The sequence below is a fragment of the Anolis carolinensis genome, chromosome 1 (assembly GCF_035594765.1).
Source record: "Anolis carolinensis isolate JA03-04 chromosome 1, rAnoCar3.1.pri, whole genome shotgun sequence".
Lineage (NCBI taxonomy): Eukaryota > Metazoa > Chordata > Lepidosauria > Squamata > Dactyloidae > Anolis > Anolis carolinensis.
Window position 1 is genome coordinate 54,706,141 of NC_085841.1, and position 265,621 is coordinate 54,971,761.

At 40.9% G+C, this 265,621-nt stretch overlaps 4 protein-coding genes across 7 annotated transcripts; 3 read left to right on the forward strand and 1 right to left on the reverse strand.

The window, feature by feature from the left end:
• The first annotated feature begins 51,263 nt into the window (after window positions 1-51,263).
• Window positions 51,264-93,494, forward strand: srd5a2 (steroid 5 alpha-reductase 2). The gene is made up of 5 exons (XM_003215965.4): window positions 51,264-51,701; window positions 83,995-84,158; window positions 87,044-87,145; window positions 87,405-87,555; window positions 90,452-93,494. Exons 1-5 carry the CDS (start codon window positions 51,361-51,363, stop codon window positions 90,516-90,518), a joined length of 825 nt encoding a protein of 274 aa, XP_003216013.1. The 5' UTR covers window positions 51,264-51,360; the 3' UTR covers window positions 90,519-93,494.
• A 13,153-nt stretch (window positions 93,495-106,647) lies between these two features.
• On the forward strand, window positions 106,648-174,863 carry ahctf1 (AT-hook containing transcription factor 1). 4 transcript variants are annotated; one of them, XM_062968953.1, is made up of 36 exons: window positions 106,648-106,995; window positions 125,182-125,308; window positions 125,918-126,171; window positions 127,386-127,566; window positions 129,589-129,796; window positions 130,372-130,488; window positions 132,296-132,380; window positions 134,478-134,628; window positions 137,920-138,052; window positions 138,142-138,323; window positions 139,078-139,139; window positions 143,596-143,724; window positions 144,459-144,549; window positions 144,634-144,723; window positions 144,852-144,992; window positions 145,649-145,753; window positions 148,430-148,523; window positions 149,100-149,223; window positions 149,295-149,351; window positions 151,846-151,992; window positions 152,923-153,107; window positions 153,333-153,477; window positions 153,635-153,766; window positions 154,160-154,307; window positions 154,409-154,559; window positions 154,882-154,980; window positions 155,689-155,878; window positions 155,987-156,187; window positions 157,455-157,881; window positions 158,503-158,611; window positions 159,166-159,269; window positions 161,831-162,000; window positions 162,432-164,523; window positions 165,801-165,934; window positions 173,729-173,831; window positions 174,041-174,182. In XM_062968953.1, exons 2-36 carry the CDS (start codon window positions 125,188-125,190, stop codon window positions 174,046-174,048), a joined length of 6,870 nt encoding a protein of 2,289 aa, XP_062825023.1. In that variant the 5' UTR covers window positions 106,648-106,995; window positions 125,182-125,187; the 3' UTR covers window positions 174,049-174,182. The 4 variants fall into 4 exon arrangements, with proteins under 4 accessions (XP_062825023.1, XP_062825019.1, XP_062825022.1 ...); XM_062968949.1 differs by having other exon boundaries at window positions 106,653-106,995; window positions 173,729-173,835; window positions 174,041-174,863; XM_062968952.1 differs by having other exon boundaries at window positions 106,653-106,807; window positions 173,729-173,835; window positions 174,041-174,863.
• A 590-nt stretch (window positions 174,864-175,453) lies between these two features.
• On the forward strand, window positions 175,454-223,913 carry kif28 (Kinesin-like protein KIF28P). The gene is made up of 24 exons (XM_062968774.1): window positions 175,454-175,489; window positions 182,324-182,670; window positions 187,610-187,832; window positions 188,893-189,096; window positions 190,314-190,349; window positions 192,034-192,258; window positions 194,815-194,969; window positions 195,372-195,483; window positions 197,240-197,307; window positions 198,890-199,032; window positions 201,003-201,124; window positions 203,499-203,589; window positions 207,201-207,255; window positions 208,504-208,627; window positions 209,091-209,235; window positions 211,545-211,663; window positions 212,865-212,972; window positions 217,174-217,448; window positions 218,118-218,252; window positions 218,948-219,114; window positions 220,389-220,495; window positions 221,623-221,773; window positions 223,059-223,249; window positions 223,702-223,913. The coding sequence occupies exons 1-24, from the start codon at window positions 175,454-175,456 to the stop codon at window positions 223,861-223,863; spliced, it is 3,501 nt and encodes a 1,166-aa protein (XP_062824844.1). The 3' UTR covers window positions 223,864-223,913.
• A 4,986-nt stretch (window positions 223,914-228,899) lies between these two features.
• On the reverse strand, window positions 228,900-242,940 carry sccpdh (saccharopine dehydrogenase (putative)). The gene is made up of 12 exons (XM_003215941.4): window positions 242,650-242,940; window positions 239,747-239,859; window positions 239,160-239,240; window positions 238,178-238,307; window positions 237,465-237,514; window positions 236,569-236,699; window positions 236,049-236,166; window positions 234,099-234,218; window positions 233,961-234,017; window positions 232,943-233,054; window positions 230,751-230,832; window positions 228,900-230,016 (listed from the first exon to the last, which is right to left on the reverse strand). The coding sequence occupies exons 1-12, from the start codon at window positions 242,837-242,839 to the stop codon at window positions 229,911-229,913; spliced, it is 1,290 nt and encodes a 429-aa protein (XP_003215989.1). The 5' UTR covers window positions 242,840-242,940; the 3' UTR covers window positions 228,900-229,910.
• Window positions 242,941-265,621: the final 22,681 nt, after the last annotated feature.

Below are 265,621 nucleotides of genomic sequence, written 5' to 3' on the forward strand. Positions count from 1 at the left end.
GGTGGAGAACTAAATTCCAAGGCATCTAGAATTGCCCTCACCTTATTTTCTTTCTCATTAGTGTCAGCTAAGACACTCACTATTTCTAACTCTGAATCCTTGGCGTTAATGCGCTCGAGGACCTGGACTATCTTAGACACCAAACCCCTCCAGAGACCGAAGGTCTCTTCAAGGTCGGTCTGTAATATGGATGGCACCCTTGTAATACCCAAGCTCTCAATTCTGTCCATCAATGTTACAATTCGCTCCCATGCCGAACCTAACCTCACATGGAGGAGCTCCTTTTCATCTATTAGATGGGCTAGCATCTTGGCTGAAGGGTGCTTTATCCTTTGGGGCCTTTCATTCCTACTTTCAGCCTCAGAAGGAGGTATACCATCTGTATCATCTTGAAACTGCATAGACATTATGTATTCTTAATAGCAAGTAAATTTACAACAAAAGCAAATACAACATACCAGCAAGTAAATTTACAATAAAAGCAAATGCAATATATAATACAATGCACAACACTTAACCATAGCAATATATATCACTAAGTAACTATACTTTACAAAGATTGTGACCTTTGGCGCCAGATTTTAGTGGGCAAGCTGCAAAATGCCAACTGACAGCAACTTGCCACTTGATACCTCCCTTGCCCGAGTGACGTAAACTGCCAAAATGGCGACTTCGCCAAATTTTCAAGCACCTCGTGCTCTGCGGCTCGAGGCCTGCCGCCGAAGGAGCACCGAGGCTGGCTTTGGAAAGGAGGAGAGAAAAGACGCCTCCTCCCCGCTGTGAAGGGAGGTCACCACCGCAGGACGATGAAGCAGGTCACCACCGCAGGACGATGAGGCAGGTCACCACCGCAGGACGATGAGGCAGGTCACCACCGCAGGACGATGAGGCAGGTCACCACCGCCAGGCGATGAGGCAGGTCGAAGCCGGCCGAGTGCTCCGGCCGAACTCGCAGCAGCGTTGCCAGGCCTGTCCAGGTTCTAGCCTGGTTCTGGTGGGCTTCACGCCTCAGAGCCAGCCAAAGAACTGTCGCTGGTGCTCCGCGGCTCGAGGTCTACCGCCGAGGGAGCCCTGGACGTTGCTGGGAACTGCACAGCCTGTGCAAACCCAGAAAGCCACTGGGCCACGTGCGCACACGCGAGCCAAATAGCAAGGAAATAGAGCCCCACTATTTGACTCCTTCAGGTCTGAGAGCGGGCTCCACTGCCTCAGACGCTGGTAGAGTCTTTAGGTATGCAGACTGAGCTCAGGCGGAAAAGCCGCGGCCTAAACTAAACTTCCTAAACTATAAAAAACTATAAGCCGTGCAAGCTAGCTCAAGCGGAAAAACCGCTGATCTACCTCAAAACTGTGCCGTCCGCCGGACAATAAAAAACTATAAAACTGAAACGTGCTGTCCTTTATCCGGGCGAACTGCAAATCCCTATAAGCTGTCCTATAGATATTGAACGACTGAGTCTGGATAACTTCAAAAAAGGATGTTTATTCATACAAGGTTGTAAACCTGGCACAGATCTTAAAGTTGCAGAAAATGAAACAAATTTCTATAGGTTTTAGGTACAGAATTATCCCTGGTTCCAGAAAGCAAAGGTGATTATAAAACCACTATACCCTAATCACGCTGCCTATATTAGAAGGAGAAACTCTTTCCTTCCCTATCTTTACAGCAAAGATTAGTTCTAGAAGCGACAGAATAACCCTGCTCCTATAACTAGATTTCCTATTCCAGATCAATATAATTCAATACTTATCTAATTTGGATAGGCTTAGATTGGCCTGGTTTTGAGGATGATTTGTCCCAGTTAGCCTTGCACAGCTCCAGCACGTTGGAAGACTATAGCCAGAATGAAGCTCCAAAATGGAGACTAGACCCTGGTAAAAAGGGCGGTCCTAAGATGTTGCATTCTTTGACCAATCACTGCAAAGAAAACTGCAGCCAGCTCTTGCAGACTCCAAGCCATTTTTCCTAGACTTTTGCAGCCAGAGGCTCAAACAAAATGTAAAGGAGGGAAAACAAACAAACGACCAATAGGTAAGGCAAACCATCGTCCTGGGGGACGGAACAATAATAATAATACCTTTATTCTTATACCCCGCCCCATCTCCCCGAAGGGACTCAGGGCGGCTTACATGGGGCCAAACCCAGAACAACAATATAAAAGCAACGCAAACAATAAAACAGATCTATCAGCAATAAAACATAATCTGAAGTAGTTTCTGCTACAACAAATGCTTACACCGTTATTCTTGGTCACAGTTATTGCTTCAGCCTCATGCAAATGTGCAGTTGCTTAACTGAAGCTCATTTGATTTATCACTGACTTAGCTTTCTTTGAAGGGTGAAACAGCCCTGCTACAAACACATGTATCAATTATAGAAAGCAAAGGCACTATAATTCTTGTGGAAAATTTAGAATGCACAGCAAAACTCAAAACAGTTCAATGCAGGACAGATCTTATCTATAGTGTCTTGTCTTTTGTCTGTGAAAACTAGGCAATTGTTAATTGTCTAGTTAATTAATAGGATAAATCTTTCTAAGGGATCTTTTAAAAAAAAAGATAAGCTGGAAAGCCAGTAACTTCATTAAAAAATACCACAGATTCAATCTATTGTTCAAAAACTGAGTTGTTTCCACAGAATAATGCTAAACTAAAGTTATCCAAGCCAAATTTGCACTCTGAAACAGTATGAACAGCATTCAGTCTTCTCAGCAGTCTTAGCTTGTTACAAACAAGCTGTTTAGTTTAGGAAGGTGCCAAAGGAAAGATCAGCTGTTATGGAGAAGAAGGCGGCCAGAGACAGGACTGTCATCTTCAAGCATTGTCTTTACTATCAGAAATCGGAGAAATGTACTATCCTAAGAGGCCTAAAACTTGACCTAGGCTGGATCTACACCATATACCATATAATCCAGTTTCTGATCCCAGGTTATCTGCTTTGAACTGGATTATATGGCAGTGTAGTCTCATATTCAGTAGAATCTCTCTTATTTGAATGATAGTCTCCCAGAGTTATAGTCCAACTGTCAAAACAACATTGCATTTTGTTACTTCATATCTATAAAAATGATGGCTTCAATGAAGCATATTTACTCCAATCTTTCACCTGAACTTTAAAGGGGTGATCCAAAGGGTTGAATTTATTTTTTAAAGTAGAGTTCAACACCTTGAATAGCTCTTTAAAAGTTTGGACTAAAAACCTGAGAACATTTATTACTCTACTGACGTATCTCACTATCCACTACTACTCATATGAAATTATAGCTCAGAAGGCCCATATAAGATTTTTACTGATGTTCCTAATATAGAAATACAATACGTTAAATAACTTTCCTTATTTAAGTCAAACCAGATTCTCCAGGAAACACACAGGATCCCAGTAAAACAGCCTAGAACACTGAATCCAAAGGTAGGCAACCCAAGGAAATGCACAAGTCACAAAATACTACAGTAGTTGTGACTGATGAAACGGGTAAATAAAATTCTAAAAAATCAACAGTGCAAATCTGCACTAGATTATGAACATTATCGCAGAAAACTATCCCAAATCCCAGGAAGACAAATAAATGAAATCAGTGGAATTCAAGACTTGACTAATGGGAAAGAACTAATAAAGCATAACTATCCTAAAGAGTCCATTATCTTTTCCAGAACAGCTTCCCAGCTATGAAGACCAACCATGTTTTCTAGTTACAGTAAGCCAGATATTCAAAAACATCCACAACTTTTACATTCTGTTTATTGCCAGAATCCAATATTGGACTATGGATTTCATGGAAATCTTGTTATTTGCTATGTTGTACCCATCTTTCTCAATACAGTATATGGAATATAAGAAGAGATCTTATACTTACTGTAGGACCCAGAATACATACCTACTTAAGTGAGACTAGAAACTGCATTCCTGTTCTGTGCCTTCAAGTTGCTTTCAACTTATGGTGACTCTAAGATGGGCTTTTCTTGGCAAAAGCTGCTTTTGATTTCCTCTAAGGCTGAGAGAGTATATTGTGTAAATATTTGTAAATACAGTAATTACTACATAGCATTACTGTGCATGGAACTACTTTTTCTGTCAAATTTGTTGTATAACATGATGTTTTGGTGCTTAATTTGTATAATCATAACCTAATTTGATGTTTAATAGGCTTTTCCAGAATCCCTCCTTATTATCCAACATATTCACTTATCCAATGTTCTGCTGGGGTGTTTATGTTGGATAAGTGAGACTCTACTGTATATTGATAATCTTATATTATCTGCTTAGAACTGGATTATATGAGGCCCCTTCTACACAGCTGGATAAAATGCACACAAGTGGATTATATGGCAGTGTGGAGTCAAGATAATCCAGTTCAAAGCAGATACAGTAGAGTCTCACTTATCCAACATTCGCTTATCCAACGTTCTGGATTATCCAACGCATTTTTGTAGTCAATGTTTTCAATACATCGTGATATTTTGGTGCTAAATTTGTAAATACAGTAATTACTACATAGCATTACCGCATATTGAACTACTTTTTCTGCCAAATTTGTTGTATAACATGATGTTTTGGTGCTTAATTTGTAAAATCATAACCTAATTTGGTGTTTAATAGGCTTCTCCTTAATCTCTCCTTATTATCCAACATATTCGCTTATCCAACGTTCTGCCGGCCCAGTCATGTTGGATAAGTGAGACTCTACTGTAATATAAGATTCTAAATGGGTTATATAGCTGTGTGGAAGGGCCTTGAGTCTACACTGCCATATAATCCAGTTAAAATCTGATAATCTGTGGAAGAGGCCTAAGTGAGGCCTAACAGTGCCTGTCCCCTGGGCTGAGTAGGTTGCTAGGAGACCAAGTGGGCAGAGCTTAGCCTTCTAAATGGCAGCAATTGGATAAAAAGTATTATTCATCTCCCTCTAATTAGGACTTTATTTTTCTTTTCTTTTTGTTGTATCAACCTAGAGCCGTGGATGATGGGTTGTGTTGTCAAATTTCAAGGTTGGGGTGCCTGTAGTTTTGTTGTTTTGTCCGCTGCCCTGATGCCATCACTCCTTTATATATATAGATATGTTGCACATATATATCTATAGGTATCACAGTAAATAACAGTTTAGAAATCCAGCCAGTACTCAAAATCCTACTGGTTCCCTTACACATCTTTGGTTTTGTGAGCATTACGCAACTGATATGTTCAGCTTCTTTTTTGTGTAAGAGGAACTGCACAGGTGTAATCATTTCACATTGTTGTCAAGCCATGGCACCGCCCTCCCCAAAGATTTGTGATCAAAAAGAAGACTTCAAGCAAGAGATATGATTTTTTTAAAAAAAACATTTTCAAGGTTTTACAATGTTGAAGTCGCTGGAGACTCCGGAAGAACCCAGACTACATCAAAGCTAAACTTTTAAATAAATGTATAAAATTGATATTCCTTGTGTAACTTGTATTGCTTGTGTACTGTATCAATTTCTAAATGTATAAATTTGTATCAAATATATCCTGAAGGCAGTTGCTTCCCCAGTGCTCCCCGTTTGCATAAGCTCCTGGGAACAAAGATTGCTGTAAAATTAAAGAAAAGTCCCTTCAACCATCTCCCAAGCTAGATAATATCAGATGCTTTTGTGTATGCATGTGAGACAAATGATTCTTTTGTCACCAAGAAGAGCTTAAGATGTTTACCTTTTTGACGAACCACCTCATCAGACAGGGTGATTTTAGCATCCTAATGCTTCCACCCCGTCTGGAGGACTGATGGGCTCGCTGCCCATCAGACGGCTCATGTGATTGGGAAAACGTCACTGAGAAGGAGCTGCGTGTGGAGCTCCCTCTTTCCTCCCCAGAAGCCTGGCGAAGTGGGACACTTTGCCAGGGCTTTATGATGAGGCCATAATGTTGGAGACTTGTCATTCCCACAGAAGAGAAGGCTAAACAGATATGAATATCCCAATTTTCTGAATAGGCAGCCAAGCCCCTAGTGATTTGGGATTGTCATCTTTTGTCTTTTGGGTATTGCACCTTTGTCTCTACTGAACTGGACATTTAAGTCAATCAAGGAATCATCTGCATACTCATGTAATTACCCCCTTCTGTTTTGCGACCTCCACGTGGGCATCTCTGTAATGGACTGGATCTTTAAACTGACCAGTGATTAGCTGTCTTTCTTCCTGCCATGGGGCTCACTTCCTCCTGTCAGTGACATCAGAGAAACCTCCGGCCAATTTCTGCGTGGATCCTAGTTGGCCTGGTTTCTCAGCCAATCAGGAGGAGGTGCAGGGAGTCTGAATAACTGTCAGAACTGTATAAAATGTCTTGCATTTTTCTATGGAGTTATGCTCGTACATTTTGAGTATTGGATGGTACTTGCATCCCTTTTGGCTAAACTGTAATAAATCTCTGTATTTTGCATTCTACCCAGAGTGCTTGTTCTTGTCCTGGCTGATTTGGCTTAGTGGAAGCTCAACAGACATGGACCTCTTTATCCGTGGTCCTAGCTGAAATCTCATCAATGTGAGTGAAAATCCTATTGTAATCCTGATAATAATAAAGCAGTTGAATCAATTGGACTTCCTTAAGCATGACTCAAAATTCAGCAATTGATTTAATGGGTCTACTGTAGTTAAGGTTAACCAACAGGGTTCCATCTATGCAGTCGCATCTGCTAGAATATTGCATAACGATTCATTGGTGCCATCGGTGCATTACTTGTTCACTAACATTGCTAAAACAGTCACTGTGCATTCTCCATTGCACAACGGAACAACAACCAGGCACGCTGTCATAAACACAATATTGACATTCAGCAGAAGCATGTTTTGTATCACCACTGTGTACCTTTTACACCTTAAAAGCACTTCTTGGCTTTTATATATCATTCATTTCATCATACATTTAGAAAAGCACAATTCCTTTTGAGATCCATCAATAAAATGTGCAACTAGAAAATATGATATTAATTATTTCCTCATGAACTGATTGCATCCCTCTATTATGTATTTGTAGAAAAAGGGGGAAATTCATATATTTTACACATCTGTAAAAATTATACATTCTTTCTGCTTTGGTCATTCATATGTTCACCATATGTGAACATCAAATACGAAGCAGAAAGTACAATTCAATATACTCTTGTTTAATACAACACTTCATTTAATTTGATTAATAATCCCCTGACTTTATCTAGAAAGTGTTTGTTGCTGCTGGCAGTCCAGAATTCCTGGAAGACAGTTTATGAATTATTGAAACTCACAATTTGGCTAGAGAATACAATCATTAATCTTTTAATTATGGTATAATAAAATAATGAAATGCCATGGATTCAAGGGCAGAAAGAGCCCACAGAAGAATTAATGAGTTGAATTACATCTTTTTTTTCTATATTTAATTGTTCCAGGTCTATTGAATGTTTTGATTGAACAAAAAACTTTGAACGGGCCTGGAGTTCCTAACTAGAACACTTTTGGTTGGTCCTTGATAGAGTATCATTTGTTAACTAGCAACTTGACACATAGATAAATACAATTACTTCAATTATTCTACTCTAGTCAGACTCATAATAGGTTTTATGTTACTATGTTATACAGAAATTTTAAAAATAAATAAAAAGTACCTAATTTCTGAGAGAAGTAGACTTGGCCCAGAGACACCCACATTCAAATCCCTGCCGGGGCATGCAATTTATCATGTGATCTAGTGTCATCTTTCCCAATTGGCAAATCTGACTTCCAGGATTCTTGTGAGAGTAAATAGCAAGATTGAAACCATGAAAATTGATCATGTACATTTTTAGAATGTTCACAATCATCAGGATATTCTCTATACATAGTCATTTTCCTTCCATTTTCTCCCTTGGGTTTACCATGCTTACCATTACATTTGCTTTTTCAGATGTGTCCCATTCTTCTTCCATTGGATTACTTGTGATTGGGCTTTCAGCAACTCCATCTTCATGAAATCTGACCCATGCTGTGTGTCTTTTTCCTTTAGTATCTCTAGAGGTGAGATTCAGCCCAGTAGTTCCCTGAACAGATTTGATTAAAATCTTCTCTTCGGGAATCTCTAGATACTCCAGTGTGACTCTAGATTTAACTTCCTCTGCTTTGCTGGATCAACTTCTAAAAGTCAACTATAGAATCAGACTGGAAGACTTAGACATGTCTAGAGAAATTTTCTCCCAGATTACGCATTTCTATATTTTTGGTTTTTCACTTTCCTGGGGGTCTTGTGCCCCTAACCCTGGTGAAAAAGGAGGAGGGTTAGCTGTATAATATTGCGAGCCATTTCAGCACAATCTATGGAAATCTCCACAATTCAAAGCAGATAATGTGAGATTTGGTGGGGGAAATGGTCATAGCAACTAAGAATCCTGCTGTTGTGCTTGTCTGAAGTAAGCAGCTGTGTTCCCCTAAATCTGTGCCACTGGTAGAGAAAAAAAATTCCAAATGTTAAAACTCGAATTATTTATGATAGGAATGATTTGATTTATATATTGGGCACTCCAACAGTTGAGACTTTATGTAATACTATAAAATGTAATTTATGGCTTCTGTGCAATCATAAAAATATAATTTCATAAAGCGTAACTTCACATGAGGACATGTGGGGCGAAAGAAAAGGACGATGTATGAAAAAAGAAAACCTACAGCTGATCCCACCAAGAGCATCTGGTCAATAAACCTATGGCTCCACTTGCCCTTGGAAAAGGACTTGCTGGGAGGCAGAGTCAATTGGGGACCAATCATAACTGCACCTGCCTGAGGCTCTCTTCCAGGCAGCAAAACATTTCAAAGCAAAAAGTATAATTTGCAGGTCTCATCTAAGCTAATTTGCAGGCCTCATTTATATTTTATAGTACGTACTCTGGATTCCAAGGGATTGTTGTACCATCTTGGGGAAAAAGTTTTCCACTGAAAAAGTTCCACAGTATACCTGAACAAGGATGTGGCTGAGACAAGGCTAGGAGATGACATAGATAAAGGCTGAGATCCTGCACTGGAAATAGGGCTACCAGATCTTAGGGACTCAATGCTGGAGACACAAATAAAACATTGTCTAGTGGCTGTTTTAGACATTTACATAAATCTGTTGTGTCATGTTTACTGTCGACTCTCCTGAAGATGCTCAGCATCTTCTATATCTCTCTCTCTCTATATATAAAAGGGTAATGAAATTTCGGCCTAGGACAAAACAACAAAACTACACATCTCAGAAACACTAAATTTGGCAGCACAACCCCTCATCCATGCCTCTACGTTCATACAACAAAAAGCTCCAGCTACTCCAGAAAATGGCCAGGCTTTGAGACTGCAAGGCTATTCACTGCTATTCCACCTGGCCAACAAAGGATTCCCATAAGCCACAGCAACGCGTGGCCGGGCAAAGCTAGTATATATATAAAAGGGTAATGAAATTTTGGCCTAGGACAAAACAACAAATCTAAACACCTCACAATCTTGAAAATTGACAGCACAACCCCTCATCCATGCCTCCACGTTCATACAACAAAAAGAAAAGAAAAACAAAGTCCTAATTAGAGGGAGAGGAATAATTGTTTTTATCCAATTGCTGCCAGTTAGAAGGCTAAGCTCCGCCCACTTGGTCTCCTAGCAACCCACTCAGTCCAGGGGACAGGCAGAGTTAGGCCTCACTTAGGCCTCTTCCCCACTGCCTATAAAATACAGATTATCAGATTTTAACTAGATTATATGGCAGTGTAGACTCAAGGCCCTTCCACGTAGCTATATAACCCATTTATAATCTATATTATCTGCTTTGAAATTGATTATCTTGACTCCACACTGCCATATAATTCACTTCAGTGTCATTTTATCCAGCTGTGTAGAAGGGGCCTCATATAATCCAGTTCTAAGCAGATAATATAAGATTATAAATATACAGTACAGTCTCACTTATCCAACATAAACACCCCGGCAGAATGTTGGATAAGTGAAAATGTTGGATAATAAGGAGGGATTTGGGAAAAGCCTATTACACATCAAATTAGGTAATGATTATACAAATTAAGCACCAAAACATCATGTTATACAACAAATTTGTCAGAAAAAGTAGTTCCATGTGCAGTAATGCTATGTAGTAATTACTGTATTTACAAATTTACCACCAAAATATCACAATGAATTTAAAACACTGACTACAAAAACATTGAATATTAAAGGGAAATTGTGTTGGATAATCCAGAATATTGGATAAGCGAATGTTGGATAAGTGAGATTGTACTGTAATATGAAATAATTACTGTGGTATAATAATACATAACAATATAATCTCTAAAACCAGGACAGTAAATAAAGAGCAACACTCTGAAAGCAGGGAAGCTGGGAATTCTAGAAAGGAAACAATCAGACCTCCCAAGAAAGGATTCTTCCAGAAAGGAAGCTGAGAAGGGAGTGAAGCAGTGTGTATTACCAAAGTCGTTATGTCAAGGACAGAACGCCACAAGATAAGATATAACAAAGTTTATTGGAGTAACAGAACCAAAAATGCCCGTAAAAGACAAGGGCTAGGCAAACGTTGGCCTTAAAAGTAAAAAGACACAAGGAAAACGTTCAAAAGATAAACCGGATTAAACCGGAGTTTAATCCGGGTTAAACCAAAAAAGCTTACTTCAGCCTGGGACTTTAACAAACAAAAGCTGGTGAACAAAAGGTTCAAAGAAATGCAAATAACTGGCAGCAGATACTTCTCTGCTGCCAAAAGCTATGTTTGAGTAACCAAGAGGCAAGCAATTTCCAGATACAAACGCAGCAGACAAGGGCAGAAGCGGTCAGCAAAGTTCCAATCTGGTCCGAAGGTCGTAAGGTACAGACGTTTGTAGTTCACCAGTTCCAACGATAATCACAGGAAGGGGAGTCCGAGGCCGTAGTCAGTTAGTCAGTCAGTCAGTCCAGAGTAAACAGATGGCGTCCGTCAAGAAGACGACGGAGGTCCAAGCTATTAAGATTAAGCACAGGTTGCACAACAAAAGCCCACACAGTTCCTCCCGCCATCTATGCCCAGTGTCCTTGGTAACTTACGTAGTCAGCAAACGAATCACACCTGTCTTCAGGAACTTCCCACACAGAGCCCAAGCGTTCGTCCAGATTACCTTGCCCAACGCAATTAGCCATTGCTTCCAAACCCCATTTTATGCCAGTTTACAGCTCCTCATCGCTATCAGCTGTTCCCCTAATTCCGGGCGTCTCCTCATCACTTTCCTCATCAGAACTGAAACACCTTTGACTACGCCCCACAGCATCCCCAGCTGTGGATCCCGTCCCATCCCTCCAGCTTGTCCACGGGTCTAATCCTGAAGGTCCCCAATCGCCTTCCATACTATCATTGCCAGTGGCACCCAAATCCTCCCTCACACGAGTCCATTCCATGTCATCCTCCTCTGAACCAACCATCTCTTCCTCCATTCTCTCAATAAAACCCTCAAAGGAATCCTCGTCAGATGGTTCTGCAAATAAGTCCCGCAGCCGCTTCCTTTCTCGCTCCTCGAGAGTATCTGACTCCCGAGGAGTCTTACGACCACGTCTCCCAGTATCAGAGCCATAAGGCTCAACCATAACATGTTGTTGTTGTTATTATTATTATTATTATTATTATTATTATTATTATTATTATTATTATGTTGCTGTGAACCATGAAAACGAATACAATCTGGCTCCAAGTATTCAAAAACACTACAATCAGAATATATAAAAATTACTGTGGTATAATAAAACAGAACAATACAATCTCTAAAATCAGAACACTAAATAAAGAACAACATTCTGAAAACATTGGTGGTTGTTTGATATTATTACTGTTATATAAACCTTTGTTTTAACTTCTGATTTATCATCTTCTTGTGTTTTAAACTGTGTATATTGTTTAATGTATTTGTGCTGTTACTTTTGTAACGTTGTGAGCCGCCCCGAGTCCCCATGGGGAGATGGTGGAAGGGTATAAATAAAGTTTTATTATTATTATTATTATTATTATTATTATTATTATTATTATTATTAAAACAGGGGAATTCCACACAGGAAACAATCAGGGCCAGCTAACACCTTCCAACAAAGTATTCCCATCACCAAAATCTGGCAAATCCTCTGTTTTCTGAGGGCCACAGACAGTAGAAGCACATAAAATATCGCAAAGAACACCACTTTGAAAACAAGGGAATTCCAGACAGGAAACAATCAGGGCCAGCTGACACCTCCCAACAAAAAATTCACTCAGGGAGGAATCAGCCAGGCTTTAAAGCTGCAAGGCCATTACATGCTAATCATTTTTCCCAATTGCAGCATTCATACTTGTCTCCAACAGACAAGAAAACAATCAAAAATATTGTATATTCACAAACTTTAGAAACTAATATCCCCTGATGGCGCAGCGTGTTAAAGCGCTGAGCTGCTGAACTTGTGGACTGAAAGGTCGCAGGTTTGAATTGGGGGAGCGGAGAGAGCCCCCACTGTTAGCCCCAGTTTCTGCCAACCCTAAAGTTCAAAACATGCAAATGAGAGTAGATGAATAGGTACTGCTCTGGCTGGAAGTTAACGGCGCTCCATGCAGTCATGCCACATGACTTTGGGGAAGTCTACAGACAACGCCAGCTCTTTGGGTAGAAATGGAGATGAGCACCAGAGTCAGACACGACTAGACTTAATGTCAGGGGAAAACCTTTACCCTTTACCTTAACTACCACCAATTCCTCAATACTTTATTTCCCATACCACCATATTTCTCCACAGCAACGTGTGGCCGGGCACAGATAGTTACTTCATAAAAAGGAAAATCAGTGTGTTTAGCAAGGCTTGCAAATGCTGATTTGTTATCAGTAAATGTTTGATTTTTATATCTATTTTCTATACACACATACCCGGGGTTACATAGATGTTTCTCGGGTAGAAAGGGGTAATTACTGAAAAAAATGTAAAAGGACCTACCTATTCATCACATTGCCCAAATTCCACTTAAAATTCGGGAAGCCCCGGTTCCCATCACATTAGTTCGTCCTCAATTGTAGTTTTAAGCGTGGAGTCTTTTACAACGTTTCAGGAGGTGGTGGGAAAATGGATTTTTTGAAATCATCTGGAATTTTGGCCTTTCCTGTAATGTAATGGCATTTGTTGCTCCCAGTTTAAAATGTGGGAGGGGAAGTTGTGGGAGTATCCAGATTTTTGGGATTCAGAAACCGGATTATATGGCAGTGTAGAAGGGCCCCCCCACTTATCAGAGGCAAGTGAGAATAATGCAACTAGCCACCTTGATTAGCATTGAATAGTCTTGCAACATCAAGGTCTGGCTGTAATTCTGCAATGATGCAAGTATCCAGATCTTTGGGATTCGGAAGCTGGATTATATGGCAGTGTAGATGGGGTGCCCTTGTATCAGAGGCAAGTGGGAATAATGCAATTGGACTTTAAGAGAGCTGACTTCCAAAAAATGAAGGAATTACTGAGCGGCATTCCATGGACGCCGATATTAAAAAACAAGGGAGTTAAGGATGGATGGGAGTTTTTCAAAAGTGAAATACTCAAGGCGCAAATGCAAACAGTGCCAACAAAGAAGAAAAATAAGACAAGTGCAAAGAAGCCAGAATGGATGTCCAAAGAACTTCTAACTGAGCTAAAGCTCAAAAGTGACATGCACAAGAAGTGGAAAAGGGGAGAAATCACCAAAGAAGAATTCAAACGTATAGCCAACTCCTGTAGGGAAAAGGTTCGCAAGGCTAAAGCGCAAAATGAGCTCAGGCTTGCCAGGGACATAAAAAACAACAAAAAAGGTTTTTTTTGTTTACGTTGGTAGAAAAAGGAAGAAAAAGGAGGCGATAGGGCCACTGCAAGGAGAAGATGGGGTGATGGTGACAGGGGATAGGGAAAAGGCAGAACTGCTTAATGCCTTCTTTGCCTCGGTCTTCTCACAAAAAGAAAGCCATCTTCAACCTCAGCAACATGGAATGGACGAAGGATTGGGGGAAATCCAACCCCAAATAGGGAAACAAGTTGTCCAGGAACACCTGGCCACTCTAAACGAATTCAAGTCGCCAGGGCCAGATCAACTACATCCAAGAGTACTGAAGGAACTAGCGGAAGTTATTTCAGAACCACTGGCAATCATCTTCGAGAGTTCTTGGAGAACAGGAGAAGTCCCAGCAGATTGGAGGAGGGCGAATGTGGTCCCTATCTTCAAGAAGGGAAAAAAGAACGACCCAAACAATTACCGTCCGGTCAGCCTCACATCAATACCAGGCAAGATTCTGGAAAAGATCATTAAGGAAGTGGTCTGCAAACACTTAGAAACAAATGCGGTCATTGCTAATAGTCAACACGGATTTACCAAAAACAAGTCATGCCAGACTAATCTGATCTCTTTTTTCGATAGAGTTACGAGTTGGGTCGATACAGGGAATGCCGTGGATGTAGCATATCTAGATTTCAGTAAGGCCTTCGACAAAGTCCCCCACGACCTTCTGGCAAACAAACTAGTAAAATGTGGGCTAGACAAAACTACGGTTAGGTGGATCTGTAATTGGCTAAGCGAACGAACCCAAAGGGTGCTCACCAATGCGTCGTCTTCATCATGGAAAGAAGTGACAAGTGGAGTGCCGCAGGGCTCCGTCCTGGGCCCGGTTCTGTTCAACATCTTTATTAACGACTTAGACGAAGGGTTAGAAGGCACGATCATCAAGTTTGCAGATGACACCAAACTCGGAGGGATAGCTAACACTCCAGAAGACAGGAGCAGAATTCAAAACGATCTTGACAGACTAGAGAGATGGGCCGAAACTAACAAAATGAAGTTCAACAGGGACAAATGCAAGATACTTCACTTCGGCAGAAAAAATGGAAATCAAAGATACAGAATGGGGGACGCCTGGCTTGACAGCAGTGTGTGCGAAAAAGATCTTGGAGTCCTCGTGGACAACAAGTTAAACATGAGCCTACAATGTGATGCGGCAGCTAAAAAAGCCAATGGGATTTTGGCCTGCATCAATAGGGGAATAACGTCTAGATCCAGGGAAGTCATGCTCCCCCTCTATTCTGCCTTGGTCAGACCACACCTGGAATACTGTGTCCAGTTTTGGGCACCGCAGATGAAGGGAGATGCTGACAAGCTGGAAAGCGTCCAGAGGAGGGCGACTAAAATGATTAAGGGTCTGGAGAACAAGCCCTATGAGGAGAGGCTTAAAGAGCTGGGCATGTTTAGCCTGCAGAAGAGAAGGCTGAGAGGAGACATGATAGCCATGTACAAATATGTGAGGGGAAGTCATAGGGAGGAGGGAGCAAGCTTATTTTCTGCTGCCCTGCAGACTAGGACACGGAACAATGGCTTCAAACTACAGGAAAGGAGATTCCACCTGAACATCAGGAAGAACTTCCTCACTGTGAGGGCTGTTCGGCAGTGGAACTCTCTCCCCCGGAATGTGGTGGAGGCTCCTTCCTTGGAGGCTTTTAAGCAGAGGCTGGATGGCCATCTGTCGGGGGTGCTTTGAATGCGATTTCCTGCTTCTTAGCGGGGGGTTGGACTAGATGGCCCTTGAGGTCTCTTCCAACTCTACTATTCTATGATTCTATGATTCTATGAATTGTCCACTTTGATTAGCATTGAATAGCCTTGCAACATCAAAGCCTGACTGCAATTCTGCAATGATGCAAGTATCCAGATCTTTGGGATTCAGAAGCTGGATTATATGGCAGTGTAGATGGGGCCCCGAAGTATCAGAGGCAAGTGGGAATAATGCAATTGTCCACCTTGATTAGCATTGAATAATCTTGCAATGTCAAAGCCTGGCTGCAATTATGTAATGATGCAAGCATCCCCTAGTCATTTGTTTGTATATGATTATGGAAGTATTATACAGTGTATATTACCTTTGTTCCCAGAGCACAAAGAGCTAAGTTGCAGAGTTTGTCCCCCTTCCCCCATGCCAGAAATACCACTGAAATACCTAATCCCTCCTTCTTCCTCTCTCCCTCCTCTCTTCTTGGCAGCATTCCAAAGGGACAAACTGAGCATGCTCAGAAACTTTTCAGATCTCTCGTTAATACGGAGGGAGGCTGAGATTTCAAAGAGAGAAGGATTTCTTTCAAAAAATAATGTGGGGGAGGGATGGTGGGCGGGGCCTCAGAAATGTAATGTGATGAGAAATTAATTCAAAGAATGCTGATACATACTGAGTTGAATGGACATGTGATGAGGGTAAGCAATTCTTCCATTTCATAGGAAAATGGAGCTCTACTCAGCCAAACGTTATCATCTGTTTAAATGCCTTAATGCGATGAAGTCCTTGGTCTAGTTCAAAAAGAACATTTCAAATTTTTACCATCCATCATCTATTTCTGTTTTATTGACTATTCTAAAGCATTTGACTGTGTGGATTATAATAAATTGTAGCAAATTCTTGGTGGTATGAGGATACCAAGTCACCTGTTTGTCTCCTGAGGAATCTGTACAGCGACCAAGTAGCAACAGTAAGAACAGACCAAGGAACAACAGACTGGTTCAAGATTGAGAAAGGAGTACGGCAGGGCTGTATACTCTCACCCTACCTATTCAAGCTGTATGCAGAACACATCATGCGATGTACAGGGCTTGAGGAATCCAAGGCTGGAGTTAAAATTGCTGGAAGAAACATTAACAACCCTAGATGTGCAGACGATACCACTTTGACGGCTGAAAGTGAGGAGGAGCTTAGAAGCCTTATAACCAAGGTGAAAGAAGAAAGTGCAATAACTGGGTTGCAGTTAAACATTTTTAAAAATCCAAAATTATGGCAACCAGACAGATAGCTAACTAGCAAATAGAGGGAGAAAACAAGTAGTGATAAACTTTGTATTTCTAGGTGCGAAGATTACAGCAGCCACAGACTGCAACCAAGAAATCAGAAGATGTTTACTTCTTGGGAGGAGAGCAATGACCAACCTCAACAAATAGTGAAGAATAGAGACATCACTCTGGCAATTAAGGTCCGCATAGTTAAAGCAACGGTATTCCCTGTAGTAACTTATGGATGTGAGAGCTGGACCATAAGGAAGGCTGAGCAAAGAAAGATAGACATTTTTGAAATTTGGTGCTGAAGGAAAATTCTGAGAGTGCCTTGGACTGCAAGAAGATCCAACCAGTCCATACTCCAGGAAATAAAGCCCAACTGCTCACTGGAGGGAAGGATATTAGAGGTAAAGATGAAGTACTTTGGTCACATAGTGAGAAGACAGGAAAGCTTGGAGAAGATCATGATGCTGGGGAGAATGGAAGGAAAAAGGAAGAGGGTTCAACTAAGGGTAAGATGGATGGATGCTATCCTTGAAGTGACTGGTCTGACCTTGAAGGAGCTAGGGATCACGGCGAGTTCTGGCGTGGGCTAATCCATGAGATCATGAAGAGTCAAAAACGACTGAACGAATAAACAACAATGTAGCTTTAGGAAGTCAACTACTGGTGGGTCTGTAGAAGGACTGCTCCTGAAGATGCCCATACTAATGAGATTCATGCAGGAGAAGGTAATTTTTCAATTACCCTGGCTCAAGTTCATAGGAGAATTTCAAGTCTTAACCAAGGCTTTGAATTATGCTCCAAAACAGCCTGACATCCAGTAACTAGCCCATTTCTGTATTGATTGCAGCACTCAGAGCCAACTGAAATTCCTGAATTTCAAAGACAACCTTCTGCAGCGCATGTAGCAATAATTCAAATCAGACACAACCAAGACATATATCTGGACCACTTCCCAAATATTCTTCTTTTTCAAGCTGAGAATTTCCATGCTGGAACAATACACTACTGATTATGAAATATTATGTGAAATAAATATACTACTGATTGTGAAATGTCATGTGAAAGCTTATGTCTTGGAAACATTAGTTACTGTGCAATGTTGGATGTGATAGCAAAAGTGTATTTCTCACTTTTGACTGACTATTTCAAGGGAATTGTCAACATCAAATGTTATGGAATTGGTTGCTTTTGGATCTTACATTATGCAAATTCAATGGATTATGTTTGAAATGAGTTAAAGGAGTAGTAAAGATGCTCATGCAAAAGTAACTGCTAAAATACTAACAAAATGAAGAAAGATAAGAGTAAGAAGACAGCTGTGATTTCAGTGACTCTGTCAGCAATTACAGACAAACTTAAAATACATCTGAATGAAATTGCTATAAGATAGGATCACAACAGTGCAATAACATAAAACGCAGCACTATGCACGAACATGCTACATTAACCAGTCCTCCCACACTGCTTCATATATTTGTGGGTAGAATCCATATTATTGATGGTTCAAAATTCCAGGCAGTGAATAGCCTTGAGAAAATGCACTCTCAGCCTCAGAAGAAGCCAGTGGCAAACTCTCACTGAACCAATCTTGCCAAGGAAACTCGATTATAATATCACCTTACCATCACCATAGGTTGGAAATTACTTGAAAGCATAAAACAAGGACAACATATGTAAACTGTAAAGCTCAAAATTAGTTATTGTTACTGTGGCTGTTGTTTTGATTACAAAAACACTCAAAAATAAAATTGTGGGGGAGACAGGTATCAAGCATATTATATTATTAAGTAAGGCTTTATAACATTTTGTAACAAAAAAACTGGATGAGAGTAATGCTCAAAATAATGTGTGGAAATATCCTATATAATATATACGGTTTAGCTAGTTTTTGTCCATGTGAGAATTGCACCTGTTGTGTAATGCACTCCAATTCTGCAAAAGACTGAGAGACACCTTTGGGACTTCACTGTTATCACCTCCTGCTCTATTCCTGAGCAAAACTGGGTGGTCTCAGGGTTGGTGTTAGCGTCTCCACAAACTGTACTGCTGGAGGACTTGAACATCCATGCTGAGTCTGCCCTGTTGGGAGCAGGGGCGGTTCAACCATTAGGAGAACTATGCTGTTGCTGAAGGCACTGTCCTCTAGGGGGCACTGTTCTGCCTCCATGCTGAACTAAATGAACTGGAAGGAACCATAGCACGAAGGACAGATCAGAGACTGTATTTAGTAAAATGAAATATTTTATTAATAGACAAAATTGATCTCTTTTCCTCTTGTCACCACTATAAAGTCTCTTGTGAGGAAAGAAATCTTTAAGTCTATGCAGTTCTGGATAGATATTGCCACAGAGTATAAAGTCTTGTTATGACTGGATTCTTTGTATCTTTGAGGTGACTTCAATACAATGTTGACATGACTTTCTCTATTGCTGCAGTCTATGGCTTCTTAATCTAATTTGAATACAGTTCTGATGTGACGTGAATTTCTGTGCTCCTTTTGTTTCCTACACTTCCTTCCAGTGCCTCACCAACTGACAAAATCTAACTGACAAAAATAACTGCCATTTTAGGCTGGCAGGAGCCAAGGCTAAGCTCCGGCCCTTTAGAATCTTAAAGGAACAGGGCAGCAGGTGATATTCTGCCTCCTCGTGGCATGACAGGCACCGTTGAGGCACCTCCGCCCTATATCCCAGTTCAATGTTTGGTGCTAAATTCGCTAATATAGTAATTCCTTCGTAACATTACCATGTATTGAACTGCTTTTTCTGTTGATTTGTTGTGAAACACGATGTTTTGGTGCTTAATTTGTAAAATCATAATGTAATTTGGTGTTTAATAAGTTTTTCTTTAATCCCTCCTTATTATCCAACATTTTTGCTTATCCAACGCTTTTATTTTTCAGTGATTGGTTTGGGGGGGGGGTGCCAAAATTCTGTTCACTTCCACTTGAAAATTACATAGGGTGGGCCCTGGTTGGGAGTGGCCCAGCACATTGTGGTCTCCAAAACAATAATGGGTCTGCCCCAAGTGCAAAGTATCTAGTCCTTCTCATGCTGCTGAGAACACTCCGGCCATCATTTTTGACACTGAATGGGATAATGGTGATAGTAGTGTGGAGGAACTCTCAGTAGTTCCGTTATCATTGACAGATCATTGACTGGTCAGGTGTAGACTCAGTGAGACTTGGAACCTTTGCAGGAGATACAGACTAGTTAGGATAATGTGTTGTCGAAGGCTTTCATGGCTGGAATCACTGGGTTGCTGTGAGTTTTCCAGGCTGTATGGTCACGTTCCAGAAGCATTCTCTCCAGACATTTCACCCACATCTATGGCAGGCATCCTCAGAGGTCTGTTGGACACTAGGCAAGTAGGGTTTTTATATCTGTGGAAAGTCCAGGTTGTGAGAAAGAACTCCTGTCTGTTTGAGGCAAGTGTGAATGTTGCAATTGATCACTTTGATTAGCATTTAATGGCCTTGCAGATCCAAAGCCTGGGTGCTTCCTGTCTGAGGGACTCCTTTGTTGGGAGGTGTTAGCTGGACCTGATTGTTTCATGTCTGGAATACCTCTGTTTTCTGAGTGGTTTTTTTATTTACTATCCTAATTTTAGAGTTTTTTAAATATTTGGTAGCCAGTTTTGTTCATTTTCATGGTTTCCTTCTTTCTGTTGAAATTGTCCACATGCTTGCCATGGCAGTGACATCTCTGGCACATCCCCTGTTCAGATATCAGCCAGCACACCAACGTCTTAAATAAAGAAATAGTTTTTTAAAGATCTACAGAGATACCTGCAGGAACACCTCAGCAAGTGAGAGTCCAAAAGTGGCAGGCTAAAACCCAGAATCTCAATCAGTGGCTCACGCCAGATGAGAGACTCCCTCCTGGGCACACAGGAGACTGGGCAACTTGGAAGGCGCAGAACAGTCTGCGAGATGGGACCACGAGATGCAGAGCCAATCTTCAGAAATGGGCTACAAAGTGGAGTCTGCCACATGCGAGTGTGGGGAAGAGCAAACCACAGACCGCTTACTACAATGCGGTCTGAGCCTTGTCATATGCACAATGGAGGACCTTCTTGTAGAGACACCAGAGGCACTCCAAGTGGCCAGATTCTGGTCAAAGGACATTTAGTATAATGCCAAGTTTTTAATATTGTGTTTCTAAATACATTACAACTGTATCCTCGGTTTCGCTTCTGATATGATAAATAAATGCCCTAATGATACATCCCCGTACCACATGCATCACTTTCTCTCCTTTCCCTTCAGTCTGAAAGGCAGGAGCAACCTTGTTCCTTCCAAAACAGTTTCACAGAAGAATACCTTGACATTTCTTCCTATATCTTGACTCCTACAAAGACTTATATTTGTTTGTTTGATTGATAGGATTTATACCTTGCCTTTCTCCTACACTTGCTTTATAAAGAGAGAACGTTTAGAATTTGGGGTAAACCAGGACTCTGGGTAAAGTCCATGAAAGTTATTTCAGAGCTAGTCAAAGCTTACTCGCTAATGTTAGACAGTGCAACCAGACTCCAGCGGCCATCTGTTTCTCACAACAGTACAAATCTGTTTTTTTAAAATATGTTTTTATTGTAAATACCCGTGGAACAACAACAAAATCCATCAACATACACATCCAATCGCATATTCTCAGTAACATTACACTTGCTAATTCCACTTTTATCTCCCATTTATGTCAAGTAGTTTTTCACCCCTGCCCCCTCCCCCCACCCTCTGGGAACAGTACTTTCTTTCATTCAGATATTATTTTAATTGATCAATCGTAAGTAGAGAATGATTCAATTCTTTATATTTTCTTTGTCCTTTGACTTTATCTATCAATCTTCCCCATTTCAGATTCCAATTCTTTTTGATTTGGCCTGATATATATTTAGTTCTCCTTTAAAGGATATAATTCTGAAGCATAAAATCAGCTATTTATTTATTTATTTATTTATTTATTTACAGCATTTATATTCCGCCCTTCTCACCCTGAAGGGGACTCAGGGCGGATCACATTATGTACATATAGGGTAAACATTCAATGCCCATAAACACATTGAGACAGAGACAACAGACAGATAGACGCAGAGGCAATTTAACCTTCTCCTGAGGGGATGTTCGATTCTGGCCACAGAGGGGAGCAGCTGCTTCATCATCCACTCTGATGGCACTTCCTCACTTCCTCATTCCAACGTTGTAAATTAGTTAAACTTGCCTCCCCACTTTTTTTATAGGTGGTACCTTATTTCCTACTTGATAGATGCAACTATCTTTCGGGTTGCTAGGTCAGCAATGAGCAGGGGCTATATTTTATTTTTAATTGATGGGTGCTCACTCTACCACGGGCTGGCCTCGAACTCATGACCTCATGGTCAGAGTGATTTATTGCAGCAGCTGTTTACCAGCCTGCGCCACAGCCCAGCCCCTAGGTATTCATATCATTTTTTAACTTCCCACTTTGTTTGCTCTTTCCAACCCAAGGCAACTGTTGCTTGAGCGGCAACTATCATGTATTTTATAATTTCCCCCCAGTCCTTAGTAATTTTGTTCTTATCTAATTTCTGGATGAAGAATTCTTTATTTTTCAAAATCAATTTATGTCCTGTTAAATCTTCAATTTCCTTCTTTACCTTGTTATAAAATTTTTGTACTTTATCACATTCCCACCACATATGAATGTATGAGCCAGTTTTCCCACATCAACACAATTTTGTGATTGTTTTAGTTATATAAGCTAATTGGATTGGGGGTTCTATACCATTTAGTCAATATTTTCCTTTGGGTTTCTCTTATTCTTATCTGCTTGATTTTTTAAATTGAATTGATCCAGTATCCGATGTCAGAGTCGTTAATGTTCATGTCCTCTTTCCATATCTCGGCCAATGTTTATTTCAATTTATATTGTTTTCAATTAATTTCTTATAAATAAAACCCAACAGGCCTTTTTCATTTTCTAATTTCCATTTTAAAATTTGGTCAAAATCTGTTTCTGGACCTTCCTTGTTCTTCCAATTCATAATCCTTTGTTTAGTCCACTTCTTTTATAGATTCCACTGGTGATCCCATTAAAACCATGGCATCATCCGCAAATAAATTAATTTTGATTAATTCCCTTGCAATTTTGAAACCTTTAATTTTGTCATCCTCCCTAATAAAATTTGCTAAAGGTTCTATTGCCAAAACAAATAGAAAAGGGGAGAGTGGTCAGCCTTGTTTAGTTCCACTATTAATCTTGATTATTCTTGTCCTGGTTCCATTGATAAGTAATTGTGCTTGGTTATCTTTGTAAAGTTCCTTAATTACAAATCTGTTAAGAACTTCTTAAAAATAGTTTGCCAGTGAAATATTTCTTCTAATGCAAGTGGCATGGTCATGTTTGTATCTGAGAGTTGGACAAATTCCTAAAATTAAATAAATAAATAGAAATTACAAAACTTTCTCACCAGTCTGGTTGCTCATTTCTTGTGTCCCAAGATGCTGGAGTGGGTTTCATGCAACCAAAACATGTAAAGCCAACATGTGAGCTGAATGTCAAGTAAACATACCTTATCAGCTATTGTTCTTTTCATACATCCCGTCTTGAAAGTACAAGGCATTTGGAGGGGGACGGTTGAGAAGTTGTAATACTTTCTGCAAGTACAAGGCAAATATTATGAGTTCAACACATTTCTCTGGCTTGAGTTAAAATCTGAGTCAGCAGAGGAGAATTTCTTTCCAACTACTTTCATTGTAGAAAAATAGCAGCAACCGTAAATAATCCTCAGAATATATCTTCCTATATATCAAGCAGAAGGAAACTGACCCTATAATATTTGCAGCTGGAGGATTTAAGCAAATAAGGTGTTTGTTTATATTTTTAATTTTAATCCTGCAATTATGTCATAAAATGGCATAGAAAAGTAAATATTGTTAAAATACAAAAGCAATTTAAAAATACTTGAATAAAACAGAAGCAAATGTTTGGTATTATTAACATAATGATAACAACAAACCTCTGACAACCCCTACCACCAATTTCATGTACTGCATGTGATAAAACTGTACAGAGGAACAAGATAAAAACTAGACAAAGAGTGAATGACCAAATGTAATTTTGTAAAGCGGATGTTCTTCAGCATCATCCTCTAAACCAGACATGGGCAAACTTTCTAACTTGGGGGTCAGATTGATAGCGCGGACCCCCCCCCTTTTTTTAAATTCATCTGACTTGCAGCGAGGGGTTCCACAAATCCGGATCACCTGCAAAGTGGGAGAACGTTCAGACCGCAACAAATTATTATTATTAAATTCTTTTCATTGCTTTCCCCAGCCTTAACATTGTAACTAATCCTTAAATAAAAAGTATCCTTTCCTTTTAACTTGAAATCCTCTCCAGTGGTTTTTTTGTATCCTTTTTGACTCCCTTGCATGAAATCCCCCCCCCCCCCCTTCCTCCATTAACCTCGCCACGTTCTCCTTGCCATTGGAACGGAACAAATTGGACCATAACTTCATCAAAAACACTCCAAGCATGCCTATCTCTTATATTTAACACTCTTTGAGGCTCCTGGTTCCGGCACCACCAACAGCGCCCGAATGGGTCCAGTTTGAAGCTCCAAATCAGCTGACTGTCAAAAAAGCCGGTTCTGTTTGCCTCTTTCTCCGCAACAGCCGCTTCTCGGCTCTCACGGCTGGCGGGCTGTTTTCAGGGAACCTGGGCTTCTCTCCAAGGCTGCTGCTGCTGGACTGCCACCCTCCCAGAGAGAGAGAGAAATATAGTTTCTTCAAGGACCAGCGGCGATCCTTGCAATGACAAGAACTCCCGGACGGACTTCTTTCATTCATTCCTTCATCTACATTATTATGAATGACCGGACTTCTCATTCATATGTTTGCCTTCAGTTCTATGAATCGCCAGGCTGCCAAGAACTGAAATCAACATGAATCCCTTCGCATTATTATTGCCTGAACTGCTTATGAACTTTCCATGAATTGCATGCTTATATGTTTATGAAATATTGGGATCAATTCTTTATTAGCTGATTAACCAAAGGTAACTTAGTCTATGGGTTCCCTGGAAAACCCCCAAACCCACATATTTCCCTTTTATATATAATATATTACAGAAAAAACCTGGGTTCCTTCCTTCGCTTTAAAACCGGAGGGAATCTGAATCTCCTCCCGGTTCTCAGGAAACCCGCGATATCCCCCCCCCCCCCAGCCTATACTTCCACTCAGAACTCACTCAATTTCGCACCAAGAATCACCCTAATTCATATTTATGTCTAAAATCGCCTAACCTTTAAAAGACAACCAACAGAGATCATTTTTTACCATTTCTTCTCCGATCATCAGCTGACTGTCAAACTGCGTTCTTTGCCTAAATCGCCTCCCGCCGTGCGCTATTAGCGCAGGAAAGGAAAATAAGCTATAAACGCTAATATTCAGTATATTTTTCGGCAATTTTGGGTGGAAATTGATAAGATATTATTTTCTATATCCCCTAGTATATTTTAATCAAGGAAGGCACAGTCTGAACTCTAGCTGACCTTCACCATAAAGATTTAATCTATGTTGCATCTGCATGGCCCATAGCGAGAGATTGAGTCACTCAGATCGGAGCAGCCCCACGGGTGATAAGATCTCATATGGTAATGTTGACCACAATCCCATCCTGGGCCCCTGGGCCAAAAGGAAGACTCCCCACTGGTCCTCTGTCTCCATAATCCCATAGTGTCAATATAAACTGACATCTCCGCCATACCTCAAGGTATTCATGAACTGTGTACGTGCGTAAAGGACCCCGGACATCCCAAATGACCCTATTCAAAAACAGCAATAATCTTAAGATTATCTTGCAAGGCGCTAGCCTCAGGTGGTCGCTTTTGCATAAGATAACTCCAATGATTCATTCACCAGAACCCATTGTCTAGCTGATTCCCGCCTTCCCCAACCTGATTGGCCCCGATAGAGGCGAAGGTTGTCTCTCATTGGCTGAGACGCAGAGCGGGAATCCTAGCTCCCGCCTAGTGTGACACTCTCGACCTATCAGCAGCCAGATGAGCGAAGGGACGGGGCGGGAAGTTCAAATAGACTTCAAACTTGAAAAATGTATAAAATGCCTTTATTTCCAATGTATCGTTACATCTTGCATGTCGATCTATCGCTGCTCGATGTCCGTTCAGCTGAATCGCTAAATAAACACTTTGGCAGTTTTTTCCTTCAACTTGGCAGAGTCTTTTCCTTTCGGTCTCAGGTAAATTTATATTCCGGGTTATTTTCTGCCTCCCTGACGGCTCGCCAAGGCTCGTTCCCTCCTCCTCGGGGCGGTCGGATCTCCCTCACAGGGCAGATCTGGGCTAATTGCGGTCTCGATAACAAGATGGTGGGCTGGAGGAGGGTGAGCGGGCCAGGAGGGGGGTTCTCCCCAAGTCCCCTCCCTGCCCGTTCCTCCCCTTCCTCTTTTCTTTCAGAGGCAGGGTTGGTCAGGATGGGATGGTGGATGGAAGAGAAAAATGTGTATCCATTAGACCTCATATTGCCTACTCCTGATATATAATCCTAGAATCCTAGGACTGGAAGAGACCCCCATGGGCCATCCAGTCCAAACCCCTGCCATGCAGGAAGGTACCATCAAAGCACGCCTGATAGTCTGCCTCCACAGAAAAGCCTCCAGAGAAGGAGACTCCACCACCTTCCCAGGCAGCCTGTGCCACTCTCCAACAGCCCTTACTCTCAGGAAGTTCTTCCTAATTCTTTCAGTTGAATTTCTTTCCCTGCCATTTGAAACCATTGTTCCCTTGTATCCTGGTCTTTAGAGCAGCAGAAAATCAGATTTCTCCCTCTTCAATGGGACACCCCTTTGAAATCTTAAAACATGGTTCTAATGTTTCCTTTCTACCTTCTCTTCTCCCAGCTAAACATCCCATAGGAGGAAAGGAGTAGGAAAAAGAGGAGGGAGGGAGGGAGGGAGGAAAGACAAAAGGGAAGGAAGGAAGAGAGGGAGGGAGAAAGGAAGGAAGGAGAAAGAGAGAGAGGGAAGGAGGGAGGAAAGAGGGATGGAAGGAAGGGTAAAGGGGTGAAAGGGAAGGAGGGAGGGAGGGAAAAAGAGGGAGGTAAGGGGGGAGGAAGGAAGGAAAGAGAGAAGGAAGGATGGGATAGACAGTGAGAGAGTGGAGGGCCTGAGAAAAGAGTCCAAGGGGGCGCATCTGGCCCAAGGACCTGGGTTTGCCCATACCTGCTCTAAACCATTCCCAGGAAGATCAGAAGTCACCATGTCACATCCTAGAAGGATATCAGAACTAATATATGGAAATACCTTTAGTGGTGAAGAATACCATTCCTCTGTCCATTTCTCAGTGTAGCTTTTCCATCATGGTGACCAAATCTGCTCAGTCCCTTAATCAGGCCTAAAGCTAAATGTATTTGAATCAAGATGATCTATCTGCTTCAAATCCCCTGAAGTTGAGGCATCAGCTCATGTTTTGGAAGCATATCCAAAAACAGAACTGGAAATTGTCCAGTAAAATGGGGTTAAGGGTGGGTTTATTTTTACGAGACTATTACTTCTTGTTATGGTTGAGCCTTCTGGCTCCGGTACTAGGAGACGGGGTCGTAAGACTCCTCGAGAGTCAGACTCTTTTGAGGAGCGTGAAAGGAAACGGCTCCGGGACTTATTTGCAGAACCAACAGATGAAGACTCATTTGAGGGTTTTACCGAGGGAATGGAGGAAGAGATGGTTAGCTCAGAGGAGGATGACATGGAGTGGACTCGTGTGAGGGAGGATTTGGGTGTCACCGGCAATGATAGCATGGGATGCAATTGGCGGGTTGCAGGATCAGACCCATGGACGGGCTGGAGGGATGGAGCGGGATCCACAGCTGGGGATGCTGTGGGGCGTAGTCAAAGGTGTTTTAGCTCTGATGAGGATGATGATGAGGAGGCACCTGGAATTAGGATAGCAGCTGACAGCGATGAGGAGTTATGAACTGGGATAAAATGGGGTTTAGGATCAATGGCTAATTGCGTTGGGCAAGGTAATCTGGACGAACGCTTGGGCTCTTGTTGGGGAACTTCCTGAAGACGGGTGTGATTCGTTGCTGGATACGTAAGTTACCAAGGACACTGGGCATAGACAGCGGGAGGAACTGTGTGGGGTTTTTCTGTGCAACTTGTGTTTAATCTTGATAGCTTGGACCTCCGTCGTCTTTTTGACGGACATTAATTGCCTACTCTGGATTGACGCTGGACTGACTGACTGACTACGACCTTGGACTATCCCTTCTGTGGCTATCGGTGGAACTTGTGGAACTTTAGACGTCTGCGCTTGGCTTTCGACCTTGGACCGGATTGGGACCTATGCTGACCGTCGTTACCCTGATTGATGTGCCTGGACCTGGATTTCGCTCATTGCACGGAGGAGTAAACAGCCTGAGTTACTCATCTGTAGCTTTTGAGTAGCAGAGAGGAATCTGCTGTCAGTTTTTTGTGTTCATTTTGACCTCTGTTTACCAACTTTTGTTTGTTTAAATTGCCAGGCTGAAGTAAGCACTTTTGATGTAACCCGGATTAAACTCCTGTTTAATCCGGTTTATTCTTTCGAACCGCTTTAATTCAAACGAAGCTGTTTCTGTTACTTTTCACACTGAAGACAAGTGTTTGCCTAGTCCTTTGTTTCCTACGGGCAATTTTTAGTTCTGTAACCTCAATAAACTGTGTTGTACTCTATTTGGTGGCGTTCTGTCTTTGACACTTCTTTTAGGCATGATTATTATAATTCAGCCACTTGGTAAGGTCCATTGTTCATTTTTCCAAGTCAGAAAAGACAGGTACCAAACACATACGTGGTAGTGAGGCCTACAGAATCATTTGTAGGCTTCACTACCACGTATGTGTTTGGTACCTGTCTTTTCTGACTTGGAAAAATGAACAATGGACCTTACCAAGGGGCTGAATTCTGCTTGATGGCTGTGTGCAGATGTAATGATGGCAGAAAAGAATGGTTTATTGGCACCAGATTAAGCCTTGAGATAGGTTCTAGCTTGTGTTTGGCCTGCCTTAATCCTAATTGCTTATTCTACTAATTTGACTCTCAGACGGAGATTAGCTTTTCAGTAAAATTATTGTATTATTAGTTTATTTTCTTCATGTAAAACTGATAGAACTAACCAGGAATTAGAGAGCAAAAGCTAATATTGAATGGGTGTAGAAGAAGCCTACGGCCTCAGAAACTGGCACCAAAGATTGCTTATTCTTGCATGGCAGGCCTTGGACAGAATGACCCTCATGGTCTCCACAAGCTCTATGATTCTATGAATGATTAAAGGTCATAGGCATTTCGATGATACAATATGGATATAGAAGATTGCCGGATACATTTAGTGTGCCAATAACAAATTATTCCCCACTGTGTTTAGAGGATACAGTTGAACATTTTGACCCTCTGAATAAGGAAAATCCCCAGAACCTAAAACAAATCCAATAAGGAGTAGTCTGGGAAGGAAATTAGCAGACAAAAATATAAAAAATTTAGTTGATGGGAACTCCTTGGAACTGAGTTTATGAGACTAATGTAGTTAATAACAGCAGCTGTTTGACAGACCCCTTCTCAATTAAATGCTATCAGTTTAAAGTTGGAACTCTTGGTAACAAGCTGTAAGCGATCAGGGGAGACATGGCAGTCTCCTGAAATTATGACTGGAGATAAGAAAATCACAACACTAAATGCCCCCTTTTTCTTCTTAATGTTTTATTGTAAACACAGATATAATAATGTCAATTCATAACACAAACAGAATGTTATTCTCTTAATTTTCTTAACATTGCTCATTCCACATTTATCTCCCACCTATGTCTATCAATATTTCTCCCCTCCCTCCTCTCCCCCCATCCTCCAGGAGCAGTATTTTCCTTCATTCAAATATTATTTTAATTGATCATTTATGGAGAGAGTATGGGTTAGTTCTTTGTAGTTTCCTTTTCCTTTTACTCTGCCTATCAGTCTTCCCCATCTCAGATCCCACTTCTCCTTGATTCGGCCTGTTGTGTATTTGGTTCTCCTTTCAAGGATGTAATCCTGGAGCATGAAATCCACTAAATATTTAAACCATTTTTAACTTCCCACTTTCTATGCTCTTTGCTTGGGTGGCAACTGTCATATATTTTCTGCCCAGTCTTTAATGTTTTCCTTCCTATATACTTTCTGGATGAAGATTTTTTTTTTTATTCAACTCCTATTTAGGCCCTAGTAATTCTTCCATTTCTTTCTTTACCTTGTTATAATTGTTTTGTATTGTCGCATTCCCACCACTTATGCATATAGGAATGAATTTCTCTGCATCTGTTCCTATACAATTTTGTGGTTGATTTGGCTATGTGAGCTAATTTAATTGGGGTTCTATACCATTTGGTCGATATTTTCCTTTGTGTTTCTCTGGTCCTTATGTATTTAATTGAATTGATCCAGTGTTCAATGTCTAACTCATTACTATTCAGGTCCTTTTTCCATATCTTGGACAACGTTTGTTTCAATTTATATTGTTTTCCAACTAATTTCTTGTATATGAAACCCATCAGGCCTTTTGCCTTTTCTAATTTCCACTTTAAAATTTGATTAATTTTTTGTAATATTCTTTTTATTGTCTAAGAGTTCTATTGGGAGTATATCTACTTTATTTATTGGAAATGTACCTTGTCATTTTTTCCAACACTCCATAGATGAGATCATTTTAATCTCTTTTAATGCTTTATTGTCGACCCATTATTTTAAACACAGGCAGTGATTCCATCCATTTATTGTTTTTTTCAATTCTGGTCCATCTTTTTGAATCATCAAAGTCTAATTCTAACAGTCTTGTTAATTGGAAGGCCTCAAAATAACCCTGTACATTGGGTGCCCCCATCCCCCATTTCTTTCTGGGGAGTAAAATATTGAGTTGGTGATTCTATTTTTGTTTGTTCATGCTTTTTATTTTTATTTTTATTTTTTATTGGGTTGTCCCATTTCTTGATCATTTTGATGGAGATACTATATGGTAGAACTTGAAACAGAAATATAAATTTGAGGAGAGCCATCATTTTGACTATCTTAATTTTGCTTGACAAATCTCAGTTCTGGTTTTTCCAATTGTGGATTTGATTGTTTACTTTTTTTCATAGGTGATTATAGTTCAATTGTATTATATTGTTTAAATTTTTGGGAATATATACCCCTAAATATTTGACTTCTTCTCGCCCAATTTTATCCCTGAGATAGCCAGTATTCCTTTTAACTCTTTCCAAGTCAGATTTTTATGTCGAATTTCTGATTTTTGAACGTTAATGGCTGACCCTGATAACTTTTCAGATTTCTTTTTTTTTTGTCAAATATTTTTTTTATTGAAAATTTTATATTAAGGAATATGAGAAAGAGAAAAAAAAATTGCACATCGAAAGTGGTAGAACATTGTTTGTTTATAGTAAAGTAAACTTTTCAGATTTCTTGATGATGTTAATTCCTTCTTTTATAGAGTCCTCGGGTGATTCCAATATAACCATGGCATCGTTAGCATATAAATTGACTTAAAATAAATCTTTCCAGATTTTAAATCCTTTAATTTTGTTATCATTTCTATTGAAATTAGCTAATGGTTCTATTGCCAATGCAAAGAGAATGGGGGAGAGGGGGCAGCCTTGATTTGTCCCACTTTTAAACTTAATTGTTCTTCTTCTGGTCCCATTGATAAGTAATTGTGCCTGGTTATCTTTAGAAAGTTCCTTAATTACTTCACAGAATTCCTTCCCCAAATCAGAATCTTCACAGACTTAAGAGAGATATTGGTAATTTGCTGTGACAAACAATTTGTAAACATCCAATTTTAATAACAGGAGTTTCTTTCTTTTTTTCTCTTGTGGCTTGGTTAACATTAAGTATATTTCTGATTGGATCTACTAGTCTCTTTTCAATAAAACTGCATTGGTCCTCCCCTATTAACTTTGGGATTATGTCTATCAATCTATTAGCAAGGATTTTTGTAAAGATTTGATAATCTACATTGCATATTGTAATTGATGTATAAGAATTGGGGTTGGTCTCCTATTTATTGGGTTTTAAAATTGTAGTTATTTCAGATCTTTTCCATGTTTCGGGAATGCTTCTGTTCTTTAATATCTCACTAAATAAAATTTCTAAATTAGGGATGATTTCAGATTGTAATATTTTATAAAAGCTAGCCTCCCATTCTCATTCCAGTTCGAAGCCCAGTCGGGGTGAGCACTCGACTGGCAAGCCCAGCTCACTGTTTACCTAAGCAGTTCGAAAGCATTGGGGGAGGTATTTTACAACACCATAAAGAACAAGACCAGAAATTCGATGACCAAAAAGGATGGTGGAAGGAGGAAGTCCTGATGGCTCTTCGTCATAGAGAATGGAGCAAGAGCACCCCTTGGTGATTGATTCCGAGCTCAAAATCCAAGGCATCGAAACTAGACTTTGAGACAACATACCTCCTTTCTGTCTGTTCTGTACTATCCTGTCTGTCCAAACAACTTTGAATGTTTGCCATGTATGTGTACTGTGATTTGCCCTGCATCCCCTTGGGAAGATAGGGCAGAATATAAATAAAGTGTTGTTGTTGTTGTTGTTGTTGTTGTTGTTGTTGTTGTTGTTATTATTAATGAAACTTATTTGATTCTGGTTGGGGGCATAAACACTAATTCGTGAAACTTTGCAAGTATGCTTTCCCACTAAATGCTTTTGCATTAAGCACATGTTTAGTTCAACAGAAGGTAGTTCTTCACAGAAACAGGCCTAATATTGAAAAGTAAAATTTTAATCCAATGATATGGAATTTCAAACTGAAATCCTTACGCTCAGATTTGAAACCCCATGGTGCTCAAGTTGATCTCTACAATATAGTTGGATATGTAGTAGGCCACCTATCAAGCAGTTTAGATTGGCTGTCATTTTGGTGGTGAATTATGATGGTCACACTCAAACTATATTGACAGAGTTTTGTTATTATTGCAAATACTGGAATTCTCTACCAACTGTTCAACAATCAAAACCTCCCCCCAACTTTTCCCAGCTGCAGCCCTGCCGCAAACCCAGCTGTTTCCAAATCCCACTATCCTACTTCCTAATCCTACTCTCCTACACACTACTATTTTCCTATAGCTGGATGTATAGTAATGGCACTATCCGTGTGACATCTGGAGGACTCACATATATTATCTTGGATGCTTTGCTGTTCTTCTAGCTATAGGACCTCATCACCTCATGCTTTGGAACCATATCCAAAAACAGAACTGGAAATTGTCCAGTAAAATGGGGTTCAGGGTGACTTTCTTTTTACAAGACCATTACTTCTTTTAAGCATGATGTTACAATTCAGCCACTTGGTAAGGTCTGTTGTTCATTTTTCTGTGTGCAGATGTGATGATGGCAGCATCCTTGCAGACGGCCAATTCTCTCACGCCAGAAGCGACTTGCAGTTTCTCAAGTTGCTCCTGACACGAAAAAAAAATGATGGCAGAAAAAAATGGTTTTATTGGCACCATCACTGCCACAGATTAATCCTTGAGATAGGTTCTAGCTTGTGTTTGGCCTACCTTAATCCAAATTGCATATTCTACTAATTTGACTCTGAGACGAAGATGAGCTTTTCAGTAAAACTCTTACTTTATTAGTTTGTTTTCTTCATGTATAACTGATGGAATTTACCAGAGGTTAGAGAGCGGAAGCTAATGTTGAATGGGTGTATGAGAAGCCTACAGACTCAGAAACTGGCACCAGCCATTGTTTGTTCCTGCATGGCAGACGTTGGACAGAATGACTCTCGTGGTGTCCTCCAGCTCTATGACTCTATGAATTAGCAAAGGTCATAGGCATTTCAAAGAAATAATATGGATATGGAAGATTGCCAGATATACTTAGTGTGCCAATAACAAATTATTCCGCACTACATTTAGACTGGATACAATTGAACATTTTGACCCCCTGAATGAGAAAGATTCTCAAAAGCTAAAGCAAATCCAATCAGGAGTGGTCTGGGAAGGAAATTAGCAGTTGATGGGAACTCCTTGGAACAGAGTTTATGAGACTAATGTAGTCAATAGCAGTAACTGTTAGGCAGGCCCCTTCTCAATTAAATGCTATCAGTTTAAAGTTGGAACTCTTGGTAACAAGCTGTAAGCAATTGGGAGACACGGCGGTCTCCTGAAATTATGACTGGAGATACAATATAGGTTGGATATGTAGTAGGCCACCTATCAAGCAGTTTAGATTGACTGTCATTTTGGTGGTGAATTATGATGGTCACACTCAAACTATATTGACAGAGTTTTGTTATTATTGCAAAGACTGGAATTCTCTACCACTGTTCAATAATCAAAACCTCCCCCAACCTTTCCCAGCTGCAGCCCTGCTGCAAACCCAGTTTCCTAATCCTACTATCCTACTTCCTAATCCTACTATCCTCTATGCTACTATTTTCCTATAAGTGGATGTATAGTAATATCCGTGTGGCATCTAGGGGACCCCCAGAAATTATTGTGGATGCTTTGCTAGCTATAAGGAAAAATACTGAAAAGCTACTGTTCCTCTTGTTTTCCACTGATCAGGAAATGGGTGGATTCAGGAGTCTGCAATTGTGAAAAGATGGGTTGCGGAGTAGGTGGACATGAGATTATGAACTTTATCGCACGAGGGTGATAAAGTGCCATTACAGCAGCGGCATGTCTCTCCCACAACTATATTGTGTTTAAATCATGATTCGAATAATTTCTTTTCATGAACAGGAAAGAGCCTTTTAATGGATCCAATATCCTGACAGTCTTTATGTGACACTTTCCTTACACTACAGTCCTGATACTGTGAAGTAGAAGGAAGTTCTCACCAAAACTGAGAACGTCAACATTTCATCTGCACAGTTGCAGCAAAACAGGAGAGAAAGAGAAAATCGCTCTAGGTAGAGAAAAACAGGTAGGAAGCAAGGGTACATCTACACTGACAAATTATTGCAGTTTGATACCACTTTAACTATCATTGCCCAATGCCGTGGAATCATGGGAGTTGGAGTTATGTGAGGCACTAGCATTATCTGACAAAGAAGACTAAAACCTTTTTAAAACTTCAGAATTCCATAGTATTGAGCCATGACAGTTAGTGGTGTCAAACTGCATTATTTCTACAGTGTAGATGTACCCTGAGGCTCTGTTGACATCTGATCTAAGGATTTTGCTTCAATGATGTACCACTATTGAATAACTGTGGCAAGGTATGAAAGTATGCTTCTATTTGTTTAAAGAACACAAATGTAGTAAGACAAAAAGCTGATGTGAAAAAGTCCTATGTTTCATTTCTATGTCTTCCAACTACGAGCCTAAGAAAGTACACAATGTTCACTCGATTCTGAATTTGAAATTGTACTTTTTCCTGTCCTGAAAACTAAAAGCTAAACAGTTTTTAAAAACCTGATAAGATATGAATGCACTACCAAATAGAAAAATAAATGGTTGCAAACCACACCTGAACTCTCCTAGAAGCCAAGAATACTATGCAGTCATACGTTGGACCTTTCATGAGGAGACAAGATTCGCCAGAAAAGACAATAATGCTTAGTAAGGTAAAAGGCAGATGAATTCTAATATATGACTCTAAAACACAGGGCACTTCATATTAAGTGGGCAACAGTGAAGGAGAAATTGAAACCATTGAAGGCAAAAGACTATAACCTTGTCTTAAGAAATGAAGCTCACAACTGCTGTTTCATTCGGAGTGCATGTCTATGCCAGGACCTCATATGGCTTGCAGACCAAGGAAAAATAAGTAAGTGGCCAGTTTATATGTATTGTCATAAGAACTGTGGTCTGAGTCTAATAAAGTTAAAAGAAACTATGAAGACAAACCTGAAATATTGCTGGCAACATTATTGAAGGGTAGCTTTCCAATGCCTAGAGCAGGAGATATAGATATAAACATTCAAGCTAATTAACTGTTCTCCATTGCATATTTTTAGACCAGCCAAAAAACTAGATTTGAAATGTTGCAGGCTGGAGCAATAAATCAGAACGGTCCAAACTTAGTTCTTAAAAATGTATTATTTTGTAAGTCCAAGAACCATGGGCTTTGTATGTCATCATTTGACACAGTATTAGAGCTGGAATAGGAATAGTTTTGCCCACTTCCAGATGCAACCTCCAGCACTTACCAACACATCCAAATAGTAAGGCGTATTAGGTGCTGTAGTTCAACCACACTTGGAGGGACTGAATTCCTGGTCTAATTTTTAAATGGCTATTTTAACAACCAACGGGGTGAGATAGAGGTATCCCTTTGTTGGCCATTTTAAACAGCTTGGAAAGTGAGAAAAATGTTATTATGTGTCTACAAAGGGCTCCAACACCTGTGTCTTTCACATTTACCTTCATACTGAATTGTTTGCAGTTGGACATTTCAATGATCATTTTATTATCGAACCTAAAAACATTTATTGCTGCTTTCAGAACCTGAGATTCTGGGAGTTGTAATCAAAAAGGTAGCCATTCAGTTTTATCTTCTCTGATCGGTAGTGCAGTGAACAAAAGCAAAGTAGGTAGACTTCATTCATTTACAGATGCATTTTTATTTACATATTCATTTTGTTCTCTATTTCTGGTTACAGAATTTACAGTTTTGTTTTAATCTGAAACCAAGATTTTCACAAAAACTGTTTGTTCTTCATGGACTTTTCTCTTCGATACTGCCTCACATTTACACATAAATGGTTAAAGTCAGCATACAGTATATGTCCCTTTTTGTCCACAGGGCTTTTATATGCTTCTAAAACTGCCAGACAGCATTCTGAGTGTGGCTAAGATTGCATTATATACATATAATATTAGCATTGCTTGTTACATTACCTAAAGCAAAGAAATCTGAAATTTGGGGGGAAATGGCTACTCTTTTCAGGATTTTTAGGATGCAAGATTACTGGACAGCATGTTATGTTCCATCACAAAATGCCTACCAATGTGGTATCGAAGCCAAAGCAGAAAGAAAAATGAGACTAATTAAATCAAGCCAAAAACATAGTTCAGTGGGGGGGGGGGGGTACATTCAGCAAGAGAAGAAACCGAGTAGTCATTTAAATGCCTTTCAATGGCCATATTAATAGCACAACCAAATAACCTATGTGCCTCTTGCAAGTCTGCTTTAGTGCCATTAGTACTTCCGAAATAATGTTTTATTCTGTAATCAAGCTTCTTTTTTATCTGTCTGTTACAGACAACCCTACTTTTGTTAGTATTAATTAAAAACGTTAAAACAAATACAATGTAAAGCAGTTACAAAAAGGGAAGTACAGGCACCCTCCAGACTGTGGGCCATGCACAAGCTTTGCGGACGCACTGTCCAGCCATTGGCAGCTCTTAAAGACATCTCCCAGTGAACAACCAAAATTAAAATGTGTTGTTTTAATTGGAAATATACTTCAGGAGGACCCATTCCAAACTAGTTTCAAGAGCATCCAGGAGGTCCCATTCCAAACCAGCAAGAAAACCAACCAAAAAATGACAGATACTATACAATTACAATGCTATGATCCGACTTTAACTGCTATGCCCACATAGTATGGAATGTTGGGGTTTTCCGTCTACATAGGGGCACTCAGAATTCCCAGCTGGAGAGTTGTAGTGTCTCACTGATCTACAAGCCCTAGGATCCCATGAGAATGCAACCATACGTAGTAGTTAAATTGGAATCAGAGTGTTGTAATTGTGAAGCATGAAAGGGTACCAGGTCATTACTGCATACAATGGCACACCCCACTGTAAGAGCAGGGTATCTGAATCTTTGTGGTTTTACTGTATATACACACGAGGAAGCATGGTTAAAACACAATTTTGCAAACACCCTTGCCTTTGAAGATAGGCAAAGGTAAAGGTTTTCCCCTGACCAGGGCCGGCCGGAGATAATTTTCGATGTTAAGCGGGGGTGCTGAAAAGCGCCCCTGCCACCGGCCCCGCCTCCCGCGCCCCGGCCCCGCCTCCCGCCCAGCGTGCCCTGGCCCCGCCTCCCACGCTGCGTGGGAGGCGGTGCCAGGGCGAATAGTGCGGGAGGTGGGGCCAGAGTTGGCCCCGCCCCTGCCCAGCGTTCCCCGGCCCCGCCTCCCACGCTGCGTGGGAGGCGGGGCCAGGGCACGCTGGGGGGGGCGGGGCCAGAGTTGGCCCCGCCTCCCGCGTTACTCCCGCTCGCCCGTCTGGCCTTTTCTAGCTGGCCAGACTGCAGCGGAGGTCCCTCCAGGCCGCAATCGCGGCCTGGAGGGACCTCCGCTGCAGTCTAGCCAGCTAGAAAAGGCCAGATGGGCGAGGGCGAACTGGGCGGGAGGCGGGGCACCGTCAGGGCGGTGCCACGCCTCCCGCCCAGCCTGACGGCGCCCCCCCGGACCTGCGCCCGAGGCGGCGGCCTCACGTGGCCTCCATAGTGGGGCCGGCCCTGCCCCTGACATTAAGGCTAGTTGTGTCCGACTCTGGGGGTTGGTGCTCATCTCCATTTCTAAGCTGAAGAGCCGACATCGCCCGTAGACACCTCCAAGGTTATGTGACCGGCATGACTGCATGGAGTGCCATTATCTTCCTGCCGGAGCAGTACCTATTGATCTAGTCATACTTACATGTTTTCAAACTGCTAGGTTGGCAGAAGCTGGAGCTAACAGCGGGTGCTCACTCCGCTCCCTGGATTCGAACCTGTGACCTTTCGGTCCACAAGTTCAGCAGCTCAGCGCTTTACTACGCTGCGCTATCGGGGGCTCTTTGAAGAGTAAATATGTCATAAGTAAATATTTCCTAGAGTGTCAATAGAACCATAAATAAAGATTGATTATAAAACTGAAAAAATTGCAATGCATCAGAACTTTAAAGCTGATCCAATTATATGATGGACAACACTGTTTTCTAACATATTGTCTGATGTTTGCCTGTTGCGTTTTGGTCAGAATTCAAATGTGGAGAGGGGATATTCAACAAAACATCTGAAAACAGTTTGGATTACATTCTTGACTCTATGAAGAATGAAACCCACATGATTTTAATTTAGGCCTGTGGAACAGATCCTAAAAGTGGCACATTTCCTATGTGTACCACAAGTCAAACCAATGTGCATGGGTTTTTTATTGTTCTGGTCTCATAGGAAAAAGCATTGCACAATGTTAGCATTACTTGTAATATTAAGATTAATCCTGTTAATTATTTTGATGTACAGCCATTAGTTTCTGCACATTTTTCTTAACAGAGAATGTCCAAATTTTCTGTACCATTGTTTAAATCATGTTGCCTTTTATTTGGCTGAAATCCTTTTTTTTTTTTGGTCAAGACCCAGTTATGTTCCCACAGTAATTCAAGTCTGTGTAACAACTTCTGGGCAGATTGTCCATGCTTCTTATATCTGTACATTGGCTTATAGGCGTTACTTTTCTATTTAATACCACACATGTATGGACTAGCAATAATAATAATAATAATAATAATAATAATAATAATAATAATAATAATAATAATAATTTCAATGGATCATTTGGGCCACACAGTTGTGCCTTTGTTTGTAGTCTGTCTGTGCGATTTTCTTACAGCAGCTGAGGATATGATCAATGGTTTCATCAGCTTCCTTGCACAGTCTGCATTTTGGGTCATCAGCTGATTTTTCGATCTTGGCCTTAATTGCATTTGTTCTGATGGCTTGCTCCTGGGCTGCAAGGATTAGGCCTTCTGTTTCCTTCTTCAGGGTCCCATTCGTGAGCCAAAGCCAGGTCTTCTCCTTATCAGCTTTTCCTTCAATTTTGTCAAGGAACTTTCCATGCAATGTTTTGTTGTGCCGAAAATACATCACACAGTCCTAGACACTTGGGAAGTGTTCGACTTGTGATTTTGTGATATGAAATCCAGCATATCTATCTTGTTTGCTGTGTCATACAACGTCGTTGTGTCAATAATAATAATAATAATAATAATAATAATAATAAATCTGAAAATACATCACACAGTCCTAAACACTTGGGAAGTGTCTGACTTATGATTTTGTGATATGAAATCCAGCATATAGATCTCGTTTCCTGTGTCATACTATGTCTTTGTGTCAATAATAATAATAATAATAATAATAATAATTTATTTCTAACCCACTCTCTCTCCCTGGGCAGCTTCCAGAGCAAAAAGCAAGCATTCAATGCCACATAATCATAAAAACACAACACTCTAGAAATAATAACAAATAAATAGTAAATTAAAAACACAAATAAAATAGACCTCACAGGGAAGATGGACAATCAGGCCTCATAAAATGCATAAGCAGTAAATACTATTTAGATACGAGATATAAAATATAAGATATTGATATGACAGTGGCTCTCAAATTGTACAAAATGTACAAACCCTTAACAAGGACTTGAGTCAGAGAGGGATCACATTACTCATCAAACTCTCCATAAGCTATGGAGCATAAAACCGTTTCTTACTATTTTTTGAAAGAGGGGAGGGAAGGGGCTGTTCTAAGTTCAAAGGGGAAGGAGCAACCATGGAGAAGGCCCTCTCTCTCGTGCCCACCAACCGCACTTGAGATGGGGGTGGGACCGAGAGGAGGCTCCTCCAATGATCACAGTGGCCAGGTGGGCTTATAGCAGGCATGGGTAAACCAAGGCCCAGGGGCTGGATGTAGCCCCCTGGGCACCTACCTCAGGCTCTCCTCATTTTCCCTGTCCTCTTGGCATAAAGATGTGGTGGTCCACCACATCCTTATGCAGAAAGGACGGGGGAGGAAGGCATGCAGCAGATGAGAACCCTCTGGAACACTCTCAGCCACCACGTATCTCGCTCTCCTACCGGCATAAGGACGGTGCAATGGTCCTGTACTTATGCTGGGAGGATGGCTCGAGGGAGGCATGCAGCGGTTGAGAGCCCTCCGGAGCACTCTCAGACATCGCTTGTCTCGCCCTCCTTCCAGCATAATGCTGATAGAACAGCTCGAAGATTGGGGGAGGATTACTGGGGAGGAGGATCGGGGCAGTTGCCGCATGTCTCGTTTTCCTCCCGGCATTAAAATGGGGCAAGCATCCCCATTGTTATGCCAGGAAGACAGCCTGAGGATAACCTGGGCCCTGCCCTGTTTCCTCCTGGCCCCGCCCTCTCCCAAGCCTTCTCCCTCCCAGGCTCGTCCCACCCAGCGTGTGCCCGGCCACCCTCCCTCTTGGCTGGGCCCTCAATGCAGCCCCAAGTCAAAAAAAATTTGCTCATGCCTGGTTTATATAGACTGGGACCAAACCGTTTAGAGCTTTATAGATAACTAACGTGTGTACCTGGCAATGCCTGGGTTATTTGAAAAGACCCTTGTTTGTTTTTGGATGTTTGGTATTCTCAGTTTGGTCATATGTTGCTCTATTTCTGAGAAAAAAACCTCAATCTTTGCTTTTGTTTTTATGAAGGCTCCCATTAGAAAATGCTTAAGTATGTGGGTGAACTACAATTCCCAAAAATCTTGGGTTAATCCTCCCAAAACTCCCCTAGTATTCACAGTTGGTTGCCTTGGGTCTGTGTGCCAAATTTGGTCCAGATCCGTCATCTGCTGGATTCAGTGTTCTCTGAATACAGGTGAACTATAACTCCCTGATGCCAATGTCAATAATCCCCAAACCCCAGCAGTATGCATAGTTGGTTGTGTTGGGCCTGTGTGCCAAGTGTGGCACAGATCCATCATTAGCTGGGTTCAGTGCTCACTGGATGCAGGTGAACTACAACTCCCATATGTCAAGGACAATCACTGCCGAACCCCACCTGTATTCCCAGTTGGCTATTTTAATTTTGAGTGCCAAGTTTGGTCCAGATTCATCATTGTTGGGATTCAGAGGGCTCATAGAATACAGGTGAGCCATAACTCCCAGAGGTAAAGGTCAATCACCCCCAAAGTCCACAAGTATTCCCAGTTGGTCATGTTGAATTTGTATGCCAAGTTTAGTCTAGATGCATCATCAAATGGGTTCAGTGTTCTCTAAATATGGGTGAACTATAATTCCTATGGCACTCCTATGGCACTAGGCACTATGATGTGTTGAGTTGACTGGAAAGGGCATGTGTCGACAGCTGATTGGCTGAGCCAGTCAGGAGCCAGAATTTCAATTGGCTACTGTCTCTAGCATGGTGCTGAAACAAATGGTTTTAACTGCCACTTTCACCTCAGAGAGGGAAGAGAGCAGCTGTCTGAAAATGGCCAGAGAGGAAATGGCTGCCAACTCTCCAAAGCCTGATTATTTATAAGGCAAATAGGCATACTGTATTTAAAGACTGTTTAAAGGGACTGTTTATTCCCTATGTTTTTTGTGTGGATTCAGAAATATGGCTATATATATTTATGCCGTTTGATCTTTTGAACTGAAGTAAAGATACTGTTACTTGTTACACAAGCCTGAGTGACATTTTATTATACTGCAGGGTTTATCTTGATTTAGAAACTGTGGTAAAGCTTCTATTTATTTATATACAACCTTCAACAAAGGTCAATCACTCCTAAACCCCATCAGTATGCAAAGTTGGCCATGTTGGGTTTAAGTGCCAAGTTAGTTCCAGGTCCATTGTTGGTGGGGTTCAGAGTGTAGTTGAGCTATACATCCCAGTCCCTACCACTCCTATAAATCATGGTGAATTCTCCCCAAAACTCTCTCTCTAATATGTTCAATTGCTGATCAATTTCTCTGCTTAATGTGTGCCATAGCAAAGGGTAGGAAAGGGTTAAGGGAGAGGCAGTGTCGGGTCATGGAAATGGACAGGAATAGGAACACTGAGATCTGTTCACTGTAACCTGCAATGTCCTGGGAGAGAGTGACTTGGTGGCTCCTCAGCACTGGGAACTATAGCCTGTTTGTGGAGGCTGGAGGCTGTCTGTGTGAATGGACACTGTGCCACATACACACATACAGATTTTCACTTTTATTATGTGTATAGATAATCAGCTCTTTGTATTTAGCCCAGAAACAGACCGGCAGCCAGTGAAGCTGCCGTAATAAGGGAGTTGTCCACTCCTTAAATGGTGCTCCAGTTAGCAACCTGACTGCTGATCTCTGGACCACTTGAAGATTCCAAACTATCTTCAAAGACTGTCCCATGTAGACAGCGTTGCAGTAGTCCAATTAGGATGTGACTGAAGTGTGGACTACAAATTTTTGTGGCAATATCATTCTATTTAATAATTACTTCTGAGTCTGATGCTCTCACCAGTACCTCCTGTAATTATTTGGTTTGAGACACACCCATGCATACATCTTTATCTCTATCTCTCTATATTAATTAAATAGGGCCTTTCGCCTCCAGTGGCTCAGTGTGTTAAAGCACTGAGCTGCTGAACTTGCAGACCAAAAGGTCCCAGGTTCAAATCCGGGGAGTGGAGTGAGCGCCCACTGTTAGCTCCAGCTTCTGCCAACCTAGCAGTTCGAAAACATGCAAATGTGAGTAGATCAATAGGTACCGCTCCGGCAGGAAGGTAACAGCGTTCAATGCAGTCATGCTGGCCACATGACCTTGGAGGTGTCTACGGACAACGCCGGCTCTTCAGCTTAGAAATGGAGATGAGCACCAACCCCAGAGTCGGACACGACTGGACTTAACGTCAGGGGAAACCTTTACCTTTACCTTTACCTTTACCTTTACCTTTACCGTTACCTTTCGCAATATTGAGTAATAGCAGTGTAATTCCACTTTAGTTGTAATCCAACATCTTATTAAATTCTGAGATTTGTAGTTCGGGAAGGCACTAGATTTCTCTGCCTGAGAGTTCTGGACAAACTCCAGCATTCCATAGGGAGCTTCCATGGCAGTTCAATGAATATAATGCTTCGCTGTGAAAAGCCCTATAACAGAAGACATCTGAACAAGTGACCAGTGCAGGATAAGGCTGCCACAAAATGTGCAGGAGCCAGATCCAAATGTAATTTAGAGACTGGATATTATTTAAAAAATATTTTGCCAACATTGTGTCAGAAAATTGACATGAATTGATTCCATCAATGTGCAGCCCAATATGCACACTTGATTTGGAGGGAGAATAGCAAAGACATCTTGACATGGTTTTGCTCCCATTTGAGCAGTCTTTGTTACTGTCTCACTATGATCTCTTAGGGATCGAATGAGTCAGTAGATACCAATTTGCAAATGTCGGACCATAATTAAAGACAAACACGGGCTAACAGCAATAAAGCAAGTACATTCAACAAACCAGTGGTACTAAAAATTCAATAATAAAGTAAGGCATAGTTCTTTTCTCAACCATAGACACTGCTTTCTTCATCCAAATCTGAGAGGCCACACCCAGAGAGAGCATGAAGAAATCTCAAGAGAACCACATTGCATATTGACTTATTGCAATGATTTCAATGGAGAAGTCTTTTCAAAGTCTGAATTCTAAAGTACATGTATCAAACTCAAGGCCCAGGAGCCAGATCTGGTCCGCCACGTCATTTTAGCTAATCCTCCAGATGCTGGACTATAACTCCTATATTCCTCATCATTAGACATAATGACTAGAGCTGATGGGAGTTGTGAAGGCTGATGTTTGTTCTGTTTAGGCAAGAGAGTTGGATTTGACTTTATATGCAAGGCTTATGGATATGATGTCTGACTTTAAAATATCCAGCCTTTCCCCAACCTCAGAGCTACAAGAGCTGTTGGGTTGCAATTCCCATTGTCCCCATTCGGCACGGTACATAATCAAACGTGATGGGAGTAGTCATTCAACAACATCTGGGCACCCAAATTGGGTAAGAACTAAAGAACACCAACTATTATGTAATAGAATTATGTAAATAAAAATTATATATATTAAACTTATAGTTGGCCCTCAGTATCTATGGATTCTCCATCCATGGATTCAGCGGCCGCTTGAAGGCAACCATAAGGTTGATGTGGCCCTTGATGAAAATGAAGTTGACACTCCTGACCAAGTGCTCCTTTTCTCCTACACTGTTCTTTCTACACTGAAAATGAATGCACATGTGCTACTAGTGTGAGGGGAAAGCCATGAGATTATGGGTGTTCCAACTTGTTTATTACATTTTCTCTTACATGCAGTCAACATTACTTGACCTGGTTGTTTTGGAGCTGGCATCCTTGAAGATAAACTTTGTGAAGAAAGAAGAATTCCATAGTTAAACTTCAAATTCAGAGAGATCAATTTTTCTCTCTCCTTCATCCCAGGTTGTTATATCTTTCTTTCTCTCAATATCTTTCAGCATCCAGGGTATGAATCCATAGCTTATGTATACACTTATGTATCCTCATTCACTCCTGCAGACCCACATCAGCATTTCAAAGATCGCATGGAATGAGCTTTGCAGATCCAGACTATTTACAGGATGTTAGGGAAAAAAACATTCATTACATTGCTTTGAAAATCTGACATACAAATAATTTTGTGAACACTATCTAAAGTCACGTGTATTCTAAGTTACAGATCATGTTCCTTTTTTTAAAACGTTGATTTGTTTAAGTATGGATCGAATGCATTTGAATCAGATTTGTTTATACAAATTTAAAAGAGACATTAATATAAGGATATAATATAAGGATATAATGTAATGTTGAATCTATCGCAACAGTCTGTTTTGTAATCATCATGTGCTGAAAGACAGAGTAAATTCCTTTGATTCCTGCTCCTTGTCAATAGGTTGAACTGTGGATGAAGTCCTTTTTGTGAAGAGTGTTTGGAAACTGGCAAGAGCGAATTATTCAATTTTGTGCTGTTCTATTCTATGAGTTACTTTGATGCACACACATTATTATTATTATTATTACTAATATTAATATCACTCTTTATCTTTCCCAGGAGCCCCTGGTGGTGCAGTGAGTTAAACCACTGAGCTGCTGAACTTGCGGACCAAAAGGTTGGCGGTTCGAATCCAGAGAGCGGGGTGAGCTCCCGCTATTAGCCCCAGCCTCTGCCAACCTAGCAGTTTGAAAACATGCAAAAGTGGGTAGATCAATAGTACTGCTCCAGCAGGAAGGTAACAGTGCTCCATACAGTCATGCCAGCCACATGACCTTGGAGGTGTCTATGGACAACGCCGGCTCTTTGGCTTAGAAATGGAGATGAGCACCACCCCCCAGAGTCAGACACGACCACTAGACTTAATGTCAAGGGAAAATCTTTACATTTACCTTTTTTTCTCTTTCCCAAAGGAGACTCACATTGCTAGTTAAATCATATTATCTAATGCAGAGGACTAGCATTATTTTTCCTTAATGTTCCAGGGCCCGGTATCATATTTGTACTCATGGATTATTACTGTTTTCTTCCTGGTAACATTTTGCAGACCATCAGCCAATACCTTGCCAAGCAGCACGAATCCACAAACACCCCTTTCAGTACCACTGATTCAAATAATGCACGTGATGCTGTTGAGCTAACAACCATCGTCTTTCTATTCAGAAAACAGCCAGCTGTTGCTTGTGCTGGGAGTGAGAGTGATGGTGGTGATTTCAAATGATTCCCTCTCCTAACATCCAGTTAGCCTGGGGTCCCCAGATGTTTTTGGCCTAGAACTCCCAGAAATCTCATCCAGTTTACCAGCTGTTAAGATTTCTGGGCGTTGAAGGCCAAAAACATCTGGGGACCCCAAGTTGAGAACCACTGAGTTAAGGCGAGTCAAATGAGAGGCATGCTGTATGATGCATTATATACCAGCTTTTCTTTACCCCTCCTGCTCTCTCTCTCTGGAAACAACACATGTAACTTACTCTAATTCCCCAAAGATTAAAGTATCATGAACTTTTATATTTATACACACACTTTAATATAATGCAACTGAGTGGATAATGTAGCATTTAGAGAAGTGAGGGGAAATGTTATGTAATTTTGATTAAGGACAACAATTGTGTTGATTTCAAAAAACACACCTTGCAGCTCAGCAAAGTGGAGAGTTTGATTTGAGGAGCAGAAATAGGTGGGCAGACAGATTGTAATGCACATGAATGTCCACATATACATATGTTCTGCTGCTCTCACACGTACAGATCTGTGAACATACCCTACTCTTTTCTCCTGCATAATACAATAAATGCCAAATAAACAAGCGAAGTTAAGCCATGCATATTAAGGAACAAGATGAGAACACCAAATATTAACTCTAGGGGAGAGGGAGATTATTTCAATCAATAGGAACTCTGAAGGTGAGGAAACCAAACTAGTGGCCTGAGAAAAATCTGAGGGATTATTTTGCCTTTAAAAACTTGGACTGCTGGCAGAAATTTTTCCATTCTTTGAGCAAAAAGTGAATGATTGCTCCCATATTTTGTTTTTCCTCTACCCTCCAACTTTAGTTTCATGAAATTGCATATCCACATGTTTGTTTTAATCAATGGCTTCAATTCAGTGTTTCTCTCCAAACCAGGGAAAATCAAATTTTCTACTTAGCAGAGAATTTTTGAGTAACTAACTGTTAAGAATATGATCGCAGCACACTATAAAGCCATTCAGTAGCCTCTTAACACCTAAAGGCGTCTGAGAAATCAGAATAGCATTATAATCCTTAAAAAGGATTAAAGACTTCTGGTCAAACAATATGGGGTGGATGAGATGGTAATGGCTCGAAAGACTAGGAAACCTCTGCCAAATATAAATTAAATAAACTGGAGGCAAGAACACAACATTTTGCAAATTCCACAAATGCACTTCACTTAAAAATATACAGAGAGAGACAGAACGTGGGTGAGTATACCAACTTGCTAGTGTGTTACTGAGTTTCTTTTCTCATGTGCACATTCATATGGACACAAGGGAAACAACATAGTATTTGCACTGATATAAGTGATTCCATTTCCTCTCCTAAAATCCTGTAATCGAGGCCAGAAATGTCCTTGGAGGAAAGAATCAGAACTGCCTGAACATTTCCTTCGTTAAATTTAAATGTCAGTATTATATTCATAATATGGAACAGACCTGAATATTTATTGCTTGTGCTACACACAGTTATGTAATATGGATGATATATTAACATTGTGCCGGGTCAGGTTTTAACATACTCTTTTCATTTAACCGCATTGAGAATCTTTTCTGCTTCTCGGATGCCAAAATCTGGGCAAGTTTCTGTTATTCGATACAGCCTCTCCATCTGCAGTCTGTATCCCATCACTTATTTGGAGGGCAGACTCCTCTTTACTACTGAATAATTCAAAACTAACTACTGTTACTAGCCCACTCTTTTAGGGCACTCCAAGATGAAGACCGGGCTAGACAGACATCACTGAAAGTTCGGTTGTGTGTCTGGTTTACCCCAGAAGTCTTCCCCTGCCTTCCTCCCACTAGAGATGGGGAATCAAACAAGTGCACAGAACAGGCAAGATGCAAATGAGAATTGAAAGAAGAATTTAGAAGGAGAAAGTGTTTATTTTAGTTTCCAACGAGGTAGTGATATTTCTTTTTTATGTCAGGAGCGACTTGAGAAACTGCAAGTCGCTTCTGGTGTGAGAGAATTGGCTATCTGCAAGGATGTTGCCTGAGGTCACCCAAATGTTTTTGATGTTTTTTCCATTCGTGTGGGAGGCTTCTCTCATGTCGCCACATGAAGCTGGAGCTGATAGAGGAAGCTCACCCATGCCCTCCCCGGGTTGGATTCAAACCAACAACCTTCAGGCCAACAACCCAACCTTCAAGTCATCAGTCCTGTTGGCACAAGAGTTTAACCCACTGTGCCACAGAGGGTCCTAGGTAGTAAGATATACACCTTGGAGCACTCTTCCAAAGCATTTGAAAAGTCACAGAGCTGCAAAAACAGGTTACATTTTAAAAACTCTGTTGGAATTGAGTTGCTGTGAGTTTGTTGGACTGTATGGACATGTTCCAGAAGCATTTTCTCCTGACATTTCACCCACATCTATGGCAGGCATCCTCAGAGGTTGTGAGATTTGTTGGATACTAAGTAAGGGAGGTTTATATAACTGTGGAAGGTCCAGGGTGGGAGAAAGAACTCTTGTTTGTTTGAGGCAAGCGTAAATGTTGCACTTGTCCACCTTATTAGCATTACCTTGCAGTTTCAAAGCCTGGCTGTTTCCTGCCTGGGGGAATCCCTTGTTGGGAGGTGCTAGTTGGTCTTTATTGTTTCTAGTCTGGAATTCCCGTTTTCTGAGTGTTGTTCTTTATTTACTGTCCTAATTTTAGAGTTTTTTAAATACTGGTAGCCTGATTTGTTCATTTTCATGGTTTCCTCTTTTCTGTTGAAATTATCCACATGCTTGTGGATTTCAATGGCATCTCTGTGTAGTCTGACATGGTAGTTGTTACAGTGGTCCAGCATTTCTGTGCTCTCAAATAATATGCTGTGTCAAGTGCTCTGCTATGGCTGACTTCTCTGGCTGGATTAGTCTGCAGTGCCTTTCATGTTCCTTGATTCATGTTTGGGCAATGCTGTGTTTGATGTAGACTTGTCCACAGCTGCATGGTATACGGTTGACTCCTGCAGAGGTGAGAGGATCCTTCTTGTCCTTCGCTGAACGTAGCATTTGTTGGATTTTTTTAATGGGTCTGTAGATAGTTTGTAGGTTGTGTTTCTTCATCAGCTTCCCTATGTTCCCTTGATGTATGGTAAGAACACTTTTCCTCTGGGTCATCTTTGTCTTTACTTTCATGGCTTGTTCTTGGTTTTGCAGCTCTTCTGATGCCTGCGGTGGAGACTCCATTGGCCTGTAGAGCCTGGTTGCAGTGGTTCAGTTCACCTTGGAGGAGGTGAGATTCACATATTCTTTTTGCACAGTCTGCAAAAGCACAGTTGTGCTTTTTTTAAAAAAACTTGGGCGATGGTTGGAGTTTTTATATAGGTATCTGTCAGTATGTGTAGGTTTTCTGTAAACTGTGTGGTCCAATTGTTGATTTGGTTTGCGGATGACTAGGACATCTAGATAAGGCAGTTTTCTGTCATTTTCTTTTTCCATGGTGAATTGGATGTTTGGGTGGATGCCACTGAGGTGGTCCAGGAACTTGTTTAGTTCATCTTCCCCATGGTTCCAAATGGTGGTGTCATCCACAAATCTGAACTATATAGTGGGGTTTTTTGGTGCTGTCTCCAGGGCTTGTTTATCAAAATCATTGAAATCCACAAGCATGTGGACAATTTCAACAGAAAGGAGGAAACCATGAAAATGAACAAAATCTGGTTACCAGTATTTAAAAAACTCTAAAATCAGGACAGTAAATAAGGAGCCACACTCAGAAAACAGAGGAATTCCAAACATGAATCAATCAGGGGCAGCTAACACCTCCCAACAAAGGATTCCCCCAGGCAGGAAGCAGCCAGGCTTTGAAGCTGCAAGGCTTTTCAAAGCTATTTTTTGTGTCAGGGGGGACTGGAGAAACCACAAGTTGCTTCTGGTGTCAGAGAATTGGCCATCTGCAAGGAAGCAGCCAGGCTTTGAATCTGCAAGGCCATTAATCCTAATCAAGGTGATTAATTACAAGATAAATACCTTCCTCCAACAGACAAGAGTTCCTTCTCCCACCCTGGACCTTCCACAGATATATCAATCCCACTTGCTTAGCTTCCAACAAACCTCATAATCTTTGTGTAGCATTTATTCCTGACGTTTTGCCCACATCTATGGCAGGCATCCTCAGGGGTTGTGAGGTCTGTTGGAAAACTAGGCAAGGGAAGTTTATATATCTGTGGAAGGTCCAGGGTGGGAGAAAGAAATCTTGTCTGTTGGAGGCCAGTGTGAATGTTGTAATTAATCACCTTGATACCTCACAACCTCTGAGGATGCCTAGCCATAGATGTGGTGGAAACGTCAGAAGAGAATGCTTCTGGAACATAGTCAGCCATCCCGGAAAATGCACAGCATGAAAGCCTTCTGCAACACATTCTCCAGTATGTTCTGTGGGTCGTGGGGAGTCGATGTGGTCGAAACGTCAGAAGAGAATGCTTCTGGAACATAGTCAGGCATCCCGGAAAATGCACAGCATGAAAGCCTTCTGCAACACATTCTCCAGTATGTTCTGTGGGTCGTGGGGAGTCGATGTGGTCGAAACGTCAGAAGAGAATGCTTCTGGAACATAGTCAGGCATCCCGGAAAATGCACAGCATGAAAGCCTTCTGCAACACATTCTCCAGTATGTTCTGTGGGTCGTGGGGAGTCGATGTGGTCGAAACGTCAGAAGAGAATGCTTCTGGAACATAGTCAGGCATCCCGGAAAATGCACAGCAACCCAGTGCTTCCGGCCATGAAAGCCTTCTGCAACACATTCTCCAGTGTGGTCTGTCGGTCGTGGGGAGTCGGTGTGCCAAGTCTGGTCCAGTTTCCTCACTGGTGGGCGACTCAGTGGTCCGTGGGAGCCGAAGGGATTGAAAGCACTGCAAATCCCATCATCCGTGGGCAAACTGCAGCCGGCCGTAAAGTGGATCATGGGGGTGATGTGTGCCAAGTTTGGGTCGGGAAATCTCACAGCAAGCCATGAAAGCCCTCGATAACACAAGAGGAGGAGGAAACGAGAGGGGACCCTTGAGGGAGGAGGAGGGGGGTGGATGGGAGGAGGCTGGGCTGGGGGCGGGGGTGGGGCTGGGCGCCCTCCTCTTCTCTCCTCGCCTCCTCTTCCTCAGCTCCTATTAATGGCCGGCCCGTGGCTCCCGCCTTCGCCTTGCCCACCCACGGCGGACCATGCCCTGCTCGCCCATCCTGGTGGACGCCTTGAGCGCCTTCCTGGCCGCGCTGGGGCTCCTGCACCTGCGTCGGAACAGCCGGCGCCCCATTCGCTACGGGAAGCATGAGCAGGAGGAGGAGGAGGAGGAAAGGGAGGAGGAAGGCAAGCCGAAGCGGCGGCGAGAGGGTCCGGCGTCGGGGCAGGGCGCCCACTTGCCTGCCCGCTGCGCTTGGTTCCTGCAGGAGTTGCCCGCCTTCCTGGTGCCGTCGCTGCTGCTGGCTTCCCGCGCCTCCCCGCGCCTGGCGCCCCTCGGGTGCAGGATGCTGCTGGGCATGTTCTGCGGGCACTACTTCTACAGGTAACGCCGAGGAAGAGCAGGTGTGGGCAAACTTCCCTTCAGAGGGTTTGGGCTCCCACTCCCGCCATTCCTCACAGCCTCAGGCCCCTTCCTTTTCCCCCTCAGCCGCTTAAGCGGCTGAGGGGGAAAAGGAAAGGGCCTGAGGCTGTGAGGAATGGCGGAAGTGCAATAATAATAATAATAAAACTTTATTTATACCCCGCCACCATCTCCCCAATGGGGACTCGGGGCGGCTTACATGGGGAGAACAGGGTCATAAGGGAGTGGGGTATTCTGGAGGATAGATATTAGGGGGAGCAACGGAAAAGAAATATAAAATGGTTACTCTCCAAAAGCGCAGCGAAAGAGCCATGTTTTCAAGTCTTTCTTGAAGGCTGGGGCTGGCCTAATCTCCGCGGGCAGAGAATTCCACAATCGGGGGGCCACAGCAGAAAAGACCCTCTCCCTTGTTCCCACAAGGCGGGTCTGGGATATCGGGAGTGGGGACAGGAGAGCTTCCCCTGATGAGCGAAGGGATCGTGTAGGCTTGTGGAAGGAGATACGGTCACGAAGGTAGGTGGATCCCAAACCGTTTAGGGCTTTATAGGTGATGGTATACACCTTGAATTGGGACCGGAAAATAAAAGGCAGCCAGTGGAGCTCCTTGAACAGGGGAGTAGATCTCTCCCTGTAACTCGCCCCCGTAATTAACCTGGCAGCCGAGTGCTGGACCAATTGTAGTTTCCGGGCCGTCTTCAAGGGAAGCCCCATGTAGAGCGCATTACAGTAGTCCAGTCTAGAGGTAACTAAGGCATGCACCACCGTGGTCGAGTCAGACTTCACGAGGTATGGTCGCAGTTGGCGCACAAGTTTGAGTTGTGCGAAGGCCCTCCCGGCCACCACCGACACCTGAGCCTCAAGCGTCAGCGCTGAGTCCAGGAGGACCCCCAAACTGCGGACCTGTGATTTCAGGGGGAGTGCGACCCCGTCCAGCACAGGTTGCCACCCAATACCCCGATCCGACGCGCGACTGACCAGGAGGGCCTCTGTCTTGTCAGGATTGATCCTCAGCATGTTCCTCCTCATCCAGTCCGCCACAGCGGACTCATCCGAGGGGCTTCCTTGGAGTCAGATGGGAACGAGTAGTGGATTTGCGTGTCATCTGCGTAGAGATGGCAACACCCTCCAAAACTCCGGATGACCTCTCCCAGCGGTTTCATGTAGATGTTAAATAGCATGGGGGATAGAATAGACCCTTGCGGGACCCCACAGGTCAATGGCCAGGGGTCCGAGCAGGTGTCCCCCAGCTTCACCATCTGGGAACGGCCCTTCAGGAAGGACTGGAGCCACAGCAGAACCGTGCCACCGAGCCCCATCCCAGAGAGCCTCCCCAGAAGGATACCATGGTCGATGGTATCGAAAGCCGCTGAGATGTCCAAGAGAACCAGCAGGGTCACACTCCCCCTGTCCAGTTCCCTGCGGAGGTCATCCACCAAGGCGACCAAGCCGTCTCTGGCCTGAAGCCAGACTGCGAGCGGTCCAGAAAATCAGTGTCATCGAGGAACTCCTGGAGCTGCATGGCAACCACCCGCTCCAGAACCTTGCCCAAAAATGGGAGGTTGGAAATTGGTCTGTAGTTGTTACATACAGATGGGTCTAAAGAGGTCTTTTTTAGTAATGGTTTTACTACTGCCTGCTTAAAGCAGGATGGAACTGACCCCTGACCCAAGGAGGCATTTATAATAGCCACAAACCAATCCAACAACCCATCTTTGGCCAGCTTAACCAGCCAAGAAGGACAAGGATCCAGAGCGCAAGTGGTCGCCCTCACAGACCCAAGAATCCCCTCCAAGTGCAAGTGCAAGCCCAAACCCCCTGAAGAAAAGTTTGCCCAACTTTGCCCAAGCCAGGACTTCTCATCAACTTTCCCTTTTCCATACACAAGGTACAGAAATGCTCCTTGTGTTGTCGAAGGCTTTTTGCTTTGAGTTTTCTGAGCTGTATGGATATCTTTCTCCTGATATTTCACCCACACCTATGGCAGGCATCCTCAGAGGTTGTGAGATCTGTTGGAAACTAAGCCAATTTTGAGGTTTATATATCTGTGGAAGGGATCCAGGGTGGGAGAAAGAACTCTTGTCTGTTGGAAGCAAGTGTGAAGGTTGCAATTAATCACCTTGATTCATTGAAAAGCCTTTCAGCTTCAAAGCCTGGCTGATTCCTGCCTGGGGGAGGAGGGGAAATTATCAGAGGTTGTGGGTTCTGTTGAAAACTAAGCAAGTGAAGCAGGGTTGTTGTATGTCTTTCAGGCTGTGTGGCCATGTTCCAGAAGTATTCTCTCCTGACGTTTCGCCCACATCTATGGCAGGCATCCTCAGAGGTTGTGAGGCATGGATAAACTAGGCAAGGAAGGAAAAAATATATATCTGTGGAGAGTCCAGGGTGTGACAAGAGTCCTTTGTCAGTTGGAAGCCAGCGTTAATGTTTCAGTTCATCGCCCTAATTAGCATTGGAAAGGTTTGTCTCTTGCCTGGGGGGTGAAGCAAGTGAAGTTCCGTGGAAGGTCCAGGGTGGGAGCAAGGATTCTTGTCTGTTTCAGGCAAGTGCTGAGGATTGTAATTAATCCCCTTGATTAGCATTGAAGGAGCCCCCCCCCCCTCCGTGGTTCAACCACAGTGGCACAGTGGGTTAAACCCTTGTGCCAGCAGGACTGGTGACTTGAAGGTTGGGTTGCTGACCTGAAGGTTGCCGGTTCAAATCCATCTTGGGGAGAGCGCGGAGGAGCTCCCTCTATGGCAGGGGTCTTCAAACTTTTTAAGCAGAGGGCCGGTCCCCTTCAGACTGTTGAGGGGCTGAATTTTCATTTGAAAAAAAAAAAACCGAACAAATTCCTATGCACACTGCACATGTCTTATTTGTAGTGCAAAAAAAAAAAGCGAAAGAACAATACAATATTTTAAAATAACAATTTTAAGCAACATAAACCTTCCAGGATTTCAATGGGAAGTGTGGGCCTCTTCTTGCTGATGAGATAGTCAAGTTAATTAGGATTGTTGTTGTTGTTGTTTTTGTGTGCCTTCAAGTCATTTCAGACTTAGGGCGAGCTTAAGTATAAAACGGAGGGCGGGGGCCAGATAAATGACCTTGGAGGGACACATCGGGCCCATGGGCCTCAGTTTAGGGACCCCTGCTAAAGACAGATAAACTTCAGTGGACACTCATGGGGATTTGGTTAACCAGTTAAAATTCATGAGTAAACCAGATTTTTTAAAAAAACCCTGTAAAAGTTTTTTTTTGGGGGGGGGGGTTAACCCCTAATTCCCCCCCTCCCCCCGCTACAGCTCTGGTTAATCCCATTGAAGGAGCCCCCGTGATGCAGTGGGTTAAAGCCTTGTGCCAACAGGACTGATGACTTGAAGGGTGGGTTGCTGACCTGAAGGTTGCTGGTTCGAATCCAGAGAGCGCGGATGAGCTCCTTGTATCAGCTCCAGCTCCATGAGTTTTACAAGGATGGTAAAACATCCAAACATCTGTGTGTCCCCTGGGCAACATCATTGCAGACGATAAATTCTCTCACACCAGAAGTGACTTGCAGTTTCTCAAGTCACTCCTCACACAAAAAGGAGTGGCTTCCTGCCTGGGGGAATCCTTTGTTGGAAGGTGTTACATGGCCCTGATTGTTTCCTGTCTGGAATCCCCCTGTTTGCAGAGTGTTGTTCTTTATTCACTGTCCTGATTTTAAAGTTTTTTTTTAAATACTGGTAGCCAGATTTTGTTCATCTTTATGGTTTCCTCCATTCTTTTGAAATTGCTTGAAGTGGCTTCTCTGTGTACTCGACATGGTGGTTGTTAGAGTGGTCCAGCATTTCTGTTGGTTTGTCAAGTGCTTTGCTATGACTGACTTCTCTGGTTGAGTTAGTCTGCAGTGTCTTTCATGTTCCTTGAAAGCATATGATTTGAGAATGCAGAAATTTGACCACTCTAACAACCACCATGTCAGACTACAAAGAGAAACCATTGAAGTCCACAAGCATGTGGAATATTTCCAAAGAAAGGAGGAAACCACGAAAATGAACAAAATCTGGCTACCAGTATTTTTAAAAAACTCTAAAATTAGGACAGTAAATCCTTATTGACTGTCCTGAGCCACACTCAGAAAACAAAGGAATTCCAGACAGGAAACAATCAGGACCAGCTAAGACCTCCTAACAATGGATTCCCTCAGATGGGAATCAGCCAAGCTTTGAAACTGCAGGTCTATTCAATGCTAATCAAAGTGATTAATTGCCACATTCACACTTACCTCCAACAGACGAGTTCTTTCTCCCACCCTGGACCTTCCAGAGATATATCAACCTCACTTGCATAGTATCCAAGAAACCTCACAACCTCTGAGGATGCCTGCCATAGATGTGGGTGAAATATCAGGAGCAAATGCTTCTAGAACATGACTATATATGCTAGAAAACTCATAGCAACTCACTTACAATCATTTCTCCCTGGTTTCTCCCTCCCTTCTACAGTTTAAACACTGCAAAAATTAATTGACTGTAACTAAAATTTTCATTCATCTTATACATATCAATCAGCCTAAGGTTCCCAAAAGTGAGTGAGAGGGGACATTATTACTCACTAGCTGTGCCCAGCCACGCATTGCTGTGGCAAAGTGGTGGTGGTATTGGTTAAAAGTTGTTGTGGAATTTTTATTTGACATTATTTGTATTTTTTAATTAATTTTATTGTAACTTATCTTTTTTATTTATTATATTTTATTATTTTGTTGTATTATTTTTAGTTATTTTGTTATACTATTTTATTGTATTAATTTTTTAGTGTTTTTAATTATTTTATTGTATTATTTGTATTTATTTTATTTTTTATTCTTTTATTAACACTGGGCTGAGTGGGTTGCTAGGAGACCAAGTGGGCGGAGCTTAGCCTTCTAAGTGGCAGCAATTGGATAAAAACAATTATTGCTCTCCTTCTAAGTAGGACTTTTTCTTTTCTTTTCTTTTTGTTGTATCAACCTAGAGGCATGGATGATGGGTTGTGTTGTCAAATTTCGAGGTTGGGGGGCCTGTAGTTTTGTTGTTTTGTGGGTTGCCGTGATGCCATCACTCATTTTTATATATATAGATTTTGTTTTCTTCATCATCCTGTACTCAGTTTTACATCATTTTCCCCTTTTCTCCCTCCTCCCTCTCCCCAGGAACAGTTTACTAATTTTGCTATGCTTATTATGATTATTTGATCATAAGGATAATCTGGTTTATTTCGTTATATGTATCTTTCCCCTTTGTTCTAGAAATAAGACCTTTCCATTTTGCCTCCTGGGTCTTTCTGATTTGGGCCTTGTAATAATTTTTCTTTTTGCTAATATAGTCTTGGAGGGGGCAGTTAGCTAAATATTTGTACCAAGCCTTTATGTCCAATTTCTTTTGGTCCTTTCAACCTAGGGCGACGGAAGCTTTAATTGCATCTAACATATGGGAACTTTTCCTACAAAAAAGTGAACTTTCTGTTTCAAGCTGGGCTGAACTTCGAACTGCTTAATCAATCATCTCTCCAAACTGGAAGTTTGAAAGCTTATAGGAATATGAACTGGCAACTATTCCTAGTGTTCTTTTGGTGTTGTTTTTTCAATGAGAGGCTCTTCTGCCTTATTGCTAAATCACAGCAACCTAAACCAGGGTTTCTTAAAACTTTCTGCTCATGACTCTTTCCTACCCGGTACGTTTTTAAGTGAAGGGTAGCTGAAGCATTTTCTACAGTGTCCACTGTAATTTCTGCACCCTGTCGTTAACGGCTGTATGGAAATGTGGGGTGGAGGAGTAAAAACCTTTTACTGCTGCCAATTTTTTGTGAGCTAAGGGGACCCCATTTGAGTTCAGGAACCAGTTTAAGAAGCAGTGGTCTCAATAAAGTTGGCTTCTTAGGAAGAAGCTGTAGCATTTAAAGGGAAATCATATTGCTGTAACTGTGTAGTTTGAATTACAGCACTTGTTTCACTGTGCATTTACATTGTTGAATGAATGCAACCTGACACTTCTCTCACCTCCACAGCACTGTAGTTTGACAAAGTCTTCATCCCTCTCTGTCAAAGAGTGCTGGTGCCTCACCAAACTACAATTCCCAGGAATCCATAGCACTGAGCCATGGCAGTTGAAGTGGTGTACAAATGCATTTATTCTACAGTGTAGAGAAGCATCCTTAAATCTCCTGGATAGATAAATACATTTTGAGTATTCTGGAATTCCAAACTATTACAAAAAATAAAAACAACAACAACAACTTTATTTATATTCTGCCCTATCTCTTTGAAGGGAAAATGGTCCTGATAGGTGGCTGAAGCAGAGACACATTTGCTTTTCTGCTGGTGCAAAGGTGTCTCTACTTTTCTGAATTAGAGACACTTTTGTTCCATGTACAACCTCATTATAAATATTGTATAAATTTACCTTCACGGTATGTATATAAGGTATGTATGAAACATCAGTGAATGTCATGTTTAGACTTGGGTCCCATCTCCAAGATAGGTCATTATATGTGTATATGCAAATGCAAATACGCCAAAACCTGAAAAAAATCCAAAATGCTTTTGGTCCCAAGCATTTTGGATAAGAGATATTCCACCTGTACTACTTTTAACCACCACAGCTTCATTTTCCAGTACATTCATGATGTTTTGAGGATATTGTTCCAGAGATCTCTTCTGCGATAGTTCCAAGGAGTGTACTAGAGTTTTCTCTTGCCAAACAACCAAAACGAAAAATCCCAGAAAACCTAAGGATGGAACTGTAGGTCTGATTGTTATTAGCCTTAGTTTCTTTCCAGTGGCAAGCCAAACATAGCTTTTCATTAAAGCATTTGAATGGTCACACACATATTGTAAACGATTCTAAATGGTTGTAGGCTCTTTAACGTATTTTCTTCCTCTGATATGAAACATGAATGAATTTCATGTTTAGGCTTGGGTCCCATCTCCAAGATCTTTCATTATGTACATTATATACAAATATTGTCCCAAAATCCCAAATACTTCTGGTCCCAAGATTTTCAGATAGGGATGCTCAACCTGTACTGTACTTTTAGGCTTGAATATCAAGAAGGCGCTGTAATGGAAGCCTTCCTGATTATGGTTTTCAAACTCTAGTCTTTCTGATGTTTTGGGTTTCAAGGCTTAGAAGCTTCAGCTGCCTTGGCCAATGGTCAGGGAATAGGGGAACTGAGGTCCAAAACATTTGGAAGACCTGAGTTTGGAAAAAGGTGCTCTAAAGTAATTCCCATTGTTCTCTGTGGGCTTTAGTCACAAGCAAGTATAATCCGGTACCATCAGATGCATCTTTCCTCCAGATTAATTTCTCACTGAGATCTTTAAGGCTTACATGTTTCATGCATGCTCACCTAGGACTGTATCTATAAGCATGCTTATATATATTGTTGAAGGCTTTCATGGCCGGAATCACTGGGTGCTGTGTAGCTTCCGGGCTGTATGGCCATGTTCTAGCATGTTTTCTCCTGACATTTCACCTGCATCTGTGACTGGCATTCTCTGAAGATCCTCTGAAGATGCAAGACATAGATTCAGGTGAAACATCGGGAGAAAATGCTGCTATAACACGGCCACACAGCCCAGAAACCACACAGCACTCCATGCTTATATAGTTTCATCCCACTGAACCGAAGCGATCTATGGGAAAATACACATATGACTGATCAAGTAAGGAACCAAGAAGCAAGTCTGTCTTGAACTGGAGGCAGACCTTACGCACTAGGCTAGAACTAATGGTGTTGTCTATCTGAGATCAACTCAGAAGTAAGCCCATTGAATTAAATGGGACCTACTCTCAGGAAGTCTGAGTGCATTGGTTTGCACCTGAAGTCTCACTGACCTGATAGACTGCCTTCTAAAAACATGCATGAGACCTGCATACAGACTTTAATAAAGCGAAGTGCTTGTAATTACTCACCCTTAATTCTCATGCTTCCCATGGTAGCTCCTTGTGCAACAATTTATATTCTACTAACTTGGGGACCCGGCGGTGCCCGGGTCTTTTGAGAAACCTGTGTGGCAAGTTTGGTCCAGATGTGAAGTTGGCTGGGTTCAGTGCTATCTGTATAAGGGTGAACTACAACTCTCAGAGCCAAAGGACAATCACCCTGAAACCCTGCCTGTATGCTCAGTCGGGCATGATCAGGCAGTGTACCAAGTTTGGTCCAGATCCGAAGTCGGCTGGGTTCAGTGCTGTCTGTTTAAGGGTGAACTACAACTCTCAGAGGAAGAAGTGAGTGAAGCTACTTGGTCCATCCTCCCCCAATCTACCCCTGACGGAAAGGGGTTCATGGGGGTTCATGGGGGTTGTGTGGGCCAAATTTGGTTCAGTTCCGTCACTGCTGGGCGTCGTAGTGGCCTGTGGGAGTTGTAGCGATTGAAAGTACTACAAATCCCATCACCAATGGGCCATCGTCCCGCCAACGGCACCAGGCCGTAAAGTGCATCATGGGGGTTAAGCGTGCCAAGTTTGGTCCATGTCAGTGATTCCTGGCGGTCACAGTGGCCTGTGAAAGTGCCGGCCAATCAGAAAGCTGCCACATACAAACATACAAACATTCATTTTATATAGATAAGAATGTCAATCTCTGTATTAACACAGATGGGGCAGTGCATTTAAAATCCTTTGGAAGAGCCCATGTTGCTGATTGCTACAGTTAGAAATACAATTTTCCTCCCTTAACCTTTCTCTTTCAGCTTCACACTGACGTGTTGGCTTTTCTTTCATACGACATAGTATAAAACATCAGCACTTAATACAAAATGAATGCTGTCAGATTTCTTCAAGGACTGTAGCAGATTTCCTAGATAGTTTTCTTATAGCCTGTAGTTTTAAACTTAGGGCCAAATTAAGCATTACATCACAGATGCAGAAACGGGTCTCCCAGCATGTTTCTTTTTAATGTAAAATAATAACAATGAACTACAGATGTCAGCAGTGTCACTTTCGTGGTGGAAAGACTGTCTTTTTTTCCAACCCTAAAATATCACACTCGTGAAGAAACCTTTGGGCGTGTGGGAGAGAAAGAGAGAGAGAGATTGATGAGGAGAAAGTACTCCATTCATTTGTACTGTGTTTAAATGGCACATACCTAGGAATATCTGGACAAACATTTGTAGCTGTTTCACACTACTCTGTCCTTACTTCATCTTATAAGTTGGAGCCCCTGGTAGCGCAATGGGTTGAACTCTTGTGCCAGAAGTCCTGCTGGCACAAGAATCTGAGAAGAGTGGGTGAGCTCCCTTTGTCAGCTCCAGCTCCCCATGTGGGGACATGAGAGAAGCTTCCCACAAGGATGGTAAAACATCAGACATCCAGGGGTCTCCTGAGCAATGTTCTTGCAGATGGCCAATTCTCTCACACCAGAAGCATCTTGCAGTTTCTCAAGTTGCTCCTGACACACACAAAAAAATCTTATAAGTCCTGGGCTTTCTTTGGGAAGTTTGAGTAGTTTGGTGAAACACTAACATACTCTGAGTAGAAAGGATAGTTATTGTTACTATGTGCCTTCAAGTTCACATAATAACAATACGTTTATAGGAGTTTTTGGGCAAGATTTGTTTAAAGGAGGTTTGCCATTGCCTTCCTCTAAAACAGAGTGCGTGACTTACTCAGGGTCACCCATTGGGTTTCCATGGCTAAGTGGGGATTCAAACAGTTGTTTCCCAGAATCCTGTTCTGTCCCTCAAACCGCTCTTACCACCCTGGTTGAGATGATTTGTTCAGTTTAATTCTGTGGTGTAGACCAGTGTTTCTCAAACTCTGCTCCACCAGATGTTATAGCCTTCAGCTTCCAGAAATCCCAGCCAGTTTAACAGCTGTTAGAAATTGTGGGAGCTGAAGTCCAAAACATCTGGGGAGCACAGTTTGAGAAACTGGGGTAGACAATCATTTAGGCTGCTTCAGGAGATGTAGTTATTGGGAGCAGACTAGCTCAGTGGTTCTCAGTCTTTGATCATTGATTCCCAAACTCCATTCCTCCAGATGTTTTGGACTTCAGCTCTCAGAAACATCAGCTGCCATGGCCAATGATAAGGGATTCTGGGAACTAGAGTCCAAAACTCCTGTAAGACTAGAGTTTGTGAAACATTGCTCTAAAACAGGGGTCCTCAAACTTTTTAAGCAGAGGGCCGGTCCACAATCCTTCAGACTGTTGAGGGACTGAATTATCATTTGAAAAAGAAATATGAACAAATCCCATATCTTATTTGTAGTGCAAAACAACAATGAAAGAACAATAAAATATTTTAAAATGAAAACAATTTTAACCAACATAAACCTATCAGGCCAATGAGATAGTCAAGTTAATTAGGATTGTTGTTGTTGTTGTGTGCCTTCAAGTCAAGTGGGCAAGCTTAAGTCTAAAATTATTTATTTATTCATTTACTACATTTATTTACTACATTTATATCCCACCCTTCTCACCCCGAAGGGAACTCAGAGCAGCTGTATGTACATACAATATATTATATTATCAGCATAGCACAATATTAGCATTATATATTACTATATTGAACTATACCACTATACTGTAATATTATATGTAATATATAACATGTAATTAATATTATTATATGGTATTATTAATACATTGTATAATATGATATTATCAATATCATATGTATATATAATATATTATTAAAACTGATATAAAATATTATATTATAAATGAGGGCGGGGACCAGGTAAATGACCTTGGAGGGCCGCATCCGGCCCCCGGGCCTTAGTTTGGGGACCCCTGCTCTAAGTATTTGGGACTTCAATTCCTAGAATCCCTGGCAAACGTACATGGGCAGATGTTTCTGGGAAGTGAAGTCCAAAGCATCTGGGAGTCCAAACACTGGTGAACTGAGAACAGCTGGAGTAGAGGGCTTCAGAAGAAAATTCTGTTCACTTCATTTTGTCCCAGGATTCCTTAGCATGGGAACACAACAAAGAATTATGGATCTTGTCGTACTATTTCGTGCAGGTATACTTGCACAGCATCAAATGAAACTTTCAAAGAGCAGCAACATGTGAATCCTTTCAATACTTTAACTGCTCTCTGTAAATGTCATATTAAGTGTGATTTCATTAAAATTGGCATTAAAACAAGTTTTAATCTCATTATCACTTCACAGTGGACAAGAAAAAAGATGAATATTCCTAATGATTATTGTTTTATGTGTTTTAGATTATGGAGCCAAGAGCATTTTGTGGTATAAAGATGTGACATTTGTGTTTGGCTTCTTAAGATTGAAACCAAACATAGAATTGGAAGACTCTTTGAATTGAGTGGAATAATAATGTTATTTCAAAGACAAATTCAGTAAAATTGGTTCATTGTGGGAAGGGATAAAAATCTATGAAGCTAGACTCAAAGATGGCTAAAATATCATATTTTGGTGATAGAACTGTGATCTATCAAGCACCTCATTGCTCTGAGATTATAGGCAGTCCCCGAGTTACAGATAAGATTTATTATCATGTCAGAAGTGACTTGAGAACATACTGCAAATCGCTTCTGGTGTGAGAGAATTGACCGTCTACAGAGACGTTGCCCAGGGGATGCCGGGATGTGTTAGCTGGGAGGCTTCTCTCATCTCCCCCCAAGTTAGAGCTGACAGACGGGAGCTCACCCTGTCTCGTGAATTCGAACCAGCAACCTTTAGGTCAGCAACCCAACCTTCAGGTCAGCAGTTCAGCCGGCACAAGGGTTTAACCCATTGCGCCACTGCGGCTCCTACAAACAAGTTAGGTTCTGTAGCTTACTTCTTAAGTTGAATTTTTATGTAAGTGGGAACACATACATTTAAAAGTGTCTTCTTCTTCATTCACACAGTTGTTTCCGACTCTTTGTGACCTCCTGAACCAGTCCATGCAGAGCTCCCTGTCAGCCGTCGCCGCCCCCAGTTCCCTCAAGGTCAAGCCAGTCGCTTCAAGGATACCATCCATCTATCTCACCCTTGGTCTGCATCCCTTCCTTTTTCCTTCCATTTTCCCCAGCATCATGATCTTTTCCAAGCTTTCCTGTCTTCTCATGAAGTGGCCAAAATACTTCATCTTTGTCTCTAGTATCCTTCCCTCCAGTGAGAGTTGGGCATTATTTCCTGGAGGATGGACTGGTTGGATCTCCTTGCAGTCCAAGGCACACTCAGGATTTTCCTCCAGCACCAAAGTTCAAAGGCATCTATCTTCCTTCAACTTGGCCTTCCTTATGGTCCAGCTCTTGCATCCATAGGTTACTATGGGAAATACCATTGCTTTAACTATGCAAGCCTTCGTTGCCAGTGTGGTGTCTCTGCTTTTCACTATTTTATTGAGGTTGGCCATTGCTCTCCTCCCAAGAAGTACACGTCTTCTGATTTCCTGTCTGCAGTCTGCATCTGCAGTGATCTTCGTGCCTAGAAATATAAAGTCTGTCACTGCCTCCACGATTTCTCCCTCTATTTGCCAGCTATCAATCGGTCTGGTTGCCATAATCTTGGTTTTCTTGATGTTTAACTGCAGCCCAGCTTTTGCACTTTCTTCTTTCACCTTGGTGATAAGGCTCCTCAGCTCCTCCTCACTTTCAGCCATCAGAGTGGTATCATCTGCATACCTAAGGTTGTTAATGTTTCTTCCAGCAATTTTAACTCCAGCCTTGGATTTGTCAAGCCCCGCACGCCGCATGATGTGTTCTGTGTACAAGTTGAATAGGTAGGGTGAGAGTATACAGCCCTGCCGTACTCCTTTCCCAATCTTGAACCAATCTGTTGTCCCGTGATCTGTTCTTACTGTGGCCACTTGGTCTTTATACAGATTTCTCAGGAGACAGACAGGGTGACTTGGTATCCCCGTACCACCAAGCACATGCCACAGTTTATTATGATCCACACAGTTGAGATCTTTAAAATAGTAAATAAAGCAGAAATAGATGTTTTTCTGAAACTTTCTGGTGTCCTCCATTATCCAGCGGATATTGGCAATTTGGTCTCTCGTTCCTCTGCCTTTTCTGAACCCAGCTTGGAAATCTGGCAACTCTCGCTCTATGTATTGCTGGAGTCTGCCTTGCAGGATCTTGGCATTACCTTACTGGCATGGGAAATAAGTGCCACTGTATGAACATTTGAGTATTCTTTAGCATTTCCCTTTTTGGGTATGGGAATATAAATTGATTTTTTCCAGTCTGATGGCCATTCTTGTGTTTTCCATATTTGCTGGCATATGACATGCATCACCTTGACAGCATCATCAAGATTTTAAACAACTCAGCTGAGATCCTGTTGTCTCCTGTGGCCTTGTTATTAGCAATGCTTCTTAAGGCCCATTCAACCTCACTCCTCAGAATGTTTGGTTCTAATTCACTCACCACACCATCAAAGCTATCCTCTATATTATTATCCTTCCTATACAGATCTTCTGTATATTCTCACCACCTTTTCTTGATCTCTTCAAAGTGTAGCACCAGACACATGTGTGTTTGTGTCTATGTGTATGTATTCAATGATGTGCTGTCAAAAGCTTTCATGGTTAGAATCACTGGGTTGCTGTGAGTTTTCCAGACTGCATGGCCATGTTCCAGAAGCATTCTCCCCTGACGTTTCACCCACATCTATGGTAGGCATCCTCAGAGGTTGTGAGGTCTGGTGGAAACTACACAAGTGGGGTTTATATATCTGTGGAAAGTCCAGGTTGGGAGAAAAAACTCGTGTTTGAGCCAAGTGTGAATGTTGCAATTTATCACCTTGGTTACCATTTAATGGCATTGCAGATTCAAAGCCTGGCTGCTTTCCATCTGAGGGAATCCTTTGTTGGGAGGTGTTAGCTGGCCCTGATTGTTTCGTGTCTGGAATTCCCCTGTTTTCAGAGTGTTGTTCTTTATTTACTGTCCTGATTTTAGAGTTTTGTTTTTTTAAAAATACCAGTGACCAGATTTTGTTAATTTTCATGGTTTCCTCCTTTCTGTTGAAATTGTCTACATACTTGTGGATTTCAATGGCTCACAACCTCACAACCTCTGAGGACGCCTGCCATAGATATGGGTGAAATGTCAAGAGAGAATGCTTCTGAAACATGGCCATACAGCTGGAAAAACGCACAGCAACCCAGTATATATATTCACTTTTGATAACACAGGGAAGGGTTAAGACCCCTGTGACATTTCTTTTTCTGTCTGTGCTTAGAAGTTTTCTTCTCACTTGCTGTCCCTGTAACAATTGGATTATGAAGAATTTGGCTTGTTGTGAAAGCAAGGATTGGTGATGAATTTCCCTTCCTAGGAACAGATTTCCTCTCACTTCCTCTTGTCTTATCCCCCTTTCTTAACTATGAGTCAGATGTAAGTCAGATGTCAGTAACTCCAGGACTGCCTGTAATGGAAAGCTAACAAGGGCTGAAGATATTTCTGAGATTTTTGTCCTTCCTGAGGCACACAATAGGTTGTTCCTAGATTCTGTTAACTTTGTTTTGACATGAACTTATTTCTTTGTAGGATTTTTCTTACTATTTTAACTGTGAATCTAAGTTGGTGTGAAAACTACCAGTCATGAAGAGCTTCAGCAATTGTTCCCACATCACTAGGGCTATGAATCCTCTCTGGGTTTTAGCTTGAACTTTAAAGGAACTGTCTGATGTGCCCAGCCTATTTTGGCAATAGGTTTCAACACTTTGAAGAGCTCCTTAAAAGTTCAGGCTCAAATCTAGAGTAGGTTTACTCTCCTACTGACATGTATACCATTACTAAAGTCCTTGTTGTCTCACAGTCTCACAAAGAAGGGGGTTACTGCGCATCAAATGGATATCTATTAACAAAATGTTGCTGAACTTGCCTGGAAGAATATAAGATGCGATGACTCAATAGGTACAACCATGGAATGCCATAAATGTTAGTAATGCTGGAGCTTGAAGGACAGGGTAAGTTTCAAAGACTGACAAGTTCATACTTGGTTAGGGCTCTGCTATGACTGTTCTACCTCCTGTACGTAGGGTCTCATTACACTCCCAACTTGGCACCTCTGTGGTTCGTTTATACAAATCCCCAAAAGTGCAGATTGCCAGAAGTGAGGTGGGAAAAAGTAGAACGAAATCAGGTAAAATAAAACAAAATATGCGCCAGTTATTATCTCTTGGGGCACCTCCATACCACAATTACTTTAAAAGTTCCCTCCAAAGAAGAATTTTTTATTGGGGCAACCTGTTGAGAACTGGAGTGTGTCACTTCTGCATTGTCATAACACGTGTCATTTCTTTTTTTAAATTACATTTTCTGAGCCTACATGTTATATTGGCTGGTTACATCAGGCAGTTTAGCCCAGTGTAAATGTGCCCCAAATAGCCTTGGATCTGACACATTCATGCTGAATCTAAGGCTGTTGTTTACACAGTCCAAGAGCACAACCCTTCCTTTGGGTGGTGCACACTTTACTTCCACCATATGGCTGCAGCTGCTAGCTGGCCACAGAACTCCATGACAGCTCCTGCACATTACAGATGCCTCTATTGACATCAAAATGGGGCATCTGTGTATCCAGGAAGAAGAAGGGAGATGAGCCGCCATCCTTCCTGGGTGTGCAGGATCCCTTTCTGATAAGTTTATGCAAAACTAACAAAGTGTTGTCGAAGGCTTTCTAACTAACAAAATTAATTTCAACAAGAAGAAATGTAAGATACTACACTTAGACAGAAAAAATGAAATGCACAGACACAGGATGGATGACACCTGGCTTAACAACAGTCCATGTGAAAAAAATCTTGGGAGCCTTGGTAGACAACAAATTGAATATGAGCCAGCATGTGATGCAGCAGCAAAAAAAGCCAATGGGATTTTGGGCTGCATCAAAAGGAGTATAGTGTCTAGATCAGGGGTCCTCAAACTTTGTAAGTGGAGGGCCGGTTCACTGTCCCTCAGACTGTTGGGGGGCCGGACTAGGATGAAATAGTCCAAAATTAGGATTGTTGTTGTGTGCCTTCAAGTCATTTCAGACTTAAGTCAACCCTATGTCTAAAGTTTAGGACAGGGGCCAGGTCAATGACCTTCTAGGGCCTCATCTGGCCCACGGGCCTTAGTTTGGTCTTATGAGTTCTAGACGATCTCATAAGACCATAGGTAAGCAAAGAGACCTCCAAAGACCATCTAGATGATCTCATCAGGCCATCAGAAGACCATAGATAGGGAAAGGGACCTCAAAGATCATCTAGATGGTTTCATAAGACCATAGAGAAGGAAAGGGACCCTCAAAGGCCATCTATAGGATCTCATAGGACCATAGGTAAGGAAAGTGACCTCCAAAAGCCATCTAGATGGTCTCATAAGGCTGTAGCTAAGCAAAGAGACCTTCAAAGACCATCTAGGTGATCTGATAAGGCCATCAGAAGAAGACCATAGATCGGGAGAGGGACCTCAAAGACCATCTAAATGGTTTCATAAGACCATAGGTAAGGAAAGGGACCCTCAAAGGCCTTCTAGATGGTCTCATAGGACCATAGATAAGGAACGTGACCTCCAAAAGCCATCTAGATGGTCTCATAAGGCCGTAGCTAAGCAAAGACACCTTCAAAGACCATCTAGATGGTTTCAGAAGGCCGTAGCTAAGCAAAGAGACCTTCAAAGACCATCTAGATGATCTCATAAGACCACACGTAAGTAAAGAGACCTCCAAAGACCAGGTAGACTTAGGTCAACCCTAAGTCTACAGTTTAGGACAGGGGCCAGGTAAATGACCTTGGAGGGCCGCATTCGGCCCACGGGCCTTAGTTTGGGGACCCCTGGTCTAGATCAAGGGAAGTAATTGTGCCTCTCTATTCTGCTTTGGTTAGACCTCAACTGGAATACTGTGTCCCATTCTGGGCACCACAGTTTAAGAGAGATATTGACAAGCTGAAAGAATGTTTAGAGGAAGGCAACTAAAATGATCAAAGGTCTAGAGACCATGCCCTATGAGGAGTGTCTTAAAGAGCTGGATATGTTTAGCCTGCAGAAGTGAAGGTTGAGAGGAGACATGATAGCCACATAGAAGTATTTGAAAGAATGTCATAAGGAAGAGGGAACAGGCTTGTTTTCTGCTGCCCTAGAGTCTAGAACTCGGAGTAATGACCTGACAATTAGGAAGAACTTTCTGACTGTAAGAGATATTCGGCAGTGGAATTCACTGCCTCAAAGTGTGATGGAAGCTCCTTCCTTAGAAGCTTTTAAAAATAGGCTGGATGGCCATCTGTCAGGAATACTTTGATTGTGCTTTTCCTGCATGGTAAGAGGTTGGACTAGATGGCCCATGTGGTCTCTTCCAACTCGATGATTCTATGACCAGAAGAAAGGAGGGGAGATCAGCTGGTAGTGTGGGCACCTCTGCCAATGTCAGAACTGGTACTTATGTGACCATGAAGAAGACTAGATCACCCCTTATTCCTCCTGGCCATATTAGTAGATGTAATTGCAATATTTAGGATCTCTCATAGGGATTGTGCTGTCGAAGGCTTTCACGGCCGGGATCACAGGGTTGTTGTATGTCTTTCGGGCTGTGTGGCCATGTTCCAGAAGTATTCTCTCCTGACGTTTCACCCACATCTATGGCAGGCATCCTCAGAGGCTGTGTGGCTGAAATCTGTACACATTGTTTACAAGTGTGCAGGTAACTCTGCCAAACTATGTTACATTGTTAACTTAACTGCAACAACCTAATATAACTTTGTGGGACTAAACCTCTATGTCCCATATTATTGGCTAAGTGTTGTTGTTTTTCAAATACTGTTCTAAATTTGGAAATGAGAATTATGATTGAATTCACTTATTCTTCCTGGGCATATACTTCATATTTGCAAATACTACAAAGCCTTCAGTGACACCCTAGTTGGAAGTATGATTTAAGATCTATTAGAACCTAACAAGTATCTGCTGGTTAATTGAATGCCTATAAGAAGCAAAAAAAGACATTGCTTACACCATTTGTCTTAGAAATGGCCTGTCATCAAAATATTAGTAAGAGACAATATTCATTTATTTGTATGGTTTATATCTTCCAAATGCAAATTCAACACTTAAAGGTAAAAGAATTCATAATATAGATACATGGATAGCTATCACAAACCCACTAATAAGAAGCCTCCTTGCAAGGGATTCCATATTTAATTCTGTTTAAACAAAAAGATGGTTGCTTGCCAATAGAAGGAGAGCAGAGAGGGGGCCATACTAGCCTTCTTAGACCTTAAGATTGGCATGTTAAATAATATCAATTGCTTGTCAACATGTTGACTCAAACATTAAATACATTTTGAGAACATCCACAATTAAACCATTTTTGAGAAGTCTGTCACATCTCTGTTTAAAACCATCAGTGAAGAAGAATCTACAACCTCCCACAGTAGAATAAGATGTACAGTGTTCCCTCACTTATCACGGGGGTTATGTTCCACGACCACCTGCGAAAAGTGAAAATCTGCAAAGTAGGGATGCTATATTTGTGTTGTTTGCAAATAGGGTCTGTCCCCTCCTCGCCTCTCAAGCATTTGCATGCGTGCCTTGTGAGGCAAAAACAAAGCTGCTTCAGCCTTCTTTTCTCTCCCTTCCTTAGGCTTCTCCTTAGGAAGGAAGTAGAAAGAGGGATTCATAAGGGACTTATAATATTATTTTAGGATTTATACTATTATTTAGTGTAATTTGCATGCATTGCTTTGGAACATATTATTTTGAAGCAGCAGGAAAAAAATTTTTACTCCATCTTCCATCTGAGAGCCATCCAGATGCTTAATGATGATAACAGCATTCTTGCCAAATCAGTTTGGGATTTTTTTTTTTTGGTAAGCCATAGCTTCTGTTTCCTTTTCCTTTTCCTTTTATGATCAATTGGGGTAGCAGCCCCAAAAGTTTACCCAAGTCTTTGTTTTCTTGTCATTTTACATGTTGTACATACTTGTTACAAACTGTTGTGATATTTTCTACTACATGGGGAAATAAAACCTGACTTTCATGTAGCTGTAGTAATTATATTCCACTTTTAATATGCAAAACATTATTTTTCTTCTCCCCACATTTAAGATCACATAATAAATTTTGGGGGTTTCTAAATAATAAAAGCAACTAACTTTTTGAAGTTTGTAGTCTGGTTCAGTCATTCTGGCAGATCTTTCCTTATTTTGGCAGATATATGACACACATATTAGCAGTGGGAACAAACTGGTCTCTCTTTACAAAATATCAGATGGCAAGTTTCCTGAAGAATAGCAAGGGATATTTCACTGAAATATTATTACAATGTATTTAGTATTTTCCACCTACAGGAATCACTGCTACACCATGTCCTAAAAATTGATCTAGCCCAGACATGGGCAACGTTTGACCCTCCAGGTGTTTTGTACTACAACTCTCACAATTCCTAACAGCTGGTAAGCTGGCTGGGATTTATGTGAGTTGAAGTTTGCCCATGCCTGATCTAGCTGATAGTCAAAGAGAAGTGTACATGACAGAAGTGCTAGGTCAAAATCCTACATGATAATCATAAAAATATTCCCCACCAACCCTCCAGCACTAATGAAACATTTCTCCTTGGGCTTTCTTGCTTTCTGGAGCAAATTTTAGCTATGATTGCAGGATGGAAGAGAGCTAACATCCCATCTTATGCTGGATCCCCTACATCACTTGGGCAAAAATATATTTCTGCGGTGTAACCTCACAAGATATATACAATGGTTTGGAATGGCTTGAAACCATTTTAGTTTCCCCTTCCTAATCAACTCTGAAAAGTATTGTTGAGAATTTAAGAACCATGCTGGATCTCAGCAAAGGCTGGTCAGAACCAACATTCTTTTCAAATAAGGGAGATTTTATTGATTAATTCATTAAAATATTTATATTCCACTCTAATGAGGTATGGTATTGTTTAGTGTTGGACTAGGAGTGTGAGTGACTAAGGGGTGAATCCCCACTTATCCATGAAAACCAACTGGGTGGCCTTGGGCAAGTTATACACTCACAAAGGGGAAGGCTAAAGTATTTATTTTAACAAATTTGCTTTTACTATATGTAATTGTAAAATTTTCAATCTTATTTTGTAAAACTCTGGTAACAGGCAGTTTGGTACACCTGAATCATACTGGAATTGAAAGAACTAAGAAACACTAGGTGGCACCAGAAGCCTTTCTCTTCCTTTTAGTTTTAACTCTTTCATGCATTCAGGAAATGTAAAGATTTTGTTTCAAAAGGCAACATTCACACACAACTTTAGAAATGAAATGTAGATGGGTTTGCATTACAGTCAGGTTTCATCTTCTAAAATTCCATAGTTAAGCAATACTTTGACTAGGATCAATCTAAATGTCACAGACGAATGAGCAGGCTTTTGTGTTCTCCAGAACTCTTCATGCAGATTGTTGCGCAGAGTGGGATGGAAGGGGGGAAATGTAGCATTTGACCTTTCAATACTTATCTGTGCTTTCCGTAGCATTCAGTGTTCAGATCTTTAATATTGATTTGTCTTTTTTGTCTTTCTGAAAGTAGTGCCACAGATTTAGAAAATGATGTCACAATGATGCTTAAGTTAAATTGCATTCAGACACCAGTATCATCTTGGATGATAAGGCCATTTTTAACCAATGACCACTAAGGAGTGGAGACACTAAGGAATGATACCTGCCTTCCATCAGTTATTTTTAATTAGATTTTAACTGTTTTAATGTTTTAATTGGATTTTAACTGTGACTTTTTCATACTGTTTATATTTAATTCTGTTTCAATGTTTGCGTATTTGTATATTTTAAATTGTATGCTAATGCTTTTATGTGAAGCCACTTCGAGTTTCCTTTGGGAGAGATAAAACAGAGTAGGAATAAATAGAGTTGTTGTTGTTGTTGTTGTTGTTGTTATTGCCAGGATTGCAATAACTAGACTGGGCACATTTGTTATGTATGCTTAATTTAGCATAGCATGGTTGTCACTTGCTTTTCTAACATGCCTTTGAGGTGGCATAGTAACTCAGACACCCACACAATCCACTTTCCACTTTTTCTCTTTCTATCCATAGACCATCTTGGATTATCTCATGTTGGCAGCACATAAAAACAGCATACATTTGATAAAATTCTCTATTCTGCTAAAAGAAAATCAGCAAAACAGTGGCCTCTATGTTATTGTTAAGTAAGAGGCCTGGCTGTAAGTTGGCATAATTTCTCAGGCCAAACATAGTCAACCAATGTTTGTGATAGGGAAAGTGGGATACTCCACAATCTGTCCTTTGTTTTTCTAATGTTGGTGAATGGTGATAATTTCTGCTACATCTAATCACGAGGAAAAAAATGAATTCCATAGAAATTAACAGAACTGGCATATGTTTGGGTTGTGAAGTATGGGTTTCAGCATGCACCTACACAGTTTCTGAGCAGCAATTAACAATAGTAAAATGCTTCTAATTCTGAACCAGGAGTAATTTTAAATAGTTCCTGTGTTGTTACTTGCTGTTGCTTCACCTTGGAGTTATGGTGATTTTGTGAATAAGAGCCCTCCAGGAGACCCTAATATTACACTTCAAACTATATACGTATAGCTAAATTGGAATACTCTTGTTGTGGTTGCAAAAACTTGGATCACATTGTGGTTTGAGTATCAGGCTAAGATTCTGAATTCCCACTTGGCCATGGAAACTGAATATGGAAGCTGGTCACTAGGAGTGCCTTTGGTGTGGCTTTGAGAAAGTCCTCCATTGTGCATGTGGCAGGGCTCAGACTGCATTGTAGTAGGTGGTCTGTGGTTTGCTCTTCTCCACACTCACATGTCATGGACTCCACTTTGTAGCCCCATTTCTTAAGGTTGACTCTGCATCTTGTGGTGCCAGAGTGCAGTCTGTCCAGCGCCTTCCAAGTCGCCCAGTCTTCTGTGTACCCGGGGGGAATTTCTCATCTGATATCAGCCACTGATTGAGGTTCCAGGTTTTAGCCTGCTACTTTTGGACTCTCGTTTGCTGAGGTGTTCCTGTGAGTATATCTGTAGATCAGTTGTTCTCAACCTGTGGGACCCCAGATGTTTTGGCCTTCAGCTCCCAGAAATAATAACAGCTGATAAACTGGCTGGGATTACTGGGAGTTGTAGGCCAAAACACGTGGGGACCCATAGGTTGAAAACCACTGCTGTAGATCTTAGAAAGCTATTTCTTGATTTAAGGTGTTGGCTTTCTGGCTGATATCCAAACAGAGGATGGGCCAGAGATATCAATGCCTTGGTCCTTTCATTATTGGCTGCTACTTCCTGGCGGATGTCAGGTAGCTAAACAGTATAATTTCTCCAGTGGTGTGGGGCGTGATAATGCAGCATGTCTCATTAAGAGCCACATCCACTGTTTTAACATGGTGAGATGTATTCCACACTGGGCATGTGTATTCAGCAACAGAGTAGCACAGCACAAGGGCAGATGTCTTCACTGTATCTGGTTGTGATCCCCAAATTGTGCCAGTCAGCTTTAATAGCACCCACTTTTTGCTTGATATTCAAGCAGTGCTTCTTGTAACTTTGGTACCTATCAAAGTGAACCACTGGGTGTCCTTGGGAAAGTCATATTCTCTTAGCCTCAGAGAAAAGTAATGGCAAACTCCTTCTGAACATATTTTTCCAAGAAAAACCTATGATCTCCCATAGGAACTTGGGGCGACTTACAAAATAGCACACAACGATGCCATACATAAAATAAAGAATATATAAAATACATCAACATGAAGACAATAATAACATTATCATAATAACCAGGTATATAAATTGGATAAAATCTCTATCAAAGTAGAATCAGTTAAAAGAGCCATATAACCATATTAAACTTTAGATTTGTTAAGTGAGGACTTATAATTCATCTGTACTGTTCTGTACTGAAGTTCATCCAAGCTATAGGGGCCAAATACTTTTATTATATAAAAATATGACCAGCATCAGTTGACTTTCCAATCCTAAATTACTTTCTAGACCCATATAAAACCTAATTTCTAAAGTGTGTATGTTAAAGAACAACTGTTAACTATACTTTCCAAGTTTTTTTAGTTAACTAGAAAAAATGAGGCGTTTTTTGCTATCATCAAATACATATACTCTCTGTACTAGAAGATGAAATTGGTAGTAACATTTTTATATTATTCTCTCCTGAGTGTACTTTGAGGGAGAAAAATTGTACTTTGGTGTTTTTGATGTGCTCTTTGGAAGCATTTGGTACTTCCTCTGCGCTTCAAATCCTCTCATAATTGCCTGAAACTTGGCTCACAACACCAGTTTGTAAATAGATGAAAACATCATGTACTTGCTTGATTTATTGCGTAATATGAACAGCAAGATAAAAGCTACATTTGTGGGTCTACAGCATGAACTTTCTGTAATATTTTTACTACATCTTCTAATTGGGTTTCTTCAGGACAGAATGGTGTTGTGAGTTTGGGATGCCAAATACTATTAATGACTGTCTTTTTGCACAAAATGTCACTTGATGTCAGTCAGTGATTTGACAAAATAACCTTTACTGCTCAAGTCTTCAAAACGTGATGCGACTCAGAAATGGTTTGAGGAAGGCAGGGAAATACTTTAGCTATTATCTGCCATTGTAACTATAAGTAGAAACTCAGAAAAGATCAGTTTATTTTACTGAACAAGAAGCATCTTGAAGTCCCTTCCCTTGGGATTTGATTTAGGATTTTTAGATATGTTGCCTGCTGCAAGGGTATTCCTTTGCTTGTATATCTGTTTATTTGTAAATAATACAATTATTAAAGACATCCCAGTTTATGCAATTCCCTCCCATGGGAGGTTTGGTAGATCTCCTCTCTTCCTTCTTTTCCTTGGCAGGCAAAGACATTTTCATTCAGGCAAAACTGTGGCTTATAATTTATGTGGAAATAATAGTTCATAATGAGGCTGCGTTTTAAATCTAAAAATAGTCCTTTGCATACTGAATGTTAGTGGTTCTGAGCATCCTGGTAATCCTGGAAAGTGAGTAGTCTGGATATACTAGCATACTTTAAAACCCAGATCCCAAATATAATAATAATAATAATAATAATAATAATAATAATAATAATAATAATAATAATAATAATTTGTATCCCACTTTTCTCCCTAAATGGGACTCAAGGCGGCTCATAACATTTTAAAAATAATACAAATGAACCATACATGTAACAACAACCTATAAAACCAGCATTAAAATAAAACATAAATAAACCTTCTAAAGCCCAGAAACATATTGGCAGCCAGTGCAGGTGCTTTAGTAGGGGGTAGTACCCTCCCTGGGTCTGGCACCTGTCAATAACCCGGCTGCATATCTCTGAACTAATTGACACTCTTCAGAGACAGCCCCATGTTGAGCCCGTTACAGAAGTCTAAATGGAATGTAACCAAGGCATAACCATAATGGCCAAGTCCAGCTTCTCAAAATATGGCCGCAATTGGCTCACAAGTTCAAAAGCCCTCCTGGCCACTTCTGACACCTGGGCCTCCAGGCTTAGCAATGAGTCCAGGAGGAACCCCAGACTGCGGACCTGTGTCTTCAGGGAGAGTGTGACTCCGTCCAGCACAGGTTGAAGTCCAAAACACCTGGAGGGCTGAAGTTTGCCCATACCTAGTGTATACTCAACTGATTAAAAGGATGAAAACTCTTTTGGAGTAGAAAATCTTTGGCAATTTCTCTGTTAAAAATACGTTGGTTGTTGGAATTTCCAGTTGCCTGATAAACATGATCTGTGCATTTGAAATTAGGCAAAATGAAATTACATTTTCTGTGTTAGCTACCCAACTGTTTTTCGCTAGCTGTGTGAGGAATACCTTGACTGTTTGAATCTAGTTCCAATACAGAAGAACAGCTTGAGGAGAGAAGCTTCTACAAAATATGGCAGTTTTCCAGATGGATAGATTCCGGGATTTGGTTTACAGACTAGAGGCATTCTAGACTCTGGAAGAAATAAACACTTGTTACAGCAATCCAGCTTGGTGAACTGTAATATAGGTTGGCTGATCCACGGACCAACTATCTCAGAATCTTAAACTTCCACAAGGCACTGAACTAGTTGGCTGGGGAATTCTAAGAGCCACAGCCCTGTCCTCCAAAATAACTTTATCTGAAGCCCGTTTGGCTTTCTGCTGACCAGGCTTTTCCTTTCTGTTTTAGTGAAATGTTGATTCTAAAATTGTATCAGCATGGTTTGCTAATGGAAATAAAAATCTTCTAAATGCTTTTTGGCTCACCATATCTTATTTTCAGATGATACTAGCTGTGCCCGGCCATGCATTGCTGTGGCTATAGGAATGTTTTGTTGGGCAGAGAATTGGCCATCTGGAAGGACGTTGCCGGGGGACGTTGCTCGGATGTTTTGATGGTTTTTTACCATCCTTGTGGGAGGGTTTTCTCTTGTCCCCGCATGGAGGTGGAGGTGACAGCAGGAGCTTATCTGTGGTCTTCTCGGGTTGGATTTGTGGGAAGAGGAACCCAACCTTGAAGTCATAAGGGTTTAAGCCATTACGCCATGGGGGGGTTCCATAGGGGCAGGCTACATCTCCCAACAAAGGATTTCCCAGGGTTTGAAGGTGCAAGGGTATTCAATGTTAATCAAGTGGATCAATTACAACATTCAAGAGAAAAGTCCTTTCCTCCACCCTGGACATTATTGCACATATATATAAACCCCATTTGCCTAGTTTCCAAGATATTTCAGAACCTCTGGATACCTGACATAGATGTGGGTGAAACGTGAGGAGAGAGTCATAGGGCCAGCTTATATTTCCCCACAAAGGATTTCCCAGGCAGGATGCAGCCAGGGTTTGAAGGGTATTTAATATTAATGTTAAGCCCTGAGTCTGCCGGTTTTGGACTCTTGTTTGCTTGCTTGATTGTTGGGTCCTGTGGGATGAAGGCAGGTGCGAGGAGGAGGAGCAGGCCGGGTCTGTGAGGGTTAACCTGGTAGTGGGGAGGGAGGGAGGGCGGGCAGGGTCAGGTAATGCGAGGTGGGTGGGGTCGGCCAGGTGGGCGGCGTGGGCGGGGCGCACAGTGGGTGGGTGGGGACAGTCCTCATGAAAGTGAGGAGGCAGTGGTGGGGTCGGTCGGCATTTTCCTCCTTTCCTGTGCCGCTTGTCTGTGGCGGCCAGTCGGCCTGAATGCCTGCCTGCCTCTCCTTCCGTCCCTCGTGGAGGCTCAGGTCGAGGCAGAGTCCTCCGAGGGAGGAAGGGAGTCTCAGGGGTGGTTCGCTCGGTCGGTCCCCAAAGGCCCATCTACGGCCCAGCCGTCAGCCTCCTTCCGGGAGTCCTCCCTCCGCCCGGGGAAGCAGGTACCCCCCCACCGGGGCCCAGGAGGGAGGGAGGGAGGGAGAGGGTGAGGGGCCTGGCAGAGGCTTCTGGGCAAGGGGTATGTGATGAATTTTTTTCAAAGATGGCGGCGGTGGAGGTGGGGTGAGAGGGTGAGGGAGGGGGTGACCATTGTGTGTGTGCGCACGCATGGCAAGGGTTTGGAGGATTGTGTTTGTGCGCATGCGTATATCGTCTGTTGTGGTTTTTGGCTTTTTGTTGGTCTTGTGATAGTGTTTTTAGTGTAATTGTGTTGTGTCTTACTTGATGTGAGGATGATGGATTGTGTTGATAATTTTCGAGTTTGGGGGGTTTTGGGTTTTGTTGTTTTGGGCGTCGCCATGATGTCAAAAGCCTTTTATATACATAGAAGATTTAGTGCTGCAGTGGTTTGTTTGGCCATTAATGTGCAGAATCTGTTAGATTATAATAGTTCATTTACAAAATTGTACTGTACTTGGTTTTCTAGACAGAGGGGAAGCATCTGGAAAAACTGGCTGGGTAAGCTGAAACAGAAAATTTATTAGCATTCTAGACAGCCTGCTGTGTCCTGCTATTATTGCTCTTATTTGGAAGAGAAATTGGATGTAAATACTTGTTCTGCGGCTTAAAATTGCCAAAGATCACATCCTATCTTAGCTATCATATAGTGATTTTAATCTGTAATTTTGGGAGGCAGGGATCCTCTTTTCATTGTAAATCCATTTAGAAAGTTGGGGAAAGGAAGTTAATCCAGTAAGTCCATTATTAAATCATCCATCTGCAGGGGTTCATGAATCTGTGTAGATTTATTCCACATAGCAAATTAAACTTCAGTATGAATATGCATACTTAAAAAAAAAGACCACAAAGGGATGTGGCAATACTTATTACTGAGAGGAAATTAAAGTTTAAGTAAACAATAGAGAGGTAAGTATTCAATATCTCAGAACACTTTGTACCCCTTAGGCCTTCTTCATGAGAACATTGTTTGCAAAAGTAGCTACATACACTGCATTAATTAGGCGTAATTATTTTAAATTTGTGAGTCATTGTGAGTTGTTTTGAGTTGAAGGTAGTTCTGCCAAATGAAACTTTATTGCAGAGTTACATCTGTCAACTAAGGCTATACTTTTGTAGCCTAACACCATATAAAAAAGTTCACAGCTATACAAATCCAAATTTGAAGCCCATTTCTCTCCACAATTACTTGGAAATATCCTTCATTCTGGAAATTGTGTCCTATAAATGAATATTGAGGGTGTTTATAGTCTTGGAAAAAGCAACATGGATGCTGAGTCAAAACAGTAAAGCCAGCTATTTGAAGCTAAAATCCATTCCTAGTATTAAGAAGAGCAGCTGTTTTATAAGGATCTAGTGCAGAGCGAGGCTAAGCCTGGGATAATTCTTTTTCTTTTACTGCAGCTCTGGTAGTTGGGTGATTCTAGGAATTGTAGATCAATAGGAGCTTTGTGGGTGGGGTGGCACTGTGAATGAAAGTAAAAGTTTTGCGTTATCAACCGCTGCAAGAGATCGGTGCAAGGGGCCAGTCCAAAATTGTCCCATGCCTTCAGGTTTCCAGGCCAAAATAAATAAAAAAACTTACAACAGCCCTTGGTAATGTCATCACGTATTGAAACCAGTTACTCATAATTTGTTGTTCAAACATAGAGATAGAATCTTAATTTGGAATTTAAGGACATTATCCCACCCTAAATTTCTCCCATTTTCCCATCATCTTCATGTACTGGTGTAACGGAGGCCAATATATGTCTTCCCACGACTTTCAGTGGCTGTGCGTTGAAATCCATCTCACCAGCATGAAAATATGGAGAGAAAAGTCTGTTTTCAGGAGTGGGGTGTTCCCCTAACTCCTAATCGAAGGCAACAGCAGGAAGCAGAGGAAAGTGGGGAAGTGTCATGGGAGGGCAGACCATCTCCGAAGATGGATCTTGCCAGAGTAGATTAAGGATGCTTTTCCCTGCTTTCCTCCATTCCCTCCCTTCCCTGCCACCCATGGGATAACATCTCATGACAGAAATCTTAATGAAAAGGCCTGTTTCCAGATCAAGGTGAAATTGAGGGAATTATTCTTTCTCTCTCACATAGAGAGGTGAGATAATGAATTAACTTGCTTCTATCCAGAAGATGGATGCAAGGCAGAATAGGTTGGGGAGTGTGTGTGAGAGGGCCTTGGTACCACAGCGACTGCAAAAGAAAGTGGAAGCTAAATAAGAAATTGTGTAGATTCCTGGAGAATCTTTACAGGCAGGGCCGTAGCCAGAAAAAAATTTCGGGAGGGGTTTTGAAAATTTCGGGGGGGGGGGGTTGAACCCCTAGCATCCCCCCCTCCCGCTACAAACCTGTCAATATCTGCTTGAGATAGTGACTGGAGGGACTCTTAATGTTTTGCGTCTCATAGACTTGGCATGGGGATTTGGTTAACCAGTTAAAATTCATGAGTAAACCAGGTTTTTTTTACAACCTGAAACATTTGGGGTGGGTGGGTGAACCCCTAACCCCCCCCCCCCCTCGCTATAGGCCTGTTTACAGGTTCTAGAAACTAACCAAAACTGTTGCTTTACTAGTTGAGCTGGATATTTCCGTTTGTCTGGAACTGAGCTTGCCAAACTGAAGAATTTGCAACTTAATTACCTGTGAAATGTGGAGGTCTTACTGCTAAAGAAGGCCCAATTGTGATTCATATATTAGTAGGAAATGTTCATTCCAAATGCCCAAGCACATTTTGTGATATGCCAATAATACACCCTCCCATAACTTCCTTTGACAAGAAAACAAACCAAGGCAATTGCTAGTTTCTGGAAACTATTCAATCCTCTAAGAACTGGGGTGCACAAAATGCCCTAGTGAGATTTACATGAAGCTCTGTGATGGTGGATAGTTGCGATAATCTTCCAAGCATTTAGTTCTACAAACCAATTAGTTCTTTATTAGGATGTCTACTGAGTTACTGTTGTTTTGGCAGAGATCCTGGTCTGTTTGGTCTGGGAACTGATTGGCTTTCATTTTGAAAGTCTGCCAAGTTATTTCCCTTCTTAAACCTTATGTTTCCTCCTCTATTGCATAAATTGTTAAGTTTTGCATCTTTTGACTATGCTAATATTTCTACAGTCCCATCACCTCCGTACATTTGAAAGTGTGTAAAATTGCACACTTCAAACAGTTATTGTGCCATGTTCAAACAATCTCTATTTTCTGTGCTTTAGCTTAATAATGGCCTATTTTTTCTCCTAATTTTAAAGGCAATGTGTGTATGTGTATGAGAGAGAGGGAGAGAGAGAGGGAGAGAGAGGGGGGGAGAGAGCTTTGGACAGCATAGAGAAGAGTTAACACTTCTGTGGTATTTGTTTTGCTGTCTGTGTCCCAAATAAACCTTGAAGATCTGTGATAATTCATCCTGACACAGATCACAACTATTCCATTGAAGTCAAGTGTTAAAGAATGGTTTGTTATATACGGCCCAATCTGGCAAACTCTGTATGTATTGGACTGGATATTGTGCTATGAGAGCTGTGATCCATTATTTCTAGAAGATGGCGGGTTGAGACTGCTGTATATAATCTGGTCATACATGAAATACAGCAATTTAAGACAGCTGCAGATAGTGAGATCCGGGCTGCAGATAGCAACACCTAAAGCATGGATACAGAGTCCCAATAAGCAGATACCGGCACTGGCTACAGGCTGCCTGTGGATCCATGCGCCTGGCGAGATGAAGAAGCTAACCCAATGTTCCCAAATGAAAAAATCTCACCAAGTTGAAGAGGAAGCCACCAAGGTATTTTATTCAAGTTAGCTGAAGTGATGCCAGTTTGCAGTAATCTGCCAAAGTAAGCTGAGATGCCATAACAGTGAGAAACAGACATTTTTCTACAGTTTAGTCTTTTGAAATTCCTGCTCCCACCTCAGCTGGAGTTGGCTTCACCATGATTGATTGAACTCTGCTGACATCATGAACAGCTGAGGGAGAATTCCCTGCAGAGGTGGGACTGCATCACTTGCTGGCCAATAGGAGAATGTTCCCCGCTTCCAATGCAGAGTTCCACTCTCCAATGGTTGACGGGGGCAGGATGGCAACTCCAGACAAAGAAGACATAGTTTTATGATTGGATTACATCCAGGACAAACAAAGCGGGACCAACAGGTCCCATGCAGGTTATTGACTTGGTGATTGTTTTAATGAGCCCCGACTGAGAAGATCGGGTGACTCTGCACCAATATTTATTGTGTTTCAAAGCAGCATATTGTCCATGATGATTGGATTAAGAGTCTGTTCCTGGGAAAGGGGGAAATGGCATCGTGGAAAATGGGGCAAGCCATCCCAATGCCAGGGAAGAGAATGCCGGGTGATAAATGTTCATTGCTATGTCCAAGTGGCTGCACAGAGGTCCAACTCCTGTTGTCCTAGGTCAGTGGTTCTCAGCCTGGAGTCCCCAGATATTTTTGGCCTTCAACTCCCAGAAATCCTAACAACTGGTAAACTGGCTAGGATTTCTGGGAGTTGTAGGCCAAAAAACATCTGGGAATCCCAGGCTGAGAACCACTGTCCTAGGTGCAGCTGGGTCTATGAGGCCAGTCAAGATGGACTGGCCCGAAGATGATGGGTGATTGAAGCCTTTATGATCGAAATGATGCCCAGGAAAATGGCTGGAGGGGATTTCCTGAGTCAGGAGGTGCTGACAAAAGGTCACCAAAAGGTCTTGAATGGTGGAAGACTTCTTCAAAGATGTTTTTTACATAGGTAAGGTAAAGGTTTTCCCCTGACGTTAAGTCCAGTCGTGACCAACTCTGGGGTTTGGTGCTCATCTCCATTTCTAAGCCGAAGAGCTGGCATTGTCCGTAGATACTTCCATGGTCATGTGGCCGGCATGACTGCATGGAGCGCCGTTACCTTCCCGACGGAGCAGTACCTGGGACCTTTTGGTCTTTAAGTTCAGCAGCTCAGCGCTTGAACACACTGCGCCACCACCAGGGGCCTTAGCAATATAAAATATACACATTAAATAGGAAAAATAAGGATCCATGGATACCGGGAGCTCCCACCAAGGGAACCGGGGCACCCACAGGGGAGGGGAGATGATGAAGGGGTTTGGGGAGACAAAGGGGTGGTTAGTGTGGAGAAGAGAGAATAAGCCCCTCTCCGAAGGCTGTGGGGCCATGAGAGCCATGTGACCCAGTGGCCACCAGGGCCAGCTGTGGAAGGCAGAAATAGAAGGAATAAACTCAGGGAGGCAGAAAGAGATACAAAGTAGTCAAAAGTAGAGGATAACGCACCAAGGTTCACATTTATTGAAGTGTTAGGGAACAATATCACTGAAAAGGAAATATTGTTTCAAAAGGACATCCCAGGGGCCAGTGACTGCTGCCGAGCTTCTTCAGACCTTCGAATGTACACAAAGTGGGAATTCAAAAATAAAAAGGTTTTTGCCTTCCACAGCTTGTCTCTGCTGCGGTCCTAGTGAGAAAATTAAATATAATTGGGGGGGGGGGGGGGGGGAGGAGTGCTGTGTTTGACACCACACAGAAGGTCTTTGCAAAAAGGCATTGGTTTCTGAAGCATTATATTCCAAGCTCAGAAGTCATGTCTTGCCATTTCAGGGCAAAGCTTACACTAAGGCAGCCCTGCTATGAAATCTGTCCAGACATGTATTTGAGTTCCTACTAACTCCTGTTAGCTCATTTTACTATTGATAGTCGATGCATGCTGATTAGAAATGCATACATCATAAAACACATATTCAGCCTGTGCTTATCTCATTAGTAGAAGTGAAGCTGAAGTTGGATAAAGTCTGTAGTAGGTGTTAATCCTTAAATAACATGAAATCATTGCAAGGTAATTGTGATCTGCCTGAAATGAAAATGGGGATTCCAGGTGGCATCTGCTGTCACTGGAACAGTTACTATGTTCTTCTCGTTATGTTGCATTGTTATGTTATTACAGAATGACAGTAATAATTGGTATTTCCAGATGTTTAATATGTGTCTATGCATATGTGTCTTTTTTTAACCTCAGGACATTCATTTATTCATTCCTTACAAGAGGAAGGCCTTTCCCACTGAAGACGCTGTATTTTGGTATCCTGTTCTGTACCTACAATGGCTTCCTGCAAGGTTACTACATGATTTACTGTGCTGAATACCCTGATGACTGGTGCAACAGCCTAAGATTTACATCAGGTAGTTACAGTTCCATGATGTCAAGCTTCTTGCCATTTTGAGCTCTGCCAAATGTAGAAGTGTGTAATCACAAAGGGCCCACCACAATATTTGTCTAAATGTCAAGGCTATAAAAATGTAATTTGAATACCAAAAGGAAAGAACATTTTGTAAAATTGCTTCACTTTTATGATGCCCCCAAATTTTTGTTTATTCTGAAACATACTTAAATAAAATATGTAAAAACACATGTAGAGGATAAAATGTATGCATTGTGTATTGGTAAAATCCAACCATTAGAGGGAGTTATTTCCATTTCAAACAGTTGTTATTTAGGAGGCAGCTTCTGGATTTCTTCAGTGTTACCTTTCTCCTCACCCATCCTGATACACTCCTACAAAATATGCTCTAGGAATTGACTCAAATGAAGGACTGATGCTTCCTGAATGACACAATTTATTTTATAAACTTCATTCCATAGTTACAACCATGTTCACTTATACCTGATGTTTTGGTGTTGTATTCCATCAGTATAACTGAGGAAGAGGAATGTGAAATAGACTTACAAATGCCACAAGACTTCTATTGCTATCTTCCTTCCCTTCTTTTTATCCCAAAAAGACTAGCTATCTTTCCATGCAAGAGCAAAAACAAATACTGTATATGTATTATTGTTATGTGCCTTCCAATGGACTGTTAGATAAAACCTCTCCTAAGATTTTTCATAAGATATACTCTGAACAGATTTGCCATTGCAGCTACCTTCCAATTAAAATAAGTAAGACTGATTTGCTGAGTGTCACTCAGTACATTTCCGTGAGTGACCAGATATATATTTCCTATGTTTTATTAATATTTAGTGGGCCACACCCTGTCTGGTTAGTACTTGGCTGGGAGATCACCAATTAATACCAAGTGCTATAGGCTATATTTCAGAGGCAAGAAATAGTAAACTCACCTCTGAGTATTGCTTGCGTAAGAAAATCCTATGAAATTCTTAGGGTCACCATAAGTCTACAGGTGACTTGAAGGTGCATGCCCACACACATTTATTAGCATTTATTTAGTAGGTAAGGTAAAGGTTTTCCCCTGACATAAAGTCTAGTTGTGTCTGATTCTGAGGGTTGGTGCTCATCTCAATTTCTAAGCTGAAGAGTCAGTGTTGTCCATAGACATTTCCAAGGTGGGAGATATAATTATTCATGTTTTAATACACAAACAGTTGTTTTGATTTTGTTCATGTTGGCGTTGTGTTTGTGTGTTTAAATGGTTCACACCTTGTCAACTTTGCTTGCTCCCTCTTGCATCTCACACTATATATATTACATGCATACATAGGTTTTTATTTACTTTCACTTGTGTTTCTGATTCAAAATGCAAAAACTCAAACATTAGTGCCACAGGCATCTCTTTGTGCACAAGTTCAGTTAAGCATCCAGGTTTTGTTAGTTTATTTATTTGAAAACTGTGCCTAAGGTGGCTAAAAATAAAATATAATCAGCACAACAAAAGCTATACTCAAAATACCAAAATTCCTCAATTACAAACATGTCCTATTAAAAATGCAACCTTAGCCTCATGTGTCATATACTGTTTAACAACAACAACAACAACAACAACAACAACTTTATTTTTGTATCTCTCCTCCCATCTCCCCAAAGGGACTCGGGATGGCTTACATGGGGACAAGCCCGATCAGACATAGATCAATAACTCAACAAAATTTAAAATAACATCATAACAACATAAAACACTATCATCAAACAACCAGGGGCCGGGCTGTGGCGCAGGCTGTTGAGCAGCTGCAATAAATCACTCTGACCATGAGGTCATGAGTTCGAGGCCAGCCCGTGGGGGGGTGAGCACCTGTCAATTAAAAATTAAAAATAGCTCCTGCTCGTTGCTGACCTAGCAACCCGAAAGATAGTTGCATCTATCAAGTAGGAAATAAAGTACCACTGGGTGGGGAGGCAAGTTTAACTAATTTACGACCTGGAATGAGGAAGTGCCGTCAGAGTGGATGATGAAGCAGCTGCTCCCCCCTGTGGCCAGAATTGAACATCCCCTCAGAAGAAGGTTAAATTGCCTCTGCGTCTGTCTGTCTCAGTCTCTGTTTGATGTGTTTATGGGCATTGAATGTTTGCCCTGTGTGTGTATAATGTGATCCGCCCTGAGTCCCCTTCGGGGTGAGAAGGGCGGAATATAAATACTGTAAATAAAATAAATAAATAAATAGCCTGAACAGTAATAAATACTGGAACCCGGAGTGTAGGAGCTTATGCAATAGAGTTTCAAGACAAGGTTGGTGAAAATGTGCAAGCTTAGGAGTAGCACCAAGAAAGCTCCTTCTGAAATCCCTGACAATGGCACGTTTATGGTGACATGAAAGGCAATAATAATCTGTGAATTGAAAATTCAGGCAGGATTACAGCAGGCACACACTCCATTGTGGGTTTCTGCTGTCTATTATTTACATCTGTGGAGCAATGCCACTACACTTCATATGTGGCTGTGATGGATGGTATTTCTCATACAAAATTCCTAAATTCTACTTAAGCCCTGGAAAGATGTTGAATGATAAGTTAGCACCTCAGCAGAGCATTCAACCTAACCAACACATTTCAAAAGGAGAAGAAAAAGGAAAATAATAGCAACTTTTTTCATCAAAGGATAGATCCAGACTATGTCTTTTCCCAGAGGTGAATTATGAAGCAACACCTTGTTGCTGTTCTTTCTCTGGATGAAGTACAATGCCTCATTTGTGTCTTCCTGAGAGGCCATTCATCAGCCTGCCTGATGAATGTGGCCAGGATATTCTAATTGTGGTTAACAAAATTAATTGTTTAAACATAGGTGTTAAAGCAAGAAGCCACCCAAAGTATACACACTTCATTTTCTTTTTCTAGGTCTCTTGTTGTTTCTGTCTGGCATAGGAATCAATATCCACAGTGATCACATTCTGCGCCAGCTAAGGAAACCTGGAGAGCTCACATACAAAATTCCACAAGGTATGTTCTTCTTTTCCAAACATCCCAGAGATACACCCTGATTTCAGCTTATTGTTCAGAGGAGTTGAATCAGCCTTTGGGAATATATGGTTCAGCAGCAATTCATTGTTTCAGGGACTATTACAGCTTGAAACATGTAGCATGGTGCTCTCCTGGCTCCAGTCATTCATTAGCCATAATCCTTGCATGTGCAACTGATAAACTTTAAAAAACAGCTTTTACTGTTCAAATGTGTTCATAATAGCTGTCTTTTATGCAGGAGGACTCTTTGCATACATATCAGGAGCAAATTTCTTCGGTGAGATACTAGAATGGTTTGGCTATGCTGTAGCAACCTGGTCGTTTCCTGCCTTTGCCTTTGCCCTTTTCACACTCTGCTGCATTGGGCCACGTGCTTACCACCACCACAGGTATTTCAATGATTTCTGTCTTTTATTATTTACATACTGCCTGGCTAGGGAACCAGTTATTACTTAGAACTGATTCAGCATTCATTATTTGGTTACTTTGGCATCAAGAGCTGAATATACAGTACATGGATGCATTATTTGTCACATATCGTATTACAAAGAGAAAATTTTCAAATTGCTTCGTATTGCAGGTATACTTACAGTTAATAAGGTGGAGGCATTACAGTAAAGAAAGACTCTGTTTCATCAGCGCTCCTTCACCATCCTCCCAAAGTCAGTCCTGATTTAATACACACACACACACACACACACAGAGAGAGAGAGAGAGAGAGAGAGAGAGAGAGAGAGAGGGCTAGACAAAGAGGAACATGGGTCTGAAGCTTTAAAAGACTTTGTAAAAGAAACTTCTTGTCTGAGGCTTTGTTAACCAAGGTGTGCCTATATCTCGAAAGAAACTGTATAAAAGAAGTCCCAGGATTATGAACAAAATGAGTTCTGTAAGTTTGTTCTTAAGTTGAATTTATATGTAAGTTGGAACAGGTACATTTGTAAAGTGTAACTCTGGTTGATTTTTTAAAATTATTTTTCCCATTTTGGATCACATAGGGAAGGGTTAAAACCACTGTAATGTTTGTTTAGCTGTCTGTGCCCCTGGTCAGAAGATTTCACCTCATTTTCTGTCCCTGTGATAATTGGATTTTGAAAATGTTGGCTTGTTGTGGAAACAAGGATTGGCAATAAAGCTTTAGTGGAGACACCATTTTCCCATGATAATTCTTTCAGGAGTGAATTTCCCTTCCTGGGAGCAGATTTCTCACTTCCTGTTGTCTCACTCCCATTTTTACTAGGAGTTGTATGTAAGTTGGATGTTTGTAATTTGGGAACTACTGGTATAGTGACTGCTATTTGCAATAAACAAATGAGAGTGACTGAACTTTCATGACACTTTGAAAAAGTTAATTGCTGTTTCAGAAATGGAAAATATGGAATAGCTGTGGGAGTATGCATCCTTTAATTATTTCCCAGTCAGATGAAAGCACAGCACTAGGGGTTGCTCTATTGAAATTGCTCCTCCTCACTTTCATTTCTTGCCTTTAGCACAAAACATAGATTTATATATGTTCTTGTGTGTGTTGCTTTTGGGGCCAATATCAGGTATGTATAGGTAGCATGATTTAAGATTTCCTGAATGTAACAAGAAATGGTAAGTCCTGTGTGCATTATCAAAACTCAGTCCTGACTCGTATATCCCACACTGCATTTGGGATTCCAAAATTTACACAATATTCAGATTCAGATTTTTCACATGTTTTATGTTTTCACCCTGAATCATGTACATTTAAGCTACCCACATTGGTGCATTCATAATGCTTCCTATTGGGATCAGGCTGCAGGGAGATTATTTCTGGATATATCTAAGATTTCCACATCCCTTACATTCTTTCTCCTGCACCTTCCTCTGATCAAATGTCACATCTTGACATAGGCAGTGTTTCAGAAATTGCTTTCCCTTAATTTCTACTGAGACCAAGGGCTGGTCTACATAGGATGTATTGCCAGCACTGAATGAAAAGTTACTCCTTAACAGGGAGTTAAACCAGGCTAAGGAAAGTTGGAGGATACTCTGGAGTTTAAGCAAAGCCCTGCACTTCAGTGTGGACAGCCCAACGGTATCTTATGCAGAATGGTTCACTGTCCATATTCGTCTCTGCTATCATCCTGATTTCCCTACCCTCATCAGTGCAATGAAAGGAAATTGATTTGGTCAATGTTGCTGTCACTACAGATAGCTGTAGAGCTCCAGGAGAGTTTCTGGCCATCCCTGGTGACATGGGCACCTCTCTTGATGTTAGCATGGGATGCCCACTAACAGCTAGGAGCTCTCGCAAAGCTCTGCACCTGTCTAGCAGTGGTGACAGGGAAAGGAAGGCAGCAGTCCAACTGGGTAGAATCAGTTTTTGCCCAGCAGGACTCTGTAGACCAGTGGTTCCCAATTTTTGGTTCTCCAGGTGATTTGGATCTTAATTCCCAAAAATCCCAAGCAGTTTACCAGCTGTTAGGAATTTTGGGAGTTGAAGTCCAAAACACTGGAGGACCAAAGGTTGGGAACCACTGCTGTAGACTCTGTCTTGCCACCAGCTGGGCATGGAGTGTGTGGATAATTTGGATTACAACTCCCATCTGCCTCAGCTAACACAATCAAGGGTGAAGGCTCATGGGTGTTGAAGAAACAAGCCCAAAACTGTTGAGAGGAACACTGAGTTAAGGAAAACAGATTTAGAGGTACTTAACCTATTAGCTTGCTAATGTACATTCTAATTTAGCCAAAGATAAAACTGCAACTGAGAAATGTAAGGCTATATCTAGACAGGGGGAAAAATCCTTGGAAGTATAAAGACTTCCCAGGTATTTTTAGAGCTGCTTGTCTGTATTTGTTTTGTCTTCTCTGCACTCAGTTTAAGTTCTTGAATTCACTCCCATGTCTAGTGCAGCAACCTTCTGAGATGAAGTAAGTTTTCAAATCTACTTCTGTTAAAACTGTGATTTCGGTTTCTGATTAGACAGTAAGAAATTATGGTTCAATGCATCTGGAAGACATCAGATTGAAGGAAGCTACACTAGACCACAGTTAATCATTCTTTCTCATGGTTTAGTGTGATCTCTAATGTGATGTTCTCCTAATATGCACCATCTGCTCATGTAATTTGAAAACCTACTGAAGGTTTCCAGTCCTAAACCATTTTTGAATATATTTTTTTAAAATGGCAATAAGAAATATTCTTAATTTTTATTTTAAAAATCCTGATATTCAGTTTTCTTAAAACATTTATGCAAAGATATTATATGATGTAATATAGACTATTTGTATTTTTATGTTTTATCCCTTTTCTTTCAGGTACTATGTTAGGACATTCAGCAGCTACCCAAGATCAAGAAAAGCCTTGATTCCATTCATATTCTAAAAGGCAGTTCTCTGGATTTTTTTTTCCTCTGTGTTTGTCCATTTACTATCTAACTTATGTATTAGTAAGTGCAAAATGCCATTGTATATTTCAAAAGAAATATGTTATTGTGTTATATTATCCTGCATTGGTTGTTGGTTCTGTACATAGATAATATATGCTTAAGACAAATGGATGTCAAGACCAAATTACAGGCCACAGACGGTTCTGTGACTTTGTTTCTAATGTTGTTTGAACAAACTGTACTCTTCAAAGCTGTAATCTTGTACACAGCAACAGTGTGGTTAAGTATGTAAACATTTTCCACTGCACTATTTTTCTTCATAATGGCTCGCCTGCTGTTTTCCTTGCTACAAGAGAAAGAGATTATATCTTTGCATCTTTTCTCTGGTAGATGGAAAATATCTGGAGGATTTGTCCTGTGCAGACTGCAAAGAAGAAATCATGGGGCTGCTAGGATGCACTTGAGGCAAAGCAGATCTAGCCTCAGCAGGCTGAGCTAGAATTACAAGACCTTGGATGGGTTCTCATCCAGTTTTTGCATCAGCAGTCACTTAAAAGCCTTTTATTCTCCTCCCTGTCTATGACCATTCTTCAATAATTGGAAGCCTCAAAGTCTGAAGCCTATGACCCTGTAATCTCCCACACTGGTGAGCAGGCCATGGGGAATCAGGGCCTCTTGTGTAAAGGGAATAACAAAAAAATCATTTTTGAATTACAACTCATAAAATTCTCCAGCCAGTCTGGCTCCTTCCCAGGTGTTGCAATCCAAAAAATATATTTTTCAAGCTCTGGGTCTTCAGGGGTAGAGCTCTCTTTTCAGGAGAGTCACCATTCAAGGTTCTTTAATGGAAGGTGCCTGAGATCAATTGGCACATGCTCTGGAGACAGGAGGTAGTAGACATACCTCTGTTATTTGCAGCACTGGTTCGTCTGATCTAATAGGATATTACTCCTTTTTGTCAGGTGTTGTCTGGCAGTGAATCCAATCCAGGTGTTTACCTGTATTTTATATGAATTCTCTAAGATGCTGAACTCTATAGGTTCAGCACAGCAGATCACTTATTTGGACTGAAACCCAGAATAGACTCATGATTCCATGAGCCATTCATAGTCATTGCCCAGGATCACATCAAGAGGGTGGAGAACTTTCATAGGACAGGAAAAAGGTTGAGAAGGCCTCTCTAACACTTCCTTCACTCCAGTTGCCTGATCTCTCCATGATTCTTGAAGATGTACTTTTCATTAGAAATCACAATGATGGCAAACCTGAAAGGAGAAAAAAATCATTACAAACATGCAGTTTGCCCCTTCATTATGCAAAGAATAACTGTCTATGAGCATGTTTTTTTCCAAATCTTTGTTGCTAAGACTGATGGTCAGGACTGCTGCTTTTGAGATGGAAGAATAACTGGATTTTTATCAATTCCTGTCTCCAGGTGCTTCAGGAGGCATTGTATTTAAGAATCTTCCATTAGGAAACAAATCTGTTGCTGGGACATATGTTTACTCATAGCCCTTTAATCATGCTCCTGTGTTCCCTTCCATAAAGACCAAGATATAATTCCAAAACTGCTATTTAATTCCAAGACCTCTTGATGATGTGAATAATTTTTCAGACAGACTGGAACTAACTACATTTGAGAAAGAGTGTAGTGTTCCAAAAGCACACACATCATTTAATTGGATCTGTCATTCCCTTGTAAAACATAGTTCATGAACTGAATAGGAAGTCAAATAAATAACAAAACAGTGATTGAAAGTATTACAAACTCAGACTTCAGTTATGCTAAAAAGTTTGTTCAGCACTGTTTTAGCAGAACCCTGTCGTAGTATGTGTGATGCCCCATGGGCCTTGTAGTCCTGTTCCTAGTACTTGTTTTTATTGCTTTTATACATTTCCTTAATAAAGATATTAGATAGAGACTGGCCTCCGTGTATGGTGCCCAGCTGCCTGGGGTCTGACAGTATTCTAGATCATCCCATGTGTGAGTTTGTTTGTGGTGTGTTTCTGTTTATTCGTGATCTCTTCAGGATAGCCTCTGTTTCAGATGATATGCGTTTCTTGTATTTGAAACATATGTTTTTGTTTATATTGAAAGTCAAAGCAAATTATGTGCTCAACCAAAATAAAATATAATAAATCATCTAAAAATCACTTAGCACTTTGTAAAATAAAGCAAGTCTTGCCTTGTAGGCATGCATTCTAAGATTTATGGCAAACATATTTGGAAAAAAGTAGAGGAAAAAATTTAATTAGGTTAAGAAATATTAGCATATCAAGCTGTTGATCTTATGCAATGGTTCTCAACCTGGGGTCCCCAGATGATTTTGGCCTACAATTCCCAGAAATCCCAGCCAATTTACCAGCTGTTAGGATTTCTGGGAGTTGAAGGCCAAAAACATCTGGGGACCCCAGGTTGAGAACCACTGCTAACAGATCATTCTGTAGGTTGCCTTCTGCTTCTTATTCACAAAACTGAAAAAGAGCTATTGGTCTGCACTTTCAATTTGGGAAATGGAGGAGGGACACTGACTTAAGTGTCGGGGAATATATATATATGTTGGAAGTAATGGCAGCTGGTGTCTGTGAATCTGCTCTGGGTTTTAGTCCAGGTTTTAGCTGAGGCATTCAGGATCCTGGATTTATTCTGGATACAAGGTGTAACACTTTTGTAGCTCCCCAGATGGAAACCTGGAGTAGATTCATTGCCCCACCAGTAGCCGTCAGCTATTACCACCTGGAAACATATTTCTGTATATGCCAGATTTCTGTAACCTGGGATTGATACTTCAAAAAGCAATGTATCCCTCATTGGACGTTTTTACAAGCAAGATGTTAATAGTGATTAACATATAACAATGCATTACTAACATATTGTTGTCAGTATTTGTTTGTTTGTTTGTTTGTTTAATACTGCAACTTACAGAACTTTGCAAAAATATAATTTCTGCAATAAAGAGTGTGACACATTATGCAATAAAAGCCTACTATTTACCATTTCTTCAGTAAAACATGTTAATATTGCATTTTTGTAATCCTGATTACAAAAATGCAATGATTTTCATCACTTGACTTCAAAGCTCTGAAGACCTTTAATTGGGACAAGATACTATTGGAGGTATCAAACATATAGTCCACATTGCCACCGCTTTGTAAACTGTTAATTCCAATTATTTTCCTATTTTTTACACATGTATCTGATCTTGAATCTTTATCAAAAAAAATAGCTTTGTATGATAATACACAGTTGCATTTAAGATGAAGACAACCTACTGTCATGGGATACGGAAACAGCGACTGTAACAAATGCAATGATACTATGGGCAAGAAACATAGAAAGACCTATTCAGATGTATGAATGGGAATCCATTTGGAATAAAAAAATTAAATACACATACTCTGTAGACCTGAAGGAGAACTGGCTTAAACTCATACATAGGTGGTATTTAACACCAAAAAAGATTGGCCTAATGTATAAAAATATAAATAATAAATGTTGGAGATGTAAAACCCATACAGGCTCCTACTTCCACATGTGGTGGAAGTGTAGGAAATTAGAAAAATTTTGGACTGTAATCTTGGAGGAGAGTAATATAATATTGAAAACTAAATTTGTTAAAAAACCAGAACTGCTCTTATTAGGTCTATACGACCCTAGGGATAAGATTGACCCCAATACAGACAAACTCTTTACCCTTTTTATTACCGCAGCAAGACTCGTGATCGCAAGACTCTGGAAATCCACACAAACGCCAACAAAAGAATTATGGTTAGAAAAACTACTGGAAATCAAAAATATGGACCAACTATCCTTTCTGATCAAAAGAACGAATGGAACATTAGTGAAAGCTACCGACTGGACCAACTTTGAGGACTATTTAAGGAATAAAATACAAATAAGTAAAGACTGATTAAAAGATTTAAGAAGAATTATAAATGGAAGTTAACTCACGCACCCACCCACCACCCCCCTTGCCCCCCCCCTCCGCGCCCTTCCCCCTCCTCCCTCACACAGTTATTGTGGTACTGTTATACTGTCTTATGGTCAATGTATATTTGTTTATTTGTTTGTTTGTCTGTTGAGAAAAACTCACAATAAAAATCATTTGCAAAAAAAAAAAAAAGATGAAGACAACCCACTGAGTAATTTTTTGTAAGTTTGACTTCACATGAATTTTCTAAATATCTCCTTAGTACTAAGTGGTAAAAACTGGGAGAAAACATACATCTCCATGGCTAAGCTAAAACACCAATTGTTCTTTTTTTTGGCAGAGCTCTTGTCTCCATTACTAAACCTAAGCTTATAGGCTGATGTTCAGCAGTGTAGCATTCCCCTGGCATCAGAATGCATTGACAAGTGAAGCTATAGATATCTGCTTGATATGCAGATCATGCCTATACAGGAGTCTTTCTTTAAAAAATGGCACAATATATTGTTTGAAGTTGGTGAGTGCCTCTGACATAGTTGGACAGGGATGAAAGCATGCCTTCATGAGCACAGTCCTCCAGAGTTCATGTTGGAAGTGCAATGACTCTGTTCTTCTCAGAGTAGATCAGGCATGGACAACAAGTGGGCTACTCATACGAACATATCCAGTCATAGACTTCCCTACATCCAACTCGTTATATTCCCACTGGGAATCAGGATGCAAGGGGTGCATGTCTCTTATTATAATCACACTGCTGGTAAGGTACTGGTAGATCTATTCTGCTGGGGAATAAGATCTTCAAAAACCTTGCTTTTCAAAGTTCATAGCCACAGATCCCTTAAATTAAAATAGCCAGAAATGAACTTCTGTGTTCTTTAATATTCAGTATTTTCTCATTTTTGAAGATTTCTGAGCTTTGTTCAACCAACTGTAGGTGCTGATAGTAAAAAATTGGATCATGCAGCCTCTCAATTTCTACACTGATTTACACACTGGCTGTGCAGGATCTAGATTAGAAGTTGTTCACTGTCCTACTTAGGGTGCCAAATATTGAGCCTGGGCCTTTTATGCATGCAGAGCATGCCTCTGTTGCTTAGATCAATGTGCCCAGGCTGGCCCAAGTAATGATTGTAGTCTTCAACAGCCTTACAATTTCGATCTCCTTTCATTATGTTCATTTTCTGTTTCTCTTTACATAAATCCTCAGGCATCATTCCTACCTAAGGATTAAAAAATATGCATCTCGAGCCTCCAAACTATGGCCTACTGTAAGGTGAGAAAATATGTGGACCTTGAGATAGGTTGAACTTAGCTCCTTGGATGCATCATTCAGAGGAATGAGACTATACATACTATTTGGGAAGACACAATAGTTGGTCCAGAATAGATATGGTTTGGACTACGACAGACATCGCAACTCAAATTGACACAATTAAAATGTTACTCAGAAGAAACACAGACCATTGCACTATAGAGACGACCATAAACAAAAGAATGAAAACAAAGAGATGGAGATTAAATGAAAATTTACTTTATTGAGAAGAAGATGTGGAAAAAAAAAATAAAAAGTTGCTCAAAGAGTGCTTCAAACTAAACAATACCCCAGAAGTGAATATCCAGACAATCTGGGATACAAGTAAAGTGGTTATGCTTGGAAACTTCATCCAACAAAATTCAAAATGAAACAGAGAAAGAAATAGCAAAATGCAAAAGATTCAACAGGATATCCAAACAACAGAAGGAAAACTCAAGAAAAACTCTGGGGACAAAAAGCTAAACTGTGAATTTGAGATATTGATTAAACAGAGAAGTAACTTGGAATTAGAATTAAGAGTGAGAGAAATGAAAATTTTAAAACAACGTAATTTCTAAAGCGCAAACAAGCCAGGAAAATGGCAAACAAGAAGACTAAGACAGAAAAAACAAGTACAATGGATTTCACAGATAACAGTAGACAATAAAACTTATACGAAGGACAAAGAGAGTCTAATACAATTTAACAAATTCTACAAGACATTATATAAGACAGAAAATATAAAGAAAGAAGATATAATTGAATATCTTGAAAAACAAAAGATACAAAAAATATCTGAAAAGGACAGAGAGATGCTAAACATCTCTTTACAGAAGAGGAAATTGAAGAAGCAATACAAAAACTGAACACATTGAAAGCTCCAGAAACGGACGGTCTAACTGCAATTTACTACAAAAAACTGAAGGAAGACTAATCCCAATGCTAAAATTGATAATGAATCAAATTCTTCATGCAAAGAGGATGCCTAAATTGTGAAAAACGGCAAATATTCCAATGATCTACAAAGAAAATTCGGACCCATCCAATGTGAAAAACTACCATCCTATTTCACTATTAAATATTGATTATAAATTTTTTGCTAATATTATGGCTGACAGACTGAAAAACGTCCTGACGTCATGGATTAAAGAAGAACAAACAGGCTTTTTGCCAAACAGAAATATGAAAGACAATGTAAGAAACATTATAGATGTACTAGAGTATTATGAACACCATAACCAAAAAGAATTAGCAATCATGACAATAGACACAGAAAAAGCATTTGATAATTTAAATTGGAATTTTTAAAACAAATTTTAAAAGAAATGGATGCAGGATATTATTTTATCAACGCAATTGAAAAAATATATGATGAACAGGAGCAAACATCTGGATAAATGGTCAAGAAGGAGAAAAAATAAAGGTGGGAAAAGGTATGAGACAAGGATGTCTGCTTTCACCACTTATTTTCATACTAGCATTGGAACTTCTACTAAATAACATCAGAGAGGATGAGAATTTGAGAGGATTAAAGATAGGTAAAGAATCCTACAAAGTAAGAGTTTTTGCCGATGACCTCATTTGCACAATAGAAGACACAATTAGTAATATCAAATTTTGGTTGCAAAAATTTGAAGAATTTGGGAAAGTATCAGGATTCAGAATAAACAAGGAGAAATCAAAAATTTTAACTAAAAATATGACAAAAATGAAACAGGAAAGACTACAGGAACTTACAGGTTTACAGATAACTAAGAAAATCCACTACCTAGGGATAAATATAACAGCAAAAAATCTACAACTTTTACAAAATAACTATACTAATATATGGAAAGAAATTAGTAGAGATTTAAAGAATTGGTCCTTCTTAAAACTATCACTCTTAGGTAGAATATCAGTAATCAAAACAAATGTATTACCAAAGTTAATGTTTTTATTTCAAAACTTACCAATCTTAAGAGGTAACAAATTGTTCAAAGAATGGAATAAGGAGATAATAAAGTTCATCTGGATGGGAAAGAAACCGAGAATTAAGTACACAAATTTGACAGATGATAAAAAGAGAGGAAGTTTCGGACTTCCAAATCTGAATCTATACACGGAAGCATGTGCCCTAGAATGGGTAAAAGACTGGGCTTTACTTACCAAAAAGAATATATTAATACTAGCTGTGCCCGGCCACGCGTTGCTGTGGCGAAGTATGGTGGTATGGGAAATAAAGTATTGAGGAATTGGTGGTAGTTAAGGTCAAGGGTAAAGGTTTTCCCCAGACATTAAGTCCAGTCGTGTCTTACTCTGGAGGTTGGTGCTCATCTCCATTTCTAAGTCGAAGAGCCGGCGTTGTCCGTAGACTCCTCCAAGGTCATGTGGGATGACTACATGGAGCGGCGTTACCTTCCCGCCGGAGCAGTACCTATTGATGCACTCACATTTGCATGTCTTCGAACTTCTGGGTTGGCAGAAGCTGGAGCTAACAGTGGGGGCTCTCTCCGCTCCCCCAATTCAAACCTGTGGCCTTTCAGTCCAGAAGTACAGCAGCTCAGCGCTTTAACACGCTGCACCATCAGGGGATATTATTTCCTAAAGGTTGTGAATATACAATATTTCTGATTGGTTTTTTTGTTTGTTGGAGGCAAGTGTGAATGCTGCAATTAGGAAAAATGATTAGGATGTAATGGCCTTGCAGCTTTAAAGCCTGGCTGTTTCCTCCCTGAGTGAATTTTTTGTTGGGAGGTGTTAGCTGGCCCTGATTGTTTCCTGTCTGGAATTCCCTTGTTTTCAGAGTGGTGTTGTTTGCGATAGTTTATGTGCTTCTACTGTCTGTGGCCCTGAGAAAACAGAGGATTTTCCAGACTTTGATGATGGGAATACTTTGTTGGGAGGTGTTAGCTGGCCCTGATTGTTTCCTGCCTGGAATACCCTTGTTTTCAGAGTGATGTTGTTTGCGATATTTTATGTGCTTCTACTGTCTGTGGCCCTGAGTAAACAGATTTTGCCAGACTTTGATGATGGGAATACTTTGTTGGGAGGTGTTAGCTGGCCCTGATTGTTTCCTGTGTGGAATTCCCCTGTTTATTTACTGTCCTGGTTTTAGAGATTATATTGTTCTGCATTATTCTATCTCAGTAATTATTTCATATTAAAGAAGAATCTCACTTATCCAACATTCGCTTATACAATGTTCTGGATTATCCAACGCAGTCTGCCTTTTCATAATCAATGCTTTTGTAGTCAGTGTTTTAAATTCATTGTGATATTTTAGTGGTAAATTTGTAAATACAGTACAGTAGAGTCTCACTTATCCAACATAAACGGGCCGGCAGAACGTTGGATAAGCGAATATGTTGGATAATGAGGAATTAAGGATAACCCTATTAAACATCAAATTAAGTTATGATTTTACAAATTAAGCACCAAAACATCATGTTAGACAACAAATTTGTCAGAAAAAGTAGTTCAGTACACAGTAATGCTATATAGTAATTACTGTATTTATGAATTTAGCACCAAAATATCACGATATATTGAAAGCATTGACTACAAAAATGCGTTGGATAATCCAGAACGTTGGATAAGCGAGTCTTGGATAAGTGAGACTCTACTGTATATGTATTCGTCGGTTCGTTGATCTAGGCCAGTGGTTCCCAAACTTATTTGGCCTGCCGCCCCCTTTCCAGAAACAATATGACTCAGCGCCCCCTGGAAAGGGGGTGTGTGGCTTAGAGGGGTGGGCGTGGCTCCTGTTCAAGGGGGTGGGGCTGAGCCTCTCCCCTAGTCCAAGATGCAGGGCTGGGAGGGGAGGTGAGCAGGGCCACAAATGGGCAGCCAGGACTGGGATGGGCGGAGTTACGAGCTCTGAGGAAGAGTTGAGCTTCTATCCCTGTCCTGCGGCATCTGCCAGGACACAGAGGGGGCGGGGCCTCTTCCCAAGTCCCTGACGGGCCTGAAGCTCTATACCCCGCCCCCGTGTTCTAACAAGCACCTCAGGAGAGGTATAGAGGCTCAGGCCTGTCTTGCGCTCTTGGAAGGAGTCCCCGCCCCCTTCCCTAGCTCCGCCCTCTGTGTCCCAACAAGCACTTCAGGAAAGGTATAGATTATCAGCCCTGTCTTGGGCTCTTGGGAAGAAGCCATACCCACTCCTCTAGCTCCACCCCCTGTGTGTCCTAACAGGCGTCTCAGGTGCTCAGCCCTGTCTCCGGCACTTGGGAAGAGGCCCCGCCCCTCCTCTGGCCCTGCCCCCTGTGTCCTAATAGGTGCCATAATCGCCCCCTGGGTTGCTCCAGCGCCCACTGGGGGACGGTAGTGTAACACCCCTAGGCTGCGTGAGCACTGGAACCCAACACGGAGGCCAATAAACAATCTAATATCTTTATTAATGCAATAAAAGAATAAAACAAAAGTATGCAGAGTATATAGTCAAGCAATTGTCCTTTTAGGAAAGATCAAAAATAGTCCAAATAAATGAAGTTATATGTCCAGTATTAGAGTCCAAAGTCTATAATCCAATAACCGAAACACACTCAAACTCTCTGGAAGTTTGAGTGGGGAAAGAGCAAGGATTCACAGGGAGATTCTTGAAGTAAAGTCCAGACAAGGATTCGAGGCTAGGCAAGGTAATTCGTGGTGGATCTGAAACTTGAACAGGAGTGAAAACGCAACTCCCAGTCTACTCGTGAGTAAGCGCACTGGAGCTCGGAAACAAGGGACGATGTTCTTCTTTGAATAGTCTTGCTGACACCGTGATAGGGAAAGCTCAGTGCAGAACTTTTATGGAAGTTCAAGAGCTTCCCCCAACAGATGTTTAACTCCCCAATTCTTCCCAGAGAACGTAACTGTTTCAACATGCCTGCCTCCCCGAAACTTCCCAAGGGAAACGGTTTAATTACAATCGTCTCTCTCCGCTAATCTCGCGCTTCGTCTTAGAAACTGCTTATGGGAGCGATGTGTTTTGAGAAAGGTCTTCCTATCAAACACAACACTTTCCGGGGAACCAGGCTCTGTTTCAAGGGCGTCCGTAATTGGCTTTGGCACAAAAATGGTCAGTGGGACATCTGGAATGGAACAGAATCTTGCTGAGATGGGAAAAAGCCCAAATCCTCTTCAGTTTGATCTATGATGGCTGCAGGGTCATGGGCCAAAGGTCCCTGAGACATTACAGGTAGCGCCCACTTTGGGAATCACTGATCTAGGCTATCATTCATGAATAGTGCCAATGTCTAAATATTTGCCTGATCTTTCTAAGAAATAGCATCACCACACCTGTAACAATAAATTCCTCATATTAATTGTGCATAATTATGCACAGCAAAAAGTAATAAACCCTCCTTTGGAAAATAAATTCTCAGTTTTCCTTTCAATGGCTTTGCACACTCCTTTAGGCAGCTAGTTCTGCACCAATTAGGTTTCTGTTTTTTCTAGATTTTGCTGGGCCCTTTTCAATTTCTATTAAATTATTCCTACTCTACTAGAGAACAGTAGAATTCCTATTATGCAATTTCTGGCTCATTAAGCCTGTAATTAGTTTGGATTTGATGTCAGTAACCATTTATCAGTGACTGAACATTTAATAAACAAATGGGCAGAGCTTTTAAACAAAACATATAGGCATTGATAACACATTACAAAGGACATATATTATTGATCATTATGGCTGAATGACTGCCAGGAAGAAGAATCAGTACAGAGAAATATCATGCATTTGACAATCTTCTGAAGACATAAAGGCTGTGCTGTATGTCCATTATAAGACTGGTTATATTTTTACATGAACTGAACAAGCCATCATACATGCTAGTTGAGTGTGGTGGAAGCTATAGCGCAATACCTCTGGAGGGTACTGCATCGGGAACAGCATCATTTTACAAAATAATTTATAAAATGCCCTATATGCTCCACTCCCTTTTTTCCTGTAAAAAGTAAAACACATAGAGGAAACACCAGCGTACATCTAGCATTGGGAATGAATGCTATCCGGATGATGTTATCCAAATGCCTCCAGATGAACTTTCCCAGCAGTTTCATGTTAAAAAGCATACTTCGCATTTCTAAGTCAACCCCATTTCCAGGCAAACATTCTTTTAAATCTAGCCTGAGTATACAAACATATCATTGGTAATTCCAAATCCTGAAGTGAGTTGATGCATTGACATGTGCTGAGGGAGAGCTAAAATAATAACAGGGTGACATTTGGAGAGACGGATCTAGGAGCACTTCCAAGCTTCGGACAGAGTTTTTCAGGAAGAGTGCAACCTTGTTCAGAGCTGGTTGACACACCTCCACCCCCAGATTAGTACCCTTGATGTCAAGCACCTCTGTCTTGTCTGGATTAAATTTTAATTTGTTTTTCTTCATTGAGTCCATTACCTCCTTTTAGCATTCATTCAGATGAGACACATTATCTGTGGCCAAAGCTGTTTATGAAGGCATGGAGAAATATATTTGGGTGTCATCAGCATACTGATAGCACCTCGCTCCCATGCCTCTGGATGATCTTTCCCAGCAGTTTCATGCTAAAAAGCATTGGCAATAGAATAGCAATGTAAAGGTAAAGGTTTCCCCTGACGTTAAGTCCAGTCATGACTGACTCTGGGGGTTGGTGCTCATCTCCATTTCTAAGCCGAAGAGCCGGTGTTATCCATAGACATCTCCAAGGTCATGTGGCTGGCATGACTGCATGGAGCGCCATTACCTTCCCGCAGGAGCGGTACCTATTGATCTACTCACATTTGCAAGTTTTCGAACTGCTAGGTTGGCAGGAGCTGGGGCTAATAGCGGGCGCTCATTCCACTCCCGGGATTTGAACCTGGGACCTTTTGGTCCGCAAGTTCAGCAGCTCAGTGCTTTAACACACTGTGCCACATTATATAGCAATGTATGTAATTTTATAATTCATATTTTGGGAAGTAGGATTTCTCTATAACACTGTCACAATCTGATATGAGAACTGTAGTATTTCACAGTGGGTGGGTGGAAAAATGTGATTCTCCTGAATCAGTTTTTGAACTGTAGCATCCTGTCAAGAGCTGATTTTGTTGTCCTGAAAACCACCATAAATCTTTTCATCAGCTTTATCAATGGTTAAGGGTGACAGGATCTACAGTACAACATGTTTCCTACTTCTGGCTCAACCAATATTGAGGTACAATTGCATAATTGTAAGTAAATGCTAATATACATCAATATGCTTCCAGTGATTATCTTCCAAAGTAGTTCAGACCTGGGCAACCAAGTACTAAAATCTTATTAAGATGGGGCCAACGTAATATTTTATACTTTCAAAATAACTTTCTGAATCTGAAAGACAGAGCCCAGGTCTAGATATAGAGTACAGGTCTGGGAAGGCTTATTATTTGTTTGTGTTTGTCATTTCTAATGTGTCATTTTATGTGATGGGCATACAGGGTGGTTTACTAATAAAAAAAATACCCCCAAATTATTGTTAACAGTGCTAAAGTCTCAACAAGGAACTTGAGTGTACTCAACTGTGGTATGGTTTGTACCAGTAAGCTTTACAATATGAGATCTATATGAGCTACAATATGAGATGTAGCTCATATCATACTAAACCCTCGTAATTAACAATATCCACAAGATAATAGCATTTGTGTATCTTTTCCTTTTTTCTTTTTTTTGCATATTAATGTAACACTAGGGTTAAAAAAAAACCTAGAAAAAGATATGCCAGATAGTGATATTGAAAGGTAAGGAAGGATATGCTAAAACTAATGGGGCAACGGACCTCCTTTTATGTTCAGGCCTGCATTACATTTTAATCGGCATATGTATTTTAATTTCAAATGGGTTACATAACACAGTTTATTACCTCCTCTCCAACAGTGGAAGTGAAAACACTGGAACAAAAGGCTCCCGGATAATGGATTCATGGCTGTCAAACTTACTTTATACAAAGAATGCAGAGGCAGCATTTCTGTTCCGCTGTGCAATGTCTCATAAGTGTTCTTTGTTTCAGCGGAAAGCCTAAAGGTTACGACCACTGTCAGGGAGCTGGCACTGTATTAGGGAAGTGTATTGTAACATGGGGGCCAAGTTGGGTGGGGGGGCATACAAGGTCATATGTCCAATGAATGCTAGCCATATACTGTATCTCCAAGGTGGAAGTATACAAATCTGTTCTTGATCAAAGTGTTCATCACATATAATAGTGACACCTCAAAATATTTGACTCACTGTCATTGAAGGTGTGTAGTTCTATATGCAAATCTATAGACTATAGTTCAGAACTTCCAAATATTTCATGTTGGTGAGTGACACATCTTTTAGATATGCATCCTTTTACTGACACAGTAATTCAGTTTTGCTAGCAAACCAGAGATTAAAGCAATCCCTTATAAGAGATACAGATACATACTTAATAACAAAATGTATGTGGATAAAACATTTCTCATTAAATATTATATATATATATATATATATATATATATATATATATATATATATGAGAATGATTTATTGCTTATTTCATATAGACTCAGAGATGTCTTATGTTCGAGCAACATACCTACAAACTGCGGCCAACACACTGTTGTGACACACAGGACTTCATCAGACAGAGCTCGGGAAAACAAGGGAAACTGTCTTCTTGTTTGTGGAATTGTCTGTATGAGATTGTATCTTTAAAGACGATGAATTTACTTATCCCCATCACACAGGATCGCTTCCTCCCGCCTCAACCAAGAGACCCGAGACACTGTTCTTAAGGCAGACATCACTTCTGGGATACTTGACATTCCCCCTCCTTGCCCTCACTCTAGAGGAGACATGAGACACTGTTCTTAAGACAGACACAATTTCCCTCCATGGGCTCCTCTGTTCTCCCTCCCAATCCCCTTATTCTTGAGACAGAAGGCATCATTCTTAAGGCAGACGCCCCTTCTCTAGGTTCCTCTCCTTTCCACCCAATCTCATTACTCTCAGTCATGAAAGTCCAAACCTTTAAAAGCTAGCAGTAGTGCAATTTTGAAAGCCAAGTTTACTATAAAAGAGAAATGACAGGAAAAACAAACTGGTGATATCTTGAAATTTTGGTATTTTTAAAATTAATTTTAGAAATTATTATGCCAGGTTCATGAAGCAGGATGTTGGGAAAGAAATGTCAATGCTTGGTAGGAGACCGCCCATAGGAACACCCATTACACTAAGTCACCGAAGTGAATCAACATGGACAAATCTGACAGATTCCACCGCGCATGTCCCCCCCCCCCCCACACACACACACTTTCTCCCATTTCCACTTCGATCATGAACTTAGGGTTGTGAACTTCAAGTGTGTAGAACAGCCATGTCCATTGCCTTGAGCTTGCTAGAAAAGTGAGAGATGCCAAAATAAATATAAAAGTATCTCAGGGTTGTTGTAAGTTTTCCGGGCTGTATGGCCATACTTCAGAAGCATTCTCTCCTGATGTTTCACTCACATCTATGGCAGGCATCCTCAGAGGTCTGAGGTCTGTTGGAAACTAGGCAAGTGGGGTTTATATATCTGTGGAAGGTCCAGGTTAGGAGCTGCATCCAAACACGGCATCCAAACACGAGTCAAGGAACATGAAAGACACTGCAGACTAACTCAATCAGGGCCAGCTAACACCTCCCAACAAAGGATTCCCTCAGGCAGGAAGCAGCCAGGCTTTCAAGCTGCAAGGCCATTCAATGCTAATCAAGCTGGCCAATTGAAACATTCACACCTTCCTCAAACAGACAAGAGTTCCTTCTCCCACCCTGAACATTCCACAGATATATAAACCCCACTGGCCAAGTTTCCAACATACCTCAAAGCCTCTGAGGATGCCTACCACAGATGCAGGTGAAATGTCAGGAGAGAATACTTTGAATGTTATTTTCCTGCTTCTTGGCAGGAGGTTGGACTGGATTGCTCACGAGGTCTCTTCCAACTATGATTCTATGAATACTTCTGGAACATAACCATACAGCCTGGAAAATTCACAGCAACCCATTGATTCTGGCCATGAAAGCCTTCAAGAACACAAAAGAATCTCAAATTGTGAGGAGTTAAAAAAAGGCTCACAGCATTGGATCTTTTGGCTTTTCCAGCTTCCCACTATCCTTGAAGCACCTTCCAGATGAAACTGAGCATCATCTGATGCGCTGTGAAAGGGAGACAAAAGTGACTTGTAGTATGGTATCTAAAGTATCTACACTGTAGCATTAATGCAGTTTGGCCTCACTTTAACTGCCATGGCTCTCGATGCTATGGAATCCTGGGAGTTGTACTTTGGTGAGGCGCTAGCACTCCTTGGCAGAAAAATGGTTAAAGACCTTGTAAAGTGACAACTCCTCTGATTCCATAGTATTGAGCCATTGTAATATGGTGGTGTGCCGCAGAGTTCCGTCCTGGGCCCGGTTCTGTTCAACGTATTTTATTAATGACTTAGATGAAGATGGGCGAGATGGATGGACGGTATCCTTGAAGTGACTGGCTTGGCCTTGAAGGAACTGGGGGCGGTGACGGCAGACAGGGAGCTCTGGCGTGGACTGGTCCATGAGGTCACGAAAAGTCGGAGTCGACTAAACGACTGAGCAGCAGCAGCTAGATGAAGAGTTAGAAGGCATGATCATAAAGTTTGCAGATGACACCTGAAGCGGCAGAGGGGGGGAAAGCAAAGGGCCCGAGGCTGTGAGGAATGGTGGGAGTTGAAATCCAAAACCCCTGGAGGGGCTCATGCCTGCCAGGTTGGCCCACGCCTGCTATATTGTGTCATTGCTGCTACTGTCCCAATCCAATGCGCGTACGGATAGGCCTCGTTTCCCTACTGACATGCGCAGAAGCGACCTTTTCCTGGGAGAGGCGCGCCTGCTCGCGCCAGCCACGCCCCCTTCGACTCCCGAAGGCGCAACTCGACGCGACGCACGCTGGGACTCGTAGTTTCAGTACATCTGGGTATTTCCCTTTCCCCGCCTCCAAGCCAAAGAGCGAGACGAGAGAAAACTCCAAAAGGATTGGGAAGGATTTGAAAATCCCCGCGACGGCTTGGGGCTCGTTCTCGCGAGATCTCCGCCTTGCTCGCAGTTCTCCCCTTTCTGCCTGCCGGTGAGGGCTCTCGCGAGGGGGTTGGTTGGGTCGAGGGGTGGGAGGAATCCAGCCAGCCAGCGGGGGACGGACCAGGCCCGGCTTCGCAGAGCCCTCCTTTCCTTTGGCGGAAAAATATGCCGCTCTCCTGACCCGAAGGCCGGCGTCGTGAGGGCAGCAGAGGCGCTGACAGCCCGCTTCGGGAGCAGGTAGGTGCTACTAGGCCTCAGCCGAAACGGCTAGGCCCCACTGGGCCAGCGCGAGGCCTACCTCAAAGGGAGGCGCCGCAGAGGTGGTTATGTAAGCGCCTGCTGCTGCGCCTACTGCTGCGGAGGGCCCCACATGGCTCTGCCAGGCCTGCCTGATTTCTCCGCCTCTTCCTTCCACAGAATGGGGGGAGCGGGTTACCTTTTGCCCTTTCCTTCCGTCTCCAGAAAAGGCAGGGTCTCCAAGGCAAGGGGGCGTCGGGCTCAGAGCGCGGGAAGGAAGGCAGGCAGCGTGGGCCCCGCCTCATGCTGTGCAGATGATTCCATAGGAACTCCTGGAACCAGACAGGGATTACACAAAGCACCGGTGCAGACTCAAGGCTGCCTTTCGCGCGCTTCGGTGGGAGTTTGTTGCCGCCTGGCAGCCACCGTGGTTTGGAGCCTGCTTCAAACCGCATTCCATGGTCAGTGCAGACGGGGCAGATGTGGTCCTGGCAAGTGGGGGCCTTTCCACACAGCCGCATAACCCAGAATATCAAGACGGGAGAGCCCACAATATCTGCTTTGAACTGGAATATATGGCATTGTGGACTCAGATAACTGAGTTCAAAGCAGATATTGTGGGATTGCCTGTCTTGATATTCTGGGTTATATAGCTGTATGTAAGGGCTCTGGGAAGATCCAATCCAATCTAGCATGTTCTACCAAGGTAGTAACTGGGGCCCCTTTCTCACAGCTGAATAAAATCCCACATTATCTGCTTTGAACTGGAATATATGGCAGTGTGGAACACAGGGTCCTTTACTTCCACACAGCCATATAACCCAGAATATCAAGGTAGGAAAGCCCACAATATCTGCTTTGAACTGGGTTATCTGCCATATATTCCAGTTCAAAGCAGATATTGTGGGATTTCCTACCTTGATATTCTGGGTTATATGGCTGTGTGGGAGGGCCCTGAAAGTATGGTCACAAACACATGCAGTTTTTACTTGTAGGATTAGATTCTGAAGGCCTTTTTATTCTGGCTTATATGACTGTGGAAGGGCCTACCACAGGAGAAGACAATCTCAGGGCCCTTCCATATAATCCAGTTCAATGTAGATTTTATACAAAATCACTCAAAGTTGAAGAGTATACTCTGGAACTTACTAGGTTCCTTATTTCTATCATATTTCAACAACAACAACAACAATACATTTGTATTTATTACCAGCACAACATAGTTAAAGCACATCCCCAAAAGCACATATTAAAATACACTTAGTAAAATACATGAAACAAAAGTTAGAACACAATAAACACAGAATGTGATTTTAGAATTCATAGTTGAAACTGACTGGGCAGCCCCAAAGCTGGTCTGGGGTTGGGCAGCAAAGATGCCCTGATTTCTTTTTGCTCATGGTCTTGGTGGGTGGGACTTGGGGCTCCTATTAACCAGGAAGTCAATGGTGATTTTGCAGCTTTCCCACCTTTTCCCTTGAACACGTGACGTTTGTCTTGGTAAACAGAGAAATACAGTGAGGAAATAGCCATCTTTGAGAGTCTGCAAGACATATTTGTGTCATGCTCAGGCTTATTGGAAAGTCTGGCTCTCTGAAAAGCAGGGAGAGTTCCTTGTTCAAGGGTGGCAGGGACTTGCTTCAAAGCAAGGGTTCATAGGTTATTTTGGCCTCACTGCTGTGCATTCGGAAGTAAATATCATACACCCATGATGGGATTAAGATTCACTAAACATCAGGGGAAGGGCCTAAAATACCCTAAGGGTACCAGATTCCATGTGATCTTGGAAGCTAGGCAGACTCAGGCTTGAGACATATTTGTATAGGATGTCATCAATAATTACCAGGTGTTGTAGGCCATTGCTTCTTAAACTGTGGGTCTTGAGCCCAAATTGCCCCCCCCCCTTAGCTCAGTATTGGGGTCATGAAAAATTTGGCCATAGTAAGAAGTTTCTGAATGCCAGAGTTTACATTCTGCAGAAAATGTTTCAGGTGTACTCCACAAAAAGCAAAATCATCCTGTTTAATAATCTTTGCAAATGCTGTTTTATTTTCCATAAATGTTTTATTTGTACACTATCCACATCCACAGAAGCTAGCACACTAGTTAGGTTAACAGTAATAGTTTATTATTGTTGCCTTTTTTGTTTATATGAGCTACTTTGAGTGTTACTCAAGAAAGAAAAGCTGTGTATATTTAATTATTATTATTATTTGGTGGGAAAATGTGTTTGGAAATGAATTTCTTCTACCTGCATTGTGTGCACATCTGGATAATGTTTCAGGTGCACACCTGCAACTATGCCCCAAGAAACTGACTCAATTATGAGTTGATTATATCGTCTACTTTACAAAATATATTTCAGATTACTAAAATTTGTGTGGCTTTCTTGGAGCAGTGTCATTCCACACCTCATGTTTATTAATCCAGATTTCCCATTTTGTTTAAACTAAGAAGCTCATTAGAATAACCAAGGCTCTTGAATCAAAATGAAAACTTGATTTAATATCCCTGTCCAAATCAGGAAACAGTCATAGGTGAGCAGGAAATGTTGAGCTGCATGAAGTTGAAAAGGGAGAACAAGGATTGGTGTGAGGATGGAGCATGTGGGAGTTAGGCATGTGTATATCTCAGCTACTAAATTTTCATCTGTAATAAGGAATAATGCATGTTTCTAGTATGCTGGTTTGCTAGGCTTATAGGTATCATGCATGTGGAGAGATTTAAGCAACTGGGGAAAGTGTTCAATAGTAAGCATTACAGTCTTTTAAATGGCATTAACTACAATCCAATGAGGGTCTACCCAGAAATAAGTCTTACTATGTACATTGGGACTTGCTTCCATATAAAAATAAATGCAGTTTTAGTGTGTTGTTTGCCTTTTAGGGTAGTTGTTGAGAAATAAATGTTGCATTCTTGTGTTTGTGGTTGGGGAAACAAAGCTATAAAGTGATTTTTCTTTAAAACATTATTACAGCCACCAATGTAGACAGCTAATATGGCAGTTTGAGTATTGGAACACCAGGGTTCAAATCCCCACCTGGGCATGGAAACCATTGGGTCAGTGGTTCTTAACCTGTGGGTCCCCAAGTGTTTTGATCTACAACTCCCAGAAATCCCAGCCAGTTTACCAGCTATTAAGATTTCTGGTTTCGTCGGTTTCCTTGCACAGTCTGCATTTTGGGTCATCAGCTGATTTTTCGATCTTGCCCTTAATTGCATTTGTTCTGATAGCTTGCTCCTGGGCTGCAAGGATCAGGCCTTCTGTCTCCTTCTTCAGGGTCCCATTTGTGAGCCAGAGCCAGGTCTTCTACTTATCAGCTTTTCCTTCAATTTTGTCAAGGAACTTTCCATGCAATGTTTTGTTGTGCCAGCTGTCTTAGTTCTTGCTAATGTGTTTAACTCACTAAATTTAAGATACTTATTATTATTATTATTATTATTATTATTTATTTTATTTTTATACCCCGCCCCATCTCCCCGAAGGGACTCGGGGCAGCCCAGACATCAGACAATATAAAAACATAGCAATAAAACAAATCAATCAACAATAAAACAAATCATAAAACAAATGAGGTCACATACAATAAATATACTGATAAAATCCTGGGTTGGCTCCAAAAAGAACTGGGCCAAAAGTGCAAATAGTGTCAGTACCATCAGGGAGAAGTAGATACCAGAGTTATCGTTCCCATAAAGTGCTGGGGAAGGCGTACATAAGGGACTATTGCTGGCTAAAAATTGGAATGCAATAAAGATAAAATAGGCAACAGGTTGATCCTTTACTATGGAGATCAGTCGCCAAAGGCCTGTTGGATGAGCCAAGTTTTCAGGCTCTTCCAAAAAGTAAGGAGGGTAGGGGCCTGCCCGATCTCCCTGGGGAGAGAGTTCCAGAGCCGGGGGGCCACGACGGAGAAGGCCCTCTCCCTCGTCCCCACCAATTGCAACTGTGAGGGTGGTGGGAGCGAGAGGAGGGCTTCCCCCGACGAGCGAAGAGACCGCTCAGAAAGTTGTGACGAGTGGAATTATCTTTCCATTTCAGTGGAAGGATAATTCCACCCTTACAGATCTATGCTTCCTGCTGAGTGCGTAGCTTGTGAGCAAGCATATTTGTTATCTCTTTTTATTTGTTTTGCTGTTAAAGCATGCTCAGGAATGCATTCTGGAGGCATTTGTAGACATGGACACTTATCTACAATGGCGTCTTTCCCAGCTTAAACTTTATTGCATTATTACTGCTGATAGGATGTTTCAAATCAACATTGAAAGTCTGCATTTTTTCATCCCTTTATCATCTTTTCAATTTGAATGCAATTAGAAATCTTCCAGCTAAACAGACGGTGAGGAGAAAAGGGAGTCTGATTTTGTAAAAGGGAGCTTTTCTCTCAGAGGCTAAAGCAAGTATTAGTGAACATAAGCTCTCCAGGTGTTTTAAACTCCCATAATTCCTAACAGAGGTCCCTGGTGGTGGTGCAGTGTGTTAAAGTGCTGAGCTGCTGAACTTGCAGACCGAAAGGTCCCAGGTTCAAATCCCAGGAGCGGAATGAGCGCCCGCTGTTAGCCCCAGCTTCTGCCAACCTAGCAATTCGAAAACATGCAAATGTGAGTAGATCAATAGGTACCGCTCCGGCGGAATGGTAGCAGCGCTCCATGCAGTCATGCCGGCCGCATGACCTTGGAGGTGTCTACGGACAACGCTGGCTCTTCGGCTTAGAAATGGAAATGAGTACCAACCCCCAGAGTCGGTCACGACTGGAGTTAACGTCAGGGGAAAACCTTTACCTTTTACCTAATTCCTAACAGCTGGTAAACTGGCTGGGATTTCTGGGAGTTGAAGTCCAAAACACCTGAAGGGCCGAAATTTACCCATGCCTGTGCTGATGGATATCATACAAATAGTGTAATAAAACGGAAGATTGTGCATTACTGATTTGTTAGCATATATAAGTGGTGGACTTCTAATTGTTTACAGTATTTTGTAAGATTCAGAGCTTGCTGAGGGTGGAAGGAGATGCCAATGTATTATTGATTAGAATTCCTCCAGTTTTGTTTGTTTTTAATCTATCTGGGTAACATAGTTTTGCTTGTTTTTAATCTATCTGGGTAACATAGTTTTGCTTGTTTTTATTCTATCTTTTTCCTGACATAGGAATTCAAGGTGCGTAACAGTGGACATGATACAATGCAATATGTATTAAAATAAATTAAACGCATAAACATATTAATTTAAAAATTGAGAAACCATCAAATCTTTGTGTCATGAAACAAAATTAGAATACAATAATATACAATTAAATACAGTTTACAGTTAAAAACTATACGTCCCAACAACAATTTATTTATTTATTTATTTATTACATCATTGCTACCCTGCACTTCTCACCCATCAGGGGACTCAGGGCGGCTTACAGTATAAATATATATATAATCCATCGAGATTAAAAATTACAATAAAATTAAGAATATACATTAAAATATACATAATTATACATTTAAACACACATTTAAGGCGCTTTCCATGTCCAGGTGGGGTCTGTCAGTAGGTCATATATTCATACCTCATTTTTGCTGCTACTCATGCTCAAATGCCTGGTCCCATTACCACATTTTTGTTCTCTTTCGGAAAGACAGGAGGGAAGGAGCCTGCCTGACTTCAATGGGAAGGGCGTTCCACAGGCGGGGAGCCACTACTGAAAAGGCCCTGTCTCTCGTCCCCGCCAGCCGCACCTGTGAGGCTGACTGGACTGCGAACATGGCCTCACCTGACGATCTTAAGCTTCGAGGTGGGTCGTAGCGGGAGACACGTTCGAACAGATAAGCTGGGCCAAAACCGTTTAGAGCTTTATAGGCTAAAGCCAGCACCTTGAATTGTGCTCGGTAGCTAATCGGCAACCAGTGGAGCTGGCGTAACAGAGGAGTGGTACGCTCCCTGTACGCCGCTCCAGTTATTAACCTGGCAGCCTCCCTTTGGACTAATTCAAGCTTCCGAACAGTCTTCAAAGGCAGCCCCATGTAGAGTGTGTTGCAGAAGTCTAAACAGGATGTAACAAGAGCATGGACCATCGTGGCCAAGTCCAGCTTCCCAAGGTATGGTCGCAGCTGGCACACAAGTTTTAACTGTGTGAAGGCTCCCCTAGCCACCACTGAGACCTGGGGTTCCAGGCTCAACAATGAGTCTAGGATCACCCCCAGACTGCGAACCTGTGTCTTCAGGAGGAGTGTGACCCCATCCAGCACAGGCAGTAACCCTATACCCTGTTCGGCGTTCCGACTGACCAGGAGGACCTCTGTCTTGTCTGGATTCAATTTCAGTTTGTTGGCCCTCATCCAGTCCGACACAGCGGCCGAGCACCAGTTCAGGACCTGAACAGCCTTCTTAGTGACAGGTGGGAAGGAGTGACAGAGCTGGACATCATCTGCGTACAGATGACACCGGACCCTGAAACTCCTGATGATCTCTCCCAGCGGCTTCATGTAGATGTTAAACAACATGGGAGACAATACAGAGCCCTGCGGGACCCCTCAAGTCAATGGTTGTGGGGCCGAGCAGGCGTCCCCCAATGACACCATCTGGGACTGACCCTCCAGGAATGAGTGGAGCCACTGCAGAACAGTACCTCCAAATCCCATTCCTGCGAGGCGTCCCAGAAGGATACCGTGAACGACGGTATCAAAGGCCGCTGAGAGGTCCAGCAGAACTAGCAGGGACACACTCCCCCTGTCCTGTTCCTGGCGAAGATCATCGACTAAGGCGACCAAGGCTGTCTTGGTACCATGCCCCGACCTAAAGCCAGACTGTGCCAGATCCAGAAAGTCAGTGTAAACCAAGAATCCCTGGAGCTGCGAGGCAACCACATGTTCCAATACCTTGCCCAAGTAGGGGAGATTGGAAATAGGCCGAAAGTTTCCAAATTGAGTGGGATCCAATGATGACTTTTTCAGCAGCGGCTTGATCACAGCCATTTTTAGGCTCGCTGGAAACTTGCCCTCCCGAAGGGAGGCATTCATCACCACCTTCACCCACTAGGCCAAACCCCCTCTGGCTTCTCTCACCAGCCAGGATGGGCAGGGGTCCAGGATGCATGTGGTCGGTCTCACCTCTCCAAGGATTTTGTCCACATCCTTGAGCTCAACCAATTGAAATGAATCCAACAAAACTGGACAAGCAGGTACACTCATTTCATCCTCAGAGACTGCCATTAATATGGTGTCAAAGTCGGAGTGGATCAGAGCGACTTTGTCCGCAAAGAACCGAGCAAATGCTTCACAGTGGGCTGCCGAGTTATCTGGGCTCCCACCTTGACTGGTGGGAGTTAACAACCCTCTGATGACACGGAACAGCGCCGCCGGACGGTTCTGTGCGGACGCAATATTGGCCGCAAGGTGGACTCTCCTTGCGGCTTTGATTGCCGCGGCATATGCCCTAAGATAGGAGCCTAGCCGTATTCGGTCTGACTCGTTATACTCTGATCGCCACACGCCCTCTAGTTCCCTCTTCTTTCGCTTCATCACTGCCAGCTCCTCAGTAAACCAAGGAGCTGGTTTAGCTCGGTTACTCAAGAAGGGACGCTCCGGAGTGATCGTGTCTATTGCCCTAGTCATCTCTCCATTCCATAGAGAGACCAGAGCATCAACAGGATCACCTGCCAAGGAGGCGGGAAATTCCCCAAGAGCCATCAGGAATCCTTCTGGATCCACAAGTCTCCTGGGGTGGACCATTTTAATAGGTCCACCAGCCCTGCAGAGGTTGGGGCGCGCGCAGTAAGTCTAAACCTGATCAGGTGATAATCGGACCATGGCAACGGAGCAATGGTGAGCTCCTCCACACCGCCACCTTCCTCCCATCCCTGACAGAAGACCAAGTCCAGTGTGTGTCCCACACTGTGGGTGGGGCCTGTTACTAATTGGGACAGCCCCATGGTTGCCATGGCGGCCATGAAGTCCTGAGCTGCACCTGAGAGGCTGGTCTCAGCATGGACATTAAAGTCCCCCAGCACTATGAGCCGCCGGGACTCCAACGCCAGGCCCAAGACCACCTCAGCTAGCTCAGGAAGGGAGACTGTAGTGCAGCGGGGTGGTCAGTACACTAACAGAATCCCTAATCTGTCCCGGTCTCCCACCCTCAGGTGGACACATTCAAACATGGTCGACTGCGGGACGGGGCACCTGGTCAGGGGGATGGAATCCTTATAGACCACCGCGACTTCACCTCCCCTCCTTCCAGATCTCGGCTGGTGCTGTACGGAGTAACCACGCGGGCAGAACTGGGTGAGATCAACTCCTCCAGCCAGGTCTCCGTAATACATGCCAGGTCTACGTGCTCATCCAAGATAATAATAAATCTTTATATCCTGCTTTTCTCCCTTACGGGACCCAAAGCGGCTTACAGCACATTAAAATCACATAAACAGCAATCAGAATACATCAATAATAAATGTGAGCATCATATAATAAACAATTTAAGAAAAACAACTACAATGTACATTCACATTCCTGTGGCATATCGAGGCATATATTACACTGCTCCAGTCCATAACATATGATATTAAAAATCTCACTCAAAGCATCTCTAGCAGCCTGCCCCTCAATATTCACTAAATGCCTGGTGACAGAGGTATGTTTTCATCTGCCTGGGAAAAGCAAGCAGGGATGGGCCACTCTGGACTCTCTAGGGAAGGAATTATAGAGTGCTGGAGCAGCGACTGAAAAGGCCCTCTTTCTTGAAAGAAGGCCCTGTCCAGAAACTTCTTAGTGTTCTCACAGGCTCATACTGAGAAACACAGTCCTTCAAATAACCTGGACCCAAGCCGTTTAGGAGTCTGTAGATCAAACCCAGAAATTTGAAATGTTCCTGGGAACAGGTTGGCAGCCAGTGGAGCTATTGCAATAGGAGACTTACAGCTTAACGTTTTACAGCCCAATCCTGCGTTTTTGTACTCCAAACCTGAGTTATTTGAGCCTTACTGTCATTTAAGTATTTGTAAGATTTCAGTCTTGGTAATAATCAAATGCGCATGCACAGCCTCAGTGTGTGGTTGATCTGTCTATATGGCAAGATTTTAGATAATCTTTTACCTAATCGAATCACAAATATAGATAGCATGAACAGATGCTTTATGACATCATAAAGAGATATTCTATTTCAAAATGTATCTTCAGAATGTATATACTTGTGATTTATAGTATAAGGTTTTAAGGGAAAATGCTCATGAAAGGAATTAGGGTTACTTTTGCCATTTTTCATTGATTTGCATGAACAAGCCCATATTCCCAATATGATTACCAGTTTGTTTCCCTTTGAAGTGTTTGATGCATGTACTGTTGTGAATGTGCTTTGTACTAAAAGATATTACAATTTAGTAAGTGTTCTTCCATTGTTGTTGTGTGTCTTTCATGTCATTTCTGACTTATAATGATCCCAAGGCAGGAATGTAGCCCCTCAAGCCCCCCCCCCCCCCCCCCGAAATTCTCAGGGTGGTCCGTGAGAAAGCCTTACTGGTATTATTTAAACTGTTATGTTTATTCATATCATGATATGATCACCATGCTCAATATATCCCATATGCATGGGGTTATTGGGATAACGGTTTGCTGGGGTAGATCCTCTCTCACTCATACTCAGCCCCCCCCCCCCCCCCCCCAAAAATCAAAATCCTGGCTAGGGGCCTGCCCCAAGGTGAACCTACTCTTGGCAGAATTTGTTCAGAGCTTTGTCCTTGCCTTTCTTTGAAGCTGAGAAAGTCTGACTTGCCCAAGGTCACTCAGTGAGTCTCAATAACCAAGCAAGTCTCCCAGGTCTCCTAGTCTGATACTCAATCTACTACATTATCTTGGCTCTAATATTGCTATAAGACACAGATCCAAAATATTATTATTATGTTTATTATTATTATTATTATTATTATTATTATTATTATTATTATGTTTACAGTAGAGTCTCACTTATCCAACACTCGCTTATCCAACGTTCTGGATTATCCAACGCATTTTTGTAGTCAATGTTTTCAATACATTGTGATATTTTGGTGCTAAATTCATAAATACAGTAATTACTACATAGCATTACTGCGTATTGAACTACGTTTTCTGCCAAATTTGTTGTCTAACATGATGTTTTGGTGCTTCATTTGTAAAATTATAACCTAATTTGATGTTTAAGAGGCTTTTCCTTAATGCCTCCTTATTATCCAACATATTTGCTTATCCAACATTCGGCCGGCCCGTTTATGTTGGATAAGTGAGACTCTACTGTATTTATAATCCGTTTTTTCTCTCCACAAGGAGACTCAAAGTAGAATAGTCTGAATGTAATATCATATTTGGTATTTTTCTTGCTTCAAGCAATATTCTTTCAGTATGTTGCAATTTTCCTTGAGTTGGCTTCAGAATATGTTCATCCATTTTCCATCTAACACATGAACCTTTTGTTGCAAAATGTTTACTTTTTGGAAACCAGTGCAACACATGGCAACTTCTTGGATATTAATATTTCCCCAGTTGGCAACATTTGTTAGTTAAATATGTAGCTAGTTGCATATTTACAAATATGTGTACAGTGTTCCCTCACTACTTTGCGGTTCGGTTTTTGTGGATTAGATGGTTCGCAGTTTTTCAATAAACTCTAAAAGACTATTATAAATAATAAAAATTACAATTTACAGCCTAAGGAAGGGAGGAAGAAGAAGCCGAAGGGAGAGAAAAGGAGCCCAAGCGGGAATGGGAGAAGGAGGAGGTGATTTATCAACACATGAGTGGGTGAATAAAAACTTAATATAGTGTATAACTACTAAAATAATGTATAAATATATAGCATCCCTATTTCACAGATTTTCACTTATTGCAGGTGGTCCTGGAACCTAACCCCCATGATAAGTGAGGGACCACTGTAGTGATACACTCATATTTGAGAGTTCTTGTAGAATGGGAGAAGTCCCAGAAGATTGGAGGAGGGCAAATGTGGTCCCTATCTTCAAGAAGGGGAAAAAGAACGACCCAAACAACTACCGTCCGGTCAGCCTCACATCGATACCAGGCAAGATTCTGGAAAAGATCATTAAGGAAGTGGTCTACAAACACTTAGAAACAAATGCAGTCATTGCTAATAGCCAACATGGATTTACCAAAAACAAGTCATGCCAGACTAATCTGATCTCTTTTTTCGATAGAGTTACGAGTTGGGTCGATACAGGGAATGCTGTGGATGTAGCGTACCTGGATTTCAGTAGGGCCTTTGACAAAGTCCCTCACGACCTTCTGGCAAACAAACTAGTAAAATGTGGGCTAGAGAAAACTACGGTTAGATGGATCTGTAATTGGCTAAGCAAACGAACCCAAAGGGTGCTCACCAGTGCGTCGTCTTCATCATGGAAAGAAGTCACGAGTGGAGTGCCGCAGGGCTCCGTCCTGGGCCCAGTTCTGTTTAACATCTTTATTAACGATTTAGATGAAGGGTTAGAAGGCACGATCATCAAGTTTGCAGATGACACCAAACTGGGAGGGATAGCCAACACTCCAGAAGAAAGGAGCAGAATTCAAAACGATCTTGACAGACTAGAGAGATGGGCCAAAACTAACAAAATGAAGTTCAACAGGGACAAATGCAAGATGCTTCACTTCGGCAGAAAAAAATGGAATGCAAAGATACAGAATGGGGGACGCCTGGCTAGACAGCAGTACATGTGAAAAAGATCTTGGAGTCCTTGTGGACAACAAGTTAAACATGAGCCAGCAATGTGATGCGGCTGCTAAGAAAGCCAACGGGATTTTGGCCTGCATCAATAGGGGAATAGCATCTAGATCCAGGGAAGTCATGCTACCCCTCTATTCTGCCTTGGTCAGACTACACCTGGAATACTGCATCCAATTCTGGGCACCGCAGTTGAAGGGAGATGTTGACAAGCTGGAAAGCGTCCAGAGGAGGGCAACTAAAATGATCAAAGGTCTGGAGAACAAGCCCTATGAGGAGCAGCTTAGAGAACTGGGCATGTTTAGCCTGCAGAAGAGAAGGCTAAGAGGAGACATTATAGCCATGTACAAATATGTGAGGGGAAGTCATCGGGAGGAAGGAGCAAGCTTGTTTTCTGCTGCCCCACAGACTAGGATGCGGAACAATGGCTTCAAACTACAGGAAAGGAGATTCCACCTGAACATCAGGAAGAACTTCCTCACTGTGAGAGCTTTTCGGCAGTGGAACACTCTGCCTTGGACTGTGGTGGAGGCTCCTTCTTTGGAGGCTTTTAAGCAGAGGCTGGATGGCCATCTGTCGGGAGTGCTTTGAATGCGATTTCCTGCTTCTTGGCAGGGGGTTGGACTGGATGGCCCATGAGGTCTCTTCCAACTCTACTATTCTATGATTTTGCTATCCAATTTATTTTTGTGGCTAAAGTGCTAATGATTTTATTTAGTAGCATTATGATTTATTTATGGCAATTAAAAGTTAATTTTGAAATGTCTGTATTTATTTTACTGTATAATTATTTATTTTAATGATAAAGTGCATGTTTGCATAATCTAAATGCTAGCTAGAAAAGGAGCACTACAGAAATCTTTTGATTTTGAGGGTGGAGTAATGGCTGGGCTAAGCAGATCTTGCTGGACTGATTTTTGGCATTAACCGAAGCTGATAACAAAGGCCTCCTTAACTTTAGCAGTGGAAAATTTAGGAGTTAGACTCTGTTTTAATCTGGTAAAGACATATGCCAGTTGACGTACAGTCAGCAGTCACAATGAACTCAGTAACAGCATTCAGTCTGTTTGATTTGCAACAGAGCACATTGGGTTTGTTATGCACCTGTGCGCAAACACTTGCATAACTTGGCATGTTTATGTAATTCACTTGAAGCTGGTTGAGTGAAAACGCCTGCAGTCTTAAACTAGCTTTGGAATGAATACTGGAATTGCAAATTAGTGTAAAAAAAAACCCTGAGCAAACCTGTTGTATTACTGAATGTATATAAAAATATTCCTTCACTTAAAACAAGAAAATGTTTCACTGTGTTAGTGGATTGAGTTTGTTTCCATCTTTAGAATGTGATTAGCATCATTTGTGATACAAAGGAACTGTTCTAATAAATTAGATATATTCCTGGCCCTGTAAGTATTTAATTGCCCTTTAAAGATTGCACATTTTATATGTCTGAGCTATATTCTTACACTTTACTGAAACTGCTCAAAGCACAAATTGTTACCCACTAAGCCAAATTAAATCTATGAATAATTTGAGTGATTTTAACATATTTTTTAGCATTTAGCAAAATTTTAGGGATACAAAGGATGATTAGATTGAAGATATTATGTGGGCTGGAGATGAGAAGCCTGCAGAAAATGATGCTTTTATCATGGAGAAGTGGGAATTAGTTTGGAGAGTGCAGTTTGAAAAGAATTTGAGAAAAACTGTTGGGATAGAAGAATACAGCATTGGATGAAAGAGGGAGGAGCTGGAGAAAGTGATGGAAAGAAAGGAAGTGGAGATCAGTTTGGAGAATGGAAGCACTGAAAAAGGGATGCAAGAGGTTGATGTGGAGTAGTGTGTTCAGAGGGAAAATAGAAAGAACAAATCCAGTGTTTAAGATCAGTGGGATAATACAAGTACTTCAAGATTTTAGGTTTGGGGTAATTATGCCTCTCAGGTGCAAAAATTGAAATTTGGAAGAGAAACCTGTGTGTGATACTTGATAGGATGCCAATTAAGTTTTATATAATCACTAGCTTTGCCCAGCCACACGTTACTGTGGCGTATGGGAATCATTTGTTGGCCAGGTGGAATAGCAGTGAATAGCCTTGCAGCCTCAAAGCCTGGCTGTTTTCTGGAGTAGCTGGAGTAGCACCCTCAATCAAAGAGCCGCTTTGAAGCCTGGCTACTTCCTTTGTAGGGGAATCCTTGTTTGGCCAGCTTGAACTGCACTGAATAGCCTTGCAGCTTAAAAGGCTGACCGCTTTCTACGTAGGTCATCCTTTCTAGGCCTGGTTGTATGGGACAGAGTAGCCTCGTGGCTTCAGAGCTTGGGGGTTTTCTATCTAGGGGAAATCTTGGTTGGCCAGGTTGAATAGCACTGAATAGGCTTGCTGCTTGCAAGCTTGGCCGCTTTCTACCTTGCGGAATCCTTGGTTGGCCAGGTTGAGTAGCAATTAATAGTCTCGGTATGGCAGGTATGAATGCTGCAATTAGCCACCTTGATTAGCATTTAATGGCCTTGCATCTTCAAAGCCTGTTTGCTTCTTCCTGGGGGAATCCTTTGTTGGGAAGTGTTAGCTGGCCCTGATTGTTTCCTTTCTGGAATTCCCAATTTCCCTGCTTTCAGAGTGTTGCTCTTTATTTACTGTCCTGGTTTTAGAGATTATATTGTTCTGTATTATTATACCACAATAATTATTTCATATTTCAGTAGAGTCTCACTTATCCAACATTCGCTTATCCAATGTTCTGGATTATCCAATACAGTCGGCCTTTTAGTAGTCAATGTTTTTGTAGTCAATGTTTTCGATACTTTGTGATGTTTTGGTGCTAAATTTGTAAATACAGTAATTACTACATAGCATCACTGCGCATTGAACTACTTTTTCTGTCAAATTTGTTGTATACCATGATGTTTTGGTGCTTAATTTGTAAAATTATAATGTAATTTGATGTTTAATAGACTTTTCCTTAATCCCTTCTTGTTATCCAACATATTCGCTTATTCAACATTCTGCCGGGGTGTTTATGTTGGATAAGTGAGACTCTACTGTATATTTATAATCTTATTTTATCTGTTTAGAACTGGATTATATGAGGCTCCTTCTACACAGCTGGATAAAATGCACACTGAAGTGGATTATATGGCAGTGTGGACTCAAGATAATCCAGTTCAAAGCAGATAATATAAGATTATACATGGGTAATATAGGTGTGTGGAAGGGCCTTGAGTCTACACTGCCATATAATCCAGTTCAAATCAGATAATCTGTATTTTATAGGCAGTGTGGAAGAGGCCTGGTTGAAGACACCCTGGGCATATCCTAGTGGGTTGCTAGGAGACAAAGTGGGTGGAGCTTAGCCTTCTAACTGGCAGCAATGGGAAAAAAGCAATTATTCCTCTCCCTCTAATTAGGACTTTATTTGTTCAGACGTATTAGCTGGCCCTGATTGTTTCATGTCTGAAATTCCTCTGTTTTCTGAGTAGTGCTCTTCATTTACTGTTCTGATTTTAGGTTTTTTAAAACTGATAGCCAGATTTTCAATAACAGGGATGAGGAGGCACTGGAGTTGCTCTCAGGGAGGGGACTATGGCTCCCAGGGAGCAACTCCAGTGCCTCCTCCCCCCCGTTATTGAAAATCTGGCTATCAGTTTTAAAAAACCTAAAATCAGAACAGTAAATGAAGAGCATTACTCAGAAAACAGAGGAACTTCAGACGTGAAACAATCAGGGCCAGCTAACACGTCTGAACAAAGGATTCCCCTAGGCATGAAGAAGCCAGACTTTGAAGATGCAAGGCTATTCAGAGCTAATCAAGGTGGCCAATACGCGTTGCTATGGCCCAGTCTGGTTCAATTGGAAAGTAAGGATATGTCACGACCCAGGCTACAGAGCACCAAAAACCATGCACAGAGGCCAGAATCTATCTAATATCTTTATTAAGGGAATATATATAGTTAATAAAAGCAAGTGTATGAAATAGTCCAGAAGTAGACCTTTCAGGAAAGGTCAAAATTAGTCCCAAGAAACAATGTCCAATATGAAATATTAAGGTCCAAAGTTGTAATCCAATAACCGAAACACTCACTTGCCAAGCAAGTGAGGGGAGATGACAAGGTCCTTTAGTCCATGAACTTGAGCAAGGCTAGGAAATAACTTGATACTTGGAACAGAAGGCTTGATTCAAGGCAACAAGGTAACGAGGAGCAAGAACAAGATCCGTGGAATTACTTGGCAAAATCCGGGAAAACAAAGCAAGGCTGAGCCCTGGAAAACAAGGCAAGGTCCGCGAAGGTAAACAAGGCTGGAAACAGGAGCGAAGGCTTGGAATCAGGGACAAGGCTTGAAACAGGAACGAGGCTTGGAAACGGAGCGCGCTGTCCACACACAACTTACTCCAGTAGCTGACGAATTGACTCCGCAAGACCCCTTTGTGGGTAAAACACCTAAATAGGGTCTAGTTTTCCCACCAAAGAGCAGTTCTCTGGGGAACCAGAAACGAAAGCTAATCTCTGAGTCCAGATGCATGACTCCTTAAGGTTTCCCATGGAAAGCAGGCTTAATCAGCTGAATTCTTAGCAGCTATCCTAGCACTCCTACGAGAGGCCGCTTGAACTCCTCTCTGATGTTTACAAAACTCGTGGCGAGAAAACACAGGAGATTTAGACTCAGGGCTTGTTTGACAGATTTCTGGAAGACAAATCTCTTGCAGGTGCAAGGTTCCCAAATCTGGCTGGGAAGGTTCCAATTCTGACTGAGACGGTGAAAAACCCAAGTTCTCCTCTTCATCTGGGACTTCAGTGCCATGAACGGGACTACATGGCCCATGACTCATCACAGGATAGAAAATTGTGTTGTTTTCCTGCTGGGAGAGGCCATAGGCCCCTCCCAGAGAGTGACCCCAGTGCCTCCTCCTCCTCCCAATTATTGAAAACCTGGCTCCCAGTTTTTAAAAACTCTATAATCAGGACAGTAAATGAAGAACACCACTCAGTATACAGAGGAATTCCAGACATGAAATAATCAGGGCCAGGTTACACCTCCCAAGAAAAGATTCCCCTTGGTAGGAAGCAACCAGGCTTTGAAGCTACAAGGCTATTCAATGCTGTTCAAGCTGGCCAACAAAGGATTCCACTTGATAGGAAGCAACCAAGCTTTAAAGCTGCAAGGCTATTCAATGCTATTCACGCTGGCCAATTGCAACATTCACACTGCCTCAAGCAAAAAGCCAGAAGCGGCTTGCAGTTTTTCAAGTCGCTCCTGAATTCCCTTTCCATGGCTAGGCCTCACTCGCCCAGCCAATCTGATCCACGCTGGTTGCTAAAGGGTGGAGTCTGCTTGGCCGTTGCTTGCTCCGTTGCTAAGGGGAGGAGCTGTCTGTTAGGACGGTTGCTAAGAGTGGGAGAGACTGATTGGCCATTGCTCAGGGGTTTGTTTTTACCTTTCTTAGGTGGGTCAGGTTTGTGAGAATAGGCTTAAAACACTCGACAGTTCGAATGCTATATTGTGTCAAAATTTCATATCAATCGGTGAAGTAGTTTTGAAGATATGATGTCCCACACTGACTGACATGTTTATTTATATAGATTGGTGAAGCTTTATTTTATTTTAAGGTCCATAAAAAGAAAATTCAATTTAGCACTCCTTTTGCTACTTGCTATAGTACTAGTAGTGTTACAAATGAGCTGGTCCTCAGTGGGCCAAAATTGCGGGAAGTGGCCTCGCTCTGATTGACATCGCTCAACCATCTTAACAGACATCATAAGACAGAGTCTTGATGGCTATCTGTTGGAAATACTTTGACTGTATATTCCAGAATTGCAGAATGTGGTTAGACTGGGTGGCCCTTGTGGTCCTCCTTCCTATATGTTTTTTTCTATTTCTATCACTCTTAACATAATTTGTAATTATTTTGCCTGATGAAGAAGTCAGTGGTGTTGGGAAAGCTTGCTTAATATATACTGCATTTTTTGTAGTGGGCTCCATAATCATATCGCTGTTTTGTGTATTTTGTTTTATTTTGTTGCATGATCAACATGGCTACTCCTGAATATGTTTCCAAGCTTTGACAGCGTTGGATTAGGAGTATAGTCAAAAGTTGGTGGGGATATACTAATACTAAGTTATTAGAAGTTAACTTTTAACCTATAACCATAGAGCAAATCTTAGAAATCTGTGGAAAATACATATGTGACATCTCAGAATCTGAGGTGGAGCTGCATTATATGTGAGAGTCCTGTGTAACTCCCTAGCTACTGCCCTTTGTTCCTATAGGGTTTTTTTTGCCTACTATTCCTTTATCTTCCTCCAGATTTTTCTGGAAAATTTCAGATATGTTACAAATGTGTATTTCTGAAGAGGGATATCATGCAGAATAAACAAATATGAGTATGGAATTTTGGTTTTCCTGGCAGACAGTACGCCTGCCTTAGCACATGGGTATTGTAATAGTTGTAATAATCTGTTGGTACTGACAGTTTGCTGAATAAACTTCCAATTGTTTGCCTACAGTGAAGGATGAGAGACCTCAGAGCTCATGTAACAAGCAGTCTACTGCAGTTTCCAGAAGTGACTGTACAGGCACTTGGAGAAGATGAGCTAGCAATAGAATGTGTGCTTCATGGAAAATTCACTGGAGGTAAACTTCTTGACCACTGCTTTTTGTGTGTATCTATTATGAGTGTTTTAATGTTTGAATGCATGTTCAGATATTACAGAAAGCAAGAATATCAACTGAGAAGAGCAGATTACATAATTAGACCCTTGTGGGGTGCGACTGTCTTGGATCCACTGTGCAGTTTGTGGATACCACCTGTAGATTCAAGTGTAGGATCAGAGCTTTTAAATACAGTAGGCATGTCCGCATAGAAAATGAAATTCTTGGAAGTGCTCATCGTTGTCAGTTCTAGGAGCAGTTATATCTCCTAATTTAAATAAGATAACATTCCTCCTGAAAGAAATATATAGCTTGAGGTTTCACAGGTGGCACCAGTAGTTTGAGCATATTTTTACCAGCTCTGGCAAGTGAATTTTCCTCATGATAACTGTTTCAGGAGTGAATTTCCCTTAGTTGAGATAAATTTCTTTAACTTCCTGTAGTCTCACCCCTGTTTGTAACTATGAGTCATTTGTAAGGCAGATGTTTGTAACTTGGGGGCTGCTTGTACATTATTTTTGTGTATGTTTATTGATAGCACAAATATTGCTCTGGGGTGTACTTATGTGACATATACTTCTTTTCTTTCAGGACGAAGTGGACTAGCTTGCTTAGCATGTGGGCCTCAACTTGAGATAGTAAATGCAGTCACTGGAGAACGGTTGTCTGCATATCGTTTTAGTGGTGTGAGTGAGCAGCCTCCTATCATTCTTACAGTGAAAGATTTTTCCTGGCAGAAAAGAACTGGATTGCTTGTTGGTTTGGAAGAAACAGAAGGGAGTGTGTTGTGTTTGTATGATCTTGGAATATCAAGAGTAATTAAAGCAGTAGTTTTTCCTGGAAGGGTACGTATATGACTTTAAAACTGAACACATCTTTTTCTCTGTGTGTGTATTTCAGATACATTTCTCTATTCCTATTCTTACTCTGTGCAATAACTTAAATTCTCTGCTTCGTATCAGCTATTACTTTTACATCAAAAATGCAGATCTTGTTGTAGCAGGACCTGGTACAGAGGTGGGGATCAGAATACTTAAAATCATAGAATAGTAGAGTTGGAAGAGACCTCATGGGCCATCCAGTCCAACTCCCTGCCAAGAAGCAGGAAATCGCATTCAAAGCACCCCCGACATACGGCCATTCACTTTCTGGATTCTGTTGGATTGCAGGTCTCAGCAGCCTTTACTACTGTATACAATCCTGAAGAATGCTAGGAGTTGCAATCTAATATTTTATGGAGAGCCCCCACAACATCTCAGACTGTACACAGTGGTATAATCTGGAGATAAGCTTTATACCTCCAGGTATTTTTGCCTACAATGCCTGTCAACCCCATCCTTCCTGGCAGATGATGAGGGCTGGTTGGAGTTGGAGGCTTGCAAACTGAATCTGCAGATGAATCCAGAAATGCTTCTTTAGTGAACAAGCATGACTGAAACCAAATGTTCAAGAAAGGCATTTAGAAATTTTAAATATTTATTCAGAGTTCAGGACATCAGTATCAGAAAAGATAGCTGAGGTAACAAAATGAAATGGAGTCCAGTAATCTTGTGTATGGGAAGAAGTGATATTCAAATGGCCACTTGCATTCTATCAAAGAAGGACTGAACACAGCACAGTTCGTAGTGCTTCACATATTGTTATCTTCAATATGTGAAGCTAACTGAACAGATTTATTTGCCCTCTTAATCAGACAATTATTCTTCTTCCTATACTCAAAAGACAGTTCAGACAAAAACCAAGAATGGACAAATCATTTCATGTAACTGATGACTAACTGAGCAATGACACTTTATGGAAAAATATAGTTCAGTTTTTCTGATTAATCTGTCTCTGTCATTGAAGTAGCATCTTCTGTTTGGCACAGGGGACAGAGCAATTCATTTATTTCCACTTGCTAGACAGTTTACATCTTTCTACAGATCGACAACAAATTAATGAAACAAATTTCAGTTATGGATAATAGAATTGGATTGGAAATGCAAGAAAAGAACGGAATACTAATAAGTTCATCTTACATGTTTTCCGAATGCATAAGCAACTTTCATTTTCCCTTTAGGTCACTGCCATAGAACCCATAATTAACCATGGAGGAGCCAGCTTGACAACGCAACACTTGCACCAAAGTCTCAGGTGGCTGTTTGGTGTGGCTGCTGTGGTTACAGATGTTGGACATGTCTTTCTGATAGATCTTTGTCTAGATGACTTGTCATGTAGCCAAAATGAAATAGAAGCATCTGGTAAATATGTTCACTTTTTCTTTAGTGTTGATTGCTAGCTGAAAACAAATGTTACATTTTCTAGATCACATGTGTGCTATTTTTCATATTTTTAGAGAACATAACTTACAGAAGTAAAGTGACTAGGACATTTTAAACAGGAATTGCTACTCCTTTCATTTTCAATAGGCTGGTTGACTTTGGTTCAGCAATCTAGAAAACACACTTCTGATCCTATTTACTGTATTTACTCAAATCTAATGTAGACTTTTTTGACTAAATTATGTCGCCAAAATTATGGTGCACATTAGATTTTTTTTAAGTATTGTGGAATAGACACACACACACACAGAAACATACAATCTTGATATTCCACGATCAAAACACTACAAGTATTTTTCCCCAGTCCCGCCACCTCCCCATTCTCACCCATAAACTTATCCTTATGTAATATGAAGGTAGAGGAATACTATTGAATATGTATACCTCAGTATGATCAAGCATGTAATCGTTTCCCTTTATTTCACCAGCTATTCTATTATCACTCAGAATCCTATTAGATTTGATAGTGTTCAAGGTTGGCTGCCTCCCTCACTTGATTTCTTGGGCTCTTTGATGCCCCTTTCTGCCAATGGGATGGAGTCAAGGGAACAGGAGGTGGGGTGGGAGGTGGACTGGAGAAACAACGTTATCCAGCAGTCTCCAGGGTGACTTCCATGAGTAGGTGCCCCATTGTTCAGCCATTGAGAAAGGCAGACTAGCTGGTGCTGGTTGGCCGAAGCATTGCTGGCTGAGAGGCAATGAGGGAGAAAAGAGGGAGAAATTAAACACATGAGTCACTGCCCAAAGGAGCAGGCAAGGAAGAGGATGGGCTCATTCTATTCGCCAGCAAGTTCTATTTTTGTTTCAGCCTTTTCAAATTTGAGGTGTGTATTAGGTTTGATGGCACACTAGATTCAAGTAAATACGGGTTATTTATTTACTTTATTCATACCCTGCCTTCCTCCCCAAGGGGAGTCAAGGTGGCTAACAGTCCGACACTATGATGAGTTTAAAAACAAAGCGAATACAATAATTTAAAAATAAACAGTACTGTGTTGTTGTATGTCTTTCGAGCTGTGTGGCCATGTTCCAGAAGTATTCTCTCCTGACGTACTTCTGGAACATGGCCACACAGCCCAAAAGACATACAACAGCCCTGTGATCCCGGCCATGAAAGCCTTCGACAACACATTAAACAGTACTGTGTGTGTTAGGTTAAAAATATAGTTAAAATACAAGTAAAATGCATTTTAAAACACCCAGTCTCCCAAAAATCCTACCCACAACCTCCTCAATGTGCTCATTACCCTCCAAATTCCTGCCTGCAGAAAGAAGTCTTGACCTGTTTGCAGAAGGCCGGCAGGGATGGGACCACCTTGGTCTCTCTTGGGATCCTATTCATGATGGTTTCTGTGGGATGCTGGGTCAGAGGAGTTACACAAAGGTTCCTGAGTGTTATTATGCTGAAAATTGTGTTCAAATTACTGCCCACAATCTAGTGCAGCCTTGTTTTCTAATACATACATTTCTAAAATCTCTTGTGATACTGTGTACCATAAAATTGGAGTATCTGGCTATAGTTGTCCTTGGGGGTGCAACTATTATGCAAGGAATACGAATATACCACTGCCAGGACCCTACAAATTGCAAAGGTGACTTATTATGCAATAGCAACTATAATTCGATGAAATACGGTAGATTTTTTCCCAAAATGGACTGAAAAATAACACATTGTTTTGTATTTAAGAAATTGCATAAAACTTGTATATAATTCAAGTAGAGCGGGGAGACTCCAGAAGCTGGAGGAAACTGAACAGACTAATAAGTGGCACTTAAATTACTGGACAAAAAGGAAAGCCAATGGAAATCTGCAAAAATAGTTTATTTTTAATCTGAACTACCTTTTTACGATGACTTTATTCTTTGATGTAAAGCTCTTACTTAAAAATAGGCTAAAATTCATCAGTGCATATTTTAAGTTGCATGTTGTCATTTACACAGATCTAGAAATCATCACTGGAATCTCTCCTGAAATCCCACAAACAAGGGAAACTACAACAAGAAATGGTCGGCATCTCTGTTTCCAGTTATTGAAACCTTCAGGGAGCGCTGTGACAACTCTCTCATACATTCATAGGACTAACCAGTTAGTTGTGGGATTTTCTGATGGATATCTCTCATTGTGGAACATGAAAACCTTGAAGAAAGAGTGAGTATGTTTTTATGATATGTGAAATATTTCCATCAGTGAAGTAATCTAAAAGAAAGGGTTGATAATGATGGTGTTGGATTGTTTGTTTCATTGATTTGTAAAAATGTGGTTGGTTGTCCTTTTGTTCAGTCCTTATATCAGCCTTATGTAAACTAGGAGGAGGCATGTGAAAAGTACTGTATAGTTTAACAGGATTTGGAAAAGTAGCTCGAAACTAAAATAATTGAATTGCAGTCATTTTGTCACGTTACCTTGTGATAGAACAGTCCAGTAATTGAGAAAAGTTCAGATGGCCTGAACTCAAGGAAATCAGATCTAGGATTTAAATAGAAGAGAAACAATGTGACTGCTATTATTATAAGTCTTTTTAATGGGCATCAACATCATACTGCCATCAAATTTCTACTAATATCGTAATAAATGGAATATGGAATAAATGTATACAGTTGGATTTCTGTTCACTACATAACAGCAAGTATTTCAAGTACTCAAAATATGTTGTTATGCAGTCTCATGTAAACTGGTAAACAGTTGTGTCTATTTGTTGCCCCTTTTCTCATCTCCCAATTTAGATACCACTCCCAGTTGGAAGGAGGTAGAATTCCTGTAATAGCTGTTACTTTTCAAGAACCTGAAAATGATCCCCGCAATTGTTGTTACTTGTGGGCTGTTCAGTCAACGCAAGAAAGGTGGGCAAAGATGGTTTGTCAAATATAGAAAAAGCAACTGCTCATTGTCAAGGTTGTAATCTGTCTTGAGCCTAAATCCTAATTGAGAATGTATCTACACTGTAGAATTAATGCAGTTTGACACAACTAACTGGCATGACTTTTTGTATTTTTAAAATGTCTCAGCCTTCTCTGTCAAGAGTGCCAGTGCCTAATTAGACTACAAGTCCCAGGATTTCATAGCTTTGAGCCATGGTAGTTAAAGTGGGTTCAAACTGCATTAATGCTACATTGTAGATGCACCCTAAGCTTTACTGTAGATGAGAAGTGGGAACATGTTGGGTATTTTTCCTGTTCTCAAATCCTCTGGATTCCTGAGCCTATAGTTTTTCTGACCAATAAAGGGGGGGTTGCCTCTCTAGGAAGCCTCTGGGAATTGCATTCTATCTTTAGTCCATACCTCACAACTTCTGGACTCAGTAGAATGCTTTACCAAACACTCTGCTTGTGTAGTCATATATGTTGCAGAACTATTAAATGGTCTGTCGCACCTCAGAATAGTTCACCTTGCTGGTGACACCAAGTCACACACAGAAGATAGTCTTTTGTAATTTTATTGAGCAAAAGCAATTATATATATCAAAGCAGGCAGATATATAGTTCCCAAAATAGTAGTAAAAGAGTCAGTAAAATCCAATAGTTCATAGGCAAAACAAGGGTCAGTGAATCCAATAATCCATAGGCAAAACAAGTCCAATTCCCAAAGAAACAAAGGTCCACAGGTTACAAAGATCCAGGAACAGGACAATTTCCAAGGCATGAAGACATAAGCATCCACTCTGATGAAGCGAGAATTTGCTTTGACAAAGATCTGTCTCTCAACACACTGTTTTAAAAGCAACCCAAAAATGCATTTCTCTTTCCTTCAGAGGCCTCCCGCTTTGCAGCCAATCTCAAACTACCGTGAGGCTGAGACATTCCTTTCCACTGTAAGCGATCTGCTCTAGATAGTGATGGCGCTCCTTCAAGGCCTTGAAGGCCAGCCACCTCATTATCTCGCACCTGAACCGGGGCCTGAGACATCTCCGGCTCATTATTCCCCATGGGAATGTCATTCTGGCTGTTATCTATGACAGGCTGGTTCAAGAGTTCACCCACAAGCTGCATTTCATGAGCCTCTGAATCAGCCTGTATAATTCCCATCCCCATGCCATCATCCTGAAATTCATCCTGCATCCCATCATCTGGCTCTTGCATCTGAAACCCAGAATCCCCTTCATCTTCACTCTGGCTCTGCAGGCTATGCTGTTGCTGAGTCACAACATGGTCTGAACTAGGATTCTGGAGAAAGAATAAAGTGGAGTTCTGTGATTAAGTTTTGTTTGACTTTTGCTTGGTAATGGCAAATCTGCTCCATAGCTTGTTCAGCTATGCAAGAATACTACCATTGTTGTGGACGGTTAAATTTTCGAGCATAAATAGAAATTATTTTAGGCTTGAATGTTTCATTTGCAATACAAAATGGTTATATTCTCTTTACTTCTGTAGCTAAAATGTGTATATAAGTCTTACATACAAGGATCTCTGGTCATATCAGTGCAATAAATCCATGCAGTTCATTTGAAAAGGCCCCCGTGCAGTTCAGCTGTTGAAATCATTAGAAAGGTGTTCTCAGTTATACTTCTGTGTATGTGTTGGTGCACTTGCTACTTGAATAAGGCCTACTAGAATATGGTGGGAGTTCAGTGGCCTACTTTATCCAGAAGTTAGTAAATAGTAATAATGTTTTCTAGATTCTGCACTAAAATCTTAACTTTTTACATTCTAGTGAAGGAGATATTCTTAGCTTGCATCTACTGCAGTTGGCTTTCAGTGACAGAAGGCGTTTGGCATCAGGGCAAATTATGTATGAGGTAAAGTATTCATATATCAAAGCTCAATATTGTTCCATAGGGCTCCAAAAATTTCCCACTGTTCTAAAGCCCCACACTCCAAAATCAGGTAATTACCCCAAGATGATTAATTTGCCATTCTTGGATGCCTCCAGGAGTAGAAAATAGTTTAAATATAGCTCCCAAATTCCCAGTGTTTTAGAAACCCAGAGATGAAAACCATAATTTACACTTGCTTTCATTTTCAGCTGGTTTTTCTGGGTGCTACAGCCTGCTATAGGGATGAAAATTGGCTCATGTGGTCTCTGAAGTTGCCAGCCTTGATCTAAATGCACCTGAACATTATTTGGCTCCTTTGGTTTTAGAGAATAAATAAAAATTGAGCATGTGAGTTTTGCCAAACCAGTTGGGATAACACCGTTACACTGTTTTGTATCTATATACATCTATATAGTGTATTAAACTAATGCACATATATGAGTGTACATATATTTCAGAAGCAGCACCTCTAACTTTTTGCTTTTGGGTGGTAGTGGTCCCCAAAGCCTCTGGGCACCTGTGAAGCACCTGGAGAAGGGAACCAGTTCAGCAGAGGTGTTTCTTGAGTAGACATAAGCAGTCAGACACAGCATCCTCTTAATGTTGTAGACCAGTACAAATGAATGAGATTTTTGATGTAATCCAGCTTTCAAACTGGATGCTCCTATGAAAAGGAAACATACAGAATCACATTCAGCAACAAGCTGAATTCAGTACATAATTTGTCTTCAGTCTACAGTAAGCCATTGTTTTTATTTTATCTGAGGCTTAGATGGTAATGTATTGTGAAAGTCCCAAAGGAAATCCTGGATTTAGCCACATACATTTTAAGCAGGCATTTTTATTGCCTGTCATGGAGAGATTCCAGTGACTCTTGGTTGTGTTTTAGAGTGCCCCAAGCATCCTGGCTGGCTTAAACTGAACTCTCATCCCTGGGTTTATGTCTTCAACAGGCTCAATAATTTAAATATCTTCTATCTTGTTGCTTGTTTCAACATTACGTCTTTTTATAAAGTGATTTTCTCCCCTGTATTTTTTCCTTTCAGTGTTACTCTAGTTTTTAGCAATTTCAAATATCTTAAGAATAATTTGTCTGATAAATAAAACTGGGGCCTTTGTGAGTGTTGAAAACTTACAGTAGGGCATAAGTTATTCATTCCATTTGACTGTATACCTCCATATTTTTTAATTACATTGCTTGTTGGGTTACATTTTGGGTTGGATATTTTGTTAGTTACTTCAGTGACTTTGTTATTGTTGAAAGGGAGCAATGTGTTCCTTCAGCTTAATTCTAGAGCTGAGTTCATTGCATATTCAGTTGGAATAATTAAATGTATGCTTGCAAAATACCTCAAATTGCTGGACAACACTCATAGGTTGACGGGTATAATTTAAAGTGCTATTTCTTGATTGCTAAAAAATGAAATGGCTTCCAACTCTGATAATATTTAGCAATATTTCTTCAATTCAACCATTAATAGACATGATGTACAGATATCCATTTATATCTTAGAAGATGAAAATATATATCAGATTTCATTTATTGATTTTATATCCTGTCTTCTACCTGACATGGGATTCTGAAGGCAACTTCCAATTTAGTGAAGGATGGTAGCATTTCAAGCCCATAATAAAGATTGAGAGTGAGGCAGGGAGACCATTGACTTTCATATCTAACGTGGCCACTTCTTGTCCAGCTTTTGGTGGGCTTCAGATCAGCTGGGCCACACACTCAAATGCCATCCAGCCTTCCCTGCGAAGAGTGAGTCCTTCTTTCCCATTCCAGTTTCCTCACCCTGATTTAAGTCAATACTGAACTTGGATGTGCTGTATCATAATTGGAAAATGTTTTTTCAAGTACATATTTTGGGTATTAAATTTAACTATTGCTGTTTTCTTAAAACATAGTATTTCTTAAAATCTTACTAATCTTCATATTGCTCATTGATTTAGTAGACTGTGGTAGCATGTTATGTGTTTAATAAGGATTTTAAAAAAGCAAAATCTCTCTGAGCAAAATATTTTTACTAAATTGCTGAATTCATTGTAATTACTTTGGTTCTTTCTCCGCCACCCAAGGGTTTGGAATACTGTGAAGAAAGATACACTTTGGACCTCACATGTGGAATTTTATCTTTGAGGGGACAGAGTAGCAACACCAAATTAATTGGCTGCCAAACTGTAGAAAAATTTCGAAGCCATGTCGATAGGGAAGATGGCATGAATGAAGGTGAGTATAGAATGCATTTTAAAAGTTTGTTGCAACGAAGAGCGAAAACTAATTGTGTAATACTACATTCTCTAGTGAAGATTGTTTAAACATGCTTCTCCATAATTTTTGTTTAATTTGGTTATCCAAATTCTCTAGAAGAATAGTGACTACTTTACATTTAAATTATGCACACGTACATGTAAACTAGAATTGTAATTGGGATAGAAAATACACTGTTAACAATATCACTGAGTAGATATATATATATTATATATTAGAAAACGAAGCTTCTAGTGTAATAGTGCATTTCATAAGGCTAGCTGGCTGGTAGCGTTATGTCATCTTTTGTAAAAGTATTAGAGCACTCTGAGTGAGAAAGATATTCCAATCTCATGCTCTCAAGCTGAATACAATGTAAGAAAATGTCTAGAATAATAATGTTCATAAAAACAAAATATGTAAATATATCATCAGGACCGAGGCTAAAATAGTTGGGTTATTTAAGTCTTGAAATTGGTATACTTTATAATAATTAGTATTAAAGCTTAACGTTCGAGAAGATGTTGCTGTTTTGTGTATAGACAATGTAGGTATTGTATTGTCAAAGGCTTTAATGGCCAGAATCAGTGGAGTATTGTGTGGCATCCAGGCTGTATGGCCATGTTCTAGCAGCATTTTCTCCTGACGTTTCGCTTGCATCTTCTGATGCTATCCACAGATGTAGGCAAAACGTCAAGAGAAAATATTGTTAGAACAGCCCGGAAACCACACAGCACTCCAATGTAGGTATTATCAGAGCTGTCTTGTGCAAGGTTGTATGTTATAAAACATGCACTCAACAGTCTGCTTTTTATGTTTTTGTCGTATGAATATTTAAAATGTGAAGCAGTTCCCACTGCATCACTTGTTTAATCTTTAGCTGGACTTCTTCCAAAGAACATAAGTTAATAGTATCAGAAGTGATGCCTGTAAAGGAAACAGCAGGTTTATGATAAAGTCCTTTTGTATCATGCCTTGAAAAGCAGAGGTCTGAGTGTAGCATCTTGGAGGTTGGCCAGAAATTGATACTGGTATCCTGAACTTCTTTTAACAATTGCCTTGAGCAATATAGAAGATAGGAGTTTGAATAGTTCTTTTAGTGTCTGTTTTTGACTAGGAGACACATGTGAAGCAACTATGCACTCCAGCTGAGGCACACTCTTACACACTTTCAGTTATTTGGGGATCCCAGAGCTTCTGGGCACTTTTACCTAAGTGTATAATAGCTGGGTGCTGTTTTGGGAGCTTCTTCCTGGTCATTGAATTTGTTGTGAAGGTACAGAATAGTGAATTTAAGACTGAGTTGTGTGGGGCAGTGGCGAGGGCTTGTTGGCACCTGGAAGCTTCCTTCCACAGTGACTCATAAAGGACATGTTCTGCATATGTCACTATCATAAGCCATCAGCAGGATTCTAATCATTGTTTACTTTCATTGACGTAAAATCCCTATCTTTTAAGTCTAGTTCTGTGTAAATTCTTCCATATCCAATTATGATGCTCTTGCTAATAAAGTGGTAAAATGTGGGGTAGACAATTGCTATTGTGAGGTGGATTTGGAATTCATTGACCATTGAAGCCCAAAATGTGCTCACCAATAGGTCCTCTTCGTCTTAGAGATAGGTAACTAGAGAAGTTTCACAGGATTCAGTCCTGGATTCAGTGCTATTCAACATTTTTATAAGTGACTTGGATGATGGAATAGAGGGCATGCTTGCCACATTAAGAGGGATAGTAATACCCTTGAGGACAAGATCAGAATTCAAAATGACCTTAATGGATAAAAGACCTAGGCCAAAACCAGCAAAACGATTTTCAACAGGAAGAAATGTACGGTACAATGCCTAGGAAGAAAAAAATGAAATGCACAAATATCAGATTGGTGTCACCTGGCTTGACACAACAGTACATGTGAAAGCATTATAAGAATCAATACTAAGCTACAAGGTGAACAGGAGTCAACAGTGCTATGTGACAGATAAAAAGCCAGTGCAATTCTCGGCTGCATCAGTACTATCGTAGTCTAGATAAAGGGATGTAATCCTTTGGTTAGACCTCACCTGGAATAATATGTGGCCTTTATGGTCTTTTACTATACAGATTCTGTGACTTTAGGGGATTATTAAGTATAAAATCCTCCTGATTTGAAAAGGAAGTCTTCACTCCTTGTCCTCGCTAAAGTTGGCTGAAATCAGTGTGGTTTTAATGGAATAGCATTAGTGGTTTAGAAAACACTGACAAGAAATCCTATTAAGGGATTGTTCAGTGTCCAGAAGGAATTGGAGGGCATTTCTTGAGATATTTACTTCTCTCCTTTACTGGATCTAAGAAATGTGCATTTACTTAGTAAAGGAACATTCCTAGTCAGGTTGCTTAAATTGGGAAGATTTTTAACAAAATAGCTATAGTAAGCTGAAAATATCGTATGCAAAATTCTCTTGAGTCTAAAAATGTTGGGAGTGTTGGGAGTATAACAATATTATATAGAATCCCATATTTACATTGTAAACCAATAAAAACATGTATATCGAAATGAATCACACAGAATACAAATAAACCACAGTGTAACTAATGATTCATTATTTTATTTATTCTTTGGGTATTTTATTATTGTGGAGAGGGGCATGCGCATGTTGGATTTTCTGCCTCCTGCATCAAAATCTTCAGTGAGCTTTCAGTTCTGTCAGGACTAAGTACTGTAGTTGGGGAATTGTTCTTTCATGCAGCAAAATATCTTGTAGTATTTGACATTGTTAGCTCTGATTTTTCCACCATTTCTTCACTGTTTTAGAGGATTATCACCTTATGTTTTCATTGTACTAATGTTTATTTTACATATTTATTTACTTATTTATTCTACCTTTTTGTCCAGATAAATGTATTTTTATTCTGACCTCCATCCAAAGAACTTGGGATAGTGTGCATAGTTTTTACCTGCTCCATTTTCCCTCACAGCAGGTTGAATTTTCATGGTCATGTCTTTATAACTTAACTGGTTGCTTGAACCTCCTGCTAGAAGATTTAAAAGAGCTGACTAATTTTGATCTGTATTGATTTTTAAAAATTAGTTAAGGATTAATTTAGTGGGGCAATTTGGAAGAGCATGAGAGACTTAAGTAGTCAGGTTGCACCTAACTAAGCATTTTTATCTTGCTGATATTACTTGAACTTTAAAAGCTGTCCAGATGTACATTATGAAATTGAACTATAGTTATATAATTGGTAACTTCAAGCATTTATAGAAGTTCCATTCTTTTCTGCCCACCTCTTCAGTCATATCACCTGACACAAGCGTGTCTGTCTTCAGCTGGCAAGTGAACACCTACGGTCAAGGCAAACCAAATACTTATTTAGGTATATTTGACATAAATCGTTGGTATCATGCTCAGATGCCAGATTCATTAAGGTAAGAAGCATGAGTTTCCCTTTATATTTCTGAGAATAATTTGTAGTATGTTATCATCTTGACTTAAGTGTTTTGTCTTCTTTCTTAAGGCCAGGGGAATTTCTACATAATTGCCCCTACTTTGCATTGTGGTCCTTGGATACTATAGTAAGCATGACTTCTCCACATCGGATTTTGGATGTCTTAGTACACGAACGGAGCTTTAGTCGTGGTGTGCCTCCTTCATATCCTCCACCTGAACAGTTTTTTAACCCAAGCACCTACAACTTTGGTATGTTTGCTATGCTTTGCTTCTACAGGAATCCATTAAGTGAAGATGAAGTTTCCATTTTTCTTACTGCTGTGGATCTTTGAATCATTTTAAACAATAAGGCCTCGTTCTTGATTCATTTCAGATGCTTTCTCAGTTTGGTGGGAGAAGGCATTACATTCAGCTGAACACTTGTACGGATGCAGATAGCAGCTTTTTCCCATCTGCTTCCCCATTAATCTGTCCTCATGCCCCCCCCCCCCCCCCACAGCTCCAAACTATCAGAAGTTGAACTTCAAAAACACTGTAAGGTTCCTGTAGTCTTCACTAAAGTGTTCTTCTACATTCTACTTTGTTATCCTTCTCCACAGTGAGGCATTTTTGTTTAGGGTTCTTACTTAAGAGAAGCTACCCATACCTTGATTCTGCAAATAGTAATTTGCAATAGATGCTTGCACAGTTGAAAGCCTGTCTTTTCACCCATGTAGCAGACAATTTAATTCCCAAAAAGGTGGTTATATATCTCTGGGGCTTTTATACATAGATCAGATATGGGTAGTAAATCAGTGCCCTTCTAGATGTTGCTGAATTCTAATCACTGGTTGTATTGGTGAGGAGTCCATTAAAATTTGAAGGCCATACATTTGCCCACTGTTATTCTAGAGAACTGTTTTAATTTCTTTTCAGAAAAACAAAACACCTAACTTTTCAGTTAATTATTATGATCTTCATGTTTCTGACAAAGTAGATTTTAATAAAATATTCTGTTTCATAGATGCTACTTGTCTGCTGGATTCTGGAGTTGTTCATCTGACTTGCACAGGGTTTCAGAAAGATGTGAGTGTTAGTCTTCTGCTGCTCATACTCTGATGTGTTGCATATTGTTTTCTTATCTACTTTGCAAATTATAAATGTTCCTTCTCTCCTGGAAATTTTATTTCCAAGTTGCTTGACAGCAGTCCCCAAAGTGAACATGCCAGTTAAGAAGTCTCAGAACAACAACTGAAGTGCAATTTGAGCAACTCAGCAATAGTAGCTCCTGGATGCTTCTTACTAGATGACATACATACTTCCCACCCCTTTCCCTGACTAAGTTGCCATATTACCTGGTTAACCAGGTTTCACTGTGGCCTTTTACAAGGATTTTCCTCCCACCCATTTCCACAGTTAGTCTAGATGGAGCTCTGCCTCCTTTCAGTCCTTGCTTGCTATTTACAAGATTCCATCCACATGATATATTTTGTTTTTATCTATTCAAGTGGTGACTGGGATCACTTCAAAGGAAAGCTCTGACATGTAGTTTTAGCCAGTTTCATTTCCTCACAGTCCTTGGGGGCCGAGAGACATTCTTCAGGAAATTAAGGTGACAGTGCTTCACTTTGCGGTGCAGAAATCAAAGGGAAGCGGGGGCAGGGGGAGAGAGACTACCTCGTAAAAGGGAAGGAGGTGGACTGACTTAGCAGTTTGTACATTGATACTTGAAAGCCGGAGCCTCCGGTGGCCTAGGGGATAAAAGCCTTGTGACTTGGAGGTTGGGTTGCTGACCTGAAGGCTGCCAGGTTCGAATCCCACCCGGAGAGAGTGCGGATGAGCTCCCTCTATCAGCTCCAGCTCCATGCGGGGACATGAGAGAAGCCTCCCACAAGGATGGTAAAACATCAAAACATCCGGGCGTCCCCTGGGCAACGTCCTTGCAGACGGCCAATTCTCTCACCCCCAGAAACAACTCCAGTTGCTCTTGACACGAAAAAAAAATTGAAAACCACATGGGTTGTAGATCCAGGGAAATCCAAAGAATAACGTGGACATTAGAAGTCAGGAAGATTCTAGGAAAGCTAGCTTGGGAGGAGGGCTGGGGAAAGCAAGCAATTGAACAAGGAAAGTGGTAAGTACCTAAAGGAGAGATAAAATGAGAAGGCCAGTGTGGAAGCTAGGAATCATTCCTTTATTGATGAATGCAGTCAGCCTTCTGTATCCATGAATTCAGCCATCCCTGGATTTAAAAATCCAAAAAGCAAACATTGATGGGGATGGGATTTTACTACCCCATTTTATATAATGGAACTTGAGCAACCACAGATTTTGATATCCATGAGGGGGAGGGGCTGGAACCAAATCCCAGCAGTTACCATATTAGTTTTCTGAAATGTGGAAATATTCTTACAGTATCATTCATAAATATAAAATGATTTATATAAAAATCAGTCTGTGGGTATACTTCATGTCTAATAAAAGAAGATAAACACATATTATGTCCTGGGAGGGAAATTATTGTTCCAGATAGTTTGCATTTAAACTGGCACCTTGTCATACTGACACTGGACTTTTATAAATAAGGTTGATAGCAGTTACAGAACAAAACAACTTGAAGGCCAAAGGTGCTCAGAGTCTGTATTATATAAAATCTCTTCATTATTTTCTATGTGTCTATCATTCTGTACACTGCTTACAAAGGACACTTAATACATCACAGTGCTAGCTTGGTAGATCTCAACAAATCTATGTATAAAAATGTAATGTGCATTTTTCTAATGGAGTAAACAGCAAAACCACTGACCCAAATCACATCAAATTTGGCCACAAAAGACGTAGTCATCCAATCTATGTCTTTCAATAAAACCCCCCCTAGAAAAATAAAGTCTAAATTACAGAAGTCGAGGAAGAGCCGTTCTCCCCTGGCTGCCAGTTAGAAGGGTAGGCCCCGCCCCCTTAGGCCCCACCCACTTCATGTCCTAGCAACCGCCTCAGCCACAATGGCTGAGGGTTCACTTAGGCCTCTTCCACACTGCGTATAAAATACAGATTATCTGATTTGAACTGGATTATATGGCAATGTAGACTCAAAGCCCTTCCACACAGCTATATAACTCAGAATGCCAAGGCAGATAATCCACAGTATCTGCTTTGAAGTGGATTATCTTGAGTCCACACTGCCATATAATCCAGTTCAAAGTAAATAAGATTATAAATATAATATATAAAAATTACTGTGCTATAATAAAACAGAATAATATAATATCTAAAATCAGGACAGTAAATAAAGAACAACACTTTGAAAACGGGAATTCCAGACAGGAAACAATTAGGTCCAGCTAACACCTCCCAACAAAGGATTCCTCCAGGGAGGAAACAGGCAAGCTTTGAACCTGAAAGGTCATTAAATGCTAATCATTCTGGCTAATTGCAGCATTCATACTTGCTTCCAACAGACAAGATTTCTTTCTCTCGCCCTGGACATTATTCCACAGGAATATAAACCTCATTTGTCTGGCTGCTTCCTACATAGGGGAATCCATTGTTGGCCAGCAGGAATAGCACTGAATAGCCTTGCATCATCAAAGCCTATCAAATCCTTTTTTCTGAGGGCTAGAGCCTTTCTTTTCGAATGTGTGCACTCAAGCACTGCATATTGGTATTTCTTCATCTACACATACAGTAGAAGAACAGAAAATATTGCAAAGAACAACACTCTGAAAATAGGGGAATTACTATCAGGGCCAACTAACACCTCCCAACAAAAGATTCCCCATGGGAGGAAGCAGCCAGGCTTTGAAGCTGAAAGGCCATTACATGGTAATCATTCTGGCTAATTGCAGCATTCATACTTGCCTCCAACAGACAAAAAAAAGGAACAACCAGAAATATTGTATATTCACAAGCTTTAGGAAATAAAATATACTAGCTACCACCAATTCCTCAATACTTTGTTTCCCATATCACCACACTTCGCCACAACAACGCGTGGCTGGGCACAGCTAGTACATTATAAAGGATAATAATAATATAATAATAAAACTTTATTTATACCCCGCCACCATCTCCCCGTGGGGACTCGGGGCGGCTCACAACGTTACAAATGTAACAGCACAAATACATTAAACAATATACACAGTTTAAAACACAAGAAGATGATAAAACAGAAGTTAAAACAAAGGTTTATATAACAGTAATAATATCAAACAACCACCAATGCAAATCCGTCAACTTCAAAGGTGGTGGGGGGGACTATAGCAGCAATATAAGATAAAATCATTAGATTAAAATACCTCGATGAAAGGAGCCTAATAACATTCAGGATAGAATTATAATGAGGCTGGTCATCCAATAGCTGTCTCTCCAAAGGCCAGCCCAAACATCCAGGTTTTCAGTTGTTTCTTAAAGGATGGTAGGGAGGGTGCCAACCTAATCTCCCTAGGGAAGGAGTTCCAGAGCCTAGGGGCCACAGCCGAGAAGGCCCTCTCTCTCGTCCCCACCAGACATATCTGTGAGGAAGGCGGAAGTGAGAGGAGGGCCTCCCCGGAAGATCTCAGAGAGCGGGTAGGTTCATAGGGGACGACACAGTCACGAAGATAGGCAGGTCTGAACCGTTTAGAGGTTCTTCACTTACAACAGTTTTAAACTGAACATGCTGTCTAATTACTACAGGCAACACAGAATTGTGTCCTAGCAAAAGTCAAGAGCTGATAGAGGAGAGATGGTGTATTTGATTCCTTTACCTCCAGTCCACTTTTCTATTCTGCAAAGATTGTAAGAGGACCTAGCTACATTGCTCTTCTGCCAGCCCTTGTGAATATATGAATCACTTCCTAATCATACAGTAGGCTCTTTGCAGTCCAGTCTCTGCATGTAATTCCAGTTTGTACAAAGCATATACAGGCCAGTGCCAACAAACTCCTGAGGCAGTTGTGCCCCAGCTTCAACAATGTTAGACAGGATACTGAAAGCTTAATTCTACATTGTATGAAGTGAGAGCAACACTCCACCTCTGCAGTGGCATGGGGTCTGGTTTCTGGTTGCCTTGATTTTAACAATTGTTTTATAGTTTTTATTTACAACATTTTTACCCTGCCTTTCTCACCCAAGGGGACTCAAGGCGGCTTATAACAACTGGCAAAATTCAATGTCCCAACAAAATCAATAAAAATCGGCAATACCTTTAAACAATTAACAATAATTAATAAATAATAAAAACACATTATACAGGCTTAAAAACATATAGTTACTTAATTCCATTCTTCCAAAGACCTTGGACGTAGACCTTAGTTCGGACCATGTCAATACACTGTGTACTCATTAAGTGCTTACGCACAAAGCCAAGTCTTTACGTTCTTCCTAAAGCCCAAGAGGATCGGGGCCTGCCGGATGTTACTGGGGAGGGCGTTCCACAGCCAAGGAGCCACCACTGAGAAGGCTCTGTCCCTTTTATTACTTTTTCCTTTACTTTTTTTCATTCACAGCTTTCTGCTGAGCATTTTAGTTGTCTTAATCAATAAATGTTTGTGCTTATTTGCAGACTTTGCATTTCTTAAAAAAATCTGCTTCCTTTTTAAATGAAGCTATTCCTGATGGTTATAACAGATGTCTGGTAGCAGGTTTGCTTTCTCCAAGATTTCTTGATGTACAGCCTTCAAGTCTGACTCAGGTGAGTCCATAATGACTATGTAGATGTAATCATTCCTTTGTGATTCTTGGTTATGTCTACCCAAACCTAACTGAATTCTGTTGTGCCTGATTTGAATAAGAGTGTGTCCAGGGCTGCCCTAGGTAATTTTCAAGTGTAAGCGAACAGAATTTTGCCCCCCCCCCCCCCAAGCCAATCACTGAAAAATATAAGCGAAAATGTTGGATAATGAGGGATTAAGGAAAAGCCTATTAAACATAAAATTACATTATGATTTTACAAATTAAGCACCAAAACATCAGGTTTTAACTGCCTAATTTGCCTTGTGGTTGAACCGCCCCTGAGTGTGTCCACACTGCAAAATTATAGTAGTTTAACTGCCATGGTTCCAGCCTTTGGAATACCAAGGTTTGTAGCTTGGTCGAAATATTTAGCCTTTTATGAAAAATTCCTGCATGCCCCCAACAGCATGGAAAAATAGATTATGTTTCCAATACTTAACAATATTGATAAAACTAAGAAATACAATCCATAGTGTGGATAAATCTTAAGAAATGTGTCACAAAGGCGATTCCATTGGATCCATTACATTATCATTTGAATTGCCTGGATGAATTGTTTTCTGGTGGTATGTACATCCCTATATGGAACCAGCATTGCAGACTATATATGATGAGATTGGAACCCTAAAAAGCATTTTTAACACCAAATGCATTTATTACTAGTATCAGTGAATTTTATTATTGGTTTTCTAGGAAGAGCAGTTTGAAGCTGTGTTGTCAGCTGCTATCCAAACCAGTTCTCTGGGACTCCTCACTAGTTGCATCAAACAGTGGACTGCTGAAGGTAAATGCACTTGTTGTTTGGTTAAATTACCTTTATAGAATCTGGAATTCTTATTCATAATATCTCTTCTTTTGTTTTTCTTAGAACAACCAGATTCTGCCACTAACTTGCATTTTGTTCTTGAATGGACATGGAATAAAGTGGTGGACACAAAAGAAGATTTTGTTCGTCTTTGTAAGTAGTGTAGTATTTCTTGGCAGTTTAAGAAGAAAACTGCCTTATGTTGTGAATATATTCAATAACTAGCGTGGGAGAGCACCTTTATTTATTATACTAATACTTTCATAATCTTCTTTTATAAGGTATACCGTTGTTTGATGGATCATCAAACTTCATTGACCCACAAACTCTGCAGTCTCTACAACACTGTGAGTTGCTTCTTAGCAACCTTAGCACAGTTTTGAACTGTTTTGTAATGGAAGCACAAGCCCTGTCGGAAAAAGGTGTGTGAGATCAATTATCAGAAGCATGTTGAATATAGCTTTCTAATAAGTGAGAAACTAACAATGTTTCCTCCTTTCTGGGAGGGCAGCTTACGTACGTGTATATTTATATGTATGTGCTTTTCTTCTGAGGTTTGGGGGGAAAGTCTAACTTGATCTAACTTCAAAATATAGCATCATAATGCCTAGATAGTTTGTAGAAAGCCTTGATTAGCATATTGAGACTATATATTCCTGGATGCTTCCTCCCTGTTAACTTGATAATGTGTAAAGTTTTGGTGTTCCTCAAAAGCGGCTTAAAGTAGAACTAGGTGACTACCATCTAAAATTAGAAAGAGTATGCATACTTGTCTGCAGAAAGGAACTATTCAAGAATGTGTTCACTTCCATTGTTCTCAATGCAAAATGGAAGTCATGTGATATATATATATTATTTTGTAGAGCTCTTGTCTCCTTTCTCAGTTCTTTCTTTTAGCCTAAGAATGATTTATTATTTGAGCTCTTCCTTTTCTAGAACTCTTCCTTTTCTAGAACTCTTGTATACAGCATGTCCCCTCACTTTACATAGATACATTGTAAATTAATTGTTGGCAAATTCTTATTGCTTTCAAAATATGCAGTATGGTTTTTACAATCCTGTGTTAATCTCTTTTCAGGCATTACAAATCTGACAAGCAAGCAGGTTGTTGCTGGTCTCCTTTCACAGTATATGCAAGTGGTCATTTGGTTTTGTCGATCTAATCTTCTTCCAGAAAGTTCAGGTAAGTTTTTAAAGTATTTGGTTCTCAAACATTCTAACTCTTCCTATGTAACAACAAATGAAAATTGTAGATTCAGCACACTTCATACTTGATTGGAAGTGGCTGCCTTATGTGACCTAGACGTTGTTTAATATCTTTTGGGTTGGACTTAAGAATAATCACATACATGCACACCCATTACTTTACAAATGTAATTTTTTATCCTTCAAAAAAAATCTAATGAATGAATTGTATCTTCAAAGAAGATCTGTCATCTGATTGATACATTTGTAGCTAGCTATTTATCACCATTCACTCAAATTTTATACATTAATTGATAAACTGCACTTCACAGAAAAGGAATTTGTCTTGGTGTTCTGCTATTACAGTAGCACAATCGTTACATATGCCTTATTCGATCCCATACCCTCAAAATGTGTTGGCATTTAATTATGTTGAATGAGGATGAGAGAAGATATAGTTCAACACATGAGCATCAGTTTGGAGAATACTCCTTTGGTTGCACCCAGATCAGGTTTCTGCATTATACTCTTATCTAGTGCTCTTATTTGGGGAGTGCACACAAGCTAAAGTGAGGGAAAGGTAGTGGTCAGAAAGCTTTCTGGTATTTAGTATTCAGTCATATTACACTGGTTTTGTTCCATCTTTGTCTTCCTCCCTGCCCCTCTATTTCAATATGCTTGTTATCTATACATACACATAATAAAAGTGAAAAATGTATACGTGGAGGAGGTGTCTACTTACACAGACAGCCTCCTGCCTCCACAAACAGCTATAGTTCCCACTGAGCAGAAGACACCAATGGCCCTCCCTCCGTTGACATGCAGGTTATAGTGAGCACCGTGAACATGTAGCCTAAACCCTGCCACTGTTCTCCACAGACACCATTCTACCCCCCCACCCAAGTAAAGGCTTCCATGCGGGGACCATTTCATCCTAGATGTTCTGTTTTTCCTCCAGAATGGACATCCCAGGGTTCCTTAATTTGCATCACTCCACCCACTACCTCTAGCATATCCCTTTCCTACCCTTTCCTATGGCATACAGTTAACAGGAATTGATCAGCAACTGAACAAAAGGTTTGGGGAGTATTCACCATGATTTGCAGGAGTTGTACTTGACCTACATCCAGAGAGTACTGTTAACCCAATCAGTGATGGATCTGGACCAAACTTGCGACAGATAACGGGACTTGCAGTACCTTCACTCATGTGGTGACCCCTACCAACAATGGACTGGAACCAAACTTGGCACAGAGAAGCCCCATGACCAACTGAACATACTGCAGGGGTTAAGGGGAATTGACCTTGTTTTTGATCGTTGTAGTTCACCTCCACCCAGAAAGCACTGAACCCAGCTGACATCTGATCTGGACCACAGATCCAACATGACCAACTGTACATACAGGCCTGGTTTGGGGGTGATTGACCTTGGACCTGGGAGTGTAGTTCACCCTTATCAGAGAGCCCAAAATCATGCCGACGATGGATCTGGACCAAACTTGGCACACAGCCCCAACATGGCCAACTGCTAATACTGGGAGGGTTTGGGGGTGATTGCCCTGGGATTCTGGGAGTTGTAGTTCACCCTTATCCAGACAACACTGAACCCAGCCAATGATGGATCTAGACCAAACAGCAGTGCTATTATCTAACATCCCAAAACAAACAGTGCCTTCTTCTAATAACCTGGGCACCGCCAGGTCCTCAAGCTAGTTTACATATAAAACTCAAACCATGGGCAGTTGTCAGAGGCTGGTGGGCTTCAGTCCTTCCCTTCCTCAAAGACCTTAGTGGGCTGCTCCTCCACCTTAAAAACCCTCCATGCTCTCAAATGTACAGGAGCAATTTTCCCCACATTTTCAACCCAGAGAAAAAGTGCATGGGGGCAGTTTTCCCACGTTTTCAGAGGTCTCTTTACAACAGGAATCAGTTGGAAGCCACTTCTCATCACTTCTGGTTTTGAGAAGTCTCTCCTACACTAAAAACAGCTCAGGGTCCATTAAAAATGCAAAATTGTCTCCTTCCCCCAGAGGTCATTTGAGGACAAAATGTTCCCGGGGGGGGGGGGGGGGGAAGCAAAGTTGACACCTGCGGGTTGTATTTTGCCCAGCTGTGTCCTGAACAAATTTGAAACCAACTAGAAGACTTCTGGCTCCTACTTAAGCTTCCTGTGCCCATCAGGAGAAGTCCTGTTCTGGCTTCCTCCATCACAAAGAAGCACTTGGTGGCAGTGTTAGATAGGGCCTTTTTTGTGCAACATTCTTACTCAACCTCCCTTGTCTCACCCCTAATCTTTGAGGTTTTTTGGTGGACCATGAAGGCATTTTGATAATGCTGTTTCTAATATTTGGAAGTGATTGTGATTAACATAGTTTAATTCTATCTACTTTTACTTCTTTATTGTTTTAAAATATATTATTAGGTTAATGATCTGGCTTGAGACCAAACTAAGCTCAACCATGAACAAGTTTGGTACTAGGGCGTATTTAAAATTTTGATCTGCTTCATGGCAAGGGTAGCTCAGTTCTTTAAAATGTGACAACATTAAGTATTTCTGTGCTTAAATATAGTGAAGTAATTGTTCTGAAAGTGAAAAGATAGTCCTTACTTCTATATTTTATTCAGTTGGAGTGCCTTTGTCTGTTGTTAAAACAAATGTTTATCTCCTGACTAGATGAAGATACACCATTGTCAAAACCTTTCTATAATTACCAACATATACAACGCTTTTATGCTGGCTGCCGTCAAAAACTGGAACGCTTATCCAGGTGAGGGCTTTTTATAACAGTCTGAAAACTTCTTATTCATATAGATGATGGTAAGGGTAAGAAACCGAATGGTCTAGGGTCAAAGAAAACTCAAACAATTGATTTGCATTTCTAAAATGGATAATATATGTATAGGGATAGCTGGCACTTCTAAAATCTGCAAATACTACCATATTTTACCTTTTCCATTGTACTGAGTTACCCTTTTCTTGATTTGTGAAAAAGGGTTCTGTAGAAAGTGTATGTGTTATAAAACTGTACATTGTCTTTTTTACTTAATTGTCTATTAGATTGTTAATTGTAAACCATCCTAAAAGATCCGTTGCAGCATTTAACCAAATGATAACTGAATGGGAAATTGTATCCAGCTACTTACGAATTACAAGAATCAGGAATTTTACGATGTAATCTTCTACAGAGCTCTCTAGCTCAACCGATTCCATTTTTTGTCCTGGGCCTTTGTAAATGTAGAGCAAAATCAATATCACACAAACCATTAACTGATAGAAAATGTTCATTTGCTTTTAACTGTTTGGAATTAAATTGTTTTGTGTATTTTTTATTTTGTTTTTGTAGAGGCAAATGGAACCCTGACTGCTTAATGATTGATGGAATGATTTCTCAGTTAGGTGATTCAGTTGTGAACCTGTGGCAGAGAGATGATGGGGGAACAGACAAATATCCTCCTCCTACATTACATGTAAGTGTGATGGATAAAGATTTGCTGGATTTTCACAAATGACATATCTGACTCTGTGTTCTATATTACAGGCACTGCTTGATATCTACTTGTCAGAAAGTATCGAAGAACTCTACAAGCATGCAATTGTATCCTTTCATACACTTAAAACCTGCTATTTCACTTACTGCTATGTGTTGAATTAGCTTTTTCTTAATTGGTGAAAAATATCTATGCAGTATTTAATGTACAAAGTTACAGTAACTGAAAGGTCGCAAAGCAAAAACAATTATTGTTATCTATGAGGAGGACAGAGGTGTGTTAACTACAACATTTTGAGTGTTTTGCTGTCATCTCCATCATGAAAGAAACATACCTAGAATGGACTCACACTTTTTTTAATTACATGGCTTCCTCTTTTATATCTAAGTAAAAAAATTCTGGTTGTCCTGTGCCTGCTCAGTATCTGGGTCTCCTTGACCAATTTGGTGGACAAAGTCAAAAGAGAGAGAAGATTGAGGGAGAGGAAGGGTCAAAATATCCTTCATGTCTATGCTGTGTGATTGTTATTGATAAGAGGTGATTTGTACTAAAAATCTTAAATCTTCCCTTTTTTCTGTTGAAACAATCAAAGAGTCTTCATAAACAATTTTTCAGCCACAAAAGATATGCTGCTGTTGTAGATGTTCATAAGGTGAAAAAACCCACATTGAACTCAGTTGGATTTAGTTTCAGACAAATAGTATTTAGCCTTAGGCTGTGCAAATGCCACACCAGCATGTAATAATAATAATAATAATAAACTTTATTTATACCCCGCCACCATCTCCCCAACGGGGACTCGGGGCGGCTTACATGGGGCCATGCCCAGAACAATACAATATAACAAAATATAATAGAACAACAAATCATAGCACATTAAACAACAATGAAACAACAATAAAAGAAAATATACACTACATTAAACAAGATCAAAAGAACAATAAAACCAAGGGCAGGCCACATGAACACTAGGTTAAAACTCGGGGTGAGAAAGGAAGTAGGAGTAAAAACTACAGAGGACAGGGTCATAAAGTAGTAGTGTGTTGGGTGTTGTTAGGTATTCTCTGGAACATGCAGAGCAGCAATTTACATACTGGGTTAGTCCCTGCAATGCCAGACAAAGGGAGGAATCCCATGATCTTGCAAAATGTTCTCGAATGAGGAATTGGACTTACCATGAAGGTTCATTCTGGGATGGCAGGAGGAGCAGTTCACTACAATTGGGTTTAACCCTCTGCTTCGTACCAACCGGAATGGCAGGATCCAAGATTCTTTTTCAGTTGAACTGTTTAGCTTCCCTCCATTTTCTCCAACAGTTATTTTCAAGCCTTAACTAACCTCAATTCTCAGGACAACTTTCACTTAGCAACCTTTCTTCGTTTCTTTTTTTTGTAGTTCTAAGGGAGGGTGTGGATTGCTCTTCCTGCTATCCCAAAATGAATCTTCATGGTAAGTCCAATTTCTCATTCTCGGGATGGCAAGTAGGAGCAATCCACTATGCTTGGGACTTAGCCAAGTCCTTCTTCTGAGTGGGAGAATCATTTTGATGCTACAGATTGCAACATGGCGCTTCTAAAAGCTGCTTATGTTGTATTTATATTGGTCCAACTTAACAATGTTTCACAAGCACCAAAGTTTTAAACACTTAAACAGAAGAAGTTTTTGATGATGCCCATGGTCTTGTTTGAATGAGGCCAAATATATTTTGGTCGTGTTTTATTCTCATAATCATTGTTTTGCAATATGTATGCTTTAATCCATCTCTTAGATAGAAAATACATTATTAATTTGGTCTGTCCTGCTCAACTGACAAAAATTTGGTTTCATCAATAAAGCTAACAACTCCAGCACCCTTTTTACACATGTTATAGCAGCTAAGAATGCCACCTTGAACAAAAGCATTTTTATTAATAATAGGTGCACATAGAGCTGTAATTAGCCCATTCAGCACTAAATTTAAACTCCCAACTTGTCAGAAAAATACACACTGTCGACCAGTTTGAATCTGGAATGGGCCCTTGACTTAAGAGGTCTGGTTCATGTGGTAGCCACCATAGAAGGCCCCTTGGCATTTGAAGATGCATGAGAAATGCCTTGAGCTGACATAGCCTGTGCCCTCCATTCTAACAAACTGGCTCTGTTGTCACTTTTACTTAGTCCACTCCGACTTAGTCAAAGGCACTACAACTTCCAAGTTGAGTCTTCCACCCTCATTGTTACTGTTTTCCTATCAGTTGATCTCTGTTGAAGTATTAATAATTATGTATATCCCACCCCATCTCCCCAAGGGGACTCGGAACGGCTTACAGCAATGTGAATATTACAAAAATAAACCATAATAAAACAAATAACAAATGTAACTTAAATCAACAAAAGTAACAGCACAAAATCTCTACAAATGAGTCAAAATATATTAAATTAATTAATAAAAGCACTTTATTATGTCATCTTTTATGGGAAATGAGATTGTGTTACCAGAAAACTTCTCTCTCTCTCTCTCTCTCTCTCTCTCTCTCTCTCTCTCTCTCTCTCTCTCTATATATATATATATATATATATATATATATACACCAGATGATTTCCCTTAATGTTTCCAATCAGTCAATTTATTTACTATTGGACATCATGCATTCCTGTCCAAACAGGACTGATACTTCAGTGGACTCTTTCCCAACTGCTTTTGCAATTCCTATAGGTCTGGTTAACCTAATCCAAGGCTTTTGGTGTTTGGATCACAACGACTATGAGGTAGGTGCACAAAATGAAATTTCTGTTTCTTTGTAGAAATTTATGATCCATTTTGACTGATTCTAGGCTGATTTTTAAGGGGGTGTCCAGCAGGAGCCTTGATGATCGTATAAACTCTCCACCGCAGTCTTAAGTAGTGTCACTTAAATGACTGTGAATTCATTATGATAACTTACAGAAGTGTGCTCCAAATTCTGTTTCTTGCTTTAGGGTACACCTGGCCCTCCCAAATTTCATAGTGTCTTATCCAATTTGACCGAACCTACCCCTACAAATAAGTAATCATTCTTGATACTGTAGTCCGTTTGTGCATCTAAAAAAGTGGATTGAAATTTGTAAAAGTTTTTTTTTTGCTGAAATTAATTACTTATCCTTCAAGATTGTCTTCTTTCCTTACCCACCTTTTTCCTTTGTATGATAGAACAAACTGTCTCTTTGAAAAATAAAGTATTTATGTAGTCAGATATATGTATTTGCCTTCACAAATTAATCAGTCGCCTGATGGCTTAGGAGGATTATCCACCAGCCCACCCAAGGATGTCCACCTTTGTCTGTGGAATTACTGTATACTAATTTTAGGGCAGTCACATATTCCACAATATTGAACATTTTTTGGTTACTAGTTTTTTTTAATTGTCCAAACTCCCTACTTTTTAAGGCTTGCTTCAGTACATTAATTTTATTTTAATACAGTTCTTAAGCACATGGTTTTTTTTTATTGAGCCATATATGCAGGGCATCCTCAATCCCAAATTGAGAGTTGTAAAGTTAGCCTATTGCATGACAGCCTCTTAAGTATGAAGGTCTACTTCAGGAGGGAAAGGCAGTAAGCCCTTGTGTCTCATGGATCACTCTGGGTCCTCTCTGGTTAATAAAAGCATATGTTGCCAGCATTGCAGGCACTCTAATTGTCACCTTGAACTTTTGCAGAATTCTCTGGCCTATCTGTTTCATCCAGCTACACTCAGATTGGCTTGGCAGCACACAAGGATCATTCAAGCCTTGATGTGTCAAGGAGAGCACAAGCGAGCTCTCCGATACATACAAACAATGAAACCATCCATGATGAGCGGCAGTGAAGTGATGCTTCATCTAACTATCTTGCTGTTTAACAGGTAAAGCATGGCTAGTACATTTTTTCTCTGTTCCTTGAATCAAAAATATTCACACATTTAAACAAGAATAATATCTTATTTTGAAATCATTGTTTTTGTTTTTTGGTAGCATATATTGACGATATTTCCTAAACTCTTAGAACATGTTTAGTACTTATTATAGTACAATTTCTGTGTAAACAAATCTTCCACAGCTTTAATTTGCAATTAAACAATTGGTTTCAGTTGTATGGTGGAAGCTTGGAGTGTATTGCGGCAACATTCTACTAGGTTAAACGTAGAGGAAATGCTCAAACATATATATGAAATCTGCCAGGAACTGGGACTCATGGAGGATCTGCTGAAATTGCCTTTCACAGAAACTGAACAGGTAAGCGAAATATGTCTCTGATCCTAAAAATGCGATGGAAAACATAACAAATGTTTTCCAAATAAAATAAATAAAATAATACAGTGACTATGTGTTTTCATAATTAGACTCTTACTTGTTATAGAAATGAAATGTTAACAAGCTAAATCTTTTCTAGGAATGTTTGCAGAAATTTTTGCAGACAAGTGCTGGTGTAAACAATCACGAGTTCCTCTTAGTACACCACCTCCAGCGTGCCAACTATATTCCTGCATTACAGTTGAACCAGTCATTGAAACGTAATCTCATGGTAAGCCTTAATATTTGTGTGAATATGAGAGAAACAAGGATATGTTTGCCCTGGATTTGCTTTGATATATTTCTGGAAAAATAGATAAAAAATTTAATTTGTCTAAACTCCTTTTCACCTTTTAGTATAAATGGTGTTAAACAATTTTTTCTCTTCCCTCCCACCCTTTTGTCATCCACATGCTAATAACCCATCCAGAAATATTCCCACTGTCTTAGTATTACTAACAAATTGACAGGTACATCTGTACAGTATATGCAACTGTTGCTCCCTACTTCATGGTTTTATGGGAGGAATCAACTTGGTGCCTATTTTTAAAAGCTCATATTGGGTATTTCAGTCATTTATGTGAATAGTCCATTTACAACTTCCCTTTGCTGTTCTGTTAAACAGAGTGATCGTGATCCCCGATGGAAAGAGAGATCAGTTGTCAGAAATTCTATATTGGACCAATATGGGAAAGTTCTTCCCAGAGTTCAAAGGAAACTGGCTGCAGAGCGAGCCAAGCCCTATCATTTGTCATCTTCAATACGGCGGGAAAGTAAGACATTTCAGAAGAAATTAGTGATTCTGTTCTCAAAATAAAATTTTGAAAACTCAGTTTTAATGTCAGCTTTCCTTCTTTCTTTTTTTCCTTCTTAGTTATGAGACCAAAACCTTTGTCAACAGTTGCAAAGCAAGTTGCTGCCGGGAATGTCATTACCAAAGCAACTTTCATCAATAATGTTCTATCCAAAATTGGAGAAGTGTGGGTGGGAACAGAAGAGAAAAATAAATCATTTCAGAATGAAATGTAAGTATTCCTTTTGTTGCATTCAGGGAATAACTGTAATTAACTGTAATTTGTATTGCTCCTTGCTATAATACACAGGAACATCATAGCCATTGTTTTTAATTCTTCACCTTTTCCCCATTAGTCACTAATGGTAGCCTCTTACTCTGTAAGTATGCCTTTCTGTCATATAAATCTTTGCCAGTTTTATTATACATCCCCATAATTCTACAATGTACTAAGCTGTATAGTTGTCTTTGTAACTTTGAGAAAATAATCCTTAAATGCATGTGTGAATATAACTACTGCTATAAACTTGGCCTCCCCTGTTTTCCAAATGTAGAACTGAAGAAGCATTGCCCAGCATGCCCTCTACTAATAACGAGTTACTTGATCCATTTGTTGGGACACCAGTTACTAAATCGTTACGAAAATGTTCCAGGTAAAATTCTTATATTTGAAGTATATCTGAAGTTCAGGAGGGGTTTATAGCCTTTGAGTGCTTTCCTAAGAGTTATATGAGCAGCCACACTTGCATATACAGTAAAGTCTCACTTATCCAAGCCTCACTTATCCAGGTTTCTGGATTATCCAAGCCATTTTTGTAGTCAATGTTTTCAATATATCGTGATATTTTGGTGCTAAATTCGTAAATACAGTAATTACAGCATAACATTACTGCATATTGAACTGCTTTTTCTGTCAAATTTGTTGTACAACATGATGTTTTGGTGCTTAATTTGTAAAATCATAACCTAATTTGATGTTTAATAGGCTTTCCCTTAATCCCTCCTTATTATCCAAGATATTCGCTTATCCAAGGTTCTGCCGGCCCATTTAGCTTGGATAAGTGAGACTCTACTGTAGTTGAATATGCTGATAATTTGTTGTTGAATCCATAACAAGATATTTGAGACAATGTAGCTTTGCCTTCAGTTACATTTTATTCATGGAGCTTTGTAAAATTTGAAGATTTCTAGCAATGTTTTTTCTATGCTTAGGAAAGCCTCTTGCTACTGAACTTAAATTATGGGTGAACTGTGATAAAGCACCATTTTGTAGATTGTAATAATATAGACATAAGTTATAAGCACTACAAGCAGATTATATTAATATGAAACACATGTTTTCAACACTAAAATATTTACAGATTGCTTGACTTGGTGGTCCAGCCTGCTTCTCTCGGTTCACCGCCCCTCCGAAGCTCAAGAGTTTCTGATTCCTGCATGCTTTCTAGTCCACTTCATTCCAACCCTCGATACTCCTTAAGAACATTACTACCTAAGAACATTGCAAGAGCACCAGAATTAAAATTACTGGAAACACCCCCTGTTGTTAAGGTATTTAGAACTGTGAAGGTTTCAGGGACTGAAACCTATCAGTACATGGCACATATACTAACTTGGGTTTTAGTTCACACATTTTAAGATGTTTTCTCCTCCCCTTAGAGAGCTAAAGCTTTGACATCTACATCTTCCTCTGGCTTCCCTGGTTTCACCCCTCAGTCCATTTTGAGATCGAGTCTTCGCACAACTCCTTTGGCTACTCCAACCTCATCTCCAGGAAGATCTATTACACCCCCTGTACGTGCAAAAGAAACAAAAATATCATTTTTAGAAGAAAACAAAGCTTCACAATGGACTGTTCCAGTAAGTTGGAAGAAATTAATGCCGCAAAGAAAAAAGCCTAACTCCTTACCTGAAGTGTAGGCGCTGTGTGAGATTGGAACTGATGCCAAATATAATCGTCATCTGTGGTACCACTGACTTAAAAAGTGGGAGGAGGGTTCTGTATGAATAGGTTTCAAGTGAATATGGTGTCTAATGCTGGGATGCCAGATAAACCTAGATAGCAAGGGAATGATGCAATTTCCGTCTCTTTCATGCCACAGTCTCTGCATGATAGCATAAAGAGCATATTCACACAAATGATGTATTGTAAGCTAATTCTAGTGTTCGGTTTGTAAGGCAGCTATTGTTAGCTTTTTCCTACCATAGTGTGAAAAGTAAAGTTGCTAAATAAAACTGTCAATACTGCATTTTCTTTTCTGAAGATTGAAAGTAGCTGGACATTGCCTACTTAAATATATATTCCAAGATCTAGATCCTTGCTTTCATTCTGCTGTCTCATTGGTTTCAGTGTGGCAAGAGGCAAGTCTCCTTGGCATAATCTTTGGCACAAGTAACCCATTACAGAGTAGAGGACAAAGGAGAAAAGCAGATTGGAATTACAAGAAAACACATAGATAGGAACTCAGAGGGCAATTGACAAGTTACAGTTGCTTATCTAGAGATCTGGGTGGAGTGTAGCTTTTCCTACAAATAACATAAAGTGCTACAACCTAATTGGGCCATTCAGATCAATGATTGCCCATTTGCAAGGCCTGCTCCTTGATGTACATTTTATTTTGTATCTTTGAGGAAAGGAGTCTGTGTGGAGTAGTTCTATTTAATTGTTATCTTTTTTACAACTGTAGTCATTTCAGTTAGCATTCTAACACCATAGCATAGAATCATAGAGCTGAAAAAGATAGCAAGGGTCATCCAGTCCAGCCCCCTAGCATGCCGGAACACATAGTCAAAGCACTCCTAGAAATGACCACCGAGCAAGTAAACCTCCAGAGCAGGGAGACCACCCTCCAAGGTAACACATTCCACTATCAAACAGCACTTACCGTCAGTGCAAAGCTCTTGAGCAATTGCTAAATTTCAGTAGTAGAAACTTAACATATCCAGAATAATATACTTGCATTTGATTATTTTAAAGGATTGGGGGGGGGGGGTGTCTATTAGGTTCAGTATGCTGCTTCTGAGTTAGAGCATTGCATGGCTTTTTTTAATGTTCAGAAGATTTTCAGTTTATTGGGAAATTTGAGTTTTTTATCTATTGTAACGTGGGTCTTTTTTCTTACTCAAGGTTACAGATTGTAAAGCAAGGCACAGTGCAGTTTCATCTGAATATAACACTGACATACAACTGGAGGATATGTGGACTAAGCAAGGAAAAACTCCCTCCTTCTCTATGAGCAGTCTCCATGAAGACCATGAACATAGGAACCTATCTTTAGAAATTATACAAGGCGATCATTTAGATAAAACTGACTCCTCAAAAGGAATTAACACCATTTGTGTCACGTCTGCACACCCGACTTCAAACTATTATGATTCAAAATTACCAGTTGACTATGGGAGTAACGCCTTTGTAGCCTCTCAAACAGTTAATCTTTTCTCTGAAGACACTGTAAATATTCCAAGCTCAGCTGACAGCGATGACAGTGAGACAGTTGCAATTGATCCTTTAGAAATGGAACAGCAGACATCTCCAGAAGTAAAACTGTCCATTGGTATGTGTTTGGTCATCTATCTACAGACAGTGGGAAAAACAGCATGCTGAAACAGACCAAAATTCCAATCCCTGTATCATTTGGTTTTTTAACACTATATGTGTGCAATAGGAAAGAATGGAATCAGCCAGATTCAACAAATAGCATTATCTCCAACATATGGAGAGAAACAAGGTCTAAATAGTGTGGCTCTGTTGGTTGCCATTTTTTCTATAAAAGTGAACTTGAATAGCTGAGTTTGCCAATTTGGGAACAAAGTAGGTCCATGGAAAATACATAATGCTCTTTACGTGTTTAGGAAATACTGTGGGTGCCCAGGAGTAAAAATTTGATTTTTTAAAAATAGTGTTTTTGAAGAGTAGGCATTAAATTTCCTGACTTGTGTGTCTGTCTTCTCTAGAACCACAATATTAGTAACAAAAAAGGCCCTGCCTTGGTTCCTCTTTATATGCAGATTGTCAACCTTTCTATTATAGAATCAGAATATTTCACTTACAGTAAAATTTCAATGTTACATATGTAAGCATTTGTGTTTCTTTGAGGTTTTTCCTGTGTTTTTTAAAAGTTGCGTGCATTAGGGTGTTTTTTTTTTAAGAATAACGCTGTGCCTTCTGTTGACAGGATCGCCTGAAAAAAAATGTGAGACACTTCCTAAGGATAGAGTACTGGTAATGGATCATTTACATGCTGTTGAAGACACTGTAGTATCTTTTGTGCCTCCTAATGAAAGGTGAATATGCCAAGTAGATCTTGGAATAATAATAGTCGTCACAGCTGGCTTTAAGGTGTATTTTGTTTTGTTCAGTTTCTTGGCTGTTGTGATTGGGCATAAGGTGAGAATTGTTTATCTGAGGGGAGTGCAGTTCTCTGTTGAACAAGATTTGCCTCCTAAATTAGTTTGTAGCCCAAGAGATTAGGGCTTGGGATTCTTTTAATTGAAATGTGCTTCTGGATGCATTTTGAAGAGATGTAAACGTGCCCCCTGATGTATGGCCACCTAGTAGTATGTAAATAACATTTGCTAGCTGGTTTTTGATACTCAGTAAATGTTTATTGAATATACAAAATAGTAAGAAATACAGACCACCTATTCATAGCTGCGTGGCAATTTAACAAAAAGCAGGGTTCCAGGCTTGTCCATAGAACAGCTTTGCATGGGCTCTGTATTCAATTTTAATTGTATTGATTTAAGATTGTGATGTTGGAATAGATTTGGTAATATTTATAAAAATGATTTTAAAGACTTTTGAAATTGTAAATGAATGTTGTCTTTTTTATATCAAGTGGATCAGGTGCTGTAGAAACCAGTGTGCTATCACTGTTAAAAGAAGGGCTCCCGGTTGCGTCAAATGCCAAAGCCTTGGAGCTAGATGGAAGAGATGAAGAATGTATGTATATTTTCATTATCGTACAAATAAAATTACCAGAAGAGTTTTTCCCATTTGTTTTTAACAGATACAAGATACTTTTAATTTCCAGATTGTGTGACTACTTTCACTTTAGGACTCCAAAGCATGTATATTATTTAAAATTTTGGAAGTCCAGTATGTTTTCTAATATGTTCTAAAAACACACATCTGAGATGAGAATCTATCTTGCCATATTTCAGAGGTGGTAGTAATAATAATAATAATAATAATAATAATAATAATAATAATAATAATAATAAACTTTATTTTTATATCCCACCCCATCTCCCCGAAGGGACTCGGGACGGCTCACAACAGGGACAAGCCCGAAACAACGACACAACATATTTGACAAAAACTTAAAACATTCCAACGATACACAAAATAAAATAATGGACAATACATTAAAATCCAAGCAGATAAAATCAGAGTAATTAAAAGCAAACCAGTGGGGACAGCTTCCATAAAGTGCTGTATCATGGAAATGACTAACAGTGATAAAGTGCCATATGCTTTTAAAACAAAGAAGTATTCTAATGACAGCTCTATTGGGCCTATTCATTCAAACGCACTCTGGAACAACCATGTTTTCAATTCCCGGCGGAAAATGGGCAGGGAAGGAGCTAACCTGATCTCCTTAGTTAGAGAGTTCCAGAGCCATTGGGCCACTGCCGAGAAGGCCCTCTCCCTCGTCCCCACCAGCCACATTTGAGACAAAGGTGGGAGCGAGAGGAGCGCCTCCTCAGATGATCTTAGGGTCCGTGTTGGTTCGTAGGAGAGGAGGCAATCACGGAGATAGGCAGGTCCTGAACTGTTTAAGGCTTTATAGGTAATAACCTGCACCTTGAATTGGGCCCAGAAAATTGTCGGTAGCCAGTGGAGCTGTTTAAACAAAGGTGTTGACCGTTCTCTGTAACTAGCTCCTGTTATTAATCTGGCTGCTGATCTCTGAACCAACTGAAGCTTCCGAACCGTCTTCAAGGGCAGCCCCATGTAGAGTGCATTGCAGTAATCCAACCTGGAGGTGACTAAGGCGTGGACCACCATGGCCAAGTCAGACTTCACGAGGTACGGTCGCAGCTGGCGCATAAGCTTTAACTGTGCGAAGGCCCTCCCGGCCACCGCCGACACCTGAGCATCAAGTGTCAGCGCTGAGTCCAGGAGGACCCCCAAGCTGCGGACCTGCGTCTTAAGGGGGAGTGCGACCCCATCGAGCGCAGGTTGCCACCCTATGCCCCGATCGGCCGCACAACTGACCTGGAGGACCTCTGTCTTGTCAGGATTAAGTTTCAGCTTATTCACCCTCATCCAGTCCATCACAGCGGCCAGGATCAAGGATCTGAGGGGCTTCCTTGGAGATTGGTGGAAAGGAGTAGTAGAGTTGAGTGTCATCTGCATAGATATGGCACCCAACTCCAAAACCCCGGATGACCTCTCCCAGCGGTTTCATGTAGATGTTAAAAAGCTAAAGTTAAAGGTAGCTTACAGATTTAAATGCATTTTATTTTAGCATCTTCTAAGAAAGATATGTAGCTATCGTGACCTTTTTCTGTATGTATGTGTGTGTGTGTGTGTGTGTGTGTATATATATGCTTCTAAAGATCTTTTCCTAGAAAAAAAATCATCCACAGGACTTCATCTAATCTTTGTATTATATATCCAAAAGGCAGCAGGGAAGCAATTTTCTTGTCTGTGCTTTTGTATAAGCTGAGTATAAGCTGAGTAAGCTTGAATGGAGTGAATTTACACAAAAGCCTTTGCTTCCTATGTACATATTTTCTAACAGTTAGCATCCTTGTAGGGCAGGTCTGCACAACATACAGCCTGCAGGCCAGATGCTGTCTGTGCAGCCCGCAGGCAAGCTCATGTCTCCCTCCAACCCTCATGGGAATGGCATATGGCTGAGAGGCTCTGGGTTCCCCCATGAGCCTTGGCCGCTCGCACTCCTGCCTGCCTTGGCCATGGAAACAATGCGGCTTCAGAGAGGCCTGGGGTTCCCCCTTGAGACTCGGACTGCTTCCCAACCTCACACCATTCCCACGGAAACAGCATGAGGGTGGGAAAAGTGAATACTGGTGCATGTTATTGTTTGTTGATGTATTGTACATTGTTATTGTTTTGTATTTGATATTACTGTGGGCCGCCCCGAGTCCCCTTCGGGGGAGATGGAGGCGAGATACAAATAAACATTATTATTATTGTTGTTGTTGTTGTTAAAAGGGGTGGGGCTTCTCCTGCAGGGTGTGTGTGGCCCATGGAAGGGTTTGTGGGGAAATCTTGGCCCTTCACAAGGGCCAAGTTATGCAGGCCTGTTGTAGGGAAAGCCTAGTGATTTCTGTAATTTTGGGAATGATGTGGTCAAGTATTACCTTAGCTTTATTCAAGCTATATTAAAAAGAAGTCTAATATTTTCTGTTTTTAAAATTGGAGCATTATGGTAAGAATCTCACACATTTCAAAAGCTGTAATTGTTATAGTATTGCCATTGATTTTAAAAGTATTAATGTAGAAATAAGTTATGATTTTTTTTTCTTTTTCAGCTATCATCAGTATTCCTGATAGTGATGACATGGCTAGTATTCATTCAAATGATGAACTTGAAGTAGTAGCATTAGAAGAAGACAAAGCAGAAGCTGCCAAAGAAGAAATTACAGTAGACCTGCAAGAAAAAGCACCACTTGATAGCGAACCTGAAATTCAAGACCAGAAAGTAAATCATATTTATTATCAATACATCATTAGATAGCAGTGATACTGTTTGGAATTTTTTTACTAGTATAAATGCTCCCAAATTTCTTTTGATATCGGATCACAAAAATGATCAGGATATTCCTTCATGTGGAGAAACCTTAACACAATAGATGCAGAAGGATTTTTTTCAGAGTGCAGTGCTTCTTTCCAATGATATGAATGTATAACAGACCAAAAATCATCGCAGATTGTTACTACGAAGTGTCAGCAATATCTATAGGTGCTAAGGACCAGGTCTCCACTTCTCTATGTGGCTTTGTTCCATTTCAAGCCATTTATATTTGAATGCAGAGTATAGCTTTTAAGCAGTTTGATTCTTTCTCTAAACCCTAAAGTACATTCTGGAAAACATTGTGCTTGAACTAATTTCAGATGGTTTTTATTCTCTAGGTCATTGGAGACAGAAAACAGGAAGCATCAGTTGCAGAAACAGAAATGGAAGCATTGCCAAACATAGAGCTATGTCCTTCAAACAACCTCCACTTTCAGTACAACTGTGACACTATGGAGCAGCAGCAGGTTACATGTGATGTTCCTGATAAAGATATTGACGAGCCTCACTTTAATGAAGGAGAAGGGGAGTTTGTCCTGTCAGAGAATAATTTTTCTTTGATATTAGAAGGGGATGAAGAGGCTGAGGTAGAAAACTCTGCTGCATTGGATACTTCTCTTATATCACATAAATCAAAAGTAGATGGTCAAGACACAAGCATTGCTGAAAACAATAACCAGGAATGTCTCACCAATACAGTATCCACAGTAACTAGTGATGTGATTTCTCAAAGTACTGCTGAAGTATTGCCGTATGTCCCTGAACCTATTCAGGCGGCTATTGCCGAAAACCTTTTAGATGTAATAAAGGACACAAGAAGTAAAGAACTTTCCAATGAAGCAGTAGAACAATTTGATCATGAAAGCATAAGCAAGAAGGTGTCAAGTTCCCCCCAGTCTCCCTTTGAGAAAAAGCAAGTTACAGAATTGAGCCAAGTGGAAGGTTTGGTGGTATCTGATGCCTGCACAACAGAGCAAATGACACAAAGCCCGAATGTCCCATTGCCTGATGACCAACCACTGACAGAGACTAATAAAGTAAATGTTTTAGTACTGCCCACCCCAAGGAGGAGTTCTAGGCGAGCAAAGGAGACTCCAGACATTCCTAAAAGACTCCCTCTTACCAGTTCTGAAGAATCCCAAGATCAGCAAACACCCCAGACTTCGACTGTTCCAATAACAGATGCCACCAAAGCAAAAGATTTAGAAGAGTCAACAAATGTTCAGACAGTTACACAGGAGTCTCAAGCAGCCAAGACTCCAAGAGGGAGGCCAAAAAAACAAAAAAAGCTTGCATCAGAACTTCACAAATATTCCAATGAGCAACCATCTTCTGGTTACAGAAGAAGTTCTAGACATACAACAAGCATAACGGATCAGGAAGGTAGTCAGTTTATCATTGATCATGCAATACAGGTGACAGTAAAACCTAAAAGTGCAAAGAAACTAAAAGCCATTGCTTTCCAGCTCACAGAAAATGAAATTTCAGATCAGACAGTGGAATCCAGTGAACAACTGCTAAGTCCCAAACCAAGTAGAATGAGGTCAAGAAAGCACGATATACTGCAAGAAATACCTGAGACCGAAAAAGAACCTGAGAAATCATCATTGGCTACATCGGTTAGAAGGGGCAGAATGAGAAAGTCGAGTCTATCAGAAGCAACTTCTGAACATGATGTACAGCCAGCTGTTCCACCTGAACAAGCAGGAAGACAAAACACAAGTGTATCAGGAGAGGTTCCTGGTCATGGAACTGAACTTATTGAACAAACACCTATACAACCCCGGAAAAGAGGCAGACCAAGAAAGAATCCTTTGATTGTTTCAGCAAATTCGCAACTAGATATGTCTCTGTTATCTCCTCCTCAAACAGATTCTAAAACTTTTATCACTCCTAGAAGAAACACCAGAAGTAGAGCATTAAATCAGTTAACAAGGGCAGAAACGTCACTGCCTCTACAGGAGTCTGTAGTGGACACTCCAAAGAGAAGAACTGCAAAGTCTGCGTCTCTGAGGATAGAGGAAACAGATGTAGAAAAATCCCTTCCAGAAGAATGTTCTGCCCAATCAAGGAAAACAGTAACTCCAGCAAGGAAAACAGTAACTCCAGCAAGGAAAACAGTAAGTCCAGCAAGGAGTTCTGGAAGGAGACCGTCTAAGATGACATCAGTCAGAAAGAGGAGCCAACTCTCATCTCTTTCTGAGGAAAGCACAGAAGAGGAGAAACACTTGCCACAGGGAACTAGTAATCCAGAAGAACTTCAGTCTGCAGACATGACCAAACTAAGGCTCAATGATACAGGGACAACTCTGGTACAGCATGGCACTCACAGGACCAGATACAATAAAAAGAGTGTGGATGAGAGCTTCTCTCTGGACGAGGCTTTCTATTTTTCTCCACCTCTAACAAAGCTCACAGAAAAATCGAAAGGTATTTGAATTTTATTTCTTAGGCTGAAACTTAGGGGTTTTATCCATTTTCTGTCATACTCTTTATGGTTTCTAGTGAACTTCCCAGTTCACCCGTTTGTTGCAAAACAAAAAGGTGGTAGACTGAGTCAGTAACTCCCAAATTGGATCTAGGAGAGCAGAGAACTGCCAAGAAACAGTTACCCTGTGGTGAATAGAGAGCACAAGAATGCTATATTGGTTTGGGGAACCCAACATATTGTCAGAAAAGAGGGAGGTTTGGAAGACATTACATTGGCTCTTTGACTCAGATCCTGTTGTCCATGTTGCTTTGAGATGAAAGGAGGACCAAGTCTCCCCCCAAAGTAACCTTGGAGAGAAAAAAAGATGAGCTCAGATGTTGTTGCTTCTAACTAACATGCAGCAGAAGTGTGTAATCTCATATTTTCCCATGGCATTAATGAATCTTAAAGGTTAAATGCAAATGTCAAAAGCCATTGAAAAATAAGGAGCATACTCTATAAAAAATACCCTCGCTTTTTTAAAAAAAAAATCTCAGTAAAGACAGATTTCATAGTAGCAGGGCTTAGTTTGGCTAAAATCTGGCCTTGAGTTAATGTTACTATTACATTTGCCTTTTAATAATAGTGTATCTGAAGCAGTTATAGCAAAATCTGCTTTTCAAATACAGCTTTGAGAAAATATTAGGAGACAGTGAATGCCAAGGTCACAGCAGTCAGCCTACTGCAAACAAGGTGAACAACTTTTCTAGGAGATCTCAGTTTAATTGTTTCCCTCAACTGCTTGTTTGGTAAGACAACACCAAAATACTACAACTTGGCTGTCATTTAATCTTAAATGGAGCTATTATTTGACAGCATTGAACATCCTGTTTCGTCTCCAAGGCTTACCTATTCATTGGGGGGGGAGTAGTTGTTGAATGTTCTTGCACAGTGGTTCTCAACCTGGGGACCCTAGATGTTTTTGGCCTTCAACTCCCAGAAATCCTAAGAGATGGTAAACTGGCTGGGATTTCTGGGAGTTGAGGCCAAAAACATCTGGGGACCCCAGGATGAAAACCACTGCTCTAGCATATAAAGCTCAAAAAATCAGCTTGACTTAATCTATCTGCCTGATTGCTTAAGCCCATGGCCTTGTGTTTGATAGTTGCTTTTAATTGAGGTAGCATTGAAAGCAGTTTTCATAGAACTCTCCACCTAAAGTTCAAGATTGTATTCACAGTTGTTTGGAATGTTTAGTTTTAAGTCCAAACTAAATATATGTGCTTCTTAATTTTAGATGAAAAAGCAGTGACTCCTATGCAGCTCAAAACTTTAGAAGCAGGCTTGACTTCTCAGTTTGTCTTCTCACCTCCTGTTTTGAGATCCAGGAAAAAACAAGCATCCAGTATTTCAAGGATTGTGGAAGAATTGGTGAGTTTATTGCTTCTCCTTTCGTGCCTATATTTTCTGTGGCTTCACAAATCAGATCAGAACAAAGCAACATATGTCAGTAAAATAAACCTTTTACCCATCTCTAGGATAGATATGGGAATTGTGTAACCCCTGTGTACCAATTCCATCCCACCTGGACTTTTTGCGTCCTCAGGGGAAAAAAATCCATCTCAAAATCCCCTCTATCACCTGATGAAAAGTTGCTCAAATACCTCTATGGAAACAAATCACAATTCTAAAAACAAGAAAATATGTGTAGGAGCAGGTATAACCTCTAGAGGAGGAAAAATGGCCCCAGTGCCTGTCCATCCTTCTCCAGGTGAAGATTTGTGAGCAGAGGGAGAGTGAGTAAAATGTGTACCATTGGGGAAAGGGATTAAAATCTGGCAACCTTCATTGTGGGAAGCTAGTAAATGGAGTGAAAGGTTGACACAGCTGGCAAGACATGGAAAAACAAGTGGAGGGGCAGCAGAAGGAATGAAGCAAGGAAGGTGAGCTACCTAATGTGATGACCCATGGGCCTTGTAGTCCTGCTCATGACATTGTGATGCCTGATGAAGAAGAAAACTTGGGTTTTTTACCTTCCCAGTCAGAACTGGATTCTTCCCAGACAGATTCTTCCCAGCCAGATCTGGGAACCTTGCACCTGCAAGAGGGTTATGTTCCAGAAGTATGTCAAACAAACACTGAGGCTACATCTCCTGTGTTTTCTCGCCATGAGTTTTGTAAACAACAGAGAGGTTTGGAAGCGGCCTCGCGCAGGAGTGCTAGAATAATTGCTAAGAATTTGCCAATTAAGCCTGCTTTCCATGAGAATCTTTAAGGAGTCAAACATCTGGTCTCAGAGATTAGCTTTCGTTTCTGGTTCCCAGAGAACTGCTCTCGGCGGGAAAGTTAGACTCTATATAGGTGTTTTACCCGCGGAGTAACTTTGCGGAGTCAATTCGTCAGCCTCCGGAGCGAGTTGTGTCTGGACAGCGCGCTCCGATTCAAGCCTCGTTCCTGTTCAAGCCTTGTTCTTGTTTTCAAGCCTTCGCTCCTGTTTCCCAGCCTTGTTTACCTACGGACCTTGCCTCGCCTTTCAGGACTAAACCTTGCCTTGTTTCACGGATTTTACCAAGTAATTCCACGGATCTTGTTCTTGTTCCTTGTTACCTTGTGCCACGATTCAAGCCTTGCTTTCAAGTATCAAGTTAATTCCTAGCCTTGCTCAAGTTCATGGACTAAAGGACCTTGTCATCTCCCCTCACTTTGCCTGGCAAAGTGAGTGTTTCGGTTATTGGATTACAACTTTGGGCCTTAATATTTCATATTGGACATTGTTTCTTTGGACTAATTTTGACCTTTCCTGAAAGGTCTGCTTCTGGACTAACTTTTACATTTGCTTTTATTAACTTTATATATTTCCTTAATAAAGATATTAGATAGAATCTGGCCTCTGCGTATGGTTATTGGTGCTCTGTAGCCTGGGTCGTGACAGTTTGACTCCGCCACCCTAAGCACCAATTAACCTCGGCCAGAATGTCTACCGGAGCCGGACCTGGACCGGGCGGCCAGCCGATTACCTACACCATCGACAAGGATGAGGTGGACCGAATCCGTGATAAGCTCAATGCACAGGATGGGGAAATAAAGGGTTTGAAGGAACGCGGAATCCGTCTTCCGGCCATGGCGTTGCCAACCAAGTTTACTGGAGAAGCTTCTAAGGTTCATGTTTTCCGTCGCCAATGTCAAGCTTATCTAGAGGCCCGTGCTGCCGAGTTTCCCCAAGAAGACATCAAGGTGGCGTGGGTTTACAGTCTTCTAGACGGGCCAGCGGCCAACTGGGCGACGGCACTGTTCGACCAAGCCTCTCCACACCTAAGATCAGCGCAACGCTTCTTGGACCACCTTAAGGAGACTTGGGGAATCGAGGACAATTTGGAGGCAGCCGGTCACAAACTCCGCCGCCTCTTCCAAGGAGACAGACCCATGTCTCAGTACATAGCCGAGTTCCGAGTGCTGGCCCACAACACCGGCTGGAACGATGTTGCCCTCAGAGGACAATTTCGGGAGGGTCTCAACATTGAAATGCTGGAGGAAATCTCCAAGGTGGATCCTCCCCAAACGCTTGAAGCACTCATCGATCAATGTTTACGGGCCGAAGTCATGATTGCCAACAGGAAACAGTGGGTACGAGGCCAGAGCGGTAGAGCTGGGGCAAAACCCCCCGCTCCCGCCAGCGTTCAGCCGCGTCCAGTGTGGAGACCCCCACCACCATCCCCATACCCCAGAGGGAGCGAGGAGGTGCCGATGCAGTTGGGCAATGTGCGTCCCAGATTAGATGCCGCCGAGAAGGCCCGCCGCCAACGCCTAAATCTCTGTTGGTATTGCGGAAATGGGGGCCACTTCGCCAGAGAGTGCCCAGCCAAAGGGAAGCCCGCCGCCCGTCTTGCGGCGGCGTCCTCCACGGAGACGATGGCGTCTGAGACGGCTGGCACACAGCCGGCGGGGGAAGCCAACGACCGGGCGTAGAGAGGCTCGCCAACCCGGTCAAGAAACCCATTCAAGAGCCGCCAACCGGGGTCCTGTTCCTTCTAGTGGTCACCTTATGGTCAGCAAAAAAGGGACCCGTCATGATCCACGCCATGATAGACTCAGGAGCTACCAACAATTTCATTGATAGAGAGTATGCCGACTCTCTGGGATTACAATATCATGACTTCAAGAATGCCCGTGTGGTGCAAGCCATCGATGGCCGCCCTCTCAAGACGGGCCCCGTAAGCCAGTGGTCGGAACCCACCAGGATGTGGATAAGGGAACATATGGAAGAAATTTCCTTCTTTGTTACTGAGGTTCCCCATTTCCCTGTGATTTTGGGGATTCCATGGCTGACACTTCACGACCCAAGCATCTCCTGGTCCAACAGAGAACTGCAGTTTGCTTCAAAGTACTGCCAAAACCATTGCCTCGTAGCCAAGGTCTGCCATGCCACAGACACCGAGCCCATTATCACCTTGCCAAAGAAGTACTCCGAGTATTGGGATGTATTCAATGAAAAAGAAGCCGAAAAATTACCCCCACATAGACCTTATGACTGTGCCATTGACTTGGTGGAGGGGGCCCCGATCCCGCGAGGGCATCTCTACTCCCTGACTGAACCAGAGCAAGAAGCTCTCAGGGAATTCATAGAGACAAACCTTCGCAAGGGATTCATCAGACCCTCTCAATCCCCAGCCGCCTCCCCAGTGATGTTTGTGAAGAAGTCAGGGGAATTACGTTTGGTGGTGGACTATAGAGCATTGAACAATATCACTAAGCGGAACAGCTATCCCCTGCCCTTAATCTCGGATCTACTAGACCGACTTCGAGGAGCCAAGGTCTACACCAAGCTGGACCTGCGGGGGGCTTATAATCTAGTTCGCATCAGAGAAGGGGACGAGTGGAAGACCGCCTTCCAGACTAAATTCGGATTATTCGAGTCCCGAGTTATGAATTATGGTTTATGCGGAGCTCCCGCAACGTTCCAGCATTTTGTCAATGACATTTTTCAGGACTATCTAGATCGGTTCTTGATCATCTACCTGGACGATTTTTTGGTGTTTTCTAGATCACAATCAGAACATGAGAACCACGTTAAAATGGTGTTACAACGATTGCGGGATCATGGACTTTATGCCAAGCTGGAAAAATGCGCTTTTGATCTACAAGAGGTAGATTTCCTGGGGTACCGCATCTCGCCTCTAGGGCTCTCCATGGACCCGACAAAAGTTTCAGCAGTATTGGAATGGCGGGCGCCAACCAACAAGAAAGAGGTGCAGCGATTCTTGGGGTTCGCGAACTATTACCGCAAGTTCATTCCAGATTTTGCCCGCTGGTCTGACCCAATCACCAGCTGCATCCGTGGAAAACAGCCCTTCCGCTGGACTGATCAAGCAGAGAAAGGGTTCCAGCAACTAAAGAAATTATTCACATCCCAGCCAATCCTTCAGCATCCAGATCCTGAAACCCTTTTTGTGGTGCAAGCGGACGCCTCTGATGTGGCAATTGGGGCTGTGCTCCTACAACCGGTGGGAGATCACCTTCATCCTTGTGCCTATTATTCTCGTCAACTAACCGCACCAGAGAGGAACTATACCATTTGGGAAAAAGAACTATTAGCCATAAAGGCAGCTTTTGAAACTTGGAGACATTGGCTAGAAGGGGCCAAATTTCCCATTGAAGTCCACACTGATCATCGGAATCTAGAACATCTAAGAACTGCCCGCAAGCTAAATCAGAGGCAGCAACGTTGGGCTTTATTCTTTGAACGTTTCAACTTCCAGATTCATTATGTGACCCCAGCCCAAACCAAACAAGCAGACGCCCTGTCACGTAAACCGGAATACGCTGCAGGACGCAAGGAGACCTTTGAATCCCAACTACTACAACCCGAGAACTTTGCCACGCTCACAGTGGGGAACACCAAATCCACTCCCATTGATTCAACTCCCTCTACTCCAGGACCCATCTGTGCTCAAGAAATCAGGGCTAGTCAGCAAGCAGATGCCTGGGCGCAGGACCAACTTCGTCAAGGTCTGCATTTTCCCTTTTCGCTTAAAGATGGACTGCTTTGCTATAGAAATCATGTTTATATCCCACCCGGACCAGGCAGGGAAAAAGCACTTCGTCTGTGTCATGACTGCAAACCAGCAGGGCATTTCGGACTATTTAAAACCATGCATCTGATCCTAAGAGATTTCTGGTGGCCCAAGATCCGCAAAGATGTGGAAAAATATGTCAACACCTGCCCAGTATGCCAGCGCTCCAAGATAAGAAGGGAGAAGCCCTCAGGGCTTCTACACCCCCTTCCTACCCCATCTCGCCCATGGGAAATAATTTCTGCGGATTTTATCACTGACTTACCACCTTCCTGTGGATTCACCACGATCCTAGTGGTGGTGGACCTTTTCACCAAGTTAGCCCATTTCATTCCCTGTGAAGGCCTTCCCACGGCCCAAGAGACTGCAGATTTATTCCTCCAACATGTTTTCAGACTACATGGATTGCCCAAGAGTTTGGTCACAGACCGTGGATCCCAATTCACCTCTCGTTTCTGGAAGGCACTACAAAAACTATTGGGCATAGACTCTCGTTTATCTTCAGCTCATCATCCCCAAACGGATGGGCAAACGGAGCGCACCAATGCCACTTTGGAACAGTACCTTCGCTGTTATGTAAACTACCAACAGGACAATTGGGCTTCTCTGTTACCACTGTCGGAGTTTGCCTACAACAATGGAGTCCAGGCTTCTACAAAAGAAACGCCGTTCTTTGCAAACTACGGCTTCCATCCACGTTTCTTTCCCCCTGTCATTGAAACTTCAGAAGTTCCCGCAGCAGAGGATTGGCTGCAGGAACTCACAGCGGTGCAACAACTTTTGCTCCAGCAACTGGAACAAGCCAAGGAGGACTATAAACGTCACGCGGACAAACATCGCCAGCCGGGCCCCGAAATCAAGGTAGGAGATCGGGTTTTTCTGTCCACTCGCTTTTTGCCCTCCCATCGCCCTTGCCGGAAGTTAGATGCCCGTTTCATTGGCCCCTATCCAGTGGTGGCGCAATTAAACCCCGTGACTTTCAAACTCCAACTTCCGCGTTCAATGCGCATTCACCCAGTGTTTCACCGCTCCCTGCTCCTTCCGGCGGATGGTGTGCGGCCAGATGTAGACCGGCCGGCCCCCGTCCCTATTTTGGTGGATGGGGAGGACGAGTTCGAGGTTCAGGACATTTTGGATTCTCGCTTTCACCGCCGCCGCCTGCAATATCTCATTGACTGGGTGGGTTTTGGCCCTGAGGAACGCTCTTGGGAAGACGCCTCCACAGTCCATGCTCCTGATCTAACCCGTCGCTTTCATCAGACCTATCCCGCCAAGCCGCGACCTCGCGCCTCGGGGAGAGAGTCCCAGTTTGGGAGGGGGCTTGAGGAGGGGGATAGTGTGATGACCCATGGGCCTTGTAGTCCTGCTCATGACATTGTGATGCCTGATGAAGAAGAAAACTTGGGTTTTTTACCTTCCCAGTCAGAACTGGATTCTTCCCAGACAGATTCTTCCCAGCCAGATCTGGGAACCTTGCACCTGCAAGAGGGTTATGTTCCAGAAGTATGTCAAACAAACACTGAGGCTACATCTCCTGTGTTTTCTCGCCATGAGTTTTGTAAACAACAGAGAGGTTTGGAAGCGGCCTCGCGCAGGAGTGCTAGAATAATTGCTAAGAATTTGCCAATTAAGCCTGCTTTCCATGAGAATCTTTAAGGAGTCAAACATCTGGTCTCAGAGATTAGCTTTCGTTTCTGGTTCCCAGAGAACTGCTCTCGGCGGGAAAGTTAGACTCTATATAGGTGTTTTACCCGCGGAGTAACTTTGCGGAGTCAATTCGTCAGCCTCCGGAGCGAGTTGTGTCTGGACAGCGCGCTCCGATTCAAGCCTCGTTCCTGTTCAAGCCTTGTTCTTGTTTTCAAGCCTTCGCTCCTGTTTCCCAGCCTTGTTTACCTACGGACCTTGCCTCGCCTTTCAGGACTAAACCTTGCCTTGTTTCACGGATTTTACCAAGTAATTCCACGGATCTTGTTCTTGTTCCTTGTTACCTTGTGCCACGATTCAAGCCTTGCTTTCAAGTATCAAGTTAATTCCTAGCCTTGCTCAAGTTCATGGACTAAAGGACCTTGTCATCTCCCCTCACTTTGCCTGGCAAAGTGAGTGTTTCGGTTATTGGATTACAACTTTGGGCCTTAATATTTCATATTGGACATTGTTTCTTTGGACTAATTTTGACCTTTCCTGAAAGGTCTGCTTCTGGACTAACTTTTACATTTGCTTTTATTAACTTTATATATTTCCTTAATAAAGATATTAGATAGAATCTGGCCTCTGCGTATGGTTATTGGTGCTCTGTAGCCTGGGTCGTGACACCTAAACAGCAAAAAGCTCACAAATAATCAAATCCACAGGGGGGGGGGGAACGGCAAATGTGGGAGGGCAGTTTTAGTATGTAAATGCAATTGTGTAATCCAGGTTTTGTTTTTTGTTTTCAAAAATTGAGTCATTTATTGTTAATAAATGGAACAATGACCATTACCTAAAGCACTTGTTCCCAAACTCTTGGTCATGGAACTTTTCAGAAGCATCTCTCTCTCTGCCCCCCCCCCCCCCCAAACAGCTCTGTCTCTAAGCTTTGTGAACCCACAAAGGTCTTCTTCTTTCATCTACCTTTATTGCCTGGGTGTTTTGTATAATGTATAAAGAGATTGGGTATAAAGAGATTCAGGTTTCATTTTTAAAGCAAAGTGACATTGAATTTCAGTCAGATCGTCATACTCTGGCATGGACTTTTAAAGATTTTTTCGCAGAATCCTTGTGATGCTTCTGTGAAACCCTAGAGTTCCACCAAACACAGTTTGGGAACTGCTGATCTAACTCATTTCTTTGGAGGGTTCATTCATCAAAAAATAAAATAAATTGACCTGGAACTAATTCCTGCTTCCTATGTGTTTTACTGTTTTGGTTTTTTAAAAAAACAAAACATAACTTTTAATATGAGTAACTTTCAACAATTCATTTGAAATGGTGGAAATGTTTTTAAATGATTGTAGAGCCCTGTGTGTTATTCTGTAAGCATATCATAGAATAATAGAGTTGGAAGAGACCACATGGGCCATCTAGTCCAACCTCCTTTCAAGACATCAGGTGAAAATGAGATGGATAACAAGATCCTCACTATTCAGATGCCTTAACACACTTTATTTGTTCTTAGGAACTACCAATTAAGGAGGAAAAAGATGCCATCTCAATAGAGTCAATAGAAAAGCCAAAAATAACAAGAAGCAGAGCTACAAAATCAAAAGGGACAAAAAGAAGCAAGTATGCAATGATTCTATATTTAAAAGTTATTTTGAAATTATAAATACCTTTGACAATTGATGTTACTATAGTGTAGAGAAATACGGTGGCTTGAAATCATTGATTTGGTCTTTTGTTAACCAAAGTCTGTAAAATAATCATATAATTTAGTTAAAGGAAGACACTCTGTTTCTCAGCATAACCTCTTTCCCCCTCTTCCTTGCAGAAACTTAAGAAAAGAAAGCAGTTGGTCTCCACCACCAATGGAAATACAGTTCATTTCTCCTTTTGGCACCCCAATAGATGGAACAAAGAGCAAACAGAGAGAACCTTTGGACAAAGCAGAAAAAGCTGTTCGAAAGACTGTTCATAAGAAAGAGAGGCGGCTGTCTAGCTATCCAAAGCCAGTTGTTCGGAAGAAGATGCTATAACTTTTATTTTTTAATGTGTAATATATACCAGAATAGTGTGGAATATGAAGAAATAATCATCTAATTTGGAAGATAATTTATATAAATTATTGTAAAATTTCAGAAAACGTAAAGGTCTTCAATAAGTAACTCCATATGGAGTGTGATTTCTTCAGTCAATGCAGTTTTTCTATTTTATAAGACACTTCATACATTTATATAATATGTAAATATGTCTTATTTTGGGAATGTTAAATAAAAATGTATACTTAACAATGATTATTGATTATTTTCAAAGAATCTGGGTCTGTGGGACAAACGAACCCGAAGTGGATTTTAATGACGGATTGCCACTGTTGATGCCTCTGTCATGGGAGGCTAGCATTTTTTAAAAATAGTTTGCTCTTACAAGGTTTTTAAAAATTAAAATTTGGCAGTTTTAGTATTTATAGAAAATGTTTTGACCATCTGAGAACTGGTAAGAGTCATCAGAAACAAATCCTTCCTTTCCCAATTGAACATGTACTTTATTGAAGTCAGAATGTAAACAATTGTATTGAAGCTGTGCAATATTTTTTTGTATTTGTCTTAACCTGGGAAAGCTGCTCCTCAGTTGATAAAACAAAATCTCACCTCAAACGTTTCATGGTTTCTTTCAATTTGCTGCATTAGTGGAATGTTCAAACTCTCAAGGTATTTTATATGTTCACTGATTTTCCCCATGGAATTTAAACATTTTCTGAAATTTTGCCTATTTAAATTGGACTCATGTTTGATATTTTTGAAATGCTGCATGTTTTATAGATTTTGTGGTTAGTATTGCTGCCACAATTTTGCTAAAATAAAAGTTGCCTGGAAATGCATTTCTCTTCAGTTTTTGCATAGCCCAGGGAACAGTGAAGGCAAATTCAAACACCATCATAGTCCAAACTGACAGAAGCAAAATGTTCCCAATTTATTGAAACAGAGTTTGTCAAAAGATGCTCCATTTTCATTATGTAATGAGAGTGTTCAGTGTGACCAATTAGAATTCCTTTTAGTAATAATTTATTAGGTAACTTATACTGGTGATGAATGCATTAATAATCCAAAAGGCTAGAAAGAAACAAGCTGCCTTGCACTCTGCTCTGCCACTTTTTTTCCCCAAAGCAAGATGTTGAAGATAAGCTGATGGGCGTGCTCCGTATTTTTCTTTCTGAATTTCTTGGAAGATTTAAAGCAACGAAAGCATGCCAAGTTATGACAGCGTGAAAGTGGCAGTACGTGTAAGACCTTTCAGTCAGGTTTGTAACTCATTTTATGTACTCTGTTGAAAACTAAGGCCAAAGAACACAGGTTTGGGGAGTGTTTGGGTGTATTCTGGAAAGGTGTGTCTGGCAAAGCAAGGTGAAAAGGAACTCAGAATTAGTCTTCCAGTATGCTCTTCTTTAGGTATGCTTTTCTGCTAGTCTTGCCTAGCTTTGTTGTATGCCTTTGAGTCATTTCTGATCCATGGCAACCTTAAAACAATAAAGAGCTCTTGGCAGAATTTGTAGCCATGGTAGGATTTGAACCCTTATCTTCTATTGGCCTATGCCCTTCACTTAAACCATTAAACCACATTGGTTGTACTGCGGAGGTCCTCGAATTAAAGCCCAAGGTCATTTACCCAGCCTCGCCCTAAACTTTACACTTCGGGTTGCTCTAAATCTGAAATGTCTTCAAGGCACACAATTGACAAGTTGGAACATGTCCAGAGAAGGACAACCAAAGACTGCTGTATGAGGAGGAGGGCCTGAAAGAGGTGGGTATATTTAGCCTGCAGAAGAGAAGGTTGAGAGGAGACAATCATATCAAAATATTTGAAAGGATGACATAAGGGAGAGGAAGCAGGCTTGTTTTTTGCTCTCCTGGAGACTAGAACTTGGAGCAATGGTTTCAAATTACAGGAAAGGAGTTTCCACCTGAACATTAGAAAGAACTGGATGGTTGTATGTTTTCCGGGTTGTATGGCCATGTTCCAGAAGTATTCTCTCCTGATGTTTTGGCCACATCTTTGGCAGGCATCCTCAGAGGTTGTGAGGTTGTCATCTTTTCCAACTCTGATGATGATTCTGCCAAAATAAACGAAGTGAGAATTAAGAGTCAGTATGAACATTGCCGTTGCCTAGCTTTGTTATTGTATGCCTTGTGGCAATCCTATAGAAAATCTTTGACAAGTAATTAGAAAGAACTTTCTGACCATAAGAGCTGTTTAGCAGTGGGACTCTTTGCCTCAGAGTGTGTTGGAGGCTCCTCCTTTGAAGGCTTTTAAACAAGCTGAATGGTCATTTGTTGGTGGTGTTTTGCTTGTGCAAATGTTCTGCATGGCAGGGAGTTGGACTAAGTCATCCATGTGGTCTTTTCCAACTCTGTGATTGATTCTGCCAAAATAAACGAAGGGAGAATTAAGAGTCAGTATGAACATTGGTGTTGCCTAGCTTTGTTATTGTATGCCATGTGGCAATCCTATAGCAAATCTATGACGGGTTTCTTGGGAAAATTTGTTCAGAGGGCGATCGTCCTAGACCACTGTTTCTTAAAACTGGGTCCTGGCAACAAATGAAGTCCCTTTAGCTCACTGTTGGGGTTCCAAAATCCTTGGAAACAAGAAAGATATTATGAATATCACCTAGTGGCTGTTTAGATATTTACACTGATCTGTGCAGTGTTTACAGTGGACTCTGCCAAAAATGCTTCAACTGTACCTCATGAAAAGGGAATTCTCTCACGTGGTCTCTGTGAAACCTCACATATGGTAATTAGTTGCAGCAATTTCGGAACCTTTAACAGTTGTTTTCAATGAGTGAGGCATTGGCCCTGCTCCTCCTCCCCAGAGGATATATATAGCCTAAGCGGGGCCAGAGCCTTAGTTCCTTTTTTCCTGCCGTTTCACAGCATCTATAGGAACCTAGCTAACATTATAGCACTCTATATTACTGATTTTCACAACTTACTGTACATACTCGAGTATAAGCCTAGTTTTTCAGCCCTTTTTTAGGGCTGAAAAAGCTCCCCTCGACTTATACTTGAGTGAGGGTCTTGGCCAGCTTCTATTCAGGTCGGCTTATATTTGAGTATATAGGTCTTATCTTATTAAAGTCTTATTATTATCTTAAATTACAGTTTTATATAAATACTAGCTGTGCCCGGCCACGCGTTGCTGTGGCGAAGTCTGGTGGTATGGGAAATAAAGTATTGAGGAATTGGTGGTAGTTAAGGTCAAGGGTAAAGGTTTTCCCCAGACATTAAGTCCAGTCGTGTCTTACTCTGGAGGTTGGTGCTCATCTCCATTTCTAAGCTGAAGAGCCGGCGTTGTCCATAGACTCCTCCAAGGTCATGTGGGATGACTACATGGAGCGGCGTTACCTTCCCGCTGGAGCAGTACCTATTGATGCACTCACATTTGCATGTTTTCGAACTTCTGGGTTGGCAGAAGCTGGGGCTAACAGTGGGGGCTCTCTCCGCTCCCCCAATTCAAACCTGCGGCCTTTCAGTCCAGAAGTTCAGCAGCTCAGCGCTTTAACACGCTGTGCCATCAGGGGATATTATTTCTTAAAGGTTGTGAATATACAATATTTCTGATTGGTTTTTTTTGTTTGTTGGAGGCAAGTATGAATGCTGCAATTAGGAAAAATGATTAGGATGTAATGGCCTTGCAGCTTTAAAGCCTGGCTGTTTCCTCCTTGAGTGAATTTTTTGTTGGGAGGTGTTAGCTGGCCCTGATTGTTTCCTGTCTGGAATTCCCTTGTTTTCAGAGTGGTGTTGTTTGTGATATTTTATGTGCTTCTACTGTCTGTGGCCCTGAGAAAACAGGATTTGCCAGACTTTGATGATGGGAATACTTTGTTGGGAGGTGTTAGCTGGCCCTGATTGTTTCCTGTGTGGAATTCCCCTGTTTATTTACTGTCCTGGTTTTAGAGATTATATTGTTCTGCATTATTCTATCCCAGTAATTATTTCATATTAAAGTAGAATCTCACTTATCCAACATTCGCTTATACAATGTTCTGGATTATCCAACGCAGTCTGCCTTTTCATAATCAATGTTTTTGTAGTCAGTGTTTTAAATTCATTGTGTGGTAAATTTGTAAATACAGTACAGTAGAGTCTCACTTATCCAACATAAACGGGCCGGCAGAACGTTGGATAAGCGAATATGTTGGATAATGAGGAATTAAGGATAACCCTATTAAACATCAAATTAAGTTATGATTTTACAAATTAAGCACCAAAACATCATGTTAGACAACAAATTTGTCAGAAAAAGTAGTTCAGTACACAGTAATGCTATATAGTAATTACTGTATTTATGAATTTAGCACCAAAATATCACGATATATTGAAAGCATTGACTACAAAAATGCGTTGGATAATCCAGAACGTTGGATAAGTGAGACTCTACTGTAAATACTACATAGCATTACTGCACATGGAACTACTTTTTCTGTCAAATTTGTTGTATAATATGATGTTTTGGTGCTTAATTTGTATAACGATTACCTAATTTGATGTTTAATTAGCTTTTCCTGAATCCCTTCTTATTATCCAACATATTCACTTATCCTGCCGGCCTGTTTACGTTGGATAAGTGAGACTCTACTGTATATTTCTAATCTTATATTATCTGCTCACTGTAAAATGCACACTGAAGTGGATTATATGGCAGTGTGGAGTCAAGATAATCCAGTGCAAAGCAGATAATATAAGATTATAAATGGGTTATATAGCTGTGTGGAAGGGCCTTGAGTCTACCCTGCCTTATAATCCAGTGCAAATTAGATAATCTGTGGAAGAAGTCTAAGTGAGGCCTAAATCTGCCTGTCCCCTAACTGAAACCTGGCTGTCCCTTGGTTGCTAGGCAACCAAGTGGGCAGAGATTAGCCCTCTAAACTGGCAGCAATTGGATAAAAAAAATTATTGTTCTCCCTCTAATTAGGACTTTATTTTTCTTTTCTTTTTGTTGTATCAACCTTGAGGCGTGGATGATGGGTTGTGTTGTCAAATTTTGAGGTTGGGGGGCCTGTACTTTTGTTGTTTTGTGAATTGCCGTGATGCCATCACTCTTTTATATATATAGATTCAAAAACATTTAACCTACTGATACCTCAAATCATGCAATTTTATTCATATCTATTTTTATTTTTGAAATTGACCCGTAGCTGCTCCATTTCCCACCCTCGTCTTATACTCGAGTCAATAAGTTTTCCCAGTTTTTGTGGTAAAATTAGGTGCCTCGGCTTATATTCAGGTTGGCTTATATTCAAGTATATACGGTACATTTCTTCTTTCTGGAAAATATGGTGACTCTAGTCTTTAAAAAATGCCTGTTGTGTGGGGGGAAACTCAGACACGGACAGGCACGACAATGCCTCCCTTGTTTAGGGGAGGTACACTCAATGGCCTCATGTTCTGCCTGCTAGGCATTCACGCCCCAGGCACGGAAAAACAGGAAGACTCGGCTGAAAGCGCTCCTTTACGAGCGTGCACTTCTCCCTTAGGCGGCTCAAGGGAACCCCCTAACGCCGCCATCGCCAGGGCGCTCTCTTTACCTTGTGCCTTCTTCTCTCCCGCCAGCACCCTCAGCAGCAATCAAGTGACGCCTCTCATCCCCTGCCACACTCTGAGCTCCAGAGCACGCCGCAGGGGAGAAAGAGAAATACAAAAAGAGAAATTGGAAGAAACACCGCTCGGTCTTGACAGACCCCTCCTTGCCTAAGCCGTTCCTCGTGACTGTTGGGGCGGCACTTCTGACGGCTCCGCCCACGCCAGGGTGCCATGTTTGCCAGGAGGCGTGGCATGCCTAGCCTCCGCAGGCAATTCTGTCTCGGGGTGAGGATGTGGCCCTACTCCCATTGGAGTCAGCCCATCCCCCCGCACTTGCCCTAACCACCTCAACAAGTGTGGAGGCATGGTCCCGAGCTTACGGGACCGAGGCCGCTGCAACCCAAAAAGCTGAAGGGGGTGAGCTCATTCCTTCCCTCCCCATGGGCCCGTCTCCGGGTCACATTACTCCTGCCCAATGCCTTCCTTCTCCAGGGCCTGCCTCCTCATGAGCCCTTTCAATCTCCACCTCACCATCGCGGCTGGAGTGAGGGAGCTGACCCCCCAATCCAAGAAGACCTCATTCACAGATCTCCAGGGGGGGCGAGAGTACTTTTTTTGGCCCAGTCACAGCTTTCAATCATGCCCAACCACCTCTGCTTTCACCCCAAGAGCTTCAACCTTCACCACAACCACTCTATGAAAATGACGAGGCACTTCAATACCTTTCTGCCTCCGAATCAGATTCTTATATCTCTCAAGAGGAGCAAGTGAGCCCAACACAAATGGAACCACCACCTCCTCAGGAGATGTTAGGTTTCTCGGCCCTTGAGTCTACCAATACCTATTCCTCAAATACCTATTGAGGACCTATTGTTCCCTTCAGAACAACAACAAACTCCAGCCCCAACTATGGTGCTGCCTGCTTTACCATACCTGTTACAACTAGCTAAAACCCCAGATACCCATCCCTTTGCGGTACCACCGGTATCTGGAAGACATGACATTCTTTACAAGGTCGACCTTGCTTCCGTCCCGTTGGCAGCAAGACCACCCAAACCCAATTCCTTGGCAATAAAAGTAACTCAAGGAAAACGCTCCTCAAAGTCATACCCCACCCTGGTGAACAAGGAGGGCAGGAAGCTTGAGGGCCTTGGAAAAAAATCCCACGTTACTACTGGTTTCATCACTAGACATGCACACTATGGCGCCTATATGGCCTTGTACCAAGATTACCTATGGAAAAAAGTGGGCCCATACCTCAACATTTTGCCTCAGCAACACCTTTCCTTCGCTACAGCATGTTAGCATGAAGCCATCGCCCTAGCTAAAGCTCAAAAGGAGATGGCCAAACACACAGCAGATGCCGCTGGCCACATGTTTGCAACAGCGACAGCAATCCGGCACCATGCATGGCTCCATGCCTCCACACTATCAGAGGAGGGCAGAGATACTGCAGAGAGTTTATCAGTCCACGATAACGGCCTTTTCTACCCAGACACTGATGAACAGCTGAAAAGTACTCAAGAGATGAAAAAGACAACCCATAGTTATGTCTTTACCTCTCATGGTAACTATCCACCCAGACCCAGATGGACACCATATTCGTCGTACCAACGCAGATCATACAGCTCGAATACCAGGCAGCTCCCACAATCATCTCAATCGACCTCTCCGAGGCAGCCAGCATCAGGCTGCTTTTGCCAACAAGGCAGGGGGTGATACCAGCCTAGATCAAGGGGTCGTTTTTAGCGAGCCCCCATCCTCTCCACCTCCAAACCCTCTCTCTTACTGTGGTGATGGGGCATATGAACGGTAGTGCTATTTCTCCCCTTACTCCTTACAACACATCCCTTACCGAGCACCACTCTCCAGTTTATTTTGGCACATGACTGGCACATTTTGCCCAACAATGACACCATATTACCACGGATAGGTGGGTTCTTAACGTAGTTACACACAGTTATGCTATTGAGTTTCACACACGCCAAAAACAGGCTACGTTAGAGCCACAACTCCATCCCCTGTATTATGCCAGGAGATCGCAACCCTGCTTGAAAAGGGGGCAATCGTTCTTTTACACCCTTCTTTATTTCCAGTATCATTTTTGTACGTTATTTTTTGGTCCCAAAGAAAGATGGGGCCAACACCCAGTTCTTGATTTAAGACCCCTACATTTCTATATCAGTTCTCAAAAATTTAGAATAGTGACAATAACCACAATTTTGCCCCTGCTACTGGAGGGGGCGTGGTTTGCCACATTGGATCTCCAGGATGCATATTTCCACATGGCGATAGCTCCTGAGCACCATAGATACCTTGCATTCATGGTCCATGACCAAGCTTTTTGTTTCCATGTTTTGCCTTTTGGCATTTCTACTGCACCACGTGTATTCTCAAAATCCATGGCAGTGGTGGTAGCTCACCTCCACCTGCAAGGCGTCACATTATACCTATATGTAGATGATTGGCTTTTAGTTGGAAGATCACAGCAATCCCTTCTTCACAATATTCATATTACCCTCTCCCTTCTCAAGAATCTAGGACTTGTAGTCAACACTAAGAAGTCCAACCTCCAACCAACTCAGCAGATTCGTTTCATCGGCACATTGCTAGACTCCACCACTCGTATGGTACAACTTCTGGAAGACCGCTTCCGCGCTCTGCGCACATCGCTCCTGCACATTCTTCACCACCCTTACTCAACAGCCAGGGATATACAGACCATTCTCAGCCACATGGCCTCCACAACAGCAGTCACTCCATATGCCCGCCTCCGAATGAGACTGCTACAGGCCTGGTTCATCAAAGTGTTCGACCCCCTCAGGGACAGTCCATACACCAGACTCTCCCTCCCAGTGGACGTCCGCCACTCCCTCCAATGGTGGAGTTCCATTCCATCCAAAAGGACCATCCACTACCATTACAACAGATGCCTCCCTCACTGGCTGGGGAGCTTTCTGCAGGGACCTAGCAGTGCATGGCCATTGGAACTTCGCAGAGATACAGCACCATATCAATGTACTCAAAATCTTATCCCTCTTCAAGGGCTTGCGAGCGTTCCAAGACATCATGATCAACACCACGGTTCAGATGTGCACTGACAGCACAACGGTGATGTGGTACATCAACATACAAGGTGACACATGGTCCAAAACCCTCCTTTCGCTCATGCTAGCAATATGGCATTGGTGCATTGCACACATTTCCCTTATCGCCATACACCTACTGGGCCAAGAGAACATCACGGCAGATCACCTCAGCCGGACCACATTAATTACTCATGAGTGGTCTCTGCATCCCACACAAACTTTAAAACTATTCAACAGGTGGGGCCAACCACAGATTTGCGACACCAGACAGCACCAAATGTCATCTTTTCTGTACCCACTCAACTCCACCCACCTCAGGAAGCTGCCTAGGGGACGCCTTCCTATTCAACTGGAACGGCCCCTTCCTTTACATCTTTCCCCCGATACCACTTCTCACCAAAGTCATTGCCAAGTGACAGGGCCAACTGTATTCTACTAGCACCATGATGGCTCCACCAACTATGGCTCCCACTTCTATCAATGATGGCAAAGGGACTATATGTCACTCTTCACAGCCCATCAAGGCTGCCTCTGACACTCAGATATCGAACGACTGCCTCACAGCATGGAGGATACACAGCAACCCCTGTCACATTATCCTTGCGGCACATAGGCCGTATACACGGCATTCCTATGATTTTAAGTGGACAAGGTTCTCGACCTTTGCTCATCTCCATGGAACTGATCCATTACTAAAACTTACTTCCATCCTCTTGGAATTCCTCGTGTCACTAGCAACTGCTGGCCTGCCACTCTCGTCTATTCGTTAATACCTCGCCACAATCACGGCCTACAAACGATGACATGGCTACCCGTCTTGCTTCCAAAATCCTATGGTGCAACTTTTCTACAGGGAGGATGGACGGGAGATGTGCAGATTTCACAGATGACCACTCAGAGAACCACAGTTACAGATAAGCAACTATTCATTCTCTCATGTGGTCTCTGTGAAACCGCACGTGTGGTAGATTAGCAAGCTACTCATTAAGGCAGGTGGGTGTCATGCCACCGCTGAAAACAGGACTGCTCTTCCAAAAGCTGCCTGGTGCTTGGAGATAAGATCCAATTTGTAGTGGTTGACGACCGTCAACGGTGTGGCCCAAATAGCTGCCTTGCAGATGTCTTCCAAAGGGACAGCTCGGTTAAATGCCACTGAAGGCGCTATTGCCCTTGTGAAGTGGCCTTTAATATGCATAGGGGGATCCTTGCCCGCCATCTGATAAGCTAGTCTAATGGTGGCAACAACCCATCCGGAAAGTCGTTGTGGGGAGACTGGGGAGCCTCTAGTATCCGCACGGTATTTGAGGAATAATCTGGGTGAAGTACGGAATGGTTTCATCCTGTTTAGGTCAAAGGATAGTGCCCTCCGGACATCTAAGAGATGGAGGGAGCATTCAAGTGGTCTGGTTTCTTTCCCAATCCATCATCTCCCCTTGTGATGACCCTTCACTCTCTGGACATCAAAAGAGCACTACTGTTCTATAGTCATAGAACTGCCACCCACAGAAAATCTCCAAGGCTCTTCCTCAAATACAGGAAAGATGCTTTAGGTCTTCCAGTCACTTCCCAACGCTTGGCTTCTTGGATCACCTCTGCAATCCGTCTGGCGTACCAACTGGCAGAAAAAGAGCCATCAACTCATGTAGCTGCACACTCTACCAGGATGCTGTCGGCCTCCCAAGCCTTCCTCCCTAGAAGACATCTGCAAGGCGGCCACCTGGTCATCACCATCAACATTCGTGTCCCACTACAAACTGGACATCCAAGCAAAGAAAGACGCTGCTTTTGGCAGGGCGGTGTTATTATCCTGTGTGGCATGACCCACCTCCAAGGTTAGTAGCTTGCTATTTACCCATATGTGTGCATTTCACAGACAACACGCAAAAGAAGTATAGGTTGCTTATCTTTAACCGTATTTCTTCAAGTGTTGATCTGTGAAATTCACACAACCTGCCCATCCTCCCCGCTGAGGTCATGCCTCGGTCTCTCAGTTGCTGTCTTCAGCAGAGAACTGAGGCGTAACCCCGCCCACGGCTATATATTACATGGGGAGAGTGGACAGGGCTCCCACCAAAACAGTTTCACTTTAAGATTCTAGAAGGTTCCGAACTCTGCGCAGGCACACTGGGGAAACCCATGTGTGAATTTCACAGATCAACACTCGAAGAAATACGGTTACAGGTAAGCAACCTATACTTCAGTTGTATGAAATCTCCAGTTAGTTCAGACTGCCAAACTGCAATGAGGGAGGGGAGCAGAGAAAATATTCAATTCAGCAGCAAGGTTTCCAAAGATTAGTTTGACTATCATCTTGAATCTATAGATTCTAAGTCAGTGGGCAGGGTGGCATCAGAAGGCAGCTCCATAGTGTGGTGGGCAAACCCAGTTTCGCTCTTGTCTGCATCAACAGACGCATGCTACAATGAAAGGAAATACAGGAATCAAAGGGGCAGAATGAGAACATTTCTACAGAAATGGGACAAAGTAAATATAGGGAGATAAATGAAACTACAATATTGAAGCAATAGAAAACAAAATGAAACTAATAACTTTCAATAATAATATATCAGCTTCTTAGAGGCCCTTTCCTTAGAACACTCACTTTTTAAAATACTAAACTTGGCAACATAAGGGCACCAGAGAAGAAAAAGAAGTGGAAGAAGAGCGGGGGAGAGAAGGAGGAAGCCATTCTAGCCTTGCTAGGGAGGGAATTCAAGAGCCTAGAACAGCCAGTTTGAACACTTTTTCTTGTGTCTCTATAAACCATATTTGTGGTGGTGGAAATATTGAACAAAATGTCTTTTCTCAGGATCTCTGGGGCCAGGCAAGTTTATACAGGGAGATAGGGTTTCACCCTAGACCTAAGCCACATAGTGGTTTATAGGTCTAAACGAGCCCTTTGCCCATAAACAGAATGGCAGTCAGTGGAGCAGTTAAGGGCAGGAACTGAACTTTTTAAAAGCAACCCAGTGTAGAATGCATTAACATGAATCAAATGGCTGTGACGAAGTTGGTTAAATCAGGCCTGAGCCCAGAAACTGTTTACTATTTCAGGCTACTGGTTGTTGTTTGATGACTGTTTTTATATTGTGTCATGTTGTTGGTCGTATTATATTGTTTTATGATGCTGTCTATGAATTTTAATGTGTTAAATTTTAACTATGTTGATTGGGCTTTTCCCCATGTAAGCCGTCCCAAGTCCCTTTGGGAAGATGGAGGCGGGATACAAAAATAACATCATCATCATCATCATTTTTTTTAATAGTTTTTATTGAATTTAAAATTTTTCATACAGTAATTACTTTTATCACATAGCATCATTATTATTATTGAGAATGGGTATCACAGGTGTAACAGCTTTGAATGTATTCAAGCAATCCAGAAACCTGGAGCTCCAGTTTCAAGACTGAGTTCAGTAATATACCCAAAATGCAAACCTGTATCTTCATTCAGAGTGCAACCCCAGGCCCATCTATATGGGCCACAAAATCCAGGGCTTGATCTGAAACATTGCATTGAAAAGATGAGGTAAAAGTATAAGAACCATATCTCCCTGCTCAAAAAAAAGCTAAGAAGCTGCTAGAGCAAGTAAAGGAGCCTTAGGAATTGTGGGAGTTGTAGTCCAAAACACCTGGAGGGCCGAGGTTTGCCCATGCCTGTACTAGAGAAAATGAACCATTGTCTTAGATGTCCCTACAGAAATGCATAGCACATGGGAAATAAAATAATGAACATTTAATACAGCAAAGTATAATCATTACTGAAATCTGGTGATACAGGGATATGACCTATCCAAAGAAGTAGACCAAGCAAGAAAAAAAGGTAAAGGTAAAGGTTTTCCCTGACATTAAGTCCAGTCGTGTCCGACTCTGGGGGTTGGTGCTCATCTCCATTTCTAAGCTGAAGACCCGGTGTTGTCCATAGACACCTCCAAGGTCATGTGACTGGCATGACTGCATGGAGGGCCATTACCTTCCCGCCGGAGCAGGACCTATTGATCTCACATTTGCATGTTTTCGAACTGCTAGGCTGGCGGAAGCTGGGACTAACAGCGGGAGCCCACCCCGCTCCCCAGATTTGAACCGCTGACTTTTCGGTCAGCAAGTTCAGCAGCTCAGCGGTTTAACCCACTGCACCATTGAGGGCAGCATTATATAACAAGAATTTATATACCTGGAAAGAGGCCCATAAGTTAAAATAGCCTTTCTCTGCATTTTTACCGCAGATAAACCCTTGAAGTAATTTTCAGTCTTCATAAAATTTGTATCTACAAATATTTTTGAAGTCATAATCTCTTGTGAAGCCCCTTGATTGAGAGCCTTCAAGCTAAAGGATAGAAAATGGAATGGAAGCTGTGAAGTATTTGCTTCTTTTACAAATAACTCAAAGTAGAAAAGTAGAGATTTTGTAAATTTTCACACCCATCAGTAGTTTTGCCTTATATCAGAGGATCCCAAACTCTGGTCTTCCAGATGTTTTGAACTTCATCTCCCTGATTATTGGCCAAAGCAGCTGATGCATCTTTGAGTTGAAGTCCAAAACACCTGGAGGTCTAGACTTTGGGAAGCACTGCCTTATATAGACTAGTTATATATAGTTGTATGCAAAGAAGCAAATAATGAAATCTGCAAGTTATGACCTTTGACTTATTTAGTCAAGTGAGAGATGTTACAAACTGTAGTCCAACGCCTGGAGAACAGTAACATAAAATTTGAATTTGGAACTTAATTTTCCTTTTAAAAGCAGCCTATTATTTCTACAGAGAGAGAAAAATGTCGGCAGCCGATGTGTAATCTCTATGAACGCCAGCACGACAAGCATACATGATCCCAAGAATCCAAGCCACGTGAAAACATTCACCTTTGACCTGGCCTATTGGTCCCACAGCGGATTTTTGAAGGACCCTGATGGCAAGCTCATTTCAGCTGGGCCGAACAGCAAATACTCAGGACAGGTAAAATCAGAGGCGGTCCAACCATAAGGCGAACTAGGCACTTGCCTGTGGCGCCATCGTCCCAGGGGCACCATCGTCCTGGGAGGAGGGCACCACGCTCCTTCTCTTTTGGGCCTTCCGGCGTCCATGCTGGGCCTCCCGTGCTGGGCTTTCCGGCCGGCGCAGACCCACCTTCGCACCACGGGAGCCCACCTTTGGGGCCTTCAGAGATTGTGATGTCTGTGGGAACTTGGAAGCTAGGTATGTGGGGTTTATATAGGAGAAGGGTAGGAGAAAGGGTAGGAGAAAGAACTTTTCTTTGAAGCAGGTGTGAATGTTGTAATTAATCACCTTGATTAGCATTTAATGGCCCTGTGGCTTCAAGGCCTGGCTTCTTCTTGCCTGGGAGAATCTTTTTTTGGGAGGTGTTAGCTGTCCCTGATTGTTTACTGTCTGGATTTCTTCTGTTTTCAGAGTGTTGTTCTTTATTTATTGTCCTGATTTTAGAGTTTTTTTTAATACTGAGGGCTATCTGGGTTATCCAAGTCCACACTGCCCCATATCCCTGTTCAATGTTTAGTGCTAAATTCACAAATATAGTAATTCCTACATAACATTACCATGTATTGAACTGCTTTTTCTATTGATTTGTTGTAAAACATGATGTTTTGGTGCTTAATTTGTAAAATCATAATGTAATTTGATGTTTAATAGGCTTTTCCTTTATCTTTCCTTATTATCCAACATTTTTGCTTATCCAACGCTTTTATTTTTCAGTGATTGGTTTTTTTTTGGGGGGGGGGGGGGAATTCTGTTCGCCTACACTTGAAAAATACCTAGGGCCGGCTCTGGGTAAAATGCACTGAAAAATAAGTGCTTTCCAATAAGCATGATCTCAATAACGAACTATCCATTCTGCTCTTGTAACTGTTTACTAAAGGATGTAACAGACGTAAGGTAAATAAGTACATAACTTTAAGGCCCTCTGTGGTATACACACCAACTATCACTTCTATTCCCCACTGTAATACCTGCTTAAAATTTGAAGAGAGATATATATAGAAATTCAATCTTGTTATAGAAAGAAGTTTTCCGTGATCTTGGACTGGGAGTTCTGCATAGTGCGTGGCAAGGTTACAATGCCACTTTGTTGGCCTATGGCCAGACTGGCTCAGGGAAGAGCTATTCCATGATTGGATACGGTTCCAACAGAGGCATCATTCCCGTGGTGTGTGAAGAGCTCTTTAAAACAATTCAAAACCAAGAGAAGAATAAGCAGTATCAGGTAAGGTCGGGTCACACTTCATTTTGTAAAATACAGCATAGATGGATGGATTTTTTAAAAGAACCTATATGTATATTGTGTAACAATTGCGTGGAAACAAGAATACTATCTGGATTCGGATGCATGCTAGAATAATAAACTGAGTAGGAGCCATTTACGAAAACAAGGAACAAAGGATTTGTCACGAGGCTTGTAAGCATAATGCTTTCATGTCTTTTACATTTAATTCATTATTTTACATTTCATTCATACCACCTAGCTCGATCTTGGCCCACAAGGAGAATAATTAGATTAAGAATACTCGTTAATGTCTGTCTCCTATCTGTTCCGCAAGCAGCTCAAGGTGCACCGCCTAGTTTTAATCCTCACGACAACCCTGTGGGATAGATTAGGCTGAAAGAACGTGATTAACCCAGTATTCTTCATGGCCAAGTGGAGATTTGAACCTGGGCTTCATCCAACATTGTACTATGCATCATTGACCAGGCAAATTGTTCTCTTTGAATTTTAAAAAGCTAAAACCAAAAGATTTTTTGAAGAGAGGTTCTTTACTTTTAGTTTGTTTATTTACTTAGTTTGATGTTGTTTGACAGTCTTGTGTGTTTTGATTACAAGGATTTGTTTTGTATTATATTGGGGGGTTTTTTAGCATTTCATTTGAATAATGCAGTTGTATTGCACAGTTTATTTATTTATTTATTTATTTTTCAAACTTATATGCCGCCACTCCCCTAGGGCTTGGGGCGGCTTACAAGAACCGGCTAAAATCAACAATTTAAAAACATCTTAAAAACATCTTAAAAACATCTTTAAAAACATCTTTAAAACCTCCTAAAAGCACCTTTTAAAACATCAATAACAGAACTCAAAAGCCTGCCGCCTTGCTTCTTTGTGTGTATACTTATTCAGATATATTTTAGATCGTACACTTTTGGAAGGACCCATTGTTTGTGCCATGTACACTTGATCCTGCTATATACAGTGATGATTATGATGATGATAATGATGATGATGATGGGCAATGTAAAAGGTAAAATGATGTGTGTGTGTTTTGAAAACATTCAGAAAACTCCTCATGATGTAATTAAGTTATGTATGGACATGATAATTTCGTGCCAAATTTATACATGGAACTCAGCACAGAATTTTTTCCAAATTAACCTAAAACGGAAAAAAAAATGTTGATATTTCTCTTTTCTCTCCTTTTCAACTCATAGGTGACATTTAGCATGCTGGAAATTTATAATGAACAGGTAACAATAGTAAGAGTGCAACAGAACTGTCTTCTCCACCTCTTCCCCCTTCAGGTCTCCAATGCTGAACCAAAACAAGCTCCCAGGGGGGCTTCCCAGTAATTCAGGCCCACTTTGAAGAGTTAATGGGGGATCACGGGGTCCCCTCCTACATCTGTTGGCTTGTCAAAGCCTGGAACTCTGGGACCAACTGAGTACACGTCCTGCCTCCAGAATTCCCTGGTGGTCTATGAGCTATAATGGCTCCGTTTACCTCAGGAAAAAGGGGGTGCAGCTAACCTAATGACACAAAATGGCTGACACAAAACAGGAAGGGGTTTCCTAAACTCCACCCTTATAAACTAACATAAAAGTTTGTTGCTTATTTGTTCAGTCGCTTCCGACTCTTCGTGATTTCATGGACCAGCCCACGCCAGACCTCTCCGTCAGCTGTCACCACCCCCAGCTCCTTCAAGGACAAGCCAGTCACTTCAAGGACAACATCCATCCATCTCACCCTTGGTCGGCCCCTCTTCCTTTTTCCTTCCATTTTTTCCAGCATTATTGTCTTCTCTAAGCTTTCCTCTCTTCTCATTATATGGCCAAAGTACTTCATCTTTGCCTCTAACATCCTTCCCACCAGTGAGCAGCCAGGTATTATTTCCTGGAGTACGGACTGGTTGGATTTTCTTGCAGTTCAAGGCACTCTCAGAATTTTCCTCCAACACCCCAGTTCAAAAGCATCTATCTTCCTTCACTTGGCCTTCCTTATGGTCCAGCTCCCATATCCATAGGTTACTACGGGGAATACAATTGCTTTAACTATGCAGACTTTCGTTGCCAGTGTGATGTCTCTGCTCTTCACTATTTTATTGAGGTTGGTCATTGCTCTCCTCCCAAGAAGTAAATGTCTTCTGATTTCCTGGCTTCAATCTGCGTCTGCAGTAATCTTTGTGCCTAGAAATACAAAGTCTGTCACTGCCTCCACATTTTCTCCTTCTATTTGCCGGTTATCAATCAGTCTGGTTGCCATAATCTTGGTTTTCTTAATATTTAACTGCAACCCAGCTTTTGCACTTTCTTCTTTCACCTTGTTTATAAGGCGTCTCAGCTCCTCCTCGCTTTCAGCCATCAAGTAGTATCATCTGCATATTTAAGGTTGTTAATGTTTCTTCTAGCAATTTCAACTCCAGTCTTGGATTCATCAAGCCCCGCACATCGTACGATGTATTCTGCATACAAGTTGAATAAGTAGGGTGAGAGTATACAGCCTTGCCGTACTCCTTTCCCATAAAAGTAACTGCTCTAAAACTATGGGCAAGGAAGCCAAACGAAGGGACTGGCCCAGTTCTAGCACAGGGGCCATTTTGGCTTCAGTGGGAAGAAGGGAGTTTCAGAGTCGAGGGGCAGCCACTGAGAAGGCTACATCTTCAGGATTTGTCTGTTACAAAGAATTAAGATGGCTCTGTGCACTGGTCGCAAAAAATGCTGTATGCGAAGGGTATAAACTCTCTAGAGAACAGCCTGAGTTAGATTTATGACATTGTTGTAATTATTAAGAAATACAACTGCATGCTTTTAAAATTCACATATCTTTTGCAACAGAACCTTAAATGTTTTCAAGAGTTAGTGTTTAAATTTCTCCTGTACATGCAAATAGTACTCTATTTTGTAATAAAATGTACTCTTCATCTACAAATCCAAGGTGACAGATTTGCTATCTAAAATCAAGAAGCGGGGTGGACTCAAAGTAAGGGAAGATCAGCAGCAAGGCTTCTATGTGGATGGCTTGAAACGAGTGCCTTGCGACAGTTATGCCCAGATTGAGAGACTAATGGAGCAAGGTACCAAAATAAGGACCACTGCTTCAACGAGTATGAATGCCACCAGCAGCCGGTCTCATATGCTCATCACCATCCAGTTCAAACAGGTAGGGTACCAACATCTCAAGGTGGAATTAAGGGTGGAAAACATTGTTCGCATCCACATTTTCCAGTATAAATATCCATTTCACACTATCTGGGACCACTCGGGTAGGGTGGGGTGATGACTCTTAGAAATGTTTACACAGCCCTACTTTTGGCAGTACTTGACAGATGTAAGCAGAGCATTTGCTCTTAATTTGATATTAGAAGCATCTCTTTTCATGTATGTTTTAAAATAGAGAATTATTTTATCAGTTTATGGACAATGCAGCACTTAGAAATATTTTGGACACATGACTGGGTGTTATCCAAATGACTCCAATTGTTATAAAACTTCAGTCCATAATCCCTACCTAGCATAGCTAATTGTGATGAATCATGGGGTCTGTGGTCCAGCAACATCTGGAGAGTCATACATTACCCATGTTTTCCATAAATATACATAGGGATACAATTATCTTCGCTCTCATTGTGGTAGTTTACTTATGCAACGTATCGCCAAGGTACAGAGGCTGAGCATGTACTGTAGTTAAGGACAATTCATCAAAAAAAAATTTGTGAATTGAATTTCACTTTTGCTAAATTCATGAGCCATCACTAAATTAGACTTTAGGTAGGCTCCTACTCTTACAGCAGTTTGAAGGGACTTTTCCTCCTCCATAACTGGAGGAAAAATTAGAAGTCCACGTATGGTGAATCAAGGATCCAACCTTATTTAGGGAAGAAATGTATTTCCATACCATGAACCCTGACAGACCAGAATACAAAGAGAATGGGAGCCTTGAGATTATACTCTTTAGTAGAGTTTATCAAAGTTGCCAAGCCACTTTTGCAAAGTGATGTGCTGGGAAAATATAGTTTTCATTATTGCTTAGATATCATTTTTCAACCATGAGTTTTAACTTCACATTTGATTACTACTGCATTTTAATCATCGTACTATGTATTTTAATATATGTGTTTTATTGTGTGTATGTTGATGGCTTTTGACTGTGTTGTACCCCACCTTGAGCCATGAGGAGAGGAAGATAACAAATACTATTTACTATTAGTAGTACAATTTATTATTAGTAGTACAATTTACTATTAGTAGTACAATTTACTCTTAGTCCTATAGGAACCTGCCTGGGCCCTAAGAACTTCAGGAGAGGCCCTTCTCTTGGTCTCACGTCCATCTCAAGCTCAGTTGGTGGGAACGAGAGAGTGGGCCTTCCTTCTCGGTGTCTGCCCCTTGATCCTAGAGTCATAGAATCATAGAATCATAGAATAGTAGAGTTGGAAGAGACCTCATGGGCCATCCAGTCCAACCCCCTGCTAAGAAGCAGGAAATCGCATTCAAGGCACCCCCGACAGATGGCCATCCAGCCTCTGTTTAAAAGCCTCCAAAGAAGGAGCCTCTACCACGGCCCGGGGGAGAGAGTTCCACTGTTGAACAGCTCTCACAGTGAGGAAGTTCTTCCTGATGTTCAGGTGGAATCTCCTTTCCTGTAGTTTGAAGTCATTGTTCCGTGTCCTAGTCTGCAGGGCAGCAGAAAACAAGCTTGCTCCCTCCTCCCTATGACTTCCCTTCACGTATTTGTACATGGCTATCATGTCTCCTCTCAGCCTTCTCTTCTGCAGGCTAAACATGCCCAGCTCTTTAAGCCGCTCCTCATAGGGCTTGTTTTCCAGACCCTTAATCATTTTAGTTGCCCTCCTCTGGACGCTTTCCAGCTTGTCAACATCTCCCTTCAACTGCGGTGCCCAAAATTGGACACAGTATTCCAGGTGTGGTCTGACCAAGGCAGAATAGAGGGGTAGCATGACTTCCCTGGATCTAGACGCTATACCCCTATTGATGCAGGCCAGAATCCCGTTGGCTTTTTTAGCTGCTGCATCACATTGTTGGCTCATGTTTAACTTGTTGTCCACGACGACTCCAAGGTCTTTTTCGCACACACTGCTGTCAAGCCAGGTGTCCCCCATTCTGTATCTTTGATTTGCATTTTTTCTGCCGAAGTGAAGTATCTTGCATTTGTCCCTGTTGAACTTCATTTTGTTAGTTTCGGCCCATCTCTCTAGTCTGTCAAGATCGTTTTGAATTCTGCTCCTGTCTTCTGGAGTGTTAGCTATCCCTTCCAGTTTCCTGGAACTCTCTGCCCAGGGAAGCCAGAACGGCCCCTTCCCTGCTGTCCTACCAGCAGCAGGCTAAAACCTTCTTATTCAGATAGGCTTTTAAAGAAGAAGGTTTTTAAGAGCTAGTTGGGGAGGGGTGGTTTTTAACTATGAATATGTTTTGATGGATTTTAACTGTAATTTTTTAGTACTGTTTGTGTTTAATTCTGTTTTAATGTTTGCATATTTGTATAGTTAAAATTGTATACTAATGCTTTTATGCCAAGCCACTTGGAGAAATAAGTGGAGAGATAAAGTGGAGTATAAGTAAATATAATAATAATGGTATCATCATCATCAATTGGCCATGTACTTCTAGGTACCAATCTTTCTCCTGTGCTAGTTATATAACCCATTCTCTGTGAGTTGTGTCCCTTGTGTTAATTTCTCAGTGCTATTTCTTTCAGATTTTACTGAGAGAAGATATCACTAAACAATCAATAATAAATCTGGTGGACCTGGCCGGCAGCGAGAGACAAAAGTCCTCAGGGTCGGAAGGAGACAGACTGAAGGAAGGCTCCCGTGTAAATCTGAGCTTAACCACTTTAGGAAATGTTATCAGGTACAAAACAGGTCAAGTAAAGGAACCTGTGTATGTCTTGGATACTTCATGACAAAAATGGAGACCCATTTTTGAACATCATCTAGATTACAGGTGGCCACCATACAATCCAGAGGCTAGCTGTAGCCCTTGGCAATCACATTTGTAGAATCTGAAGTCATTCCCAAAGCCTCCTGGCTTCTATTTTAACACATTTTGAGGCAATGTTGATTTTAAATGATGAAGAAATCTCTCCCAAAGATGGGAAAATATGCTAAAACAACATACAGCCCATACAAGTACTCCAGACTGCAGAGCCCCGCCTAAGAACTCCCCCCCCCCCCATGACTGTTTTCTCCTGCAGTGTCATAACAGCAGAAGTGTATCTCCTGCTCAATAGCTTTGGATTAATTTTTCTTCTAGTGCTCTAGCTGAGGCTGCCATGGGAAAGAAAGTGTTGCATGTCCCATACAGAGATTCGGTTCTTACAAAACTCTTGCAATCTGCTTTGGGAGGAAACAGCAGAACTATTATGGTAATGTAATCTTTGCTGTGATTATTTTTCACTTAGATGTCAGGGATGTTGGATAAAACATACATTCTACTCCTTATTTTTTATTAAGTCTATGGTATTTTAATTCCTGAGAAAAGCAGTTAAGAAAAAGATCAGATGGAAACATGAGCAGACACAATGATTAAAAAAGAAAAAAGAAAACACCAAAACACAATGTTGATCATAATTTTATTTGAGTTTATACACTAAGTAGGTTCAGGCATACTTAGAACTTGGATGAAATCATCAATGAACAAATACCAAGAATTTCCAGGTAGTTCTAGGAAAGAACATTGCTGGAAATCTTGAAGAACAGTTGCCAGCCAAACTGAAAAAATACTGGACTAGATAGCCCATGGTCAGACTCCATGGAAAACATATTTGTATGATCATTTCAGAATTAAATGCATAATTTCATAGACATTTCACATAAGGGTGGGGAGGTTACAACTTTGTTAAGCCAGTAGGCCACACTGAAGCTCTTTTCTTATAGAGTTGAGCTTTCTAGCTGAATACATGTGATTTTTCGGCATCCATAGAATTAAGCTTAAGGATAGGTGGGAGAAAAATAAATGTGCAAAAATGCAAAGCACTAAGAAAAAATCCCAAAATTGCTGGAAATATTACATTACAAGGCTATGGGAACGAATCTGTAGAGGGGAGGTTGCAACTGTGCTTTTTGTTCAATAGATCCGCTTGGCATGGCAGAGACAGGGCTGGAAAAATCTATATTTTCATCCATCTCTTACCTACTGGTTGCATCTGGGAAGAGATCATTTTCCTCCAGCCTTAGCTACTTGATGAATATTGTTTTGGAAACTCCCCTAAGTGAACGCATCTACCTCTATACCCATACTGTCCTTCCATTGTACATCTCAAGTCTTTCTGGTTTGGGCCTCTGTTTATTCTTCTTGTTGGTCGTAGATATATTTCCTTCATTCATTAGACTTTGTGTGATTTGCTTCAGTGAATACTCTGCCCTGTGGTTGATGCTTCATGCTTCTTGTAACATCACTGTAGTCAGGCCTCCGGAGATCCAAAGGCACCATCTCCAGGCTTTATATTTTGGACCTGAAATTTCAGGGCTTGGGATAGACTTGATTTCTCTTGTTTTGGGATGTCATGAAATGGGAGCCAATTGTTCATGAATTATTTATGTTTTACTTTTTACTGCTAATGAGGGGTATTGTTCCTTGTGGAGTTTTCTGCCCCAGGTACCAAAATCATATCGTGCTTGTTGTTAGAGTGTACACAACAGTTAGATATCTTGATTAAGAAACAAACATGCAACGTCTTAGAGAAATAAACTCAGCTTTATTATTAGGACTCCATTTTAGATAGGAAAGTAACGCTAACCTAGCTACATCTTGGAAGGACAAGACTCATGGGAAGGGCCAGGGCAGGAAAATATCACTCAGACTAACTGTATTACTACTGTCTACTGTGAGGCATTCTTCACTCTTCACTCCTGAATTTCCACCAATTGTAAGGTACTATGCACCTTAACTAAGGGTTGAAAGATTTTCTCCTCAGACTGTAAAATGTCTTGAAATCACTATGATTAGAATAGCCTTTCCATTAATACATACCAGGAAAAATGCCTAGCATGAGAGGGAGGGTAGGGTGTAATGGAGTCAAGCAGACTATCATTCACTTTCTATTCTAACTATTTTGATAAGAGACAATAACTGAAAGGAGAATTCATTTTGGTTTAATGTACTTAATATGTTCACCTCAGATCGCGGCTATCAGTCCAGCTGACATATGCTATGAGGAGACATTGTCAACACTACGCTATGCTGAGAGGTATGATGTTTTCTCACCTTATATGACAAATGTTTGAACTGGAGCCTATGGTGAGGCAAACCATTCCAATACAGCAAATTCTTATTTATTTGTGTGCATAGATTGTTCTGAAACAACACCTGATCTCCTGGTGTCCCTGAAATTTAGTTCTGAGTGCAAAACTCACATCTAATCTATAACTTAGGTATTTTCCTATACAATTTGCATCCAGTTATCTGGTTGACAGATAATAATTTCCAGTGGATAATTTAAGAAAATATGTACACCTGATAAAGCAAGTTAATGAATATTATCAAGAATTCCCAGACATGGACATACTTTTATAACTGTGTGAAATCTCTAAGAAACCTTGGTTTTGAAAATTATGGTGACTTTTCTGATCCTTTTCTTTACTCCTCCCATATTCTCTCCAAAATGTTTCTTCTTTAGGGGAGAGCAACTGTGTGTCAAAGTCCTATCAGTTCTACTATTTCCAGAAAACACATCACTGCAATTGTGTATAGAAATCTTGTTCTTTCTGTGAAGGTCCAAATTTGTATTTGAAAAGTTCAAAGGCAATACTGTGCAAAGATGCTCTGATGACTTTTAAAATTATTTAGGCATTAGAGTTTTTAAATACAGTATCCTCCTGGCATTCCTTACCCAGGGAAAGAAAAATAATGAACAGGAAATCCATTTAGGGAACTTTGTGGTTGCAGTTTTCCTCACTGGCTATTTATTTATTTATTTACAGCATTTATATTCCGCCCTTCTCACCCCGAAGGGGACTCAGGGCGGATCACATTACACATATAGGCAAACATTCAATGCCTTTTAACATAGAACAAAGATAAGACAAATATAGGCTCCGAGCGGGCCTCGAACTCATGACCTCCTGGTCAGAGTGATTCATTGCAGTTAATTGCAACTGGCTTGCTCTCCCGCCTGCGCCACAGCCTGGGCCTAGAATAAAAGTGCTGAGCCCTGGATGGTCATTGTCCTGTAAGAGGAACAAGGGCCAACACTCAACAGTTATTTGGGGCCGGGCTGTGGCGCAGCTGGCTAGTAACCAGCTGCTATAAATCACTACTGACCGAGAGGTCATGAGTTCGAAGCCTGGGTTGGGTTAAGCCTCCGACCATTAATAGCCCCGGCTTGCTGTTGACCTATGCAGCCCCGAAAGACAGTTGCATCTGTCAATTAGGGAAATTTAGGGACGCTTTATGCGGGAGGCTAATTTACAACACCATAAAAAAAACTGCCAGCAGAACACGAGGAAAGGAATGCGGAAGTACAGCCACTACTGGACAGTGAAGCAACAGCTCCCCCTGTGGCCGGAATCGTGAAGCTGGAAAAATGTTAAAAATGCCTCTGAGTCTGTCTAATGTATGTTATTTGTATGTTGGCATTGAATGTTTGCCATATATGTGTTCATTGTAATCCGCCCTGAGTCCCCTTCGGGGTGAGAAGGGCGGAATATAAATACTGTAAATAAATAAATAAATAAATAAATAGCATCATTATCACTTTGCACAGTCCTACTTACTCCTTAAGATTAAATGTGTGTATGTATTTGTTTTCCCCTCTGTTTTTTAACTGCAAGAACAAAAAAGATAAAAAACAAAGCAGTGATAAATACAGGTCCAACAGCAAAGTTGATAAATGAGCTGAAGGCAGAAAATTGTAACCTGTTCTCCAGATTGTCAGATCTTGGAAACTCTGGTAGAAATGTGGAAGATGAAACAAGTAAGTGCCATATATTTTGAAGTGCGAACATAATATTTAATATTTAAAAAGATCTATGGGCTGGTGTTTTGTTTTATTTTTTGTAATAATTCCCATTTTCTGAGAATTAATGTAAAATGGTAACATTTTGGATCCAACAGCATTTTGGGATGCCTATGTTTAAATATGTGTATGTATGAGTTGTTCCTAAACAATTTACACATAGCCTGAAGGTAATTTTAAACATTATTTTTAATAATTTTGTGCATGAAACAAAGTTTGTGCACTGGACAATAAGGAAACAAAATGGTCAAATCTCTCATGTCTAGCAGTGGGTGGTGGTTAGCAGGGCTGTAGCCGGGCCGGGGGGGGGGGGTTAGGAGTTCAAATCCCCCCCTGAAAATTTTCAGGTTTTTTTAAAAAACTGGTCTATTTATGAATTTTAACTGATTAACCAAATCCCCATGAGTGTCCATTGAAGTTTATCTATCTTGAGTGCCCACTGAAGTTTATCGATGGAGCCTGATTTCTAAATTATTTTGCGTTATGGAACTACTCTTCATGATTTGCAAAAAAAAGTTTGACCCCCACCTTTTTTTTTTTTGCTATGGTTAGTATATAGAAGGCTTGTCAGGATCATGACTAGCAAGGTGATGATGCTGCAGAAGGTATCAAAGGTGTTAATCTCCCTCTTGGTTCTTAAGGTCAGAATAATCTATATGTAAGAACGCACAGGCGGCAGCGATCAGGGAGCAGGCCTGTAAAGATAGGATGCAGCTGGGATCAGTTGCATAAAAAGAGCCAGGCTAGAGAGTGTTATTTGGGAGAAAAGTATCTGTAATAATTGGCTTTAGAGACTGGTGGTGGTGGTTTCCCCGGGTTTGGTAGATTATGGTATCCAGACTTGTATCATGAACTCTTGTAAGCCTTGTATCTTATTGAACCTTGAACCAAGAAGATTATTGTGTTTGGTGAACTCTGTTGTGTTTGTATCTTGCTGTAAACCTTGATGAACCGTGAATCCCTGGACTGACCCTCAACTACTGTTTTAGATTGCCCTTGAAGTTCGACTTCTCTGGCTTGACCCATGGAACTATGACTATGCTTTAGACTCATGCTCCTTGGATATTTACCATTGAACTACTGCATACTCCTGATACTGAACCTGCGTTTGTAGTATGGGCCTTGTTAATTAGACTTTGCTTTATATTCTTTGGCAGTGAGCTATCTTTATGTTTGAAACAGTCAAATGATTGATGTTATTGTTTTAAGTAAAATAGTTTTTGAGACAAGCTGGGTGTTGTTTTGGTTCACCTCTGTCAGCATACCAGTAGAGCCCTGCATCATGACAATCACAGCCATCCATGTGGACAATTTCAGATTTTGGATAATTTTGAATTTTGGATATGGGATGCGCAGCCTGCACATGACATTATCCCTTGCATGGTGAGCTTACCTGATTTCCATTGCCCTTCACCTGCAGACTTGCTCACCAAATCTCTGAATTTGGGAGCATTTTTCATGAAAGGATAGTAGAATATGATATTGCAGAAGACCGGGAGGGAGGCAGGCCAACTGATATCTTATCAGAATTCAGTGAATGATTATTGAAATTATACAGGGTATTAAGTTAGAAAGAAGAGGAATAAGATATAGACTACCTCCTTGGAAAAGTTTAGCAATACAGTATGTGTGTCTGTATTATGTGTGTGTTAAAAATAGTTTATTCCACTATAGAATTAGTTATTGTCAGGAACTTCTTTCTAATATTCAATCAGAAATTTTCTTCCATCAATTCAAATGAATACTATTTTCTTGAGCATCAAAAACAAGTATGAAAAAGATGTTATTAAACTTTTAGTATTTGAAATACATATGCTACTTGATTATCTTGGCTTCTGCCATTGGAAATGCATCATTATTCCCAGCCCTTTCCTTTTATTTAGCAGTATGGACATTTGCCTCAAGATCAGTTTTTTCACTCTTTCCAGAAGAGCTTCGTTGTTTACTTGCTGAAAATGAACTGAGGATTCAAGCCATTCAAGCCACTTGGGAATATCGGCTGGAAGAAGCCCGGAAAGAATGGGAGCAGCAATATGCCGCAGTCACTCAGGTCAGAAGTGCTGGATTGCTTTCTGTCCAACTCCATCAATTTTATAGCTCAACCAAGACCAAGCTGGTGATCTCCAGATGTGTTAGACCTCAACATCTATCACCATGATTATTAATTATGCTTCCTGGGAAATGTAGGGGATTTCAGACTCATCATTTTTAGGGGAGAATTTTAGAAGAACCCCTAGAAATATGGGAGAAATATTCTGGACTAAATTATATTTTGATCCAATTGGGTAGTTGTTTTGTTTTAAAAATATGTTTTAAATTTATTTGTATATTTTATTAGAATTATGCTTGGTTAATATGATTACCAGAGCAAAATGTTTAGAGATGCCTGTTAAAGTCTTGTACTTGTTCTCATTAAAAATAAATTGTGTTAGAACTATACCTGGCTAATATGATTACCAGAGCAAAATGGCATTTATTTGGTGATCTCTATGCAATTTTTGCCCTTGTTCTCACTATTTTTCCTTGTTAAAACAAACAAGAGAGAGCTGTTCTTTCTGGGGGTCAGGGGACAGGAGAGATTTGTGTACAAGTTAGATCGCTCTGCTTACATGACTTTATTAGATTGATGAGCAATGGATGCTTCTGATACTATTCATCTACGTGCCTCAATATAACCTCCATAATAACAGATGTGTTATCCAAGCCCATTTTGTTACATATAAAATGTTATACTTTGTGCAATTAGAAGTTGTGATATCTGTGCTGTAGAAATATAGTGTTGAGGACAGACGGAAACAAATGGAAAACCCGGGTCTGGGAATATTCAATTGCATAGAACAAGGAACTTTCTCTCATTAATGGAACAGGCCCCTGGCATCTGCTAGGGTTTGGTTCCAGGACCTGCCGTGGATAGCAAAATAGGTACATGGATGATCAAGTTCCATTATTTACAATCACATAGTAAAATGGTGTCCCCTGTGTAAAATGGCAAATTCAAGCTTTGCTTTGTGGAATTTTAAAAAATCAAGTCATAGAGGAATGAATCTGTAGATACAGAATCTGTGGATATGGAAATCTGACTACCTGCAAAAATAAAGCCCATGCCTTTTGGTGTAGTATAGTTTGATAATAACTAACCAAGTTGCACATGAATTTGCCCACCCATAGGGATAGGTTAATGAAAAATGGAATAAAAGAAATGATTACATTACAGAATTTCAGATAAAATTGAATAATTATATCCTGATTTTATTGTATGCTATCTTGTAATCCTTTGATATAAGGAATTAATAATATTTTAATATGAATAAGTTAGGGGCCAGCTTTAGCACAGCAGGTTAAACACCAGCTATAGTCAATCTTGTCAGTTGAAAGGCTGTCATTCAAAGCCGGTTCAGGGTGAGCTCTTAGCCTTTAGCCCAGCTTCCACCCACCTAGCAGTTTGAAAACAAAAATGCGATTAGATAAATAGGTACCACTCATAAAAGAGCTGGGGAGGTATTCTGAGGCATCCAGAAGGAATGCTGGCAATTCAATCCAAAGGAGGAAGTTACAAACTTTCTTCGGCAGGGAGATGGAGTGACAGCACACACCCCGCCCCCCGCCCCCATGACTGGAATCGAGCACAACACTTTCCAAGATGCCGAAAAGATGGGGAAAGCCAACACATATACCTCTTATCTATGTATAATTGTATGCCTAATTTAAAATGGCATTGAATGTTTGCCACATATGTATGTTCTGTGATCCGCCTTGAGTCCCCTTCAGGGTGAGAAGGGTGGAATATAAATACTGTAAATAAATAAATAAGTTAATGTCCTCACATGTACCTATGTACACTTACCTAGATTTTTCATCAGGGTAAAAATCTGTGAAAGACCAGCTGTGTTTCTTTCTTAATCCTTTGGTAAAGTAGTGCGAATTCTGTTCAGTTTTTCACTCAGCACAAATTGCTGGTCCTAGAATTCTTTAATTCTAATTCTGTATCTTCTGCATCAAGCTCCAGTTGAAGCTAGATTGAACCTGTGGATTAAAAAAAAAAGTAAAACCAAACCAAATATAACACTATGTAACAATATTTGAAAAAAAATCTGTGCCTGGTTTGAAAGTGTTATTTCCAGTTTAATTGTGCAGTACTTGCTTTGAAAGTAGTTGATATATTCCAGAAAATTAGTTGATATATTCCAGAAAATTAGTTTTGTGGCTGCCACAAAATATGTTGAATTAGTTGAAAAAACTAAAGCAAAATGTGCTGCAGGATGATGATTTTTCCCCCCATGTTTTTATGATAGAACCAATTAGGAAATGACATTTATAACTCAGGAACAAAAATTATAGATCCTGCAAGCCTGAGACTCACCCATCCCAGCCACAGTATTGATGAGCCAATGGGCTGAAATGAGGTTTAATGAATTCTTCCACAGGAGAGATGGATGATGGAAACATTTCCTTATATTGTGAATATCAATGAAGACCCTCAACTTTCAGGAGTTCTCAAGTATTTTGTTCAAAAAGGTATTATTTTAAGTAAAGCCTGTTTGTTGCTGAAATGAAGGGTTTGTTATACAATTATTAAAGATCATCCATGTAAACAATTGCATTCAGTGCAACCTAAGTAAAAGAGACAATGAGCCTACCATCTAACAAGTTACAAGTTCCCACATCCCACTCTTAACCACCACACCACACTGGTTATCAAGACAGTTTATTGCCTTACCGCAGAGCTGCCCTGCCAAGATTGCTGTTCCTCCATGAATCAGATTGTGATTTGAGGACAACAGTGTTTAATCATCTGGGAATGGCTCATAGAATCATGGAGAGACCACAAGGGCCATCCAGTCCAACGTCTGTCAAACAGGAATTCCATGCAGTTACATGTCTGTTCTTTTTCTGTGTCTGAAATGTGAACAAAAATGGCAAGAATGTGCATTCTTTCAAGATTATTTTCTTCCATTCTGAAATTGTATTAAAACATGCCAAAGACTCTTACAAAATGTGACAGTGGCCTAGGAAAGGGTGAAATGTATTTTAGTCAAGGGACATATTTTCTGAAGTTGTATATTACACTTATATATACTCCCAGTCAGCTGACTATAGCCCACACAAAGTGGTTTCATCATTAATTTTTCATGTGTAAGGACCTCATTGTACTAGAGCTTGTATCCACTTTAAATCCACTTTAGAGAGGGGGCTTTAAACATCTCAGCCAGACAGGTCCTGGGCCTCACCAAACCACAAAGCCCAGAATTCTGCAGGAGGTAGAAAGGGGATTTGAAGTGGATTCATGCTCTAGTGTGATGAGGCACTTAATCAGGCCTTGTATAAGCAAAACAAAGATAATATTCTGTTACATATTTATAAAATATTACAGTATTAATAATAATAATTATTATTATTATTTTATTTTTGTACCCCGCCACCATCTCCCCAGAGGGACTCGGGGCAGCTTACAGATATAAAACCAGCATACAGTATACGGTTTTACAAAAACACACAAGTAAATTTAAAAGGTATTAAAAATCACGATCATTATAAAACACATGACAAACACAGCAATAAAAACATAAAATGAGCTGGGCAAAGTGCACTGAGTGGAACTTGTAAACAAGAAGGAAGATTAAGGTGCTACAACGTCATGGGAAAAGCCTTAAACTGGGGTGAACACTGAGGCTATGTCAAGGAGTTAACCAACAACTGGTCAGAAGAACCCGCTAGTACCAGGGTTTAGCAAACAGTGGGCAGTACTTCTTCAAAGGCCTGTTTGAAGAGCCAGGTTTTCAGGCTCTTATATATTATCTATATATATAAAAGAGTGATGGCATCACGGCGACTCACAAAACAACAAAAGTACAGGCCCCCCAACCTCGAAATTTGACAACACAACCCATCATCCACGTCTCTAGGTTGATACAACAAAAAGAAAAGAAAAATAAAGTCCTAATTAGAGGGAGAGCAATAATTTTTTTTATCCAATTGCTGCCAGTTTAGAGGGCTAATCTCTGCCCACTTGGTCTCCTAGCAACCAGCCAAGGGACAGCCAGGCTTCAGTTAGGGGACAGGCAGATTTAGGCCTCACTTAGGATTCTTCCACAGATTATCTAATTTGCACTGGATTATATAGCAGTGTAGACTCAAGGCCCTTCCACACAGCTATATAACCCATTTATCATCTTATATTATCTGCTTTGCACTGGATTATCTTGACTCCACACTGCCATATAATCCACTTCAGTGTGCATTCTATACAGCTGTGTAGAAGGGGCCTCATATAATCCAGTTCTAAGCAGATAATATAAGATTATCAATATAGAGTAGAGTCTCACTTATCCAACATAAACAGGCCGGCAGGATAAGTGAATATGTTGGATAATAAGAAGGGATTCAGGAAAAGCCGATTAAACATCAAATTAGGTAATCGTTATACAAATTAACATATTATACAACAAATTTGACAGAAAAAGTAGTTCCATGCGCAGTAATGCTATGTAGTAATTACAGTAGAGTCTCACTTATCCAACACTCGCTTATCCAACGTTCTGGATTATCCAACGCATTTTTGTAGTCAATGCTTTCAATATATCGTGATATTTTGGTGCTAAATTCATAAATACAGTAATGACTACATAGCATTACTGTGTACTGAACTACTTTTTCTGACAAATTTGTTGTCTAACATGATGTTTTGGTGCTTAATTTGTAAAATCATAACTTAATTTGATGTTTAATAGGCTTAACCTTAATCCCTCCTTATTATCCAACATATTCGCTTATCCAACATTCTGCCGGCCCATTTATGTTGGATAAGTGAGACTCTACTGTACTGTATTTACAAATTTACCACTAAAATATCGCAGTGAATTTAAAACACTGACTGCAAAAACATTGATTATGAAAAGGCAGACTGCGTTGGATAACCCAGAACATTGTATAAGCAAATGTTGGATAAGTGAGATTCTACTTTAATATGAAATAATTACTGGGATAGAATAATGCAGAACAATATAATCTCTAAAACCAGGACAGTAAATAAACAGGGGAATTCCACACAGGAAACAATCAGGGCCAGCTAACACCTCCCAACAAAGTATTCCCATCATCAAAGTCTGGCAAATCCTCTGTTTTCTCAGGGCCACAGACAGTAGAAGCACATAAAATATCACAAACAACACCACTCTGAAAACAAGGGAATTCCAGACAGGAAACAATCAGGGCCAGCTAACACCTCCCAACAAAAAATTCACTCAGGGAGGAAACAGCCAGGCTTTAAAGCTGCAAGGCCATTACATCCTAATCATTTTTCCTAATTGCAGCATTCATACTTGCCTCCAACAGACAAAAACAACCAATCAGAAATATTGTATATTCACAACCTTTAGGAAATAATATCCCTTGATGGCTCAGCGTGTTAAAGCGCTGAGCTGCTGAACTTCTGGACCGAAAGGCTGCAGGTTTGAATTGGGGGAATGGAGAGAACCCCCACTGTTAGCCCCAGCTTCTGCCAACCCAGAAGTTCAAAAACATGCAAATGTGAGTGCATCAATAGGCACTGCTCCGGTGGGAAGGTAACGCCGCTCCATGCAGTCATCCCACATGACCTTGGAGGAGTCTACGGACAACGCCGGCTCTTGGGCTTAGAAATGGAGATGAGCACCAACCCCCAGAATCAGACATGACTGGGCTTAATGTCAGAGGAAAACGTTTACCCTTTACCTTAACTACCACCAATTCCTCAATACTTTATTTCCCATGCCACCAGACTTCGCCACAGCAACACGTGGCCGGGCACAGCTAGTATATTATAATATTAATAAAAGCTAAATAAATCATTTGGAGAAAAGCTAGTTTACCAAATGCTGAAGATTAGGTGGTGGTTTGGTGCTATTGGCTTCGTCCCCACTCCCAAACCTTTGCTAACCTAACTTACCATCTGATTTTAGCTATCTGTGAAGCACATTGGCTGATAGTCTCCCACCAGTAGTCTATACTGTAGACTGGGAGCAATGGAGGTCAGTACAACTGTTTCTAGAAAGAATACCAAATTGATTAGGAAGATCTGTGCTGCTATAGCTTTTCATATGAAGGCAAAGAAGAAAGGTATTTTTATACAACACATTCTTTTTGTTCAGGTTCTTCTGATGTTGGTCAGTCACCCTCAAATGCAATAATTCTGAGAGGTCTGGGGTATGTATATGAACTCATTGCTTTTCTGTCCTTTATTACCAGGAAAATTGCAAGGGCCACATGGTAATTTGGCTTAGCTTTATTTCCAAATCAATAGTAGGGCAGGAGATTAAAGGGAATGTAAGAAATATTCATCATTCTGGAGCTCCCTGAAATTACTTTCACTCTTTGTCACTTTACTAGGATAAAAGAACTCTACAAGATAATCTAATCAAATATTTATTTGTAGTTTTGGTTTTTAATAATTCCACCTAGCTTTTTTCAGACCATTTGCTCTTTTCTTGTACTATATGTGCTACTGGAGATTATGGGACTTCTGATAAAAATGCATGGTTGGCACCACATGGGGGAAGGCTTTTTTAGGTAATATTGTCCTTCCTATACATGAGTTTTCTAAACTCATTGGACCTTATCATATGGGGGACCCCCCCGTTCCCCCTGTGCCATTTGTTTGTCAAAACCAGACATGGATTTCCCACCAAAATCCCAATTTATGCAGCCCATGCAGCCTACAGAAGGTCCCAGAGATAAAAAATTGTCCCTTGGATCTACCAAAGTTGCCCACCCCAAACTTCTTCAAATGTGGACTCTTTAATTGTAAATGAACTTGGAGTTTTCTGTGTTCAAGGTATGGGCTCAGTGACGCTTTGGACCCTTCCCACCAGGTTGGCCTTTAAATCATCTGAGTATCCCTCTATGAATGCCTTGTATATTATTACTACTCCTTTCTAATATGCAGTGCCCAGAAAGAAAAAGAATAGTTTGGTCTTTTGCTCCCAGGATCTAGGAGCTGTGTCACCCATTTCTCTCTCTCTCTTGAGCTCTGGCCAGGGGGACTCAGCTGCTCAGAGTCCCCCCGGGGAGATAGGGTGGCCTATAAATAAAGTGTTTATTTATTTACTAAATTAAAACAGGGTTGTAGTGTGTTTTTCGGGCTGTATGGCCATGTTCCAGAAGTATTCTCTCCTGACGTTTCGTCCACATCTATGGCAGGCATCCTCAGAGGTTGTGAGGTATGTTGATATACCACACAACTTCTGAGGATACCTGCCATAGATGTGGGTGAAACATCAGGAGAGAATACTTCTGGAACATGGCCACACAGCCCAAAAAACACACAACAACCCTATGATTCCAGCCATGAAAGCCTTTGACAACACAAAATTAAAACACATTTTCACGTCAGGTAAGGGGATTAAAATGTTTATAATGGGAGTTAAAAAATTTCTTTGTTTTCCTCTATTTCAGCATTTTGGATAAGCATGCAACATTTTCAAATGCTGATGGCAAAGTTACAATAACTCCTCAGGATAAGTGTAAAGTCATTGTCAATGGGGTCCCCATTGTTGTAAAAACCAAACTACAACATCTGGTAAGTTAGTTATTAGTTGGAATTAATTTGTTTACAAGTTTCCCCTGGTTTCTTGTGTTTCCCACTTTATTTCATTAAGCAAGCATGCTAGAAGGGAAAAAAGACTATTACATTATGTCCTGATCCACTGAGTTATTGCCATTACAGAGATGTTAATGGTTTCCTCATAATCAACCTACAATTATTTTTCCTATCTGGAGTACTAAAAGGAACCTGGCATCATTTGAGAGGAACTGAGAAAGCTAACAGAGAGAGAGGGGGGGGGGCTGGGAAGGAATCTAGAACTCTCTGCAGTATATTCTAAAGAAACACATAAACTAAAGCAGCATAGTATTCTTGTAACAACCAATCTTTGCCAAATTTCTGACTTCAACTTTCAGACACTTGAAATACAAATGGTTATTACACTCAATGCAATAGAATGCAAATAATTTCAGCCAGCACGATGTACTTGTTCCCTCAGGATCGTATTATCTTGGGATCTAACAATGCCTACCTCTACATTGGTCCTCCTACTGATCGCACCAGGGAGGATCTGAGCAGATATGATTATGATTTTGTTCAGTCAGAGCTGGCAGCTGCAGAAGGTTTCAGTGTAGATACACTTAGTAAGTAAGCATTGTGGTGATGGTACACTTCTACTTTTATAGATTTGTTGTTCCTGATATGTTTGTTGTTGAAGATGTGTTAATAACAACTTGATAACCAAGTAAATTATACAAGTGTACAATTGTTAGTAATCTTATGGAGTTGGGAAATGTTTTGTCATTAACTGTACTACTGTGATATCCCAGGACACCTTGAACATTGAAAAATATGGGGGTGCAAGTGCTTGTTTTTTTGTTTCATAGGGTCCCATGTGTGCCAATGCTTTGGGGATTCTATCACACCATGGACAAAATCCAATATGCCATTTACTTGATAACTAACCACCACAACATGCACAATAACAAACATGTGATTGAGAGTGGGATGATAAAAACTAGGCTGAAAAGAAATCCAACACAAAGTAATGACAATGAGAAAGCTTAACATCATGAGTATTGACAATAGTTTCTGGCCTTATTGACTACAAACTCACTCCGAATTATATGTAATCACATATATACCTCAAATTCTCAGGAAGACTTCATGACTATAATGCAGTAGGCTTCATGAAAGCGTAGGTCGTAGTAAATCTGTAAGCAATTAAGGTGCCACAGAATCTCTGTTAGTGTTGCCACAACACATTCAAAACACATATATGATTTAGGTCTGGGCTATTTAATGGGCTCAAACAGGTAAATCTAGTCCAATGGTTCTCAACCTGGATGGGATTTCTGCGAGTTATAGGCCAAAACACCTGGGGACCCACAGGTTGAGAACCACTGATCTACTCCTTCAAAGTTCTGAGATCTTCAGGAGAGGCCCTTCTCCCTATCCCACCACCTTCTTAGACTTGTCTGGTGAAAACAGGGAAGAAAGTCTTCTTGGTGTGTTGTGACTGCGCCTTCGGGGATTATGGTTGATGGGGATGGAATTCGAAGAGGAAGAAAAAACCCTCGTGATGAGGGTTCACTGGAGGAGTTGCGCAGGAAGCGACTTAGAGAGTTATATGGGGGATCTTCTGAGGAAGATTCAGATGGGGAGATGGATGCTGAGGAACAGGTGGTGGCTGGGGAAGCGGGCACTGAATGGGCACAGCCACCGGAGATGTCTGGGGATTTGGGGTCTATGGATACTTCTGAACCTGGGGTTTCTGCAGGAGCTGATCCCAATTGGGATGCTTGGAGAAGGGAGGATGGTTCTTTAAGTGTTCATGGGGCTAAGTGTGGGCAGGATGATTGGGACTCCGACGAATTGCTAGGTACTCCAGATCCACGAGCTCTAGCTGTGTGGAGCTCAGACTCTGAGTAGATTTGGGACACCTGGTGTTTGGGTGTGAGTGTTTGGTCACCCAGGAGGAAGGGGAATAAAATGGGAATGTTTGGCCACTGCACTTTGCGTGTGGCAAGGTGTTGCTGAGGCACCATTGGGATCTCTGTGTTTCCATGAAGACTGGACTTGGACTATGATTTGAATCTGCTGTTATCACCTAGCTTGGCTCTCGCTGTGTCTTATTGTGGACCTGTTTTGGATGACTGCACCCTCTTCAGACCTTGGACCGGAATTTGACCTTGCTACTGCCTTCGCCCTGTGATTGATGACTACTATCGGCTTTTGACTCCTGGCTTGCTCTTTGGACACCGCTGTTATCTCCTGACCTGACCTTGGAATCCCGGACAACGTCTTTTCACCATCCTTTTGGAGCCTTCGGCTTTATCCACATTGTGGAAGCAGTCTACTGCATTCTTAGTTTGTTTGTTTGTTTCCTGACCAATTTGGTGTTTTCTTTTGGGAACTGTTCCTTTGAAAACTACAGAGCCAGCTGGCAGGGCTTGGACTCAGAAAGTGTAGTTTGCAGTAAGTTTGTTTAGCTTTGTTTTTACCTGCTTGTGTTGCTGAATTATACTTTTGTTTGAACTGCTCTTGAAGCACTGATAGTGAAGTGTTTCAAGGTTTTTTCTGTGTTAACATTACTTTTTGGCTTATCTGCTGAATAAACTCTATTTTTGTTCGCTAATTGGCGTCTGACTCTTGACATGGTGGCTTCTCTTAAACTTTGGAATTCATTCCTTAGGGAAACCAGAATGACTCCCTTCTTCCTCTCCTTTTTAATATGGTATTTTAATGATGGTAACTTTATTCATTGTAAATGTTTATTACTGTTTTTGCATCATTTTAATCTATTTTATATTAATAATTGGTAAGGTGCTTTGAGTTCCATTACTAGGGGAAAGGATGGATATAAATGAAAGAATAAAATGAATAAATAATACGTCTATAATAATGAAAGTTTTGCTTGTTTGGAATTAACACTATGTTTCCGTTCTCAAAGGTTCTGCAAATAGGAAGGATGGCAAGCCAGATCCCAGTGTCCTTGCTGTCTTCCATGATTATCTTAAGTTAATGCCCCTGGTTGCTGAAGCAAATCAGATGAGTGTGGAACTGAAGAAGGTATGTTCGAATGAGTACATATCTCATGGTTTACTGCATGGCTGGAGTTAGTCTGTATATGAAGCACATCTCATAGTGCATGCAATATTATTCATTCTGGGAATCCAAATTAAAGGTATATGAGAAACATATTTGTCTTTCTTCAAGGCAGATTACTTTTCCTTCAGCACTCACAGTGAACTTGATGTTATGGAGAATCTAAAATGGGTGACTATTACAACAAAAAAGTGCTGTATTTAAGATCACTGTGGAGTAATAGTTTAAGTGTTGGATAGAGATTCTGCAAATCCAGCAGGTTTTCTTTGAAATATTTAACCATATTTTTTCTTACCGTAAGGAAGTGTGATTTCACTGAAATCAACCAGTAGGTTTCCATGACTAAGCAGGACTTTGAATGCACTGAGCGATTTCAATCAAATCACACTCCCTTAAATTAAGAAGAAAACTGGGTTGTTGTGAGTCTTATGAGCTGTATGGCCATGTTCTAGAAGTATTCTCTCCTTATGTTTCGCCCACATCTATGGCAGGCATCGTCAGAGGTTGAGGAAAACATTAAGAATCAATATTTCAGGAAAACCCCTATGACAGGGTTTCTAAAGGAAAGACACATAAAACAACTGGATACTAAAGCCATTGGTTGTTGAAATCAGATGAGTGTGGAGCAAGACTGCATTCAAGGTTTAGTAGAATGTATTCAGTGTCCCTTATTGTTTTAACCAATATGTCTGTGATTCTCCAACTAGAAGTGCATCTATCTATTGCAGACTACAACATCTCTGTATTGCAGACCACAAAAATAACATGCCCAGTATACATTATACTATCTACATAGTTGGTTACTATTTTCAAATTCTAGGTTATTCCATGTGGTCTAATATCATAGATTTATGCTTTTATAGTTGATTTTGGGAGTTTGTGGGAGAAACAAATCGCAAATATGTGAAACATCAACAGTTCAGATTTTGTCTCTTATAGAAAGGAAAATTAAAATAGAAATGGGACAGCAACTCTTCAGACATCTTAAATAAAAGCTGTTAACAACTTTATTTCATAGGAATTTGGCACAATAAGTTTGAACTGTAAGCAGTAAGCAAAGTCTCCATGTTGCTATTCCTAATGACTTTGCAATTACAATGCGTTTGAATATGATGGCTTTCTAAACTGGATGACAGGTTACAAAACAAGACCATTTCTTCAACAGGATTTAGAGATGGAATTGAAAGTGAAAAACTTGGCATCTTCTGACTCAAGAGGCTACGACCTGCAAAAAGAGGTCATAGTGAAAGTATCAAACAAAGTTACTAACCAGGTAAAAAGGTTCAGCTATTTATTCTGCTTTTTTGTCCAATGGTATCATTAGGGACTTATGGGGTTACAAGCCATGCCTGGGTGACAACATCAAAGGACGTGATGTCAAAAGGATTATAACATTTTTATGTGGTGTTTCAGCAGAAATGTGTTGTTTTTAATAAAGATATTTCTGTAGTTAGTTAAACCACAAAAATATTTTTGTAAAGACAGCTTACATGTAAAGTACGAATGTATCCTTGTATGTATAATGTATCATTATACACACAAGGTACCGAAACCTTTATGCTAATTTACTATTTAAACTTTCTAATGCATATACACTTCAGTCAGAACTGCCATTATTGGTTATTGCATTGATCTGATGACAAAGAAGTAACAAAATTTAATGCTTGCAGCTGTTTCTAGGACCTAAGGTGGTAACATTGCAATCATTGCTGCTGAGGATGTGGGCCGCAGTCATGATGACCAACTGAATGGTGTAGTGAAGACTCGCCTGTGGATGAGCCCGCGCCCATTCCACCCTATTTTTGCCAGGTTGCAATGAGGATGATAATAATAATAATAATAATAATAATAATAATAATAATAATACAGTAGAGTCTCACTAATCCAAGCCTCGCTTATCCAAGCCTCTGGATAATCCAAGCCATTTTTGTAGTCAATGTTTTCAATATATCGTGATATTTTGGTGCTAAATTCGTAAATACAGTAATTACAACATAACATTACTGGGTATTGAACTACTTTTTCTGTCAAATTTGTTGTATAACATGAAGTTTTGGTGCTTAATTTGTAAAATCATAACCTAATTTGATGTTTAATAGACTTTTCCTTAATCCCTCCTTATCATCCAAGTTATTCGCTTATCCAAGCTTCTGCCGGCCTGTTTAGCTTGGATAAGTGAGACTCTACTGTAATAAGCTTTTTATATCCCGCCTCCATCTCCCCCGAAGGGGACTCGGGGCGGCTCACAGAAATATCAAATAAAAACAATAACAATATACAATACATCAATAGAAAAAAACAAAAACATTATAAAATCTAAACCTTAACCTATGAAATAAAAACACGCTTAATAAAACATAGAATTAAAACCAGTGAGGTGACAGTAATAGATAAGCTAAAGTGCTCATTATAAGTTGTAAACTCAAGATAACAGATAAAGTGCAGCAAATTCGTTTTAAAGTCAATTTGGGAAAAAGCGAAAGATTTATACGATCTCAAGAGAAATCAGAGTATTTAAAGTCAATTTGGGATGGGAGGAGCCCTGAGCTAATGTCAAGTTGACCAGGAGAAGTGCAACCAGTGCAAAAAAAGGTCGAGGAACATGATTATTATGGGGATGGACAGTCTTTAACCAAAGGCCTGTGTGAAGAGCCAGGTTTTTAGGCTCTTCGGAGACACCTGTGTCATATATACTGGGTCATATATAGCTGTAGGAAGGAATGGAAAGTATTGCCCATGCCTTTACAAGTAATGATTTACATGTAACATACCACTTCATCACATAACTTAGATTCCACTGAGTTCTACACTTAAAATCTGGTATTCTGTGGGTCCACTACATTCGTTTTGGTTAAAGAGACCAGGTTTTTTTTTTTAGTCTTTTAAATGTTGAGGGCAGCATTTTTTCCCAACGTATCAGGAAGAGGTGAGGAAATGGCTTTTTCTCAAGACTCCGGATGTTTGTTTGTTTGTTTATTTATTTATTTTTATTTACAGTATTTATATTCCGCCCTTCTCACCGCGAAGGGGATTCAGGGCGGATTACAATGAACACATATATGGCAAACATTAAATGCCAACAGACAAACAACATATATAGACAGACACAGAGGCATTTAACATTTTTTTCCAGCTTCACGATTCCGGCCACAGGGGGAGCTGTTGCTTCACTGTCCACTAGTGGCTATACTTCCTCATTCCTTTCCTCGTGTTTTGCTGGCAGTTTTATGATGTTGTAAATTAGTTAAATTAGCCTCCCGCATAAAGCGTACCTAAATTTCCCTAATTGACAGATGCAACTGTCTTTCGGGGCTGCATAGGTCAACAGCAAGCCGGGCTATTTAATGGTCGGGGGCTTAACCCGACCCGGGCTTCAAACTCATGACCTCTTGGTCAGTAGTGATTTATTGCAGCTGGTTACTAGCCAGCTGTGCCACAGCCCGGCCCTGGATGTTTTGCCAAATTTCGAATGAAGTAGCACTCGTTGCTCTCAGGTTAGGATCATCCAATTCGTGGGAGGAGTCAAAATAAACTTTTTTGGGCTATTTCTGGCATTTCCTTTTGCTCCCCAAGCAGGAAGGTTTGGCTGTAAGCTACCTCATAACGCTTCTACTTTGCAAAAAAATAAAATAGCCCTTTAGGGTACCTTTTTCCTTCCTTCCATGATTTGTCTGTGTCCTGTGTTGGGGGGGGGGGGGGCAGTGCTGCTGCCGTTCCAAATGGGATTCCCTCCCTCCCATCCCTTCTCTCTCCCTCTCTCTCAATCTCTCTCTCTCTCTCCCTCCCTCCCTCTTTGCTTTTGGGAATTGTGAGAGTTGTAGTCCAAAAAACCGGCTGAGCCACTGCTGCTGCCGTTCCAAATGGAATTCCCTCCCATCTCTTCTCTCTCCCTCTCGGCTGTTGGGAATTGTGGGAGTTGAAGTACCAAAAAGCAGAGAGAGGGATAGTGGGTGGGGCCAAATGTCTGCAGTGTGGAAGCCTCTTCATTGAAAAATAAGCAAGACAACAAGTGCACTAAACAGTGTGATTGTAAGGTAAGGAAAAACTCCTTTTTATTACGGAATGGAGTTAGACTGAACTCTCTTCTTCTGAACACTTCTAAACACTTCCCAGTGTAATCTGAAGAAGTCCATAGTACAAAAATTACTAAGGGTTATTCTGTATGGTTTTGTGCAGAAAGAGATCCATAAGAGTGACACAACTGGGTAATACCAACCTTAGTGACACCACTATTTTTGTGTTAATAGAAGATTGTATTAAGCAGGATGTACATTTCTGCAAAAGCCTGCTTTGAGACAAAGTGGGCTTTCCATTCCAAGATGATGTGTCATGACTGGTCCCAGTTTTAATGAGATCCATTCTGAAACGAAAGCCCCTGTGATGACTCATGGGCCATGTAGTCCCGTTCCTAGTACTATTGTGGCAGATGAAGAGGAAAACTTGGGTTTCCCACCATTTCAGCCAGAATTGGAGCCCTTGCACCTGCAAGATGTTTGCCCACAAGAAGTCAGCCAAACAAGCCTTGAGCAGAAATCTCCCCCGTTTTCTCGCCGGGATAATTATAATCGAGATAGAGGCGCTAGGGAGGCGAATCGCAGAAGCGCCAGAATTGCTGCCAGACAATTAGCTGATTAAGCCTGTTTCCCTTGGGAAATCTTAAGGAGTCATGCATCTGAACACAGTATGGGTTTCACTTCTTGTTCCCCAGGGAAAGTGTTCCTTGGCGGGAAAACAAGATCCTATATAGGTGTTTACCCGCAAGGAGATCCTTGCGGAGTCAATTCGTCAGCTTCGGGAGTGAGATCGTGTGTGGACTACGCTACTCCTGTTCCTTGTTTCCAGGACCTTGTTCTTGTCCTAACCCTGCCTTGTTCCCCGGACCTTGCCACGGACCTCGCCACGGACCCTGTTCTCGTCTCCTGCTTCTTGTTGCCTCGAATCAAGCCTTGTTTGCCAAGAATCTAGTTTGCTCTCCAGCCTTGTTGTCAAGCTCTATTGGACTAAAGGACCTTGTCATTTCCCCACACTTTGCTCGGCAGAGTGTGTGTTTCGGTTATTGGATTATAACTTTGGACTCTAATATCTCATATTGGACATTAATTTCCTGGACTATATTTGACCTTTCCTGAAAGGTCTACTTCTGAACTTTATTCTTCACCTGTTTTTATTGACTTTATATATTCCTTTAATAAAGATATTAGATAGATTCTGGTCTCTGCGCATGGTTATTGGTGCTCTGCAGCCTGGGTCTTGACAGCCCCAAACCTAGTTATCAAAGGTATTTACACTTTTTCCTCTACTTGGCCCAAATCATATGCAATACTCAACTCCGTTTTTTTAGGAATTTGCATTAATTCTTTAGTCATTTTTCATTTGGAGGTGAGATAGGCATCTTAACATATAGCATATATATTTGTCTAATACAAATACAAGAGAAAGAACTTAATGTCTTAAAGTACTCTAATTTTTCCTAGGTGTGGATTTGGTCAAAGCCCAAGTTCATCAATAGGAAGTTTTTAATGGAAGAGCTTTATCAGTACTTTTTAGATGGAGAAGATGTGCAAGTTGACAAAGAGAGTGATCCATTCTGGGATCCTGTGGAAGTAATTCACTTAGGGTCAGCCCATATCTGGCTCCAGTCCCTTGCTTACTGTATGAAACTCGAAGAACAAACAGAACTCTTGAATTCTGAAGGAATGGAGGAGGCCATCATACTAATTAATATAATCCCATGTTCTCCAAATGGGAGGTAAGTCTGCTATTTTGACGATGGAATAAAAACAGAATTTAGAAAAGCCTACCAGGATTTGTGCCTGAATCTAAGCTTCCAAAGCCCCAAGGCATGGAAAGAAAGATGAAACTACTATGCTTTCCCGCTCCTTCTTGTGTCAGTTTGCTTCCTTTTCGCCCATTTGCTGTAGAGCATGAGGGACAGCAATGGAGATCACAGCACTGGTTGCATCTCTCTCACTTCCTTACACTTCTTTAAAACACAAATGTATTCTCTGTGTACAGGCCTGGCTAACCTGTTTCTTCATACACAAATGATGGGAATTGGTCTCATGACTATCCTATTTACAAACCCATTCTGTGGTCTGCACTGGTCCTGTTCTGGGAAAGTGGACGTGACCAGATTATGTCTGGTTCTTATAAAAATGGAGCTTGGTGTAAAACAAAGTACAGCGGCAGCTTGTTTTAGACGCTTGGTGACTTCCAGAGAATTGAGTTTTTGCTTGTTTGAGGAAAGGCCTTAAATATCAGATATACAATTTTCCCAGGGCTTATACTATCCTAAGCCTTGATTTCAACTTTTTTATTGGTTTAACATTACATTAACACAAACATTTTAATGTTACACCGAAACAAGGTCACTCTCAATGCCATCTTGTGATTCATCAATATTTTCTCTCCTAATCAGAATCTTTGGAGAGGATGACATGATTATTGACCCTCTGGAGTTGCTTGGTAAAAGGATTGATTTCCAAATTCACATTTTACAGTGCCTTGGTATCAAATGGATTAAAGAAGTGGCACATAGAGGGATACAGATTGGGTAATGTTATTTTAAAACTTCCCGTAGAATAGTTTCCATTTTGCTCATTGAAGAAAAAAGATTAGAGCTGTTATAAAAGTGTTTGAGGAAAACAGTTATTCTTGTGTTGGGCTTGTTTGGGTTGCTGAAATTGTGACATTTTAATTATAAAAACTATGGCTACGAAAATTAACTCCAGAAAGAAATGATTTCCTGAAATATATGTCTGTAATATAAGCATATCTTTGCAACCTCCCAGATTTGCTATGGAGGGTTCCTGCAGTCCCCTAATGGAGACTGGAAGTTGAAACTGGGAGTACAACTACACTGCAGAATTAACATAGTTTGACACCAACTTATCTACCATGGACAATGCAATGGAATCATGGGAGCTGTAATTTTACAAGGTCTGTAGCCTTCTCTTCCCAACCGTGTTAATGCCTCAATAAATTACAACTGCCATGATTACATAGCATTGAGTCCTGACAGTTAAAGTGGCGTCAAACTGCATTAATTCTGCAGCATAGAAGCATCTTGCTTGGAGAGCTTCAGTGGAGAATGGAAATCTCCCCTCCTCATTCCACAAACAGAGGCCATTTTATTATTCAGTTACTCTAATTAGATTCTGTCTGTGTTTTGCACATGTAGTTGAATTCTTTGGAGATCGAACTTAATTTTAATTGAGTGTTGGGTGGAATTTTTTTTTGCATTTTTAGATATAAAATTTATGACCTCTCTTGCTCATTATACACAAAACCTACTTGGAGAAATGTGAATCCGAAGATAGATGAAGTAATCAGATTTTCAGCTATGAAGACATCCCATGATTTTTTGAATTATCTGCAGAAAAATGCTTTAATAATTGACTTGTGGGGGCTTCAAGGTATTTTGTTTGCTTTATTGTGGTAAAATCATGTATGTGGTTTCATAATGTTTGTATCTGAAGGGTTGGAATACAAATACATGTGTTCTTCAGTTAAATAAATAGATGTATTCATTGGATTTAATGCTTTGACAGAACAGGGATAGTTTCTAACATTAAAAAAAAACAGTTCAATGTATTTTGGTCAACTATGTACGTGTGAAATGAACCAGATTTTGGAAGGGTATGAACCCACAATAGAACCCTTTCTGCCCATTTACTTCCCTTTATCATCTGTATCATCTTAATTTCCTATGCCTATTCTAGAGTATTAGAGAAGAATGTTGCCATATTTGTCCCAATCAATTATTGTAGATTAATCTCAACTAGAGTCAATCCATTAAATCAAAACTATTGATTTACTAGAGCTACGCTGATCGGGAGGAACAACAGAATTTGGGCCAATATTTCTTGCCAGTTGAAGTCGTGTGAAATCAATTTTGTCCCATTTGATCAGTTAGGTATAGAATTTCAGCCAAATTTTGTTTGATCCAACAAAGCCATGAAGCTTTTTAACACCCTGCTTTAATCTTGTATTGCTGGCTCCTGTGAGTCTAACTGTTTTGCATAATTTAATATCCTTCAGTAGCAATTTATGTAATATAGATGACCACATTAAATTTTAATAGAAAAAGCGGAGTAGTGGTTTTAGTTTGAGTGGAGTTATCACTAGTCTTTTGCTATACTTTCAAACACCTGGCCTACTGAACTTTTATTGAACTTTTTGCTCATTCAGTGGGAGACCATCACAACTTCTACAACTTTGACTTGTCTTATAACTGAAGCAGTTTGAGCTAGCTCCCTTGAGCAATACCACATCCAGTGCACCAACTGCTCCCAGGGGATGTCATTTCCTGTCTCCTTGGGATACTTGCATAATACTTGTATCACAATGGCACATAATGCCTAGGCATCAGGGGCTTATAGATATCAGAAGCAGGAAAGACTGAGTGACAAGGTAAGGGAGGCGATGCCAAAGGGGGAAGTGGTGAATAGACCTGTAGCTTAGATAGTGAATTCAGAGGTCTGATGTCCCCTTTTAGAAGATAGTTTTGTGAACATCTCAAAATGAATTTCTAGAGTGTGGAAATAACAACCCAAATAATTCAATCTGTACAATTAATGGCAACCTTATTGAGGCACTGGTACCAAAGGTTCATAAGTACCGTGATATACAACAGAAATGTGGAAGAGAAAACATCCTTAAACTGTGCAAAATGTTTCCAATAATGCAGAAGGATGTGAAGAACTGGACTCAGATCAAGAACTCATGGAAGTCACTGGTGAGGGCACTATTATCATTGATAATCCTAAAGCTGAGGCTCTGAACTACACTGGTTTGGTGAGTGCATTACTTGCATTCTTGCATACAAGGGATCAAAGGTCTTAGTCAGGATGGAATATATGTGTGTGTGTGTGTGAGAGAGAGAGAGAGACAGGTACTTTTTAAATCATTTCACTTTTTAATACTTTGGGTTTTATATTCCATCATAAAATGTTGAATTTGATCAGTTTCTGTCAATGAAGGTGAAGGTCCATTTGGACAAGTGAGTCAGTTTCATTAGGCCCTCAATTAGGTATATCTTACCTACTTACCTTGTTAATTTACCATAATATTGGGGGTGGCATTGTCAGCATTCTCAGTCAATTTGTGAAACTTTATTTATTATGAAACTTACCAGGAAGGTTTCCTACTTACAAAGATTAATGAATGAATTTGCAAATGGGGCCTTATGGCCAGAAGCCTCTTTAAGCAACAGAGTGAACAACAAGAAAGAAAAGACTGATAAGATATGTCCATAGATTGTTAAGGCATCTATTGATCAGCAGGGAACTTAAGAGACGCTTGTCATACTCCAGCTAGTGATAGGCTCTCTGGGGTGATTGTCTTTTGTATATGACTTTGTGGGCAACAGCTGCTGCCACTCTGTTCATGTTTTTATTCCTACACAAGAGAATCTTACTTCTACTGGAAACTTCACTATAATAACGAAGATAAGTGAATTTTGATCCCTTTCTCTATGACAGTCGTTCTCAACCTGTGGGTCCCCAGATGTTTTGGCCTACAACTCCCAGAAATCCCAGCCAGTTTATCAGCTGTTAGGATTTCTGGGAGTTGAAGGCCAAAACATCTGGGAACCCACAAGTTGAAAACCACTGCTCTATGAAATCCTAGGATTTATATAAAGGGAAATCTATATTGAGCAGCTTTTTCTGTGGAAGTGATTCCAAGAGGCTTCTCCAGCAGCATACCTTTCTACAAAGAAACTGCCAAGGAAACTCTGCCCTGCCACCAAGACTTTTTGCTCAAAGCAATTCTTGGCTGCTTTTCAGACATTTTGCAATGACTACTGAATCTAAGTGTGGTGTTTCTGATCACCACAGACATGAACCTAGAAGCCTTTACACACATAAACTATATATTTACATCTTTATAGGCGTTATTAATCAAACTTTTATTTGTTTAAGGAAAGAGAAAACAAAACTCCTGAACTTTACCAAAAACTACAAAAGCTAGAACAAGAGACTGAATTGCTCAGAGATATTAACAGAGGTCTACGGGAAGAAAATGTACTTCTAAAGGATAAATTGAAAGCATGTGAGGCAGAAGTCCAGCAGAGTAAGTACCTGGCATCTTTATAAATTAAGATGCAAGCATTTACTTTTATTTGCTTCAAATTACTCTTTTAACGCCTAGTTTAGATGGGACATTCATTTTAATGTTATTATAGTGACCCGCCTAAAACATCTCAAACAAGTTATGTATTAACATGAATACAAGTTTGTTTGTTTTTTAAAGTACTGTACTTGTAAGTACTCCAAGATGTCCTCTAGACTTACAAAAGTCTAAAATAGGACTTTTTACATTTATTAAAAACCAATAAAGCACTACTGTAAAAGAAAAGGTGTTTAACAACAAACAGAAAATAACAATTGCGAACAAAAAAGTGTCTGTAGTCACAACAAAATGATATGCACCTTCCCCATTTGTTTTGGTTGATTGCCTGAACAAAACAAGATATACAGTGTTTCCTCACTGCTTCGCGGTTCACTTTTTGCGGATTCGCTGTTTTGTGGTTTTTCAATAAACTCTAAAAGACTGTTATCAGTCATAAAAAATTAAAATTTACATTCTAAGGAAAGGAGGAAGGAGAAGCCAAAGGGAGAGAAAAGGAGCCCAAGCGGCAACGGGAGGAGAAGGAGGCGGTTTATCAACACACGATTGGTTGATAAAGACTTAAAATTGTGCATAACTACTAAAATAATGTATAAATATTAAAATAAATATAGTGTCTCTACTTTGTGGATTTTCACTTATTGAGGGTTGTCCTGGAACCTAACCCCAGCGATAAGTGAGGGAATACTGTACACTGGTAATTAAGAGGCTTTAGTAGCACTAAGAAAATGGGAAGGTAGTATGCTAACACTCTGAAAAAAAGATTGATAAATCTAATTGTTTACCTTGTGACACCTTACACTGAGATTGCCCCAAATCCAAGTCCTATCAAAGGAAAGATAAAATGTAACATGTGTGTCTATGTGAAAATTTACATATTATTTTTATATTTATTATATGTGTTTATATTTAGATATACTAATACACCCGCACACATACACAAGGCAAACCCACACGTTGCAACTCTGAGGAACACAAATATTGAAGTACTAAACATTTTAGGATGTGGCAAATTGAAACAGCTACATAAAGAACTGAAGACTGAGCATGTTTTATTGGCTACACAATGCTGAATACCTGAACAGAAAAAAAAACTGAAACCTGTGCGATCAAAGTATCATGCAAGATAAGACTCTACACTGCAAGAATGCCTAGATCCTACTTCGATGAATGTAATGTCTCAAATACCTGTTTGTAGAAACTAATTCTTAAACCTTTGCTATTCCAGGTAAAACCTTAAAATCTCCCACAAAAGCCCAAGCAACCAAGGTAACACCAGCAGCATCAAAAGACTCTCGCCTGGTGTGTTATTCCCGAGTAAGCTGCGACGCTGAATTTGCTAAAGCTCTCAAAGCCTTTTACCAGAATATGAATGTCATCAGAGGACAGTACTTAAAAATAATGCACTACAGAGCTCCGGTATATATTTTGAGGAAATTCAAAATGGAAAATTTTATTCTAAACAAGATTCTACTGACCGTTTTTCTGCAATATGACCTGAAAATTGTTCTTAGAATCACAGCTTTCTTCATTTGTCCCATTTTATTACCTCTGTAAATTCCATTTAATAATGTTAAAGTCGTCTTCAAATCTAGCAATCAACCAATGAAATACCTCAAAACCTTTGCCTCTCACTTAAGCTATATTTCAGGCTGTGAATGCCAGATGCAGGTTGTTTACCATGTTGCAGTTAATCAGATCTAGTTAATAGCCACTGTTATTCAGATAGGATGTGTCCCATCTGCTGCTGCCAGCTATTTTGTGCTAGGTATTTTTATATTATTTGCTTGAATGTTATATGACTTGCACTATTTGTTCTTGTTTACATAAATTAATGCATTGCACAAAGTGATAACATATTTTATTTCCAGGAAGAAGACAACATTCAACTACTTCGCCTTTTTGCAGAGAAGCAATCAGACATGTTAAAGGATTTTGGAGAACAACTTGAGTCAAGCATAAATAAATTGAAAAACGATGTTGCCTTAATAGTTAAAAAGAAACGAGAAAGGCTAGGTTACAGTAAGCCATGAAGTCACACTGCAGTATCCCGTCACTAAATAAATTGTAATGCTATAGCATACTAGTTGTAGTAATTCTTAAGCTTATATTTATACATATTTTCATAAATTAGGGTGTGACACCTGCAAGAGCAGAACAACCTGAATGTGCATGTATCAGAAAATGCTGGCTACTACACATTAATAATAAATGGTCAAGAAAACAGAAACAAGATACAGATAGGAAGAGGAACACGACAAGGGTGTCCCCTCTCTCCGTTACTCTTCATTACAATAATGGAAACATTAGTAAGAGCTATAAACGACAATAAGAATTTGGAGATGCTAAAATCAGAAAGTTAAATTACAAATTAAGGGTCTACGCAGACGACGTAGTATGTATTATTGAAAACCAAAGGACAGCACAGAGAGATGGATAGACAAAATAGAAGCATTTGGGAAATTGGCTGGCTTCAAACTGAACAAACAAAAAACAAAAATTCTAACAAAGAATATAGATGGAATCACTAAAAAATCTATACAACAAAAAACTGGAATAAAAATTGAAAATAAAATATTTAGGTGTACTTCTAACACAGAGTAATGCACAATTACTAAAAAATAACTATGAGCAATTATGGCTGAAAATCAGAAAAGATTTGGAGAAATGGAAACACCAAAAAATCTCAATATTAGGTCGGATCGCCATCATTAAAATGTCAATTTTACCGCGTTTACTCTTCTTATTCCAGACAATACCAATAATCAGAAATAACTATCTTTTCAAAAAATGGAATGGAGAATTATCAAAATTGATATGGCAAAACAAAAAATCAATAGTTAAGATGAAAATACTAATGGATGATAAAAAAAGGAGGTCTAGGACTAACTGACCTAAAAATATACTATGAGGCTTGTAATCTGGCTTGGGTCAAAGAATGGGCTACATTGAAAAACAGGAAATTATTGGAACTTGAAGGACATGACTTACGTTCAGGCTGGCATAATTATTTGTGGTATGAAAAGAGGAAGACAGAGAAAAATTTTGGTAATCATTACATCCGGGCATCTTTAATTAGAGTATGGGAAAAGTACAAAATCAGATTTTATACGAAAACCCCACAATGGATCTCGCCAATTGAAGCCAAACACAAGAGGGAACTAGCAATAGAGAACTGGCTTACTTATAATCATATATTGAAGAAATCAGATAACCAAGACCCAGGAGGAGCTTAAAGAAGAATACAGAACGATAACGTGGTTTCAATATTATCAAATAAGTCAATGTTACAAAGAAGATGTAAAGATAGGATTCGCACAAAGTCAAGGCCCCTGGGATATCATAATGCAAAAAGGGGAAAAGTCATAAAAATATATCAGATTCTATTACAATGGTCCATGGAAGAGGAACAAATTAAAAATTGTCAGAATGGGCTAGGGATATTGGGCACAGTATATATATATATATTAATAAATGGGAGGAAATATGGAATAAAAAATTAAAATTTACCACAGCTACTGAAATCCAAGAACACTGGTATAAATTATTCTACAGATGGTATTACACCCCAACAAAACTGGCTAAATTCAACAAAGACACCTCCAATAAATGTTGGAAGTGCAACAAAGAAATAGGCACCTTTATCCATCAATGGTGGAAATGCACAAGAATTAACAAGTACTGGAACAACATACACAATGCGACACAAAAAATTATCGGGAAAAATCTCCCCTTACTGCCAGAAACATACCTGCTCGGAATATCTAAAACAAAGTTGAACAAAAATCAAGACAAATTACTCTTCTTAATAGGGACTGCAGCAAGACCCGTTCTGTCAAGAGTTTGGAAACAAAAAAATGTTCCCACTATAGAAGATTGGATCTTAAAGCTTTTTGATATAATCCAAATGGACAGCCTAACACAAAAGTTACAAGATAAAAAGGAAACAGACTGGTCAGGTTTTAAAGACTTTATTCGAAAAGAAGGATACACATTAATAATAGACATATCCAACGTTTGAAATACCTCTATGACATTAAGATGGCAAGACTGGAAAAGACTACCGAAAAAGAAAATTACGACGGTAGATCCCAAGACGACAATGGGAAGTCATATTTTTTTCTTATTTTTATTTATTTTTATTTATTTATTGTTTTTTTATTATTATTATTTTGTTGAACTATCTCTCTTACTTATTCAATCCTTGGTTGTACTTTTAACCTCTCTAATCTTTCACTAATGTTTTCCTCGCTTTCACTGTATACATTTGCGATGGAGCTAATGACTTCTCCACACATTACTTATATATTACAATAAAAATCACTATTAAAAAAAAGAAAGAAAAGAAAATGCTGGCTACTACTTACTGCAGACATTCAATATGTTCCTTTAAAAATGTGCTTTTTGTTTCCAGACTCATAGTGAACTCAGGATCCAAAATCTCTGTCCTTCACATAACAGTCCCATGAATGCTGACTGATACACACCTTCTCTCAGTCCCACCTCCATCTCAAGCTCAATTGAAGGGAACGATGGCTGCCCCTGGACCCTGGAACTCCCTGCTCAGGGAAGCCAGGATGGCCTCCGGCTTGCTGTCCTTCTGATGGCAGGCTAAAACATTCTTATTCAAATAGGCGTTTAAAGGAGGTCTTTAAGAGTAGTCCAGGGGATGGGGGAATATGAGTTTTAAAGGCCATTTTAGTGTATTTATTGTATTTTTATTTTGTTTTTACCACATTGTTACTATTTAATCTCCTTTTAACTTTTGTATTGCACCTTTTAAACTTGTCTAGTGTAGTGTTAGCTGCCTTGAGTCCCCAGGGGAGAAAGGCGGGATATAAATAAAGACAATACTACTACTACTACAAATAATAATAATAATACGTAATAAACATAAATTGCTTAATTACTTAATATATGTATCATTATTAATTGGAACATTAGTACAGGGCTTCTTAAACCTTTTCAATGTGTGACTTCTTTGCCCAGGACATTTTTATGTGATCCTGAGGGGTATATAAGTACGTATATAAATTAGGTATACAGATCAATTGTTTTTTAAATACATGAAATAGGTATACAAATCAAACTTTTTTTTTCATACTGGTTAAATCTGTAGATATTGAGAGCCAATTAGAATCATAGAATCATAGAATAGTAGAGTTGGAAGAGACCACATGGGCCATCCAGTCCAACCCCCTGCTAAGAAGCAGGAAATCGCATTCAAAGCACCCCCAACAGATGGCCATCCAGCCTCTGCTTAAAAGCCTCCAAAGAAGGAGTCTCCACCACGGCCCCGGGGAGAGAGTTCCACTGTCGAACAGCCCTCACAGTGAGGAAGTTCTTCCTGATGTTCAAGTGGAATCTCCTTTCCTGTAGTTTGAAGCCATTGTTCCGTGTCCTAGTCTGCAGGGCAGCAGAAAACAAGCTTGCTCCCTCCTCCCTTTGACTTCCCTTCACGTATTTGTACATGGCTATCATGTCTCCTCTCAGCCTTCTCTTCTGCAGGCTAAACATGCCCAGCTCTTTAAGCCGCTCCTCATAGGGCTTGTTCTCCAGACCCTTAATCATTTTAGTCGCCCTCCTCTGGACGCTTTCCAGCTTGTCAACATCTCCCTTCAACTGTGGTGCCCAAAATTGGACACAGTATTCCAGGTGTGGTCTGACCAAGGCAGAATAGAGGGGGAGCATGTCTTCCCTGGATCTAGACGCTATTCCCCTATTGATGCAGGCCAGAATCCCATTGGCTTTTTTAGCAGCCGCATCACATTGTTGGCTCATGTTTAACTTGTTGTCCACAAGGACTCCAAGGTCTTTTTTGCACACACTGCTGTCAAGCCAGGCGTCCCCCATTCTGTATCTTTGATTTCCATTTTTTCTGCCGAAGTGAAGTATCTTGCATTTGTCCCTGTTGAACTTCATTTTGTTAGTTTCGGCCCATCTCTCTAGTCTGTCAAGATCGTTTTGAATTCTGCTCCTGTCTTCTGGAGTGTTGGCTATCCCTCCCAGTTTTGTGTCGTCTGCAAACTTGATGATCGTGCCTTCTAACCCTTCGTCTAAGTCGTTAATAAAGATGTTGAACAGAACCGGGCCCAGGACGGAGCCCTGCGGCACTCCACTTGTCACTTCTTTCCATGATGAAGACGACGCATTGGTGAGCACCCTTTGGGTACGTTCGCTTAGCCAATTACAGATCCACCTAACCGTAGTTTTGTCTAGCCCACATTTTACTAGTTTGTTTGCCAGAAGGTCGTGGGGGACTTTGTCGAAGGCCTTACTGAAATCCAGGTACGGCCTTCGACAAAGTCCCCCACGACCTTCTGGCAAACAAACTAGTAAAATGTGGGCTAGACAAAACTACGGTTACAATTGCACAACAGCAATAATAATTAGGGCATTCCTAATTTCCAAGTACATAAAAATCAAACCCTTTAAGTAAAATACAGTGGCCTTCAGTATCCAGAACCTACAGTGGATATCAAGACCCATGGGCACTCAAATCCCATGATATACAAGCATGTGGTAAAATGATATCCCTTGCATAAAATGGCAAAGTTAAGGTTTGAGAGAGATAAAGATAGATGTTCAAGTTGTTGAATCTGTGGATACAGAGGGCCGGACTCTGTAGAAAGCTTAAAGTAAAAAAAAATAAAAAATCAAAAATCAGATTTCCTTCTTTTAAGAGGGCGCCGGTAGGGTGAAGAAAGGACAGTAAATACCTGGAGAAGCTGGGAGGGTTGAATCCTCTTCCGCCATTATATACCTCTTTTGTCTTTCCATATCCCTCTCCTCCTCTGTTGCTTGACTGCTTTATTTTGTCCTCCTCCACATGGCTTGAACTAATGCAGGAATCAGAAAACTTCATCCCTCCAGGTGTTTTTGACTTCAACCCCACAATTCCTAACAGCTGATAAGCTGTTTGGAATGGTGAGAGTTGAAATCCAAAACATCTGAAGTGCTGAAGTTTGCCCATGCCTGAGAGAAGGGGAGCCTATTTGGGGTCGGGACCCACAGTTTAAGAAGCTATGCTTTAGTACAATGATCTCCATGAATCACACAAAAGCCAAGGGAATTTGTAACCTCCTTTTATTATATTGAACAACAATGGTAAGTAAACAGCAACTACATTTTTCTCTTACTCTTCAGTACTTTATTTTCCCTGATGAGATCATCTCCATTGAAAAGGGAGTATCAGATACTCCTTTGTCATAGGCATTCATACTAAAAAGCTAGTGTTTAAAAATACTTCTCCCTATTTTACATTTAGTGTAGGGAAAACATTAAGTCAGTTGAGCTGATTGTGCCAAACCCCAAGAAACTTCAATTAAGCACAATTAATTTGTCCCTTTAGCACAGGTTTAGAACTTATTTGACTAAACCTGAATTTGACTGTGTGGTCAATAGGACTTAATCCAAGTAAAAGTTGGCTGCAGTCTTATTTATCAGTAAGAGAGAGGCCCCCTTGTCTCTAAAGGAACAGTGGTTAAAAGGGATCTTGGGTAATAATATTCTGCTAACAATAGCTAGACAGAGTTCTGCCTGTGGGATTACATACTCCAAAAGTTTAATGAAAACTAAAGGAATGCTTCAAGAGAGCTTACTGCTATGTATTTACTCACCTTAAAAACTGTCCTCTCCTATCTACAGATATTTGGTCAGTTAAGGCACAGATTTAACAGTATAATCACCAACAGATTACCGAATACCAACAAATATAAGTGCTATATTTATAGAACTACATTAAAAAGCTGAAATGATTATAGATTCCCATAGTGAGAACTCACTTTCAATTGGGAATGGTGTTGGATGAGTTTCTTAATTTCAAGCTCTCCTAAACTAGCAATATGTTTCTACCACTATTCATTATTGCAGTAATTTTTCAACAGGTTAATGTCTGTGGTGGTAACATATTCAGTATGTCCAGTTAAAATATCCAGTAATTTCAAACAATATTATGGAATATGTCATTAGAATGCAAATATTTTATTAAACCTAGCAACCCTTTAAAATTCCTGTTATTTTTGATCTACAAGTAACTACACAAAGGTTTTCTGGTCATGCCGTCTCTTCAGAAATTTTTTCAGACTTCGGGCTTGCTAATAACAGAGAACTCAACCCCATGCTTGTTGAGCCTGTCAATCAGTTTTGTTTTGGAGAATGCAGCCCCAGGAGTATAGACACCTCCTCTGTAAAATAATCACAAATTGATTTATTAGCATTCCAGAGATGTAAGCAGCAGTACATTTTTGTCTATGACCAATTTTCTCTTGGGTGAAACACAACAGAACAATAGCAAATCTGTTTTTAAATGAATTCAAGAACAGCAGTAGAGGCTTAATTATGGTATATAACTGAAAAGAATGCCAGTATATTTAGAAATTAGAGCCTCTGAATTCCATGGGAATGTCAGAAAAAAAGACGGCAAACTGAAAAACAAACTGAACTTGATAAGAAAACTCTAGTATAAACTTGAAGAACCAGTTAAATCTGAGAGTTTAATTTCTCTGCCAAATACTTTGTTTGAACTAGTAATATGTCTTCTGAGAAGCAGTCAGAAAGAACAGTTCCAATTACTAAATGTAATCTGATGTGTGTTCTAGGGAAGGACCTACAGAGTGCTCCATAACATCAGCTCAGAACATATGTTCAATGTAAATCTATTAAGTGGGAGAGAGGGAAGAGGTGCAACAGTACAGACCTGTTTTGAATGCAAAGCCTCACAAATGTTAAATCACACAGACAATTATCATTGATAGGATGGTATATTTCTAGTCTTCTCTTAACTTTACGGGAAATTAGTTTAATTGTACATTTTCTTAGGAGCTAATTTTCATGCTGTGAAAGAATAGTCCTGATCTGTAGGTTAACCTCCCACCCCACCCAATAATAAGAGATTTCACAAAAAGAAATTAAGACTTACTTTTTAGGAAGAGAACTCTTGTCCTTCAAAAGTGTCATGCCAGCCTGGACCATTGCGATAGGTGTAGCAACATAGCCAGGCTCTGCAAAAGACAAGTGAAGCAAACAAAAAAACAGTCATCAAACTCTTAATACATCCATCACTTCTGTTATAAACATGACTGGAAGATGAAACAAGAAGCCATGAAACATTGTTTAAATATTTGAAAAGATGTCATTAGGAAGAGGGAGCAGGTTTTCTGCTGCCCTGGAGAATAGGACTTGGAGCAATGGGTTCAAATGACAGGAAAGGAGATTCCACCTGAACATTAGGAAGCACTTTCTGACCATGAGAGCTGTTCAGCAGTGGAACTCTCTCCTTCGGAATGTGGTGGAAGCTCCCTTTTTTGAGACTTTTAAGCAGGCTGGATGAACATCTGTCGGGGGTACTTTGTGCTTTTCCTGCATGGCAGAATGGGATGCAACTCTAGATTCTATAATCTTCAGTTACCCCTTGTTCCTATTAACATCATGACTGCATGGAAGAAACTAGTTTCTGCCTGAATCCTGTACAAGTGATTTCTTTGTTTTAATTCCTATAATCCAGCTCCAATCCGAACGTTTCCATGTCCTGTCTGACCTTGTAGTAATTATTCTCCATTTGTTCCTTTTCTTCAGGCGAGCCTAACCTCACCAAAAACATCTCACTCCATGAATGAGTTTCCCTTTCTGGATTGTCACATACTAATTTTCAGGTATTATCTTCCTGCTAAACACACTGAAAGCAGTTTAAACTTTACAGTAACAGCACAAATGTAAGTATTAATGAATGAAGGTATCTCCCAATAAAAATTCTCCCAGCACAAATAAAATTTTCCTTCAGTCTGTACATTTCCAACATCATGGTAACTTAAAGCTTCAATTGAGCACTTAGAATAGTAATTTAGGCATCCAAAGAAAAGGAGCAGTTAAGGGAATGCAAACATAACAAATGTGAACATCTCTAAGTATGAATAAGTTTTAATGTCTCACACTGTGCAAAGCTAGAAATTTGGGGAATGAAAGAAATTTCATTAGAAGAGGTAGAATCCTAATCTGGGAATTTAATGTCCACATTTAACCCCTACATGACCTCAAGGCTATAGCTTAACCTGAGACATGATACATGGAAAGCCTAGAGAGTCACCTGACTCTTGTGAAAGGAGACAGGAAAGCTTCACTTCAACAACAGAGTTTTGTTTATATCGATTTTGATTATAAGCAACATCTGTATTTCAATCTTTTTTCTCCTGTTTTTGGTTATTGCTCCCACCAAAAGTTAGCTGGTGGTGTACTTTGATTAGAGATCTCAATTGTGCAAAAATGTGCATTTTTCTAAAACGCTTCGGGGAATTTTAGCATGAGATATAGAGAATTAGCAAAAGGTTGATATGATACAGGCTAAATTTGGACGATCCTTTAATTTGTGGTTTGGAAGACAAAACCCTTTTTCCTATAAATTTAATGTAATTATCTTGGGCGGAAACTGATGAGAAAACTGCTTGTGATATGCAGTCAACCCTCCAGACTTGTAGGATTCACTTTTATAGATCCAATAATTCAGGGATTTGATTAATACGTTCTCTCTATGAAACTCTAGGTCAACTCTTGCCATAGATTTGAGCTGCAGGATCTAGATATTTTTAGAGAGAACAGTTCTCTAAGCATCTTTAGGTCTTCCAGCATGGTTCTATGGTCAACTTACAACAGAGACTGAAAACAGAGTAGTTCTAGAACAGCTAGATTCCTAAAGTGCTATTCACTCGGGTTTTAAAAAATCAGTGTTTTTTTATTTGTAAATTTCCCACTTTTGTATGTGTTCTGCACCTTGAACACGGAGGGCTAGCTGAACTGAGCAAGACATAAATAGTTTCAAAACTGGAATTATTTTATAATGATGATCCTAATTGGAGTGAAATTTTCACCTCAATTTTCCTGCAGTGGGAAAAATGTTTTAATGAAATGCTGCCCCTCTCTCTTGTGATCTCATGGACAGGTTATGAATTCCTGTTAACACATTTTAAAAGTGCATTTGCCTTCTAAGTCTAATGTCTAAGAGAAGCAGCTGATTACCAAATGAGATTATCACCTTGGTGTCTGCTTTTACCAGACTTACATTTTATATGTTAAGTATTAAAGTATGCATAATTAAATCTGTTAGTATGGTTGGTCTACCTGGCCCCTTCACTTGAGTGCATATTTTAACATCCGGTTTGCCTTGATGTGGATCTTTACCAGTGCTGTATCCCTCGCCAAAAAATGTCATTACAAAAGATACCTTTTCCATCTGTAGTTAAAAAAAGATAAAACAAAACAGCATTAGTTCTCTCAACAACAGAACCATTTACATAAGGTCATAGCCCAATTTATGTACAGTATGTGGAAAAGGACACGTATGAAAAATAATCCTTTCATTAAAAAAAAAAAGCAAGCCCTAAATCACCCCTATTTTTCTGATATAGCAGCTTAGGTTTAACATGATTCAAACATTTGTAGGAACACAGTGGGACTTCTAAGTCAAGGAATAATGATTAATGTTGTTTCTCATACACTGAAAACTGAACAGGAAGGAGGACAGTATAGAAATATTTTAAGGACATCTTCCAGCACCAAAATGAGGTAGCAAAAATGAAGTCAAATTTGCCACATAACACAGTAAAGGTTGGAATCTTACATTTTTGTCTTCAACAATGTCCTTAAGCATCTAAATATTGGGTTGCTTTCACTTAAACTTTAAAAGGTTATTTATTGCTAGTCCTTTCACTGGTTCTTTTTCAAACCAACTCTGTAGAAACATTTCTCAGTAAGGAACTACATAAACTGGTCAAGTCAAAGCTGTGGGCAACAAATTTTTTTCTAGCCATAATGTGTAAAACAATTGTACATTTGCAGACATACAATGTTAGCGCAGACCTCTCATGTGGATCCATATTGCATCAAGTATAATGTTCTTCATTGATTATTCAGAAGCATAAGGAATGAATACAACCTGTATACAACTAATGGTATCTTAACTCTGTTGTGCCTGCCTCGAGCTGTGAAGAGAGGCGGGTAACAAATACAAAATTGTTGTTGTTATATATGTTATGTTGTTATATTGGACCAATACAAGGGAAGTCCTTTGACTTTAACTTGTGGGAAGCCCTGTGATATCAAAATATTATCATCAAATAACAATGAAAGCAGTGATTACCTGTTTTTCTGTTGGTCCGTCTTTTGTAAAATATCCTCCAGAAAAAAATTCAGGATACTGAAATAAGAACATCCCCATTAATTACAAAAAAGAAATATCAAGACTATCAAAATTCAGAAATGTTCCAACCAAACCTACTTTTATTAAAAGTTTTCTCCCACAGTTGAACTTCACAAGCATTAAAAATAGAAGGCCAGCGAACATCAGTTTAAGGACAGATCCAATACCGCCAACGGTGGCGTAAGCAGCATATTGTACCTGAATAGATGGAAGAGTTCATATCAGAAATCACAATTTAGTGTTTATTATATTTCAAAGACATTCTTGGATTTTCAAAAATGTTCCCAAGTGTACCAAAATATATCAACATATTTAAAATGGGAACAGTGACATCAGTAAATCAATGGTTTGTGACTTAGTGAGAGCCTTATCTAAAAGTGCTCTCTGAAGTTGACAGTGAATGCCAGAGTGAGAATTGATACACGAAAACACCACTTCATTTGCTCTCCAAACAAACTACTTGGAAGGTCTCAAGAAACAAAGGAAGTTGCTAAGGGAGAAGACATACCCATAGACTATAAGATCCTAAGTTAATATGGACTTTGTACACTAACATAAAATCCTTACTCAGGCCTTATTTTAAAGATTCACTCACGGGATTAAGAGAGTGATCATTTACTGAGAAATAAGCCCCTCTTAAATGATCCGGGCACCGCCGGGTCCCCAAGCTAGTTTTAGATAAAGGATATTCAACTAGAATCACTGCACCACTGTGCTAGGAAGTGATATGGGATAATAATTCTTTAAAAAATAAAGAAGTATGCTGTAACTCATGACATAAAGAATGCTCAATATGCAAATAAAAATTTGTTATAGCACATTTAAGCTTGAGAAATTAAACATGTGATGACACTGCTGATGGAGTAATGCTGACAACCATGGAGATGTATGATGCATTTGGGTTTGTTCACTGAATAAAACGATACCAATATTCCCACAAATGACAGATCATTTTAGAAGAAAAACTTCCTTGAGTAATGTCTAATAAAGTCCTATGCATTTGGCTTGAATGTCACTTTCTCCTAAAGAAAGGCACATAGAATTGCGGTCTAAATCACACAATCTGATTTCATTGAAAACAGGAATGGCATAGTATGGCCACAAGCACGCCAAGGCTGAAGCCTTTGACTAGCACAGGCATTTTCCTCTTAAGTATCTGGTGATACTTCTGGCTTTTTGTAATTTTTACTTGAAAAAAAACCATAATGGTAGCAGTAACTCTTAGTGCCTCCTTCCCATGATGTAGGAAAACAGAAGGAGCCAGAACTTCTTTTAGATTACCAGGACAGACTATGCTTCTTCCCTTTTGGGCTGCTCAGAGAGGACCACCCTTTGCCCAGGTTGCCTCCTGTGTCATCTGTTGCGGCTGCAACAGGCACCATTATCTCCTCAGCTAGTGAGGACCCGTTTTCAGGCTCTCATTCCAGGTCCCAGCTCTGTTGGTGCTGCTCTCCTCCAGCTTCCAGACTGGCAGTGATGCTGTAGAGCTGCTCCAGTGCTGCTGCTACCAACACTCAGGCCTCCTTGGCCACCTGAGGACCAGAAGAGAGGAGCATGCTGCTGTCTAAAGAGGAACTGGAAAAGCAGTGTGAATACAAGGCACCATCAGACAAGGTGGGTATAGCAGCACCTGCAGAAGCAGCAATGGACGAGACAGGAGGCAGGTGTGATTATCTATTTACTTACTCACCAATAAACCTTTTTCCCACTCTGAGCAGCCCATATTGCATTCATACCAAGCTTTTTTGAATTCCAGGGCAGGACACTGGCGGTGACAGCCATGAGCAGCACACCCACATAGTCAGAACTAGTGATTTTTTATTTCCACAGAGTGACCCACAAACCTTGCCACAGGTCACACCAAAATTTAGTATATATGGTAATTTAAAAGAATTAACATGGTAGTGGCAGCCTTGTTTATTAAAAAATCACTTAGATATTTAAAAATCATTTAAGAAAGGTAAGAGTGTGTGTATTCTCCTTGTCACAATAGAATAACATCTTTTTTTAATGCCCAAATAAACTTACAGGAGTTTCCTCTTCTTGTGTATGCATATATTGCTGAGTCCGTTTTACCACAGTGAAATCTGATCCCATGAATATAATGGAATACTGCTGAAGTTCGTTACAAAAAAACACTGCACCTCTGCAAGAAATACAACCAAGAAAAGTAAAAGTCAGCAAAATGTATTTGAAGCAAGGCACATGTTAAGGACAAAGGAATCTTTTAAAGAAAAGAATCTTTATAGGCATACATTCCAGCAACATGTTTCCTTTCAGAAAAAGCCTTGAAAACTGTTATTACATATTTAAGGCATCTACAAATGCTCTAAATTTCTATTCAGACTGAAAATCATTCTGTAGTATGCAAATGTTGGAAAATAAAAGGGCCCTGAAATAGTATGTGGCGTTTGTAGTCCTCTAGATATTGTATCTGACAGCATTCCCCATCATTTCCCACAACTGACTACGCTGGCAGGACTGAAGTGTGTTGCCACACAGCAACATCTGAATTGCCACCATTTGGGGCTCCAAAATATCTTTATACCTCCTCTGAAGTTTTGCTCCAATCACTGGAATGGGTTTATGTCCTATTTGGCGCCGAATTTTTTTCAAATTTTCTTGATCAGCAAGGCCATATATTGCGGATTTCCAGGTACCATCATGAAGAGAGACACCCTGTCAAAGCATCATGTTAATTCATACTATTAATATGTTCTTAATAATGTCAACAGAAGTATAGGACTAACTATCATAGTTGAAAATAAGCTTACTACAATTAGACATGCTAAATATGAGTTATAAAACAGCTGAAAGCTATGTTCCTATTTCTGGACTCGGCCATATACTCACTTCATTTCCCCCTGCTCAACAACAACAAGGGATTTGTTTTTCTAGAACTATTCACTTGATGTGAGTGATATTTTAACTCTTCTGCAACCTTTTGAATAGGCAGAAGTGAACATGTTTTTGCTGCAGGATAGATCTTCCTAGACTGATATTACTGTTGCATTTGTTTTTTTTCTGTTTCAAAATATTTTTACCATTTTGATAAATATCAGCACTGTTTATTCATGCAATTATTTTATAAACATTACAAATTTGGCACATACAATCAGAAGAGCTACTTCAAGCATATGCTAAGGTGTTTTTTTGGCACCCCAACAGCAATTCAAGAAAATGCACAATGATCTGCCGAATGACAGATTCACAGATTGCCACAAGAGCCCATTATTATCTTTAAAAAGGTCTCAAACAACCTGTCTGTATTTATTGATTTCATTGTTTATGATTGTATTGGGGGTAGGAATTGTGTAGCTCTCCAGCTATTTTAACAATCCAATTCCCATAAGCCTGCGTAGGCAATGGGGAGGAGTGTTAGAAGCCACACAATTCATTCCTCTGGTATATGGAATAAGTGCTTAGCAAAGTAGATCAACTAACCTCTGGGCCAGATTTAATAGAGAAGAAACTTTCCACTGCTGTTAAGGTACCTTTAAGAAAGAGATTTCATTATCATCTACGGTTATAAGAAACTAAACGGATGTCATTCAGATAGTCATATTGCCATAGGAAGTGTTTTCACAATAAAGATATATGCTAGTAATGCAATCCTAAACTTCTACTGAGAAGTCTTCACAAATTCAATGGAATTACTTCGTTTAGGCGTGTAGAAGATTGTAGCTTTGGCTGGAATCCTTTTGATGGAACCTTGCCAGACCTGAGAGAGCTACAGCTGCCACTATAAATCCCACCCCCTAAAAAGTACCCTCCCACCCTTTGAAGTCTGTCAGTTGAGGGCCTCCAGGCTTGTCTTAGGCCCAAAATGAGACTTTTCCCCAGTCAGAAAGTGACTGTAACTTACTTTTAGTTTTGGAAGCTTTCCTCAGAAGAAAACAGTTTAGCCAACACCCACCCTCCACCCTCATGCAGCGAAACTGCCATAGCAAAGACAAGAGCCAAAGCCATTGTATTACGTTGCTGAAACACCAGATTCTTCACGCTTCTCTTTCTGAACTGTTTCCACAATTGATTAGTCAACTTGTGTAGGTGCTATGTTCCTGATTACACAGAGATTCACAAATTTATTACAACAAGCCATAAGTAGTACAATTTCCCTGAAAGCTATCAAAATAGCAATAAAGCAAAATGGTCACCTTTCAAATTATTTTTGGTATATAATACTCCCATATCTGCAGGAATAGAATCAAAACCACAGCTTCCAACAATATATATTCCTTTTTCTGCAGCTTGGTCATTATACTTCAAATACATTCCTTCCAGAAACTGAAAGAGAAATGTGAAGATACTGTATTGAAAAATAGAACCTTTTTGTCTCAATTATCAAGGCAATAATTTTTATAGTGATTATTGCTAGTACAGTACCACATTAATTAGCTCATGGCCCATCTTGAAATATTATTTTGTCAATCAAACACTAAAAGACAGCATGGCTCTATCTATTATTTTAAATAATGAGAGACAGAACATGGCCATACAGCCGGGAAAACATACAACAACCCAGAGATAATACTTACTATAAAGATTTATTCTGAGGTGGCAGGAGGGGTGATCCACTATGACTGGATTAATTCCATGGGTCACCTGATCAGTTTGGTGATATTTGGGATTATCCCAATTGTGGTGAATTACTCTTCTGTGCCATCCTAAGCACAAGTGTCCCACATTTATTTATAGAATGGTAGAAAACTCTCCCATCTCTCTCTCTCTTTCACTCACACACATACACACAACACGAGTCAATGTCTCATGCTTCTATTACTAACACTTACTCTTAGACTTTTCATAAGATGAAAGATAAAACAATTAAGCAAGCATTAAATACTTCTCCAAGTGATCATTATTTTTGTACATCTTTCTTCTACCACAAAAAGCACCCATAGAAAATCTGAATGTTGAGAGGAATAGTGGGGCTTATAATATTGAGGGTGCAGCTCTTGAGTATGGAAAACCCACTCTATATCCAGCAAAGACCATAAAGAATACCATGGTAGTATTACTAGCATTATTTATTTAAAATTTTAAATAAATAGGCATTATTCTTGTATTATGGTCAGATGGGCAGGAATAAACATTATTCTCAGACAGTTCATAACATGCTTTCATAGTTCCACATACCTGAGGTTCTCCGCTAATATCAATACAGCTTGTACCATTCTCAACACAAGCTTTCACCATAGCTTCTCCAAAAAACCTGTACTGTAAGAATGAATAAAATCCATCACTTATATTTAGAAAGTTGCTTTAAAAAATTCAGCAAATTCAGTAAATTTGCTTTAAAATATGATTATATATGGGAAGTAGTACAAGTATTTAATAATAAATAATACTGGGTTTTAACAAAATTATTAAAAAAATTAGCTGATTATGTGAATTTTAATCAATTAAGATTAATCTCAGCTTCGGTCTATTAAACAGCATTGTTGTCCCTTTAATGTACTCACTCAGAAAATCTTTTGGTTTAACCATTTTTTAAAAAAGTTTATGCTTTCAAATCTAAAACAACAAATAAACAGAAATGTTTTATCTTGGGATATCGTAATGCAAAGGCAAAAGCTTATCTGAATAAACTATGTCAAGAAAAACTTGCAGTCGGTCAGAAATTACTTGAACAAGAAGAACAATATACTATGGAAACATCATTTCTAAAGAGACTGCTGCAGCATAAAATTATTTTATCTTTTTTAACAGAGTAAAATACTTACTGGGCCTACACAGTTGAGAACAATAGCTGTTTGTTTAGCCATATTAGCAAGAGAGGCTGGATCACTGACATCACATAGAATTATGCCAACTTCTGACTTCAGTTCTGGCTTCCCTGGAAATTCAGAAATGTAATGTCACAAAAAACCCCGACACTACATAATAATTTTCCCAAACTACAGGTCCGTCATCATTATCTTAAATCATTAAAGATAAAGAAAAGCAAATCAAGACTAATTTTCAATTCTTTAATGTAATTCCTGTGTCTAGTAATTATTTACTTGGTACAAATTTCACCTCTTCCTGTTAATACAATTTTTGTACTTTTAAACCAAAATATAACATTGCAAACTTGACATACAAGGAAGCAGCAAATATTCATCAAACCTTTTTGACTTTTGCAAGACAGTTTATACTCATAGCATGAGAACTAAGACTACTATTAAATCATTAATGAGAAGGACTGAGGCTGTCCAGCAAATAAATATTGCAAGTTCAACAGCGGTAATCTAAACAAAAATAGTTAAGGTGGCTTAAATCAACTAGAAAATTTATAGAAAAATGCAGGTATGCCAGTGTCAATTTCAGGATCTTTTATCTTTTAAGCACTTAATCACCTGCTCTGATCTAGGTAGTCTTGATCTTAACTAAAACAGCAACTTCGATTTATCTCACAAGCTTGCAGTTTATAATAGTTTTTCCTTCAACAACCTATGGCAAAGCGCTGGACTAGGAACCGGGAGACCAGGGTTTGAATTCCTGCTCAGCGTGGAAACTCACTGAGTGCCCTTGGGCAAGCCACACTTTCTCAGCCTTAAAGGAAAGCAATGACAAAACACATCTGAACAAATTTTGCCCCCAAAAAAGCCATGATAGGATCACCATAAGTTTGAAATGGCTTGATGGAGCACAAGAAGACCAAAATGCCTTGGTCAAAGTAATGTCACCAAGTATCTAGTTAGGGTACAAGTTATTCATTTCCTTATCATCTATGGAAATAATCTGAGGGTTACCCATCTCATTTTATGCTGGGAAAATTCCCACTGCGACCATGGGCATATTAACTGAAACAGAAACCTAAAAAGTAAAAGCAGTCATTAAAATCAAATGTAAATCTGACCTCCCAAAAATTTGTGTTACTTCTTACTGTGGATTTTGCAAATTTCTTTCAATGCTTATGAATTCAGATACTAAAAGTCATGCTGGATCAGTCCAACTTTCTATACGACTTCATGAATTATGATCCTGCCCATTTGGAGAAGATCAGGATGAGGAGGTTAATCTAGAGCACAGGAGGCGATCGTGTGCCTAAATCACACAACTCTGAACAAACCCTGCCAAGAAAACCTCATGATAGGGTTGCCTTGGGGTCGTTGTAAGCTGGAGTCACAGAATCCTCTTCTCACATCTCCCTTCCTTTCCCCAGAAGAGAACTCTGGATATAGATGTCAATCTGCCCAAGATGTGCTGGGATCAAAGCTACATGGCCCTGGGGATAGCTTTCCAAGGCGCAAGGCAAAAGAGGAAGACTTCTGCACTGTGGGCCTGACTCGCTTCCCAGGAAACACATCCACTGGATGTCTTTGGCTGCTGATCAACCAGCACAAGCAACCCACAAGGTGCCTGCCCCCTTCTAAAGCTGAAATCTGCAGGTCCATCTACAACTTCGGCCCTCCGGGTGTTTTGGACTTCAATGCCCATAATTCCTAACAGCCTCAGACCCTTTCCTTTTTCCCCTCAGCTGCTTGAAGTTCAAAACACCCGGAGGGCTAATGTTTGCCCATGCCTGATCTACACTGAGCCATCACTGTCCAAGCAGGGAGCTTTGAAATGGTTGAACAGAAGCTCTCTGAAGTTTTTGGTGCTCTATTACAGGGAAAACCAGCTGATTCCTAATCCATCTAAAACACAGACATGTGCTTTTCACCTTAAGAACAGTCAAGCATCTCCAGTTCTGAAAACTACCTTGGAAGGAGCATTGCAGCACACCAAAATAATCAGGAGTTACCTTGGATTGTGCTCTGACTCACAAGAATAACTGTCTGACTATCAAGCAAAAGTGGGCGCTAGATAATATCATACGAAAACTGACTGACACAACTTGGGGATCACAACCAGACACAATGAAGACATCTGTCCCTGGACTTTGCTACTCCATTGCTGAATGCACATGCCCATTGTGGAACACACCTCACCACATTAAAACAGTGAATGTGGCTCTTAATGAGGCATGCCGTATTATCACAGGATGTCTATGCTCCATACCACCGAGGAAATTATATTGTTTAGGTATTGCACCACCTGATATCCGCTGGGAAGTAGCAGCCAATAATGAAAAGACCAAGGCCCATCCCCTGTTCGGATATCAGCCAGCACGCCGCCGCCACGGCAATCAAAGCGGTGTCAAATTGCATTAAATCTACATTGTAAATCAGACATGGGCAAACTTGGGCCCTTCGGGTGTTTTGGACTTCAACTCCCACAATTTGCCCATGCCTACTGTAAATGCATCCCCAGTTAATTCACTGTAGGAGGGCAAGGCCCCATCTACACTGCCATAGAATGCAGCTTGAAACTACATTATACGATCTAAGTAGAGTCCTATAATGCCACTTAACTGCATCGAACTGCATTTATATAAAACTAAGCTTGCCTGAAACTGTATTATAAGGCAGTGCAGGCGGGGCCTAAATCTAGACACAGCCAAGCCACATCGACGCTGCGGTTCCTGCCCCTTGGACCTTCAGCAGGTGTGTTGGACTTCAACCCGCAAAGGCCCGCAGGACCCACGGTTGGGAACGGCTAACGGTCCACCAAATGAAGGTTCTTCTTTTCCGAGGCGGGTCTCTCCTTCATCCTATTCCCCTAAGGGGGAATGCATCAGGGAGCGTCCCGCCCCGCTTACCCAGCTTGGCGGCCGATTTCTCCAGCACGGCCTGCAGCTTCTCCTGGCTCCTGCCGGCCACGGCCCAGCGCAGCGAGCCGCGCGCCTCCTCCTCCTCGGCGGCTGCCTTTGCCACCTCCTGGATCACGTACTGCCCGGTGAAGCCCGAGGCCCCGAAGACCACCATGTCGAAAGGCCGCCCCGTCGCCATGGCAACCCCAAGAAAGATCCGTCCGTCCGCTGAAGATGAGGCAGGTCTGAGTCCCAGGAGCAGTGCTGCGCAACGGCAATAGAACGCAGGAGGGGCCAGGGGGCGGGGCCTCACTCCGCCTCGCGCCAGTCTCAAGCGGCTCACATGATCCAAAAGCCCCTTCCCCGTCGTCGACAGGGTTCTCTCAGAGAAAGCAGTTGTTTGTGTTTCCTCAAGAGGCGCTGAGGGACTTGAGGCCTACTTGAAACTGAGGGCCCATGTTTATATTACGTTATTGTCATGCTCGGTATCCCTTCTCTGAAATGCTTGGGGCTAGAAGTGTTTTGAAATTTGGGGTCTCATCCCTATACATACTCTCACCCTACCTATTTAACTTGTATGCAGAACACATCATGCGATGTGTGAGGCTGGAGTTAAAATTTCTGGAAGAAACAATAACAACCTTAGATATGCAGATTATACTACTTTGATGGCTGAAAGTGAGGAGGAGCTGAGGAGCCTTATAACCAAGGTGAAAGAAGAAAGTGCAAATGCTGGGTTGCAGTTAAAACATCAAGAAAACCAAGATTATGGCAACCAGACTGATCAATAACTGGCAAACAGAGGGAGAAAACGTGGATACAGTGATAAAATTTGTATTTCTAGGCACAAAGATCATTACAGATGCAGACTCCAGCCACGAAATCAGAAGACATTTACTTCTTGGGAGGAGAGTAATTAACCTCGATAAAATAGAGAAGAGTAGAGACATCACACTGGCAACAAAGGTCCGCATAGTTAAAGCAATGGTATTCCCCGTAGTAACCTATGGATGCGAGAGCTGGACCATAAGGAAGGTTGAGCAAAGGAAGATAGATGCTTTTGAATTGTGGTGGTGGAGGAAAATTCTGAGAGTGCCTTGAACCGCAAGAAGATCCAAACAGTCCATTCTCCAGGAAACAATGCCCAACCACTCACTGTAGGGAAGGATATTAGAGGCAAAGATGAAGTACTTTGGCCACATAATGAGAAGACAGGAAAGCTTGGAAAAGATCATGATGCTGGGGAAAATGGAAGGAAAAAGGATGAGGGGCTGACCAAGAGCAAGATGGATGGATGGTATCCTTGAAGTAACTGGCTTGACCTTGAAGGAGCTGGGCATGGTGACGGCCGGCAGGGAGCTCTGGTGTGGGCTGGCCCTTGAGGTCACGAAGAGTTGGAAACGACTGAATGAATAAACAACAACTGTATACACAGGTGTGAGGCCCACCACAATACTCATTTATATTTCATATAATTCTTGTGTTCGTACCCTGAAGGTAAATTTCCACACGTTTTTGAAAATAATGTTATGTGTAAAATAACATATGTGTACACTGAACCACTAGCTCTGGGTTGCTGTGAGTTTTCCAGGCTGAATGGCAGTGTTCCAGAAGCATTCTCTCCTGATGTTTCATTTATTTATTAATTTATTACATCATTTTTACCCCGCCCTTCTAACCCCTCAGGGAACTCAGGGCGGCTTACAACATGAACATATACATCAAAACAATTTATATCACGTTTAAAAATCCATTTAAATTAAAAATTACATTAAAATTGAGAGCTTACATTAAAAAGCCTACATAGTTATACATATAAATATACGTTTAGGCACATTTCAAGTCCAAGTGGGGGCAATCAGTGAGTCGTATAATTATCGTATCTCATTTCTACTACTACTCTTGTTCAAAGGCCTGGTCCCATAACCACGTTTTCGTTCTTTTTCGGAAAGACAGGAGGGAGTGAGCCTGTCTAATTTCATTTGGGAGGATGTTCCATAGGCGGGGGGCCACCACTGAGAAGGCCCTGTCCCGCGTCCCCGCCAGCCGCACCTGTGAGGCTGGTGGGACCGAGAGCACGGCCTCCCCGGAAGATCTTAGATTCCACGATGGGTCATAGCGGGAGACACGTTCGGACAGGTAAGCTGGGCCGGAACAGTTTAGCGCTTTATAGGCTAAAGCAGCACTTTGAAATTGTGCTCGGTAGCTGATTGGCAGCAAGTGGAGCTGACGTAGCAGAGGAGTGGTATGCTCCCTGTACGTTGCCCCAGTTATCAACCTGGCTGCCTCCCGTTGGAGTAATGGAAGCTTCCGAACCATCTTCAAAGGCAGCCCCACGTAGAGTGCGTTGCAGTAATCTAGACGGGATGTAACAAGCGTGGACCACCATGGCCAAGTCAGGCTTCCCAAGGTACAGGCGCAGCTGGTGCACAAGTTTTAATTGTTTGAAGGCTCCCCTAGCCACCGCTGAGACCTGAGGTTCCAGGCTCAACGAGTCTAGGATCACCCCCAGACTGTGACCTGTCACATCTATGGCAGGCATCCTCAAAGGTTGTGAAGTCTGTTGGAAACTAGGCAAGTAGAAACCAGCTCTGCCACCCAAGAGGACAAGTTTGGAATTTCTGGTCCATAATAAGGGATCTGTGTGTGTATATTTACTTACTGCTTCCTCCATTATTGTCTTAGTGCAGGGGTCCCCAAACTTTTTAAACAGGGGGCCAGTTCACGGTCCCTCCGACCGTTGTAGGGCTGGATTATAGTTGAAAAAAAAACCTATAAACAAATTCCTATGTACACTGCACATCTCTTATTTTGAAGTAAAAAAAAAACCAAACGGGAACAAATACAGCCTCAATGTTAATCATAATCATAATAAAAATAATAAAGAGGGTTGGAAGATACCCCTTAGGCCATTGAGTCCAATCCTCTTCTACCTTTGTGCACCAAAAGCACAAGTAAAGCACCCCTGACAGATGGCCACCCAGCCTCAATGTTGTTAATAATGATAATAATAATGCATCACACAGCCCTAAACGCTTGGGAACTTGTGATTTGTGATACGAAATCCAGCATATGTATCTTGTTTGCTGTGTTATACTGTGTCTTTGTGTCAATAATAATAATAATAATAATAATAATAATAATAATAATAATAATAAAGAGGATTGGAAGAGACCCCTTGGGCCATTTAGTCCAGCCCCCTTCTGCCTTTGTGCACCAAAAGCACTAGCAAAGCACCCCCTTGATAATTAATTAATTAATTATTAAATAATAATTAAAATACCATTATAAACAAGCAAAGCTCTGGAAGACGTGCACCGGGCAAGGGAGGAGGTGGGGGCCGGATAAATGGCTTCAATGGGCCGCATGTGGCCCCCGGGCCTTAGTATGGGGACCCCTGTCTTAGTGAGTCAGGTCCTTCTCATGATATCACCAGTCTCAGTCTAGTTAGCTTCTAAAGGAGAATTCAGTCTTAATTTACTAAAGGAGCCATTTATTTCTCTTTTTAGCAATTTGCAGGATTCTTCTCCTGTGCCACATTTCAATGGGCCGCATGTGGCCCCTGGGCCTTAGTTTGGGGACCCCTGTCTTAGTGAGTCAGGTCCTTCTCATGATATCACCAGTCTCAGTCTAGTTAGCTTCTAAAGGAGAATTCAGTCTTAATTTACTAAAGGAGCCATTTATTTCTCTTTTTAGCAATTTGCAGGATTCTTCTCCTGTGCCACATTTCAAACAAGCTGATTCTTTTCCTATCAACCTCCTTCACACAACAATACACAGATATTAGAAATATGATGGCATGAACAAATCATCTTTCATATTCAACTGTATATCATACTTCAGGATCTTATCTAGTTCCATCACAGCTACCATTCCAACTCTTCTTTGGATTTCTTGTATACAATCCCAAATATTCCAAATGAGGGAAATCTTTATTTTGATGTCTTTATCATCTATATATATATAAAAGGATAAAAAAAATTTCGGCCTAGGACAAAACAACAAAACTACACATCCCAGAAACACTAAACTTGGCAACACAACCCCTCATCCATGCCTCTACGTTCATACAACAAAAAGAAAAGAAAAATAAAGTCCTAATTAGAGGGAGAGGAATAATTGTGTTTTATCCAATTGCTGCCAGTTACAAGGCTAAACTCTGCCCACTTGGTCTCCTAGCAACCTACTCAGCCCAGGGGACAGGCACAGTTAGGCCTCAGGCCTCTTCCACACTGCCTATAAGATACAGATTATCTGATTTTAACTGGATTATATGGCAGTGTAGACTCAAGGCCCTTCCACACAGCTATATTACCCATTTATAATTTTATATTATCTGCTTTGAACTGCATTATCTTGAGTCCACACTGCCAGATAATTCACTTCAGTGTGCATTTTATACAGCTGTGTAGAAGGGCCTCATATAATCCAGTTCTAAGCAGATAATATAAGATTATAAATATACAGTAGAGTTTCACTTATCCAACATAAACAGGCCGGCAGAACGTTGGATAAGTGAATATGTTGGATAATAAGAAGGGAGTCAGGTAATGATTATACAAATTAAGCACCAAAACATCATGTTATACAACAAATTTGACAGAAAAGGTAGTTCAATGCTCAGTAATGCTATGTTATAATTACTGTATTTACAAATTTAGCACCAAAATATCACAATGAATTTAAAACATTGACTACAAAAACATTGACTACTAAAAGGCAGACTGCGTTGGATAATCCAGAACACTGGATAAGCGAATGTTGGATAAGTGAAATTCTACTGTAATATGAAATAATTACTGTGGTAATCCAGTCCAACCCAATTCTGCCATGGAGGACACAATCCAAGCACGCCCAACAGATGGCCACCCAGCCTCTCAATAAGAATAAGAATAAGAATATCATATAATTATAAGGTTAGGAGACACCCCTAAGGATCATCCAGTTCAACTTCCTTCTACCATGCAGGACGACACAAACCAAGCACTCCTGACAGATGGCCATCCAAGATCTGCACAGTAATAATACAAATCGAATCATAGAATCAGACAGTTAGGAGAGACCCCTAAAGGCCATCCAGTCCAACCCAACTCTGCCATTGGACGATACAATCCAAGCACTCCCAACAGATGGCCAACCAGCCTCTCAATAATAATAATAATAATAATAATAATAATAATAATAATAATAATAATAACAACAACAACAACAACATACAATCCTAAGGTTAGCAGATACCCCTAAGGATCATCCAGTTCAACTTCCTTATATCATGCAGGAGGACACAATCCAACCAATATCTGCACAATAATAATACACATCGAATCATAGCATCAGACAGTTAGGAGACACCCCTAAAGGCCATCCAGTCCAACCCAATTCTGCCATGCAGGACACAATCCAAGCACTCCCAACAGATGGCCACCCAGCCTCTCAATACTAATAATAATAATAATAATAATAATAATAATAATAACAATAACAATAACAATAACATCATCATACAATCCTAAGGTTTGGAGTGACCCCTAAGGATCATCCAGATCAACATCCTTCTACCATGCAGGAGGACACAATCCAAGCAGTCCTGACAGATGGCCATCCAGCCTCTACATAATAATGATTATGAAGATGATGATGATGATGATAATAATAGAAGCATAGAATCCAAGAGTTTGGAGAGACCCCTAAGGGCCATCCAGCCCAACCCTTTCTACTATGCAGCAGGACACAATCCAAGCATTCACAATACATGGACAACGTATAAATACTATACAATACTACACAGAGACATAGACCCCCTCTACCCTCACCACTTTCACAGTACACAAACAACCAAATGCATACTAAACATAAAGACAACCATACAACAGACATTCAATACCACCACTACTTCAACAAGTTCTCACCAACACCACCAGACAACGCCACAGCAATGCATGGCCGGGCACAGCTAGTAAATATATAAATAAGTTGTTAAAAGATTACACATAGACTAAAAATCATAATCCATTTTGAGTTAAGTACTCGGTCATGGAATGAATTAAACTCTTATGTCAAGGTATCTGTATATTTATAGTAGACTAGCTGTGCCTGGCCACCCTAATTTTGAAGCCGGTCTGAGTTCCCTTCGGGGTTGAGATAGAGCGGCGTAAAAATACAATAAATAAATAAACAAATAATTATCTCCAAGCAGATTTTCCCATTGAAATGTTATTAATCAATTCCTCCCCCGAACCCCCCCCCCATTTTTGTTATGTGTTTTTAAATAAAAATGTACTTTAGAAGTAACAAATAATGTATAAATACACATTCACATGCAACAATAAAAAAGAAAGATCAACTTTAAAATGGTAAAAGCACAAAGTTGTGGCAAGGAAGCACATTTGAGGCAACAAAACATGTGTTGGCCAGTGTAACAGCAAGGCAAAACCTGCACATTCATAGGCAGCAATAACAAAAAAGATCAAATTTTACATGGTAGAAGCACAAAGTTGTGGCAAGAAGCACAAAGCGAAGAGGCAGAAGCATAATTTTCTTCATACTTTACTCCCTCTCTTGTTCTCCCTCCCTCACAAAATCAACTAACCCAAATTCCTCAAAGCAAATAAGAGCAAAGTGGACAGCAATCTCCCAAAGCTGACAAGAGCACGAGACAGAGGCTGCTCCCTTGCAGCCCTAAAGCCCTTAATTGTTGCGCTAGCACTCCCTCTTGCACTAGCACTCCCTCTGGCACTAGCTCTTAACTCAAAACACAGCACTTACGTCAAAGCAAAGCCTGGGCCTAGCGAATGTTCTTAACTCAAAACATTCTTAAGTTGGGACACTCTCAAGTAAAGGTTCCACTGTATATCATTATACTTCCAAATCTTATCTAGTTCTGTCACGGCTATCCTTCCAAGTCTAAGTCTTCTTTGGATTTCTTATTTACAGTCCACAATGTGAAAAAGGTATGGCAAATATTTAATAATAATAATAATAATAATAATAATAATAATGACTTTATTTTTAACCTGTCCTCTCTCCCCGAAGGGACTCAGGGCTGCTTCCAAAAATAAAAATGGCAAACATTCAGTGCCATGTGCTATAACAGAAAAAATAGAAATAAAACAGAAACCAACAGTTAAAAATAAACCAATATAACAACCTAAGCTAAAACATGTAGTTAATTGACCTCATATTTTATTTTATTTACATAATTTATATACTGCCTTCCTCCCCTAGGGGACTCAAAGCGGTTTACAACATACTATACAACAATGAACATAGTGTTAAAAATGGTCAAACCATAGCATTTAAAACATCCCAATTAAAAACAGATTAAAACATCACAAGTAAAATCAGTTAAAATCACACACTCCAAATGTGTGGATCCAAGGCCAGTCCAATGTCAATTCTTCATTGCACATATGGTTCAATGTCTCTTATTGCTCTTGAGTAAAGGCTTGTTCCCACCACCAGGTTTTTAGTTTCTTCCTAAAGACCATGAGGGAGGGCGCAGATCTAATATCACTGGGGAGGGAGTTCCACAGCCTGGGGGCCACCACTGAGAAGGCCCCGTCTCTCGTCCCCGCCAATTGCGCCTGTGAAGGAGTCGGGATCGAGAGCAAGTGATCTAAGTTTCCCCAGATGATCTTAGATTCCAGGCAGACTCGTATTTTGGTCCTTTCCCCTCACAACCCACTCATGGTCAGGCCCTGCTTGGCCTCCCCCACTCACCGATGGGGGTGCTGCAGGCCCGCTCCCCCCACGCGCACCCATGTGGCTGGCCTCTCTGTCAGCAGACCTGGAGGGGATGCAGGGGAAGCAAGGCAAGGCAAAGCAAGGCAGCGCCGCGCCGCCTGCTGCTTTTCCTCATATGGGTGTGTTGTCGACCGCGTTTTAGGGGATCGGGCCCTTAAGGAGAGACCCGATCCGGTCCTGAGAGAACTGACCTTGGCGAAGCCAAAAGGAGAATTACGAGCCGCAATACAACCTGAAGCCGAAATGAAGAAGGTCCGCCAAAGTTGAAGGAAAATCCGCCAAGGAGTCTTTATTGAGCAATTCAGCTGAAGAGGACTCTAGTAGCGATCATTCGGTCTACTAGGGTACCATACAATCAAAATAAAGCCATACTTATACAAAATTTCAGTCTGACAACCCTTTGAATTTCCCGCCCTGCTTCCCTGCCCATCTGATCGTTGATAGGCTAGAAGGTTGAACGAGGCGGGCTTTCGTTTCCCGCCTTGCTCCGTTGGCCCAATAGGAAGCTGCCTTTTGTCTCTACTCGGGCCAATCAGGAAAGAGAAGGCGGGAGTTATCGAAACAATGAGGTGACGGGACAGGAACTAGCGGATTAAGTCCTGCTAGACCGATTTCTAAAGGGTGCTTAATTTATTAATGGCAGCAATCAAGGGTGTCCGGGTTTCTGTCACGTATACAGATTTTAGATATGCCTTGGGGTGTCAGAGATGGAAGCAAAGATGGGTGGTGATGAGCCATATTGACAGGCTCTGCAGGGCGCCTTCCTGAGGTGTCCTGGATTTTCCTTTGGGTGAGATATGACAATGTTTGCCTTGGGGCGAATCACCTTTAGGTCAGCAAACTCCGAATTCGGCGACTCAAGCCCTATATTGTCCATGCAATTTGAATTTGATTGGATTTAGCGGTGGCAGATTATCCTTTTGTTTTTGGGAAAGGAAGCCTGGGTCATAGGAAATGGGATAAGTTCTGGGGTTCAGGTTGAGTTCAAAATATTTCCTATTTGATTTCATGATTTGACAATTATATGAAATAAAATGAAAAATAAAATAAAGTTGGAATATAAACCATGCTGGGAAAAATACATATTTTCCGGGGATCCCAAAGAGTACAAATACATATAGGCAGATAGATAGATTTCATGGAAGTAAGGGAGAATCCATAAAAGTGAGTTACATTGCATAAAGGGGAATCATGAATGATATAAACAATTGAAAATATTTGATAAGAACGAAGTTCATAACATCTGGAGAACCCAGCGTGGAAATTCATAAAAGTGGAGTTTTAGCAGCATGATTTTACAATTCATGAAGTTGTTATCTCTTGCCTCAGGCTAAAAGGTCAAACACCTTTTGTACAGAGAGTTTTAGTAAACCACAGTAAACTCCAGTAAAAACTCTCAATCACCTTCTACTATAAATATATGGAATATAGAACATAAAGTCTTGATTTTTGAACTATCTTTTACAAAGTCCTGGGGGGGGGTGGTCACCTCGATCACAGGTGCTCGCGCCCCCGCTCACTCTTCTGCCTTTGCCTGTGGCGAGCGGATCCTGAACAAGGGAGCGAGCGCCTGTGCAAGGAAAAACAACAGGCGACGCGGTGCTGCCTTGCTTTGCTTTGCCTTGCTTCTCCTGCATCAGAGGCAAGCTGGGCAGGGTGCTGCCATTCCTCTGCCTCTTTCGCCAGGTGCACCTTGGGCCTAGCGGGTAGAGGAGCCTGGCGTGTGATAAGGAGAAGGAGAAGGAGAGGAGGAAGCGGAAGGGGGAGTGAAAGTCGGGAAGAAGGACCGCCCCCTCTTCTGAGTCCTCCATGTTTCCCAGCATGGCCGGCTAGAGCGGTGGCGGCAGAAGAGGAGTCTGGCCACCTCTTCCAGGCTCTTCTGCCGCCGATGCCGCCCACCCTTCCTCGCTCACTCATGGAGTGGAGCGGCGTTCCTTCTTCCCTGGCAGAGGCAGCCAGAGCCACATGTTAGGGCCGAAGCAAGGGGGCAGCCCTGAGGAGGAGAAGCAGCAGCAATGGGGCGGGTAAACAAACAAATAAATAATTTTTAAAAATTCCGCGATAGAACGAATCCACGGAAAGTGAACAGTGAGATTGCGAGGGAACACTGTATTGAGATAGAAGGCTGCTTACAAAATTGAGGGGGTTTGAGACACACTGGGAGACATAGCTATGTGAAACGTGGGACGCCTGATGCTGGAAATCAGCCCATATTTTCAGCATCATGAGACATGTCTCATTTGTCTTTCCTTAGAAAAAAAACACGAAGTTGCACATTTTCCCTTGCACCTGGAGCTAAACCTCTTTTTTCCTTCTGAGCAGGGTGGGGCTGCTGCCTTCTCGGCTTGCTAGGCCAGGCAAGCAGCCTACAGGATCACAGTCCGTGCCATGCAACTGCTGAAGCTGTTTTGTGGGAGTCATAAAACCCCCTTTGTAAACTCATTTTCCCAAGAGTGTGTGTCTGCATTATTTTAAGGGTCTAGAACCTCCTGATGTTTATTTATCATTGTACAGGAAATAATTGGTTTGCAAGTAGCATGCTTGAGAATAACTTAGAGAAAAATTAAGCATTAAGTTAGATATGAATGTGTGAGAACATCTCTCAATGGTGAGAATATTACTCATGTGCCGCCCGTAATTCACTTGGGTGTGTCATTCATAGAATAGTTTGATTAAAACAGAAACACTGGATCAGACATGCTGCTAAACTATATTGCAGAGATAGTCTGTCTACACCACTGGTTCTCAACCTGTGGGTCCCCAGATGTTTTTGCCTTCAACTCCCATAAATCCTAACAGCTGGTAAACTGGCTGGGATTTCTGGGAGTTGTAGGCCAAAACACCTGGGGACCCACAGGTTGAGAATCACAGGTCTACACAGAGATGATATAGGACAACATCTGACAATCAGGAAGGTTGTATTGCCCTCCCTAAATGTCCTGCCGAGGGTTAATCCTGCTGTGATTGTGCCATTCAAATTCAGTAGCATGGCAGTGGCAGCAAGAGCTGCTTTTCCCCTTTAAAACAAACACATGGGAAAGAGGCACCTTATTTTAAAGCCAAATTGCAGTTCTAGGAGTATGTTTTAGTCTTTAAAAAAACCAAATAGATGGTAAAGGTAAAGGTTTTCCCTTATATTAAGTCTAGTCGTTTCCAACTCGGGGGATTAGTGCTCATCTCCATTTCTAAGCCAAAGAGCAAGTGTTGTCCGTGGACATCTCCAAGATCATGTTGCCAGCATGACTGCATGGAGCGTATTACTTTCCCACTGGAGCGGTACCTATTGATCTACCCACATTTGCATGTTTTCAACCTACTAGATTGGCAGAAACTAGATTATAGCAAGAGTGCACCCTGCTCCCCAGATTCAAACCGCTGACCTTTTGGTCAGCAAGTTTAACCTGCTGTGCCACCGGTATGACAAGTATAGATAGTACTATACCTTTAAAAGGTATTATACCTTAAAATCACTTTTGCTGCATCTCCAACCACTAAATTTCAGAACCACCTCAGGAATTTGACAGTATGGGTCATGCCTTCCCTTGATGTGAGGCCTACATAGCATCAAAGCTTGTTTCAAGTTCTGGTACCTCAGTACCTTACTGTCAAATATGTCCTGGGCTATCGCTTATTCAATCATACTATAAAATAATTTGGCCAGTAGATTATCTAGGGAAAAATCTCATAGCTATTTTGTTGTTATTTGAATCATTTTTGCTTTTTCATTACCCAAAAAGCTCCCAGTTATTTACAATAAACTGCATACCACAAGTGTAAAGATATATAATTAAATACTAAAATTAGAATTGTCAGTACCATTGTATTTCTATGTGAAAACTGGACAATGGAAGTTGGAAGAGACTTCATGGGCTATCCAGTCCAACCCCCTGCCAAGAAGCAGGAAAATTGCCTTCAAAGCACTCCCTACAAATAGCCATCCAGCCTCTGTTTAAAAGCCTCCAAAGAAGGAGCCTCCACCACACAGAGAATTCCACTGCTGAACAGCTCTCACAGTTAGGAAGTTCTTCCTAATGTTCAGGTAGAATCTCCTGTTTTTTCACACCCTATTCTACAGGGCAGCAGTAAACAAGCTTGCTCCCTCCTAAGTATGACTTCACAAATTTATACATGGCCATCATGAAGATAGGGCCACAATTGCCCTCCAATCTGCTGGGACTTGTCTTGTTCTCCAAGAATTCTCAAAAATGATTGTCAGTAGTTCTGAAATTACTTCCTCTAGTTCCTTCAATGCTCTTGAATGTAGTTAATCTGGCCCTGAGAACTTAAAATTCATTTAGAGCAGACAGGTGTTCCTGGATGACTTCTTTCCCTATTTGGGGTTGGGTTTCCCCTAATCCTTCGTCCATTCCATGCTGCTGAGGTTGAAGCTGGCTTTCTTTTTGTGAGAAGACTGAGGCAAAGAAATCATTAAGTAGCTCTGCCTTTTCCCTATCCTCTGTCAGCATTTCCCCATTTTCTCCTCGCAGAGGTCCTATCATTTCCTTCTTCTTCCTTTTTCTATCAACCTAAGCAAATAAGCCCTTTTTATTGTTTTTAATGTTTTTGGCAAGCCTGAGCTCATTTTGCGCTTTAGCCTTGAGAACCTTTTCTCTACAAGAGGTGGTTATTCATTTGAATTCTTCTTTGGTTATTTCTCCCATTTTCTACTTCTTGTGCATGTCTCTTTTGAGTCTTAGCCCAGTTAGAACTTATTTGGACATCCATTCTGGCTTCTTTGCAGTCGTTTTGTTTTTTCTCTTTGTTGGCACAGTTTGCAATTGTGCCATAAGTATTTCACTCTTGAAAAACTTCCATACATCTTTAACTCCCTTGCCTTTTAGTATTGGTGTTGCTCAGTATTTCCTTCATTTTTCAGAAGTCAGTTTTCCTAAAGTCCAGAACACGGGTTTGATTTGTCATAGTTTTGGCCTTTCTTTGAGAAAGAAAGAAAGAAAGAAAGAAAGAAAGAAAGAAAGAAAGAAAGAAAGAAAGAAAGAAAGGCTGCTGTAAAAAATATCAGCTCATTTTAAATGTGGTACTGTAAAATAGTTTTATGGCTACTGTAGACTGCTAAAAAGATAAATCAGTGAATCAGAAAAAAACCCAAAATCAGGCACTAGCTTATTGATTATAACATTCAGCAGGCCATAGAGTATGATTTAAGCACAACAAATATCCTCCACCATCCTCTTTGTTTCCTACATGTCAGCTGGGAAGGAAGAGGCTTTCGCTTCTGTGGACAATGGGGAGATGCCTGACTATTGTAGCTGTTTTCCCTGCCAAGACCCTTTCACATTATAACACAGTGGTCCCTCTTTAAATGCCAGGTCAAAACCCTATGGAATATGGGTGTTTATTTGTTGATGAGCTCAAGGAACTGTCTGATAATTCTAAATATCCCTCCCTAGATAGTACATCTTGGCTTTTCATAAAATGAGAGTGGTAACAGTTAAAGTGGAATACTACAAAATGATAGTATTATAATCTCTGTTTAATTAGAGAGATATCTGAACCAGGGTAGACTAAACAAAAACAAAACTACTTCAGCTGGTGCTGTTGATGTTTTGTACCCCAGAAACCATTCACTTGTCTACTTTGCTCTGCTCTGCTCAAATTACTGGTATTTTGAGGAGAAACAGGAATAACCAGCTGGGGTGGAGGTAACTATCAAATCTGGCAAATGTTATTTTCCTAATCTCTATAATTCCCATCATGCTACCATGCCCTTGGCTCAAATTTAGGGAATTATTGAGTGACTGGCAGCTAATCCTGTTTGCAGGTCTGGTCTTACACAAGGTGAGGTGACAACCTCAATGGTAGATGGCTGGATAGTGGGAAGAAGAGTGTATGTGCATACATCATTCTGCCCTGGGCCCACTATACTAGCCTGTTGTTTTCTGGTTCAGTAGATAATGCTTTTATTTTGTCAGTATTGAATTAACTTTCGAGATGTCTTTTATACATGTAATTGCAGAGAGATACTATCTTAGTTTTTGTTTCAGACAACGAAACATATTGATCTAGTCCTGCTTGTGCAACAAATATTTTCTGTGGGAGTCTGGTGTTTGCACCATTGCAGCAGGTGAAGAGGTATGGAAATCCCCCCCCCCCCCCCCGTGGCTGCTCACTCAGCTCAGTAATGTAGAATTACTCTAAGAAAACTTTTTTTATTTAAAACATTTTGAGTTTTAAAAGTGTTGTAAAAGACTACTGCAACTGTTTCAGTCATAATATATATTAAGGGTCACTCCTCTCCCTATGTAAAGCGGTTGTGTCAGCAGCAAATTACATCATATAGTTACATGAGAAATGAGTGGGATGTTGGAATAATTTACATAAGAAAGCTATCAATTTGTGAACTTTGTATCTACTGACAAGTGTCTCCTTGGGACTGTGTTCTTTCTTTCTGTTGTCTTTAGGCGATTTTAAAAGATTTCTGTGTAATTAAATATTTAAATTACTTCCCAATCCTCTTTTCTTTTTCTACTTCTATTTTTTAAGTAAACCAGTGTCATATCATTCCCCCTTTAGCTCAATGTTTGAATGCATTGAAATATTTAATGAAGCAGTGAGTTGAGGATATTTGAAGAATTAGCCTGCTGATTACTTTCTATGCCTATGTTATACAGTTGCTGTTAACTTTTAATAATTTATTTCTTAAATTCAAAGTCTGTTTTAAGAGATTGTGGATTGACCTTGTTGTTGCAAGAGAAAAGCTAAAGAGAAGAACTGCTCAGTAAATAATACACATTTATTAGAAATCTCATCAAATATTGGTCAGTATTCAGAGGAGAGGGGAAGAAGGCCAAATAACAAAAAAAAGCATGTTTTGCTTATACTCTTTTGCAGTTTCTCTGCAGTAATCAATAGTTCTTGTCTACTACAGAGCAATAATTCAATCATGAATCTGATTTCATTACTGTACTTTACTAACAGAACAATCTCTTTTGCCTTCTCTTCCTTTCACTTAATATAGGGGACAGGATGGGGGTCCTAAAAAATTTTAAGCAGAGGGCCGGTTCACAGTCCCTCAGACTGTTGGGAGGCTGGACTATAGTTTGAAAAAACATGAACTCCTATGCACACTGCATAGATCATATTTGTAGTACAAAAAAAACCATGAAAGAACAATAAAATATTTAAAAGAACAATTTTAACCGATATAAATTTACCCGTATTTCAATGGGAAGTGTGGGCCTGCTTTTGGCTGATGAGATAGTCAAGTTAATTAGGATTGTTGTTGTGTGCCATCAAGTTGTTTCAAACTTAGGGCAACCCTAAGGGCCTTTCCACACAGCCCTATATCCCAGAATATCAAGGCAGAAAATCCCACAATATCTGCTTTGAACTGGGTTATCTCAGTCCACACTCAGATAATGTGGGATTTTCTGCCTTGATATTCTGGGATATAGGGCTGTGTGGAAGGGCCCTAAGTCTAAAGTTTGGGGTGGGGGCCATGTAAGGAATCCTCTGTTTGGGAGGATGAACAAATGAACAAAATCTGGTTACCAGTATTAAAAAAAACACACCAGAATTAAGACATTAAATAAAGAACACCACTCAGAAACAGGAACTCCAGACAACAAATAATCACCTCCCAAAAATAGCATGCTTTCAGGCATCAAAGCCCAGCCTACCTCTATGCAGATATCCTCACTGATTGATTTTGCAGCTTCATGGCTACTCAATGCTATTGCTAATTGCAACATTCACACTTGCTTTAAATAGACAAAGGTTCTTTCTCCCACCCTGGACATTCCATATGAAAAAGTGTGGGTGACCAAGAAAATCCTAGGATACCACCATCATTACTCTTTTCAAGAAAGAGGATAGCACAGATTGCGAAAAGTATCAAGGTATCTCCCTTCTAATCTCCGCTGGGAAAATCCTTGCAAGAATCCTTGCAAACCGCCTTCTTGCTGTCTCAGAAGACACCCTCCCAGAATCCCAGAATGGCTTCTGGCCCTCCAGAGGAACAGTGGACATGATCTTCACTGCCGGACAGCTCCAAGAAAAATGCAGGAAACAAAATCAACCTCTGTACGTGGCATTCAGTGACCTTGCAAAGGCATTTGACACAGTGAATCGCAGCGCTCTCTGGACCACCCTCCAAAAAATCAGGTGCCTTGACAAATTTGTGAGCATCCTGCGGCTTCTCCATAATGACATGATGGCAACAGTCTTGGACGGCAATGGTTCCCAAAGTGACCTATTTAAGGTGGAATCAGATGTCAAACAGAAATGTCATTGCCCCAACCTTATTTTCCATCTTCATCACTATGATAATTCATCTTGTTGATGGGAAGCTTCCCACCGGAGTTGAAATCATCTATCGGACAGATGGCAAGCTATTTAATCTCAGCCGACTGAAAGCCAAAACCAATGTCACAACAACATCTGTTATAGAACTCCAATATGCCGATGATAACATAGTCTGTGCGCATTCAGAAAAAGACCTACAAGCCACTCTAAACACCTTTGCAGAAGCATACGAGAAGCTCGGCCTCTCATTGAACATTGAGAAAACCAAAGCGCTCTTCCAGAAGGCACCAGCCAATCCCTTTGCAAGGCCAGAAATACAGCTTCATGATGTAACATTAAAAAATGTCGACCATTTTCGCTACCTTGGCAGCTGTAGGGATATGAAGGTGCTTGTTTATAAAACTACTAGCTTTGCCTGGCCAGGCGTTGCTGTGGCTTAAGGGAATCATTTGTTGGCCAGGTGGAATAGCAGTGAATAGCCTTGCAGCCTCAAAGCCTGGCCGTTTTCTGGAGTAGCTGGAATAGCACCCTCAATCAAAGAGCCGCTGTGAAGCCTGGCTACTTCCTTTGTAGAGGAATCATTGTTTGGCCTTCTTGAATTGCACTGAATAGTCTTGCAGTTTAAAAGCCTGGCCGCTTTCTACATAGGGCATCCTTGCTAGGCCAGTTGAATGGGCCGGAGTAGCCTTGTGGCTTCAAAGACTGGGGGTTTTCCATCTAGGGGAGATCTTGGTTGGCCAGGTTGAATAGCACTGAATAGCGTTGCTGCTTGCAAGCCAGTTTGAATAGTAATTAATAGTCTCTGTGTGTCAGGTATGGTAAGTCTGGCAAGTCTCCTCAAGCTTCAAGATTTATGGCTCCACACTTCTCACTTCTGGCCATCAATCAGTCAGGCTCCAGCACGCCCCGCTTGCAGCTCTGCTTCTCCAGGAATCTTCCACCGAAGACACACCAAAGCAGGCTCACCAGAACAGCTGGTCTCTTCTCTGGTCACACTTGCAGCTCCAACTTTTCTCCACTCCAAACTCCAGTCCAGTCTGGAATCAGAGCCAGTCTAGGATACTGGGCCCATAACCAATTGTCAGAGTATTTTACGCAGTGCAGCAGCAGTTGGATGGAGTTAGAGGAACACAGCACGAAGAGACATCAAGAGACATTAGTAAAACTATATACAAAGTTTTACTGAGTTCAGTAATAATCAAGACAAACAGACTTGCAGACAATAGACACAGGACTCTCACTCTAGGCAGACAGAACAGAACTGATGCAATCAGTAATGCACAAACACTTGTGTCTGGACACTCCCCAGCTCCAGCCACACATCAAGATCATCACAGCTTCTCAGCAATTAATTCTTTCCAGACTATAGCACACTGGAAGATGCAATCAGTATGCAATACAGGCAAGACACAAATTTCATTTAAACACTATCAATACATAAATCCCACATTAACAGCCCCTTCTACACAGCTGTATAAAATGTACACTGAAGTGAATTATCTGGCAATGTGGACTCAAGATAATCCAGTTCAAAGCAGATAAGATTATAAATGGGTTATATAGCTGTGTGGAAGGGCCTTGCATCTACACTACCATATAATCCAGTTCAAATCAGATAATCTGTATTTTATAGCCAGTGTGGAAGAGGCCTAAGTGAGGCTTCTTGGCATGGGGTTGGACTGGATGGCCCATGAGGTCTCTTCCAACTCTACTATTCTATGATTCTAGGCCTAACTCTGCCTGTCCCCTGGACTGAGTGGGTTGCTAGGAGACCAACTGGGCAGAGCTTAGCCTTCTAACTGGCTTCAATTGGATAAAAACAATAATTCTTCTCCCTTTAATTAGGACTATATTTTTGTTTTCTTTTTGTTGTATGAACGTAGAGGCATGGATGAAGGGTTGTGCTTCCAAGTTTAGTGTTTCTGGGATGTGTAGTTTTGTTTTTTTGTCCTAGGCCGAAATTTCATTACCATTTTATATATATAGATTGTCCTCCCAACCCTGCTATATGCCTGCGAAACGTGGACAGTCTACAGATGTCACACTCAACTCCTGGAGCGTTTCCATCAACGTTGCCTTGGAAAAATCCTGCAAATCTTTTGGGAAGACAGGTGGACAAATGTCAGCATGCTGGAAGAAGCAAAGACCACTAGCATTGAAGCAATGCTCCTGCTGGACTGGCCACATTGTCCGAATGCTCGATCACCGTCTCCCAAAGCAATTACTCTACTCCCAATTCAAGAACAGGAAACGTAATGTTGGTGGACAGGAAAAGAGATTTAAAGATGGGCTTAAAGCCAACCTAAAAAACTGTGGCATAGACACTGATAACTGGGAAGCCCTGGTCCTTGAGCTCTCTGGCTGGAGGTCAGCTGTGACCAGCACTGCTGCAGAATTCGAAGAGGGCTTAAAGGAGAAATGCGACAAAGGGAAAGGATGTCAAGCCAACCCTGACCGGGACTGTCATCCACCTGGAAAATGATGTCTCCACTGCAGGAGAATATGTGGATCAAGAATAGGTCTCTTCAACCACCTACGGACCCACCCCCAAGACCCCACAAATGGAGGACCATCATCCTCGATCTACGAGGGATCACCTATATATACACACACACTCCACTTGCCTCACTTCCAACAGACCTCTGAAGATGCCGGCCACAGATGCAGGCGAAACATCAGGAGATAATGCTACTACTGGAACATGGCCATACAGCCTGAACAATCCACAGCAACCCAGTGTACGAAACCTTGCTTCTGTTGATGGTCTGATTTCTGAAGCAAGGCTATGCATACTTGCCTGCTCCTCATTTACTACTAAATGGCCAAATGGACTAAATACGATCCCTGAGGAAGGTAATGGGCCTTCTCGGCCGTGGCCCCCCGGCTTTGGAACTCCCTTCCCAGGGAGATTAGGTTGGCGCCTTCCCTACCATCCTTTAAGAAACAATTGAAAACCTGGATGTTTGGGCTGGCCTTTGGAAAGACAGCCATTGGATGACCAGCCTCATTATAATTATAATTCTATTCTGAATGTTATTAGGTTCCTTTCACTGGGATATTTTAATCCAATGATTTTATCTTATATTGCTGCTATAGTCCCCCCATCTTTGAAGTTGACTGAATTGCATTGGTGGTTGTTTGATATTATTACTATACTGATATTATTACTGTTGTTTAAATCTTTGTTTTAACTTGTTTTATCATCTTCTTGTGTTTTAAACTGTGTGTATTGTTAATGTATTTGCGCTGTTACTTTTGTAACATTGTGAGCTGCCCCGAGTCCCCACGGGGAGATGGTGGCGGGGTATAAATAAAGTTTTATTATTATTATAATTTATTATAATGGCAACGCACCCCAGTATTCTTGCCATGAAAACTACATGGATCAGTACAACCAGAGAAATGTTGGTATACCATCGGAAAATAGGACTCCCAGGTTGGAAGATGGTCAAAATGCTTCTGGGGAGGAGCAGAGGACTAGTCCAACTAGCCCCAGATGTGATGACGCCGTTAGCTCAAAGCTGAAAGGAAGACTAACGGCCAACGGTGCTGGAGGTGAACGACAAATCCGATGTTCTAAAGATCAACACAATATAGGAACCTGGAATGTAAGATCTATGAGCCAGGGCAAACTGGACGTGGTTATTGGTGAGATGTCAAGATTAAAGATAGACATTCTGGGAGTCAATGAACTGAAATGGACTGGAATGGGCCACTTCACAAAAGATGACCACCAGATCTACTACTGCGGACAAGAGGAACACCGAAGAAATGGAGTAGCCTTCATAGTTAATAATAAAGTTGAGAAAGCAGTGATTGGATACAACCCAAAAAATGACAGAATGATCTCAATTCGAGTTCAAGGCAAGCCGTTTAACATCACAGTGATCCAAATATATGCCCCAACCACAGCTGCTGAAGAAGCAGAATTAGATAAGTTCTATGAGGATCTGCAGCACCTACTGGATAACACACCAAAAAGAGACATTCTCAATACAGGAGATTGGAATGCTAAGGTGGGCAGTCAAATGATAACCGAGATCACAGGCAAGCATGGTCTGGGACAACCAAATGAAGCAGGACGTAGGCTGATAGAATTTTGCCAGGAAAACTCTCTGTGCATAACAAACACTCTCTTCCAACAGTCTAAAAGACGGCTTTATACATGGACTTCACCAGATGGTTAACACCGAAATCAGATGGACTACATCCTTTGCAGCCAAAGGTGGCAGACATCCATCCAGTCGGTGAAAACAAGACCTGGAGCTGACTGCAGCTCAGATTACGAACTTGCAAAATTTAGAATCAGACTAAAGAGAATGGGGAAAATACACAGACCAATTAGATATGATCTCACAAATATTCCTAGTGAATATGCAGTGGAGGTGAAGAATAGATTTCAGGGACTAGATTTAATAAATAGAGTCCCAGAAGAACTATGGACAGAAGCCCACAACATTGTTTAGGGGGCAGCAACAAAGTATGTCCAAAAGAAAAAGAAAACCAAGAAGGCAAGATGGTTATCTGCTAAAACACTGGAAGGCGAAAGGGAACAGTGATAGGGGGAAGATATGCCCAATTAAATGCACAATTCCAGAGGCTAGCCAGAAGAGACAAAGAACTATTTTTAAACAAGCAATGCATGGAAGTGGAAAAAGACAATAGAATAGGAAGGACAAGAGACCTCTTCCAGAAAATCAGAAACATCGGAGGCAAATTTCAGGCAAAAATGGGCATTATCAAAAACAAAGACGGCAAGGACTTAACAGAAGCTGAAGAGATCAAGCAAAGGTGCTGAGAATATACAGAAGATCTGTATAGGAAGGATAATACTATAGAGGATAGCTTTGACGGTGTGGTGAGTGAATTAGAACCAGACATCCTGAGGAGTGAGGTTGAATGGGCCTTAAGAAGCATTGCTAATAACAAGGCAGCAGGAGATGACGGGATCCCAGCTGAGTTGTTTAAAATCTTGGAAGATGATGCTGTCAAGGTAATGCATGCCATATGCCAGCAAATATGGAAAACACAAGAATGGCCATCAGAGTGGAAAAAAATCAATTTATATCCCCATACCCAAAAAGGGAAATGCTAAAGAATGCTCAAACTTCCGTACAGTGGCACTTATTTCCCATGCTAGCAAGGTAATGCTCAAGATCATGCAAGGAAGACTCCAGCAATACATGGAGCGAAAGTTGCCAGATGTCCAAGCTGGGTTCAGAAAAGGCAGAAGAACGAGAGACCAAATTGCCAATATCCGCTGGATAATGGAGGAAGCCAGGGAGTTTCAGAAAAACATCTACTTCTGCTTTATTGACTATTCCAAAGCCTTCGACTGCATGGATCATAATAAACTGTGGCATGTTCTTGGTGGTATGGGGATAACAAGTCACCTTGTCTGTCTCCTGAGAAATCTGTATAAAGACCAAGTAGCCACAGTAAGAACAGATCACGGAACAACAAACTGGTTCAAGACTGGGAAAGGAGTGTGACAGGGCTGTATACTTTCACCCTACCTATTCAACTTGTACGCAGAACACATCATGCGACATGCGGGGCTTGACGATTCCAAGGCCGGAGTTAAAATTGCTGGAAGAAACATTAACAATCTTAGGTATACAGATGATGGCTGAAAATGAGGAGGACTTGAGGAGCCTTATCACAAAGGCAAAATCCGGGCTGCAGTTAAATATCAAGAAAACCAAGATTATGGCAACCACACCTATTGACAACTGGCAAATAGGAGAAAGTGTGGAGGCAGTGACAGAGTTTATATTTCTAGGCGCGAAGATCACTGCAGATGCAGACTGCAGCCAGGAAATCAGAAAACGTTTTACTTCTTAGGAGGAAAGCAATGGCCAATCTTGATAAAATAGTGAAGAGAAGAGACATCAGACTGGCAACGAAGGTCTGCATAGTCAAAGCAATGATATTCCCCATAGTAACTTATGGTTGTGAGAGCAGGACCATAATGAAGGCTGGGAGAAGGAAGATAGATGCTTTTGAACTTTGGTGCTGGAGGAAAATCCTGAGAGTGCCTTGGACCGCAAGGAGATCCAACCACTCCATCCTCCAGGAAATAATGCCCGGCTGCTCACTGGAGGGAAGGATATTGGAGGCAAAGTTGAAATATTTTAGCCACATCATGAGAAGACAGAAAAGTTTGGAAAAGATCATGATGCTGGGGAAAATGGAAGGAAAAAGGAAGAGAGGCCGGCCAAGGGCAAGATGGATGGATGGTATCCTTGAAGTTACTGGCATGAAGTTGAAGGAACTGGGGGCGGCGACAGACGACAGGGAGCTCTGGCGCAGACTGGTCCATGAGGTCACGAAGAGTCGGAAACGACTGACCAAATAAAGGCGGCCGCCAAATGGCAGAGGCCCCTATAGTGTGTGTGTATGTGGGGTGGTGGGCTGAGAGAAGAGACATTATGCAGTTCTGTATGCAGAACCTTTGTAATGTTAACCTCTCATGCAAAATCTTGGTTTGTGGCTCCAGTACTATCTCTTCCCTATTTACTTAATTTAAGTACATGGTGTTTCAAAATCATTTTCAAAGCATCAGTATATTTCCTCATCAATTCCTAGGGCACAAGGATTCCCAAAAAAATGAACAAATAAAAGTCATTTAAAACAATAGATAAAACACATTGAAATACTCTTTAAAACCTCCTACAAGCAGTCTTAAGAACAACACTAGAATAGTTTTGAAATAGTTCAAACACCCATATTAAACACTAAATGTTGTGTAAAGCAGCACTATTTTGGCCATGTGCTGGAAGCTTAAAAGACATTGGGCCAAACCTCCTTTGGCAAGGATTTTCACAGAAAAAAGCCCAACAACATAATTTCATAAGATATTGAGGCATTCCTTTCTTTGAAGATCTCAAATTTCTGGTAGGCTTATATCCATAGATATTTGCACCCACAGTGATTGTGTGTGGAAATTATTTATCTTTACAATTTTAATGTACTG

What these genes read in the sequence shown, in the direction of transcription:
- srd5a2 (XM_003215965.4), top strand. Translation starts at nt 51,361, where the DNA reads ATGCCCTGCTCGCCCATCCTGGTGGACGCCTTGAGCGCCTTCCTGGCC. An exon ending in CACATACAAAATTCCACAAG is followed by an intron (nt 87,146 to 87,404) that starts GTATGTTCTTCT and finishes TCTTTTATGCAG; the next exon opens with GAGGACTCTTTGCATACATA. An exon ending in CGTGCTTACCACCACCACAG is followed by an intron (nt 87,556 to 90,451) that starts GTATTTCAATGA and finishes CTTTTCTTTCAG; the next exon opens with GTACTATGTTAGGACATTCA.
- sccpdh (XM_003215941.4), bottom strand. Translation starts at nt 242,839, where the DNA reads ATGGCGACGGGGCGGCCTTTCGACATGGTGGTCTTCGGGGCCTCGGGC. An exon ending in GAAATCGGCCGCCAAGCTGG is followed by an intron (nt 239,860 to 242,649) that starts GTAAGCGGGGCG and finishes CTGAATTTCCAG; the next exon opens with GGAAGCCAGAACTGAAGTCA. An exon ending in CTATTAAATCTGGCCCAGAG is followed by an intron (nt 236,700 to 237,464) that starts GTTAGTTGATCT and finishes ATGCTTTGACAG; the next exon opens with GGTGTCTCTCTTCATGATGG.
- ahctf1 (XM_062968949.1), top strand. Translation starts at nt 125,188, where the DNA reads ATGAGAGACCTCAGAGCTCATGTAACAAGCAGTCTACTGCAGTTTCCA. An exon ending in TCTTCTTCCAGAAAGTTCAG is followed by an intron (nt 145,754 to 148,429) that starts GTAAGTTTTTAA and finishes TCTCCTGACTAG; the next exon opens with ATGAAGATACACCATTGTCA. An exon ending in GCTCACAGAAAAATCGAAAG is followed by an intron (nt 164,524 to 165,800) that starts GTATTTGAATTT and finishes TCTTAATTTTAG; the next exon opens with ATGAAAAAGCAGTGACTCCT.
- kif28 (XM_062968774.1), top strand. Translation starts at nt 175,454, where the DNA reads ATGCCAAGTTATGACAGCGTGAAAGTGGCAGTACGT. An exon ending in ATAATTCTGAGAGGTCTGGG is followed by an intron (nt 207,256 to 208,503) that starts GTATGTATATGA and finishes CCTCTATTTCAG; the next exon opens with CATTTTGGATAAGCATGCAA. An exon ending in TTTCAGTGTAGATACACTTA is followed by an intron (nt 209,236 to 211,544) that starts GTAAGTAAGCAT and finishes CCGTTCTCAAAG; the next exon opens with GTTCTGCAAATAGGAAGGAT.